General features: G+C 42.0%; 1 protein-coding gene and 1 long non-coding RNA gene across 5 annotated transcripts; one reads left to right on the forward strand and one right to left on the reverse strand.

The window, feature by feature from the left end:
• Positions 1 to 12,820: 12,820 nt before the first annotated feature.
• CRHR2 (corticotropin releasing hormone receptor 2) lies at positions 12,821 to 172,374 on the reverse strand. Of its 4 annotated transcripts, XM_054817734.1 has the most exons (13): positions 172,189 to 172,374; positions 158,333 to 158,426; positions 124,329 to 124,448; positions 85,668 to 85,753; positions 79,552 to 79,658; positions 64,165 to 64,282; positions 59,765 to 59,918; positions 56,088 to 56,148; positions 48,969 to 49,041; positions 33,236 to 33,321; positions 30,160 to 30,295; positions 28,368 to 28,409; positions 12,821 to 13,994 (listed from the first exon to the last, which is right to left on the reverse strand). In XM_054817734.1, exons 1-13 carry the CDS (start codon positions 172,252 to 172,254, stop codon positions 13,854 to 13,856), a joined length of 1,284 nt encoding a protein of 427 aa, XP_054673709.1. In that variant the 5' UTR covers positions 172,255 to 172,374; the 3' UTR covers positions 12,821 to 13,853. The 4 variants fall into 4 exon arrangements, with proteins under 4 accessions (XP_054673709.1, XP_054673710.1, XP_054673712.1 ...); XM_054817735.1 differs by lacking the exon at positions 28,368 to 28,409; XM_054817737.1 differs by lacking the exons at positions 158,333 to 158,426; positions 172,189 to 172,374 and adding an exon at positions 124,591 to 125,069.
• Positions 171,496 to 183,655, forward strand: LOC129203358 (uncharacterized). The gene is made up of 4 exons (XR_008575992.1): positions 171,496 to 171,951; positions 179,012 to 179,109; positions 179,854 to 179,996; positions 183,448 to 183,655. It is a non-coding gene; the product is annotated as an uncharacterized LOC129203358 (long non-coding RNA).
• Positions 183,656 to 288,358: the final 104,703 nt, after the last annotated feature.

Below are 288,358 nucleotides of genomic sequence, written 5' to 3' on the forward strand. Positions count from 1 at the left end.
TGAGGATGAAGACACCAGCTCCTCCAACACTCCTGCGTCCTGACACCTCAAATTAGGTGTCCTTCTCAGCGAGATGAATCCCGATGGAGAGGTCTGAGTTTGACCTGCCCTTGGAGAGAGGCAGGAACCGGGGTGCTCAGTACGCTGCTCCTACAGCGGATTTGAGATGTCTCCTTAGGTTGGGACACAGGCGAGTTAGGAAGCCTGCTGCGTTGTCATACAGCAAGAGGGCACTTGGGAAACTTCCACCCTTGTGAAAGCCCATTTTGAATCCCAGGCAGCGAATGCCCTCTGTGTGATAACAGCTACACACATTTGGCATGATCTCTGCAGAGTTTAAAGTGAGTCTTTCACGTGATTCTGGATGCAGATGTTAAGCTGGCCCTGGCAAACAAAAGATTCTCCTTTCAGCATGGGCACAGATGGGATATATATAGCATACTCGAGGAGTATGCAGACATTGTCACGCTAACAAAATTGTCTGTAAACAGTAAAATAACTAAGCTGAGACAGTTTGATTGTTTGGGTTGTTGATTTAGATAGGAACAACTAATAAATAACACCATTCAGAATGATGCTGATGAGTAATTGATAGGGAAAAGCATGTGATCCTTCCTTGCTGAAATTGGGACCAGGAGCTCTGATGTATTTGGTTTTTAATTGACTTTGACTGCACAGTCTTTCAGTTTTATGCTGCAGATGGGACTGCTTGTAATCATTTCGCAAGGAGCCTGTCCCGTATGAATCATAAATGTCTTGTGGCTAGAAGCTAATATCATTTCTGAACGTGTGGGAAGGGCTGATTTATTGAAGGAGTCACATGATGAGTTTTAAGTCTGCACAAGCTTGAGGCTTTCCTTTCATTCCTTAGGCGCACAGCAAGTTGGAGGGGGTGGCAGACTGGATCTGTTTCATTTTACATCTCTGCTTTTATGAGTTCAGCAGGAGAGGGAACAACATGCACCCTAGAAGATTTATGATGTTGGCAACTTTCATAAAACATTTTAATGCAACTTTTTTCTCTTTGTTGCTTTGCAAGCAACTTCCCAATACTTGTCAATGCTGACCAAAGCAAAAATGCTGTGAAAGCCTGTGTACACCAAGCGAGGGAAAAGAATGAGGATGAGCAAGCTAGCTGTTGTTAACAAGGTGAAGGTTAGCCTGGAGAACAGCACAAATGTGGAGACATATTGCTAGTCACAGATTTTTATCAGAGAGCATGTAAAACATGCAAAGTGAGTAACTCTACTAAATGAGAAAATGCAAATCAGCAAAGGTGAAACAAAACCTTCAGGCAACCTCACTGATTACAGCATTGGATGCTTGTGTCATTGTCATGTGCTACTCCTCCCAGGCAACAAACTTTGCACGCACAGGATGGAGCTGCCCAGGACCAGTGCAAGAACATCACTTTCCTACTCCAACCCCAGGACTGACAATTTTCCATGCAGGCTCCTATGCCTTCATATCATTTAGTCTTTGCAGCATGTACTGATCGTAGCAGGTCACCTACATTGTTTCTACAGCCAGCCCTTGTTCTGGTCTCAACAAGCCTTTCCTCAGGTCAATCATCTCTTGCCTCCTCTGGACAGGTGGTTCACTAAATCATCTTGCCCGGTAGGTTGGTCCTTGTTGCTCCAGGCTGTGAACTGACTGCTCCTTGGAAGCCTTTCCAAGTTCAATCACTATCTTTCTGCACATCCATCTCTCTGGCACTCGGTCTCTTCACATCCCTGAAGATCAACCTGCTGTCAGGATCATATCCAGTTGGGTTCAAACTCTTTATATTCCCAATCAAAATGTATGCCCCTGTGATCAGATGGAGGAGACATCTCAGAACTGCTCTAGGCTTGGCAAAGGAAGACTGAGCTGTCTCTATTCTGGAGTTAGGCATGTGAGAACTGATGAGTACAATGTCAAGCAAGGATCTATAAATAAGCATAAAGTTACTGGAAAATAGGAATTGAGGATAAAGTGTGCAGATGCTGAACTGGCTGGGATTCAGAGTCTCCTAGCAGAACCCATGGCAGTACTGTCTCCACACACAGGGGAGAAAATACATTTAAGTTTCTCAAAAAAGACTCACCTGTAATCTCAAGTCAAGCTGAGGTCAAAAGCAGCCACCAAAACACATGGGAATAACTTGCACGGTAAAGCACCAAAGTGAATCAGGGTTGTGAGGTCTGTAAGCACTGATTTTGGAAGGAAGAGGGTTTTGAGCAGTTAATTGGAATGACAGCTGCTAAATGGATACTGTCCATTTCAAAGCCAATCCTTCCATTTCTCTGGACATTCCCTTGCTTTCGATGGCCATTTTTGCTTTCGAAGTTTCAGTGAACACTGGTGTAATGTGGCTTGGGGAGGACATGCTTTTAGCAAGCTCCTTATTTTCTGATGGGGGAAGCTACTATCAGTTCTTCAGATGACAACTGACTGCAAAACCCAGGAGAAAATAACCCAGTGTTCTAAAGGGAAAGCGTGCTAGGTAGTGCCTGGCAGGAGAGAGCAGGAAAGAGATTTTTGTAAAAAGCTAAATTCCCTTTTTTTCTAATAAAATTTGTCAGACAAATAAAACTTTGCTTTATAACATGTGAAGAAGAGGGACTCATGTGCCCAAAGCTCATTTACCATTTCCAGTGGCAAGAATGGCTCTAAAAAAAGATATTGTCCTTAGTAGGAAGCCGTACACGCCAGGCAAGCTTCTTTATGCCAATATGTCCAAAGCGGATGCAAATTTTGAAGCTTGACTAAGTCTGTGTTTTGTCACGTACTGGCTGGGCAAGCTGGAGAGGAAACAGAAGAACCATGGTCACTGAAGTGACAGATATAGACATTTGCTTCGTGGGCTGCCAGTATCACATAAGGAAAGTCGACGAGAAGAGTCCCGTTGGGAACAGGCAGCGTGTGGCAGTCAGATCGACCCGGCGATGTGTTAAGCAGCTTTCACCCGCGATGTCTGAAGGAGAAAAGAAGAACCAGTAAGAGCGTCCCATTTTTACAAGCCTATCTTTACAAGGTATTCACGGTAGGACTAGACTCTGTAGATGTTTGCAGAAGTAATCTCAGCCTCCTCTGCTGATCCATGAATGCTGGAGAAATTGGGAAAAACAGAAGGAGGCATCAGGTAAAGAACTTCCTGTCGATTTGACATAGGAGTTATTTTTAATTTTTTTTTTTTTTAAGAATTTGGTCAATTTTAAAATAAAAAGATCATTTTTTTAAAAATGTGAAATGCAGTTCTTAGTCAGTAACAGCATTTTGAACAACCTGTTTTCCTTCAGTCAAAATTATTGCCTCATTTAACCCAGTTTTGCAAATAGCTTCAGTTCCTGTGAAATTCCCTTTTAGGAAAGAGACATGAATTTGCTGTCTATTGGAAAAATGTCATGTTGTTCTGGTTCAGCGACCTAAACTGATATGGTGATGGAACTGGATATATAAATGGCACCACTTGCAATTATTTATCCCTGCAAAATGGAAACACTGCCTACAAAGAAATATGCTTTGAAAAATACACAAGCACCTGTAAGGGTATTTACAAAGTCAATTAACTCTGATATGCACTCAACTCCACCAGAAATCAAAGTGAATTAAATAGCATACATGGGAATGTTTGAAAATCCCATTAGATGTCTACCTACACACTTTGAACCCAAAACACCTTTGGCCAATAGCATGGGAAAATGTACATTATTTTTTGGATGAGAGAGTGTTGATTAGCCAGCCACTTCTAACAGGGGCTTGATGTTAGCACAATGTATACAACTCACATCTCTGTTGTCTGTGCTAAATCACAGATGGACAATACTGGTGCAGTATTGTACGCTAGGTTTCAGATGTAGATTCAACTGTAAACCTCTCAGATTATTAATTTTTTTTAAATTTTATTTTGGTACTGCACATTGAAAAAAAGAGTCCGCACTCTTTTAGGTGCTAGATGCTATATGGATGCTCACTGAGAAAAGCCTGTACCACAAAGAGCTTTCAGTGTAAGTACTCAAGCTAGACAAATGCAGGGAGAAGCTAATACAAGCAGATAAGGAAAGAAACTCCCTTGGAGTGACACCAGAAGTTCACAGGAGAGGTGGGAAGGGTCCTATTCGCAAGCAAGCACTTGCTTGCAAAGTGTTTCTTGGTCTGAGTCACTCTTTAGCCAGAAGACATAAGCAGGATAAAAACCCCCATGCATGCTCCTAAACATACATGCAAACAAGTTGAAGGCTAATAAAAGACATCACTAGATATTCAGTGGACTCCAACTTTCACTTGAGTATTGTTATTGCAGCAAACCAGCACAGGATGACTAGATTTGTGTTTGGGGTTTTTTTGCCCCAAAAGGTTGTGTAACCCTTCTGTCAAAGAAAGGCTACTCTAGACTTGACTTATCTGAAATACCTGCACACATTTACGGACTTGAGGCCAATCTCAGCAAGGACACTTGCAGGGATCCCTGGGAGATAAAAACTCATGACAATCACCAGATTTCACAAACAAGCAGTTGGGCTGACCTCGTGGCCTTCATTACCGTGGTTGCATATTGCTCCTGAGTCGGCTAAGATGTTGCCTCATCCTTGTACTAGGAAGAAGCAATCTCTCTTTCAGATACTGGAGGTGATCAGTTAATGTGTCAGGACCCACCGGTTGACACGACAGCTGATCAGTCAGCCTCTGGCTGAACTGTTGAGCTGTAAGTCAGCAATCACTGAGCATCCCAAAGGTCAAAAGCAGTCAACTACTAAATCACAGGCAAGCCAGTTGAAGGACATTCAGAAGTTTCTGCTGTCTAAATGTGCTTTCAGGCTGGATGTGACTGGCCAGGATTGGGATGACCCAGATTAACCACTATTCCCTGCTCAGCCTGGATGGGGCAGCTCATTAGCCACTGTGCCAATAATCAACACAATACTGCTGGACCCTGAGGAAAGCATCCCTGCAGGGTGCTGGTGTTGTTTCTTATGACCTTGCCAGCAGCTTTATAATTTGTCATTTTTCTACCTCAGAAGACTGAATCACTCATGTGACATATGCCAATATCCAGAGTGCAATTAATTGGTTCAGCCTTTGACATGACCCCTTGCAGCCTGGGAGCGCAGAGGAAAGATGTGTCAAAAGGGTCGGAGAGTTCATTTCACAGCCTTTGGAGACTGCTGAGCGCAGATACCTTTCATGGAAGCTGGCTTGCTCGTTAGCATCTGGGAAACTCATTAAAGTTTTATGAGTTCTTTTTTAAAGCTTTGGCTTCTCGTAGCTTAAGGTCACTATAACACTATTATACTAATCAGAAATATTTTCTTTCTACAACACTTAGTAGCAGAGAGAAACTTAAGAAACCCATGTAGAATCCAACAGGACTATCCAGATGATGAATGTTTTTCTTTTAACTACATATTTTGCCATCAGTACACAATTTATAGAAACTTTTTCCAAAAGTTTCTCCTGAGATGCTTGTTATCTTCCAGCTCTATGGCATTAAATAAGAAAGGGAATAAAGTGAATCAGTCTATGAAAATTTGAAGGATTTATGCGAAGCCTTCACATTCCTGAACCTACAATATCCTTTCCACATAGGGAAATACCACTTTCTGGGCAGGGGAACTCAGAGGACTGTAATCCCAAAAGTGCTTTGTTTCTCTCCATAGACTAAAAGGAAAGCCTTGTGGTGGCTGTCTGCAGAAGTAGATATCAACACTGCAGAAACAGTGAGGTTGACCAGATACCAGAGTGGTGAGAAGCTTGCTACACCCCTTTGCAACTCCTCTCTGACAAGCCTCCTGCTCCTCACTGTCCTGAGTGACTCAGCCCCAGCATCAAAACACACACCTTCTCACATTGCAGAGCGCATTACTGATGGTGTGATACGTAGCCAAGGTGATGAGCACTGCTGGAAGTTGTAGCTATGTACTACGTACCATAGCTGTGCTATTCCTGCCCTCTCATTTTGCTCGTGCCATGCAAATTCCTCTTTCCTTCGAGGTGTCATGAACATATCCATCTTCGTGCACACTGCAGCCAAATGGTCAGTGTTGGGGACAGAAAAGTTGTCTCAATGCTCTGAAGGAAATCTTTCTGCAAGAGGCAGCCAGGAAAACAGCACCATTTGCCTCATCCCAAACCAACTGATGATCCATCCCCAAAACAGCCTGCTGCAAGACTTATCTATTAAATGGGCAATACTTAGAAAATCATCCAGGGCATCGCCCTGTTAGTCAGTACTAACATGTTCATAGTGGAAAAGGGGTTAAGAGGGACTTGCTTCCAGCTCCTCCAGATCTGGCAGGAAAGGAGATCTTCTGGAGACATGTGGGAGCTTCAATGAGTTTAGTTTCTGTTCAGGTGTGAGGCTTTGAAGGATGTCCAAAATCTTCTTTCTCATACTTGCTCACCTCAGGATGCTGCATTGAAGAGTCAGCAAAAAATGACCTTACTCTGAGGAGAAGCCTTGGCACAGCCTCTCCTTGGAGTTCCTTGAGCATTTCCCCCCTCTGCAAAGAGTTCTGCAGTGGACATTGCTTATTTGCTTTGTTCATCCTTGTGACCCTCACCTGAAATTGGACCTCCACCTGACCACAGGGTCAGGTTCCCTTTTTCTCCCTCTGGTATTTAAGCCATACTGACCTCGATGCCCTGGAGGCACATCCTTCCTTCTTCCAGCATAAAGGTGGTCTTGGTCTCGTGTCTCTCTCTTTTCCTCATCCTCCAACAGACTGCTGCCAGGTTTTCCAGGTCATTGTTAAGAATCAAAAATCTTCATTATGTTCTTTCCTTGGGCTTTGACATTTTAGTCTTGAAAACTGTGCTACTGTGGTCTAGTGGCCAGCACTGTCCATGTGTGCTCCACCGGAATGGTTGATACTGATACTTAGTGTGTCAGATGCAGGGAATTTTTACTGGTATCTCCTGAGGGTTGGAGCTCAGTCTGGAAGCAAAAAATGACAGAGGAGGCTATAAAACCATGCATTTAAAATGGAATTTGCTGTCTGATACAAGTCTCCATAGTGATTCCTCTGTATCCCTAAGCTGATATCCCTACATCCAAGGAACTGCAGTGCAGCATCGCTGACTCCTCCAAGGAATAGTCAGGAGGAGGCAATCTGTCATCTCTACTGCAAGCTGGGACTGGAGATTTATTGCAAAGGAGAAGGGTGAAAAGATTTCAATAGTTTCAGAAGGAAGCAATTAGTCCAGATCCAAAGAAAGCTCACAAGCCAGTTGGCATATGCATTATCTGCAATACTCAGCACTGCAAACATTTTCCTGGAAGAGCTCTTACGAATTCTGTTTCAAGTACTTAAGTGTTCATGGATGTTCATTTCCATAATCATTCACTGAAAACAAGAAGCCTTGTTTTCTTCCTACAGAATATGCTATAAATCAAAAGTAACTTGACCAGTTTTCTTCACACGCACAGATACACAGTCAAATATACACTTCTGCCATCGGACATGTATGTACATGTGCATACACTGGAACATAAAAACACGCATGCACATAGAGAGGTTGTCAGTCCATCATATCCACAACCATTTTCCTGGCATAGCTGAGACTTTTCCTGCTGATCCAAAAGCTACATCTGAATCATCCTAGATCTGTGCTGTGAATGATTATTTTGTTGAAAGGGACATGGGGCTTTAAAAGGCATCACAATGTATAAAGGAGATAGTTTTACCTAAAGAGATGTGACTTTATTCATCTTTGCACCCCTGCCAGGAGAAAGCAAAGGAAGAAGCTTCTTTCGAAGACAAGGGGCATGACCATATTTCCAAGACCCCTGAGGTGCAGCTGAAAAAATACAGCAGCCAAAACATGTTCATGTTCATTCTTTCCTAGTGTTAGTGGAATGACTGAAAATACTATTACTAGGATAACAGGATAATTCTGGTTGTAAGGGACCTCACGAGGTCTGTGGTCCAAACTCCCTACTCGCAGCAGGCTCATCTATTATCACAGACCAGGTTGCTCAGGGCTTTATCCAGCTGAGTCTTGAAAAATCTCTGGCGATGGAGATTGCACATCCTCACTGGGCAACCTGTCCCATTGCTTGACTGTCCTCCTGAGGAAATCTGTCTCCTTATATCTGATCTGGCCCTTTCTTGTTTCAACTTATGTCTGTTGTCTCTTGTCCTCCACCATTGTGAAAGGCCTGGTTCTGTCATCTCTGTAACCTCCTTGTAGATACTGTCAGACTGTTATTACGTCTACCCAAAGTCTCCTCTTCCCCATGCTGAACCAGCTCCTCTAGCCTCTCTGCACATGGGAAGCACTCCAGACCTGAGCGTCTTGGTGGCCTGTGGCTGACCTTGCTCTAGTTTATCAATGTCTTCTCCTACTGGGGGGCCCCAAACTGAGCACAGCATCTAGATGCGGTCTAATGAGTGCAAAGTAGAGGGAAATAATCACTTCCCTCAAAACAGCCCAGAATGCTGTTAGCCACCTTTGCTGCCAGGCCACATGGCTGGCTTGGGTTCATTTCAGCATCCACCAAGGTCCCTGGGTGTTTTTCCAAAAGGTTGCTCCTCAGCCAGTTGGTCTCACCTTCTTGAGAGGGCACATGCGGCCAAGGGATTCCTCTTTGCTGTCCAGGACATCTGTGGATCATCTCAGTAGCTCTGCTCATAAGTTTCCTGAATAATCATCAAGTCATTAAGTCACTATTAAAAGACAGTATGAAAATCATTCATGGCCCCCACGAACCTTGGAAATGGACAATGCCTTTGGAGGCCAGACACCATGGGGGAACATGGCTGGTGTGGAAGGCAAGGAGGAGACAACTCTCTGAGACGTGACTCCAGTCTGTGAAAGTGTAGCTGAAAATGAGATAAGAAGCCAGGTTTGACTGGGAAATTTGTCATCAGAGACAGGAACTCCTCTCTGTAGAAACCCCAGAACCTTGGCCCAGAAGTGCACCTAGACCAGTGCTTCACTGTATGCTCCTGTTCCTGCCCTTTTGTCCAGCCAGGCTTTTGGTGTCTGAGCTGGGATGATCCCTGAAGGGTGCCTTAGGTTCCCAGGCAGCAATAGGCTTACTTGCATGTGCCAATCCAAATTTGGAAATGCTTGTCTTCTTGAGATGAGGGTGTGTGGCTCACCTCCAGCTCAGCCAGCATTTTTATCAAAGGCTACCCAGGGAAAACGGAGGCTCTTGCTTATCTGTTTTGCTCCCAGGTATTTTTCTCCTGGGATGATTTCCAAACAGTTTAATACAAATGAATTCATTTCTGAGCAGCCCCATGACTTGATCCCGTGCAATGTCTTGAGATGGCATCAGCAGCTACCTTGGCTGGTGTTTCGAGGAACAGTGTGCATTTTGTCATTCCAGTTTGGATGTGCCAAATGTTGTTGATCACAGAAGTCAGCTCTCCACTATCAGGACTGTACAGTACAGCAGAGACACAAGTATCACCAATGTCTATTGCCAGAGACATTAGTTCACTTTTTCAGCTGCCAAATTTCTTTTCTACTTAGACCTGCTAGACATCTGGATTTGATCCGGACAATATAGGTTTGCAGTCAGGTATATGGATTACACCACAGTCCTTCAAAAGTTTGGTTGTCCAGTTCACAGGGTCTAGATAAGACTAACTTCTTTCTGTAGCCACAGTATGGGACCAGAAGGACGCATGGCTAACAGCATCTAGATCAGGGCTAGACAGATCTGGCAATTCTTAAATTCCAGTTCTGGTACCTGGAGTCCTTAGGTCTCGTGAAGAGCATGAAAAGGACTTGTTACCACCCTCTTATTGCTTACTGGCTACAATATCCCAGTCCATGTCACTAACATGGGATTCAGGCCACCAAATTTTGCACTGTGTCTGTCTCTACAAAAGTCAGTAACTCAGGTGGTCTTTATAGTCAAGGGACAAAATAGGTGTTGGGTGCAATTCCCCTGCCCTATTGTAGACATCTATTTTAGGATCAGATGATTCATACCTCAGAGTCCATTGACTGCATTGATCAGTGCTCCAATGATCCCAGAAGGAAATAGCTCCAGCTGAGACTTGTGAAGAGCTACATAAGGTCAACTGAGTCCCACTAGAATGGTCCTTGGAAGAATAGTAACCTGTGCCTAGATTGTACTTTTTCTCCATTTACAGGACAAGCCCCCCCTTCCAGTGAGAGTCACCCTGGGTATTTATACTGGCCTTGAGACTCCAGTTCTGGCTGAGAACTATATAGTGCTAGGTGTCATGGAGAAACACATGACTACGATGATCCTGTACCCACAGTACTAGTGAAGACTCATCTGACAAAGAAAGGGCATCACAACACAAGGATAATGGTGAGTCATTCTGGCTAAGCACTCCAAGAGCAGATGCAGCTGTGCCCACAAAGTTGTGTTTTGTGTCTGTTAAGAAAAAGAAAATACTCCACTATAGGGGAAAGAAACCAGTCCAGTGAAAGCGTTGCTGTGCTGCTTTATTGCACTAGTACTTCAGAGCTGGGTGCATGTCCACAGCAGTGAGGAAAACTTGGGATGAATTCTAGCTTTTCAAGACCAAAATGTGAAGGGCAGTTGGTTTCACAGGTAACATGGGCTATGCTGACTTGTAGTCATGGTATTACTGCACCTAATAAAACCAAGCAAGAGATACAGGCAGACAGGTGACCTTCAGGAAGCAATAAGATGATATTGATCAGTTGGCAGACTGGGGGAAAGAGAAACAGCTTTCAAAGCACTATTTCCATGGACACTGCTTTCCACTCCCTGTTTCTATGGCAGCTTTCATCAGGAGATCTTGATTGCCCTATGGTCTGCCTGCTCCTTGATGTGGAGGAGAGAAAGTGAAAGATAGGAATTGCCTCTGTACTGGGAATCAGAAAGGGCTACTGAGAGGGAAAGTGTGAGCCTGACACCAATTCTACCGACACCAGTAAAAGTCCTTCCAGAGACTTGAAATGTATGCCTAGAAAATAGACTGATGGTGACCGCCTTGCAAATGCAGGGAGCCCACAGATTGTGTGCCTCAGCTTGTAGCTCTAGAGAAACCAGAACATGAGCTCCAGGACACAGATACTCCACTTCTTGTTGCCAGCCAGGGGGGTTTGGTGCCCACTGCAAGGTTGGGCAGCCTACAAACTAGCCATAGGTTGTCTACAGCGCAGATGTGTGCAGAAAAGCTAGAGCTCACTGCATATGATGTGAGGAGCTTTGGATTGAGCCCCATGTATCCAATATCAGATAGGAAACCCTCAGCCGGTGTGAATTATATGCTTTCCACTAGCTGCCACAAAGCAGTCACCCCCTAGGACTTTTCCTGATATAACCTAGACCCTGCCTCTTTTTCTTTTTCTCAAATCCTGGCCTTTTTGATCTCCCCCAGATACGCTGTGTTCAGAGTCACACACCTATCTACCTCCATCATTCTCCCCTGCTCTGCACAATCTGAGAAGACAAAAAAAAAGCAACCCTCAAAATAATTTTTATTGCTTTTTCAGGGCTGACAGTAGAAATTCAAGTTTGATTTTCATCACAGTGCTCTAGAGAAAATGTGCCGTGGCTGTCAGTACCTCAGGCATGACAGACTTCAGAAAGACTCCATGGCAAAACAATAGAGGTAGTGTGTGTGTTAGCACGGCAATCACTTCCAAATTAACATAAGCAGTATCCCACTGATGCTGTATGTCCACCAACAGGGTGCAATGTGGGAAGGACTGAAAATCTCTGCTTTGGACAAATATTAATTGGAAAAAGGATTTTATTTTTTGTGAAAATACACTCCTGGTAGCAACAATAATCTGCTATTTCTGACAGATACTGCTGCATTGCAAATCCCTTTTTTCATCCCAGACTGGTCTGGAGACAAAGCAAACACAGAGGTACTCAAACCACACATTTCTAACCTGTAGCTCCATCTGTCCCTTCAAACACAAAATGCCAGGAGGCCGTGCATCGCTATTGTGATGCACGCAATGAATAAAAGCACTGACACAGTCCTCTCTCATCAGACACTTTTGTTTCCCAGCTACCATGAAGATGATTTGCATCCCTTTGCAGAACTCAGCGCACTGATAGCAGTGAGTGGCATAGGCAGGCACATTTCCAGTCTTATTTGTATCTCTGCTGCACTGGGATCTATCACGCTAGTTGGCATGCCACATGGAAGGCTACGTGAAGATTCTTCCCTGCTCCTCCTCTTTGGCAGAGATGATAGGTCTAACTAGACAGAATCTCAAATCTCCTCCCTCAGTTATCTCATTAAGGCCCTTGAATCTAAATGAGAGATAGGAGGGGGGAAAGTTACAAAAATTTTAATTTGTAAATTTAAATTTGCTGTGCATTGCCAATCAGTTCAAAGATGAATGTGATTGAGCTGTTAGGACAGGATGCCTCCAAAAGCAGGGGACTAACATCAGTGTCTTCCAAGATATTTTCCAGCCCTGTGTAGCCTTGAAAACTAGAGAGAGACCAATTTAAATCTGGGGATTTAAATCCAGCTTGCGCTGGAAAGACCTCTAAAACATGTGAAGAAAATTCAGAACAAGCATGCTAAAGTGGAAACAGCAAATTACTGCAGCACTGGTGAGATACAGGTGATGGAGAATATATTGCACAACTTGCTTTTTTCTTTCTGCTGTTGCAAAGAAGCCCAACAGAGGGAAGAAGAGTGCAGAAGGACAGGGATCCAGTGTAACACCATGAGCTGAGAAGGAAGACAATTCATCTTGCATTTAAATGCCCTCTTGCTCAGATTTAATCATGTGGTTATTCTTCTTATTGGCTCATCATCAAACAAAACAGGATTTCTTTCTCTGATCTCAGATACAAAACCACTCTCAAGTTAGGTGTCCTCGTCCTTCCCAGAGTAAAGAAAATGATGCTGGGTTTTATTGAAACCAACCCAGAGTAGTGTTTATTATTGAAAATATACAGTATTTTTGAACATCACATAAAAAGCCTAGTAGATACATCTGCTCTAGTTCAAAATGCTGAATAGATAATCGTTGTGCAACATGTAGCACTATTCTTATAATGCAAACATCCTCTTCATTATTATTTTTACAGTGCTTCCCTTTTATATTTTTTAAACCCAGAAAACATATTCTGTTGTCCTTCCCCACCCCAATCCTCACAGCTGAAAAAAAACAAAGACTTTCCAAAGGCTACATACATTGCATTGAAAGCATGGAGCTAAGAGGAATAAGGATAATTTTTACAGCTATATAGAAATATCGCTGTCCTTTTCAAAATTTTGTGTATGAACAGGGCATGGTTCTTGCAAGGCAAAGTACCCTGTGTTAAACAGTCCAGCGATGCCCTGGCCAGCTCCCAGTCTATCAAAGGGAGAAATGGGGAAGGTAGATAAATTCAGATTCCTCACACCACCTCTCAGATGCTCTTTTTCTTGCTGCCACATGTTCTCAAATGACAGTTCTGCAGAGAAGAATTTTTTACAAAGAACCAAGAAAGAGACGGGCTATCTACACACCAAACCGTTGAAATCATTGGGTATCAATGTACAGGGTGAGACGGGCAGTATATTAAAAATAGTCTTTGTTCACCACAACACGGAAGGGAAAAACAACAAAAAAAAAAAAAAGAGAAAAAAATGGATTGTTCCTGCCAGTGTGCTGTTTTAGACTTTGTATTGTGAACTTCCACAAAGTGCAGTCAGTGTAGAATCTATCTCTTGTTTGAATCTGCTTCACCACCACCTACTCCAAGAGGCTTTTGCTTGGTTGCCTTAAAGCAGCATCACAAATATGAGAGATGACAGTCCACAAAAATATGATGGGCACCTCATTGCAAAAGAGAGCAGTGCAGAATAAAGGAAGGAAGTTTGAAGAACGGGGCTTGGGGAGAGTGAAGAAAGAAGAACCCTGAAGGCCACAGGTGGTGCGTGTATGTGTGGGGCATATCACACGGCTGCGGTCTGTTTGATGCTATGGAAGCTGATTCGTGTCGGAGAGGTGGGGATAGACATGGCACGTGCCACACGCACTCGGAGGGAGTGATGGTCTTGCCAGCGGTGCCATCTTTTCCTGGCAGCAGAACGGACCTGGTGAAAAAAAAAAAGGAAAAAACATGAATACTTAGAATATTCAGGTGTCCTCTCTACAGGGACACTAGAGAGCACCGAGACAAATGATGGTATGTGCCAAGACACTGAAATATGCAGGGCTTGATTCAGCTGCCTAAACATGGGCATCTACTTCACTTGATATTCTCTTGGGTACTATACTCTGGGAAAAGCACGGATTTCACATATCTCACGTCTCACATCTGATGTCTTAAATACCCCAGAGCATTTGAAATGGCAATAAATACCTAAGCTTATGCAACTGAATCAAGCCCTCAAGATGGATGCACCTGATGGAGCTCTTAGAGAGACCTATGACAGGGGCTGTAGTTGCCTCTGCTTCCCTTGTATATGAAGGGGAATCACAGGTCATCTAACTAAACACTGGTGTGTACAACACAGACATACCTGACCTAATCCCTGTGAGCATCTTGTACAGGCAGTGGAGAGCTACTTTACAGTAAACAGAAGGTCACCCTCAAGAAGATGCTTACAAATAGGCCAGATGAATTTTGAACTTTAAGTGCGTAATTTTTGGCATGGACCAGAGAGCCCAGGAGCTCTAGCTCAAATATAATGTAGATAAGCAAGAGAAAGGTGACAGGAACCGTAGCCTCAAACACTATGGGCAGGAAAGCTTGACATACTCCTAACATACGAGTGTCATTAACTCCTGCCAAATCACTAGCACAGAAGACTAAAAGTCAGAAGCGGAAATGAAGCATTCAGACCAATTTCTGGACATTCTTGTTGATCTCTGCTTACCGTAGAGACAAGAGCAATTCAGAGCCCTAACCTAGGCAGCTAGGTAAGTCTGTAAAATCAGGTGAGGTGAATCTGGGCCCAGCTTCTTGTACAGTCAATGGGTAATTGTACTCATAACACTTGGAAAGGATGTTGACAATCTTCTGCCAACATGAAATCCAGTCAACTTTGAAAAAAGAGCATTTTTACATACAACCTCTATATCAAGCCAGGGCCTCCTTTGCCAAAACTACACTTGTTTAGAAAGTGGGGTTATAAATAATATAATGTAGACGTTACACCCCAGCTAATGACCCATAGTTCTCTTCCTGACCAAGAGCAAACCAGTCAATATGGTCAAAGGGTATGATTCATCTCCTCCTAAAGTAGATGTCCAAAGTAGGCCAGATACTGTGGTCAGATGAAAAATACCTATTTCTTTTCATTAGTTATCAAATGAGTCTAGACAACTATCTCTGCTTTAGATGTCTGGATTATAAATTTAGCTAAGTTTAGACAATATTGATATCTTACACTCAATGGTTTTCAATCTTTAATGCACTTATCTTCACTGCATCCCTCAAAAGTAAAGGAGTGCTCTCATCCCCATTTTACCACCGGCAAGCTAAATCTCAGGTATTAATAGCAGTGATGTTGTTGTAGAGTAGACCTCAACGTGGATCAGCTACCATGGCAACTGTACAATGCCTGGGATGTGCTTGCACAGCCTGTGTGAAACCCATGCTGACACAGCTTCTCAGCTATCAGCACCTGAGGTAGATCACAGCCATCCTGAGTGTATCTGTAATCACCACTGGGATTGCAGGGAAGATGGTGTTGAAACAAACTGTCCAAAGGTGCACAGCCACTGCTTTTCCCCACTTCTTTTAAAACTTGGGGCCTCTCTTCAGGTGCAGTGTGAAGTCTACTCAAAACATGAGGAACACACGCTCCCCAACCCACTTCAGCTCCAACATGCTAACAGATGCTCAAATGACCTGATGAGCTCTAGTAGCAGAGGTATTTCCCATCCGAACCACACACTGTCAGTATTAGATGTCCTAGATGAACAGGAATGATGGCCTGATAGTTAAAACATACAACAGTTCATAAGGAGGACATGGGATCTGCACACCTTCTCTCGATGGTTTCAGTCGTCCCATTTCTTGATGGGCCTTCAGGGACTTAGACAGACCCATAGTCTGTAGCACTACTACTTAGAAACTCTGCACTGTTGTGGTCTGTCACCTAACAATCTAACAATCCCTTTTCATCACCAGCTTTGTCCATGAAATACACCCCATTTCAGGTTTGTGAGTATTAACTTGGAAAACAGTTTTGCAATTGACCTCTTTGGTGTCTTGTCAAGGGAATCCTGAAGCTGGAAATCTTGCTTTTCTATCAGAGCCCTTCTAGAAGGTGCAGATTGGGCAAAATGGACCCGAGGATCTCTTTCTTTGCTTGTTTTCTTTACTGTGTGTGATCTGTGCTGCTTGATCTGATACTTAAGACGAGCAGGTGCAGATGTTTATAGTGAGAGGAGTGCCACACTGGATTTCTTTCTTCTGATTTTGAATCAATGATTTGTTTCAATATAAAATAATGGGTTTTACACTTCATAGGTGGGACAGATCCTAGAAAAATAAAGGCTGTGAGGTGATAGGACTGCTTGCATGGAGAAGGGGAAGAGTGAATATACAAGTGAAAAAAGGATTGAAGTCAAAAGACAGCACTGCCAAGAGGCATGTAATCATCATGAATAAATATGCAATGAGAATGAGAATAATGTGGTTAAACACAACAGTGCAGGGGATTTCTGGAAGAGCCTTTCATTATGAAATAGTAGGTATAACACACCTCCACTAGTTTCAAGTTGGGGTTTGATCAGTTTACAAAATGAGTTAAATGACATAGTTATATGAGATAGCCAGAGTCAGGATGGGCTGACTCAGCCGTATACTACTACAGTAGAAGCCAGCCTGGACTGCTGACTTTCACTGTATCATCAAACTGAACCCACTGGCTCACTGAACCCTCCTGTTAAAACACGAGAAACAGTGGAAAGAAGATGTGTCGTGGTGTTGCACCTTCCTGGATGCCCAATGTTTGCAAACCTATCGCGGTTCTACCTGGAGTGGCCAAGGGATATTTATTTCTGATTCTGGACTGAAGGGTGCAGATAATACACACCCAAAGGCAAATACATGTGCCAGGCAGAGTACATACAAGGGGCGGATGCATCTCATCTGAAAGCTTGATATCTAGTCTTGGCCAATTATTTATGCTTTCAGTATAGACAATGGAGAAAGAGAGCTGATTCCCCTAAGGTGACTCAGATATGTGGAATGAATAAGTCCTTGCTCCATCTTGCTCCTCTGAGTATAAATCTAGCTTAGCTAAATGTTGGGCATCTCAGGCAAATGGTATAAGTAACATGTAAAGTGTCAGAGGGGTAACCAGTGTCCTGAAATTGTCCCATGAAGAACACAGGACTTGTTCTGCAGAGGGATGTTGCCTCTTGAATGCTCATTTCTCCCCAGAGGTCGCCAAATGCTGAGATATTGCTAGAAAAAGTTTCTCCTCTTTCTGTTGGAGGGAAATTCACCCTTTTACAGGGACCCTGTGATCTACCTAAGTCCGTCAAAGACGTGAATGTCTTCATCTCTGGTGCAAAACCAGAGAATAAATCTCAGTCTTACTAAAGACATTAATGGCAGACTGGCAGTTCTGCGAATTCATGTATCCCAGCTACTCCTGCAGCAGCATTTCACGGGGTCATGGAAAGGGGGAGTCACCTGATAGGCTTTTTGTGTTCCTGAGCAACTTGTGTGAACAGATACTTACTCAGCCAGTGAAGCCAGATTAGATTTATCATTTGAGCTTCGAACCAATCAAGTCAAAAAGAGCCACCTGGAGATAAAGACGTGAGTCTAAACAAGCAGTTATCCAAATGGCTTTTATGATATGGTTTGGTTACAAGCTTTGAGAGAGGATAAAAAGTAGTAACAAAAGTGCTGTCTTCTTGTACAGCTGGAGCCATTCCTCATGGACTGGGCACATGGAAATAGAGTCTGCACTTACAGAGGTGAGTGCAAAGCATTTCTTAATGACAGAATAATTCACTGCAATTAGGATGTGACTAGAGCGCAAGCAGAAAAGGTTAAGCTCAAATTTATCTCTACAGTTGAACTCAGAAACAAAATGCTAGTTTAACTTTGGGTCAGAAAAGAAAAGAAGAAAACTGGCTGTGACTGCTATAATGACATGTTAAAAAAGACACCAGAAAAAGCTATTTACACAGCGGAAGAGTAATAGAAAAAAATAAAGCAAAATAGCAACTTCAAACCTGGTTGTTAATCTCCGTGAGAGCAACTCTATCCTAAGCATTTGTAGAGTCTGTACCATGTCCTAGAGTCAGCATTAGCACATCTATGACCTGCAATTAACAGCACTTGCCTGTAATAGCCCCAAGATGTGTACAGGCTATCATCAGTGGTTAAAGCTTAACAAAGAGTCTCAGGAATACAAATTATCAGCTTCACCTCTATGTAACTTTAGTTGCTTGAGATGACAAAGTTTATCCGTACTACTCAGCACAGAGTTGTCTGTGTCAGTCTTTTTCTTGCAGATTTACTGTCTCAGAATTACCCTTTTCACCACATCTGTTCATAAAAATTGTAAAAAACCTCTTCTCCTCCTCAGAACAACAAAAATAATGAAAGAGATGGAGAGAAGGATGAAAACATGCAGAGATGTCTTCCTTTTGATAAAACAGACATCAACTTTGTATTGCTATTACTTATGCTAGACACTGGCTGCTGGCTGATTTCTTGCAGCCATCAATTAGAAATGAGCTGAAGAAAGAGCCTTTAGCAACATTAAAAATCAGTTTTTGGAAGGAATGTCATGTTTTATTAGCAGAGAGGAATAAAGCTTGATCCATTTACACAGTGCTTAGAACAAAGGGGCCCATTCACTTGGCGCTTCTTGACATAATACTAAAGTATAATAGTAGATGTAGGTAAAAAGGAAGGGTCTGACAAGAAGAGTAGGATTAAATGAGCTGTAATGGAAGATGGAAGTAAGACTGCTGGGACACTGCCATAGTCTGTCCCTAGAGAACATCTCTCACATGAAAGTGTTAACAAGTGAGGGGCAGAGGGACAACAGGTACTCTCTGACTCTAGAGTAATCATGGTGTTCAGTAGTCTGTAACTACGTAACCCTAATTAAGTTCTTGCTTTGCTCATATGCAACTTTTTACTCAGAAAACCTGATCCAAAAGTACATAAAAAAAATGAAAAAGGTTTATCTAGATCTCACTGGCCTTTGAAACAGACCGATTTTTGCTCAATGAAAATAGGTTTCAGTGATGAATTCAAGTTCCACCTACACTTAAGCACCTTTGTACCATGCTTCAGATCCTTGTGCTGCAGTTGGAGGTAACTGGAGAATAACTTCGGACTTTAAACATCTTTGGTTAGGAGTGGCGGTGCAAATTGTGGAAAAGTTGATGAAGATATATTCAATCGTATTGTAAACTACAGATGAGCAAGAGGGACTTTCAAGCAATGTCCAGATCAGCAAAAGGGAACTGGCTATGCAGACTTCAAATTTCAAGACACTGGTCTCTCTGTGTCTGACCCTGCAGTGTAATCCACTTCATGAAGTTTCTGAAGCCCTGCTCTCTCTTTGTATCCAGCAAAGACATAGGAAAGGCCGTAAGGTATTGGCAACAGTTCATCAAAAACAAACAACTAAAATAGGTCTGTTGAAATCTACACTCATTTGGGTGAATCATTGCCTATACATGAAATGGAGGGTTATCAGGTCAGCTGCCTATGTGTATGTATTAGATGTCTACTGTTAGGGGGATAAATCCCATCCATTGCATAACAGAACTTGAACTAATGTAGGGTGATGCCTTACATGATACCTTGAAAGTTTTCCAAAGTATTAGGATGCCCCTGAAGGGAGGAGGGACAGTAAATGCTGGATTTAATAATAAATGCTGAAGAAGCCTATGGGTCAAGCCCCTTCAGATCCTTGGAAGGATTAAGTGCAGTCCTGAATGGAAGCAAAAAACAGAACGGCCTAAGCACAGAGCCCACCGGACTGACAGACACGGGGATACGCAGATGAGGAACGCTAACACTCTCAGAGAGACAGAAGTGAGTCTTTATCTATTTTTTCTAAATAAAAAATACATCACTGAGCAACTATACATATGTCCTACAGTCACCTCTCACCCTATTGGTACGGCTTTACAAGGCACCCAGTAGACCCAGCCTCTCAGGCCAAAGATGGTCATGTTACCATTAGGCAAAAAAATGAACCAAGTATCTCTATAAAGATACCATTATTGGTGTTAAATCCTCCTAAGGTAGGGGAGAGATGTAGCCAAAACAATTTGCAAGTCTCAAAAGAAACAAAAATGAAGCTCAGGTGGAACTTTTTCTTTTTCTTTTTTTTTTTTTTCCCCCAAATAGCCTATATCACACCACTATTTTATGTAACACAATTAAGTTTCTTTTTATCCCTAAAAATGTAGCCTGCTTAATTAGTTTGCAATTCAATTTTTTTTTTTTCCAGAGTCTTTGGCAGCAGTTCCATACAACCTGGTAACAGGTGGATAGTTTTGCAGCACCTGCCAGACTGGGATGTCGAAGTTTTATTTCTAAGATCACAGCAGTGCAATTTTGTTATCGTATGTAACTGTTTGAGAAGCTAGAACAGTTCTGACTAGTTCTAAAGATTTGCCACACATTTTGGGGTGGTGGCAAATGCTCCTCCTTTCTTCTGGGCCACAAAGGACCAGAACTAACCACTAGAGAGGGAGACCATGAATGCAGTCAGCCCACCTCAAGCCTTTGTGATTTTGTTGTGGAGTGCTCTGGAGTCACGCTCACAACAGCAGTGGTGTAGTGAAAAGAAAAATGGGGCGGGGAAGGACCCTCAGACCAGTTGCTACCTTCCACCATGCCTGGACTTCTCATTTTACTCTCTCTGGCCAGACTCCAGTCTGAAGAGACCTACTGGAGTCACAGCAATGAAGGTGACTTTGTACCAGAACACACCTGGCTGTGGGAGATGGGCACTGGGAGGGGACCGCAGTCCTGTAATGAACTGCTGCCTGGTGGTCCCAAAGGGCAGGTTTGATCCCTTCTGTTGACTCAATATTGACCAGGCATCCTCAGAGGCATTTAGGAGTAGTACTCATACTCACACTGTTGGGCACCTTTGCTCAGAAAGCAATCACTGTGGGAGATGGAATTAAACTTTAGCCCTCTAGTCCACCCTCCCTATTCATATTTATTCAGTGATTTGAAGGAACGCTTAATACATGTCCTTTGGGTTCAGAATGATTAATGTGAAGTCTGCTTAGATTGATGGGCAGGTGGATGACTAACCATTTAGGTGGTGATTCATAGCTGGCAATTACAATGAATAGCCTCCCAAGATGAGCAGATCAAAGTAAGCCACTTTGAGCTTAATAGATTTTGAGAGACAGATGGTGTCTGGGTAAAGGGTCAACACACAAAAAATTAAACATATTTATCTTTGCCTTGCACCTTGTTGTGAGAATAATTTACAGTGCCATCTAACGAAGTAACCTGTTCTATTCCTCTCTGGTTATGGTTTCTCCCTAAGTCAGCTAATTGCTTTCCATTTTAAATGTTAATTCATAGATGATTATCGATATTGACCAGATAATACTGGAATGTGAGACCTGTTTCAGCTAAGAATTCATGCTGTGCATGATGTTTTCAGACACAGGCCTTGCTAGTTATGTACCCCTTCAGGACGTGGTTAGAAATGAATGACAGCCACCTTATTATAGACATAAGTTTCATGAATTATACAATAATTAAGGTTGGAAAGGTCCTCAGAAGGCCTCTGGCCTAACAGCATGATCAAAGGAAGTCCAGCATAGAAATTATATTCAGTTTTGAAATTATGTCAGGGCCTTATCCAGTCATTTTGAGTACGTCCAAGGCCAGAGATCTCAAAGCACCTCTGGGCCTCTCTTCTAGTGCTTAAACATGCTCACTAGGATTTTTTTCACCATGTTCAATCAGGATTCCCCTGTTTCCTTCATTCAGTTTGATAGTGGAGACTGCTCTTCTCTGTCTCGCCCTTCATCAAGCACTATCCCTTTATAAGTTTGGGTTGTTCTCACACGCCATCACCTTCATTCACAAGCACCCTGTTACGGTACAGCTATGTTATTGTCTGCCATTATGGTTGGTAAGGTTTCCAAGGATCACAGAACTCTCTGATGGATCAGCACTGGTGGTTATTGGAAATGACACGAAGCACCTAATAACAAGGATAGGTGTTCTCTGGAGGCAGGGATCCTTCCTCCATTATCCTCTTGTTTCCATCATGTCTTTGTTGAGGTTGCAGGACTGGAGCCAGACCTATCAGTGAAGTTCTTGGTCCTCTGGAGGTCTATCAGTGGATGGCCATAAATATTTTATTTCCTTTTCTGGGGGATGCTGCAGCATCTGAGATCTGACCTCCTCCAGACTCCAACAAACAGCAGCCATAAGACCAAAGCTAACACAACCGTACAGGAAGATATATTTGGAATATGAAACACTATAAACACATGCTTTCTCTCTCTCTCTCTCTCTGAAATACTTTATTTTCTCTCAGGAGAAAACTAGGAAAGAGGTCTGGCTGAGAAGGTAGATACATCACTAGAAAGTGAACTGAAGGGAAGATCCGTCTTCCTTTAAAGATGCTTTACCTGGAATCAGTCAAAGAGAGAACAAAACCACTGGGTATGCTGTACCCACCTGCCTATGAGCAGAAGGGTTACACTAAAGAACTGAAGGAAGACCGTGGAGACAAAAGTATGAAGAACCCCTAAGTGAGCTGTGAGCCTAGAGATCAACAGAGAGTGATTATAGTGCTAGTGAGTGTCACTACTGTCTTCTGTTGTCTTCCCTTGATGCTCTCCTATGAAAAGCCAAAGGTGACAACTGTCATCATTGGCCTAGTAAAAGTGAGCCTCTTTTGGTACTGAAACTATAAGAAATATTTTTCCTGAGTTTCATATAATGCAAATAATTATAAGGATACCCCACACATGCTTAAAGACTATAACCTTTAGCAAGCCTTTTTTCACTTTCAGGTCTGGCTGTGACCTGGATAGGATAGTGATGTTTTTATCCAATATTCAGTTCCAAGGATCATTGTCAGAAAAATCAGAGGTACCATGTGAGATGAATCCCACGCCAGACACCCTTTTGAAAAACAGGCTTTAATTAAACACATGCTATCAAGATCAGTTGCTGGATTGAATTCATCAGCTTGTACTACAGAGGCTGAAGAGATGATTTAGTGATTTCTATGGATCTGTATTCTCATCCAAACTTACATAAGGATGAGATACCATGAAAGCACATCCCTGATTATACATTATTATCTTGTTAAAAGCAAACTGATCTAGGTAGAATAAATTCCATCAACTACAAAAAGATAAAGGTTTTTTTAGTAAATTGCAATAAAAACTGTCCAACAGGAGTTTTGTGGAAATACATTCTCTTCAGTACAGCTTCATGCCATTGTATCCATCCTTGTTCAAAAAAACCTCACTCTTAAATATATTTTTTTACATCCAGTGTTATGTGAAATTAAATTCAGTCTTGTGATCTGCGAGTTGATGAAAAAATTTTTCAAGAGCATCTAATTTTTGCAGCCATTGAAAAAAAAGTTCAAAACCTACATTCATTCTAAGTGACATTTAACGTAAATGCATACATATTTTTCATTATGCCATTTTTCATTACATCTTAAATTCTCAGAAACCTCTCATTCTCAATTTTCTTGGAAGTCCAGAGATGCTCTTTACCATTCACATTAAATGAAATTTGCATATTTTTGCCCTCTAGTGCTAGTAGATTTTCTCTGTGTCCAAAAAACACAACTTTTGTTCCATAAAGTCTCTAGACAAATTGAGTCAAGTGCCAACGGCCTCTCATGCCCATCCATGGCACACACAGTTTGTTCAAAACAGCTTCAGAACTTTTCAGAAGCAATAAAATATAAAAATCTGTCAACTTTGTATCTAAACTGCTGCTTCTCCCTCGGTTCACTGGAATAATTTGTTGGCTTGGAAAGACATTCATATTCAAAATCTGAAGGATCATCTCTCCAGCAGAGGGGCCCAAATGATACACACTCTCTCAAGACCTGGCCCATCAGCTTAATTCTCACTGCAGCCAACAAAGCTAGTCCAAGATCTGTGTGAAACATCGTGTGCTGAAGAAATGAGGGAAAGGGAGATGTTTCTATTCCCAGGTCAAACGCCCGTTCCAAAGCATAAAGAAATAAACTCATTCCATTTGAAATTCTTTGCATGGATTGCAATTTAATAGTTTCACTTTTTCCCTTCGGTGATCCCACTGCTGAACTGTCAGACCAAATCCTTGCAAGACCAGGACCAAGACCTTTTATGGTGATAACTTGTACTACCAAGGTGCCGTCTTCAGTTAGAGTGCTGGAGGCGCTGCCTTCTCCACTAGAATCACAGAATCACAGAAGTGCAGGGGTTGGAAGGGACCTCTGGACATCATCTAGTCCAACCCCCCTGCTAAAGCAGGATCACCCAGAGCAGGCTGCACGTGATTGCGTCCAGGCAGGTTTTGAATCTCTCCAGAGAAGGAGACTCCACAACCTCTCTGGGCAGCCTGTTCCAGTGCTCGGTCACCCTCAGAGTGAAGAAGTTTTTCCTCATGTTCAGCTGGAACTTCCTGTGTTCCAGTTTGTGCCCATTACCCCTTGTCCTGTCACTGGGCACCATTGAGAAGAGTCTGGCCTCATCCTCCAGACATCCATCCACTCTTTAGATATTTACAAGTATTGATCAGATCCCTTCTCAGTCTTCTCCAGGCTAAACAGACCCAGCTCTCAGAATATCAGATCTATTCAAGCACCACAGCTGTAGAACTCCTCTGATCTGGGGCAAAAGAGGTCATAGGAAGAGAAACACTCTATGTCATAAGGACATGTTTAAATCAAGGGAGGCTACAAGACGTTCCAAAGAAAAACTCTTTTCTGTTTCTTTTGCCAAACTTCACAGAATACTGACAAAAAGACAGAAACATTGGTAGCTTTCATCTGCGATCCGTATGGTTTGAGCTCTACCACAGACAGTTTGTAAGCACCCAGTGGCATCCGTATCAAATACGAAATGGTAGAGATGCAGCTGAGATCATAGCATTATTAAGGCTTTAAATTAATGGATTTTCTAGCCTTTTTGCTTGTGTCATCATTAAGAGGAGGCCTGGCACTGTGTGGAATGAATAACCTGTTAAAGGCTTTTACATGCATTTAAAGAACCCAACTCTGTCATAACTGGAAAACTTGAGGTATTTAAAACCTTCTGAGACAGCAAGTCATGAGCCCATCTATCACAGAGACAGGAATACCGGACTCACTGAAGAGATAATGATTCAACAAGGCTTCAGTGATATTTATAAAGATTTCAGGCTACTGAAAGGCTACTACTTACAGGCTATTTTTCTCTTTTAGAACATAATCTGCTGTGGATCTCACTAAGAGCAGTGGTACCTCATGTGGATTGAGTGGCATTACCTTCATCACCACTTCTAGTAGGGACGCCTCCCTGAGAGCAACTGACGTTAGGAGGATGCAAATGATATTTCAGTACTTCTGTACTTCTGATGTGATGCTGTTGACATGCACTAAGAAATACAGGTTTTTTCATCGCAAAAAATTGAGGAAAAGAATGTACTGCACCTCTAACTGAGCAGTAAATCAGTATGGCTTTCACTGCTTAGACATGGAAGTTTACAATAAGAAAACACAGTTTTGCTACGCTGAAGCCAAGGCTTTCACAGATGCCTCAGTTGGCAATGCAGCCTGTACAGGCCTCTGGATCACAAGGAGGCAAGACACAGCATTATTGCAAGCTTTTGCAGTGTGATGTAGCCTTCAGGATGTGATCTGGGAAACACAAACTGTTTTTAGAATCATTCATGAGTATGTGAAGATCTAGGGAGGACAGGCGCTATCACAAGGGAGAGCTTTTATAATACTATACTATAAGATGCATTTTTTTTTCTGGACAACATGATTACAAACCCAGAAAGCTCTGAAAATTCACTGGATTTGCTACTTGTTTCTAGGCTGCGGAGAGCTGAAGGTAGAACAGAGCAGGAAATTTCACCCTTTAAAACCTTTATGATACTTCAAAAACATTCCCATAGTACATTAAGATGAGTCCAAAGTCCTGTCACAGTTTCAAAATAGACAATGCTGCAATATTTGGGGGGGGGGGGGGGCGATAGTCTTATGTTATATCTCAAAGAAGTAGCTAGGGAGTTGCCATGGTTTAGCTAGTGGAAGTTGCACATTAGATGTAAATAGATGTCTACAGGGAAGATTTCGCTCACAAATTCAGCTATTTGTAGGTGTCTGCATGTGAGCGGAGTGTCTAGGCATGCATTATAGTCAGTGGAGAGCTAGTCCATACTGCCAGTGAAGACTAGAGTTGTTTAGGTGGGCAAATGGAAGTGTCTACTGTAGGCTAAGCTGATGAGAAAAAGATTGTATTGACTGGTTTGAATTAATGACATAGAAAGCTTGTGCCATTTGAGAAGCCCCATTGTATCCCACTTGGCTTCCCACTTCCCAGCCAGAAGGTGTGGATCTTCTATAGATCTTGTATCATATCTGGTAGATCCATGTGGATTCCTCAGACACTATAGTCTCTGAAGTGGCACTAGATATCTATGTTTGGGGAAACGAATCAAGATCACCTACATCACCCAAGTTGGGTGTCTTAACCTTGAACTGACTCCCAGAAATGCCCATTCAAACTGTAATAGCAGTGTGATACAGCTGGGAAAATCACTGTTCTGGAAATCACTCCAGATCTGCTAGTAGATTGTTATCAAGGCATATAAGAATGAGGTGAATCACCCCACCTTTCAACATGCCTGATGATTGTCTTGAACAGAGAACTTCGGACTGCTGTAGTAAATTAGTGGAGCTATTTCTCCCACTACAAGACAGCTGAAAGAATCCCAGAACAGACAAAAAAGTGAAAGCCTGGTATGAACAGCCAAGTGGTCCTAGGCCAAGTCCACAAAATGGAAATGCACTACAAAGTCCTGACTGACTATGAAATCATGTGTTCCAGGTTCCAGCCCCTGATATTCACTGTGTCATCGGTGGAAAAAAAGAGAAAAAAAAAATGGACAGAAAAAAAGCCTGCTTGTCTGCATGAAAGATTCTTCTTCTGCATTAACAGTGCAAACCTGATGGATATGACAAGTACTACTGAAGAGACATGGAGACTTGTGATGCCTTTAACCTCATCAGATTGTGCAGCACAGTGGCTCACAAAAAGCCCCCAAAACAAAAACCAAACCTCAAACCCAAAAAAACCTCAACAAAAAAACCACACCATGGTCACGAAACAACTCAAATATATGGCGAAGTTCTGAGGTAACTGTAGTCCCACAGTTATGATGTCTGTACCTTTTGGGGAAGACTTTATCTCCCCATTTATTAGGAGGAAAACAGAGCGGTCAGAATTTATTGAAAGGAAGTTGGAAAGAGAACTGAGAACACTCTGTTGCCAGTATATAAAAGTAGCATGTGCCTAACCTGAGAAAGCAGTGTTGCTTCTTGTTAATGTCACCTCAGAATTAATGATGTAAAGGGAAAATGAAGAAAAGCAAAAAAAAAAAAAAACCCAAAACCCAACACTGGTGCTTTATGGCCTGACGTACAGAAAATGTTGCAGAGCAGCTGGGTTGAGAAGACATGCCCATTCTTTCTCACAGCACCACACAGGGAGCCCACAATGAAATTAAGAAGCAGCATAAATAAAATATATACTGATACAGCAGGAATAATTAAGACATTGAATTAATTTCTGCAGAGACCCAAATTTTAACTGGACAAAGATGACACACTTAAATGCAGGTAGATGAGACACCGGCAGTGTAAGCAGGGGAAAAGATACAAATGTCTCACATTTTGGGGCGTAAGTCAAACACTGAGGGATGTTAGTGAAACATTTCTTGCTTGAGTAGCAGTACCTAAAATTAATTCTGAGGACCACCACCACCACCCTGTCCCCAACCCTCTTTTCCGAATGCAACAGGCATTGATCACTCAGAGAGAGATATCCACGTGGAAAAACTCACTAACTCGACTCAGCAGGGCTTTCCCATTATAAAAATGAGTCACCTGCAGCATATCCTTAACAAGAGCCCAGCTCAGAAGCAATGCTCATGTATGCCCAGAAATCATATTTGTAATTAATGAGAAACTTCAAAGACGTCTTAAACCAATGAACAAAGGTTTATAATCTGAGAGGACTTCTTTTCCTCTGCCCTGACCTCCCAGCTAATAACCTGAGTTTGATAAAGCTTTGTGAACAAAGAACATCTAAAAAAGAGGGCTGGGAAATTCAGAGGGACATTAATGGAAACTTCTGCAAGAGAAACAGACTGATGGGACCATGGCCCCACGTAAAAACATCTCATGTCACTGTAATCAGTCATTCAGGTAGGTTCCACCTCCCAAGAATTAATTACACTGACAGCAGGGTACACTACTTACCTCACCATTCAAGAAGCAGTAAAATACTGACACAAAGAAACCCTGGAAAGAATAGAGAGCAGTCAATTATTAGGTAAGTATTTTACCATGCAGAATCGGGGATGGAGCTTTATCCTGGGATCATCCTGAGCAAAACCACAATCTTGTTGAGGTCACCCCCTTCCAGACAGATGAAATCTTTACCCTACAACCTCATGAGAGAATACTGTCTTGCAGCTCACAGGTGAGATATAAGAGCTAGAATCTAGACAGCTCTTCCACTCATGGAGGGGATTGCCTCTTCAGCTGTGCTAAAGCTTATCTGCAGCTTCCAGCTGCCTCTCCAGAATGGCACAGACCCCCTCACTGGTGCTACGTCATGCCTGCCAGCTCTACGTGGATGTTTCAGACGCTACAGCGGGGTATCAAATGGCCTTAGGTGATCTTGTGTGGGCAAGTGCATCATCAGGTTACTTACGTTCATCTGAGCTGAACTACTCTGTGGAATCTATTGACAGCACTGACTAGACTCCTGTAATGACTGCAAAGACCGTAATGACTGTAATGGAAGCTCAGATGACGACATGATGACATTGTCATGAGCAGAGTCATACCCATTTTGCTTTCAGCAGTGGACTATAATTATTGTCACCACAAAGGAGAGATTCCCTGTGCTTGCTTTCTTACATATGTCTTAATAACACTAACAATAAAATAAGCAGTGTAGCATTTTTTGAGACATTGAGCATCAGCAGATAAAAAATATAATTAATTTTAGGGAATGGAAAATGTGGATTGGTTCACTGGTAAAGGCTAAAGTTCATTTCTTCCTAGATTAAAAGGATCATTTTTCTTTTTGGACATTCAGTTTTGATTTGTGGTGGGAAGCACTGTGTTTCAAAGCTAAACATGCAATCAGTAAAAATAGTAATCTAAAGCTCAAAACTTTTTATAATCCATAACCCTAGATTTAGCTTGACAGTGTGTGTGCTGGGTAGTTGCATTGAATATCCTGAGTACCAGAGTGCTTGCTCCTGCAGATATCAGAGGAAAACCATTAATGTCAAACATAGTTCCACCCCAGTTCAAGAAGTTCTTTAAGCAGAGGTAAAGCTGTAGGACACACCCAAGCAGGCATGTGTGGCTAAACACTATTCAAGATCTTCAGTCTCTTTAGGTTTTGTGCCAAATCCAGAAATCTGGGGCAATTATTCAGGTTCCACTGCCCTTTACATCCTGGTAGAACTCCTCTTAAATTCAGAGGAAGGAGGAGACAGATAGGGTACGAGTTCTCAGACAGTTGGTATGGTCTGATGGCTGAGTGCATGCACCGTTGCAGGAGAGCTGGAGTGGGAGAGGGGGATAATTAGCTGGATAGCTAATGTCTTAATCAAATGAGCCCAACAGATAGGAGTTGTTTCCCTTTGCTTTAGCAAACATCTAGTCTAATGCTCAGCTCACTTGTGCTCTGTGGAGAGGTATCTTGAGAGGGTGATTCATCATCCTCTCTTACGCAGTTTAGGATGAAACATCATCTCTCTCCACTGACTTTAGATGGAGCCCAGGTGAGGAGCTGTAGCTATAGACTGAACATGGTGCTGATGTTAAGGGAGATAAATCCCTCTGGTACACACCTGAGAGGAGGTCTCCACTTCATATGACATGCTTATATACCTATTACGTAAGCGTGAACAAAGTTGAGCTCTTTTCAACTGTTATTTCTATCATGGGCTTCATTGCCATGTTTCATGGCTGAAAAGCACTGAGTATTCTTTCTGCAGTAGCTGATTCCACTGTAAGCTTGTTGTCTTACCTGAAAAGACTGCAGGAAGGAATTGAAATAGATGAAGACAATCTGGGAAATGTCATCTTCACCAGGGTTGACAAAGAAAAGCATATAGGTGATGCCTAGCAGAGGCAGAAGAACTAACGTTGCCTTGACTGCCTTCCTGTGGGGAGGAAACAGAAAACACAAGTGAACACAAGAAAGGACAACTGTGTTATCTGGTCTACCGAACCCAATCCAAACAAATCACTCCTGTAGTGGAGAGACGGGATGAGTCTTAGAGCAATTCAGAGGGAAGTGAAGTACCTACATTAGCTGGAGAGGGAACTTAGGTGCCACCTTAAGACAGTTCAGCACCTGCACGTGCCAAACAGGGTGTAGCTGAGAAGAAAACAAAAGGATGGCCTAAGGCAAGTCTGCTCAGGGCTGTCCAATATGTACAGCCACTGGGGGAAAGAAGCATTTTAAGAGAGAAATTCACATGTCAACTTCTGTCCAGTGTCTAGCACAGGTGACTGGAGACAGGGAATACAAGTACTCCCCATGGGTACCTCCATCTCTCGAGGCACACTGCTGGGGCATTTGCTGAGGATAACAGTGGAAGCCTGTATTTGCACAATAGCCAAGTAATTTGAGCTTTTTTCCAGGAGGACATCTGAGTTGTAGACAATTCTCAGCCTGCCTGCACAGGAACAGCCCCAAGGTTCATGATCGGCTTATTGTGTAACACAAGATGGAGGCTCCTAGGGCCCTCAGGCAACGAAGAACACAAATTTCTTAGAGCTCAGGAAAGGACAGTTAAGAGGGAGTCTGATCCTATGTCCAAAAGGCTGAATAGTGTTTAGCGGGGAGGCATGGAAAGAGTGACAGCCTCCACTTTGGGTGGTGAAGCCACAGGTGAGTTTTCTAAGTTAACGCTTTCTGACCAGTGCCTGACCAGCTGGAGAAAGGTGTTCTGGGAAAGCCTTTGCCTTTGAATCCTGCTGTTTGTTTGTCCCCACACTCTGAACTCCAGGGGACAAATGGGAACCTTTTTAATATCCCTCCCTTTCTCTCTCTTCTTCCTCCAGACAGTTTCTGTCCTAGCAACGAGGCTTGCATTAGGTTCAAGCCTGGAGATTCTCTGCAAGCTCGGTGAGTGATTTCTCGCACCTCAGGGTGATGTAATAAGTGCACAATTTAGCTGCTGACCAGGGCAGGAATACTGTGCCCATAAGACCTGCTCTATGCCCATCTTTTGATTCTGTCTGGAATTTAAATGCTCGCTCTCTCTCTCTGCAACACCTGCACACCCAACACAGTTGCTTATGGCTGTCTGATAAATAACAAACAAGCAGATGGCGCGCAACGAAGCATAAATGATTATTTACAGAATTATTAAGGGCTAATCTTTACCATTGGTGCTATAATAGTGTCTTGGGATGTGAGTTGCAGAACAGCACCTCATTGTGCTAGACACTGTACAAACACAGTAGACTGCAATTTCGCTAAGTCTGTTTAAATCTCTGTATAACGCCGTAACAGGTAGATAAAGACAGGCAGGTAGGCAGGGGAGCACAAAAGCATTGCCAGTCTCAGGACAGAGAGACAGTCTTAACGAAGTAGCTGTCACATCATTTAATACTTGCTTAACAAATGTTTGGACTATGCAGCTTTAGAGCAGCAAGGCTTGCCCCAGGCCTTCCTGGAATTATAAGGATTTCTACTGAGGCTGCAAAAAAGAAGATTCTCTCACAGAGCTTGTAGTGAGGCTAGGATCACCATCATCTGTTCAAGGACGAAGGCAGTTACTTTAGATTGCCTCAGAATCTAGCATCTCTAATGCTCCCTGCAAACTGTGGCAGGGGGAAAAATGTACTGGATTTGAACCAGTGTTTTATCATTCTAGTTTTAATTTTATGGCATGAGGTTTGAGCATGAAAAGGGGGTATTTTCTCCCTTCATTTCTCAGGAAATGTGCAGAGAAGAGTCTGAACAAGAAAAATCAGACCACTGCAGTAACTTCACATTGGTCCCCAAACCCCTGACAGGAGTAAAAGGAAGTTATCAGGCAAAACAACAAAACCCCATTACTGTAGCAAAACTGCCTCCCAAGTCAAGAGCAGGCTGATCTGAGGACATCGGGATTCAAGCCTCAGCTTGATACACTGAGATTTTATCCAGAAATGATTTAGAGGATTGTGACTAATCTCACTCCACAAAACCTGTGCTGTTTCCCAGTGTGAGGAGCTGTCTGTCCATAAATACCTCAAAACGCTGGCCCACCTTGCCAGATACTGCAAATGCTGAGAGAGGAAGGGCACTTGGAATCTCCTGATCTCTAAGAATTTGCTTTTAGCCTGTTTAGGCTGATCTAAGCCCTCACTGCTGCCAGAAGGGGCCAGGCCACCTTCCTTCTGCTGCCCTGGGCTTAACATTCCTGTATTCTCCTTTCTGCCATGCTTGTGAGGTTGCACAGCCAGCCAGCTCAGGAAACTAATCCACCCAAGAAGCCACCCCGTGTAAAGATCATAATTAATTAAGGATCAGTGCCGTGATGCAACCCATTGCATGGTTACAGTAATGCTGGTACCAGCTGAAGGGAGGGGACACAATCGCCCTTCATTCCCATACCCTACACTTTAAAAAGAACATTAAACCCTACTGTAAATACCTTTACATGCATAGTAATGATACAGCTATTGATTACAGATGTGATAGCAATGTTTTGGCCCAGGCTCTGTTCTTCTTTTACTTCTGGCTCTGCTGGGATATTAATATGAATGAGGATCTTAATACGCATACGCACATGATTTATTGGGAAGTCTTGATATTGTATTGTTCTGCCTCTGCAAAGCTAGAGACTGGGACAGAGAAGCAACCTAGTAGGGCCTGAATATGTTTTCACTGATTCTCCAGATTAGGTGAAGGAATGGTCAAGTCATCAGTGAAAGGAGCTATGATATATTTATATAATGTAATACATATGCTTGTGTACGTATAGAAATTGATAGACAATGAGACCAACAGTGGCATCTGGAAAGACAAAGATGGGACAAGGACAGGGCAAGCAAGGCAGTTCTTTGTTAACACCACAAACAGCAAGAAGCAGCAGCTGACTTACCTGTACTGTATTGTTTCTGAAGTAGTTGAAGCTCTCAGCTTTGTCATTAAAATCCTAACTATGTTAAATAGAAATACAAAATTTATCTGGAAAAGAAGGAAGAGAGAGGAAAAAATAAGACCAGTGAGTCAAATAATGGCTTAAAGGATCCGATAGACCTTAAAAAGCGCATTTTGCAGTTCCAGTCTGACTGAAAACAGCCTCTTGGTTTTACCATTGATTGCAACAGACTCGGAAGTTTACTAGAAGTACCAGATTATGCAGCAAATATCCGACAGCTATTAATGTTTTCAAAACAGCGATGAAAATGGAGTACAAATTTAATGGTCCCGGCAAGGAACTTATTTTTACTCCCTTTTACTCCTTTCCTGGGTGCCACAAGGAACTAAGGGCGGGATTTGGTTGGCTGTCGCATCTGTCTCTGGCTCAGCTCATCCAAGGCTCCCTGCGTGGAGTATCTGGCAGCGCTGTGCTGTGTGGATACGGCAGAGGTTTGAAACCATCCGCCCATCCCACAGCAGGCTGTAACGGTTAGGTAGGGCTCCCCAGACCCAAAGTACAAGACCGCATTGCAGACAGCGGAATGTGAGCTAGTCACGCTGGACTCCCTTCGTATTCGGTGGAGGCTATACATTGCACTCCACAGGAGACATTTAAAACAGAGCAGATGAATCATACCTGAAAGGTGCCTATTTTTTTGCACTGTCTTTAAAGGTGAGATGATGGATTTAGCACTTCCTTTTTTAATCTGCTGAGCTGAGTAACTATTATTTCTGTTACAATCTCACCACTGAGAATTGAGATTTGCTGTAATTACTGTTGTTGTAGCATCTGCTAGGGAGTTTCTTACATAAGTTTCCTCTCAGTGTAAACAGGAAAGAAAAAAAAATAACCTGAAAAGAAGATTCTGATTTGTAGACTGTGATCAGCAGAAGCATTTGGCACCAAGGAGCAAGTTTTGGGTTGCTTTCAACACATAAAGTAGGGTAGCTTACAACATACAGATCTGTCTCAAAATTGTTGATGATGTACACTGTCAGAAGTACAGAATTGTTATCTCAGGATTGCTGAGGTCACAACCTAAGCTTGTGAGAAGATATTTCTCTCACATGCATTTCCAGAGTCCGAGGGCTCCTGGCATTTTGCAGTCTATGAATGGAACAATTCTGCGATTGACTCCCAACCATTTCTGAACACTGCAGCAGACCTGCCGATTTAAAGGTGTTCTCAAAATATGCTCTTTTTTTTTTTCCCTGTGCAATGTGCTATATTTCAATGATTACAGTATCTTGGCATCCATCATATCATTCCCTGTGGTTACTGTAACATGGTTTATAACAAATGGTGCAATAAGCACCTGAACAGACACTGGCAGCGTTGGGAATTATGTACATTAAACACTTATTATGTGAGATACAAAAATGCTGCTCTCGGAGTTAATGTGACATTTTTTGAAATTATTTTCTTAGCAGAGCAGGGCTTTAGGGAATACCAGAAATAAATAAAGCAGTGCAGTTTGTATACTTGTTCTTGCTAGAATTGTCTTTGTTATATTTAAGAGCTTGAAGTCAACTGGTTCTCACTTTATCAGAGACAAAAACTGCTTCATATCACTGGTTTGACTTAAAACTTAAACTTAAAAAAAACTTAAAAGAATCTTAAACTCCTCACTTTGGTGATTACACCATTCCTCCATACCCGAAAATGTTCAGGCAGTGTCTACTGAGGAGGTGAGGATGTCCTTCACTCATAGAAAGAAAACTCTGAAAATTCTGAAATTCTGCTACCAAATCTCGAGGTTCTTTGTCAGCTCAGAGCCAGGTTTGGGTTTCATCTATTGAGAATGCAAAAAAGGCACCAGTCCAAAACTTGCCACTTTTGTAATCATAATGGAAGGTGCCAGACGGCATTATAGACTTTCAGGCAAGGGCAAGTTCCAAAAGACTAATGACATGGGATTAACATGATGAACTGGACAAGAGAAAGCATTTCAAGTTTCATGAGTTCTACTTTGATGTGACAGCAGGAAACTGGAAATTCAAATTGCCACAGGCTGCCTCAGAAAAATTAGGGATTTTGATCTTCTCTGAACATTAAATTGCAGAAGTGTGATTCATCAGTCCAGAAGGAGAATTGCTAGCTGAAAAGTCTGGGAGTTACCTCACTAGAAATATTCTTATTCTATATAAATCAGTTTTGCAGACTCCAACTCCTTCCCTTAAGCTCCCCCATCCAAAGGTTGCAGAAGGAAAGCAATGATGACATACAGAAAGGATGTATTATTACTTCTCACCTAGATTTTCATATATGTTTGCACTGATCCCTGGTGACAGCTGGCTTGCTTTTCTGGTTGGCGGCATTAATACCGATTGTCTCGCAGCTCTCTGTGTGCTGGGTGCCACCAAAAGCTGAGCATTCCAATGGAGACCACATTCAGGGAGACAATTCAGCTACCCAAGCACAGACCACAGTTCCATCTGAGGCATTTTTGCATAGCTAAGGCACTGGTACATGTGTCACAGGGCTGATAAGAGACTACATCTGTCTACAGCAGGGACAGGAAGGCAGATAACATGAGGAAGAGGGAGGAAAATTTGAAAAGAAGACAAGTTTGCCTGAAAAGCAAAGAGAAACCTGTTCCAAGAGAAGGAGAGTGGAAAAAAGTAACATCAAAATTTGGTCTGTCTTTCCCTGTAAACCAAAGTTTTGTTTTTTTAAAAGGGCTGATAAATAGGACAGGGGGAAGTAGAGCATTCTGGGCTGGCTGGAAGTAGCAGAAAAATGAGTCATATATATCAGCCCAAGGCATGATAGCTGGGATGCAAAGAGGATTATCAAGTCAGAAGTATCCTATGGCCTTTTTTATGCATAAAGTAAGGTTAGAAAAATCATTCACATCTCCTTCCGGCTTTAGAATCTATGAATAATGTATAGAGCTCTTCAAGGCTTGGTTTTCCACGTTCTCACGGGGCTACTTTCCACAGCTGATGCTGCTCCAGGACAGGACACGAGTTGAGCTTTTGGCTTGTTACGCACAAAGCTCCTGTTACTGACTTTACCCCACAGGCTTCTTCAGGAAAAAGAATAACTAACTCTTCCCCATTCTAGACTAGCTACCTAAGAGAGAAAAGAGAAGGGACTTGGCCTTGCTTATAAAGTGATTCCATCACTCAGTGAGGATAAGAAGAGTAAAAGCATAAAGCACTGAGCTGGATTGGCATAACTTCATTTTAGATTACTTCTAGGCAGCTGGTTATCCCAGGCTCTATTTATATTCAGTGGAGAGAACCAGACACTTTTCAACAGTAGTTCATTTGACATATTTTTAAATGAGAGTTTTTGGATAAATAGCGCTTGGACTTGAACCAGTTGCCCACACAAATTATCCAGCGATCTCCAGATTGTCCTGAGCTTCAAATGAATGAATGTGGCTGTATCTACTGAGGATCTGTGACATTATGTTATACGAAAGCTTAAAACATGTTTGGAGGCACCAGCATCAAGGGTTCCCTTTTGTCTCTATTAAGGTTTCTCTGGGAGATCTTTAAGACTTGAATACGATAACTGCTCAAAGGCAGAGCTTAGCAAGCAAAAAATTCCAAGGCAAAAGACGCAAATGAGAGAACATAAAAATACTTGTTTCTGGCTTTGCCTACTGAAAACACATTTCAATGGTTTCAATGCTAATGATTTCTTTTAAAAGAACACTCCTTCATTTCAGAAAGACATTTGGCTCATTAGGACTTTTTAGTAGCACTCAAAGATCAATCTGAAGATCAATGTCACTGCATAATCAGATGGATTTTTATTGTCCATTTGTCCACACGGGGCCTGGAACCACAGCTCATAAGGATGATAGCTTGAGTTTGTTCAGGACAGAAGACACAATCTGGGAATCAAACTGGCAACAGGCTGCTGCACATAGCCTGCAAAACCTGAAGTCTTTGAAATGAAAATGGAGCTATTTTCTCAGCTGGAGAGAATCCATACGGTTCCAGTGACTAGCGGATTGATTCTGATTTACAAGCAAAGAAGATGAAGCCTCTGGTGTTTATTCCTTATATATATAGTAGCATTTCAAAGGAAGAAAGATCTTACTACTGCACAGTGAGTTTTCCTAGAAAAGAACCTCTGTACTGTATCTCGCAAAGTACACATTTATTTGTCAAGGACTTTCTTGTTATTATTGGAGCTGTGTGTCAACAAATTAATTTCTCTCAGAACTGGACGGCTCTAACAAAACCCACACATTGGTTCCATAAATGGAGACTGATGAATGGGCATTTAAGAGAAGTAATGATGACAGGCAGTGCATCCTTTATATTTATCTTTAATCTCACTTGGTATTTTTATTCATTTCTGTTTATCCATGTTTTCTGCTTCATAATGGAAAATTGAACTAAGGATTTTTTTCCTTGATATTTACTGATAGGTAAAATGAATCCAAAGTTGAGGTCTTGAAGACAGAATAAAAGAGCTTATTTCTTATTCTCTTACTTTTATTTATTATGTACTAAGAAGATCCTTATTGCTGGAATAAGACCTTCTACAACTACAGATGAGAAAGAACTAGTTTTCATATCTTGCCATGGCTTTGGAAGTTTAGTGTTTCCATTTCTAAATGGAGATGAAAATTCAGAGCCCCAAAATGGAGTTATAAGCCAGTGATCCAAAAAAGCATTGGGACCATCTGTTTTGGCACTGATCAATTATAATCTGATCATACAAACCCAGAAGATCTTATGAACCAAAAGGAACTTTTCAGTGAAAAATTTCAATCATAAAAATTTTCTGTCATAAAACCCAAACTCCTTTGAAAGGAAATTTATCTCCCTTAGTGAGATGAAATAGTCAAAATATTCCAAGATGCATAGAAGAGGGAACGCTGACTGTGAAGGCTTTTTTGCAGTTCTTCTTAAGCTCAGGAGTTTAAATGGGAGGTCATTAGGCTCTTTTCCTTCTTTTTTTGAGAGTTTAATGGCAGCTAGCATTTATTTTGCTCATTTCTGCTGGGCTTTCTATGCTATGTTTCACAGAAAGCTTGTACTTCTGTGCTTCCTAGAATGTTTGCTCCTCTTCACTCCCAGGAAATGTAAGTATTATTCTATTTAGACTTCGCATTTTTATGCAATGTAGCAAAATCCACCGGAGGATTAAATAACACAAATTGGCATCAGAAGAGTCATTGTTGCTGGAGCATTATATACTGTCATCCTGACCTCAAATGAATAGTCTGCCAGTTTATTAATGCCTCGTTTTAATTGTTCTATCATACTGTCCTGACATGATTCTTGGACAAGGCCTTTTATCACAAAAGCTTTCCTTTCAAAGGTCACCACAATGACTCCTTTTGGCATCCAGAAAAATGCTGGAAAATGCTATCTGATGAGGAATAATGAGATGTGATTACGAAGAGTGAGGCACAATGTGGTGGATGGTCATGATCAGGGAGACTGTGGAAGAGGCTTCCTAGAGCAGCAGTGAAAGACCAACTCTTCAGGCAAGCAGAGCAGGGCCATACGCATCCTGGAGATTGTATGGGATAGACCTGCGTTTTGGTGGGGAAGGGAGAGAGTGGTAAATGAACAGACACCTTCCTTACCTAAAGCCTGTGTTACACATCAGCACGCAGATCCTTGCTGTTGCTCACAATGTCACCTAAACCAAAATCCAAACACAACTCCAGTCCTAGTTGGGATCACACTGTTTTCTCACTAGAGACCTGCATCATGCATGAGCATGTCCACAGACTCTTTTCCAATCTTATAACCACATCTGAGATCCTCTTACTACTGTGCTGGTCCTTCTGTCTCTCCTGAAACATCTTGTATTCAAAAAGCTTTGTTAAAGAAACACACTGCAGGTCATTCCCCAGTCAAGCCATCTACCATGGGGTCTCTAAGTCACATGTGACTCAGGAGGGCTTCTCTCCCAACTATTTCGCCTGACAAGCCAGGAACACACTGAATATTGCAACACCAGTAAACACATAGCCTTGCAAAACCAACAATGGCACACAGAGGGTTCTTGCCTGGAGGGAATGATAGCCCCTCAACAACCAAGTCATCACATCAGCACATTGAAAATGACCAAGACATGACAGCCTAAAACACGGGCATACTGCTGTGAATAGTCCACCTGGCAGTTCCCCAGGCCGGGCAGGTTCAAGTTGCCATGTGTTGACCATAAGAACCACAAGAGAAGACTCAAGAGACAGTGTTCCTCTAAAGAGGAACCATCCAGCAGCTCACTGATGAAATCTGATTTCTTTTCTGGAAAGTATTCTGAGTAAGACTTGACAGGATGACTTTTGGAGAAAGTTTTCTGGGCAACTGCTGCTGGTCATATGAGTTTCTTATTGGCTGTGGAACATCTCGCAAACAGAATTAGAAATGATAGAATGAAAGAGACAGTGTAGAAGTGTACATGGTAGTGGACACCTTGTTTGACACTATTGACTCCACAGCTACAAAATGTAAACAACAGGAAGACAGTAATAGCAATGATGGCAGAAGTGGAGATAAATTCTGGATGGACTTTAATTAAATTATCATATTATCTTTATCCTCTGTGTAGCTATGACAGCATGCTTGCAAATACTGAAAATTATGATAAATGTCTTGCAAGAAAAACTCAGGGATGTCAACAGCTTGCAGGTCATGAACTACAACCTTGGTAGCAGTGGAAGAACTAGGAATCTGTAGCAAGAAAGAAATGTTAAAAAATCAATACAAAACCTAAATTAATCAGCAGTCTAGTGGTTGAGAAAAAACATAAGCCAGTCAGGTAGGAAGAAGAAGGGAAAATGAAAAAGATATATCAATAATAATAAAAAAAATGCTCAGTCTCTGAACAGAACAATGCAGAAGTGGAAGCATAAATGTGAAGAGGGTCAGCAGAAACTAAAATATTCAAAGAAGCAGTTATATCAGCAAGGAAGATGCTTGCACAGGACTAGGGAATGCTTTTCAGAAAAAAAATAAAAATAAATGCTTACAGATACATACATAGGTGCAATGCTTCTATATATAAAATGGCAAGTGAACAAACCTTTATGACTTTTTTGGAACATCAAAAGAAAGGAACTTTAGTAATGTGGACTGCAACATTTTGAGTGGAACATTAGAGTCAAGTAAAAGGAAGTGAAGATCAAGATTAAGATGCACTACAAAAGTTTATCTATTAGAAGATATCAGAAAGGACTGCATTCCATAAATGCTGGTTAAGTTGCTTAATAAACCTATTTCCCCTGTCTGCAATAGTTTTAAAGACAAATTTGAAAAAGATGTAAGTAACAGGGTGGCAGAAAGACAGCTCCACTCTTCAGAAGTGTAAATGCCTATGTGGTGTTAGGATAATCATGCAAAAGCAGAGCGCAGCACATTTCAAGAAAAAAAAAGTGCGTACACAGTACAGTATCATTACACTGCTAAACTGGGACATGGGACAGGAAGAATTATCGAGTCAAGTCCTATAGCTATTGTAAACAGTTGTATTGAAACATCCTTTGCACAAATGGGCAATATTAAATAAGTTGGTACTATTTCTTTACTTCTATTGGAAGACAGCTAATGAAGGCTGCTTCTAGGAATGCTAGAAGTCTTGTTAATTTAGCTTCGATATAGTAAATTAATGGTCACATGACAATTTCCTTTTGGTCAATAATACTAATAAACTTAAGTACCCTCACTCTCCTCTGTGACATACTTATAAAAACCACCATATCTTTCCACAGTCTTGGTTTTGAAAAAAATAAACTCAGATATTTACTGAAACTTTCTCCATGACATGGTCTTCCAGAACATCAGCCAATAATTGCTATATAAGATATTCATAGAATCATAGAATGGTTTGGGTTGGAAGGGACCTCAAAGATCGTCTAGTTATTGCTATATCCCATAACCTAAAGCTGAGGTGGAGCAGGACAAATTCTTTGCAAGCACTGTAAAGAAGAGCGTTTGTAGAAATAAGGTGTAAAGGGGAAGAATTACATCATTTGTGAAGTCCTCTGAAAGAGTCAGCATGGGGACAAGGGAGATACAGCTGACAGTGTAGTCAGGTTTCTGAAAGGAATTAAAATTTTTTTCTCCTAAGGCTCCTATAGAAATTTTGCTGTTAGAAGTTTGGCGGGAAGAGCATTTTACATAGAAATACAAGAAAGAAAGGATAGGAAGATATATATATATAAATATATATATATATATATAGTCTGTTTTCTCAACGGAGAGAGGCTACCAGTAGATCTGTGCTGTTTTACGCAGACCTTAGTGATCTGTAAAAGGGAATGAAGAGCACGCTGACAGATTTTTAGTAACACTAAGCTACTCAGGATAGCAAAACCAAAAGCTGATTGCAAAGAGCTGTACAGGGACTCACAATACTAAAAGTGACCAGGCAATAACACGGCACATGAAATCACATGATATAAAGGTAACACAATGGGGAAGTAAAGCAATCTTAAATTTACATGAAGAGTTATGAGCTCTGGGTATTTTCATTCACAAAATAAATGTTGGAATTACACTAGCTAGCTCCCTGAAAACTTCATCTCAGTTCCCAGTGGCACTCAAGAAAGGAAACAGAAAAATGCTTGGAATTACTGAAAAAGAAAGTAAAATAAGAGAACAGGATGCCGCTATAAAAATCCATTTATGTGGTCACACCTTGAGTACTGGGGCAAGCTTTGATATTGCCACCATAAAAATGCTACGTCGTTACTGATTAGCATATCCTAAAGACCACTTCAGTACACGTGTCAGCTGTCTCCCGAGCAAAATTCTACATTGCAATAAGGAGAAGCCCGTCTTCTTAAGGACACTTAACTCTTCCACAGCACTTGTCATCCAGGAATGTCAAAGCATTTTAGAAAAAAAAGAGAAGTATCATTAAGCTTGCTTTATAGCTGGGGAAACTGAGACCTAGAGCAGCAATCTAACTTGTTCAAAAGTAAATAGCTGGTGAAGACAGAGACAGAAGTGAACTCCAGGTCTTCCTATCAGCTCACATACCCACTTCTGCCAGCAGTTAATTGATTGTGGTGAATTATTTTCAATGAGACTCAAAAAGCAGAGGTTAGAAAACTGTTCAATTCTCAAGCACCAAGGGAAAAAAAAAAAAATCTATTAAGGCTGAATGTAAGGTTTGAAAAAAACCTAAATATTTGATCTGCCTGTTTGAAAAACTGAAAATTTAATACAATTTTAGCCCTGAGAAATCTTGCAGAGCAGTTTGTATGTGGGGTCAGTTCACCACAGTAGTTACTGAGAAAAAAAGCAGCTCAGTTAACTGCCTCCAGTGCCTATTTTCTGAGGCTTCTCCTCTTATCTTGTGTTTTCACGGTTCACCAGTTTTTTGACAGGGATTACATTTAAAACTGCACATAAGAAATGTATTTTTCTTAATAAAATCAGGCTGAAACTCAGTTCCCTGGCATGTATTTCCAACCCTTTGCCCCTTCTTACTTTCAGAGAGGGATGTATGAATAAAACTTGGTTATGCCACTCTGAGGAAAGATACAAGAATTTAAAAAAAAAAAATAATTTGAAGATAAAATACCTAACAGTGTATTTTTCTAGTGCTATCAGAAATTGAATTTTGAAGCATCCAATGTATTGGATGGTTAGATCTATTCTGGGATATGTTCAAGCCAAAATCCATTCAGGAATGAAACAAAGAAGGATGATTACCTACATTTTCTCCCTCATATTTTTTGTCAATAAAAATACAGGTATCTCACCCAATATTCCGGATCAGCATTTATACGCAATTTCTTTTGCCTCTGAAATTGTCTCTGCAATTGTTTCCCTGTTTTCAGACCAAGTCAATGTTCAATTTTTTTTCTAAGGACAAGTAGGAAAGCAATCAAACAAATCTATCTATCATCTACTGCATTTTTCAAAGTTTTTGAACCCTGAGATATAATAGAGAATAATACAGTTTAAGGATGGACCTTGACAACTGCTATCATGATCAGAGGGCTTTATTTTTGGTCAATGTCCTCTTCCCAGCCCAGAACTTCAGCATGACCTCTTTCTTGGTGTTATACTACCTTGTGCTGCAGCAGTTCAATGCATAGAGGCAAGGAAATGAAAAATCAAAAACAGTGGAAAGAATTTTTGACAGACAAAATTCTATCTTTTAAAGTGATTCAGCATCTTTAGAAGCAGGTTTTAGCCCTCTGGAACTAAGAATATTTACCAACAAGAGCACTCGAATCGCATTGCCAGTGGCTGGTATAATGATGCCTCTTGAACACATGATGACGTTACCTTTGTCCAACGGGCAACCAAACGCAGCTGAGCTGTACGCTGAGCACTTGGCTCTTAACTAACTAAAGTGAGTGGAACCAATTTTAACTGCCGCAGGCCGAGTGCTCACATGTGGACAGGAACTGTAACTTGATGGTGTTTTTAGACTTTTAGCTTTTAGTGTGAGCCCTCTTTTGGAAACAACATTAATTTCTTCTAGTTACATTCACGTGTCTCTCTCTTTCCAGCAGTACACTGGGATAGGTCTCTCACTGAACTATCCTGTGTGTTCTCTCACAAAACATGAACTTCGGTTGAACATTCCAATTCTGTATTAGTTCAAATCCAACTCATAAGCTGTGACTGAAAGAGGTCACAGAGTTGTACGATTTTTGAAATCTTTGTGTCTTCCATTCCTGGTGATCATTGTTCACTGGAGGGAGGAGGAAAGCAGCATTTTGTCCCTATCTTAGTTAAGGCAGAGGCATACAGACATACTGGGGGGGTGATGTTTGACGGTGTAGCCCTGAGTACATGGCAGACGTCAAACTTCAGTGCTCTTAATCCAGCATTTCTCACGGCACCCTTGAAAAGGTCAGCAACTCCAATAATAATAAATGATGTTTGAGTCATTATATATGATTTTATTTTATTCATGTAAGGATCAAAAAATGAGCCTGACAAGTTGCTTTAACACACTATAGAGTTGTGTATTTTAATGATAAACACAAGACTCAACTGTCAGTTTAAAAAAAAAAAAAGGGGGGCGCATTTTAGCAATCAGGAGTGTATTGTAAAATGAGTTTTCAGATTTGCCTTTTAGATTGTATTTCCAGAGACCTCCTTTCCTCACCCCGTAGTGCTTTCTGATGGGAGTAACCATAAGGAAAGGGAAGGAATGGCTCGCCCTTATGTGACTTCTCTAAATTGTATCAGCTGCTTTTCATAGAATCACAGAATTGTTTAGGTTGGAAAAGACCTTTAAGATCATTAAGTCCAACCGTTAACCTAACACTACCAAGTCCACCACTAAACCATGTCCCTAAGCACCACATCCACACATCTCTTAAATACCTCCAGGGATGGAGACTCAACCACTTCCCTGGGCAGCCTGTTCCAACGATTGACAACACTTTTGGTGAAGAAATGTTTCCTAATATCCAATTTAAACCTCCCCTGGCACAGCTTGAGGCCATTTCCTCTTGTCCTATCGCTTGTTACTTGGGAGAAGAGACCAACACCCGCCTGGCTACAACCTCCTTTCAGGTAGTTGTAGAGAGCGATCAGGTCTCCTCTCAGCCTCCTCTTCTCCAGGCTAAACAACCCCAGGTCCCTCAGCCGCTCCTCATCAGACTTGTGCTCCAGACCCTTCACCACTCTGTTGCCCTTCTCTGGACATGCTCCAGCACCTCAATGTCCTTCTTGTAGTGAGGGGCCCAAAACTGAACATAGAACTCGAGGTGCGGCCTCACCAGTGCTGAGTACAGAGGGATGATCACTGCCCTGGTCCTGCTGGCCACACTGTTTCTGATACAAGCCAGGATGCTGTTGGCCTTCTTGGCCACCTGGGCACACTGCTGGCTCATATTCAGCCGGCTGTTGCCTAACACCTCCAGGTTCTTTTCCGCCAGGCAGCTTTCCAGCCACTCTTCCCCAGCCTGTAGCATTGCCTGGGGTTGTTGTGACCCAAGTGCAGGACCCGGCACTGAGCCTTGTTGAACCTCATACAGTTGGCCTTGGCCCATCGATCCAGCCTGTCCAGATCCCTGTGTAGAGCCTTCCTGCCCTCCAGCAGATCAACACTCCCACCCAACTTGGTGTCGTCAGCAAACTTACTGAGGGTACACTCGATCCCCTTGTCCAGATCATTGATAAAGATATTAAAGAGAACTGGCTCCAGTACTGAGCCCTGGGGAACATCACTTGTGATTGGATGCCAACTGGATTTCACTCCATTCACCACAATTCTTTGGGCCCGGCCATTCAGCCACTTTTTTTACCCAGTGAATTGTATGCCCGTCCAAGCTGTGAGCAGCCAGTTTCTCCAGGAGAATGTTGTGGAAAATGGTGTAAAAGGTTTTACTAAAGTGCAGGTAGACAACATGCACAGCCTTTCCCTCATCCACTAAGCAGGTTTATTGTCTTTTACGGCAGTAGCCACACTAATCATAAAATCACAGAATCATAGAATACCAGTTTGGAAGGGACCTCAAGGATAATCTGGTCCAACCTTTCTTGGCAAAAGCTCCGTCTAGACAAAAGTACGGTCTAGACAATATGGCCCAGCACTGTTCAGCTGAATCTTAAAAATGTCCAATGTCAGGGAATCCACAACTTCTCTGGGGAGATTATTTCAATGGCTGATTGTTCTCATTGTGAATAATTTTCCTCTTGTATCCAATTGGAATCTCCCCAGGAGTAACTTGTACCCATTACCCCTCGTCTTTTCCGTGTGACTCCTTGTAAAAAGGGAGTCTCCATCTTCTCTGTAGCCACCCTTTAAGTCCTGGAACACGGTGATGAGGTCTCCCCTAAGCCTTCTTTTCTCTAGGCTGAACAAACCCTGTTCTCTCAGCCTTTCCTCACATGGCAGGCTTCCCAGTGCTTTAATCATCTTTGTGGCACTTCTCTGGACCCTCTTCAGCCTGTCCACATCTTTTTTGTGTGGTGGGGACCAAAACTAAATGCAATATTCCAGGTGTGGCCTGACAAGTGCTGAGTAGAGTGTGATAATGACTTCTTTATCTCTGCTGGTGATGCCCTCGTTGATGCAACTCAGCATCCTGTTGGCTTGTTTTGCCGCTGCAGCACGCTGTTCATTCATACTGAGCTTGTTGTCTGCCAGGACCCCCAGGTCCCTTTCCACAGAGCTGCTCTCGGGCTGGGTAGGTCCCAGGCTGTGCTGCACTCCTGGATTATGTTTTCCTAGGTGCTAGACCTTACTCTTGTCCTTCTTGAACTTCATAAGGTTCTTGTTAGCCTACTCTTCCAGCCTATCCAGGTCTTCCTGCAGGGTGGATCTCCCTTCCAAAGTGTCCACTTCCCCACTCAGTTTGGTATCATCCACAAACTTCATCAGGGTGCACTTGATCCCATCATCCAGATCACTTATGAAGATTAAGTTCTAGTTGGGCTTTGACCCTTCTAATTTTCTCCCTGTATAACCTCACAACATCCTTGTAGTCCTCATGAGTTGCCTGCCCCTTCTTACAAAGATCATAAACTCTCCTTTTTTTCTTGAGTTCCAGCCAAGGCTCTCTGTTCATCCCACAGTGTAATTACTGCTGTTATCTCATTAGTGTTTAATTAGAGCCCAAGCGCAGGATGATGTAGAAAGGTTCAATACACAGTATCAGTTCAGGTCAGTATAGTTACTGGCTCAGTTTAGAGGGGTCTTAAGGCTGCTCTAAATTAGAAGCAGATATAATGACCTGTATATAAAGAGGAAGCCTGCAACTGCACCTCCATTTTCTGTGCCTCTTTGGGTCTTTAAATAGAAAGTGCTGATCTGAGGAGAACAAAGCTCTTTTCATGACTCAGCTACCTATGGCATTTGCCAGAGATACTATCCAATGATTTTTTCAGATCTTGTTGACTACAGGGGTTATGGCAGATTCACAGATTCACAGACTTCTAGGCAATGATATGAAAACTAAATGCTCTGAGTATTGCAAACCTGCTACTTTGTGTTGTCTAAATAGGGTTTGTTCGTGAGTTAGTCTCTTGGTTTCAGCAGGGACAGAGTTAATTTTCTTCCTAGCAGCTGGTACAGTGCTGTGTTTTGGATTTAGGATGAGAATAATGTTGATCACACACTGATGTTTTTAGTTGTTGCCAAGAAGTCAGGGACTTTTCAGCTTCTCATACTGCCTTGCTAACAAGAAAGGTGGGGGGTGTCCAAGAAGCTGGGAGGGGACATGGCCAGCACAGCTGACCCAAACTGGCCAAAGGGATATTCCATACCATATGACATCATGCTCTGTATATAACTGGGGGGTAAGCTGGGAGGTGGGGCAGCTCGGGAACTAGCTGAGTTTCAGCTGTGGGTGGTGAGAAATTGTGCTGTTCATCACTTGTTTTGTATATGCTATTATTATTATTATTATTATTTTCATCATCATCATCTTCCTTTTCTGTCCTATTAAACTATCTTTATCTAAATCCATGAGTTTTACTTTTTTTTCCTTTTTCAATTCTCTCCCCCATCCCACTGGTGGTGTTGTAGCCGCTGGCTGGGTTAAACCATGACAGTTAGTTTCTATGTCTCTGTATCAGTGAGTCTATTTACTGTGAGGCTGTTTGTGTTTCTGGGATGGCTCCCTTGGTGACACACAATTATACTGTGTGTATCACACCATTGTATTTCTCTCCTTAGAAGAGAAAGAAAAGAATTTTTACATAAAACCAGACTCCTACTACATTTTTTTCTCTTTTCAGCTGTGAACAATATGATCTGTTTGCTGCATCTTAAGAATTAACACAGAAATTAACGCTCGTGATTTCAGGTTAGGAAACAGTCAGGTTAGTAGCTGGCTTCCTAGGCAACAGAGCAGCTTTTTTCATGCTGAATCATATGAAAGGCACAGCACTGACAAGGTGAGAGCGCAAGACTGCTTAGCCTTGAAAAAGCTGTCAGCAGCTGCCTATTCTGGAGCTTTTTGCACCTTCTCCAAGGATGCTGGAGTGGCATAAGGGACAGTTATACTGAGTCTTGGTTCCCTAAGAGAGGGGACCCCACTGAGCCCTGTGAATTCTCGTTAGGACATCTTCCTTCTTCCTAGGTGGCTTTTACTGCAAAGGAGTGGAAGAGTAGAATCGCGGTTTTCAGCATCGTCCTTTCTAAAAGCATTGATCTTTTCCATCCACACCCAGCATTTTCTGGGAAAGCATCAGTGCATTTTAGTTGAAAGTTCAAAATGGTTTATGAATGAGCTTCCTCCTTCCTCTGCCTACTGTTCATTGGCACAGAGGACAGAGTGTTGGGTAAACAGATAAACAGCCTGTTAACTGCAGGAGGCACTGAAAAGGAAACTTAACAGCAAGAAAGCTAACAAACAAATACACAAAAATGATGGAGCTGAAGATGATGTAGATGACTGCACAAGGAGATGCAATTCCTTACCATGTGTGCATAATGGAATTGCCCTAGTTCTCAAGAGCCTCAAGTGGATGAGAAGGTATTGTACGGTACCTCTTGTTTCTGAACATTTTTCCTTCTTGCATCTCAAAACATTGTACAAAGGAAGGCAAACTGCATTACGGAGGGAGGAGAGAATGGCCTAAGGTCAAGGAAACAGCCAAAACCAGATCACTGCAATTCTGACTTGCAGTGTTAGCGACTGTGGCAACTTCAGAGAGCAGCTGAAGACGTTTGACCTTGTTTGTGTTTTATTTCACATAAAAGTAGATGTGGAACATCACAGATGCCTATCAAATTATCCCTCAATGGGAGATGGCAATGTCCTTCCACCCACATACATGCTTACCAGAAGAACAAGAATCACTGGCCCTTGATATATGTAGTCGATATATTTCCCTGGCTCTTTTCCAAACCAGCATCTGTAAGAAACAAAACAAATAAGAACATAATTCATAAAGGAGAATGCACTTCTTTTAGATTTTAATATCAAGGACACCATAGAGAGATGCTCCCTTATTCCCCGAGTTGTTTAATCATGTACATAATCAGCGAGTGACTGAGTTTTCTGCTACAAAGCCACTTTTTGCTTGGACACAAATCTAAGCCCCATTTTCCCCTACCATTAGACCATTCATGTTCCCACTGTGTTTTTGGCTATTGCCCATGTAAATATTTCCAAGAAATGTGAGAACCTGCTATAAGGAGGGTGCAGTAGATGTGTCCTGCTGGGTGTGAAAAAGGGATGAAAGAAATATTCTTTGTAAGGAAAAAAATCTGTTATGTATTGCAGTGTTCAGCGACACTTCAATTCCATAAAGTAAGGGTTGTTACTTACAGCAAATACCTCTCAAGCTGTGTGTAAATGCTGTCTAAAGAAGGTACTGGATGAAGAAGGAGTTCATCCCATTGGCTTTGAACCAAGCTGGTGACCACCAAATCCAGCACACAGTTCAAAGACGTCATCTGAAGCTAGCACATACCTGACCCAACATCACCAAAAGGAAATCAACTTAGATTAAATGAAGTCACGGGTAAACTGAAGGGCGTCAAACTAGCAGAGAGCCTGGATGTGTCATGTGTGACTGAGTGCTGGTTTGACTTTCACTTCCACTACTTACAAGCGTTTTTCTCCCTACTGTGTTGTACAACAGACTAAGCCTGTGATTTCACAGTGACCCATACTGACGTTCACTTCATTCTCTTAACTAATAAATCAGTTATATTTATGTCAGTAAATGAATAAGAAACTGGGCTTAGGCCTAGACTCGATCATTTACACCATTATATTTTCCTTGTTGCAGTTTTGGCCCAGGCCAAACAACAGCTAACTCCCAAACTCTTTCTGGGGAACAAATCTGGAGCTAGCATGAGCCAGAGGACATTCCCAATAGTCTACAAACTGCAGCTACCCTGATTTGGAGGCCAAGAGGGTTTAATAATATGGATGTGACCTACTCCACGCTATTTGGACTCCAGCCCCAGGAACGATTCCAGGATCAGCTAATTTAATCTTACAGATACAGCCACATGGTCTGGATCCTGGTTCCATCAAGCAGAGGCAACTTTGCTGTCATAATGCCTTAAAGGTTTAGGTCATTGGAGCTCCAGATAGCTTAGGAAGTAAATTTTGGAGTTCAAAGGTCTGAGAGGTTTTTCTTCCCCTTTGTTGTTACCATGTAAAAAGTCAACAGAACAAAACACGTCTTCCCTGTGTTCACCTTGTGACAAAAGATAAGCTTAGTGCCACTGAAGACTTGAGAACAAGGGCAATTCATGAGCCAAGGAGGCTATGGAGACAGGTGCAGATTTGCACTTTTACAAGCATTCAAGAAATAACACTTGTTGCCTCAAAGAGGTTGCAGTCTGTAAGACACAACCTCATGAGTGCAAGGCAAATAAGTTGAGATAAGGAAAGCTATGGCTCAGATGGAATTATTTGGAATCACATAATGCCCCCAAAGCCTTTCTCCAAAATGTGTTGCTTGCTAAAACAGAAGGAGCTGTTTGCTATTGCAAAATGTTCTTACTGAACTGACTGTACAGAAATATTGAGATATGCAGCAGATATCTAGGAACACAATTCGGTATTACACAATTGTTTGCCTTTTCTTGATTGAATTTTTACATCTTTTAAGTTCCAGAAAAATGAGAGAGCTTTGAATATTTTATAAATATTAAACATGTCTGTTATTCCCTGGTGCACTGACTGCAAATGAGTGTAAATTGATAATTTTGCAACTACTCTTCCAAAATTTGATGATGAGAGCAAGACTTGGAATAAGGTGCTTCCTGCAGCCAAGTTATCATCCAAAAAGAATCCCCCAGGCAGCCTTAAATGAAGGAAACCAGGTTTTTGTTTAGTTGGTGGGTTGGGTTTTTTTTTGTTTTGTTTTGTTTTTTGTTTTTGTTACGGAAATATAAAGATATGAAGAAATATGAATTGCAAGATAGGCCAAGGCAGGAAATACAACTCTCCAGAACTTGCAAGACTTACATTTGACAGAATTTTTGAAAGGGATTTTGAAAGAACTATTACATATTGCCTGAAACTCCGAGAACCAAGAGCTATTAGGAGTTTCTAGGACGCTGGCTGTTCTAGCAGAGGAATCTAGCACAGGGACTAATAAGAAAAGGGCTGAGGCATGTGGCAGAACTTAATGGGCTAGAAAAAGTCAGTAGAGAATTTGGAACAGAGCTGGTAGAGCACAAATGAGGTTCCAGGGTAAAGGCTGCTCATTGCTCTTTGGAATTTAAATATTGCTTAACTGTAAGACTATACTGAAAAGCAAAATGCTGGCATTTATTATCTGAAGCACAGGATTAGCCCAAGGTTGCATTGAGTGAAGCATCACGTGTATACACACACTGTCACACAATTTGAGGGAACAAGGTGATGGCCAAAGGTAGACTTCTACAACACGGGCATCTCCATGGGAGCTTGATGCTCCAGGAGTTAGTGCAGAAAAAAAAAAACCAAACCCAACCAAAAAAAAACCCACCAGCTTTTCTAGGATGGTGTTGATCTCCTTAGGCTATAAAACAGTTCTGTTACATTGTAATCTAAACATTTCTAATATACCCGTTAAATCAGGCAAGTAAGGGTGAGAGGACAGATATGCCAGTGACACTACATAGATCTGCATTTGATTAGCTGTATTTCATATTTACAGTCTAACTGTTCAAACTGGAACTTTAGCTGAACTATTGCAAACTTTTCTGCTTGTCATCTTAACTCTTACTTTAAATCCAACATAAGCCATTATTTCTGCAATAAAATCAGCACTGCACATTTCTTTAAAACCAAAAAGAGAAACCTAAACCACTGAAAATTACTTGATGCATCAGAATTTTAATTCCATCTGTGTGAAATAAAAGCCATTTTCTTTTTTTTTTTACCTCCGAAAGAATAAACAAACACTCCCTGAATATTGAAGGGGACAATTTACGAAGACAGTTCTGATTAGACTCAGATATGTAAACATACTTCTATTGAACAGCACTAATTAATACTATTCATGGTTCTCCGACAGTTCTTTATATAACAAAAACCACCACCGGTTTTATCATTCTTGTTAATTAGATCTCACTAATGTTCTTCCCCTTACCAAATGTCCATCAGTGAAATTACTATCATAATTCTTAATCATTTGTGTGGTTTTTTTATTGAGAGTTAACAGTATTTTTTTCAGAGTTATCAGATTTTGCTAAAGAACCGCTAAACCCCAGACAGGTTATTTGCCACAGTACCAATTATATTTGCCTCAATATGCAGAACATGCTCTCTAGTAAGAACAAAAGTGAAAAGATTACGAAGCTGGTTGAAGCATTTTCTTAACATTCTTTCTGTGTGCTACTCTGAGCTTTTAACCTATTATGAGCTACACAAATTGAACCCCAGTTCAACCTCCGAACAACTTCAGTTACAGTTCAAATGCATAGTCAGATGAAGAAGAGAAGTTCCCCATTTTATTCTGAATTTTGAGCTGTCCACTGGGATATCCAAACAGTCTTGGAAGCTGCAGGACAGTACAGGGTTTTTGCATGTGCCCAGTTTGCTAGGTCTGACCTCACGGGGGAATAACGCATGGTTTCCCCAGCAGTCAAGATAACTGGAGCATAACGGCTAGGCTGACTGGGGAGAGCAGCCTGTTTTGACAGAACAGCTGAGGTTGGCAGGGACCTCTGGAGATTGTCTAGTCCACCCTCCTGCTCCAAGCAGAGTCATGTGAAACAGATTGCTCAGAGCTGTGCCCGGTTGGCTTTTGAGTAGCTCCAAGGATGAAGATTCCACAATTTCCCCGGGCAACCTCTTCCAGTGTTCTACCACCCTGACAGTAAAAAGTTGTTTTCTGATGTTCAGATGGAATTTCATGTGTTTCAGTTTGTGCCACTGCCACTTGTCGCTGGGCACCACTGAGAAGTGTCTGGCTCCACCTTCTTCACGCCCTCCTATAAGATCTTTATAAACATTGATAAGATCCCCCTGAGCCGCCTTCTCTCCAGTCTAAACACTCTGAACTCTCTCAGCCTCTCCTTGCATGAGAGATGCTCCAGTATCCTGACAGCAATTATTTCTCTAAGCCAGGGATTAGTTTTCTCTATATTTGTCTATATTTGCACACACTTACAGAATTCAAATTAAAGGCATGATTTCTATATTATGTTAGCACAGAGAAAGTATCCTGTAAATGCCACAAAGTTTAGTCCAAACTGTCCCAGTGGCTGATGGACTGGAGAGGAAAACAGACCTTAAGCAAGTTAAATACCGACACGTGCACATCTCACACACATGTATGCATAGATGAATTCCTGCATTGGCTTCGATGTGGCTGTTTAGCAGAATCTGCTCCTTTCCTCAGGCCGGGAGCTAGTCAGCAGGGGCTATCTGAAGTATCACATGCCTTAATGCTTGAGAAGGTGACTGAATATTTATGATGACTGACAGGCCCTCAGCGAGTTATTCACCTCTTGTTTTGCTTCAGTTCATTTACTTCACTGAGTCTCCCCTCTATATGACATTACTACAAATGTGAAAACCAGATTTCATTTAATAGCCTTTGCCTTACAGCTTAATGTCCTTATCAACTCTTCATTTACAAGAGCTGTGCCTGTCTGCCTCGGTGCATGTCCTAGGTCAAAGGAATGGCACTATTAAATCATCCAGTCTTCATTTCTCAAGTAGAGTAAAGTATGTGAATCTTGGCCCTACCACTGACAGTAAGTGAGCAAACACTGAGGCTCCAGGCCATTACATCTCACACTACGGTGGGCAGAAACCACGAGGACGTTCTCAATGCATTTGGAGTAGCTATGATGTGCAGCGAGGATGTGTGAATGTTTCACTCCAAGGCAATCACCAGCATTAAGGACAGAAAGGTGACAACATCCCAAGACATTAGGTTTAATTGGCTGGGTCTACCAAGAGTAACCTGTCCTCTCCCTTCTCACTGAGCATGTCAGGCAAATGATGTACATGAGTTAGAGTGTACAGCCATGTCCATGCCATGGATTTAAAAGCACAAGCTCCTTTTGATAATCCACCCAAGGCAGAGAGCTTGAGCCTACAGACTCAACAGGAACAGCCTGGATATTCTGCATACCAAATAGGATCACTTTCTCTTTCTTGCCCTTCTGACTGCATTTTCTATCCCCCTTTCTCTTGTGCAGGATCTGGGGCAGTTACACCTTTGCTGGTAACAGGTAGCACACATACCTATATAAACATATTGTGTCTTTCTTCATATCTACAATACATCAAGGGGAGATTCTTTCACGTTCATTTTGCAGTTACCCAGTGGTGGTGAAAGGTGGCACAAGTACAGAAGATGCAGTGGTTTCTCCATCTAGCCACCTTGCGTGCAGTGTGATCACAGATGCTGTGGCATGTTTCTGTCAGGGGTCCTACTTTCCATTATTTCTTTTGGGAGTGATGAGCAGTCTTCCAAAATGAGGTGTCCAAACCTTAGTGTTGAACTCACAACAGGAATGTTTAATGTGCATCAGCATTATTAAAGCACGTGGCATTTTGCCTCTCCAGGTTTCAAGACACAAGTTTTGGTTATTTTTTTTTGTGCTGTTTAAGCTGAATAGTTCCTTCAGTTCTAGAGCTGAAAGTTCTACTTCAGCACAATGAGACAGCTGCCATGCTGCCCTTGCTTGTGCAAGGCAAAAACTACAAGGAACCTGACCATGAAGTAGAGCCAGAATGTTGTGGTCCTTTACCCATCCAGAAACAAGAAGGTCTGTGAGCACAGAAATCAGGGAAATCTGGAGATCTGAGGTTATCTCCCAGGGCTGATTGACTTGGACACCCAAGGAACAGGTTCCAACTGAAGTTTTTCTTGTCATTTTGAGACTACAGTATGAATTCTCCTGTACGATTACTGTAGGCTGGGATGGAATCACACAAAACTTCTTCCTCAGTGAAAGGGTGTCTGTCTTATTGCCAATATGTGTAACTCCTGGGACTTAGATTATCACCTTCAAAGTCACCATTAAAGCTATAGAAGAGAGATTGGTCAAGGGGTCAAATGTCTGTGAGGAGCAGAGAAGAGGAACTTAGTAGTGCGTAACAGAATTCCTCCCATGCCTACCGCATGGATGCCCAAACCTCAGCCAGTCATCCTATCCATCTCCCCTACAGTCAGGAGAAATAGTGTATGTAAGTCTAACTCATCCATCCTACTTTGGACATTTCCTTCCGGATGAGATGAAATGCACCCCAGACTGCACTTAATGTTTTGACTGATCACCATTGATCATAAAAGACCACAGATTACTGCAGATGCAGACACCTATAAGGTAGACACATTTAATCAGATGCACTACAGACAGACAAACAGCATGGTCATATGAAAAAGAGATTCATGGAGAAAAGAATTTTTTTTAAGGTTAGGGAAGGGAGCTGTAATAGACAATAGACATTGATCCAAACACTAGTTGAAAAGTACAAGCTGAGCTATTTCTGAGCAGTATTGATGTTTTGGGGAAAATTTCCCCAAACATAAATGCCTCTGTCTCCCATATTTTTCAATTTCATGTATTAACTGCTTCCAATGGGAAAAGCCAGAAATAGAAATGCAAAAATTTCAGCTATAAGACTATTCTTGACAGACTGTCAACTGAATTCTGCACACCCAGAACGCTAAATCCTTTAGCACTCAACTGTAGGTTTCACCAAGGTCTTACTCGAGCAAAACTCCCATTGAAGGAGATTACCCTGCCTGTAAATCATGTATAAAGCTATCAAATGAGAGCTTCAGGGTTGGACAAGGATATTTGGGAATGTTATTTTCAGGAGCTGACTCAAGTAGTGCTTTGAAATTTGAGATGATCTGGATTTGGATGGAGGTGACCTTTCCTCTTTCCTATCAATCAGCCTCATTTCTAAATTACCAGTTCAGCCTGTAGGCATTTCTTAATTTATTTAGAGAGCCACATAAGCACAAATGCTAACATCACTTACTGTTCATTTTCATAATATAGCTTGCCAATGGCCCAGGCAATGATGATTGGGCAAGGAATACCTGTAGGAGCAAAAAATCAGGAGTTAATCACACCCATGTACGTATGGCTTATACCAAAGTAGATTCAGATTTGTGTGATAAAAGTTTTCTTTAATGAACTGGAAGACTCTAAATACAAGTGGTCCTATCTTGGTATCCTTGAGACATCACAATTGCTAAGATGTCTTCATGTATAAATAAAAAAGATCATCTCAGCAAAAGAAAACTCTAGTACAAGTAAGAAAAGTTAATAAAATTATTAACAAATGCATGTGTATACCTATATTTCTATATAAGTGATCAGAACAATTTTGGCTGACTTAAAGGGAATTTTGGTCCCTTTTCATTTCCCTGCAGTTGATGATGCAAAATCTTAAAGACAGTACTTGGGAGGTGGATGTTTAGATTTTTATTTCCCAGGCTGCAAGAAGCTTGTAAACTTATTGGGATCTTTGGATGAAGCCCATTTTCAAAATTTACAACATTTTTTTGAGTTGAGTCTTCCCTATGAAACAGGATTATGAGAAAGAATCTCCTGATATCTTGCAATATCAGCATTCATTCATTTTTTGCCCTTTCGAAAGGATCCAGATACTCTTAACTTTATATGTATCATTCTACTCCCTATGATGTGCAATGTGGTCTATGTGTGCACATGAGTTCTTATCAAGGCCATGCATTTGCTTCACAGGGCTTGCTTTCTCAGTTGTGGCCAGGAAGTGCTACGGTAGTGTTCCTTGGGTGTGCAACCTCAGTGAAGTAGATGAGGTGCATTTATGCACTTCATGTCCCAGCAGTGCCATATCTCTGCTTTCCAATTCTATTGTTACACCAGTCTCATGTCCAGAGCCTTGCCCTTGTGCTTGTTTTGTGTTAGACCTTCAGGGTCCAGCTGGTTTGAAGGGGATTTGCTGGAGGAGGAAACTGGAAGTGAGGAAGAGTAAGTGGAGCTGGCCTTTTGACACACATCTCCTGACGAAAACAGGAACTTTTTCACCCACGCATTCCCCGGGCAAAGACTGGACTGATGTCAAGATTGGAGAAGAGAGTTTCCCCTCTCCATTTCCCCTTTACTTTTAACCTGTCAACTCAGGCAAAACCAAACAACAAGACAAGCCTCTCCAGCTCTGTCCATCATTCCAACCTCCAGGTTCATGTCCCTCTGAAATCAATGCTACTCTAAGGCAAATGCATGGCTGGAGGCCCAGATTCAGTAACCCTCACTAGTATCTGCTTCTTTCCCACTGGATGCAACATGACTTAAACCCTCGTGTAGGAGTCATCATGGCCTTGTATCTAACACTGCCTTTTACCCTCCCATTTGTTGCCTCTTCTGTGGGAAACGAAGGCTTTAAAGAGATGAAGCGGCATGGAAAGGGAATCACAACACAGTAAGGATGGGACTGAATTGCTAAGTGGTCATCTTTAACCTCAGCAAGAAGTACAGTCCAGCTCTGATCTCCTGCCCCACCACCGCTGGTGGCTCTTGTGCCTTGCAAGTGATTGTGTTGTCTTCCATCTTTTTCACCATTGACTCACAAGGTCTGGTGCACTTGTTTTCCCCATGTTCTTGCTGGACATGAGCAGACAAAATATAGCCACGTCCTTTCTCCTAGAGGAAAATATTTCACTTTTCCTTGTGAAGCAAAGAACAGGGATTTGAGAATGAGGATGGTAAAAGACAGTGTATATGCAGACAAAGCAGAGCCAGAAAGCACCCAAAGGGTGAGAGGAAAGGTATATTCAACTCACACCACTCCTACATTAGTAATCAGAGACCCAGAGTGCTCTGAGAGAGGCAGGGAGGCAAAATGCCAGGGACCAAACCAGTCAGGGGGTCTGTGAGAGCTGTGTGAGCAGCTGATTTTCCAGTTTGGTGAGAGAATTGAAAAATATTGGAGAAAAAAAATTGAATCAATTCCCCACGTAACATTTTCTTTCTACGACAACTCCTTTTTTCTCCCATTTGATTTTGGATTGAATGACATATTTTGTTTTAAAGGCTGTTTCTGCCTTCAGAACTGCAATTCAATTACTTCTGCTCAATTTTGAGAGGAAGAGGCATTTCTGAACAAAATGCCATTCTTCTTTCAGAAAAGAAAATATTTTCCAATTTTTTCCAGCTTTCTTCTTTCAACAGAAAAGAACTGCCAAATTTACTAGTTCTGTTTGACCTCAGATTTTGCATTCAAGCAAACAAGCTGCCTGCACGGGGCTTATCATGCCAGACCTCTCCTGGCCAAGTTCAAAGCATGGATATGTTGGTTGGAAAGGACCTCTGAAGGTATCCACTCCAATCTCCTGCTATAAGCAGAACTATCAACACTAGCGCACCTCAGCCAGGGCTTAGCGTTGCTGAATTTTCATTACCTACAGGGTCAGAGATTCCACAGCTTCTAAGTCATCTGTTCCAGTCTTGCACTACCTTCTGGTAAATTTTCTGTTTTCTTAATGTCCAGCTGGAACCTCCCAGTCTGCAATTTGTAGCCATTGTCCCTTCTTGTAACATCTGCTATTACCAAGAAGAATTTGGCTCCATCATCTTTGTAATTATCTTTCAAATCACTCTTGGTACCTAACAGAGCCCTCCTTAACTTCCTCTTTGCCAGATTAAACAAGCTCAGCTCCTTCAGTCTCACTTCACAGGTCATGTCCTCTGGACTCATGATCATATTGGCTGCCTTCTACTGGATAATCTCCAGTTTTTCCACATCACTTTTGACCTAAGAGACCTAAAACTGACCACAGTATTGCAAAGGCAGCCTTACCAAAGCTGAGTAGAAAGTATTAGTAACTTCCCTCAATTTTCTGGCCACGCTCCTAGTGCAGTCCAGTAGGTGTTGTACCTCATTTGTGATGAGAGGGCACTGATGGCTGATACTCAGCCTGCATCCATGACAAGCCCTACATCCTTTTCAGCAGGACTCCTACTCTGACAGTCGGCTCCCAGCCTGTACTGATGGACCAGCTTTGGTTGATGCAGGTAGGGAAAAGGAGCAGCCTTTGCTCTGGCCCAGGCTGACCCAGGAGAAGTGAGGTAACAGGGCATGCAATGAGCTATTTTCTGTCTTTGAGTAGCCACAAGTATAGTACAAAGATGACATGTGACACTTTGTTAAAGGTTGTTTTCTAGGAACAAATCCCACAGCAGTCCAAAAGACAGCTGTAAGGTTGGACTGGCAGATAATCAGGTTTCTCTTCTAGTCAGCTCGTCACTTAGAAGTGTCTCTTGAGACTGAGTGGACCACAGGGCATGGACAGTGCCTCTTCTGCTTTACGTCGTGTTGAGCAACAGTGTATAAGGTGTTCTGATCACTGCCTTGCTGATCAAAGTGAAAGGGACATGGTATGAACTGCTCCATTCCCAAAATGCTGAGCCTGGAGTTCTCTTTCTTTCCTTAACACCAGGTATGTGAGGATCTGAGTGAAGAAGATAAATCCAGCAATAACCTCTTAGCTTTATGTCATCACCACAGTGAAGAACTAAACCTGAACTCATGTTATTCTGACAAAGTTAGGTTTGAATGTCATATTTCACCACAATGGGAATTGTAAAATTTGTTCTTGCTGCTCTTGTCTTTAATCTCTTTAATGTCAGGTACCATGTCACACCATTTTAAACACATGAGTCACTTACACCATCCTATGAAGAGAAAAACCCATTTCCGCAGCTTATCTGTGGAATAAGTCATCACTATAGCAGTGTGTAAGTAGCAGCCTTCCACAAACATCCAGAAGAAGTTGGTCACCACAAAATAATTGTAGACAGTGGTAATACATCGACACCAGGGCTGGAAAGGAAACAGAAAAGAGTATTTAAAAATCATGATCAGAACATTTAAAAGATTCTATATGTTGTTATTCCTTCAAAAATCAACGGTAGAATTCATTCATGGGATGCACATGTATTCCTGTCACCTGGAATCATAATATCTTAGGTGCTGTCGGGATCTCACAGCTATGTCTGTGACTTTCTGCTGAGGCTGGGCTTTCAGCAAAACATGCAAGACCTCCTGTACCTGAGCACGTCTGGAAGGTTAACATGCCATAAGGCACGTCCACACCAGCCATCTGCAAGCAGTTTAAGAAGCAGTCGTGTGGAAAGAAGACAAGAGGGGGCAGGTCATTTGACTGCAGATGATTTTTCAGAGAGGTACAGCCATAGCCTAGGGTCGTATCCGAAGATGACATAAGAGTCTAAGCATAGCTAGGCAGTATAACCCACCTGCTGAGCAATTCCAAGAAAATATAAGATAGAAGTTAATGTCACAGTTTTGCTTCATTTCCACCAAAGGGAAGGAGATCCACTGACATTTAGAAAAAAGATATTTTACTTTAAAGAAATGCTTTTATCAGCTACTTCATCCCCTTCATTCCTGCCATTAGTGCTTCAGTCTGTAAATCACATCACTACACACATCACCTCTGAATTTTGCCATAACTTCAACAGGAATTTTTGGTCAGGCTCCACATATAAGTGAAGGCATCTTCTCCTAATGGCTGTGCAGTGAGGGCACAGCTCTGGAATACACAATTAGCTATAGAGAGCCAGATGGGAACATCACATCAATAAATCACAAGTGACTGCTGCTGGTAATTTCCATAGTGCTAGTCACAGAAGTCTGGGAAAATTTCTTTCTGACCTAGCAGGCATTCAGCGTATTCCCTGAAGCATGACATTAATTACCTGTGTAAGCTGGTATCATTGATGTCATTTTGGTTTCCAGACTTTTAATTAATTCTACTGAAGTATTTGAAACTTTTGACCCTCAGTTAATTTTATTTCAGACTTCATATGCATGAAGTATTGATGATCTCTAGGCAGTCAATAGAGCAGCAGATGCACTATCAAACTCAGCAAGATTCTGTGGACTAAGAATTTATTGGGCAAGAAAAACAGTTACAAAATGATAGCCCATTCACAAGTTGTGATCATTTCTGTTTATTGAGCTGAAATAAACAGAAGAAATCTTTTGGATGTGTTAAACCTTTCATTTCTGTATTATTTCATTAAGATTTGAAATTTAGTTTGGCTTCATTTTAAAAATAAGATTAAAAACTAAACAACTCAGAAGAGGATGAAACATTTTGTTTTCAAAGTTTTGTTTAAACCAAATTTTTTTTTTTTCTCCTTTTGGTCTGAGCAAAAGAAAATAAAGCCACAAACAAACAAAAAAACCCCTCTATTTTTGGCTAACACCAAACAAATATTTTGACTCCATACCTGACTGACGAACAGTAAGACTAGATTTCCAAAGACTTTAAGTCTCGCATTCGATTTTCTGAAGGTATGAGCATGAACAGAATCTTTCTCTGTGGCTTCGATCTCATGTAAATTCTTTGATTTAATGTCTAGACTCTTGTTCCCCTCTCTCCATCAGCTGCAACACCTACATAGTTTTCGTCCTCTCCACAGCTGCCCATTTTCACAAGAATTGTAAAAAATAAGATATAATATATAAGATATAATTATCTGAGCCTGTTGTTCCTGTGTCACAACTGAGTGGAATCGGCCGGTGGATTAGGAAGATTCTGGGACAGATACAGACAAATATACATAATGGTGGTGAGACCTCCCTCTGCATCTTTTCCATAGGAAACCAGAATAAAATGAATTTTGAGCAATTCCTTTTGGAATTGTGGATTTATTATTATTGAATAATAAACCCAATTAGCAGAACTTATTAATTTATACCTTTTCATTTATTTGACCCAGAATTCTTGATCCCCACATGTATCCATCATTAGGCTCCAATATCTTCAGCAATTCCCCTTCTTGATTTATTAACATAAGCATTATAACTTCATGCAAAATGTTTCCACATTGAGTCCTTGATGCTTCTGTAACTGTATTATTTAATCTCCACTGATCAGCACAGAAGAGATCACATCATTAGCTAGCATAAATGATGTTGCTCCCATTGATTTTGGTGGTGTTATTTTGACTCTGACTTATGCCACAATAAGAACATAACAAAGTTATCCCTAAGCTTGTATAACACACTTTCCCAAAAAGACTGCAGTGTTCTGCAGAGAAAAGATGAGTTAATGAAAACTGAGGCATGTGAAGATCTGTCCTTATATTTGCAGGTTTATATTTTCCTTGGCACTTTGTGGTCACATTTTAAAAGGCATTTGAGTGCCTGACTCCAACTGATTTTTCCTAAATAACTGTAAAAATATGTATTAAGATTTGCAGTATTGTCATGAGAGTAAATCATGCAGCATAAGACTGTCAACAATAAAGCTCATATACCATGATCTTCCATAGTCTGAAAATGTCAGAAACACAGACAAGCAAACAGTGAATTAACAGAAGCAACACCTTCTCAAAGGAGCATCTCATTTAATAATAATACAGAGTTATGCATAGACGACTTCTTTATCTAGGTACAAATCACTTTTCTATTTGTTTTCCCATAGTATGGGATTAAAGTTCAGATGTCAAATCTTCGATTTGAAAAGTTAACCAAGGATGATGAGTGCCCAGCTGACATTAAAATGAATGGATATCCAGGCTGCTACGGGGTGGTTCAGTTTCTACAGGACCAGTTCCTACACAGGTGGAGCCGTGTTGACTGATATCAGCTATGGATCCAGCTCATAATCTATAGGCACTTTAATCCACCTGCTTTCCAAAGAGAGAGAGAGCATGAAGGCATGTGTGTGTAAGTGTGTGTGTCCATGTGTGTTTGTAGCACATTTTTTTCTTGATTATGGAGGTAAATGTCAGGGGACAGCCCTAAAAGGAGAATACTCCACTATAAAAATATTACCAGAGAAAGAGAACAGTAAAAATCTCTAAGAAGGGACTATCAAAAAGGACTACTTGCCAAGGAAATGTAGAATTATTCCCCAAGAAAATAAAGAAAAATGCTTTTTATTTTGGAGTGGATGCTTTTAATGCACTCCGAAATCCTCATACTATTTGGGCTGCTGGGTCACTAAACAGGGGGAGGCATTACAGTACTTACATAGGGACTGACTCAATGTCCTCGCTCAGACAAGCATCTGCAGTTGGGAGTTACTTGTGTGAACAAGAAATAACATGGAGAGTAAGAGAAATGGGAGCATGGTGACATGCTGTATTTCTCAAGAGTGCTCAATGTCATGCAAAGAACTTCTTGCCTCCTTCAGCTTTCCCATCTTTTATTGTGTGGATCTGTCTGGTCCCTTGGACTGTCTCTGACACGCAATCACCCATCAGAGATATGACTTAGCTATGCCAGCAGAAAACTCCTCCTTGCTTTTTTGTTGGCTAGGTTTAGTTCTCCAACAGTTTAGTAAGTTCAGCCTCCAAAGGTTCAGTCCTCCCCAAGGGACCAAGAGAGCTAGTACAAAAGAAGCAGCAGGAGCTGGAGTGAAGCGTTTGGGTCCCTGGAGGAATGAGCCGTCCCTTTCAGGGACAGGGGGTTGCTGCTGGATGCAGCCCCAATCACAGAACTTCATCCTCAAGGCCAGCATGGTGAAAAACGGATTAGCAGAAAAATGGAATTTTGTAAAAAAAACCCACAAAGAGCTCAACAAGCAAAAATTGTATTGTTTTTGGCCCTATTTCTTATTTTCTGACTGACTCCAGGCAGCAAGGTGCCCACTGTCATCAGACAAAGTAGCTGAGTCAGAGCCTCAACAGCCAAATCAATTATTTCTGTATCCTGTTCTTGGAGATGTTGCCGTCTGGAATGAATGCTTTCCCTACACAGGTGCACATCACTGCAAGATGCTCTGACAAAACTCCTCAAGAACCACCTGTCTCTCACAGTATATAAATTTGGAGAGTGTCTATGGTCAATGAAGATAAGAGAGAAGATTTTGGGCAGGATTTTTACTTTAAAAAAACCCTTTGAGATTCAGTAATGAGGAAATAAATTAAAATTTAGCAAATCTAAGCTCATGTTCTTCATCTTTTTGAAATTATATGAAAGTCAGTCTGAGCATGTGGATAGGTGTCCCTTGTAATATTTCACTTGAACAAATTCATCATCCCTGCCTGCCCCCAAACTACATGGCAGAGACACGCCACCTCCAAGCACTTACTTCATTGCTTTCATGTATGTTGTGATCTATCATTTGAAGCAGAAACCACATCACATTCCTCAGGATGAATGTGGTGATCAAGTTCCAGTGGATAATATTCCGCAGGCATCTGATACTCCTAAACAGGAAAATACATTTAAATCATCATATATAGTGAATATATACACATACACATTAATGTCTATATAAAATAAACAAGCTAACTCTGTTCACTTGCAAAATTCCTCATGGTTTATCCCCCTTCATTACCTGTCTTAGACTATGAGACAGGAGGTTTGTCTGTCCAACAGGTCGGCAATAACAGTCTATGAAGCTGTCTGAGCTTATACCTTTACCAGCAAGCATATCTGGGGCTGGTCTCGTTCTCTGGCTCTCAGGGCAAATTGCACGGCCAGTGCCAAAGCCAAGACTTGGATTTTGCAGTGGAGTCACAACACAAATAAATGACATAACTATAAAACAGTAACAGAAGATGGCAAAATCTGTGCTGCTTTTCCTTGCTATATACCTTTCTTCCAGAAACCACAGCATAACTTTTGCAAAGCCATGTACAACAATTTGGCTTGATAACATGAGGAGCTCCCTTTGACAAGAATCTATTCAAGCAAGTGAAATCAGATTTACTGGAAAGACTCAAATATTCAAATGGACGTTTCATCCTTGGCTATCATTTTTGCTCCCCTCCACTCCATCCCATCAACTCTATTATAACATCAACTAGAACTGATAAGCCACTGAACAACCAGGCTGCACTGGAGTCTGTTGCATTGTTCACAGAAGGAGATTTGTGCTGGAGTGGCAAAAGCGGAATAGTTTACATTTGGTTAGTCTCTTGACCAGGCTCGCCTGTGTGAAGTTCAAAGTTTTCAGACCCATTAATGCAATAGGAAAGCATGGTTTTCATGGACAGCCTGGTTTTCAGTCCTGGGCTTAGTTGGCTGTACCAAGCTTTCTTAAACAAGGTAGAGCTGCACGTTCTCCTTCACCAGAAAATATTTCTGTCTGGTTTTAGTCCTTTGCCAGCCCCCATTCAGATGCAATGTAACATGTAAGCACAATGTGAAATATGAGCTACAATAAGTTGAGACACAGTGTCATAAAACAAAAGAGTGGACGTCTTAAATAGTGCTTGCTGCTGAAAATGGCTCCAGGAGGCAGCCAGTGCGTGATGCTGATGCCAGTAACCAAAGTATCACTGAAGCTAGACAGAAAGTTACTCATCACAGATTCAGTCATCTAAGATGACATCATTTGTCTTCTCATTCTTTGTGAAATGGTAAAGGAAGGCAAGTGCCAAGTTGCAGTTTTGCAGTTACGGAGTCTTTGATTAAATATTTTCTCAGCTAAATGCAAAACACTCCAGTTATTAAAATCCCTTCCACCGGGCTCAAACAGCCAATGCATTTCCTGGGATCATTGGGTTAGGATTCTGCATTTGCCATATCGGTCTCCCTGCTTGCAAAGGAAGCTGTCAAATAGCATGGGACAAACACAGAAAGTGGTGTTCTCAAACCTGCTCAACTGTAACTGACTCCAGCTCATCCCAGTGACAGCAAAAAGAGAAGGCACAATCCAATAACCAACTTTGCTGTTTCCTCAGGTCTTTTGCGTGATAAACAAGCCAGTCTTCTTAATAACAAACAGTATTCTGCTATCATAAAACACTTATTGCACTTCTTCTAGGACTTGATTAGTCAGTCATAGGGCCAGAAGCAATTTTGTTATGTCCTGCAGCTTCACAAATCTCTGAAAGATTTCACAGCAATCCAGCAAAAAGTCAAACAGAAGACCTCCCACATATGACATACTGCAACTTACAGAAATATGCTCAGAGATATAACCCTAAGTCAATGTTAAAATAGCTTCTGAGTTTAACAACTCAGACTCCAGGTATTTGGTTTTGAGAGGCTCAGCGACTCATGACTGGAGTCAATTTGGAAAGCAAATGCTCCGGCTGCTCAGAGCCATTCACAAAACCCAAAAGCGTTGCTGGCAGTGTAACCTGTGCTACCAGAGGACGTCAGAGACATGTCTCACTTTGAAAATTTCAATTCTAACAAAAGACCAAGGTTCACAGTTAGACTTTCAAAGAAACCAGGTAACCAACACCTACCACTTTCATGCTGAACCCCAGGAACCCATCTGGCTCTGGACAGACTTTGAAACATGCTAGTAGGGTTTGTTCTCTCTTGATCGTTCTGCACATAAATGTCCAGCGGCTGCTGTTCATCTAAATGTTTTATTCACTCTCCCTTCAAGTTAAGGATTAGCAGATTAAAGAAGGAGTTTGAAACACTGCTTCTAGGGGGAGAGGGAGGCAGGGGACTAGAAACTGAGGAAATTCAGGTCAAACTGTAGAGTTACTGGCATGAAATTAATTGCTTTTGAGAGCTCTAACAACAAAACACATCCACACACTTGCCACCTGAATGTATTTCTTGAAAAAGACGAGACAAAGGAGTGGGAAAAAAAATCCTTTCTGCATGCCTCTATTTAAATGTAGTTTGATCATCCCATATACTGGAACATCACTAAATCTGGCTGGAAGAAACCTTATTCCCACAAGACTTACAGCAGAACATCGGACTGGCCGTAGAGGCAAATAGGATAAAACATACAGTTGTAGAATTTTGGTTTGGTTCATAAAAAGAGATTCTCCCTCCAGTAGAACCCTTGTCATCAGAACCACATTCTCTTCTGTGTCTTGGAATATAAAGGCAAATTCAGCATCTACTGACTGCATGGTCTTTGCCCTCCTTACTACTTCTCGGTGCATACTGTTTTGCCTTCTTTGCCCATCAGCCTGCATCTAGCCCTGGGCTTTTGTTTGGATTGCAAGATGCTTGGGACAGAGGCAAACTTTTAGTGATGTCTGTTCAGGATCCGGAGCAAGCGGGTCTGGTCTGTGATGGGAACTCCCAGGCTCTACAGACAATTATGATCAAAACTCTCCTTGTTTTCAAAAAGCCACATGTGCTGAGGGAAGATGTGTTCCTGTTGTAAAATTTAGTAAAGTGTAAATGTGTCCATCAGCTGGAATTTACCGAAATGAAGCCTGAAATCTTGTCAAATAATGCTTTGGACATGAAACAGGGACAGTTGGCTCCCACGTCCCACTACCTGTAGCAAAAGCCATACTTTGGGTACCAGCAACGTCGTATCATGGCCCCGTTCCCTCTCTGAGACTCTCTGTGTGTGGCACGGATGGTAAGTAGCTGCTTTCACCAGCTAAAAAGCTTCATGTCTTTGGGGCTAACAGAGCAATGAAGAAGAGGCTGTAGAGCAGGCACTTTGCTTTTCTGGCTGCAGTCTCTGCCCAGTCACGTTCCCCACCACATTGCTGCCCTGGCAAAGCAGCACAAACAGGTGAGGGGCAGGATTTGCTTTTGTGATGTCTGGGCCACTACTCTGCTGGTGTTAATGGCAGTGAGCGTTTTAGTGGAAACACCAGTATAGTCAGGCTGAGAAACACGTGTCTGAAAGTGCCGCGGAGTTTCGCAGTGGCTCAGGCAGTGATGTAACCCCAGGCACAGAATGGTTTTCACCTTTTCCCTTTTTTTCTTTTTCCTTTTCCTTTTCTTTTAGTAAGAGTCCCAACTGGAGACTCAAAGTTTGTTTTTGTTCGTACAGAGCCCAGAGCACACGGTTTCTGTTTGTTTCTGTCTCCTAACTACTACTAGCACAGAAATCACAGTGGCAGTAATGCAATTCATAGCTAAGGGCAGGAAAAGCTTGAGAAATAACTGTGTCAGGTCCATACTGGGAGAAACAGCAGGGTTAATATAGAGCGTGGAGGCTGCAGGGCGCAGCAGTGGAGGACTGCAGCTAAGTCAACCGATGTAACGAGGGAAAGATCTCCTGCCAGTCATCTGAGAAAGCTGCTGTCATTTACAGGCACTGATGGTGAATGTTATTATTGTAATTTAGTATGGGTAAAGCATCTAAAGGGATACTAAGATGAGAGTCCCCTCATTTCAGGCGCTATTCACATGAGATTGTTCTGCTGGGCTCAGGAGCTTACCCTGTGCGTCAAGTTTATCTGTGTGGCCAGACTGGAGTCTGAGGTGGACAGTGCATGAAGGACATGTCCCAGACTGGGCAGCAAAGCTAGTTAGTAATAGGAGACCTGCAGCCCAGCTCGCGCTTGGTGAAAGGACAAAGCCAACCTGGTGATACTCACTCATCTCAAAGCCTGAGGAAGAAACTTCCAATACTCGTAAGGGTAATTTGTCCTCAAGAGGTCTTTTCCAGGCTCTTGGTAGATGGAAGCTAGCTTAAATTTATAAGCCTTAATTTAATTTTAAATACTCCTGTTATTAACGAAAATGACCTGTCCCCTTTAGAAAACTTGTTAAACAGCCATAACAGTCTTCTGTGACAATGAGCTCCACAGTTCCCTTCTCCCTGATTAACTACTGCCTTCACTCTCTGGAGTGAAAAAATAAGCAAGTCTGCTCCAGAAACAGCAATCGCTGCCCTCACAGGCAGCACTGAAAAGGAATTCACATCACATTGTAAATGGCAGGAGGTGGAATTTGAAACACATTGAGCCATATTATAAGTTAGTGAATTGAGCTTTCCTAGAGTTACAGTGATGGGCATGAATGCATTCCCTCACAACTCAGAAGCTAAGAAATTTGAGGAGTAGGGAGATATCACAATTTGGAGAGTGTAGCAGTGACAACATCAGGAAAATGACAGACATCAGGGAGCTACCTTCTTAAGAAGGCAAAAGTCATATGAGAGGGGAGAAATGGGAGATGAAGGGACGGTGCTAAACTGCTGCTTCAGAGACAACTACAGCATTGCTAGGCAGAAACTGTGAGTTACAGAGCCATTTAAAGTCCCCTAGCCTAAAAGATCAGATGATGGAAGGTTTCATATTCATCTTCGTGTCACGTAACATTCCATTTATTTTACAACCCTTGATGTGGATTGAAAGGGTGCATGCATAGCCCAGCTTCCAAGAAGAGCAGCACAAGTCACCATCCCAGAGAGCCTGAAGGCTGGCACATCACAAGACACCATGGACTGAAGCTACGGGCTTCCATTAAAGAGTGTTTTCCTGTATTTGCTGCCTGCCCTGATCCTTTTCAGACAAAAAGTGTCAGTCAAGGCTTTGGCTGGACTCTTCTGCTAACTCTTCCCTGGTGCATGGGTCCAAGGGTGGAAGAAATAAGAAAAGAGGTTGTAGAAATTAAGTCAGAACAGATTTAAAGATTGAGGCCACAACATAAACACATAAAAACTTCCATATTCAGTCAGACCAATGAGCCATGTAGGCTGTGACTCAGTCCCCAGTGGTGATCAGTAGAAGACAGTTTGGGAAACAGGGGAGGCAGACTGTTGTTCCTTGCTCTTACCTCCTTGCTTCTGGTAATCAGAGGTTTTAAGATATTCCTGATTCAGAGACCACATGTAATCACATTAAATCACCCCGCTGGTGGCCCCAACGCCTCACAGGAGTCACTGGACTCCTTTTGTGGTTTATGTGCACCGGGGACATGGCTTATTTTACTAATGTGATGGAATGAAGAGCTCATAAGCTGTTATTCATGGTAAGCTATGTTTGTCTATGTTGGTTCTTCTTTGCTTGCCTGTCCCATCCCAAGGGCTGGATGAGGAGGCATCTCCTCACAACTGCATTCACTCCTGTCCTTTGGGAATTGCAGGGAGGAGGGATAGAAAGAGCCTGGAACTGGACAGCAGGAAACTGCCAGTCCCGTGGGCTGCGGGAGCAAGCTGGGAGGAGTGGTTGGTAGTGTATCATCTCCAACACGTACTCCTGAAGTAGCACAGTTCAAGCAGCAATTTCACTTCTGGCTGTGCCTGACAGCAGACTTTGGGCCTGAAATATCCCCCTGAAATACAGCACGTAATATCAGACAGGCACATGCAAGCGGTGTATGTTATACTGAGTGAAGGAGTAGGCAGAAGGAAAGGGATTTCATTGAAAAGGAGAGTGAAGGACTTACAGTTTCTGACTTGGAGGGAGAAAAGACACTGCCACTGGAAGCATTTTGGTTAAGTGAAAGGGTTTATTGGCTCCTCATGATTTCTTAAGAACCGGTGCTTTGCCTGCTACTGAGTGATCTCCAGACGATTGCTTCTGGAAAGGCAAGAGTTTCCGCTGCAGAAACAGGGGTCCTGCTGCTGTGCCACGGCTCCTGCTGGTTTGGGCAGAGGTGTCCTCATGTCAGCAGGCAGGACTTTTTGCCAGGAGCCATCGTTCAGAGTACAGCCACTTGCCTCAAGGCTAATGATGTGAGGCTTTGGATAGAAGAGTGTAGCAAGCGACAGCATATTTTCATGGAAGACTGAGGACCTTGGTTGATATTTACAGGAATTTGGGGACAATGGTATAGGAAAATGTGTGTGTTCCAGTGAGTTGGGAGTCCCAGAGTATGTCTCTGGCTGTGCTGGCCAAAACCAGGTAAGATGATCTGGGAGGACATGCCTCCCACTCGCTGCACACTGAGAACCCCACAAAAGCATTAGCTTCAGCTCTGCAGCAGGTTAGGCACAAAGAAGCAATTAACGTGAAAGCAAACATACTTCTCTTCGGCTTTCCTAATTAGTAAATCAAAAGCCAGGTATATGGTGGGAAATTACACATAATGACCTCTTTATTTGATTTGAGAACAGACCATGTTTCAACCCCAAATGTCATTCCCTGACTCAGTATCATACCATCGGCATCCTGAACTGCTTGGTGCGCGGGGTGTCATAACTGGGCTTCCACATTAGGAAAAATAGCAGCAAATGAAAAAAAAAAAAAATGAAACAAAATTCTCCAGCAGTTGACTGCAGCCTGTCAGAGGTGGGCAGAAAGTTTCTGACTGTTGGTAGAGAAAGCACACTCTGCTAACTATGTCCGTCAAATGACCTTAATTGTATGGTTGGATACAGAAAGTAGAGAATTAGAAAATCCGTTCTTTTGACTTGGGAAATGTTGAGATCTGAAAAGGCAGGAAATCTGATCAGCTCTTTCTGTACAGGTGGCCTCGCTGGTTCAGAAATGGAGATCTATAAAGGGAGTTCTAAAATAGCACTGGTAAAACTCAAAGTAGCCTTTCTGTTGATTCACGGGTTTTTTTCCCGCTCTATCCATACAGTGGTATTTTTCCTCTGGGATGTGCAGAGCTACTATTTTCTGATTCAAAGCATGACACAAACAATTAACATTAGCAATCATAATAATGTGGCAGCATGGTCGAAAGCTAGCTGAATTAGTTGAATCATCTGCATGGAAATAATTGCAAATGATAACTTTAATAAAGCTTGGAAACCTATTAAGTCATGTAGCATTCCATTAATAATGATGTTCAATTAAGACTGCTGTTCCAAAGTCTGAAAACAGTTGGCAAGAGAAATCTGAGAGCACTTTGCTGGAGTTCTTCCCATTCCACGACTGTTGAACAAGCAGGAAGGAGAATCATGGACAATACTTAAAAAAAATATTTTTCCCCTTTAGTTTTTTCTAGGGCAGGCACAGCTGACGGACAAGCCATAAATGGCATGGAGTGGGAAGAATACTTAACGGCAAGTTATTTCCCAGGCTCTGTGCCTGCCATGGCCTATTTGCTTTCATCCACATGGAGGTCTCCCCTGAGGTCCTCGTGGTTCCCCCTGCGTCCTCACGTTCAATTGCTGCATATATTCTGGTACTAATGCTTACAGATGGGAAAAGCAGCTGGAGAGGTTGGCAGGGAAAATGAGTTTCTTGGTGGCAGTTGCCTGGGGGAATATAAATATTCCCACAGGAAATGCAAGGGGCAGTTGCAAGGGAAGCCTGGAAGCGAGTAACAGCTTTATTACCAGGACAGGGGGAAAGTGCTCAGGTGAAGAGAAGCAGCAACTTCCATTAGTGTTTAGGATGCGCATAGACTCTAAAAATAAACCCATTGTGGAACCATCTGCGCTCCACTAAGCCTTTTCCAAAGCTTCTTTCTCCTGCCTTCAAGCCAACGTTTAATCACAGGACACAGGGCATTCAGACACAAAGGCTTAAAGCACTGGTGTTGCTAGGGTTGGAAGGGTGCGGCCAACAGGACACTGAACAGGACCACAGGCAGGACAGCCCCAGGGCAGCACCAGACTGACTGCATTCACTGTCAGTGTTTGTGCCCGGCACTGTCTGGCTGTGTCGCATGGTGAACAGGGGTCAAAAATGTCCTTCTGCAAACTATGCGTGAGCATGCTGACAATGAGCAGTATGGATAAGTGCTACATCAGCCTGTGCTTTGTTCCAAGTCAGTGTACAAAGAGAAATGCTGCCCCTGAGAACTACGTGGTTAGATATGGGCTAAATGAAACCCAGTCACTAGATACTCTGGTCTATAAATATGGCTCCAATCTCGGCTGTGCAATCAGCTCTTCCACTGGAGAAAATTCCTCTGTTATTTTCACAGGAATGACAAAGTCAGACACAGATGACTTCGTTTAGTACAGCATGTGCTTGTGGTTTAGCTGTTTGAAAAAAAACATTTAGGAATCTGCTCTAATTTGCTTTGCTAAATGGAGGTCAGATGTCAGTCATTTTTTGAACCAAACAGGAAACGGGCCCGTAAAGCATCTTTTTTTTAGCAGAAGCTACCTTGCAGCTCAGGTTTTAGTACCCCGTAACAAATCAGCTTTAGACTAGCAGGGGCACAGGATATGGCTACAGCCCTCTAGGGTTTACCTAAGACATTGCCCTGTTGACACAGGTCTTAGTTATCAGTCCAGACTGTGGAAGGGTGAATGTTTTCTGTGAAGAGTGGCCATTCAGCTGGATCACACAAATTTGAGTTAGGAATTCAGAAGCCAGACACTGAGAGCTGATAGTGGTTGATCTGGCTTACAGCTACTGTTTGGGAAATGTAAGAGTGCACAGCATGTCCTCATTCATAATCCCCTTGTGGGATTATACAGAAAAAGAAAAAAATCTGAAAGAAAATTAATTTAAATGACCAGCTAGGGAATTCAAGGGTTGTGCTTTTTTGCTTTTAGTACAATCATACAATTAGCAATGTTTATTAAATTATCTACCTTTGCAGATACTGTGTGGATAAACCAAGGAGGAAAGTCTGAGGCACTCATACTGCTGCTCACACTCTCTTTGCCCTCTTTTCCACCATTATTTTTGAATATTTGGCCAGGAATTTAGGAAAGACCATATAGGATCATTCAGAGCCTGCTCCTTCCAAATATTCATTCCCGTGGTCGGTCTAAATTCGTTAGCCTCGTGGTGCTCACTGTGCGTGCAGAAATGTTTCCTCCCCCAGGAAGCTGCTGTTTCCATAACCGGCAGAGGCAGCCCGCATGCTACCGGAGCTTACATGCCCTGTTTAGGGGTGACACAAATCAGGGATTTTCCACCTCTTGTGTTTTACTTAACAAAGTAATGTGAAGCAGCAGTATTCATCTTTTAGATCTTTCTTTTAGTAAGAACAGAAGGTGGCTGGGTGCCGAACAACTACAGTGGAGTTAGTGAGGGATGTAGATGTGCAGTTCCTTGGACGAAAACTGAAATTGAACCATTTAGTACTGGAATACCTGCAGATGCTTTTTTAGTGGGTAACAACATCTTGGCTAGAAAACATCTTCTCTGATTCTCCTTCCCAGAGATGACTCAGGATATGTTCTTTTTCGAAGTAAATTGCACTCCTGAGCATGACTCATATCTAAACTGTAAGGACCAAACTTTACTTCCTTCCTTCCTCTGAAACCTTGGAAAAGTTGTTGCAAGGCTTGCTCCACTGTTCCAAAAACCATTCTATCATTATCAAAAGGAGAACAGAGCACAGACAAGTTTTAGCTAGTCGGTCAACATAGATCTAATCTTGCACAGAGCAGTTCTATTACCAGAATTTAAACAAGTTAGCATCCATCTCCAAAAACCCTGCCTCATGGCTAAAATCTTGGCAATGACAGAAATGTACCACTAGGAACAGATTTCAAGCACAGGATAGGAAGTGGCCTCCTAATCCTCCAAACCGCACCCAGGTCAAGAAAGTCATTGAGTAGAAGTCCTTCATAAATTTCTGAAACTCTGGTTTAACTGCAAGTTAAATTTTTCTTCCATTACATTGGTCCTGGACCCCTCTGCTCTGTGGGTTGGAAATCATCCTTTAATATCCACTCACAAGTCTATCTGTAGAGCTCCTATACCCATTTCTTCTTGCACTGTCATTGTCCTTGATTGTAAGCAGCTCTTCAGTTTCTAATGTTTATCCAACAGTGATGTATTTATAGGCAGCAATAATACTCCTTGCCAGCCTTCATATTGCTAGGCTACGATACCATTATTTCAGATGCAGCTTATGAAACCTTCCACGTTTTAAGAATATAGCTCCTTGGGCACACCTTTAATTACTGGTATTATTCCAGGATTTCAGGAGGGCTTTGCTCTCCTCTCTAGGTTTTGCGCTAGGTCAGCTCTATATAAAGAGTCTATAGAACAAGTCATACAGATACGAGATAAGAGGGAGGTGAGTAAAGGCAGTGGGAAGCAAAGACATTGGCCTAAGGTTAATCAATAGGAAATATGTTTCTGTCCTTCATCATTTGTGACATGAGACACTTCACATGGTTGCAGGCAGTACAGGCACTTCAGATGTTTTGTATTCGAGGAAGACCATCTCATTGCATATGTGCTTATTTACAGAGGTCCATTGTTTTCATTCCTGCCTTGCTTTGAGAACTTTTCTGTGGACCATTACAGGGTGAGACAGAGTGCTGTCTCCAAACCAACAGCCATTGCAGCCACTGAACACATGCTCTGCAATTACCGGTATTTTTGATGAAGTTTAAAAAATGCTATGTGCCTGAATCATTATTTAAGGCTCTGCTATTCTAAGTGGCAGATGGAATAGACTGAACTAGGCTTGGTGGAAAGCCAGGAGATGAAGGGGAGAATGGAGCACTGACATGAACTCGTGAATTCAGTCATGGGACTTGCTCTTTTTCCCCGTGCTCCTCAACAGAAAAGTACATATGGGAGGATTGTGCCTTAGATCTGGAGTCTGCTCTGCTCTAATCGCATCAGATACCACATGACTTTTAAGTGCAAACGAGTACTAATTGGGCAGATCACCTACCCACTTGATATATTCTCAGTATCTAGGCTCTGATAGGTGTCAGATCACTTTGCTCCATGAAACCTGCTCTGTACAGATGCTCCACATTTCTTCTAACGGGTTTCTACAAATCATTTAATCAAACTCTTCCATTCTTACTAAGAGGTCTGCAGCAGCAGTCTCACCAACTGCACGCCAGACTGAAGATCAAGAGGCAGTTCAAAGGGGCTCAGAACAGAGGAGGATAAGGGAAAGTAGGTCTTCCTCTCCTAAATCCTGCGAGGTGGTGGTGGTGGTGGGGAAGCTAAAAAAAGTGACTATGTTATTTCAAGAAAAAAATGTTTCAGACTTTTGGGAGGAAAAAAATGTGAAATTTAGGAAATCTGGCTGTAATCACGAGAAAGAAAGGGGACACTGCCTCAGGACTGTGAGAAAAAAAATCACATGTTTTAAAGGGAAAATAGGAAGGGTAAATTTAGTGGCAACATGAAGGCAAAGTCTCCCTCAAAACCTCAATTTGCTTTCATTACCACCATACTAGTGACAAAAGATGTTATGCCAATGTTTGTGGGTTTGGGTTTTTTTAGAGCTGCCTTTATCCAGCACCCTGCACAGAAGGACATGTCATTTTTAATCTTCAGCCTATCTTCCTTTCAGCACCATCCTTCTTTATTGGCTTCAAACCTCAGCACGGACTTAGATGCTTCCCAGAATAAATACCGGTCTTCCCGTACTTCTTCTTCAGTCACTACTGCACAAATAAAACATCTGACTGAATCCAGCCAGGTCACTGCTGGCCATTGCCAGCGCGTTGTTTAATAACAAGTCCGGAGTTTTACAAAGGACTCTTATTCCACCTCAGAGGCTGGTATAACAGCACACTAACAAGGAAAAAGCCAGGACAAAGCACTTTGGGTTTCTGCATTATCAGCAACAGTAAAGGAAAAATATGATTCAAAAGAAGTGTTTTAATCCTTTTGCTTTTTTTTTTTTCTTCAGCTTGATTAGTATTGCTGATAGCAGGATTCCTCCTATGGAAAACTTCTGCTTTACTACTGTGAGAATGTGATTATGTGGGATGATGAGAGGAATGGCCTGTGTGTACCTGAGGGATGGATCAAACCTTTACTGTTAATGAGAACACACAGACTATGAGATTCACAGCAGTGCGGATACATTTAACAATGCCCTGTGAAGCGCCATGAGCAAATCTCTCCATATCCTGCACTGGAGATCAATGCAGCTCTACAGCACATTTGGTTTATGCACAAATTCCTCATTTTTCCTTCTCAGCATATTTCTTTTTGTTTGTGTGCTTTTGCATTGTAAAGACAGCATGGCTCTTACGCTTTTAAGACCGCCTACATTTAGACCTTGAGGAACCATCCTTGACTCAGATCTTTAGGGGCTATCTCAATGACTCATTGTCATTCAGTCAGCATGCCAACCAAAATCAAGTCCTCTCTCATAAGTTGGGCTTCAATTTTTGTTATTTAGGTGCTAAATTACATGTTTTCTAGCTTATTTTTTATTGCACAGCCAAGAAAGAACAATTGGTTCATATGTGACAGAACTGGAGAAACCAAGGCTGGAATAGGTCTTTGCAGTAAAAGGGAGTTCCTGGCTAAGTTCTCCTCCTTTCTCAGTTGTGTTGGGATCTCCTGGCAACACAAACGCAGATGGCAGATGATTTCACTACTTGCTGCTACATCTCAGCTTTCCGATCCTCAAAATATCTTTTGGTATATGGTTCCTCAGAGTTTAGGACAGTAGAACATTTCTACTGGTGTTGAGGGTGGCTTGTGAATGGAGGACAGAGAGTTGCATAAGGAACTAAGACAAGTACTGAGGACAAGATGTCACAGGACAGATTTGGAAGAATAGGGACTAGATCCAGTTCTTTCCCCTTCCCACTTCAGCACAACTGAGGACTAAGCTTCCCATCAATGCAGCAGCTACCCAGGCTGGGGCAGCAACAGTAATGGTGAAGCTCATCTCCAAAAGCAGAACACCCATCTCACTAGCTGATCATCAAAGCAATACTCTTTGCCATGCCAACCAGGTATTTAACCTGCTCTTAAAACCTCCTGTGTGAGAGACCCCACAGCCTTCCTAGCAGTTATGTTCCAATAGAGCAGGTGTGCTCCAGTCTCTTCCTTCAGACAGGACTGCCTTTGGGACTCCACCTGCACTGATGGGGCAAAGGAAAATCAAGCAGGTGATGGGTGAGAAGCATAAAAATGTGGAGCAGTTGTAGAACTTGAGCCTTGCCGGAGGCAAGTGTCTCCTCTATCTTCACTCTCAGCAGGCACTTATGGAGTGAGATAGATGGGTGGAGTCAGGCAGAAGTAAGGAACTGATAGATTTCTACTTCAGGCCAAGATGTGGGAATATCAGATCTAGCCTTCAGGGTCTTCTACTGTTTTCTTAGCCAGGAATTTTCTAAGTTCTGTCATTTCACCCAAATAGTAGATGCCTTCTTCCATCCAAACTAAAACAGGTAAAAAAGCCCCAAATAATAGGACTCAATTATCAAAACTGATTTGCTCTTGGGACATTTTGAAGAAGTAAGCGTGATGAAGATGTACATAACCTAGAATTTGTGTAGGGGAACTCTGTAATGCAACATGAATCTGGACTGCCTTCACTGGAGCATCTTTAGAACTTTTGAAAACAGGTGTCAGACACTGAGGTAGCTCATGCTGGTTAATGCTGGCTGGACGCTAGATTTTTTTTTTTTCATGATATAGCAGGAATTTGAAAAGATGGGCTACCTTAATTCACAGCAGGAACAAGGAAGTACTTAATTGCTGCGGTCAGTTTTAATGCTGAAGCTGACTGCGAAATTTAAATCTTAAACTCAAAGTTTAAATACCAGAAGTACAATTTAAAAGAGATCAGCTGGGTCGCTTCTGTGTAGGAAGCTGGATACCATATTATCTAATGTTTTTTGTGATATTTACTCAAGCATTTGTAAAAGATTCAGCATCAAAGCAGGGAATATAGTGACAATGAACAATTTGCATTCTTTCTTCAGTGTAAATTAATTCAGGTCTCAAACACTGTGAGAATTAGCATTATATGCACAGTAAAAGGGTTGAAATGGAAGTTTAAACTGATGCACTGTAAATGTTATCACTGAATGTTTTTCAGCTTTTTTTTTTCCTTCCCATTAGCATAGACTATTCTGTTTACAGATGCTGAGGTGAAAGAAGATTCCTGTCGTTAATAAGAAAGACCCTTTTGTAAGGAATGCTCAAGAGGAAGACTTAGCATAAGACTTCGTAGGGATGTTCCACTCTAGGAAAGCAGTAATTCAGTAATTCTTTCACTTGGGTCACTGTCAATCATCCTGTTGTAATCCTGGGTGGGGTGGTTCTCCACCTATTTCTTCTCTGCCACTAGTATAAGATTTTTCTCAAGGATTATCATTGCATGGCACTTAGTGCAGTTGGTTCTAAGTTCAGGTTGAACGCTCCTGGACAAGATAGCACAAATAGTACAGAAATACCAGTCAGGTAATCTAAGAAATAATACAGAAATATCCAACCAAGCCACTCCTATTAAAATATATTCCTGTGACTCAGGCTGTGTACATACAATACACATGACGACTGATGCACATTTACCTATTACTTTCCACTATGTTCCCTTCCCTCCTGCCCTTACTCTTCTCCCTGTAGCTCCAACTCTTCTTCACAGACTTTCTTTCACTGATATATCCGTTTGACCTGTCAAACTCCCTTTTCTACCACCAAACTGGGGAAGGGAAGTGTTTCTATGAAGTTCCATTGACTTGCATTCATCATTTCATGAACACTGGTGGGGATAAAGCTCCTCTAAAGATGTTTCCCTTAAGAAAACTTCTAAGTTCTTTAATGGAAGAAAAATTGAAATTAACCCAAAGCAAAATGGAAGGATTTCATTCTGACTCCTTTGGTCTAGATGTGGGCATTATCTGTCAGGGAACACAAAATGCCTTATAAAAAAAGAAAACTTGCCCCTAAAACTTGCAAGTTGACACACTCAAATCCCAGCTTCCCTTAATGAAGCACTCTCTGTGCTTACTGATTTTTTTGCTGCATCAGTAAATCATATACAGCTTCCTTCCTGCATACAAATAGACTTCAGGTCCTACGCATGGAGGCCACCATTACAGCTCATCCAATGCATCAGTCAATGAAACCACGTACATGCTTGGGAGTGTAAAAGCCATGACCATTTTTCAAGACCATACGTGACCTGGGCAGTATTATTAGAGGGCTTGAGTAACCCGGTAAGTGACACACACCCAACCAAGTTAGAAGCATGCAAACAGATTACTCACCTCAAGCACAAGAAAAGCATAAAGGCAACTATAAGGGCCCCTACTGATATACAGTGCCCCAGGTAGTTTATGATGAGAGCAATCTTGTAATGGAGCGCATACTTCCTCTGGAGGTAAAGAGATAACATGATTAAATCAGCATGACTCTCTAAGCACTGGCATTAAGGAACAGTTAATCAGTTTAGGAAACAGTAATTACTTTTCTTGACTTTAAAATGATATAATAGCCGCAGGGCTGATGCCTATGTATAAGCCAAACATGCTGCCCAGGCACAGAAGTACAGGCTTGGTTTCATTTCAGTTTGGGATTTGTCCACAGTTTCTTACAAATCTCAGAAAAAAGTTATTTTTCCCCCCCTTTTTTTACTGCAGTTTCCTCAGGATTTCTTATTTTCATTATTATGCTATTTTATAAATTTGTTGGTTTAGGTTGACAAAGCTACCAAAGACACATTTTTTCATGGCTTCAAAAGTTATAAAACATTATTTTGTTAGGAAACTGCATGGTCTTAATGAGCCAGGTTATGCTAATTTCCTACTCAAATGGTTTGTTTTTCATACAAAAATGAATCAGTTGTCAGTAAGAATAAATAATAAGCCCTTTCAATACAGGCAGATTTTTCTCTGAGGTACATTCTTTGCAAGATACGATCCTTATCTTTCAAATTCAGAATAGAACCAATGAGACTGAAAGAGATGGAATCTGGTGGTGTCCTTTCGGTGTTGAGAGAGCTTGATGAACCAGAGATCTTGTTGGTTTTTTAGCAGCAGCCCAAGTATGTGGTGAAATTTAATGTATGCGTCTATTTGCTAGGATGCTGGGGAGATTATTGGTAGGTTCTTGATCCTGTAAACAAAACATTAAGTACAAAAGTGCTCCCACCTAAATCAGTGAATTTAGTGATGTGAACCAAAATTTGACCTTGAAGCAACTGGAACATTCTTTATTGGTGGGCTGCTGCTGGCTTCAGAGAAAAGAGAAGCATCTCCTCTCTTTGCCAGATGGATAGGAAGAAGTAGAAAGACACTATTCAGATAAATACTGAAGCTGGTTAAAAATTGTCAGAGCTCTGTTACTTATAGAATAAATCCTGCTGGAAAAAAGATACATATTTATTTATTTATTTGTTTTGGCATTTGTTTCTTTTCAGGTAAAGCAGATCTTTCCCCACTTTGGGATGTTTTCCTCCTCCAGAAGAACGAGACCTTTGAAAACTAACTACCTAAATTTCTACCCTTATGATAAAAATATAAAAGTAAAAATCCTTCAAATGGCATCAGTTTTCTAATTTTGGTTGAACTTTCTTTGTTTCATTTTTTCTAACAATTTTCCTCAACATTTTATTCCAGTCAAAGGAATTTGTCAGTGAATGAATGTTTGGATGAAACTACAACCAGCAGCTGTAGTTAATCTGTTCCATTGTTTTGTGAAGATAGCATCTTCCATCACTTTGCCAGACACCAAGCAAGCACTCTTGGAATCATTTTTATGATGAAACCTGCCTATATATTCAGCACACAGAGTAATGTGCTGTTTCTGGACAGAACACAACCATGTAAGGTATTTTTAAGTCAATTATAAAATCCCCCAAAATAAACTTCCCCATGCACATGCCCATTTACTGAATAGCCTTGAGGAGAAAAGAAAAAAAAAACCCAAACAAAAACCAAACCAAATCTACAAGATCTGAATTCCACACTAAGTGTTATTTATTCTTAAGTCACAGAGACACCTAAAGGGGAAGAAAACACACTTGACCTGATGTGCCTACCTGAAACGCAGTGTTGTACTGTTCAGCTAGCGCCTTGGCAAACTGCCTTGCTTATTTACTTTCCTGCTTAATTCACAGAATCACAGAATCATAGAGTATCTCAAGTTGGAAGGGACCCATAAGGATCATCGAGTCCAACTCCCTGCCTCTCACAGGACTACCTAAAACTAAACCATATGACTAAGAGCATCGTCCAGAATTGCTCATGTAGTGCTAGAAATCTTCCAGAAGATCACAATGTTTCTCCCAGGCCAAGGATCTTGCTCTTTGAATCTGACCTTTCAGCTCCCTCCTTTGGCTCCTAACCACTATTTCAACTTCAATCAATTTCTAAGAAGGTATAGTTCAAAACACAAGAAAATTAATTGGAAAAAAATATAATTAAGCTCCTCTCTAACACAGAGATGCTGAAAGAAAAACAGGCATGACTTATTTTTTCTGTTGCTGACACTAACAAGTGTCAATGTTTCCTGAAGGCAAGTTCAAATATCATAGAAACAAGAACTGCCTCAGTGCCTATGAAAAACTAAGATGACAGGGTGGCAAGATCACTTTCCACCAGCCTACATACAATCTGCATCTCTGGTAGAATTGGAGACAACACCTTCAGGGCTGAAAAACACGTGCCCAGAATCAGTCATGTGTTGGCCAAAGCTCAGTTCATGTAAAATAGTTGCATAACTCTGTTCTGTCTCACTCTCTTGAGGACTGATACATTTAGAGCAGTAACAACCGTCTACTGCTGCCCAATATTCCTCTGCTTCCAGGAAGATGTTTCACTTGACTAAAATGCAGATTTAAATCCTATTCAGGCTTAGGAGGAGAGAGCAAAGGAGATCGGTCTGTTAGCCTTGCTCTCCAGACCACAGCAAGTCATATCACTGGAGCCTTCTTCCGTGCCGTGCATTATGCATGACAATCATGTTACATCAGAGTTATCTTCCAGCCAGTTTCTACCAGGTAAACTGAGGAAGCACAGCTTCACGTCTTCACCTGCACCAGCTTTGCAAATCGAAGGCACTCCGGGCTCCCTGCAGCCAAACTTCAGGCTAATGACAGAATCATTCTGTCTAGAGGACTTTTTCCTTTGCTTTAGCTAGGATGTGACTGCTAACCTGTCCAAACCAAATCAGCTAATGATTTGAACTAATAACCACCTAATGACAGTACTCTTAGCTCTCCAGATGGCAAAGATCTTTCTCCCTCTAACAGAACTTCCTGAGAAGTCCTGACAGTGTTTACAGCACATGTCTTCCCGTGAGGCTCTGCACTCCATTCCCAGTTCAGTTGCTTTAGATGTCTTCCTGTTGCCAGGATGATCTCATCACCAGTGCAGTTTAAAGACACCGTATCTCCTCTCCAAAGACTTTCAGAAGCAACCGGGAAGTATATTTGTCATCCAAGATGCCTCTGGGTTCACTGCTTTCCTGTTCTGAGCCAGCTGGAAGCTGGGCAGCTGAGGCTTAATGTGACTGTGCTCCGAAGCAGGATACATTAACTTAAGCCCAGTGTGGTGCTAACTCAGCTACACAGCTTGAAGCCACCTCAGAACATAAGCAGAATCAAATTCATATCCAGCTGTCATAGGCCACATAGACAAGACCAAAGTTCCTAATTTATAGCTCTTTTTGGAGGCTAAGATGTATTTTTTGCTGCCTGAGACTCTCATTTGTCTTCTGACAAGAGCGCAGATTTATGCCAGATGCAGCAAAGGTCCCTTTGACACAGGAGGTTGTAGGCTGAGTAGAAGCTTTCCATTTGTCACATATTATACCATCAAACAGCCAGTTGGATCAAAATGACTTCTGTACCTGATTCCTGTGCCTGGAGAAGCAGCTGATTGTTCAGAGGATGGGATTCAGTCTGACGTTAGGACATCTACATCTGGGTATCTACCCAACATCTGAACCAGTATCTGAAGCAAGGACTAGAAACACAGGCATCTAGTGCCCCTTGAGGTGTAGTCAGGAGACTCTGTGCTTCCTAGTTGGTCCTGGTGACTGACCTCCCATTGCCGCTGCTGAAGGACACAGGTACTCCAGAAAGCCTGTGTCACACCTGCCAGATGCATGGAGACACACTGGGGCATTTTAAACTGCACCGGGTAACTACATGCGGGCATCTAGATCCCAGCCAAAATGGGAATCTAAGAGCAAAGCAGTCTCAGAGCAGTTTTATCAGCTACTGCCACAGCTCTTGACCACAAGTAAAGCAATGATGTATTAATATAATCCAGTGAATGTGTGTTACAGGAGCTTGTGCCCCCTAAGACTGACCCACAGCTGAAAAACCCTAAAATTTCCCTTGCTACATTACCAACGTTGTCATAAAACATATAGCACTGGACATGTGGTGGATCTTGAAAAGTCCTGCTCCTGCCCCATGTATCAATCACTGCATTTGAAGTCAAACCATGTAATTCTTTGGCACTCTGGCTGTGAGTGGCCAAGCTCGAATGCGGTGTTGTTTTCTGTATTAAAAATAAGCACGAAACGCAGGGCATACCTCCTGGCTGATGCTTAGTGTCTGCTAGGATCAGTCAATAAATAACAATAGACCCACATGTGTGCTTGCATCTCACCTTTAATCGAAATGGAGGATTATGGAAATCTGTGGGGATTTTTCTTTTTTTTTTTAGATCACAAAGCGACCCAACTATTCGTCTGTAACACTGAGCATTATGTAGAGATTTCAAAAATATTCACAAATATTAATATTTGCAAAGCTTGTAGCAAATCTTTAAAGATCTAATAAATGAGTTTTTAAGCTTTTGCAAACAAGGGTGGAGGAACATCTGCATTTTCATCTGTTTAAGGAACATGCTATTTAAGAAGTTTTAAGCTATCACCATAGCTACAAAGTTTTTAAAAGCAAAAACAGAGTAAAGGAAATAATCCTGTCCTCCAGTCACAACACTTCTCCAGCCTCTTCAAATAAAACTCCTCTGTATTTGCTTGTGCAGAGAGAGCAACTGTTCAAGCCGTGCAGACAAACTCATAAAGAGTGTCATTAAAATACAGCAGCATTTTCCTGAGCTGGTACACAGCTCAGACTGGGGTTACTGGGGTCGTCCCAACTCAGCTTAAATTGCCATGGGAGCCCCTCCACTGTGCTAGACCACCTTGAACGTGTATCAGTCCCTCTGGAAGGCACTCACGTACTGGTATTTTTCTTACTTTCTAGAAGCCTCTAGCAAATGGAGGTGCGTGGGGGGTGGGTTACTACCAAATTACCTAGCCAGTGGGCAACAGTAGGCACTCCTCGGCAGCTGGCGTGTAGTTATCTGCTTTCTGATTCACTTGTCAAAGCCCCCACTCGGCAACAACATGGATCTTACAGGATGGATGCTGGGCCACAGCCAAAGCATATCACAACTGGGTACAGTACTAGTCCAGATGATAGTACCCAACTACTAAATCCAGACTAGGTCTGCAAGCAGCCCTCAGCAGGTGAGACCTCATCCTCCTCCTCTTCATTTGCAACTGGCATGGCACAACCCCAATGACAGAATGAGTGGAGTGAACCCCAAAACGTAAACAGACCTGAGCTGCTGGGCCTCACCCTGGTTCTTAGAGGGAAGAGTCACCCCTGGCAGAGAGACAGCACAAAGGCTTGTGTCCCACCATAGCACTCAAAACAGGAGGAGGAGAAAGAGAATGTGGCATGAAAGGCTTGAAGGTTCAAACTATGTGAGGATGAATGTCTATGATGCCTCAAAGAAAAGCTGAGACTTTGACAAGAAAAGGACTTTGCATAGTTGCTTGCAGCCCTTCTGAAGGAGCTTAACCGTATAGACTAATTTCATTCTGTAAACTCCCATATAATGCACGACTGGCTCAATCTACTAAAGACAGCTGGGACTCGAGTCAGTCTGCTTTTTATGTATTTTTCTGTTGCTGCCCCTTTACGTATTTGCTGAAGGAAAAATGATATTGAAATCTGGAAAGACGAGTTGTTGATGAGACCTCAGAACTGATAGGTACACGGTGGAATCAGCTGGTGAAAGCTTATTTTTCAGCGCCAAAGAAGCTTTTGTTCTTATTGTTATTATTACTAACATTTACTGTAGCAGCTGTAGGCTCTGAACAAAGCTAGGAAGGATCTGCATAAACATACATCATCAGGGACAGAGTGTAATAAAGCACTCTTTTTTAAAAACCATATGAGTAGGGGATATGGAGAAAGGATAAGTGATTTGCCTGAATTCACAGGGAGGATTTACTGCAGAGACACAAATGGAATCCGTCTCAGAAGTCCCAAATTAGTTTGTTAACCTTAAGCTTAGCTTTGCATTCATGTATGCAGAGAAATGTCATTGAGAAGAATGAAGGTAAAAATACAGACCTTGTCATCCAGAATAGGCTCGCACTGAGAGTAGTTTATCTTGGAAGCCCATGTTCCATTGCCCAGGCATTCTCTGTAGGCATTTCCTGGTATAGACCAAAATAAAAGAGAGATGAGCACTCCATGCTGGACTTTAAACAGCCTAGCAATTTTACAGATTTAAGAAAAGGTTACAGAATAGATTATTCACAAGGCAAATCAACTTATCCCACCTCTGTGAGGAGTAGAACAGCCTGCTGAGGAGGGAAGAGGAGAAATAAAGGACATAAGCACATCTAGAGACAATAAGTATTTAAAGATACTTATTGATAAAGTTTTCTTACAGTATATGGGTTCAGAAGACAGCAAAGGTATGAGAAGAACGTTGTAAGAGAAAGCTTGTTAGTATAGTCTTTTAAAAGGCAGTTATGTGATGTATTCAGAAATGGACAGAGAAGTTTAGGTCTTTAGTTGTCCACCTAGGAGAATGGTATGTGTATGGTAAACTTATTGCCCTACTCCCCTGCCATTTATCCCACTGTAAACTAGATGAAACATTCCAGGAGATACTGATTTTCTAGAGTCTTCCCATGCAACAACATTATTGGTAAAACTTCTGCAAAGGACCTGAAAAAGGAGCAAGATAACCACATCTCCAGCCCTGGGGCAGGCAGGCTGGGGAGGCCACACAAGAATGTCTCGGAACAGATTTCGTAAATGCGTACATCTATGTTAAGATGTGTTCACCCATCCTCTGCGAAAAGAAACCACTTCTGATCTTTTTCCAATTGCCAGTTCTCCCAGAACGGAAGTGAAAATCATGAATTACTTTACTGAAGCAGAGAGATTTCATGTCCAATTGCAATGTTACCCTGAGGAGCTCTGGGAACTGCATGTAGTAATATTGGGGGCGAAGAGGTGAGTTCCATTTCTGGCAAACACTCCTCTTCATCCCAGGGAACTCAGAGAGAAAATGATGCAGTTTTGCTGTACAAACTACCTTCCTCCACCCATCAAAAGCACATCTGATCCCAAGCAATAGGTTTTTTCCATGCCTATTTTGAACTGCGTCTTACAAACAAGGGAATTAAAATAAAACAGGAAATTCAGAAAGATCCCCAAAGGACAACTTCCTAATGAACTCTTCATGATGTTCTTGCTGCCCTTTACCCAGTTTCCTCCTGGGCCTTTGCCACGGTCATTCAGTGCTAGTTCAGCACCTAGCCACCAGAAAATAAGAGAAATGTCAGATAAAAGCATCAGATTAAATGTTTTTTAAAGTGCTGTTGACAACAGCCATTGAAAAAGGTAGAAAGACTTTTGAAAAGGTGCTTTTCCTACAGAGAAGGAAAGCCCACATGGAAAGCAACAAGGAACAGTTCACCTGGATGCTCCAGATTACACCACATCCATACAGATCACTGAATTTCATATTGCACTTTTTCACTGTTTCTTCTTGGAGTGACAAGGCCAAATAACATTAAAAAAAGACTGGTGACATTTGGGTCAACTACAGAAACTTGTGCTAAAGGTTAAGGACCTCAGTTTCCATTTCCGTCACTAGTTTACAGACAAGTTCACACACTTCCCTCTCTTTCTTACTGGAGAATCAGGTATAGACTGCCATTTTCTGCGCAAATTTTTGTACAATTTTCCCCTGAAGGCTAAACAGGTGATCAGACTTCTTTCCTCCCTGCTCTATTATTGTTCAGCATCCCAAACTGAATGTGTCTTGGGGCATCTTTTACCCCCTTTATCTGAGATCAGGTCTGAGTGGGATTCAGGTGGTTGGATCCGAGTTACATCCCTGAAAGCCCTTGTATTTGTCCCCCCCGTTTAGGCCAGTGCTGAAGCTCTCCGTGCAGAACGGTTGCTGATTTTGAGTCTCTGTAGCAAACATCTGACTCTCAACACATTGAGTGGGAAGCTTTGGTGCTTAGTCAGATGTTGAATCCCACTTCCAGGATAGTGCTCATATGAAACCCTCGTTTTATTCGTTCTGACTTTTCCTTTGCCTTGCCGTATCTTTCCAGCTGAGGTGTGGAGACCACAAACACAAGCAATACTGTGAGACACTGAGAACATACAACTGGGGCTACATAAGTACCTGAGAGAGAAAGGTGTATTTGAATCAAGTAATTATTTATGCATGTAAAAGAAAAACCACTCTTCTTTTTCCTGATTTTCCTCTAGATGCAAAATTGACAGAAAACACAAATAGCTTGACGTTGGGTGAAAGAGAGGGGCGTGTCAAAACTAGGGAAAGAAGACTCATTTGACCCCAAAGCTCCTTTCAAAGATTTTTCTTAGTTGAAAAGGAAAGCAAATACTAGGAGTGCTCCCCCTATCCACACTAACTTCTTCCTCTGCTCTTCTCATTGTTATTTCCATTTAGTACAGAAACAGAAGTGAAACGTGTACACGACTGCCTGAAAATGACCTGGTGGGACCGTGGCAGAGCATGAAACACCTCAAACCATGTATTCTACCTTATCGGGCCACGATGCCGCTGTCTCCTGTACTACATCTCTGCTCATTATAACCTTCTTTTCAGAAGGATAAATGTGTGCCTCGTGTTTCTTGTCCAAAAGAAGTATGAGAGAACAGATCACGATCACCAAAGCAAGATCAAGTGTAATGATGCCATTCATTTCCACTTCCATTTTGATGTGTAACCCCTCCACTTAGAACATCAGGAGCCGTAAAATGTGCCTCTGAGTTCTCCTTCAGCGCAAATGCAGGAATCCTATACAACACCCACATCAAAGCAGCTCTTTGGGAAATGGTGATCTGGGTTTATGAACTGTCACACCAAATCTCTTACATGGTGAGTACCTAGACAAGAGGAGGATAAAATCAAACTCTGAATTTCTCTAGTCCAGAATCTCCTCCAGTATCAGCCACTTCTCAGAAACAAATGCAACAAATAGATCTGACTTCTGGGAATGTCTAATTCCAAACTCTAGTAAGTAATTTATACTCTAAAGCAAACATCTTCCTTCTTTTTTAGTTCCAGATGCTTTACATCATTAGTTCTAATAGCCACATGGAAACAAGTTTCCAGTCATACCGAATGTATTTTCATATATCTTATTTTCATAACATAACATAATACAGATCTTTACTCAGTGATTTAAAGGAGAAATATCTGATTTAGAGAGTGAGGTAATATTAGAGATTAAGAGGCTCACTGCAGGCATCTGGAAGAAGCAGCTCTTGTTCATGCACAGACGAATCCCATGGCATATAGTGAGTCAGCCTAGCATTTCTTGGGGACACTGGACCAGCTGGATCTGCACGGGACAGAGGCTCATTGCATTCAGAGTCAGTCACATCTGGCGTGTGCTGAACTGCCTGTGTGTGATTGCATATCTCTGCACAGAAGACCCTGGATAAAATAACGGCAACTTCAGATAACCATCTTAGTCTTTTTCATAGCAGCAAACAGCTGCTTCATAGCATCCCTATGTACTGTAAAACCAGCACAGAGAAGATGAAGAAATAACAGACACTGGACTCGGTGACAGGCTGAGTCACTGGGACGTGCAGAGTTGTAGCAGTGATCAAGCAGCAAAGAGATGCCAAAAAGATGACAGATACATTGGTTCTGTGAAGGATAGCAATGGAAGATATGTGTCCCCCAGCTTCAGAGTATGTAACGAAGAGAAGAGGGAAATCAACAGGAAGTGATCTTACCAAGACACTTCTATGATCTCTTTGTGATTGAACATGCTGAAGAATATTCCTTCTCACCTGGTTTTCCAGTGAGAACTGGGATTAATGTGCTTTGTGCTAAAAGAATTCTTGCCCTTTGCTTTAAAGCACTGTGTACAGAAAGAGATTGGATTGAGTTCAGTTTTTCTTAATGATTGTCATGAAAAATAAGGAGAAAATGGAAGAGTCATGATGGAGAACTCCATTGTAGAAACAAACAATGAACGCCTAGGAAGAAAAGAACAGTTACATGATCTTTCTAGGGCAACAATAGCTAATGAGAGCTATTAGCACTATTTCTTTTTTTTTCTAGTTAAAAAAACAATTGTGCCAATTTTCATTTCCTTAGACAAATGGCACACGGAAGAACTTGGTGTACTTTCTCTTCTTATAATTTCTCCTTCCTGACTTCATTCTGAAGAACAGATACACGAAATAAAGAGATTTTTGGTGGTTATAACTTGTGGTTATTTGTGCTCTGTGTGCACTTGCACTCATATAATAGAACTGGACAAGCAGATTTAATCTTCATGCAAACGAATAATGAGCAGTAGTTGACTCATGATGACACGGGCAACACACAGCCATTATACACATAGCTTTTGACACATCATCCAATATTAATGTCTATGCTTCAGTCAATGGCGTCTTCTTTGACTTTGAAAATGATGATTTGCTTTTGTTGTAGATTAGTTGTGGCACATTTGTGGCACTTGATTGCTTCTGCTTAAGCATCAGTCCAGGGGACAGGCAAGGAGGTAAAAGGGAACTCCCTGAACAGACAGAAATATCCAGCAGTGCTCAGACTGTCACTCAGGTTGCTAACTTCCAGAAAATGTATTGCATCCCCTCCAGGCCAGCCAGTATAACATATGCATTTTCATATTTCCTCTGAGGGCTGATTCAGTCACGCTGATCAGAGTCATATTCTATCAATAAAGCTGATGACAGCAATGGCAGTATTCCCAGAGTCAAACACAGCAATTAGAGCCCCTCAGACAGCGTGCTGCAGTACCTTCCACTACTGCTCCTGCTCTGTAGCGGTGGCTGCTGTTTTGACAGCCCAATGTCAGACCTTGATGCTACACGAGCCAACATTTCGGCTCCATACACACTATAGATGCACATGCACATAGACAGTAGAAGTACCAACATTTTCAGTTCTCATGGGCTCCAAGGTGATGCCAAAAGGGTATGTAAAAGGGACCTTGATTGGCTGGAGAAATGAGCAGACAGGAATCTCCTGAAGTTCAACAAAGGGAAGTGCAAAGTCCTGCACCTGGGAAATAACAACCCCATGCCCCAGTATACACTGGGGACCACCAGCTGGAAAATAGCTTGGCAGAAAAGGACCAGGGGATCCTGGTGGACACCAGGTTGAACATGAGCGAGCAATGTACCCTTGCCGCAACGAAGGTGAATGTTATCCTGGGCTGCATTAGGCAAAGTATTGTCCACAGGTCAAGGGATGTGTTCTTTCCCCTCTACTCAGCACTGGTGAGGCCATTTCTGGAGTACTGGGTCCAGTTCTGGGCTCCTCAGTACAAGAGATATATGGACATACGAGAGAGCGCAACGCAGGGCTACAAGGATGATTAAGGGACTGGAGCATCTCACATATGAGGAAAGGCTGAGAGAGCTGGGACAGCTCAGCCTCGAAAAGAGAAGGCTCAGGGGAGGGATCTCATCAATGTTTATAAAAACCTCAAGGGAGGGTACAAAGAGGATGGAGCCAGGCTCTTTTCAGTGGTGCCTAGTTACAGGACCAGAGGCCATGGGCACAAACTAAAACACAGGAAGTTCCATCTTACAAATCAGGACACACATTTTTTCTGTGAGGGTTAGTGAGCACTGGAATAGGTTGCCCAGGGAGGTTGTGGAGTCTCCTTCTTTGGGGATATTTAGAAGCCATCTGGACGTGGTCCTGGGCAACGGGCTCTAGGTGGCCCTGCTTGAGCAGGGGGGTTGGATAAGGTGACCTCCAGTGGTCCCTTCCAACCTCAACCATTCTGTGATTCTGTGATTTACGGGACACTATTATGCTCTGGAATAACTTTAAAACACAGTTTAGGTTCAATGTTTTACATCAGTTTGAGAAGTAAAACCTTGACCTTCATTTCATTTCCAACAGCAGATGATGTTGCATTTCCGAACAGAATATGCAAAGAGGAGTATTTGATGACTGGCGGGGGTTTTTTGGGGGTTTTCTTTGGGTGTTTTTTTTTTAATTTTTATTGACCCTGTTGAAGAACATAAAGCCTTTTAGGTAGCGGTAACGCAATCTGTATAGATTGGCTGGGTGGTAGGCTTGTGTTTAGTCAGTAAAAGTCCATTAAAAGCATGAAACGAACAAGAGACAGGAGCACAGGGTAAAGGTAGGTGGATGTAATTCTCAGCAGGAAGTTAACCACATCCTTCCAGTCATTAGCGGGTGAAAGACAATTCCAGACACTGCATGCAAGTACTCCTGTAACTGATCTTGTCTTTGACAACTGGAACTAAGCTGGTCTTGAAAAAGATTTTAGTTATCTTGCTATGTCTCATGTAGATGACTTTCTGACAAGGTTTACATTTCCAGTCATCATTAAAATGGAAATCTGCCTTCTCCAACTACTTAAGCCTTTCATCCTGGATCCCCTGAACACAGAGTGGCCCTATAATCATGAAACAAGTTCATCTGCTACTGGAGTGAGGGGAATAAATAGGCAATTGAATAAATAAATAAAACACAGTCTGCTAAGTTCTGAGCTGTGCACGGCTAAGGGTATCTGACTGCTTTGACATCTTGCTGATCCATGTTAGCTGTCAGCCAAGCTGAAATGAAGCGTCTATCAACCAGAAAACCAGAACCCTCACTGTACAAACTCCCTAGAAAGTACGAAGTTTTGGAAAGTGGAGTTAGCAGTGACTATGGAAATCTCACAGAATCACAGATGCAGCAAACAACTGAAAGAGCACAGTGGGTCATGTTGTCCATCTCCTTACCAGCAGGATTTATTTAGTTCAGATTAAAAAGCATAAGCCCCAAGAATTTCTAGTAATTGATTTGTAAAACTATTTCAGACAGTCTGTTAAATCTCTCCACTGGGAATTTTTTTGCTGATACCCTAAAGAATTTTTTTCCCCTTCCTTTTTAAAACAACTCTTAAACTCTTTTTGCCCTGTATCGCCCTCTGACCAAGTTGAATGACTTGCCTTGCTTTTTGGGGTCGGTTAGGCCTGCGTATTTACCACAGGCAGAGTTCAGCCTTCTAATTTTAGAATATCAACTTGCAACTAACCTTGTTTGGCACATTTTACGAGTTCCTTCCTACACTGGCTTCAGGGCACAGCAAAGCAGGCTGTAGAGCTGCCAGACAATGGTGCCCCCAGCATGGAGGTATTTATGCAAAGTTTGCCAATGGAAAGCAAGCACAAATAAGTGAGGTTTTTCCTTAGGTATGCAACATCAAAATAGATTCTGTGAAATGCTAGCCTTTAAAATCAGAAGACATAGTGGAGAAAACCTGTCTTGTCTCAGTGTCAAGCCTAAAGGACTTTTGGAGCTGAATAAATGAAAATATACTGTTTTGAGGCAACGAGAATCACTTGTTAAGACTGGTAAATTGGACCCAGGTTTTCCCCCCCAAAAGAGAAAAAATTTAGAAAAACTCAAAGAACACAGGAATAAACCAAATCAAGCCATTCCAGCATTGAACATAAGTTACTCACAATATAGAGTACTTCTTAGACTCTGGTCCTTCCACTGTTGGACTTCAAGAGGAACTTGAACCCAGTTCAATGGATTCCTTCCTTTCAGCATCCTAATCACTGGGATATTGCGAGATTCTCCCAGTGTCTCCTCCGAATAATTTTTATTCATTTAATGTTCAAAATAAGACATTTTGCTGGCTATTAAGCAAAATTTTCTCTCTTGGGTACTTATCTGTCATGATCCCCAGTAAATCCAACAGGAACTGCATGATATAAATTCCTTAGATTGGCTCCTCAGATTTTGTAGGATTCAGATCAAATGAGACAGAAAAAACCCTGTGTTGCATAAAGGATATGTCACTTCATGCATATACTATTTTTAGCCCTTTTTCAAAGTCTCAGAAAAACTGCAAGCATCTAAAAATAGGGATTGAATCATGGGGCTGTAAATTATTTATTCACGTGCCATCCTTCCTCTTTGGTGGGTTTCTTCTGATTGTTGCAGTGACAAGCTAGACCCAGGTAGGATTCACAATGCACCAGTGCACTGCTTGCTTCTTCTAGAAATCATAAGTGACAGCGGTATAATTGTAACAGCAGTCAGATGTCCACGAGACTGGAAAGAAAAAATCTCTCCACATATTTTATTTGTGAATGAGAGATATGCAGACAAAAATAAGGAGAGGAAAGAACAGTTATCCAACCAATGCTTATTACCTTGTACATCAGCCAACATCATCCTGAAAGCCAAGCTTTGTGCAAAAAGAGGTTCTCAGATGTCATGGTTGGTGGTTTTTTTGACATTCATGTAGAATTATAATGCAGTTATAGGAGAGTCTTGGAAGGCAGATAAATAATACTTTGGACAAGGAACATTCCCCTAGAAAAGTATTTCTGACCTCAGCTCCGTCTAGCTCACCAACCTGATGTTTCCTCAGGCTTTCAAACACATAAGAAACTTTACTCAGCTTTCTATTGTTTTCCTTTGCCAAGAAGTCCTAAAATGCTTTATGAGAAGCTCAAGCAGTCTAATTATGCTCACTTTCTGTATTGATTTCCTATCTGCTAAAAAGCTCAAGTGATTCACCCAGGTCATATAACATGTCAAAAGCAAAGGCAGGAACAGAACCTTTTAGAAGTTTAGAAGCCCTCCAGACTTCTTGAGTTGAGAAAAACATTTCTCTGGATTTCTCGCCCAAGGCGTACTCCATTAGGCATACTGATAAAGATTATTATAGTCTTGCCCACACCTTTGTGTCTGTTCTTACACACCCTCTCACTCATGTATATAGCACTTCCAAACACAACTTTCCTTAGACAAGCTGAGCAGGTTTAATGCTTGCTGGACTATAGGAATAAGAAAGGGCACCCAAGGTATATAGTTCTGTTTGTTTGTACCTCTTTCTCCATCTCCAATTTTTCACCTAAGTCCTGAGGTCCAAGAATCAACCTTTATTAAATCATCTCCAGGCAACTCCTGGCTGCCTCCTAGACAGGTTGGCTACGAACCTACCTGGTGTGTTGCCCTGTTCACTGCAAGCCTTACTGAGGCCTGGAACCCACATGCATTTCCTTCCTGGGTCAGGCAGCTCTTCCCTTGCTTCTCATTTCTGAGATACACCTAACTGCTGGGCTGTGGCTACATCTTGGGCTAAGCTTTCATCTTCTTAACAACAGCAGATTCCAGCACCCACATCCTGGCCTCTGTGTCCCTACCTCTTTTCTCCACACTGCCATCACTGACATAGGCAGGTCCCAGTCCAGAGTTTCTGATTCTGATGTATCTCCACTGTGCTCAGCAGGTCACCCTTGTCCTAGGCTGGGGCTGCCTGGCAGCAAGCATTGCCATTTTAGCACCATAGACTGAATTGTGCAAAGCTGTCAGAAAAGTGCCTCTTTTTAACTTTGTTCAATGAAAAACCCATTAATATAAAACTACAGACAAAAGAAAGTACACATTCTTTTGGCTTTCCAATCCCTTGCAAGTCAACCCCACACAGTTCTCCTCAGGAAATAAAACCACAATTTCTTGCAATATTTTTCACTCTTTTCATTCCTCCAGGGTTAACAAAAACTACTCCATAAAACACATCTCTTTGACAGTGCATATCCTATTTCTCTACAGCTTAATTTTGAACTGTTTCAGGATTGGGGTGTGGACAGTGGCAGGGAATCCCCAAATGGTTGCCCTTTCCCAAAATGATCACTCCTTAGCAGTGTGATTGAGGAATTATCCTGGAAGCTGCTTTTTCTCACATCTTCTTACACCTCCTGTTGTAACTCTTCTACTAATCATTCAACAAAACAGAATTATTATTAATGTCTATAATCTTTATACCAATATACTATTAATTTCCTTAGGTAATTATTTTATGGCTTGTTACTAAGAAAAGTCTTGTTTTGAAATGCCTCGACCATGCTGTTACAGAAACAACTGAGGGAACACCAAGAAGACAGGGAAACAGAGACAAGTGAACAGGCTCTCCAGCATTCAATAAATGCTCATTTAACCCTGCTTTCACAAACACGCAGTGCACAGGTTTTTCCGCATACTGACTGACATGACAGAGTTTGGGCCACATGCGTCAAAAGCACTAAGAAAGGGAAAAAAGGAGAATAATCCTTCCTGAGTCAAGAAGTGCTGTAGTGCCCGAAATTAAAAGCACACCCTGTGATAGGTTGCAAAGTTCATCATTTTGAAACAAATGGGGATTACTCTCTTCTGTTTTGTGTTACTGTGCTGAATTTGACATGAAGATGCAGGGCGAGTCTGCAACCTCCAAAGGCAATTTGCACTTTACAGCTAATTCCCTGAGACAGCACATATGCAAACGTGAATGCACGTAGAACCCAATAGTTTTCAACCCAGACCTGCATGTATCTTTAAGCAGAAAGGTAAAAGAGGGAGATTATGAAGCAATCTGTATTAAACTATTCCTCAGATTATCACCTTATCCTTTCACTTGTTTGTCAGCACACAAAAAAAAAATATTAAAAAAAATGCCGAATCTCTTCATTCTTGCTGAACAGAAGTCAGAATTTATTTGACTCCCAAAAAACCTGTTGTGAGAGAAAAGTCTGAAATTCATGCTGAACTTACCATTTACACACACACCTACTCAAATTAATCTTTGCTGAAAGGCCAAATATCACACACAATAAAGACCAGACATTTGTCACTCATTTAACATGCACAGACATCATCTCTAGTTCAGCAAGTCACAGAAACTTGGATTGCTGGAAATTAAAACAGCACCCAAGAGCAATCTCTCTTCATGGTTGCCCTATTTTTATATTCCTCCCTACAGATGAAATCGAGCTCAAGATTAAGACATATAAATTCTGATGTCATGATGCAGGTGCTCATATGTAAGTGAAGGTTATAATGTACATGCTGCTAGACAGACATCCAGACTATTCGAGATGGCCCATGGTGTCCACGGCATCTACTCAATCTAGGGCATCCAAATAGTGCTAGATTCTTAAGTTTGAGCAATTGAATTGACCCCTAGTGATTGCAGCCAGCACAGTCTAGACTGAGATTCAGCTCATCAGTGGCCGTTTACTTTATGGAGCTGAATTGTTCTTCCATTGACTACATCTCTATTGACGATAGGGGCAACTTAATCACCTAGAGCACATATAAGCACCTTCATATAGACAACTAAATTTAAGTGTCTGGGATAAACAAAATATTGGCATGGATGTGCCTGTAATTTGATGTTGAACAACCACTCCTATGTGTGTTTTAAAGAATTCCCTCACTTGAGTCTGGATGATGTAATTGTTTTAAGAAACATAGGCTATCATCCAACCGGCATTCATAGGAATCATGCACAAATTGCTAAGAAAACTTTTATGGCCCAGAACACATGGGCACATCCACCTACATAGATACCTAAAAACCAGTGAGAGTGAGTGAGAAAGCTGTAGTCTAAGAAAAGCCTCTAGCTGCTGGTTAGTCCAACAGGTCATTAATTGTCCCATTGTTCTGCAGTGGCAGTGAGTTTCTGCGAAGCACTAAGGCTGGAGGAGGAAAGTCATTACCCAGGGCTGAAGCACAGTTTGTTTCTCAGCCTGACAGAGCAGGAGAGCACAGAGCTGTGAAGCTCCCTGCCTAACCCCCTTCTGGAAGTCTGTCAGGGCACCGGCTGATAATGTTTGATCTTTATAGTAATTGCCTCTTAGTTGAAATTCAGAATTCAATTAGTCACTTGCCATAATTACTGAACACAGAGAGAGATGGCAATGACAATGAGAGGTGTAACTGTACTTTATTACCCGTAGTAAAGCACTGTGGAATTGAGAAGCACTATGATCTGATTAACACAATAGTGGGAGAGAGGGAAAGGGAGCCCGAGGCTGGATTTCTCCTAGGACAGCTGACTCGAGAAGACAATTTGTACAGCCTGTTGAAGTAAATGAGTCCCCGAGTGCAGCCTCCCTCTAGTTTAATTTCTGCTGAGGTAAGTGGGAATGTGGGGAGCAATGTTCTTCTCACAGAGCCTTCACTGTCTGGAATTTATCAGGAATTTGGTGACCTTATGAAATCTGAGTTGCAATCACGTAAGCAAAGCACAGCAGCTGTATGAATGGTTCATGATGGAGCATGGAGTCAATCAGCTCTGTAAAAATAATGCGAAAGGTAGTTGAGAAAAGGAAGAGGTGGTGGCTGGGGATGGGACTGGATTCCAATATGCCGATTCATGTGATATTTGCCTGGTAAGATTCAAATACCTTGACATGGAATTCAGATGAAATCTCTAGTTCAACAGCAGAGGCTGTGAGAGGAAAGCAGCACACAGCAGAGACAAGGGCCCTCAGCAAGTAAGAGCAACCCAGGAACACAAGGAAAGACATCACACAAAACACAGGCAATGAGTCTTGTTAAAAGGTTAAGAGGATCTACAAAACCTGATTATCACAGAGTCAGCACTGGGGTTTTGTCTATACCACAGTAACGTCCATAAAGAACCAGAACAGTTGTTCAGATTTACAGGGATTTTTTTTTTGTTGGCTGGTTTTTTCATTCCAAACTCTTGTCCAGATTATAGATCCAGCATTTTATAAGAATCATTGCCTTTTAGAAAATTACAGTCTTACAGGATGATTCAGACAGATCCTGTCACACTTGCATGTCTTAGGATGTCTGGACAAAACCAGAACATACGCGACTGTCAACTTATGCTGTGTTTGGTTCCTAGAAAGCATCGTGTCTTCCTTAAGCCTAAATATCGAGCAGGGGAGTTCAGGGAAGAAACAGACTGTCTACGAGACAACAAAAAAACAACAAAAAAAAAAATACTGCAAATACAAGACAGATGACCATTTGCCAAAGTCATACCTGCCAGCTCTCATAACTATATCTGATATAAGAGCGTAAAAGTTCCAGATGCTTTTTGGCAGACATGAGCCCATTTTGCTGAGCCATAATTCTCCTTCTAAAAACTCCAAAAAGGGGATAAGAATGGGCAAGTTCTCCCAATTTCTGTGAAGTCAACTTGATTCTTCTTAATACAAAATTCCCCATAATCGTGTTTTTTTACAGGATGAGCAGAATACTCAGCAACAGCAAGAGCCTGAATTTTGGTTGTGGAGATGACTGCTGATGTGACAGGTTGTAAATAGCTTCTTTAAGCCACCACAGATTAGGTTCGTTTGAGATGAGAAAGTAAAGTCCCAGCAAATACAGGGAAACACAACAGTAATTCTAAGTCTTAAAGACCTATTACAGCTAATAATAGCGCTACACTTCCTGTTGATTGTCTCTCCCTATAAATACCCTCCTTCTCCCACTGTGGAGCAGAACAAAGTTTAAAAACAACTGCATGGAAACACTTGCCAGGAGAAAAGCAACACCCAGCTCATATCTTCTTTCTTACACGGCCACAATGAGGAACAGGAAACATTCATTAAAGAAATTACCTCCAAGAGCACCAGGCTTGAGCTCCAGTTTTGCCTCCCTGTCTATCAGTTTTTCTCTTCCCATCCTTGAAACTAGTGCAAAAAGGTTTATCGAATAAATCACACAAACCAAGCACAGCACTGCTATGGAGAACACTGTGTCCAAAGATGTTTTATCTGGTACGAAGGGCGACAGGCATTAGCTGACTTTGTAGATATGCTATGTGCTACGTTGATAACGTACCTACTTGTTCGAGACTGAATTTGAAAGTCCACCAATTGCTTAAACCACCCAGGGCTTCCCTTCCTACGCTTCGTATTACTGCTTCCATTGCTGTAAACACTGCTGCTTTCCCAAAATGTAGCATGAAACATGAATTATGAGCCAATCCTTTCCTCTAGGACAGCATGTGTCAAAAATTTAAGGAAGAATGGAAACATGAGAGAAAGAATATTTCATCTAACGTATGCTAGCACTGGACAGACACCAGGAAATTTGGTTTGCAAGTGATATCAAAAAGGAAGTGAAAAAGTACGAGATTAATTTTGAGAGGAAACTGCGAAGGACCATATTGTTCTGTGAGGGTTGTTTTCATGCACGCATCACCTTATGAATCAGAAAAGGCAGATCACAGATATGCATTTAGCACTCTGAGTGCAAGATGGGACTGTCTGCAGTGCTCCTTGGTCTCTGTTTCAGTCCAGCTTCCCAAGACATCTCCCAGTTTGCACACAAGTGATCTTTCTTCTCACAAGAAACCCCCTGGACAAGGAGTTGAGTGATCACATGTTGGCCAGGAAGACCATGAATAGTCTGCAAAAGCTCAGGCACGTGGAAAAGAGGAAAAGAGGCTGTTCCCCTGACATAACCTTATTAACACAATGTCTCACTCATTTGGAAAACCTGCTGTTATGTGGGAAGGTGCTTTCTTACCACCTGATAATTATTGTCTCTTTGGGGGTTTGAAATGGCATGGGAGGGAGAAAGGGGATTTTAAAATCTCTTCTAATTTTATAGCATATAATGGGTGCTGTCAGCACATGCTGTGACAGTCTAAGAAAAGCATTTCACAAGCTTCATTTCTTGGCGAAGCTCTCTGATGAATCTTAAGAGCCTGAGCTCATTTCAACTAGGAATGAATAGTAGGCCATCTCTGAACCATCCCACATGGTTTCAGGTTCACTGCAGCCTGGCAAACGTGGTGTGGCAGCTTCAACATCATCGCACACACCTTTTTAAGACCCAGATACATGTGATCTCTTTGCTGTCTGTTCATAAAGCCCTACCATAAAAAAGATCAGGATTTCAAATCAGATCAAGAGCCATCCTCATAATGGTATGGTGCACTCAATCCCCTGAATGCAAACTAGCTTCTGGTGGAAGCCTGCATCAGGGAAAGATCATGGCTACTCTGTAGAGAAGATGTCCTTGTGTTTCTCTCCCAGCATCAAAGTAACACAGAAGCATCTGGGCAGCCTTTTAGTGCCAAAAGGCAACAGAGACGCCATGGCAAGAAAAGATTTGGGAACTGCTGCAGTAAACAGGGGATATGGATTAGTGTGCAGCAAGAAAGAAATTGTGCTCCCAAACGTGGTGGAAGAGAAGACGCTCTCTAAACAGGCACCTCAATCACCCAGCAGAAGAGAATTGTATAAATAGGTACCACCATGCGAACTTCCCGGAGTCAGTTATGTATCACCTGCAGGTACTGAAGTGTCTGAAAAGTAAAAGTTGGTGATCTTCTGTAGCCAAACTTTGTGCTACCAAAGTTGACAAAGAGCATTATCCCCTTCGATTAATTGATGTCGGCAACATGAACAGTGGGATCGAGTGCACCCTCAGCAAGTCTGCGACAACACCAAGCTGTGTGGTGCAGTCGACACGCTGGAGGGAAGGGATGCCATCCAGAGGGACCTTGACAGGCTTGACAGGTGGGCCCATGCAAACCGCATGAAGTTCAACAAGGCCAAGTGCGAAGTCCTGCACGTGGGTTGGGGCAATCCCAAGCACAAATACAGGCTGGGTGGAGAATGCATCAAAAGCAGCCCTGAGGAGAAGGACTTGGGGGTGTTGGTGGATGAGAAGCTCAACACGAGCCAGCAATGTGCGCTTGCAGCCCAGAAAGCCAACCGTGTCCTGGGCTGCATCAAAAGCAGCGTGAGCAGCAGGTCGAGGGAGGGGACCTCACCTGGAGTACTGCACCCAGCTGTGGGGCCCCTGACATAAGAAGGACATTCAGCTGTAGGAGGGAGTCCAGAGGGGACCATGAAGATGATCAGAGGGATGGAGCACCTCTCCTACGAGGACAGGCTGAGAGAGTTGGGATTGTTCAGCCTGGAGAAGAGAAGGCTCCAGGGAGAACTTATAGCAGCCTTCCAGTACCTAAAGGGGTCTACAGGAAAGCTGGAGGGGGACTGTTTACAAGGGCATGGAGTGATAGGACAAGGGGGAATGGCCTTAACCTGAAGGAGGATAGATCCAGATTGGATATTAGGAAGAAATTCTTCCCTGTGAGGGTGGTGAGGCACTGGAACAGGTTGCCCAGAGAGGTTGTGGATGCCCCATCCCTGGAAGTGTTCAAGGCCAGGTTGGATGGGGCTTTGGGCAACGTGGTCTAGTGGAGGGTGTCCCTGCCCATGGCAGGGGGGTTGGAACTAGATGATCTTTAAGGTCCCTTCCAACCCAAACCATTCTGTGGTTCTATGAATTTGCAAAACAGTTCCATGGCTACAAGGCAGTGGATGGAAAGACTAGGTCATTTCATGCTGGCACAAAACACTGCACACCTTGCAAATGCTGCACACCCAGTTCTTAACAGTTACATGCACTGCTTTACATAGAGGACATTAATGTTATGCTGGTGATACAACTCTACCCTGAGGACAAATAAAGACAGATCAGCCCCCATAATATTCTAGAGACTTCTCAGAGCACTAAAAATGACACTTATTGTTTCAACTTAGCTCAGGTTTTTCTTCAGCATTCATTCATTTCCAAGCAAGCTCCTCTCACCCTGTACCAATATGGAACGACATTATTTAGTTTGCTTTAAAGTCATACTGTTAATATCTTTAATTCTTCACTTTCAGGCCATCTTTGTTAATTTTATTTCTGGTTATAATTATTATTCTTTAATTTGTTCAGTCCTGCAAGAGACTGGAGGATGTATATTCTAAGTGAGTGTTATAGCCCAGGCTTGTCTGTGCTGGTTTCCAAGCCATCAGTCCCTTGCCCCAGAAAGCTAAAACTCCCCTTCCACTTCTGTGATTGCTAAGGAGGAGCTTGTTCTAACCATGAAAGGAAGGCCACTATGTTAAAGAAAACCTTATTTCCCTATATTTCACCTTTTTTTAAATTTAATTTTTCTGAAACTGACTCTAAAGGTCTTTTCTTTAGTTCTAGGATTGAGGCTTTCACAACGCAAACTTGGTGTTTTCATCAGCCTCAGGGTTATGTACCACCTTCCTGGGGAAAACACTGGTCCAGGGATTCTGAAGAAGCACCATAAATTGGATCCAGACTGAAAATAACCAATAAAAATGGGGCATGTGTAGGCTTTGGTGGCTTTTGCTTTTTTCTTTTGTTTGTTTGGGTTTGGTTTTTTAATCCAGATTGATCTGCAGAGCCTAGTATGGTTTCTCAAGGACAATATAAGCATGAATGAGGCATTGGGGAAACAAAAGATTGAAAGAAAGAGGTGAGAGGAAAGCAAGGCTGTCTTCTTACTCCAGCACCATCCAACAAATGATGCATCCAGCAAGGGCATCAGCCAAGAAGTTGAGGTGGAGGAAAATGTTCTAGGTGTTTCAAAGAGGATAAAGGAGTTGGTGATGCTTCAGCACATGTCAGATTTACAGTGTAATACAGATAACTGCACAAAGGACCACAAGGCAGGATGCTGTAGAAAGCTCCTATCATTCAGTACCTGAATTTGTTTGCTTTTTAAATAGTTGCAGATTTTGTGTCATGCTGACATGGAAGATGGGCACTAAGACTGTTTAAGTGAGAATGCAAGAAGAGGATTTTTAGAAAATACAATGAGAAATAGAAGATAAAAGGCATCTTTAAAGTGATTTACCATTTCCTTTCAACAAAGAGAGCAATAAGATGAAGTAAAATATGTTTGAAAGTGCTCATTCACCTAGGAGAAGTGTTTAGTGTTCATCATTCACTTCCATTTAGCTGAGACTTTCCCATTTAGATACTTCCTACCTTCTTTGGTAACAGATTTTCTCTTATGAAAAGAAACATTCTCATACATTACATTTGTTACATCAAGGCAGATTTGTCCACAGTGCCAATTCCATTTCAACCACAGAATTAAGTCCCTGAGAGCAAACTGAGCACTATTTAACCCTTAGGTATTCAAATGGGGACTGCTTAATTCATGTTCTGCTTGGTACAAAACCATAAAATCTTAAATCCCAAGTTTGCCATGAACAACTGTGTTGTAGAAGAAAAAAAAAAAAGAAAAAAAAAAAGGATGTGCGAATGGGCAGACACACCACATTGGACTTCAAAGAATCCCAAGTACATGAAAAGGTGTCTTAAATTTATATTACTTTGACTTCCTCTGCCAAATAACAATGAGCTACTGGCTTATATGTCAAATGTGCAAAAAGATGATGTTAGGCTTGTTTTCTTTGATAGATCAATTAAAATGTAACAACTTCTATACTCTTATTTTTTTTTTTTAAGTTAGGGTGAAACTTTGATTACCTTTGCAGAACAGTGAATTACTTTTTATGGCAATACAAGCATCATGTGCACATTATGACTAGGGTACAGAAAAGCTACATAATACTGTTGAAAAGTATGTTAGCTTGACAGTTTGGACATACTTTTAATTTGATGTGCACAGGAAAAAATCTGCAGTACAACATAAAACCTCTGCACAAATGAACATCCAAATCCTGAAGCCTCTTCTGTAAGAAAAATAAGCAGTCACTTACAGTTTCCACTGGAAATGTTCATTTTGGCCCAGTGCCTCAAGAGACTAAGTGCTGTTCTATTAAGCTCTAACACTGTTTGTTTCCATTTTTATTCTATGAATTTTATTTCAAACTACCTCAACAGGGAGACCCAGTCTATCTCCAACTGCTCTGTCATCACCCTTTCACAGAGTAATGCAAAGTGGCAAAGACCTTCTGGAAGACCTGCAGTTTTTCCTTCAGTAATGCATTTGACACCCTTGAAAAGTATACAATTCCATACATGGGTCAGACCTTATCTCTAGACAAGATAGAAGGAGAGGAATAAAGAAAAGGAACAAATTTTTTTTTTTTTTTTAAAAGTAACAAAATGTGGTACAAAGATCCATAGTGCTAAGTTCTAATTAGCTGTTCCAGCATCTCAGCCAGTCTGGCAAGGCTGTCTAATTAGTTATCACAAACTACGCCTAAAGAATTCTTTGAGCTTCCTCTTTTGCTTGCATTGCAATGATGGCTGTAAAAGCCTGTTCAAGCAGTCTTTCTGTCTTCAAGTCAAAGTAGAACAGGCTTTCCTCATATACTTTCTTTTAATCATAGAAGCAGTACAGATATGGAACCTTCTTGAGTTATTACTAAAATGGGCATGTCCAGAGGGTGATTTTGTCTACACATCTTTCTCTGTTGACCAGAAATGGAATTGATTAGTCATCATTCAGAGGTGGCTAAAATTCAGTGAGATAAATCCCACCTTATGATTATATTCCAAAGAAGAATTTATTTTGGATCTTGAGATTCATTCAGCAAGCGCAATGCTACAGTTTTCTAGCATTGAGCTTTGAAGAATTCTAGAGTAATAAAATCTAAATGGAATTGTACATTCTTTCAGCAAGGGTGTGATGTGGCAGGGTCACCTAGGGTGCATACAGACCATAGAATCATAGAATCATAGAATAGTTTGGGTTGGAAGGGACCTTAAAGATCATCTAGTTCCAACCCCCCTGCCATGGGCAGGGACACCCTCCACTAGACCACGTTGCCCAAAGCCCCATCCAACCTGGCCTGGAACACTTCCAGGGAGGGGGCATCCACAGCTTCTCTGGGCAACCTGCTCCAGTGCCTTCACAGTAAAGAATTTCTTCCTAATATCTAATCCTAATCGACCCTCCTTCAGTTTAAACCCATTACCCCTTGTCCTGTCACTTCATGCCCTTGTAAACAGTCCCTCTCCAGCTTTCCTGTAGGCCCCTTCAGGTACTGGAAGGCTGCAATTAGATCTCCCCAGAGCTTTCTTTTCTCCAGGCTGAACAACCCCAACTCTCTCAGCCTGTCCTCACAGGAGAGGTGCTCCAGCCCTCGGATCAACTTTGTGGCCTCCTCTGGATTCACTCCAACAGCTCCATGTCTGTCTTGTACTGGTACTGTACCATGCAGCAAGCCATAGCTAAGGAAGAGAAGTTAATAATTCCTGAATCTGGACTTTGATCCCTCTACGGTTTTAGCAGGAGTAGTGATGGATTAATACCCACAAAAGAACATTTTGAGTCTTCTGAATTATATTCTTTCTTCTGAAGTAGCATCTGGAGGTTTTGTACAGCACTGACTACAGTTACAGTAGCAGAAGCCTCAGTGTGAGTCTCAGATCAAGTCACATGAAATTGAAAACAGCATCTTTCCTAAGTTTTGATGAGCTAAGGTTATGAAGAAACAGCATAAGAAGAAGAAGCAGAAGCTGGAGGTAGGGTGGAGGATCCAAGCCAGACAGTGAGAAGACTGCAAATAGCGTAATGAAAAAACCAGTCACAGATCACAGCTAATAACTAACGCAGTTGTTCAGGACAGAGTTGCCATTAGCCTCCATCAAACCCACACAGCATGGAACACACCTGCATTCCCAAAGAAGCCATGATCACAGCGAGCACGCCAAGGGAAGGATGGCTTTATGTAAATGCTCCTGACACTCATGTAAAAGCCAGGCTCAACCCATCCATAACAATTAGGGAGTTCACAGCAGAACCTTCATTTCACCTGCTGCAACTTACAAAGAGAGATTTGCTGCATCACACTTCCCAAATAAAATGTTACGGAGTAAAAGACAACTTCACTGTCACGCAGTTACAATGTCCTGGAGCAGTTCCCATTAAAGATTTTTTAAAGGAAATAATTACCAAGAATTTTTTTCTTCTCAACTATCTGATCTTAATTATATCATGTAAAAATGAGATCATTCGCTGTGCTACCCTTTAACTCTTCTCCTAAAATAGAATCTAAATCTTCATATAAATAGAAGATTCTTTTTTTAATTACACATGAAGTGTTTAGGATAAAGTGTCTTTTCCTTTCCTGTGCACAAGAATTTATCTTTGGATCAATCAACAGAAGGTTAGCAGACTCTAACGAGAGTACAGTGTTAACTAAAATTTGTTCTCATTATTTTTGAAACATGAAGGAGATGCAATATACATCATGTAACAGTTTCTTTTGGTCATCATCTGTGATGTTAATTGTTAATTAGCTGTTACATGATCGTACATCCAGAATGTGATAGGAAGAAACATTTAGCTTCAGAGAATTACACAGGATTTAGTTCAGTTGAAGAGCAGAATATAGTTCATTATCTCTGTTTAAATAGATTTACAGTGCAGTACGCATTTACCAATTACTTCGAGGGCCTCTGTCACCTCAGTACTGAAAATGTTTTATCAGAACCGTTCACGGGATGCTTCAGACTACAGAAAATGTTACTTGATTACATGTGACCACAGCCAGTTTACAAATCCTCCTTAAAATCTTTCTACCTTCTCCCTTTTTACCACTTACTTTCCACTTTTACATTTCTCCATCCTGCGATACTGTTGTTCATGATCAGTCAAAATAACTGATCTCAGAACTTAAACGCTGAGTTACACGTACATTTGTAGAAGGATTTTCTGAGCCATATCATAGCACTAACACATCCTTAATTGTTGCAGCTTTCTAAACATTTCTTCATCCTGTAACCAGGTGAAACATCTGGATCAACAGAAGGAAGCAGGTCATGCAGTTATATGTCAGTGTTAGTTCCCGCAGCGACATTCAGAGTGCCTTTAGGAGAGTCCTACGTAGTTTAAGGAGGAAAAAATGCTGAAGAGCAAGAGCTTCACCATCTGCCCTTTCCAATATCCTGTGAAACAGCAGCGTGAAAGACAACTTCCCTTGTGATAACTCTGAGGGAAATAGATTCACAAATGCTGCTGAAACAGTGGAAACTGAAGTTCCTCAAGATCTGTTGAATGGAGAGCAGTCAGTGAAGGAAAGCTTGGCGGTGGCATGGTACAGTTCCTTGGCAATCAGCTGATGGCACCAGACTCTCTGAAAACTGAGAGCCTCATCTTTGGAGCTAAGTTAGAGAAGGTCGAAACATCCATTCAGCTTTTAAAATAGGACATGATATCAGAAACTCAAGGAAAGTTTAAAAATATGTGTAGGGAATGAAGATAATTACTACAGAACAGTGACTTGGTTTCAACGAAAGAAGATCAATTTTGAAATCCTTTGAAGTAAGACAACCAACCTAGAACTTCAGGTAAAAATAACAAGTCAGTCTAGCCTGGTGTCTCTATTTTGGGAAAGGATATGTGCTGCAGGCAGACAGAATTTCTCCATATGACTTCACTAAGCTGTTAAGAGATAAAAATGTCTTTCAGTCAGCACACTGAATCCTGTTTGTTTTCTGAGACTGAAAACCAGTTAGTGTATTTAGCTATAAATCATGTGTTGAGTTTAAAACATTTACACCTGGCTTAAAATACAGCCAGAGATCACTACCAAAACAGCTGGATGAGAATCCTGACTGTAGGGAGTATTTACAGAGAAGCGATGGGATCACAACCAAGCCAAACTGGGCAGGGAGACTGCAGTAGCACACCCAAGCACCGACATCTCCGCCTTTTAGTTCTAGCTGGGCTAGAGAATCAGAAACAAATGGTTGTGCTGTATCAGCTTTAATGCTGTAAGTACCAAGTCGAGCCATGCTAGGTGCATCTCTAACAGTCAACGACTTCAATCACACCTCTGACTGCAGAACAGACCTATCCCCTCCCACAGTTCTTCAGAGAAATAACTCATTTCCTTCCATATTCCAGGTGGGATATGCCACTGAAAATTAAGTCAGCTTGGATAGACTGTATAGAAATTTCAATCTGTAAATTCTATTCAAGTGCCCCAGTTCATCTTTCTGAAAGCCTTTCCCTAGGAGAACAGCCTCTGCTCTGTAGCATTCAGTCTCCATAACCATATTTCCAAGCTTTAAGAATTTGGGGGTGGGGGGGTGGGGGGGAAAGTCAGAATTAATTTTGCTGCATTTATTTCATGCCCTCCTGTGGTGGGTTGACTTTGGCTGGTGGTCAGGTGCCCACCAGACCACTCACTCCCTGCTTCTCCTCATCGGGACAGGGGGGTAAAATAAGATTAAAAACTCGTGGGTTGATATAAAGACAACTTAATTTTAAAAAGAGCTGAAACTAGCTTTGTCCAACATGGAGTGTAGTCCCTGGCCTCTTCTCACAGAAGCCACTCCTGCAGCCCCCTGCTATCGAAACCTTGCCGTGTAAACCTAACGCACCTCCTCCCTTTCCTCTCTCACACTTTCTGGCCTTCTAGAGCCTCTAGTAGTTGCCTTGGGCAACGTGCGTTTTCCAGGATTTGTCTAGAGCCTACCAAAAAAAGATCTGGTCCCTATGCACCACAACAATGCAAGCAAAATTAAGGTAACTTTTACTACCAATAATCATCAGTAATCTCATCCATACAGGAAGAAGCGAACAAAAAATACTGCAACAAACAAACCACATGGTAACAAACTGCAGTATCACAACAAGCACACAAAAAAATCTTTTGCCTAATCTTGCAAAAAAATGAAATAAATTCTTCTAAAACTGCAAAGGATCATTTACATTTGCATGCCTTCACGAGATTCATCTAAGCGTTCAGGACATTGCTAATACTGGAGCTGAAATCTACTTATTAAAAAACATTTTTGTGGGTATATTAGCACTTGCTTCCAAAAGAACATAGAAACGTCTCAAGATCTTTTTCCCTATCGATGATCTGACACTTATTTAACTCTTTCACGCAAAGTTTCTCTTGCAAAGCTTCCCGACAGACCCTTGTAGTCAAAGGCAGGTTTACGTGAACTGTTACTACACAGCACTTACTCCTTCATTACAAAATTATATGTATTATGTACAACAAAATTGCATAATCTGTGTAATTAGCTCATCTCAGTCATTGCTGGCAATGGAAATAGCTGTGAAGGTTGAACAGAGGGGAAAATTAATGACATCCATGCACAAATAAGGATTGCAAGGGTAAATCCGACTGGCTCTAGCTACCTGTCCTGTCCCAGAGCACAGAAAGCTGGGATGACCATTAACCAGAGGCACTCAAAACACACTGATTTATAGCAAATACCTGCCGTAAACTGCAGCGAACCAGAAGCTGACTCGAACAGATTAGTGTCTGTGAGCTGGGGCTGGGATGAACAGTTAGGGACAGTATCCTCAGCTTCCCTATGAGGCTACGTCAGCCCCACTGATGCATCACAGCCCCACAACACACAGTAGAAAACCCAAACCTCCCTATTCCTAGTTTTCATTACTTTTCTTTTACCTCTTGTCCTGACAATAGCTTTGTATCTCCTTCCACTACTTACTCACCTAAGCAGAGGCCCTGATTCTGCACTTTCTTTGACTTACTACTTCATTTCTCACGCCTGTGGACTGCCCTGACCCTAGTGACACTACGTCACACACCTGCATAGCTCACGGACAGACAAGTTGGAACTGCATTCATGGGGCTGATATTAAACAGGCAATAAGCCTTCAGAGAATCAATATACCGCTACTTTGGCTTTAGCATGAAAAGGCAATGCAGAGCCTGATCAAAGGCTGTTTTCTTCTAAAATATTGTCTTTCTCACATCATTGCCTGAGACTTTGAATTCCTCTTCTTCATTTGTGCTACAGTGTTGCATGATGTATTTGAAGTGTATTTGCAGAAAAAAAAAGAAATTATTTGGAAAAACTAAACTCAGCTTATGGAAAATGAAGACAATCTCCACAGATAAAGCAGGATGGTTCAATAATTCATCTTTACTGGATCAAGGAATGAGGCAAAATCCACTGGATGGGATATCTGACAACAGAATATGTATCATACTAGCAAATGTAACCTAGGAAACAACTCTGCATTGCAGAGAAGAGCACCAAATAGCTGAATAAATGTGATTTTGATAACTAAGCATTTCCTTTGGCACACAGAAAAATTACAGGTGCTCCAGACCAGCAGATCTGCACCAAGACAGTAAGGCATGAAAATAAAGAGATATAACTGTGAAAATATATTGTTAAACACAGAAATATATTGGTAACTGTAGCGATCACTTACATAGATTAAATATCCAGGCTCATGGATATTTTTGCAACTCTGGATGTTAATTACAGTAACTTCAGCTTTCCCAGACCACACAAAGGGATGCTTTCCATTCGGTTTGTGTTTTCGTGTTGAGAATAGAAGGGGTTTATTGCTGAAAGAGAGCCCTGGAGACAACAATATTAAGATATTGAAATCCAACTGCCTGCTTAGCACTTTGCACATCTGAAAGTCTTTGTATGCAAACCCATAAAGGACTGCAAAACACAGATTCTGTCCTCAAAACTGTCCTGCTCAGCTCCATAGAAATTAATGACACTGAGGAATAGAGGTGACATATTAGCAGGGAACTTTTTGCACTCTAAACCAAAAAAGCAGGAGAGAAGTCTTTACAGAGTTGGAAGGCTTCAGAGCTCCTGATTTATTGGAGTTACTTTACAAAGGGCAAGACCAAAGGACGGGAGACTAAAGCAGCTTGTCTGAGGTTAGTTGTGGGGTATGAAATAGGTCTCATTTACTGTCTGTTCTGACAGTTACAAGCTGAAACTACCCTATTCCTATCCTTTTCAAACTAGCACAACTACAAACGCTGTCTCTTGACTGTACAGGACACCAGAACACCCCCACATGTCCCAGATGGATCAAGGCAAGCCACAAACAGGCAAGTCTTTTCATCAACATCGAAAATCGCTCTTTCAAGGCAACGTACTCAGAACCAAAGCGGTTCTGCTGTAAGGTTGTGGTCCTGTCACCTGCCTGCCCACCAGCTCTGGGGACAAGAAAGCCAGAGGAGAGGTGGCAAGAAAAGATCATGAAGGAAAGTCCTCTTCCCACAGAAGCATGGAAAGAGAGAAAGTACTTAGGCCAAACATGCTAAAAATCAAGCTGCACATCGCCTTTTCATTTACAAGACAGATACATTGGCTTTGACATTTTCTTCTGTTGAGTTTCAGTCTTCTCAGAGCCTCTGGTGGCAGTGCTGCCAGTAATTGCACCTGTTATTCTATCCTGCCTGCCTTGGATGTGGTACAGCACGTATTCCACTTGTTCTTTATATCTGGTATTTAACCAACAATTCCCTTCTCTCACCTACTGATCTTTGGGATATTTTTGTTTGTTGCCTCACAGCCAGCTTGCATGGCACACCAGTTCTTCCCCAGAAATGCTTTCTGTGTTTCTCCTAATGTTTGCCTCATCTCTCCATCAGGGTTCATGCACTACATTCTTCAGCACTACTAGCTGAGCCATTCCTCACCTGTGTTCCATCATGCCATCTTTCCATCTAACCTCACAACACTTTGTCTTTAATTGTCTAGGAGCTGGTTGCAGTATGCGATACTCAGGACCTAGACATTTGAAAACTTCCAGCACTTAAACTGCTTAACTTCATCTCAAGAAAGCTATTTTTATCTGTTCCTTCTACCTGGAGTATCTGCTTTTCTGAATGAGCCATCAATGAGTCATCGACATTTCAGGATTAAATCAAAGCAATTAGCCCTGCCTTTTCCAGCTGATTTTCATTAAGGTAACATGGCAACTAGACAAAGGTCAGTGCCCTGTGAGTCTCACTTGATTCCCCTAAAAGCAAGCAAAGGATGAAGTAAAACAAGTAAAATGGTGCCTGAAAATTACTCATTACACATCAATAGATGTATGGAATCCAAACAAGAGATTGAGACTATTCTTGCTCTGTTACATGTTGTGTAATACAAATTCTTCATATTCTGCGTATGACTCAAGCGTCTTAGAAACTAAGAAACATCACTACAAAGTGCCATGTCACAGGTGTCCATGGTGTCCATGAAGAACAAAACATTGATGATAGAGACCACTGAAGGATCCATGTGAAATCTGTAGAGCTATCACAAAACCATTGAAATGCTGGTTAGAAGAAGCAGTAGAGTTCATCTAGTCCAACTTGCAATATGTCACGTTGCTACACCATGTTTATTTTCACCAAGCAAAGCCAGGACTTCCTCAGCTCAGCCCTCAAAATCACTAGAAATGCTTCGTTTCCAGAAGGTACTGGTAAAATCAGAGTAAAGTTTTCAAAGCTACTCATGAACCTAAAGACTTGGACATGTAACTGACTGACCACGGTGAAATCGATTTCTTTGCCTGAGATTTCAGAAGGTGAATTTTAGCTCCGGTTTCCCAGAAGCTGAGTGCACACAGTTGATTGCCATATGGTCCCAGAGCATCAGTGACTCCTTCATGTGTCTACCCCACTCATGGTACCTTCTGTGTCAGTCAGGTTACTGCAGGGAGTGGGGAACTGAGACTGGGGTTTTGACAGAGAGCCTAGAAGAGGTGATGCATTGAAGGCAGACAGGAGGCATGCAGTTACCCAACCCGTTGAAGAAGTGATGAAAAAATAGCAACACAAATTCTCTCCAGGCCCTGTAACTGGAATGAGCGTGGTCAAGTGTTCCACCTCTGCTTGTCTGTGTGCTGATGTAAGCACAGTAACTCAGTCATGGATCTGTAGCTGAGCTCTAACAGAGAATCAGGAAAATAGGAATCTCTAGGAAATACTTTACACCCATTCGCTTAAAAATCAAACTATTATATTTCCAGCTACAGGAAAGCATTTTATATGCTCCCATGACATTATAAACTGAAACACACTACTACGGTGCCTGTACTCTTCTGACACACTCGCTTCTCCCGTTCAGCTCACAGACCCTTGTACTCCCCTCAGCACTCACTGAGGGAATAAAACTGCTGTTATTATTGTTGCCAGAATTTATTTTACAGGAGAAACGTGCAGCGAATACAGGAGAGACGAAGGGATTAAGAACAGATTAGGATGAAAAAGACAAGGCCAGGCTGAGAATGGGTTTGTAGGTGGATAGGGATGACTTAACTACAAGATTACACCTTGCTGGTGATCTTTTAGCTCTCCTCGAAGAAAGAATAAGAACAGCAGCAAAAGTCAGCACTTGTATTGCTACAGCCTCTCTGCCTTGGACTGGGCAATGCAATGCACCACCATAGCTGCATTTGGATCCATCCCTGTCCTTTTTGAGACTCAGGCTTTGAAACAGAAGGCAGATCCAAATAGTACTTTGTTCTCTCACTTCTCAAACAAAACAAAGCAAAAGCCTTCTTATTTTAGTGCTGCAAAGAAGGCTTCCTGAGTCACAGTCAGCTTTGGCAAAGTGCTGCCAGCTGACAGGTGGAAATGTTCATTTTTAGAGAGGCCTAACGAGAGGGAGACATTTGTTAAATATTGGCACAGTAATGGGGCAAATGGTTGAGTTTATATATGAGGTTTATGAGAAGTGGGAAATTCAGAAGATCAGATTCGATGGCCAAAATTAACCTGGCTTCCTTCAGTACAAAGTGTTGACAAGGAAGAATGAAAGGAGTTCACTCTCCAGAGGTCTTGGGATCTGGTGGCAGTGTTACCTGGCCCCCACACATCCCCACGCCACTCACAGGACAGGTGCACGACTGTGCAAATCCCTGCAACTTCCCAGCCAAGATGTCACCATCCACGTCCTGAGGCAGGGAGCTCTCAGAACAGGAACATAAGGCCTTGAAGAAAAGGGCTTCCCAAGACAAGGGTCTTTCTATCTCCCTCCAGAGCTCCTGAGACAGAACAAACTCCTACCAGGCAGGAACCTGCTATGTGCTTTCTCTATGGAAGCTTAACACTGTGAGGTCTCTCTGAAGTGCCCCTGCTTTTCATCTCCCCATCATCCCCTGCCTTTTACTCTATCATTTTGGAAAGGAATAGGGTGTCCCCAGTTTACGACACCTAGAAATCCATTCCCAGCAACTAAACAGCTGCTGTCCCCACTGGCTTCCAAGCGGAGCTCAGAGCATTTGGTTGGTCAAGTATATTAAGATCAGCACAGAAACTAGGATCCTTGAAAATACCCTCTGCTTCCAAACTCTGCATTAGCTGCTCTAGTTGAAAAGCAGCAATCAATGTGGCAAGCCTGGAGATTCTGCAAGAAGTAATGACTGTTCATCATGTACTTTGAAATACACAAATGCTGATGTTTCGGTTATTACTGGCATAATTCAGCAATAATTAAGTTAAATTAAAACACTTAGCAGTGAGAAAAAGAATCACTAGGAGTTTGCATCTAAGTTTAGATAAATGGTGATGATGCACTAGCAAAGTAATTTCCTATTTTCTTTGTTTGTCTCATTTCCATAACACATTTTCTGTTTTCCAAATTTCTATTTGCTCCCTAGCTGACTCAGGAGGATAAAGAACCGCATGAATTCTTGTGTCATTGTATGGCCAGCGCTCTCCAACCATCAGGGGTTTTGGACAATGCAATTGCAGTGGGAATGGTTTGGTCTTCTTCCATTTTCCCAGGGAAAGCTCTTCTTGAGATCTGGAGAGTTTTTTCCTGTTTTTTTTTTAAACACTGAGTTTCTGTTCTTATCATTTGCTTCAATGGATTGCTTCTCACTGCACATGTCTCATATGGAGCAGCATCTGGCCCTCTGTTATTCCCAGCACTGCAAAGAAAGAAGTCAGCATAAAGCAATCTGAGTTTTATTGATTTTATGAATTTTTCCCAAGAGCTACCAATTACAAACTCCATGAATAACATCTGAGGGGAATGAAACTGCACTGAAAAAAAGAAAATTTCTACTAAAAATCCATTCCCCTCCAATTTCCATGGGAAACATATTTCTCCTTGCCTTCCCAAACTACTAAAAGTGGCTATTCTAATCTGGATGTCAAGTCACAAGCAATGTTGGGGTCCAAAACTGAGTAAGAGTTTGCCTTTCACAGGACAGAAGACCGTGAGCAAAGTCTTGCGTGACTTTCAGAATCTGAGGACTTTATTGGGACCAGGAGACGGCCTGATGTACTGTTCTTCCAAGCCACAGAAGTTGCAAAGATTCACCATTACATGAACAGCAAAGATACTTCCATGACACTGAAGAAATACAAAGAACCTAAATCCGGTCAATAGACTTACTGATCTGCAGAACACTCTTTCCATGAGCAACAGGCAAGTTCAGCAGTCACAGCTGAGGAAGGTATTGTCCCACTGTTATTGTACCTATGTGTTGTTACTGTTAAGCAGGAGCACCTAGAGCATCTGTCAGGTACCTGAGGGTCCACAGGGAGAATCTATCAGTACGTACCAGGGGACAGGACTCAGGCAGGTGAGATCAGCAATAGGAAGCAGTACAGCAAAGAACTTGGTGTATACAGCAAGGAGGAATCCCTGTAGCATTATAGAGATGCTTCACCCCTCAATGGTTACATTATGCTTTGCGTAGCTCCACATCTTCTAACATAACACACACCTTCTTGGGAACAAAGCTTAGCACTTCCCTTCCTTTAGCCTTTCAGAGCAGCCCTGATGAAACCGCCACCAACCACCTACCATCAGCCAGTGACCTGCTCTCAGGCAAGTGATCCACAAAGGCAGGGAGAGCTGGGTTCCTTCCAGAACATCCTCAACCTCCTCCTATGCTCTGTCCTTGTCCCCAGTTCACTTCAGTGAGACTGGTTTACCACCCAACAGGATGTGGAAGCTGCAGAAGCAGCACTGTCAGGACTTAGAGCAGGACAAATTCCAGGACCACTATTTGCACCACTTTTCTTTCACCCCATCCATCATTTCCACCCCCAAGTGACTCAGTGCAGATGCCTCTGGACACTTACTTTACCTGCACTTTAAGTGACACCCTGTGGCTGAGAGGAGGAATTACGGGTGACCATTCCTTCAGTGACACTCTCCCTAAGGTTTTGTGCCAATAAACACAGAGGCTGAAACTGAGCAAGTCGCAGACAGTCTCAAGTGTTCAGTGGTTGGAGAGAACAGCCTGATTCCACCTTCTGCAGCAGGGCTTCAGACCTCATCCTCCCACAGCTTGGCTGGATGGAAAATGGGTCATAAAGCACAATAAAACAAGAAATCCTACATTCACAAGAGTCCCCACACTAGACGTAGCTGGGTGGGACTTTTCCTCCCATTTTGACATCGTAAGATGAGGATTTCCTGCTTTGTCTCCCTTTGTGATGCTTTTGCTTCTCTCCCTTCCCCATATGTTCCTGAGCCATTCCCTCTTCCACTCCTCTCCTGGCCCCAGAAGCACGTGATTTTGCAAGTATCATCTAATTCCTAACTTGGGGGAAGAAACTGAACCTCAGTCCATCTGTTTGCCAGCTGGTAGTTACTGTCACCTTAGACAACAGCTCACTATCTGATGCAAGTGACAGAGAAGTGGATGGGGCAGCTTCCTTAGAGAAAGGGTCACGGAAGCCTCCAAAAATAATGTGGAGAACCCTGTGTTTTCTGACCCTCAAGGTTCAGAGCCGTCTCAGAGACCCATCATGGCTCTTGTGCTGCAACAAGCCGCTTTGCCTAGCAATCCTGGGTGATGACCCCTTGGCCACAAGTTCAGGGTCGCTACGCCAAAGGGCAAAGTAAGGGACTGGGCCTCCTGCTACTGCTGTCAGGTCTCCTTGACTTTGGCAAAGGACCACTTGGGCTTGGTGCAGAACAGCAGCAGCAACTACTGGCTCTGGGAAATGGGTGAAATCTGCCTCAAAAATCAAGCCTACTTAAGAGAATCCCAATCAGACACAATAGGATCATAGCAAAGCCACCTCATAACAAGTGAGGAACAAAAATACTAATCAGTGTTTAATCAGCTGGAGAAAAGGTCCCTGAACATGACTGAAGTAACATTAACAATCTTCTTATTTTACTACATGCAATTAACTTCTGTTCTGTGCTCAATGAAGAAATCACACATTTCACAGCACGATAGTAGTGGGAGCAAGAAAGATGGGTTATTTTCATTCCTCCTTTTAAATAGTGTTGGCAACGTTCTTTTTTCCACACTGCAAAATCAGAGCGATCTCTTACCACAAATTATGCTTCACAATGGAAAGAAAAAAAGAAAAACTTGAGGAAAAAAAGTAAAGCCTGTCCCATCTGTGCATGCACTGAAATCAAGAGTTGCCCACTGCTGTATTTGTGGAAGAATTCAACCTAAACTAACAAGAGAAAATGAACAAAGATGGTTGAAATGTTAATCTGGATACAGTGCTATTGAAGTCAAGCTGACCTAATGAACTGCAGATTTGATCTCAGAGAGAAGCTTTACGAGCTTAAAAACTATGTTTTATTCCCTCCCTCAGAATTCCAATTCCAGCCTTCTTTTTTTCCTCTGCTGTGTTCGTTTTGCTTCTCATCTGTCTCCTTCCTTTAAGTTTCATATACTCTTGACTCCCTAGCTGACAAATATTGTGTTGGTCACCCCAGGATGGCTAAAACACGGCTTCTGTGAGATTGCAGACTTTTTTTTTTTTTACAGCCTTTTTGTAGTGAGTCCATATTTAAAATTGGCTATAAAACATCTTTTCTTACCCCACATGTCCAGTGGAATAAAAGCTTTCTGGACATCTAACAAGGTTACAGAAGAGGGATGAGACGGGAGTAGTTTTAGGACTTCGTAATACTTTTCTGAGTCTGAAAACACACATGCATTGCCTAGCAAAAACAGAAAGTTGTGTATTCGATCTTTGAAACTCTTCTTTCAGAAATGTGTTTTAAATATATAAAGCCCTTCAATCCAAATGGCAATGTGCCAGAACTGCTTAGCATCTGCTGCCTCTCGGGCTGGGATGCGTCCTCTCACCTTGTCCTCTTCCCCAGCCCACACCTCAGCTGCATCTCCTCACCGCATCCGGCTGCACCTCTAGAAATCACCACTCATGCCTACAAGGCTGCGTTGATGGGCACTTTATTTCTCTCTCTCCAATAAAGATGAAAGGCCACCAAAGCATAAAAGGTCTCTGTCTTTTACAAAAGGACTTAGCTTTCAAAAACGAACCCTTTAGAAATCAAACCAGAATAAGCTCTGAGGAAAAAGTAAGTCATGCTAATGCGATCAACAGAAGTGCCAAGACACTAAAATACACAAGATAAAACACAAGTGAAAATGTTAATTGAGCCTCTAGGCTAGCCACTTATAAAAGTGCACATTTCTGTAATTATCGGGACAGGTCTTACACAAGACCCTGTGACCAATGATTTCCAAGCGAGGCTCATGTTTTATATGCAAACTGAAGCCACCACTCCAGAAGAACTTTGAACAATAATTAATCAGAAAGAAAAGCAGCAGAGGTTAGATCTTGATAAAAGAATGGCTGTTTAACCTATGAAAATTAGCTCTTTGGCTCTTTTAAAAATTAAATCATCTATTTAACCCCTTTCAAAAGAGGGAAGACAAAAAACGGAAGAGCTATTAATTCATTTCTTCACTTTTCCCTCAACACACAGAAGATTATTTGCCTCTGTTCAAGATGAGACAACAAAGAACTGCAGGAATTTTTCTTTCAATGTGAAGTAAGCCATGTCAATAGGTACAACAGTGATACTTGTGCCAATAGCTCTTTCTCCCATGCCCATCCAGGTGAACAACAGTCCAGTTGCTAAATCACCAACCCTCTCCAAATCATTCGCAACAAGACAGCTGGTTTTAGAGCCACCAAGGAATCACAGAATTGTAGAATATCTCAAGTTGGAAGAGACCCATAAGGGTCCTCACAGGACTACCTAAAACTAAACCATATGACTAAAAGACCATCATCCAGATGCTCCTTGAACTCTGACAGGCTTGGTGCCGCAACCGCTTCCCTGGGGAGCCTGTTCCAGTGACTGACTACCCTCTCAGTGAAGAATCTTTTCCTAATGGCCAATCTGAACTTCCTCTGATGCAGCTTCATTCCACTTCCTCGTGCCCTGTTGCTGGTCATCAGAGAGACGAGATCAGCAGCTCCCCCTCCACTACCCCCCTTGAGGACATTGCAGACTGTGATGAGGTCATCCCTCAGCCTTCTCCTCTCCAAGCTGAACAATCCAAGTGACCTCAGCCTCTTTGCTTAAGTCTTGCCCTCAAGACCTTTCACCATCTTGGTCGCCCTCCTCTGGACACACTCCAATAGTTTGATGTCCTTCTTACATTGAGGTGCCCAAAACTGCACGCAGTACTCAAGGTGGGGCTGCACCAGTACAGTGTAGAGTGGGACAATCATCTCCCTTGACTGGCTAGCGATGCCCTGCTTGATGCACTCCAGGTCATAGTATGTACACCACGGTGTACAGAACACAGAGTAGGCAATGAAGGACCAAATCCCCATCAGTGCAAGGTTAGCAGTGCTTATGTGCCTGTTTTCAGCAGCATAGTCCCTGGAGAAGATGAGGATGCTTTTTGCAATACCCAAAGCACTCATCTGAAGTGGCTATCTCAGTCAAAGAGCTTTCCTACACTGAGAAAGAGAGGGGGGAATTTGCAGAGAGGGACTTAGAGCTATAGAGACCTTTTGTTCCTGTTGATCACAAAAGCAGTCTGGCCTCCTAACGTCAATCCCCAGGTGTGGGTTCAGTTCAGCTCAACAGATACCCAGGGATGAATTCACCTGCCTAAACACAGCCATCGTATCATTTGCCTTAGAGTATCTGCAACACCTATGTGGCCTGGAAGATACAAACCTACATAAGGGCTGGGTCCTCTGAAACAGGAACTAGGTACCAGGCAAGATACCCTGGGACATATCAAGTGGCACTAGCACTTCTGCATGGGTTCCTGAACTGATCTGTACGTTTAGGTTGAGCTGAGTAACTCTCTAGGCTTTATCCCCTGTATCAATCAGAGCTCCACTAACTCGTATACTTGATATTATTAATTCAGATACTTGAATTAGCTGTTGATACCTACATGGAAATACCTAGATTTGTGTGTCTTAATCTGCAAGCCAGAGGCTTTCCAACGCTTCCACCTCCTGCATGCAGCAGCACAAACCAAGCTGACCAGCCCCTGATGGTCTCACCATAGAATACCCCTCTGCTGCACTGGCTATGTAGACAAACTCAAATCAGACAGCTATGGCTACAAGAGTCAACACTTTTTGTCCGTCAGATGAACATCTATTCCTGGATTTCCCCATTGCACAGGGCAATTTGTATGGAAAGGAAAGAGCTAAAGTAGACATACTTTAGCCTGTAACATGCTGCAAGTAAATCATCACGTTTTTGCAAGCAGCAAAAGGAGTCTCATTACTGCCGTTTGCTGAATTAATCAAGCTTCAGGATATCCTAATAAGTGAATTAATCTGTTTCCTAAAACAAGAATAAAAGCTTCACACTGTTAAAGCATAAACACATCTAGAGGGCAGCAATGATATTGTCATCTTTAGCTAAATATAGATCCTGAGCGGAGACAAGTGCACAGCCACACACTGCACCAACAAACACATATATTTTTCCCTTTTTTTCTTTTTTTTTTTTCCCCTTTGAGAATAATACATAAGCTTTGCTGCAAAATTGCAAAGTTGTAAGTGGATGGCATAATTTTCAGATCCTTGGTCAAAGAACACTTTGCCTATATTCACAAATCACACTACAGGGTAACCAGATCTCGATTTGTCAGCAAGACTTTATTTCCCAAATAAAGAGGGAGAAAAAAAATCACCAAAATAACAAAGTGTCAGAGATGAAAAATACTCACAGACTGACAGACTTTGTTTTATGAATCCAGCTGAAACTTATCTGAGTCACTCAGCAGTTCCCAAGAGACACACAGAAACACAGACACGCACAAAATCACCACGGGAATATTTTGCAGTTAGAATGGAAATATTTTATGCAAACGGTTTATTCTATAGTGGCAAACAGGATGGGATATTTTATGCATCAGTTATTGTTCTTAAGTTTTTTGACTCAAATGCCCTTTCATTAAATTTTGCTGGCATATTGCAGGGTTTGATAGCATTCCCCATCCGAGCACTCAGAGGTGCGACAGAGCGACAATCAAAGTATGCTAGTTGACGAGATGGATACTAAGTCAGGGTAGATCCATACAAAGCCTTTGATGAGCTGATCTGCGGAGCAACCTACTTGTCGCATTTTGTCTTGAACTCCATACACCACGCGCACAGAGACTACAATAAGGTGCAGAAATAGCCCCATGAGTACCAGAGCTTGGGCAGCCTGGTTTGCCATGGATCAGTGTCTTGTCCTTGACGGAGTCTGGTATAAGATTTTCATACAGTTTGGGCACTTCCGAGTCTGGATTTTCTAGTATCTACAATGCAAAAGCTTTTGTTTATGGCGAATGCTACTGGGTTCATTCCCTCCAGATGATGAGCTACTTTTATGAAACTGGTAGGAACTTGGAATCTTTGAGATCTTAATTTCTAAAGAAAAAAAAAATTATTGTAATTGATCCAAAAGTTTTATACCCATTAGAATGAGAAATATAGTCACAGCCATACAAAACCAAACTAAAGACACGCTATAGCTCCCAAAAGATGGCAGCTCGCAAACATGGGATGCATGACAGTATAATAAATAGCTGAGTTACGAGCTAGAACTGGGTAAGCCCTTAGTTAAAAAAAGGCATTGCACGGTGCTTTTTCTGGACTTGTCTGATTTCACTCTCAAGAATAATTCAGTAAAATATTACACCCCGTCATTTCTCCTTTTACCTCATCAAAATGCAAACCAAAACAGGACAAAACTACACTACACATCCTAGGCAGACATGCTATGTTGATCCAAGCCATTTCCCGATCAAAGCTTCACTTTGCAGCTGGATTATTCACCTCTGAAATTTGCAAGATCCATTTCCCGTTTTTTATCAGTTGTCTGTGCTTATTTTATTATCTGCACGAGGTGCACGGTATAGGTTTTTAGCACACTGAGTCCCACTATAAATGGCCCTCTACTCAGCCCACAAACTAATCTGGCAAAATCACGCAAGTAAAAGTAGTCAGACTGTGTCAGTATTTGACCTTCCCAAATTTTGGGCATGTTTTGCATGTACTAGTTGCCACATCTTTCAAATCACAAAAGAGATTGCATCTCTGTATTTGAATCTTAACCTGCTGTCCTACTGCTTTCCCAAGCCTTAAATCACCAACTACTATCTCCCAAGAAGCTACTGATTTTACACGTTGACTCAAGCCTCAATAGAGTCCTTCCCTTCCTTTTCTGCCCCACAACTTGGAGGAACTACACACATGAAAGAGTGTAAGATCAACTGAAAGCCACCTGCTGTGGCTTCAGCGTACTTTAGTTCTCTATTGCAAGCTACATACGCTACCACATCTGGGCACCAGTACGCCCTACCAATCAGTCCTGCAGACATATATTTGCTCAACATGACTACTCACATTGTATGGTGAAAGGAGAAAAATGTCCATTTCCCCAGACTATGAATAATAATGCTTCAGCATTTCAATAGCATATTTTCATTAGTTTTTATTTAATTAACATGCCACTGTTTTAAGAGTAATGAATTCAAGAAAATTTATTAGCACTGTAATACAAGCATTAGCCACCATTGAGGAGGAGAGGAGCAGGAAAGAACTTTAAATCAGGTCGTCGATGAACTAGTGAAAGTATTAACAATGTTTATCAGAATAAAATGAGGCATTCAAGATCTTTTTCTTCTATACAAAAGAAAAGCATTTATATTCTCTCCACCGTGTTTATGATATAAATAAGGAGTTATCCATAATGCATTTCTTTATTTTCCTTCCTTCTTTCCTTTTGGAGAAACAAAAATAAGGCAGTGGAAATAATAACATGCTCCACCAAAAAAAAAAAAAAAGGAAATGGAAAAAAAATTATTTTACTAGAGGCACCTTTTCTATGGCTGTTCTTTTGGGGTCCATTCTGACACACTTGCTTTTGTCTGAGCTGCCTTAATTCTCAGGAATTTTCTTTTGATCTCATCTGAGACTGTAAAGGTAGTGGACTATTTGCTATAATCAAAGACAGCAGAACCCAGCCCTTTACATTTTCCCACCTATTTTATTGCAAAGAGCCCAGGTCAGAGAATATAGGATTTCAGGGTGATCTTGTAGTTCTTTGAGGTAACCTCCTTACTCTGGTCAAAGTCAAGGATGACAGAAACTGGTCCCTAAGAACAAATCTGGAAGAGGGCTTTGTTTTGCATAGCAAACACACAGAACTTTTGTCTAGTTATCTGACCTTGGACACCTAGAGCTGGAGAAAGAAAAAATTCACTTTCAACAAGTTAAAAAATAAGGTCTAAGATGACAGCATCGTTTATTTACTGGACTTACTGAGAATGCTAGCCCCACAAAATTAACACTATCCGAAAATTAGACTACTAACATCCGAGCAACAGTTCAGAGTGAAACATGGAATGACATGTCCCCACAGTCAAAAGCACACTGAGTAGTCTGAAAAAATGAGTGACAAACAAGTGGGTACACGTATTTGGAACTAATATGTTAAAAACTCTCAGTGAAAGGTCCAAAAAGTATTGACAGATAAGGAAAAGGAAATGAGTGCCTGGGTCCGACAGCCTGAATAATAAATTTTTAGTGAGTCATCATGATTGTTTACCTCTAAGACTAAAGCATCAGTTCCAAGAGATTTCTAAGGAGCCCCCATACTCCCCTGCTTTGAATATCATTTGCCTTATAATATCCTCTACCGTTTCCCTTGCAGTATAATGCAGCCACCCCAGCCTCAGAAGCCAACTGCCGATGAAGTTACTAAACAGATTCCAGACCCCAGCCTTCTGTTTGTTAGATACAACTTCCAGCCCAGTTTATCCCCCTGTTCACACTCTCAAAGGGAGAGTCCTCTCAAAATACAGTTCTTAGGTGTTAAGACTAAGTACTTCACAAGTCAAAGGATCTTTAATTATCTGAATGGCTGAAGCATTGCTACAAATACATTCAGCTATACGTATCTACACATGAACAAACACACAAAGCATGGTATACCCTCCTTAGATTGCAGAAGGTATTTTTGCCCGATCTACCTAATTATACTTAAGTAAAGAGGAATTGGTGTCCAAAAGTCTGTGCTTTTCAGAAATTTGCATCATTCCAGGCAGGAATTTTGAATATACAGGCTGGAATCTGGAGGAAATGTTGATTCCCAGGCAAACACTTTTTTTTTTTTTATTTATTTTTTAATGGAAAATATATATTTGGTCTCCCTGGGTGCCTTCTCAACACCAGATCTGTGGGAGAAGGAAAGGAGTTTGTACTTACTTGTGGTGTTGTATTTGATCCCATTGAAGAACTCCGGGCAGGGTCTCTCTACTAGTTCCCCGGCAGAGGTTCTGGGCCAGCAGGTCCCGATCTGATCAGTTGTGGCATTGCAGTACGGACCTTTTGCGTTAAAAAAGGAGAGAGAAAGGGAAGAAGAAACAGTTGAGAAAGCACAAAAGCGACACACTTTGCATCACAAAGCAAACCGAATCTTAGCACTTATAAAGCTTTTCCAAGCCCTGCGCTAGGTAATGTTTCCTACCATCAAAGCCCAGGAAAGGAATAGATGAACTCTCTAAAAAAGTCTCTTGTAAACGATCCAGGAGGCTGCAGTTGACATCAAATTCTTCTAAGATGAACTGAGATATGGTCACATCCATTATTGTCCCCGGGACTGCTGGACTGGATCAGGCTCCTTCCCCCTTTTTTGTTTTGTTTTGATTTTTTTTGTCCCCTCTCCTTTCTTCCCCTCTGGAAACAAATGAACATCAAGCTGCGGACACCCTGCAATCTCGTGTGTGTGAGCTTCTCTTCCTCCCAGCGTGCTGACAACTTGGCTGAGAGTCTGCGTCTGGCTGTGCAGTTCAATCCTCCAAGCTCTTCTTTGCTTTAAAACAGCGGCTGGGGAACCAATGGGATCACACTGAGCCCGGAGTAAGGGGCTTGCGTCTCTTAGCCAGCTTCCCTGGTCTAGCAGCTCTCCAATGCCGCCGCACATTGCCAGACTGTTGTATTGCTTTCTCTCCCTCCCTCTTCTCACTTTCTCTCTCTCTCTCTCTCTCTCACACACACACACACACACAGACAGACGGTTTTATTGTTAGCTTCAGGGATGAGCACTTTTGCAAAAATACTCGCTGCAAATTAAAGCCAGGGAGAAAAGGAAAAGCCATCAGATGAATATAACTCCTCTGGCTTTTTGTGAAGCAAAGCAATTCTTGCCTTTACTGTGTGGAACGGAGGATGAGCAGAGATGCTTGGACAGGGAAGGGGAAGAAGGGACCCGGTCCAGTAGCTGCAGTACTGGATCCTGAGCAGACCTTGAGAAAGAAGAGAAATAATAAAAGCTGGGATGAGGGAGATGGTCTGATAGAAGGGAGGCATCAGAACAAAGGAATCTGCAGTAATGACCCACAGGAGAGGCAGAGTGGGGAGAGAAGGGTTGGGAACCCAGCCTGGGTGAAGCAAGGCACAGAGACAACACATCTTTCAGTCACTGTGGGACGCGCTGGAGAGCAGCTTAGACCTAACCAGCCTTTCTGACTTGCTACATTAGTATATGAGGAAATCTGTATGAAAAAAAGAGATAGCCCTCCCTGCAGGGCTAAGGACAATCATCTAGCATCCAGGATTCAGAAGGACCTTAGGAAGCAAATGGAAAACTGACTTATAAGGGAGAAAAGCAAGATCAGTGTGTATACTAGTAGCAGAGATGAATGCAGAAGCAGAAGGCAAGGACAATCAAGAAGCTTTGACAGAAAAAAAGAGATCATGTTTACAGTCTGTGTTCACAGCTTTAGATTAGACATGGTGCTTACACTGAGCTCAAAGCAGTGGTATAGGACTTCCAATAACATCTATCTCCCACCCTGCAATGACCTGGACTTTCTCTTTACTCATATTTAAGATTGAAGGGCTTTATTCTCAACTCTCATGTTATCCAAAGAAAGGAAAAAGAAAAAAAAAAAAAATCACTGGGTTAGAAGGGCAAATAAATTAATAACATGCAGTGATGAGAGAACTATCCAGGAAGCTGTTTTGCCATCTGAGAATCTGGAGATTTTTTAACATTTTCAGATTGCAATGCGGGGGAGAGGGGAGGAGTGCCATTGTGGCTTTGGGATGAGTATTTTTGTTTAAAATATGTAAAACCCCACAAAAATAACAAGTGTCCTAACTTTCCAGGCAGCATGATATTCTGAGGCAAGTGAATACATCTCTGTTTCTCTCTCTGAAGCCATGATCTCCTTCCCAAGTGAATGTTCCCAAAATTGCAACCCTTCTTTGGAAATCTGCATTTCAACAAATTGATCCTGCTCAACACCACCAGATGTCTTTGTCCCACGCATCTCTAATCCCAAAAAGCAGAAGAGGTAGTTTCTTTAGCATCATTCACATAACATGATCACCAGCAACATACCGGTTGTCTTTAAATGGGACTTTGAGGAGAAAACACTATTTTTTGAACTTTCAAGTGAAGGGCATAAAGGGTGCTCTAAACCTCTAAGCAATTCACAAACATCTATCCATCGAAGTATCTTCAACTCTACACTTTAAGTTTCTTTGCCTCTTCCTGATAGTGCAGTTGAGTTCAGAAAATTTATTTTTGTTGCTGAAGCAGAGCCTCTCAGTGATGGCTATGAGATATTCTCAGAAGACAGCATTTGTAAGTGCTCAATGGCATCACTGAGCCCAGTGGCCATTTCGATTGAGGCAGAACTAACTGATCAGTGAGTAGGGCACTTGTCCAGGATGCTGATAAGATTTTTTTTTTTCTTTCTTCTGCTTCTACTGCCTCCCTGCAGGATGAAAATCACAGAGCCTGGCCAAGAGTCTTAATTTCTCACCTACCGTCTGCCTTGTCTATTTTCTCACACTATTTGTGCAGTACCTACCACACTGGAGTCAAAAACTTGGCTGGAGGCTTCGGGCACTAGAGTGTCCTGAATTTTTGGAGGAATGCATCACTTTTAATAAATTACAAAAAGAAATACATTTTCAAAAAATTAACTACTTTTAAATTTGGTAAATGTGTCACTTTCCTAAATGGAAACCTTTTCAAAAGGTTCAAATATTACAGAGTTGAATACTAAGCTGGAGTTCATTTTAAAACTATTCTTTACAGTGGTTAACACCCGAAACAACAGCCCTGAATTAAATTAAATATTTTTTCAGGATTAAGAGAATGATTTCTTCATTTAAATGAGAAGAGCTACAAAATCTTCAATCTAAAATGATTCTTCCCTTCATCCTTTCAGTTCAGCTAACTTTAGAAAATCAAAAGCTGTACATATCACACAGATAATACTATTACATTCCATATATTTAACACCCCAAACCACTCACCCCAAAAATAAATATATAGGTGATGAATAAATTGTCTAGGAGTAAGTCTGAATGAAGAAAATAACTGATTATTCCTCAGTCCACAAATTAGCACCATTGTTTAATAATCCCTTCCCAGTTCTACCGTAACCTTTTGACAAAAAGCTACTTTTGCAACTTTCTCTGGGTACCATTAACTGCTTAGTGAACGTTTGCCTCTGGCTGGATCTAATCAAATCCTGTCCATGTCAATTTGACTCATTTGATGTGAAAATGTTGCTCCTTATAAAAGCAGCAAATGCAATTAAGTGAAAGATTGACAGAAGTATTGTAGCTGCTGACACTGCTGATGCAGTACCCCTCCATGATGCATTCGATACAAATAACTACTAGACCTTGCCAGGCAGTAGGTAGCAAAGATCTGCCTTAAAAATTACTGAGCAACCCAAGAAAGCTAGTAATTGCACTTGGCAGGCGGAAAAACTTTGTCAACTTAAAAGTGGGCTTCTTCCTATGCGTAGGTATTCATTGGTTTCGTTGGGTGCGTATGCAAGACACATGCACAACCAACCTGTGTAAGAACATCTGAATATGCAAGGTTATGGAAGTGAACAAGACAGAGAAATAAACATGTAAACGCACACAGAGCTCAGTAAGCCTCTTTTACAGAAGAGAGATTGTAAAGTGACCTACAGTTCTTCTACTAAAAGAATGAGCTCTGCTCATAAATGGGATCCAATATTCCCTGGTAATGGAAATCTTTGTATGCCAACCCTTGCACCACTGTTACACAGAGTTTTCTCAATTTCCAACTCAACCCGACACACAGTTGGTAGAATTAGCCAGAGGATGGCTTTTAGTTTGCCCCACTAATGGTGACTGACAAGGATGGCATTGTGCTGTTTAACCTGCAACACCAAAACTCAGCTCTGTGCAGAGTCAGGCAGCCAACACGTGTTCATGTGGGGTGGCAGGACTCCCAGACCCAGCTGACTGCTAGAGGGACCTCTTCTCCTCAGGCACTCAACCTCCACAAAATCAAGAGACCACTATATATTTCAATACCCAAGATGGGTATTGAAAAAAAAAGAGAAAAAAGCACCAGTTGTCTCCTCATTTCCCTTCCTCAGAGAAAGAAAAGCCCACTGTACCTCATCCACCTTTCTTTTCCACTACAGTGATGGTTTTATAACCCATTTCTCTATCCATTGATGCAAAGAGCTCATGATTGCCAGGCACAAAAGTCTTCCATCTCTTCTGGTATGCAACACAAAACTTAGGACAAGAAATGAACATAATTTGTCAAACAACCTGGCACACCAGTACCCTTCTTTCTTCAGTTCCATTGGTTTTCAGGTTTTACCTCACCTATGTGGAAGTATAACATGGAGTCACAGTCTGAGTATTGGCTCTTTAGGTCTCTTTCTTTTAATCCCAGTAAATCCACATCCATACTCATATCTAACATTATAAATTGGTCTGTTAACACAGTCATGAGTCTGTGTTTGGAGATAAGCAAGACAGCTACATACCCAAATAACTGATTTAAAAGTGTGCTATGGTCTGCAGGCCAAGTACAATGCCTTCTGGTTGAACTTCACTTCTGTCTGGCCCTTATGGAGCTAATGCAGGTTCATGTGAAATGCCATGAACGCTTTGTGATGTTTATCACGTTCTCAGTGAGGGAAAGACTCAGGTGAATCTCAAAGAAAGGACTCCCTACCCTGGTTTTGATGGAAAAATGGCAGACAGAGAGAAAGATGAAAGAGAAGGAAGAGGACGTGAAAGAAACATATCTCTTATTTGTAGAAATGAAGTCTTTAAATCCCTAGAGGACAACCAAGAGGCAGAATTAAGCTTGATGGAAGAAATACAGTCATCAAGTAATTGCTCATACAGCCCAGCTGCTCTAGTTTGGAGTTTAGGGTCTACCTCTACATTTTTGTTACCTTCAAATATGAGGCAGGAGGTTTTCAAATGGCACAATAAGTTTTTCCTTATCTCTCCTTTTTCTGTTTGAAAAATGTCCCCCAGTAATCCTTAATTATTGTGACGACCTTTCAACATCTGACTTGAATAGTGGGACTATTCAGCTAGGTAAGGAACTAAAGACCATACATTTTAAGGAAGGTACTAATTTACCAGAGTGGCTTCTGGACCACAAACCTGAAGGCCCTCCTTCTCAACATGCACTGCAAAACTGATCTGACTGCACTTTCAAATGCAGTGAGAACATGACCATTACCTGGTAAAATATTTATCTTTCCTTCTCATTCCACGTATGCCAGCAATGAATGTAAAAGCAATTTTCAGCATGGGAGCAGGAAAGCCTCATACCATATGAAACAGGACAATTCAAGCAGCAAGAGATTGACTACAGCTTAAATATCTTCACAGACAGTACACCTCTAGAAATACCACAAGAATATCATATATGACTCTCTCCTGTGCCACACCCTACTACAGCTTCTCACAATGAACTTTTCTCTGCTACATGAGTGTTAAAGAAAACTACTTCTCAAATTGAGCACTACTCTTCTAATCAAAATCTGACCCTTACTGCATATACTTGAGATTTACACAGAATGTGCAGAGTTGCAAATCATTGTATGTGGAGAGGAGTATCAGCTACAGATAAAACAGATCTTTGTTTCAGTTGATAGATTCATTTGTTAGAAACAGGAGACATCCTTTATTGCTAGAAATGAAGTATGACTGTAGTGAGCAAAGATAAAATTCAAAAATGCAGGTTTGTGGTGATGAATCTTTGCAGCTTCATTGATGTTAGAAAATATTTACTGTGGGTGTAAAAAGATTCAACAGCATAAATAATAAATGGTTTGTAGCTACACATTAATATATTTCTTTCAGCACGTTAATACACTTGTCATTCTCTACAGCTATAAAGCCTGTACACGTGAATCATGTTACATGAGACAGATGATGAGACATTGCAGGGAGATTATAAGAACACACAAAAGAACCAACCTTGACACGCTCATAAACTGCCAATGTTGGGGTTTTTTTTAAAAGTGAGGTGTTTTGGATGAATGTGCAGAATGCTATCTACCATATGAGAGCACAGAAACATTCATTCCAGAATAACTGATTTTATACAAGTTCAAATTCAGTGTCAATGCTTCACAGACATGCAAGAACACAAAGGACCCATTTTATATATTTATTTATGCCTGGCAATGGCCCAGTCTTCTGTTTACAGCATAAGCAAATAAAATAATAAAAAAAAGGGGGTTAGGTCACATCTGAACAAATGATGACAATGACAATGTGTCTCATTAGTCCCACTGTCTTTCTGTTAAGTACAATGGGACCATTGCCAGATAAGATGTATAGAATCAGGGGTCTTGCCCTGCTGTCCTCCTTACAACACATTAGACAACAAGATTTCTCGTGGCTTAATTCAGTCCATGCCAGTCAAGCTTTTGCTCTTCCTGCCTCCCACTCTGCTTCCTTGTGATGACTTTCAGTGCATGCTGGGAAGATCTGAGTAGTCATCTCATATGGTCTTAAGCTGGGAGGATGCATAGAAAGAAAAGGTGGAGGGTAATAAAATGCTCGAAGTCAATCTCCCATTTCCTCTGAAAACACATTCCGCGTCATAACTGGCTTTGAAACATCATATAACTCAGAAAGCAGAGAACAAGATAGAAATAACATATGATCATGTTGCCCAGTATCCCATCTCTGACCAAAGTCAGATGCTTCAAAAAATAATTTAGCCCACCAACTCGTATTTCCTTAGTTTTTTCAGAAGCATCAGCAGTCTGGCTCTGAGACCCTGGGCTAGTGGCTTATGTACTCCTTTGGGCATCTCTGCCCAAAGGTACAAAATCCGGGACTCATAACAGATTTAAACACTGCAGAGATGCCAGCTCTCAGATTCAGATTGCCTTGACTCTCTGCTCTTCATGAGGTATCTAAGCTGCCATTACAGCCAAGAAGGATCTAGATTTTGATTCAACTGTCCACAAATACATTTTCAGCACTGTCTGAGATTCTCCAGCACATCTGAGATAGCCACATGAGGCTGCAGATAAACACACGACCTAGGAACAACCAACCCTTCTGAAGCAGCAGCTGGAGGCCAGGCATTTTCCCTCAAGCATCTCAAATGTTCTGGGACACCCACACTGGCAACCAAATAGAACCTCAGATATCCATTGATTATAAGGGCTGATCAGATCTCACTTGAAAATATGTATAGATGGGCACATAATCTTGAAGACTTAATCTGAATTCCAGCTAGCAGGACAGTATCAGTGCACACTGCTCCTCTAAATCCCTACAAGTGCCTCACCATTGTCAAACCCAACAAGGAGCAACAATAGCAAATTTTCTTATAAGCACTTGGTCTTCTAGTATGTATCTTCACTCAGGCTACTGGATATTAGACTGAGAAAAAACTGGACCTTTCACAGAAGGGAAGAAGCCTACCATCAGCATGTCACTACGGAAAGTCTTTCACTATTATTACTTAGGCTTTACCCTATGTAATAGATTTTTATTCCTTCAGTTACCTAACTTGAATCCTTCATAAATGTGGGAAACAATTTCTGGACATGTCACATCTCTTACAGTATCTCCAGTGTGGCTATCTCCAGAGATGCCAATTAACCTAGGTTGCCTTTGCAGCCAATGGAAAGTAACAAGAACTTTTGTAATGCAATTTGCCTGATCTATTGTAATCACCTATGTTAGGATGAGATTGATTTTGCCCTTAGCTCCATCCAATACCCTGGGTAGATCTCTGCTGTCTGTAAGAGGAACATATAACCACTCGAACTGATGTAAATGTCTGCAGTTAGTCAAGTGAATCCCATTCCAGATGCCTAGAACAAAGATCAAATTGTTTGCTGAGCTCTTCCCCACTGGCCTGCATTACCTTGTCTCCCTAGAGCATTTGGCAACTGTAGTCCCATGAGTTTGGGCCTATCATTTCATGGGAGATCAAACAAAAATATTTTAAATTAAACACATCAAGAATAAAGATAAGAATAAAAATGTCCTGTTATGATAGGACTATTACAATGCTAGCAACATATTGTTTTGGTTAGAGATTCCATGTCTTAAATTTAATGTAATTATTTACAAGAGGAAACTAATACACTACCAACACTGTATAATAGATTTGCATCATTCTGCTAGCCAGGTGATTATGATAAGGACTCCAGGATAGTCAGCAACCCCCAAAGAAAATACCTGGAAATTAAGTGGAAGAAATCATGCCAACTTCAAGAAGTGAGACCGTAGTTCTCAAGATCATCATTCTGTAACAGATAGTGAGGTAGGGTCCAGTCACACTAGACAGAAGCTGGAATGAAGGCATGAAAATGGATTATCATAATATTATCAGGTCTATGATAACTGAGGAAAAAGAATCTAATGACCCCCTAATCTGTGATTTGCAAAGCGCTTTCGAACTGCTGCCATATGAGATTGCAGCCTCAGAAGAAGAGAATGGATAGAAGGACATTACCTCTGTAGCATTGGTTTGTGCCTGTGTCTGGAATTAATGACCCTTGTTATCTATATAATTTTGGATACCTCCTGGGATAACAAATCCATCTACCTCCCTTCAGATCTCTTCCCTAGCTTGACTCACTACCCTACGACCTTTCTATTACCAGGGCCAATATTTCTGATTCTGTATCACAGGGTACCTCAGGTCTTGCATAGATATAGGCTGGATATTTGAGAGGGCCATAGTAGCAGAGGGATTAATCTCACCTAATTTCAGCCATCTAAATTTTGGGTGTTTAGACTAAGCCAGGTACCTAGGCTCTCTAACAGTCTCCAGGAAAATGGCTACTTTCAGAGAATGATGATTCATTTAATTTGGAGACAAAAACCTTCTTAAAATTCAGAACTCTTAGATATTCTACTTAGTAGGATGTAATTCAGCCCAAGAGATGGTTAGATACAGTTGTATTTTAGACAGAGCTCCTTCCTGCTGATACATCACACATCTGAGATTGATATTGGAGCTGTACATATATGTTAGGCATAAGTTGAAGAGGACAAATCATGCAGTGCATCATGGTTTCAAAGCAGAAACAAAAATGCCTACATTAAGCTATCTTTACAAGATAAATTATATTAACCACTATTCATAGAGATGGTTTGATGGGGAAGAATTCCACTGAAGGCAGAGAAACATCTCCATTTCATTGAGCCTTGTATACTATGAATTGTGTTGGGGAACTCATGCTCACATACAGCAGTTTCTGAAAAAAGTAGTTGGTGTGCTCATACTCACTTGTTGCACACTATGTAACAGAAAAATGCTTTAAGATCATTCAGGTCACATAGCTTAAAATTTTGTGTAATAAAAATGCCCTGCTCACATTGTAGTGACACACTGTAAAATACTGAAAACTATGTAATAGGCTTATCAATAGATTTGTTGGGTTTTTTCCTAAGCATGCTCATTGCTTGGGGATATGCTCTTTGGTAAAGGCTGTTTCATTGGTCAAAGTCAGTTTCATTGGTGGGCTCTTTGGTGCTTAAACATTGCTTAAATTTAAACCCACGCTTAACTTTCACTGACTTCAGGAATTAAGGAGAAGTTTTTGTGACTTTGTAAATAAAGGTAATTTGTTGAACTAGGACTTAAATGCTGCTTTGGCTGAAATGCACACATATTTGTTCAAATATTATGTTTTCTCTTTACTTTTATTGGTCTTGTATAATGCTTACAGAATCTTGTTATTCAGAAACATACATTTTGAGCCACCTGTAAACTGACTGCATCCATTTTATGGGGGAGAATTTTCACAGTAAGAATAAACCTTGGAAAACAGTTTAAAGCCTCAAAACCAATCTTTTTCTGCTCTTATCAAGTGTTTAGATAGGGAAAGCTCAATCTATAACTGGTTACACTAGCATTGATTACAGTGGATTTTTACAAAAGCCAAGGATCAGTCCTGAAGAATTCAGTGCAAAACAGTTGAAGACTAGAATAAGCACCAACATTGAAATAGATTTATTTCAGCATAGATTTAAAATACATGTAACTGTCATCAAGTAAAATAAAATAGCTGATATTGTGATAGATATTTTAATAACAGGTGCAGCAAAAAAATAATCCTGGGAAGTGAGACACTTCCAATCTACTTGACAGCACAGCTCAGTTTCTTTTCCCATGATGTGTTAATCTGTTTTGTATTTGGTAAACTGCACATCTCACCCCAATGAATATTAAAGAAAGAGTTTTGGGAAAACATGTAATATTCTGTTTAAATATTTTGTCATTCATATGCTCTCACACTCAATTGCAAAGAGAAGATAAATTATAATCTTATTGCTAAGCAAGTGCTGCTTCTCTTATGGACCCATCAAATCTCCTCATTAACCTTTCAAAATCTCATACCTCCAATCAGAGTAGCCATTCACGATGTTGCTAACTGGCTGTTTTCATAAGTAGTTGTCAAAATCTGCAGACTGATGCCTGGAAAAGATATTCTTTTTCAGCACTTCTTCCCTTCCCCAACTAATAAAATAATCAGAATCATCATTTACAACAATAATGCATGCAACAAGCACCTGGTCATCACAACTTTGCCTTTGGGGGCTACTTAATGAAGAAATAATTACTTTTGGTGAAGAGATTTTTCCATAATTATTGCAGTCTGAATACTAACAATTACTTCAGTGAGGACCAAGTTGTTTTCATTTTCATTTCCCGTACAGTTATTAAATATAAAACCTATTATTTTATTCCTAAAGTATCTTCCCCTTCATGCAAATAGCCCTTCCTAGACAGAAATGACAAATGAATAGATACATACTATTTCATTCAGGGATAGACAGAGAGTTTGTCAAGTGCTATGGAATTCTTCTGGATCAAAGGATCAATGTAAGTAGGATATAAGTCATCCCTAACAGGACTGGAAGTTACTACCTTTGAAATATGTAGCACACATTTCTCCCCCTAGTTTCTAGACTTGTTTGGTTTGCTGCCAGAGCAATGTTGATTTCTTTTGCTTGGCCACTGGAGGGCTCTCCTAATTCTCCATTACTGCAAAAGACCCATTTGATTGAGTTTAATGACATTATAAAAGAAAACCTGTTTACAGTTACCTGTGTACAAAAAACCACAACAACCAAAACAGGAGAGTTCACTAGTTCATACAAAGATCTGCATGTGGACAAAGTGCATTTTACTGCCCTTTCTTCTTTAACAGCAAAAATGTCACTACGGTAGGAGAGGAATTGCACTGAACAGAAAATTTTCTTTTACACACAAGATTACCAACTGCACAAGAGATTATGGGATTGAGATGGACAGCAAGGTCTGTCCTCATCACCCGTTCCTCCCCACACCACATTGTTGCTCTCTGAAATCACTGCACAACTCAATTCATTTTTCAAGTAAATGTGCTTTCAGACCTCTGTCATCTGATTTCCAACTTATTTCCCCACCTCAAGACCAATTCCCCTGGCCGGTTCAATTCGCTAATGATGGAAACACTGATGGATCAATCATCTTATCGTTTTCACATCAATGCTGCTCCCGTGGAAGGAGGAGATCGTGTACAGCTTTCCATTCCCCTGTGGGGAGAGGTACGCTGTGTCTGCACTGCCATGAGTACTTACAGACTATTGCCAATGAGAATTTCTGACAAAGTGTTTCTTTTTTTCCTGTTTTTTGGGGGGTGGGGGTGTTTGTTTGTTTGTTATTTTTAATCGAAAGGACTGCGTTATTTAAAGCTAAACTGTCTTGTGGAAAAAGAGACAGGTAGCTTTTCCGTTGTGATGAGGGAACACCAGCTAAGGCCCTGTTTCACTTAGTTTCACCCCATACCTTTGTCACTCACCGCTCAACCAAACTCTTAAGTATACCCTGTATCAAAACCCCACTACAGTGAATTTTATTTACATGCAGAGAGCACAGCAGCTTTCACAGGCCTCACGGGAAGATGTCCACCTCCAGAAGACACCAGCTTGAACAGTCCTGACTGTGACCATTTTATTCCCGAACCTTCGAGATACTCTAACGCGGACAGAAAATCTACCTACGATAATGGATAAATGGATTTTCTTGGCCTCTGTGACTCTGCTTTTGCCTTTGAATATAAGATTAGCTAGTTGGGCTGGAACACCCGAGGGGTCATTTAAATTACACTTTAATAATTTGATCTGAATTCCATGGATTTTTAGTTTGCCAGGTGACAGAAAATGTAGACAGGAGAAGAACAAAGGTGTAAAATCAGGAGTAGGGGTTTACATTAGTTTCCTAGACTTTTTTGAAATCTGCATCTTATAGTTACTAACAATGTTTCTGTGCTTGGACCTGCAGTAGGCCATCTGCAAACACAGACTGGAAGCTCTGGGTGAGAACACTCTGACGTGTGGATGGGCAGCAGTCTCTCCCTGCAAGCTAAGCACCCCGATTCCCTTAAGAGTCAATTAAAGAACCAGGCACATCTCATTATAAAGTGTACATTTAAATCAGATGAATGCTACGACACTAACAACTGCTTATAAGAGGAACCTGAGGTGTCTGACTCAATTACAGCTGTCTACACTATGCACATCTAAAGTTAGGTGAGCTGAATTCTTTTTCCACCTCTGATTATGAGCAAAGGTAATTCCTGCAATACAGTCCTGTGAGTTTAATGTTAAAATTCCAGTCCCCACTGAAATCAATAGCTGAATGTTCCTCCACACCAAGAAAGCCATTGTTTCATTTCAAACAACTGATTAATTTATGGAGGTGAAAGAACAATCCATTTTACCTTCTTCGGATAAAAACAAATAACCTCCTTAAAAGAAAATTCTGAGAATAAGAAGCAATTTGTATTTTTTAGAAGAAAATACCACTCCTCTTCAGAAGCATTGTACTAGTTTTTATAGGTTATGTTCCCTAAAAGTCTTTGCTGGAGGCAAAATCTGTAGGAAATATAAACCAAGTATCCTATAAAAGAATTGATAGATGGGCATTGCTCAGGCCGGTTCTCCTCTGAGTTGCAGATAATGCGGACAGGATCGTTTGTCTCAGCTTAATAGTCTATAGAGTAGCTGTCAGTGGCAGAGAAATCTCTAGGCTCCCTTAAAAGTCAAGAGGGATCTAGTCAGTGCAGTGGACTCTACGAGATGATTTCTGTCACCATAAAGAAGATACTTAAATTGGGTCAGATAAATTGTCTTCTAAAAGTCTCTCTTTCTTACCATTAACTATAAAGGCAATCTGGGCTGACCTGCTCACTGGGACATGTCTGTACTATAAATGTCTAAACTTAGGGACAGGAATCCCATCTGTAGGGAAAATAAAAGAAAAATCAGGCCTAGAAAATCTTTCTTGTAAAAATAGCCGCAATTTGTGGAGAGCTGAACACTTCCACTGGGGCTTTGCTTTTGCTTTCATTTTTGTACAATTTTCCATGATGATCTTTATTTTGGCTATGTAGGAATCCTGTTCCTAATCACGGTGTCTTTATTTAATGAATGATTGGTTGTCACCAACCAATAGCACCAATTAAGACAAAAGCAAATATTGAATTAGAAATAACTTCCACAGTTTTACTTACACATAATTCAAACAGCATGACTTTGGCTTTTTAATCTTTAAAACTAGCCATTGTTAAATTTGGGGCCTCCTGATGGATAGGACTTGACAAATCAGACAACAGGACCAGCATTGCTCCAAGAGATCAAGTGCAGTTTTTCATTTCATTGGTATGCGTAGCTGCGTCCTGCTCCCCAAAATAACTATCAGGGTCTTTGAAGTAGGAAGTACTCATGCAGGTAATTATCTATATTAGAGAAAAATTAGTGTTCTTCATAGGAATTTGCAGAGACCAAACCAAAATTATTTAACCCAACTGACAACTGTTCATGCCCAACTCTGGGCACAGGCAGAAAGAAAAGGTGTCTTGAATGCACATTTTATATATCCAGTACCTGTAGCACTGAGTTAGAGCAGGCTGTACATCCTTCATGTGAGACTGACCTTTCCATGATTTGCTTTAAGCCTAAGATTAATTGAATTTGGAAACAAAGCTGTCTCATGCTACAACCCAGCCCAGTAAAACACACTGCTGGAAAGCTGAAGCAATAGCTGTCTTCTGGATACACGGGGCTAAACCTGAGGCAGCTGGACCTGTACAGTATGGTTCTACGCTGAGAGCTAAATGGCCATAACTGCACTTGCTGACTTCACAAATTAATGGTCTGTGATGGAGCACGTGGGAGGTTGTAACAAACTAACCAGCTAAACAAGGGCACCAAAACAACCCATTTTGCCCCATTTTCTGGACCCAGTTGGAGTCAAACTGCTCAGGACTAAGAAATTGGCATTGCTGGAGAAAATGCCAGATTCATACAAAGCACTCAAAAAATATTCAGCTACTGCAAAGTGCTGAGTTTGGGGATTTTCTGCTGAATATATTCCATTTGCATAGAAAATAGATTTTTATTTTCCAGAGTTTACACTTCCAGTGTAAATACAGCCCATCAGTTCGGGACTGATGTAATTTTAAGAGCATTAGTTAAGAGTGGAAAATCTCATCGAAGCCCATACTTTCCAGAATAAATATAAAGGGAAGGAAGGAGGCAAACAAGAAACCATAAACTCTTACTATTCAAAAGATAAAAAATTCTTCCTTTCTGGGCATCTTGAGATCTGCACAGTATTTATCCCAGGAGACAAGCTGATCTGATTTAGTGTCTAGATACTATCATAATAAGAAAATGAATAATAACAATAACAATATGATTTATAACCACAAGACAGACTTTTGAGTTTTCATTTCTGAGATTAGAAGTGCCCCAGAAAATGAGAACTCATTGGTCTCCAAAAAGCTTTCATTAATGGGCTGAAACAGCAAAAATGAAGGAAAAACTATTATTCTAGAATAATTCCCAGTGCAGCTGGGAATCTACATACACAGAATGTACATGGATTTGCAGAGTGTGAGGTCTAGAAAATTAGTTTCCAGGACAGAGCTGGTAACCTGCCATTTATGCCCAGCCGAGGAATACAAATGCCTCCATGGAACAATTCCTTCTACCCTGTGATTTGCTCCTAACAGCAACTAACCCTCTGGAGGTGCCTGTTTCTGTACACTGCCTGTACCACTGGTTTGTAAAGATGAGCGACTAGTTCAGAGGCAGACAGACTGACACTTGGGTGAACTGTACCTCTCCAGGAAGGTGAAGTGTTTTGAGCAAGGCCCCAACAGGCCAGAAACAGAACCTGCATCTTTCCCATCCTTGTTCCATTACCTACATTCTCTTGCCTTCAGACATCACATGTCCTCCTCTCCCAGCTGCAGCAACATAACCAGCCCTCCTTGTCTTTATAATGGGACATATCCTTTTCTCTACTGATAAAAGAGGGATTTTGTAATGTTTTCAAAGAAGCCTATCTGCACTTTAACAACCATTTCAATTCTCAGAAGCCAAAAGTATGAATAGCCCCTACCATTGTGACCCCAAAAGGAAGTAAATGTTTCTGAACTACATAATCTACACTACAGTTGGCTGATGATAAAAAAAATGGTATCTTTTCAGCATTAGATTCCTTCATTATGAAGCACTGGAAATGATCTTCAGTGGTGGAAATGATCTTCAATTATGGAAGCAAGAAGAAGCCCTTAGCAATGGAAAAGAAATGGTATGTACCAAGTCACAAGCGATAGGACAAGAGGAAATGGCTTCAAGTTGTGCCAGGGGAGATTTAGATTGGGTATTATGAAAAATTTCTTCACCGAAAGGGTTGTCAATCACTGGAACAGGCTGCCCAGGGAAGTGGTTGAGTCACCATCCCTGGAGATATTTAAAACACATGTACATGTGGTGCTTAGGGACATGGTTTAGTGGTGGACTTGGCAGTGCTAGGTTAACAGTTGGAACTGATGATCTTAAAGGTCTTTTCCAACCTAAATGATTCTGTAAGTCTATGATCATTCTTAGAAATGCATTTGCCGCTTTCCCTAATTGAATCCTGTAGTTCCTCAGAAAGAGCATTCTCCTTGGATAATTACTATTCAGTTTATGAGAGAAAAACAAAAAACTGCAGGCCAAAGGCTACAAAAAGAAAATGTTTATGATACTTTAACAGCACTGAAATCAACGTAAGCAGAGAAAAGGACTGATTGTACAAACAAGTGGGGTAGAATTAATCTCACCTAATTTCAGGCATCCACAGTGGAGAGTGAGTTTTATCCTACTCATTTTAAAGTGCAGAAATGTCTGAATTTACTCAGACAAGCCTCTCCCTTCATTTTCTGATTAGGCATAACTTAGAGAAGTTGATTTGAAAAAGGTTTGTTTCATTAATGGATTTAATGTGATTTTTTTAATACACAGATTTTCCAAACAAGTCAAAGTTTTTACCTTGTCAAAAGAAAACATTTACATTTATGTAAGTCCAGATTTTGTAGGTTTTTTTCCCTCTGACAGTAATTTTTTAAAATTAAATGCATTCCTAAAGTCAAAATCTGTATGATTTAGAGTTAAAAAGAATATTGAAGGAAAACATTCACCCTGTTCTAAATAGTATCGGGAGTCAGCAGGTGTCTCCTCTGGGATGTAGCTAGAACAGAACTCATGAGCTCCAGAGGGAGTTCCACCACCCACCGATGACTGATGGATGCCTGGAAATGAAGAGCCCAGCAGATTATTATTGATTCCCCCCGAGGGTTCTTTGGTCTACTCCATACGTTTTACACTCTCACTGGACTCGGCTGTCAACAGATGAGTCAACTACTGAAAAATATATGTGGTCAATCATGATAAGATTAGCACAGGCTGAGAAGTTTCCATTTCTTCTGAGACCTAACAAAGGACCATGAGCTAGAATGAAAAGCAAACTGTCTTTGCCTAGATCAATTCCAGCATGTAAGAAAGGAGGAGGGGGAAGAAATGCCTTGTTAAAAATGGGCTGTCATAACAAGAACTTATCTGAGTGGACCCAAAGTAAAACATCCTGCTCCTTTTCTTCCAGGCTAATGTTCTTTTTCTTTTTTTTAAATAAAAAAATTAGCCAGTTAAGTGAGGTCTGTTGTATCTTTTCTAAAGGTTTTAATAGACTTGAAAGTAGTTTCCAAAATATTTTCAAAATCATATAAAGTAAAAATCTTCCTAAAGGTAGAATCTGATTTCTTCTCACTTAGACATCTAGCAATCAGAAGTACTGAGATTTTAAGTGGATTTTTTTTTTTAGTTTGCTTTTGCCTATGGGAAATTTTATTTTATCATTGCTTTAAGAATTTGTGTTGGAAATTCCTACACAGACAGGAACAGCAAACACTCTGACTGTTATTATATTTAGTGTTTGGGAACCCCTCAGTCCATCAGGGAAATTGAACAAAAAGGCACTGAATCTAGGTGCATACTCACACTATTAGCTTTATATTGCTTTTCTGCTACTATTTGTTATTTTTATTTTAGGTCATATTTAGAAATTAATTTACTAACAAGATCATGTTTAAGTGCTTCTTGACACTTTTCAAGAGTGTCTGTTGTTAAATACTCTGCCATGCTAACAATTACTGAAAATATTGCTTTTCTAGATGTACCAAAAGATTTCAGATTTAAACTGTGACCTTAATGTAGCATACAATAAACACAAACATAAGTTTTAAAAGCACCTTGGGTTTTGTTTTGTTTTGTTTTTTTTTTTAAACCTTGGTTGGAATATCCCATGACAATTGCTTCTCCACTAAGTCTTAAATCAATAAGCTTGTGCAGAAATAGCAGCAGGAGAAGAAAACCTTAACATCTAGTGGAGGGTGTCCCTGCTCATGGCAGGGGGGGTGGAACTAGATGGTCTTTGTGGTCCCTTCCAACCCAAACCATTCTATGATTCTATGATATCCATCCCAGCCCTGATCTTAAGAGCTAATTTCCATCATTCCCATCTTTCTAACAGCTCAGCAGGCTCAGGAAGATGAATAAGAACTGGTGGAGATTTCTACACACCTGCAACGAAGATGTAGAGGAGGGTCTGTGGATCCAAAGAGGAGGATGGAGTGAGAGATAGAATGTCCTATATCTCAGCTGTCTGCAAAGGAGCAGGAAGAAAGAGGAGACAGAGTAGAGGAAGAGCTTGGAGAAGAGGGGAAAGATACATAGTCCATCTGTCCCCCAACTTCTCAGCCCCTTCCAATGCAGTGAAATTTCCAAATTAGCACTGACTCTTTACCCTCTCTGCTCTCTGTCAGGAACCAGCTCAGCCAAATCTCTGCATTTGCAAGGACCAGCAAATTTACTCCACCACAGGCAACCACAATTACACAATCTAGAGTAATAAAGTACAGCTATGCAACACATGCAGCAGCTGCAGAGTTGTGAGGGACAAGGGCTCCTATGTGCAAGCAAACACTGTCTCACAACTCTCCTGATTTCAAAAAATAAATAAAGAGGAAAACACTGGGAAGAAGGAAGTGAAACAACACTGACTTGAAATTACCCAACATGATAATACAGCCTGGGAAAGAAAAGCATTGCTTCCCCACACAATGTCCTTGGTAGCACTTAGCTGATGGGGCCACATCTCCTCCACCCCCTAGTAACTCAGGTGGAGAGGGAGAGGGCAAAGGGTAGTAATTACATAGCAGAACTGTTATTTGCAAGGTGTAATGCAATCATGGGCCAACAGTCAAATAAAAAAATAACAATTGAAAACAAGAAATGTTTTAAATTTGGCCTTGAAAATAACAGAGAAAGCATAGGAGAAAAAAAGCATGTGGAGAGGTATTCCACTTCCTGAAGCCAGAGGTGATGGCACTCCAAGATGGAGTCTGCTGGCAGCTATAGAAGTATGAGAAGCACTAGTAAGAAGCGAGAGTTTGGTCCACACTGTTGCTTATGAGGGAGCAGAATTGAGCCCCTATGTTTGCACAGAACACTTGTTCCAACAACAAATGAGCTACCAAGAACAGAATGCAGAAGGTGAAGTAAACCAGTGATTCAGACTGCATTGACATAAAGAGAAATAAAAAGAGCTTGAGAATGTAGCACTTCTGATGCTTATTAACAGACACTCTGAGAGATTCCAGGAAGAAAAGTGCTGCATATACCAAAGGCTGTCATGGTAACAAGGCTAGCAGCGTTTGTGTCTCGTATTAAACTCTATAATTACATGTGCTGAGGTGTTTGGCCACATATCTCCCTGAGGTACATCCCACAGCTGACCCCCTCTTGGGCTTTGTGCCAGAATATCCTGCAACAGTTCACTGGGGTCCTTCAGGACCGGAGTGACTCAACAGCTTGCTTTAACTCAGGTCACTTGGCCTGTGTTTCAGGTTTTTTCCTGTCAGGTGCTTTTCATGTGTTTGAGAATTTCCAGCTACTGTTCAAAGCCAACTTTGTAGATCAGATGAAGGCTGGATATGATCAGGTAAGACTTCTCTAATTGTTGGCTTGCCCACATCATTATTCTCTTCCAGTCTTGTCTACATTGACCATCATTTAGTCAAGCTAATGTATTTATCCAATAAACACAGCAACAACGATAGCAATTCAGAGCATCCATCAGTAGCATTTGCATATCAATCAAGAGCTGTATACATGGAACAGATAAAGGGGACAGGCTTTTACATTATGCTGATCACCTTACCCTTGCTGCATACAAATGCAAACCTTTCGAATACCATCAGGTCTCTTGCAGGCTATTATGGCACAAAGGTGTTTTTACAGCATATAACATGCCAGCCACTGTCAGTGTTATGCTAACATCTATATACCCTGTTTTCTCTACATCAAAATATACAAGTGCCACATTTCATACGGGAAGAGAGTAGTTATCAGAGCATGGGGGAGAGAGATAGGAATTTCAAATCTACTTCTAGCTAACGTTGTGATCTTGGGCAAGTTGTATCCATTGCCCTTACTTGTGTTTCCAATAGGCACTGAATAATTATTCATTGTGAACACCCCAGCACTCCCTTCCCCAAAATCATTAGTTGTATTCCCTGGAACTTCACACCAGCCACCTGTGTTGGGTTTGCGTGGCAAGGTTTTGGTAGCGGGGGGGCTACAGGGGTGGCTTCTGTGAGAAGCTGCTAGAAGCTCCCCCTGTGTCTGACAGAGCCAATGCCAGCCGGCTCTAAGACGGGCCCGCCGCTGGCCAAGGCCAAGCCAATCAGCGCCTCTGTGATAACATATTTAAGAAGAAGAAAAACACTTAGAGAGAGAGAGCTTTTGCAGCCGGAGAGAGGAGTGAGAAGATGTAAGAAACTCTGCAGACACCAAGGTCAGTGCATAAGGAGGGGGAGGAGGTGCTCCAGGCACCAGAGCAGAGATCCCCCTGCAGCCTGTGGTGAAGACCATGGTGAAGCAGGCTGTCCCCCTGCAGCCCATGGAGGAAGGATGAGGGGGTGTAGAGATTCCACCTGTAGCCCATGGAGGACCCCACGCTGGAGCAGGTGGAGGCACCTGAAGGAGACTGTGGCCCGTGGGAAGCCCACGCTGGAGCAAGCTCCTGGCAGGACCTGTGGACCCGTGAAGAGGGGAGCCCACGCCAGGGCAGGTTTGCTGGCAGCACTTGTGACCTCGTGGGGGACCCCACGCTGGAGCAGTTTGCTCCTGAAGGTCTGCACCCCGTGGGAGGGACCCATGCTGGAGAAGTTCGTGAAGGACTGTCTCCCGCGAGAGGGACTCCATGCTGGAGCAAGGGAACGATGAGAGGAGTCCTCCCTCTGAGGATGAAGAAGCAGCAGAAACACCGTGTGATGAACTGACCGTAACCCCCATTCCCTGTCCCCCTGTGCCGCTGAGGGGGGGAAGGTTGAAGCCGGGAGTGAAGTTGAGCCCGGGAAGATGGGAGGGGTGGGGGGAGGTGTTTTAAGAGTCGATTTTATTTTCTCATTCCTCTACTCTGTTTTGCCTGGTAATAAATCAGATGAATTCCCTCTCTCAGTTCAGTCTGTTTTGCTCGTGACAACAATTAGTGAGTGATCTCTCCCTGTCCTTATCTCGACCCACAAGCATTTCGTTATGCCTTTTCTCCCCTGTTTAGTGAATGAGGGGAGTGAAAGAGCGGCTCTGGTGGGCACCTGGCCCCAGCCAGGGTCAACCCACCACACCACCAAAATCCAAACTTAATCCCTTATTTTTCCATGGAGTTACAACTGTGAGTTTCACCTTTGGGCCTCCAAGATTTCTGAAGAAGATCAAATGAAAATATGAACACTTAAGAGCTCCAGCTAAAAGCAAGAGCAGTTACATCAATCAATTAGAAAGTTCCCATGTTGCATGTGGGCTTGCAAGGCTACTGTGGAATATTTAAAACTTTTGCAATGCAAAAATGTCAGCTGCTTACTTTTAATTGCTATGTTTTTAGTACCAACCGAGTGCTGCAGGCAGGCTGCAGAGCAAGAACGTCTCAAGTTCTAATATTCCTCCAGAGATTGGTTTTGAATTCTTGGCAAATCATTTAACTTTTTGCCATATATAAAACAGAGATAAAAATATCCACTCCTCAATTTCCATGGATTCTGTAAGAATGTTTTCACGATTAATTTTTTTAAATTTTAAACTATGGAAAGCTAACCAGAACAAAATATTCCTATTTGTTCTAACACCGGAAACGAGAAGTAACTGAAAATGGTGGACTTCAAGTAAAATATACCATAATAGCCAGGCCTCCTGAAATGAGATGAAGAGTTAAAAAGTGCTCCAAAATCTGCAATGCAGACCAAGTATTCTTTGCTTGTTTCATCTGTGGACTATGGTACTGCAGAAAAACAAAGTAATAGATACTGTGTAATGCTGCATACATTTTTCCTCAACTGTGTGTTTTCTCAAATACAATGGACGCATTTATTTCATTTTCTTGTGGATGTTGATGAAATTCTAATGATTATAATACAAAAATAGAAGGCATAATCATTTCTACTGTGCATGTTTCCACTGATGCCCCTGAGCTCTCTGTCTCCCTGTTGAAAATGGTCATATAATCTTATCCTCCAGGTTAGGGAAATAGTAGCCAAAAGTTTAATAACTTATATAGCTGTATTAATTTTGATTGTCATCTTATAAAAAACATAGCATTGCTTTTTTTTTTTTTTAAAGTACATATACTGGGTAAGTTTCTGTATCACTTATCTCAGAGATTTGTATCCTAACTAGCAGAACAAGCTATTTTATAGCAACCTGGAAAACTATATCTTTTCTGCTAATAAGAGTTTTATATTTGGATATGTGAAGGCTCCATAAGAAATTAAGTAAAAGAATAATCAATCAAAACAACCTGAGAGAACACCAGCCTGGTCTGATTGAATTGGGCCATCTCTCCCAAGCAGAAATGACAAGCGCTTCAGGTGGCAACTGTGATATTTAAAATAGCATTTTTCCCCTCTGAAACTCAATACTTTTAAAACCTCTAGGATAAACGGGGGGGAGGAGGGCAGAAATTGGTGAGCATCCTGCATAAATCATTGAGTTTATTTATCCATGAAGAAAATGGAGATTTGTGCAAAGTTTTAAAATAATTTAAATAAGAGAACAGGATATATTTTTCTGGAGAGATGACAGCAAAAAACACCCATCATACTCCAAAATCCTACAACTCAAAGGTTTCAACGTTTACACAGTGCCTACTGGAAGAAGGACAATTTCACCATAATGATGGTTATCATTCTCTAAAATAATCAGATATTTATATATATTTGTACATATATATATTTTAAAACCCACAACAAATTGCTCAGATAAGAAGCCATCCATCTTAGCCAGAAATCTTGGGTTTAGCTCACTAATACAAATTTCAAAGAGCTGATGCCTTGAAGTGTGGTTACACATTGAGGATTCATCTAAAGATTTCATATCCACGTTCACAGTGATGAGCTCAAAAGCAGTTTCCTTGAGCAGATTAATAATGAAATTGCAACTATATCTCCCTTCTGATATTAACTCTTTCCCCTTTATTTACACAGAAGCCAGAAAGTAATAGCCTTCCACATGCTGCTAAATTACCTCAGGGATACTTTCAAAGAAAGAAGGTTCCTAGGAGTATGATTAATTTCCTGTAACTCTAGATATTGCAAAGTAGACATCTGCAGCTGAGTGGGCCTTAGGCTGCCTCTATACCAAATAAAAAAATAGGCTTGTTTAAAAATACCAGAACAGCCCTATTGGTTCTGACTAAAGGTCCACCTACTACATCTTCCCGTCTCCAACAGCAGCCATAAGTGGATGCTTAGGGAAAACATAGGAACAGCAGACACATAAGCACTCTCCCAGCCTCCATATTCATTTCAGAGGATTTCCTGAACAAGACGAGGTTTCTCTGGTATAGTAAACCTCCGTGCATGTAACAGTGTTAGCAATCAAGAGATCAGCTTCTGAATTCTTGGCCTTATATACCAGGGACATCTGCACAAGATGGAGTTTCAAGAGGATGAAGACAGAGCCTTGCAATGGTACAGTCCCCTGTGGTGTTCTTTAAAGGGTTTTAGGGAGGACAAAGAAATCCACAGATAGGCTAGCAAGTTTTTTACAGCAGTGCTATTTAGAATCATGAAATCCAAATCCTGTAGCACATTAATGGAGTTGAGATACCACATAGCATTTATACCTCTAGGAATCTGTTTCTCATTTCTCTCTTTCTCTTAGCTATGGGTATGTGCACTTGAAATATTTGCATTCATACACAAACTTTTCGTCTAACACATTTATGCACGAGTAACATTACTCAGTGGAGTGTATCACTGTAGTGAATGAGTTTTCTCATACAAGTGAAGATATACACAGGGTGAAGTGGTTGAACAGTTTAGGTCCTAGCGGCTTACATAAACTGTGTTAACATTTTCCATTGTCTTTTTCTTATACAGCCAGCGTCCACACTTTGACAGTTTAATGACTAAGATGAATGATTGGAAGAAAAAAAAAAAATAGCACAGTTCTCACTTTGTAATGGAATAAGAAAGCTGAATAATAGTGTATAGCCAGAGCTTTACAGGTCAGCTTTGCATTTTCACTAGCTTCAGTGCTTAACTATTTTTTCATACATGGGACTATACAATAAGATGTCTTCACCTCAGGGTTGGAGGCCAAGGCAAATCAATTCCATGCATAACAGAGTTTATTCAGAAAAGGTCAACCAAGTGATGCAGTTGAGAGCTAAACAAGGAGGGATGAGCTGCCAGCTATAACTTTATAACAGGTGATTTATGCCAGCTGAACCTCTGATCCATTTCTGTGTTCACATTCTAGCCCACAGTAGACCATGACAGCATCTGTAAATATGAAGCATCCTACCACTTTCTCTTCCTCAGACCACCCACCAGATTCTCAAACAGCTTTAAGCACATCTTGCAACGTCTAATAACAGATGGTAGAAGGTCACCCTCTTTTTTTTATTTCAGTAGACGCTAGTGAAGTCAGGCAGTGCTAGCAGCTATGAGTTTATACACAGGGGCGTAAGACTCTGAGGTGGCTCAAGGACATGTCTCCAAAACAAGCATGGAAACATCTATTTTGTCAAAAGCAGGGAGACAAAGCCAAGACAACTATTGCATGTCAACAAGAGCACATCTAGAAGCTCATTCCTAAACTGGAGAGCCAGCTCCATCATGGGGTCATAAGGTCTTGAGCATTTTATTGAAATCAGAAACAAACAAAAAAATCCCATTCTAGTCCATTTCTCCAGTTTCCTAATAATAATTATCCTCCAGTACTATATATTTTAGACATCCTGTTGAACTACCCATCCTTCCAAATAGCGCAGTTTGTAGTATCACTATTGTTATGTGCATTTACTCTCTAGATTGGCCACAGCGTTATTTCACTGCTCGAAGGGCTCATCAACCCACAAACCTAGAGCAAAATGTTGATTTAAAGGACAGGAGGTGTTTTCATTTAAGACCAGATACACTGACGTGATTCCATGTGAACAGAAAAGGCACTCCATCTGTTTAGTAGAACTTGACAAAATGAGAGGTTCTACAGAGTATATTTTTATCTGCCAAGTGTACAAAAAATGGTATCTAATTTAGAAACCACATTCAGCAAATGGTATTTATTGTACCAACTGCATAAATTCAAAGATTTAAGTATATCTGATGAATTGTGGCATTGTAACAGTCATTACCGAGAGTCTGCTGAGAACATATCATGCAGAAGTGACAGATCCAGGATTGAGGTGTGCCGCTTTTCTGAAATAGGAAACAAAACTCAGTGGCACGTTCCCACTGTAACATGTTTTTGTTTATGAGCTATGCCTGTCTTATTTGCATTCCTCTAAAATTTTACACTGTTCGTTTTTCCCTGTCCTTACTCTTCAGAGCATCCTAGGCTGGCAGCACAGAACCACCATGGCAATGCCATCAGGTTAATCACTGTAAATGCTTCTAATATCTAACAGGATCATCAGATCTGCCCTAACTTCACACCATCAGCAACCATGTTCTGCATTCCTCCCTTTGACCCACACACCCAACGTCTTAGTGACAGGCAGACGTGCTAGAGATTTTCTTTTCAGCCAGTTCAGAGCTGATGCCACTGAGAGACTGTTTTGATGAAGATGTTCAGAAGGTTGTTACCTTCCAGTATAATGTAAAGTCTGAGAAAAGTGATTACTCGTATCAGAGGAGTTAAGATTTCATCCTAAATCACTAGCACCGCTTTCAGTGTAGTTGGTCCCTCTTCTAAGCAATGATTGCTTCATTTGGTAGTTTTCTGAGGTTCTGCAAAAGCACCCAAGGATCAAGGCAATGGAGCAATTTCTTACTGAAACATGGTTCACATAGAGAATCAGAACACATGGTCAGACCAGAAACAAGGGCTACTCATGTGAAAAAAACCCCTCCACTCCCAAAAAAACCCCAAAACTCTTTGAGTAGCTCTCATCACTATAATAGCTGAGCACTTTACAGTCTCATTACACAGCTTAGAGATCTTTTGCTGTAAATTTTGGAAGAACTTGTCAGCCTCTGGACAAGTAAATGTGGGACCCTTTAGATATGTTTATATATCTCATCCATAAACCACTTACTTACAAAAAACCCTCAAAATATAAAAACCAAACCCCCAAAAAACCCCAAACCATCATAAATATTTTCTTTGTACAGCAAATGTACAAAGTAGATGTGGTGCTTAGGGACATGGTTTAGTGGTGGACTTACTTGGTAACGTTAAGTTAACGGTGGGACTCGATGATCTTAAGGGTCTTTTCCAACCTAAATGATTCTATCATTCTATGAGTCTAAATAATCCTGTCTAGTGGACCACAAAACTTGTTGAACTGTCTACATTGTTTCTTAATACGTTAGAATTTTTCTGTATCCTCAGCTTGGAACTGCACCAGACTTAAGAAATACAACTTTTTAAATTATAAGGACCAGTGGCAGTAATACAAATTGTGCAACAACATACAACACAGTCAGCTTTATTTTGGGAAGTACAAGCAAGCAGTGCTAGACTGCCTGGTATGTCATTTCAGGCAGTGGGAAAGTAAACCAACATCATCACCTCTATTTAAATAGTTATTGCAACATCTGAAAATAGGAAGTGCTAGGAAGATTGCCTGTGTCTTTAGCCTGAGCTTTGATCATGCAAACGCTGATGCTCAAAGTTAGCTTTACGCCTGTGAGCAGTAAGTGGGTTGTGTGGATGCGATGAAAGCACATTCTTAAGTGCCCCACGGGCAGCTGCAGGAGCAGCATACGTAGCTTCAGCCAGCAGGCTGACGCCAAGAAAGTGCAAAGCGTACATTAAAATGAATAGCTCATCCAAGTATCATTATAAATGGAAGTGCTCATTGATGTGACCTGCTGGAAAAATCAGAAGGGAAACAGTAAGAATTGCTGCCATGCCATTACTGTGGAGGGATATTTAGACATGTAATGAGGCCAAATCTTCTGTTTCCAAGAAACAGAACAGTGCAATGCACAGAAATAAATAACTGCTGGAGCAGTGAGTGCCTCGCCTTTGCAGTTCTGACTAGAAAGCAAGTTATCAAATGTGCTTGTCTGTCATGAAACTTCCATCTACTAAAAGAATGATTGATTGATTTTGACCACTAAAAATTAACAACAGTCAGCCAAGCAAAATGTACAGCCTGTGTGCACTCAGCAGCAGGTGCAGCAAGGTAAAACACTCATGACTTTTTTTTTTTGGTGGTCAAAGCATCTGTGATTAAATCACCTTGTCAGAGAAGATTTCATATATGCATTTGAGGTATAAACGTGGATTTAAGTCCCATCTTGCAGACTACATGCTATATGACGATCAATTTGCAGTTTTCTGTGAAACTCCTGTGTGGAAGTGCCTATATAGGGATGTCTAGATTGAGCTGAACATCTAGTGCAGTCACTGGAGATCCAAGGAAGGATTCAGATGGCCAAGCATAAGCACCTAGTTCCTAAGCACTACTAATTTCAGGTATTAGATTTTGTTCTGAAACTTCAGGTTCAGTCTCACCTGCTTGGTTCACAGAGGTGACCTCCATGCACACATTTAGCAGAAATGACCCAATTAAGCCTCTATTAACAGCAAATCAGAACCGTGGTATTATGACCAGCACACAAAGCCATACTGAAGCATCTGCAAGCTCAAGATGGTCAGACCTGTCTGATCTGCAGAAATTCATGATCAGTAGAAGTCCCAATCAGATATAAAGAGTGAACCAAGGGAAAAATCTAACCAGGTAATCAACTCCTGTTTACCAACTTTTGAACTGAACAACTTAACACTGAATATCTTTCCCACAGACGAACAGGCCATATACCAGTTCAAAACCCTTACAACAGGCACGGAGATTGCCTTGAGAAAAGGTCTGTGTTGCTTCCCGGTTAGAAATGAACACAAAGAATCTGGATGAAAAAGGAAGTCTTCTAGCCACAGATGAGAGAACCTTTTCCAGTAAAGCAGCACAGATAAATCCTCCATAAACAAAACCTAGAAAGGTTTGTATTTTGTTTGAATAAAGCTCCAAGAAAACAAAAATCGTTTAAAAATGAAATCATTCACAGAGCCTGCAAGGTCCACTATCTCACAATAGTTAAAAAACCTTATTTAGAGACACTTGCACTTGTGTCACGTTCACAGAGGTGGATCCGTCTGGGAACAACATCAAAACAAAAAATGATGGAAATAAAAGCATTGTAATGAATGGTTAGCTTCAAGGTGGCAGAAACACTGCACAAACATAGCATCAAGCCTTCAAATGCTTTCTTATCAAAATGATGGGGAATAATTTTCTGAAAAATGAACTTGACCATTTTTAAGGTTTGAAATGAAGTTTTACAATATTTTACTTTTTTGTGAAGGAGTATTTCAAATTGAAGTTAAGATAAATGTAATCTATAAAATAGTGATAAAAATAAGTTACATATTTAATTGGTTCTCCAAAGAAATCTTTCAAATTTTCATTTCAATAAGAAACCCGTATTTTAGGATGCTACTTTTCCCCAATTTATGTGGGTTTGTCATCACTATACAAAAACACCACCACATTATATATTCCCCCCAATACACACACACACTTATTTACTTTGTAGGTATGTACTTTTGGTAGCTGGAAACAGAAGCAGATCCATAATATTGAAGCCGTATTCAAAGGTCTGAAGTAACCCTTATGTACATGTATGTTTTCTGTCACAAAGGGAGTACTTTTGCATCTTAATCTCATTAATTTAGGCTTTGAATGACAAAGATCATGCAGCAAACACACAGCTATCAGCTACTGTCTTTCAATATACACTTTAAAAACTAACCTCCAAAGACATGTGAGTATACGTGATCTCTCTCCCTCTCCCAAGCTGCTATTACTGCTTCTTTTGAACAGTTTTCTCTGAAAAGTGTTAATAACTAATTCCACAGCAGTTGAGCATACGGCTATCTGTAGTTGGTTTACATGAGACCTCTGCACAAGAAGATGTCTTTGGTAGCTCAACACTAACAGCCATGCTAAGAAGTTATCATCTGAAGCGTGACAGTGACCAGAAAGGAAGTTTGATTCATCCTTCAGAATGGCATGAAATTTCATAAATTCTTCTCTTGAATGAACTTTACTTTGGCCAGTTGTGACGGACCACTAAACCCCTACCATGGAAGAAACCTCAGAGGAGACAGGCAGAGGTGCTGTGCCCACCAAGCTCAGGGAATAATGTGTGGTGTGACTGACCAGGCTGTTGCAAAGAAGCTGACTTTATTTCAATACGAAGGGCACCAGGGGGTGGCCTTTGTTTCAGATAAACAGCTATCAACAGTTGCGTAGATGAACTGGTGGTCCAAGTATTTCTCCCTGAGTTCATGAAAAGAGTGTAAATGTCTCCCTGTGTTAGCCAGACCAGCACAGGGGAGTGTATACATGGCTCAGCCCAACAGAGACTATAAAACCTAAACAGCTAGCAGAAGAATTTTGAAGAGTGCAATGGGCTTGAGCTCACTTCAAACCTCATATTCCTTCCCAGTGACTGGGGATGCAGAGCCAAGGCCTTTTCTGCTTCTCACACCACCCCACCAGTGAGTAGGCTGAGGGTGCACAAAGACTTAGGAGGGGACACAGCCAGGACAGCTGACCCCAACTGACCAAAGGAATATCCATACCATATGATATCATGCTCAGCAATAAAAAAGCTGGGGAATAAGGAGAATAGAGGGGATCTTTGGAGTGATGGCGCTCGTCTTCTGAAGTAACCATTATGTGTGATGGAGCCCTGCTTTCCTGGAGATGGCAGAACACCTGCCTGCCGATGGGAAGTGGTGAATGAATTCCTTGTTTTCCTTTGCTTGTGTGCGCGGCTTTTGCTTTACCTATTAAAATCTCTTTATCTCAACCCACGAGTTTTCTCAGTTTTACCCTTCTGATTCATGACAAAGAGGTTCAACAAAGAATAAGACAACCACTTCCCAGTTCTGTGCTATTGTTAAGTGCTGGAGAAGCCTTTAATATAAGACACTGTGACAGCAACAGAGGAAATTATGGCAGTCTCCAAGTGATGTCAGGTTAGTTGGAGACTTAACTAGCATCTTTGAGGAGTTGTGTGTTGGAATCCATCCCTGGATACATTCCTCCCACACTCACCAACATGTTCCTTAAACCAGAGCTTCCCCAAAGACTTGAGAAAACAACATCAGAATAGCATAAGCCAGAATTTGTACAGGTGGAATCCTACACCATTCAGAATCAGAATGTTTACACCATTTCTGTCAGACAACGACATTTCACAGTACTACAAAGTGACCAGAATGAGAGCAAGGAACCAACCTCCACCTCAAGAGGATCCAGTCACCAGGGGGAACAAAATATTTTTGCTTTCAGTGAATCCTGAGACTTCATGACATGAAATGCATGACATCTAATCTACTGTCTCTCCTTTATTGGGTTGTCTGAATAGCCTTAAACACCATAAATGCAAATTACAGTCTTCAAAGTGATTGAAAGGAAAGAAAGAGAAGGAAAATAAAGAATGTAATTCTTATACTGATACAGTCAGCACACTAGCACTGGCCATCCACCTTCTGATTTATTTTTTGGAAAAAATGCCTGTTTTCAGGTGAATCATCCTTTGACAAGGTCTTAAAGATTGTCTTGTCAAACATGTCAATGGACCAAAAAGTGAGATCAAAAGGTCTCCATGGAGATCAAAAGTAAATAGGATGAGTCAAGACTTGTAGTCTCTAGTGGAAACATATAAGAAAGGCAAGTCAAAGGATGTGAAGGGGAGCATGACAAAACTCATGGAATATCAGTGTGAACTGAGGACCCACTTGTTGTAAGTACCTATAAAAATTCAAGCTATAACTCAGTGCATGTATCATAAAGATATATGGAATTACGGTCATCCAGTCATCCTGGATATTACTGTAATTCTAGCCAAACCATATCAGGCAATTAGAACTTCAGGAACATCTTCAGCTGAGTCACTGTAGATAAATCCTGCCATTACAACCAATTCCTCTTATAAATGAAAGCAAAGTAATAATTAAATAAAATTCTTCTTCAGGTCCACAAATAAAAATACACATTCCCATCAATCTCAAAAGCTGCACTCAAGCAATCATGAAGGTGTCATCCAGGGATTTTTCAAGGAAACAACACCCAATAGAGAGATTGAGTTATATTGCCTTCTACCTTTGAAAAAGTATTGCTTGGTTTAAATCACTTCATACTGAATTTACAATGTCATTCACTCAGCAATTCAGTGGAATTACACATACATGAAATTCTCCAAAGGATTTTATGCCATCTGTTTGGGATACTTAGTGTGAACATATTTGGGGGGTGAAGTTAGTAATTATAGGGGGAGGAAATTAACATATTGGACTAATTAACAGCATCTTCTGGAAAAGAGACAGGGAAGATAGCCAATTACAAAATTTCAATGTTTACTGTTCTCACAGCTATAAATAAAGATTGTGCAATATGCCTCCCCTTGGGGGTTTTTTGTTGATTTTTTTCCCCTCTGTGTCAAAGAACGTGAACCACAGAAAAGACTCAGACATTGCAGACTCTATGGTCTCTATACATTCATGCTGCTGAATGGAGTACACCAATGTTTCAATGTGATACATCCTTATTGCTATGAGGGTTCGAAATTAAGGATGCACACAGCTCACCTTATTTTGGACATCAAAAAATTAGAGTGGACTTAGTCACAGGAGCTTCTTATCCTTGGATCCCTTTAAAGAAACAGCATTTCATTTGTGCTCCATTTTGGATCCTAGTTTAGGATGAAATCATGCTTTGGACTTTAACTGTACCAACTAGAACTTCACTGACTATAAAGAGGAGGTCACTATATTGTAGACCTCCATTTTTAGTGAGAAGACTCATAGCTGAATAGTCCAGACCTTTCTGAAGATCCTGAAATTGTCATGGAAGATAGTGATTAGAAGCACCATGTTGGTGATCCACCATATAAAGAAAAGTACATCGGCCCACACTAAGCAAAAAAGTGAACTTTTGTCCCTGATATGTCCCAAAGTTCACTTCATGCTTATGCCCAAGTCTGGGCTTATGTCCAACTGGTCTGAACACGAAGCAGCTTTGGGTTTTACTATAAGTCCATGCTCAAAGCAGACTACAGGTTCACAGGATTTTGAAGCATGCTGCAGAAAGGGCTACGGTCACAAGCATCATGGGAAGGTATGTTCTAGAAAAGCTGCATGTTGGATTGTCTCTATATAACAATCAAGTTTCATTAATTTCAGAGCAGTGCTTTACTTTTTGATGAGTGATACCTTACAATGATAGTGCAATAGAAGAGAAGCTTCTGTCACTTCTCTTTTCCCTTTTCATATTAAAATGCTATTATAGTATTTGCACTCAGCCTCAGAAGATGCCCTGTGTTCATGCATCATGTAAACAGCCCAGAAAATTATTTTTTGTCAACAATTGAGAAGTAATTTGTTTGCCAGCTTCTAAGACAGCCTGGTGTGAAATTTGGTTTTTTGCAATAGAAGCTCTGGACGAGGAAAAATACCTTATGAATCAATGGCAAGTTTTACAATAATATTTACAAAAATATTCAAAAGGCAAAGAACACCTGAAAGAAAGGTCCAAAATTATGGAAGGTTTCACAAAACCTCATCTATCTTTCCTTTGTTTCCAGTTACAGAATGGAATAGATGGTCATTAAAATTTGTACATGCAAATATATCACGAGGCAGAGTTGCTCCCTGGAACACAATGGCACAAGTTGCAGAGCTCAGGCTAGATTCGTAATACAGGTCAACACACCCATTTATATGCAAATTAAGAGGCAGTTAAGGCAACACAACTTTCAGACTTCAGTCTGACCAGCTTATCTAGATCAGCTTATTGTCCTTAAGGAATTGATACAGTCAGAGTAAAACACAATTGATCTGATATATTATATAGAAAGATTTTTTTCTTCGTTGAGCCTGATTTCCTTTGTCATTTCTCATGGGTGGAGAACTGGCTCAATGACAGTATCTACATCATTACAAGATGTTTTGAACTCCTCCCTCCATGAAGATTTACCAGGGGGAAAGAGAAGTGAAGGGCAAAGAAACAATCCTACTTTTTCGCCCAGTAGCATCACTCATCGCAACACACCACAACCCCCAGTCACCCCGCAGAGGAGTGGCTGTGAGTGTGCCTCTCCCACTTCTGAAGCAAAGCTGGATCCAGTTTCACATCTCTTACAGTATCATTTTTGTGCTGATGTGTTTTAGCCAAGAATCAAGCACAAGAATCACTACTTTGCCCTGCTTTTGAAAACTGGAATGAGGAAAGCAAAGGCACCATATTTCCCCCATTCCTTCCTGCTGTCTGCTCTTAGGCTTCTAGAGAATAAGTGATATTCCCCTTACCCCACTGCCAGTGCCCCTAGATGCCCCTGCCCTACCGCTCTGTGAGAAAAGCCTTCCGTCTTAACCTAAAAAGTTAGAATCAGACTTTGGAGACTTGATGGTGGGATCAGAAAACAGAAATGGTAAAGTTTTGTGGTTAAAGATATGTACTGTGTTCTGATTTGAAGAACTGGTGTTTTTCACAGTGAATACTTCATTGATCTGTCTGAAATGATCCAAAGTTCATCCCTAGCTTATATGAGCTGTCAGTCTGGTCAGGGCACCCCAGTTTCTACAGTGAATGCCACACAAGGGCTGGATTTTATTAGCACATCCACCTGTCTTCGTCCACCCAGCCTGGATGTCCCATGCTGCACTTGGAGAAATGCAGACAGCCTTTGGCAACGAGTCTGGACCAGTCTGGATACAGACACTTTAACTGTACTAACCTTCAATTATCATATCAGTCGGTGAGTGTAGTCAGTTTAACAGATTAAATTACGAAAAAGGGCTGTCATTATTAGTTCACCTGAAGCTCTTTCCAGGTGTGCAAAATTCAAAGTTTTCTTTCCATCTCATCTCACACCACTGTACATTGTTGCCAATGAAAACCCAAGGCAGGAGGCACTATGTTTATCTCAGCAGGAAAAGATGTTGCTGGAGCAAGGACACTTTGAAAACAGATCCTACAGTAACAAGAAGCCAGCAAGAAATTGAGAAATAAATACCTGTGACATTGGTGCGGGCTGACAAAGCTTCACAGTACTTTTCCAGCAGAACAGACAAGGGCAGGTTCACAGAAGATTCACAGTGGACAACTATCTGGATGAACAGACAGAAACAAAACAAATCAAGCCATAAAGCAGCAGCACAGAACAGATTTTCTCACTCATGAGTACAATAATCCCCAGCACTTTCATAGCAGTTTCCATTCATAATTGGTTCAGGTACAGACATCCTCTCATGACAGAGAAGATTTACAGTTATACTTGCTTGGCTCCACGACATGAGGTGGCATTCATCTGACTAAATGTAGGCCCCTACAAATGAACCACCTTCATCGACCTCTTCTTGTCAATAGCATTAACAAAGCTCAGGACACAATTTGTCTCACCTAAAAATAGATGCCTAAAGCAGAGAAGATTAATCACATCCCATTAAAGATCATGTGTGGAATTTTTTCAACTAACTTTTAATGGTCACATGGGTCCTAAAGATCCTTACACATTCAAGAGAGACGGCAGTTGGCTCAGAAGACTTGAGGAAAGCGCTTCCATTGACTGTATAGGAAAAGTAGGCAAGCCTGTAAGGTGGCCCTTAGCTCTTTTTAGCCAGTAAAAACCACGCAAGATTCTGCCCCTTCAATTCAGCGTGCGGAGTCCTCCACTGAGGGCAAATGCTAGTGAGAAAGAGAGCATTAATATCAACATCGGTACTTCAAGAAAGCTGCAGGTTCAGTACAGGATAATAGTACATCCCCCAGTAAATTTTAGGAAATGCACATTTAGAGTTGAATCCAAGGAATATGTTCACATTTTCACACTCAAAAATTATATTACTGAAGTGCCCACTGCAGACAGAGGACAGAAGCTCACAGAACCGTACATCTCAACGTACAGCTGAGTTGGGATAATGCTTGGAGCAAGAGAAGCTCTTGAAAAGCCCTTTAAGAAAGGGCTGAGAAAATTCCCGAGTGACACATCGATGACAGAAACTTCCATTTTCAAACTATGGAACAAAATCTTCTTGACTATTTCTGAGGGGCTATAAAGCCTTGGTAACACACAAAATGCCTTTGCTCTTCTATTTACGCAGAATGATTGTAACATAATACAGGCAGCTTTTACTCAGGGAAACCACCATACTCCTTGAATGTTGACTTTACATTTCAGTGCTTAAGATGTGTTAAGTGATTGCAGAACCCTTTGTATGTCACTGAATTCTTTGCCACTTAATAAGAAGTGGAGTAAATGATCATGACAATAAAATTCATCAGCAAAGTTGGTCTCTAAAGAACAACTGTTCTTTGTACAATACCATTTCTATCTATTTCTCAATTTGCTGTTACTTTACAAAATAGGAAGTCTTGAAATACAAACAAAAAGCCTTTCTCAGACTTCATTCTTTTCAAATAAACACCATGAAGCTGCTGTTTCTCCTCCAGGAAGACTCAAACTTCTGCGTCCCATAGCAAAGCTTTCCAGGATAGTGACCATGCATGGTCAGGTCAAGCAGATAGAGAAAGGCAATGTCTCTGTTCTGCAGCAAGGGCAGATGCCATCTTACAAGGCACAGAACTCCAGCCGAGCCTGCCAGGAAGCAAACTCCGTAGTGGTCATGTCAGACCCAGTCATGTGAGTTGACATAGCAGAGGCATTTCTTCCCTTCTATCCCTCCGCCCCTCTGCTACCTCACAGGCCAAAGCACTGTCTCACTTCAAAGAAGAAACTTGAGACATCTCCATGTACTGTAAATACACTGCATGTTCAGCTGTCTGCTTCCTAAGATGATGGGAAAGAACAGACAGAGGTCAAGTTTAGCACAGCATGTGTAGGAACAAGAAAGGTTAAATGTCACTTTTGCTTTAGGGTCAATCTAGGTTCATTTGGCTAGAGGGAAAAGTGCCTTCCACGTATTATGTTACTTTTGCTTTCATTTTCTCTCCACTTACCACAGGGAACAGCTTTTTTGTGTGTGATACTTTTTAAAAGTAAGACAAACCCAAAAGACCTAAAAAACTCTCTTAAAAAAATAAAGAACGGCAAAAAAAGAGAAGCATTTAAGTAATGGAGAATTTTAAAGATAAATAATTGGGCCTGTGACTGTGTATATATTTTGAAATATTAGTTGCTTTGAGCAACTAATGCACTACTTTACTCAAACTGCATTTCTCTTAAGACAGCTGCTATCCCATGACCTCTTCCCATCAAATCAGTTCTACGTTGTCTGCACATATACCTGAAACAGGCACAGAAACGTCTATCTTAATTTCTCTGAGCCACTGTGGACATTTATGAACAAATAAAAATAACGCACTGAGCCAGAGATTAAGATGAAAAGGAGTCCTTTACTTTCTAAAGCAGGGGCACCAACTAATAGTCTGCAGGCCACTCTTCAGAGCAATATATGGAGCCTTTGGTCAACTTCCTGTTCACATCTGAGAGGACTTTCAGAAAAGGAGTGAATGAATTGTTCTAGTGCATCACTGTCTGTGTCTCTCATGGTCATTTTGCTAGACCTTTCTCCTTGGCCACGGTCACTGCTCTTCATTAATCCATCAAAGGTCTTCATCTTTGTCAGAGGGCATGCAACGAAAGCACCATAAGATCACTCTAGATATGGGAAGGGCAGATGAAAAGGGCAACAGCCTAAGAGAGAGTAACATGTTGCTATGTTACGTTGTTAGAAGTCGCAAAGCACTAACAGTAGTGTGCGCTCCTCTCAAAATAGAAGGGCTTCAATCTTGCAAACATTTATTTATGCAGAATTTGTTCTTTCTCACACAAGTACTCTCAGAAATGACTAACATGAAGTCATAAAAAGACGTATGTAACATTATATATGTAACATGCCTCAGTGGATCCATATGGAGAGCTCTGTGCATGGACAAATATCTGACCCATTACAGTGTTGCCTCCTCTCAGTTCCTAACAGAATTTGTGGTTATTTCATGCACATTAGAGAGGACTTGTAACTTAATTTTAAACACAGTTAACACAGAGTCCTGGTCCAAAAGATTTTTGTGTTCCTCTAAGTAGTGAGATAGATAGATATATATATATAAACCAAATGAACACCGGTACTGTAATTCACCTGCACTGAAGATTGTTTTCTCTTCTCAAACATGTGAGAAAGGGCTACAGTAACATAAACAAGCCCCCAAAGCCATGAATAGGATCCAAAACTGTCAATATAGGCATGGGACTACCAGAGATACAATGGACAGCATCTTGTAAGTTTAAATATCTAGCAATAAGAAGCAGCAGAGTGGATGAAGTCAGCATGACTGAAAACTGAAGGAAAGAGTTGAAGTGGAAAAGGATGACACATGACAGTGCAACATTTGCTGCCAAGATGGGGAAAGGAAGCTCGGGAGCAGCGAGTGCTGCCAAACATGGACAGATGCATGCGCTTCGCTTTCCCACTCTCACGTAAGAATTCCCAGATACCATATTCTAGTCGTCTAATAAAAGCCAGCTTTTTAGAAAAAGCTGTTACACCTCCCTGTAAAACACCTGCTGGTGGCATGCTGAACAAAAGCAATTGGGAGACATAGTCTCAAAGTAACAGAGCAAAAATTCCCTTTCAAAAAAATGTAGTACATAGTACTTACGAGGTCTTAGAGAAATCCATCCTGTGGAACTATAACAGCATCTCAGCAGAAAGCCACATGCAGAAAAGCAGTGGGATTTATCTCAAATAGCTCAGACTTCAAAACAGAGAGTGCAACAGCTGAGCTGATTGCCCAGGGATTCCTTTGCAATTCAGGAAGAGAAGTAGGAATTTTTCAGATGCAGTTCATCTGCCATATTTTAAATCTTTAAGTTGAAATGAATCAGTCCCTGACCTCCACTGGCTGCATTAGCTGGGTCTCACCCACTCTGAAGACAGAGTAAGGACAGGATCATAGAATCACAGAATAGTTTGGGTTGGAGGGGAACTTAAACATCTTCTAGTTCCAACCCCCTGCCACAGGCAGGGACACCCTCCACTAGACCATGTTTCCCAAAGCTCCATCCAACCTGGCCTTGATGATGACTCCTTCCTAAATTTCCTTAGACACTATATACAAAAGGAGAGGTAAAAACATTCTTAGACATGATGGCTGCAGAAGACAGGAACACATCACCATCTTATAAAAATATATAAAGTACTACTGTTTTCTTTCTTTTACTGAGCAAGATGAAGTGACCTTCCAATACCAAACAATTTTGTAGTTATCAACCACAAAACACGTGCTCAGTCCACAGATGACAAGAGAAGGATCCATCTTATGTCTCCATTGCCACATAAAAATGAAGTCTCAGTCTAAACTAGCCACCTGTGCTCACTTTCCCCTCCTGAGTAGACATCTATGGTAATGGCACAGATCATGTTAGGAGGACTCGTATTCCTAACCTTCACTTCTGTGAAGCAGCACTGCTGTTAAGACTCCTGCCGCACCTCCTTCCCAGTGGTTTCTGTAAAGCATCTGGGAGTGCTGAGGCCTTAAGTTCTACCTTGTTTCAACATCAACAGTGCAGTGAAATTGCCTTCAGCACACAGAAAGCTGCTACTTGGTAGTTTTGCCCCAGAACTTGGAAAAAAAAAAGAGAGAAAGGGAAAACCTGTATTTAATTTTTAGTTTTTCAATTAGACAATGCAAATAAATTAATGTGAGAAATACTGCTGGCTTAAGCTCTCCAAATGCACCATTTCTACAATGAGATCAAGCATTCATTCTCCTGAACATTTGGGAAGGACTGTCTCAGAGTTGCAGTCCAATTAAATGCAAAACCTGTTAGTTTGTGTCCACAGAAGCCCAGTTTAGGGACACGCATCTACCTTCACCGTGAAAATATAATTAGTGAAAGAGCTCGATGCAGCAAAATCAAAGCAAATCCCACACATCCTTGACAAAACTCATGCTCTGTTCGAATACAGGTAGGGAGTTTCCAGGGCAGGTGGGCATCTGGCAAGTTTTACAGAGGTTCCTGCCATCAACAGTACTTGTGTGTGAAAACAGATGCTTTGGGAAAAACACCAGGTATTCAGTGTTATAACAAATGCCAACATTCATCTGAGCAGCTCTTTCTCTCTAACAAGAGATGGCAATACATGGGAGAGAATGAAGAGAGCCAGAATAGTTACTGAATACTAATCACGTGAAGGAATATGCACAACCGGGAGAATGAAGAATGCTACTTAAGGAGGAAAACAGACAAAAGCCTAGGAGAGGAGGGGAAAGTAGCCTTTTCTGTGGCCAGGATGGATTTATATTCACTGTCATGTGGTTACTTCATACACAAGACATATGAAAAAGAGATGCTTATTAAAGGACATTGCTAAGAGGGCCAGCATGGGGAAAGTACTTTGCTTGTTGAAGAACCAAAGAGGTCAGTCCTCTGCTTCAAGATATCTTTGTCTTTTCTCTACTCAGGAACTTAACTTTGCGAGTGCAGCGGTATTTGGCAGTATACAATCATTTGGCTGTGCTTCACCAGAAAAATAATTTCCATTTGTGATAGAAGGTACAAGTTTTCACAGGAACTTGCAACCTGAAACCTGAGCCAGCTAAGGTTACGGTAAAAGGAAAGACTACTAGCACAGTTCAAGAAAAACAGTCTCCTTTTTGAGTAATCCTTCAACTCTTTCAACTCCCTGTCATTACTCGTCTCTAAGTTAATCCAAGTGGCTAGATAAAATAGTGCTAGTAGCTAGTGAACCCTAAATGATCCAGGAGACATTGCTCTATGATCTTACAGGCCAACATGTACTCTGCAGCTCTTCCAGGAAGTCTGGAGACAGAGAATGTAAGTCTGCATGGGATGGGAAGTAGGACTCAGTTCAATAAAGCAAATAAACATGTGCTCAGTTCTAAGCATAAAATTAAATTCATTTTTATTCAGAAATAAATTAAAAAAACCCTCAAACATCTGCTACACTGAGCCCACCACTGAACTTCACTGTTGTCTTTGAAACTTGGAGATCTGCCTTCATTAAGCATCTGCCTACGTGCTCTGCTGAATAAGGGTGTAGAGAGGAGGTTCTTCATCCACTGCAAACCATGCATGTGCTAAGTGCTTTTCTGAGTCACAGCATACAAAGCAAAACTGTTTAAGGCCACCCATGAGCTGGACTTGTCCAACCAAGTCTCCATGCCCTTCCAAAGAAACATGAGATATTAAAAAGGAGCAAAATAGCATTTGAATCACAGGCTACGGCTGTTTTCAAATAAAATCGTTTAATGGAAAGACTTTTCAATTTCACATCCCTGGAGAGTTTTGTTCTTTGTTCCACATATCTATGGATATCATATTCAGAATCTGGAAGGGAAGCAAGCCATTCACAGCACTCTTGCCTTCATATCTGTGCTTTTCCTAGGTCTTCACACCAAACCCATGACTAATTCTTCCCCACTCTTTCCACCCAATTCACATTACTATGAATCCCCTCAGCAGCTCAAATGTGATTCACCTCACTCAGCTATTTCAGAAGGCATTGCTTTAGGCTCCCTAATACTCAGTGGAAGAAGGAATCGCTATCAAGGAGCAATCTATCACCTCTGCTTTTAACATCTACTTTACGATGAGATGACTTACGCACTGGAGACAAAACATACAGGGAATCCATAGTAGCTCAAGTTTAAAAGTCACATTTACCTAAATGAATGCCAGTACCTCAGTTACCACTCCCAGACAAACTCTTATCTACCTGAATAGTCTCTGCAAAGATCATTCACCCATCCATCATTATCACACTGCCACTACACCTCAGGGCCTTCACAGGCTCTCCCAATTCTAGCTTGTCAAATGTGAGCTCCTAATCTTTGTTTTTCAGATCTCTACCGGCATGCTCCCACCTTAAAAAAGGTAAAAACCCATCTCCCATTCTGGATCAAAATTTTAATCAGCTAGTGATATCTGCTCTCACTGTCCACGGAATGTCCACAATGGTACCTCTATATCCTCCATCAAATGTTCCTTTGACTCAAGGCTTCACAACAGTTCATTGCTGATGATGAGTGTCACCTCACTGGCTCATTTTTAGGTTCTCTTTCCATCCATTCCTTCTTCCTAAACTGCTGGAGTCCACCTTTAGTATTTGAAAAGCCCATATCACAGTGAAATTTAACTCCAAGACTGACTGGAAGAAGAGAAGGTCTAACAAGAGTCTTTCACTACCTGAAGGGGAATTACAGAGGAGTCAGACTCTTCTCAAGTTGACAGCAAAAGGACAAGAGGCAGGCATCATTCACAAGGTGCAGCAAGGAAAAAGTCTCACAGGACATGAATAAAAAATGCACCATGGCAGCGACTGAGCACTGGAAAAGAGGTTCAGAGATACTGTGAAATCTCCATCTTTGCAGATTTTCACAACCAAACTGGATGAGGCCCTGAGCAACGTGATCTGGTTTTGGAATTAGCCCTGATTTGAGAAGAAGGCCGGACAAGAGACTTCTAGCAGTTCCTTCCAGCATAAATTATTTTTTCATTCCTTGATTCTAGGACATCTAGCCCCTATGGTAAAAAACATCATAGATAGCAGTTACTCTCAAACACTTTCTCTTGGAAATGCTGTAATTAACAGTTTATAGACTATCTTGAACAATAATCAGCAGTCTAGAGGCTTTGAGAGTTTTTTCACTCATTTTTCTAATATTTTGGACTCTGCATAATCATAATTAAAATATTGTGCCAAATACAATGAAAAGGTATGCTTAAATTATTTTTATATTTAAAGATAGAATTTTCGTTTAAACTTTTTTCCTGTCTGAAAAAAACCAATACTGAAAGTCTGACAAGACTTGAAAATATTCATGAAAAGACACTTGCTTTGAGAAAGCAGGGGTTTGTTACACCTGGGAAGGTCTCTCAAGTTAAAGACGGTCTAAATAGCTGATATCCCAGCAGTTAGAACATGAGGCATGATGAGGAAAGATCCTCAATCCATCTGATTTGGAGCTCGCCTAGTCAAAATCCTGTCATGTGCTCTGAGACATCATTTTTGTCAGCCAGAGGGATAACCCCGGCCTTCCTTTCTGCTTTGAAAGAGTCAATCCGTAACAGAAGGAGCAGACTGGTCCCTGGATGTCCTTGCCCCCAAAACAAGGAAACAGCAGGAGCACAGTGCTTCTCCAAGTAGCCCTGGGGACTGTAACTGAGAAAGCAGAAAGGTTATGCCTGTGATGGCCACACTCCAAAGTACAGCCACTAGTGCTGGCTCACACACAGGCCATCTCTCTGCTTCTGCTGGCATGAGCCTCCTGAAACCCAAGCTATGTCTGTGCTGTGGGTGTCTGCTACTGCCACTCAAAGGGAATCGATACTTTAGTCCATGCACCGCACTCAGACGCCTGCTAGCAGCCCCTGGCTGGCAGCCCCGCAGGCAACCTGTTCGGACTCATCAGCACACTTCCTTTTATTCACTTTCGCCTTCTTTCCTCCTTCCTTTCCACTGGAAAAGCCACCCCTGCTAGAGGACAGCAATCCCAAAACTAAGGCAGCGCAGAGATAATGGCATTCAGGAAGCCTCCCACGTCCCAGGAACCTGGGTAACGGCAAGAGAGATTGTCCCATAGCCCCAGAGGCAGGTGGCTCCCTTCCAGTTCTCTGGCACTTCAGCTACTATTACCAGGGCAAGGGTTTAGCATTGCAGTGAGGACAGTTAATGTATTTTAATCTCCATCTGCATTGCTCACTATTTACTTTCCCGGCATACACAACCCAGAGTGGATAGTTATCCAGCCAGTATTACGCAAAAGTTTACAGAGTTTGAATTAGTTTCACTTTCTTACAGCTCTGTCGACAAAGTACTTTTCAGCTCTTGAAATACCAAATGGATTTTCCTTCTTATTTAGTGAAAACAAGCCGCGTTTCTGTACAAACACATGCCGTTTAATTGATCATTCCTGGAGAAGGACAGCTTCCAAGTTCTCCACCCATTTAGCTCCACAATAGAGCTGTCAATCTGGGGAACAAGACGTACACAGGCAGGAGCAGCACGCTCCCGGCACCTGACTCTCAATGTGGACTGACTTGTACAGCAATGAGGTAGTCGTGAGCCAGAGGTCAGGACAGGATGTCGAAACCCATCTCTGTGGACTGGCTTTCTCAGAATGCCCCTGTCCCTGCCACAGCACTTCCCAAATGCTACAGCCTTTGTCAAGATCATGCAGAGCCGGTAGAACTTCTGCTTGTGATACCCAATCCAAGTGATCCCAGACCCAAAGAACTGATCAGTACTTAGGACAGCATGACCTCCTACGTCAAAGAGTATTGCAGGAAACATCTAACAATTATCCCCACACTGACACCAGAAACTGAGAGTGAAATTTTCATACATTTGGACATGATTGATGGAATTCAAGCAGGCATTCATCTGAAGGACAGCACTTGTTAGCTGACTGATGGCAATGGTAAATGACTAGTTTCTATTTGTCTTCTCTTGTAATAAGGGCCGTGGCAAAATGTATCCAACTCTATAGAGAAAAAAAAATAAAACACATAAAGCTCTTTGCCCAACACTAGCCGGGTCAAATCAAATACAGCTATTTTCAAAGCTATTTAAAAAAAAAAAAAAAAAGATTAGCAGTAGAAAAAAAGTAATTCTGTATAAAGAAATAGTTTGATAAAGCAAACCAGCAGGAAGTGTTCAGTTGTCAAGGCTGGTTGTTATGAATAGAAAGATAAGGAGGCAAAGACAATGTTTATGCAGTGCTTTGATACATACTATTGCATACCTACAGGAGGCAAGGAGGTGCCATGAGGCTCGCTGGACAGCTCCAGCTTTACATCCAAGAATTAATGTTTGCACTTTTAGGGAGAACAGACTACATTTGGGATTAAAACTGGTGTAGGTTAAAAGAAAGAAGGATGTGTACATGATCAAGATTTGATCTATCTGTTTCAATTTATAGACATGGAGTGGAAAAGGAAAATTCCTGCAGAAATGTCATTTACTGGATAAAATCTTAATCTAAACTAAACCAGCTTTCCCCCAAAGCGTCCTTCTTGGGTTTGCACTGCTGCAAACCTGAAAGTGACATAAACTAAAAAGGATCAAATTCAGCAGTGTGTGTAGCCTGTTTTTACCACCCACGTTTCCTCACCTCCCCACCTCCTCGAAAACTAAAATCTGCAGAACTATTGAAAAATCTAGAAATGTGCAAATGTTTGTTCCTATATAATATTTTAAAATATTTGGTTTACTAATATATAGGACAAAATGAAAATGAAAACAGAAACACACTTCCTTGAAAAGTTGGTATTATCCACTACCCTGTTATTCTCATTGTGAATCTCTCAGATCATCACATCACTGGCAGGATCCCACAGTAATCTCTAACACAAAGAAAGCTGATCACTGAATTCAAAGCAATGAAGAGTTTGCCTTAGAGGAAAATGCCTCCCTCGGGCACTCACTGAGAGCCCTGAGCAATGGGAGTACAGCATACTCCATCTAAGCTAATAAATCAAACAGTGCAAAGGTCTGTTTTAAGTACTTAATCATTTATACTGTTAAATTTTTAGAATGGTTCCTGGCCGCATTTTGCCCCAAGCAATCTAGCGGTATCTCACAGTTGCCGGGAATGAACTGGGAGTAAGGCTGCACCAGGGACCATTCTCAATGGGCAGTTTGCACACAGGGCCCCCATTTTAGAAGCTGAAGGAGCTTAATAGTACGGGCACAAGCCACTCTCTGGCATTCGGCCTGAAGGCTGAAGAGCTGTCCTGGCAATCTTAATGTAGTAGTAGAGATACAACCTATGAGACTGAAACTAAACAAGTATGCACCTGATAGAGCACACTCTGCAATGAGATCCCTGCGCTGTCTTCCTCCACCAGCTTCAGCAGAGGCATGCAAGAAGCAGGGCAGGCACAAGCACACTCTGGTTTGCAATATGAAGGCCACAGTTTAGAGGACTTAATCATTATTTGTCCTTCGCTCTTGACAGAATAATCATATGTAAGCAGATGCCTTATATGAACAAAAGCTAAAGGCTGGTTTCTTTCTAGCTGAGGGCAGCTATGAATATTACTGAAATCTTTCATGGCAAAACTATCAGCCAGCCAACATCAGCCGTCCCTCCTTGCACACAACTACCTCCTTCAAAGATCCAGTAATTACCGCAAGATGGCTACGGATTTAAACCCTGACAAAGTTCTACACCAGGAAAGGCCTCTCATGAGGAGATGTTTATGCTGCATTAATTCATCGTAGGATTGAATTTTGGTAGTCTCAGACCAGGAATATTATTTAACTCATCACCACTGGCTGATAACACTCAAACTGCTCTGGTTGTTTTAACAGCTTCGGGAAAGCATATGAATTACAGCAAGCTTTGCTTTTGTTTTTGATGAATAATGCCCCCTCCTCCAAATTACATGAACTCAGCAAGGACTCTATATCAAAATGTCAAAAGATTCATTTGCCTTTGGTTTATGGTTTGCTTGTTTGTTTTTCACATTCAAGTAAATGCATTTTCCAGTGTATCATATGTACAGAAACCCTTCAAGAGAACATAAATCTCAGAGCCTGCTGTGCAAGTCTTCACCCTTTTGCTGACCAACCCTGTGAAATCTGACAGGTCATTTGCACCAGTATTTTCATGTGGCAGAGCTAATTCTGTACTAGAAAGTTGCCTCATTTCATAAGTGTTGCAAACCTGCAGTTCCCATAAAACACAATGGCTCAGCTGCTCTGAGAACTTAAGCTTCCTTAATCGCATATGGGCCTGCTCCCACAAGCAGCTATGCCTTCTCTCAAATCCACAAATGTGAATAAAGCCATTGACTTTGAGGCAACTTTCAAGTGTTTTCAAGTTAAACAGGAACTTAAGAGCTTTGGATTTGAGCCAAAGTTTTAAAACATTTCTCTTAAGCTTCTTGGTGCGAAGTTTCAGCCAGCTGTAAAGCAGAGATACAGATTTACCGACAACATTTGCAGATGAAAACACACCCCCAAAGAACAGTAAAAGCTCTGCTTTTGCTACAGCTGGAGCAACAAGAGCTATTCTATACGTGAGGCTGAAGATAGTCTTCCAGCACATTATTTCCACATACCGCAGAGGCGTACACGAGTCTCTGTCAGACACAAGTACGCCGCATCCAAACAAGCTCCTCCACATAAGCACACTCGGAATACACTCAAAGCACACGTTTCTCTCAGACTAAATACATTTTATGAAAACTTAACGTTTTGATTCTTAATCTGCGCTACTTTTTTTTTTCTTTCTTTCAAGGCAGCTGTTTTCTTTTTAAAGCTGCAAAGTAAATCCCTAAATTTACAGAAATAATTCAAATGCAAAGTTACAGGGGAACTGGAAAACTGTGCATAGATTACATCTACAGAGGAAGCGCATGACATTTTTTGATTCATTGAAAAAGAATTAGTCTGGCAGCTCTCAGTACCTAGGTACTTTTGATAACCTCACTGGCAAAAAGTCCTGCTCTCTAAGCATAAACTGAAATATTTTTATGGACCAAAAGAAATCAATAAGGGAAAACACAGCCTGGAAGATAAGAGGAACTAAGAAACAAAGATTAGGAAGAACTGGTTTGGGATTGAAACCAGCAAGTGTGTAGAACCATGCCACTCTGATCCCATGTGCACTGGGGAAAAAAGACATTGGTGGAGCTGAGAAAATATTCTGTCTTCTAAGAAGGCTACTGCAAAGCTTTTAAGATTAAATTGTCGCTTGCCTTTGGAGCATGGTGCTTTTCCTGACCTGGCTTCCCTCTATCTAAATAACCACAGAACATAAGAAAATAATAAGTTTTTTGTTAAAAACCACAGAACATAAGAAAATAGAACAGATTTTCTTTCTTTATCTAAGACAATGTTAAAGATGGCCCAATTACACTACAGTCCAGAAGGATCACTGCCACCTTTTTAATGCTATGGGAACAGCCTTTACAAATTCTGCGCAAGATCAATGTACCTCCTGCTTAATCGCTCACATTTGTTCTGCAAGTATCACTCACCACACTTAAAACTATCACTTAAAACAAACAAACCACCAAAGAAGTCACTCTGACTTAGGAGCATGGGCTGGGAAAGCTGGTTTAAGTCCAGTCTGACACAGGCCAATCTTATCTCCACCTCATCCCAGCATCACCCAGGGTGATGAAGAAGGACCACGAGGAAAAGCCAGTCTCACATTTCGCTCAGGAGAAACTCAGCGCAAACACTTGGATGGATGCACCGGGCTGAGTCCTGCCCTTTGCCACCGCTGTTTGCTGCTCCCTGCGGTGAAAGAGCGACCGATGCTGAGCACATGCTGTGAGGAGAGGGACCAGGGCGAGAGGATGGGGACAACGGGTACCAGACATGGCCACCCACTGCCCCGCTGAACTGGGCGGTGGCAGGAAAACCCCTTTCCTCTGGGGCAGGGAGCTGCGACCCCAGTGGGGTCCCTGTGGTGGACCTTGTCTGCAAGGAAAGTGGACGGGGAGGCAGCTACTTCACAGAGAAGGGGAGACCAGGAAGAGCCAAGGGTCAGCCCAGGGGCTCTGAGGGGACCAGAGGTGAGCGGCCATGGGGTGTTTCAGCGCCTGGCGACGGCCGGGACCTGTGAGAGAGCAGGTAACGGTCCCCGGACGGATCCCTCAGTGCCCGGGGGCGGGCGGGACCTGTGAGGGAGCAGGTAAGGGTCCCCGGACGGGGTCTGTCAGCACCCGGCGACGGGCGGGACCTGTGAGGGAGCGGGTAGCGGCCACCGGGACGGATCCCTCAGCACCCGGGGGCGGGCGGGACCTGTGAGGGACGGGGCACAGCCCCCTCTCCTTCACAGACCGAGTGGGCTCCCCGCGGTCGGGGGGCGTCCCCCGCCCTCTCTCCCTCCCTGCCCCCGCGCCACCCTTTCCCCGGCCTCGGCACTTACGGGCAACAGCAGGAGCGCGGCGGCCGCCGCCGCCGGGAGGCTGCGCTGCGGAGCCCGCCCCGCCATGGGGCCGGCGGTGCTGAGGGGGGGGTCTCCTCGGGGCCGGCGCTGCCCGCTCAGCCGGAGCCTCCGCGCTGCCCCGGCTCTGGCATCTCCCCCCCCCACCCCTCCCCGCTGCTGCCCTTGACCCTTGCCCGCCGCCGAGGAGCCAGCCCCAGCGCCGCCGGCGCGTCCCAGGGCAAACCCCCGCGAGGGAGGGAGGGAGCCGGGCGGGGGAGCCAAGCCCGCCCTCCGCCCAGGACGCCTCGGGGATGGAGGCGGCTGGGGGCGCCCCGGGGAAGCGCGACCCTCAAAGCCTCCAGAAGCACGGGGGACCTTCCTCGCCCCCTACGCTGAATGCAAGAGGGCTTCCCCCCTCCACCAGGCACTGGGTGCAATAGGGACTTCACTGCCCACAATCCTCCAGAAGCGAGGGTCACCCCCTCCCCAAGCACTAAGTGCGATGGAGATCCCTTTCCTCAAGCATTGGGTGCAATGGGGAAGCCTTCCATGCAAGCCTCCAGAAATAAAAGGGATCAACCTCTTCCCCCCCCCCCGTATATTGGGGATTCCACTGCCTCAGAGATTCCAGGAACAAGAGGATTCCTCCTCCCCAGGCTCTAGGTGGAATGGGTACCCCTTTCCAAAATTCGATGCAATGCACACACACGCACACCTAATGCTCCAGGAGCAATAAGAATCCCTTCACCACCTCCCTTCCTGCCAGACATTAGGTGCAATGTTAACGCTGTTGCCCGTGAACTTCCAGGAGCAAGGGGGTTCCCCCACTGCCCAGGCACAAAGTGCATTGTGGACCCTTTACAAGCCTTGGGAAGGAAGGGAGAATCCTCCCTGACACTGTGTGCAACATGAACCACCAGCCAATCCTCCAGGAGTAAGGGACAGTCCCCCAGCCCTAGATGCAATGCTACTAGGTGCAATGAGGACCTCCACCTCCAAGATAATGAGGAGCAAGTCTCCAGGCTTTTGGGTACCCCAGGAGCAAAAGGGTTCTAGCCTGTTGGTCACCGAATATATCAGCACACCTTCCCCCAAATCTCCAAGCCGTGGGGTATCCCCTTTGCTACAACCCAGCTGCAATGGGAAACGCTTTCTTCTCCACCACCAAGCCTTGCAGGACTCCCCAACAGCATGTCTCAGCTGGGAATGTACACCCTCCCAGGCGGGCAACCCAAAAGCAGCCTGTGTGGCTGTTTCTTGTCTCTGAAACAAGAAACATTTGTCCTGCTCTTCTCATCTATGGATACTTGCCATGCAAGCAAAGGCAAAACAAGGCAACCCCATATCTTCATGCTATCAGGGCCCGTAAGCTCCTGGGCCTAACAGAGACTAATTCCTCCCTGCCTTCTCCATCCAGCTAGGCCTTTCCATACAATGGATGTGTTTGTGGCATTGTTAGACTGTGGGCATCAGGCCAAGCCCTTGTCTTCCCAGTGCCAGCAATGAGCCTAATACAATTTTTTCTCCTCTGCAGCATCCCATCTGCTCAGAGGACAGCCAGCTGTGTTGTGAATCACAGTTGGTACCTGCCCACAGTTGCAGCTGGGACTGTCCCCAAAAGCCCAGCTGTGTCCCAAGGCACACAAGCCTTAGTCACAACTCCGGAGCAGGAGCAGACATGACCTGCTCCTTCCCAGCCCAGCTGCTGGATTTCCACAGGGAGCAGTGTCATACACTGCCCGTCACCTCTGACAGGCAAAGCCTGCCCTCGTCACCTATTGCCAATGGTCTCCTGTCAGGGAGGTGGTACCTTTTTCTCCCTGAGACATTGCCTTTTTAAATCTAAATTGATTGGTTTAAAGGTGACATGAAGAGTCCCAACAAATTCTCAGGGTTTGCAAAAGATTAGCAAGCCTTACTTAGAAGCAGAATTACCTGGATATCTTTCTTGGGGCCTTGCTGCATTATTTTGCTTTTTGTCATTTGCTCAGAAAGGCATAAACCAACAGCTTCTCACCCTCTCTAAAACACCTACAAGGAGGCTTACATTCCCAGTTCCATGCAGGAATCCCACTTAATATAGCATGAATATCACAGCAAGGAGATGGGCACTTCTTATATACACAAGAGGACCTGGAATCCTCCTAACACACTGGCAAAAGTTTTCGCAAAGCAGCATTATTTTCTCTTTTCCACTGGTTATTCAACTGTTTGAATGCATTTAAATATTTAAGGTTGCCTAGTTTTTTCCTCCCCTGTCAGTTGCACACCAACATTTGTTTCATTATTAAAAGAAAACAAAACCATAACCAAAATTGCATGCTTCCAATTAATAGGAATGCTTTCATGAAAATGCAAAAGGAGGAATAACTCCAGCACAAATTTTTATTGCATTTAAACATCCACCTCCAGGACTGGAAACTCACACACAACAGGATTACATGAACTCATAAGAATTGGTAAAGGAAGCCCGAAGCTACATGTGCATGGACATAGGTCATCTGTGCTGAAACCAGAAAGGTTTTCCAGCATGCTGCTCCATGGCTTTCTGTTATGATTTCTCTGTGTTTATTGAGCTCTCCAGAACCAGAGCCTCATAAAGTTAAAAGCCATATTGAAACAGAACAAAACAACCCCAAATTGTGACTATCTAAGGATTAAACAAATCATTCCTTCAGTCTCATTTCCAGGGCTTTTACCCTTATAGCTGATTGCAAAGTCTAACCAAAGCTTTTCGTTGACTGGGTTGCTTATAAGGTCGCTCCCCTTCAGATCCCCTTGTGTTCTTTAAGGGATGAGCTCATGCTGCAGCTTTTCCTTCAGCCATGGTGCGCCTGGGGGTTCTTCTTCCAGTCATCTCCTTTTATAAAACTTGTAGGATCATTCATCATACTGGGTGAAATGGGTCAAAGAGTTAAAATGGAGACAAAGAGACATATACAGACGCAGATACACACAGAGACAGTCGTGCGTGTGGGTATGGCATATGAACCATAAGCCTTGCTCTTCTAGGTAACAGACTAATCTCTCTTAGAGATCAATACTCAGAGATTCAGGAATGCAGGAGAGGAACGTGACATTTCTAATCAGTTGGATGGAGTGAGTCTCCATATGGGATCATAGCATGGATCCGATTGTTCGGTTCTTGCCCAAATGACCTTCAGATATTGCTTGCAACCATGCCTATACAAGGATGAGTCCCCCTGGCTTGTTTGGTGGTGTGGTTGTTTTTTTTTTCCTTTTTAAAGCTCCTGAAAGGACTTTGGATATGGCATATCTTCAACTCTAAGCCTGCAAATATTCCCAGTGCTCTCAGCGGTGAAACTGTACAGAAAGCATCCTTGCTGGAGCAAGGACATGGCCAGCTCTTGGTGTAACATCTAACACAGTAAGGTCCTTGCCATGTCTGGAGCCCTGAGGAGTTTCTACAATACAACTAAGTAACTTAATAAATAGTTTTAATAATAACCACAAACATCAGGCAAGACATAAGTACCCAAAGGGTGGAATCGGACTGAATCAGGTGCCAACTTTGTCTCTCTGAAATATTGAATGACCTCCCAGAGCGATGAGATGTGTCTCAGTTAGAGTAAATGGAACCAACAGAAAATACCAAATATGTCCCTCCAGGTGAGATCCAGAGCCCTCTTCTATGGATGTGTTATCAGCAGAGCGATGGCAGGGATGACATGATTGGACTGCTCATCTGCAAAGTGGGACACCATGAGTCTTAAGTGATAGGTCAGTTTATGGGGGCTGAGCTCCAGCTGCTGCATCTGTCCTGCAAGTGTCTTGAATGAGCAAAGCATCTCCTTTTGAAGTTGACCCTGGACTGAAAAAGCTCTGGGATCAGAAACAGATGAGTATGTGACGATCACAGATATAGGGTTGGATGCAGAGTGTTGCTTGCACTTTTTGCTAGAACTTAAGTGGATCAAAACACCCAAAGAGCCTGGGTTCAGTTTCTGACCCTAATCTCAACATCTACCTAGGTGCTCTTTACACTCAGTGCAAAATGCAGGTTTTACGCCTATTGTCAGCAATCAAATGATGGAGGCTTTTGGGGAAGGTGGACAGATTGGGTCCTCATTCAGGACCTCACATAGGTTTTGGGTCTCATGTGCAGGATATGAGTGGATCCAATTTTAAGTACGTATCGGATATTTTATTCATCCCCTAAGCTAATGAAGTTAAACTCCTTCCAGAGATGAAATGACAGCTCGGAACAGCTACAAATCTCTGAAGGTGTTGTACTGCCCTGTCGCCTTTTGGTTCCATCAGTTTCAGCTCTGTTTCAAAGAGGCAGGTGAATTGATCTAGGTATGCCAGATCTGAAAAAGGTCAGGTTGGGAAAGGAAATGGGAGGAGTCCCCTCTGCTTCTTGTGGAGTGAGTGAATGCCATAGGGAAAAGAGCACATGATGACATTTGAAACCAGAATAATGTCTGCAAGGTTGGAAAGTTAGCTGGAGGGCTGTTATTAATAATGAATGTAACGGTTTCCTGAAATAATGGTGGGCAGAGTTGGTAACGAGCACAGCTCAGGATAACAGAATTCACTCTGACAAAGTAAAGGCTCATAGTTTCTTCCTCTTCAACAAGCTAGTACTTGCAATTACGCTTCAATGAGTAATAGAAGTAGGATGGAGGAGAAAATGGTTATATATAAAGAAAGTTCCATTGTTTGAAATGGTTCCTAATAGTGAGTCTCTGGGGTGTAGTATAAACCTTGGGATTAGGGGCAGAGAAGGAAAATGAGGTGGAAGCATCACCCCTTAGGCATAAAATAGATTTTCTGGCTTTCTTTACCGTGGAACTCATGTGAACACAGTATTCTCATGGAATAACATAGGTTTTCCTTGCGACACTATACCCAGCTTAGTGTTTTGTATATCCTACTGCCAAGGCAATACAATCAGCTCATCGCTTCCCAAGAGCCCCACAAACCTACGCTAGCACCAAGCCTGGTTGGGCTGGGCGAATTGTTCTGGTGGCTGCAGGCAGTGCCAGATGCTTCTCTTTCCCGAGCTGGCTGAGGGACAGCAGAGCTGCCACATCAGGGGATGCCGATCAGGGTGCCTTGCAGTTAGACTTTCAGGTGCCTTGCTCCAGCTGCCAGGCAAGCCGTGAAGGACAACTGGTAGCCTGGACGCTGTTGCTCTGAGGAGAACCCAAAGTTCCCTGGCAAAGCAGTTTCAGAGACAAATTTCCTGTCCAAAAGAACAGGGGTGGGACCTCCTCTCAACCCAGGACCCTCCTGAAGGGAAAACAAAGGCAGTAAATCCCAGCAAGGTTTTGAGATCAGGTATCCCACCCTGGGGCAAGGGGAGGGAGAAGATCCTATCACAGACCACATTTGTCATTAAATCATCACTGTTACTAGCCTGTTGTGCCCTTGTCCTGTGGAAGGGACTGTAGACATTCATGCCTGGCAGACATCTCCTGCAAAAATCTGGAGGTATTGACTTTTTCCTTCACCTTTCTCTAGGTGAAAAAGTATCTAGGTCAATGCACTCCCAGCAGGTCCATATCATATGTGACGGAAGGGTAGGTGGACTTGTCAGGAAGAGGCTAAAAAAGATAGTCAGAGCAGTATCTACTGCAGACACATGATTACAAGGACAGAGCAAACGTGGGGTGATACTTCCATCATGCAGAGATCTGTGGCACGTACTTATCGATACAGCTATCTTTGTATTCCATGTCTCAAATTGTCTTCCTTCCATAGTTTCATTGGTTATTCAAGAAATTATTCCTGCACCTCACTGGAAGGATAAGCTACTCCTTTTTGCGTGGATCAGATGAAGGAGAAGGAGGAACTACCAATTACACAAATAATGACACAGATCCCAATTCAGGAAATCCTTAGTTGCACTTGCTTTGGCCCATCCATACTTATCCAAGCACTGAAACCTCTCTAAACCTGTGCCATGGTTGCAATTACTTCAGTGGGACTTTAAAATATAGTTAAATGTATTGTCAGGAAATGTTTCCCTTTACATATGGGGAAGGAGGAAAATGTGTCATGAGAGCAACCACCTAATTTGGCTTCAGAAGTTCAAGCCTCACTGATATCCTCTAAACAGATCTGTGATTGTGATGGATCCTTGGTACGACTTGATTATTTCCAAATAACTTTCAAGGTACTTCTGTGGAAGTAAATCTTGGATTTTCAAATAGCAGAAAGGAATGTCTGGTTTAGCCTCTCTCTTCACTCTTCTATCTGAAATATATTCTGCATTTTGCATTTAGATTGCAGTGTTAACCTGTATTTTACCACACTGATGCTGAAAGGGATCTGGTGCTAGACAATCAAATGAAGATTGAGACCCACACTTTCTGCATCCAACTTTAATCCATCGATTACACTTAAATCTGACTGATCTTTTTCTGTTGTAGTGTTTTCTGCAGGATGTAGTTTTCAGTGCTGTTTCCTAAATTTTATGTTTGTTTTCCCACTTCACAGGCAATGTCTTCAAACAATGCTCATTCTCCAAGGAGTGATTTTTTAATATTAGCAGTCTTAAAGAAAAAATAAATAACACCTTGGGGCCAAATCCCCAATCCTTTTAACTTAAAATAATTTTATAGGTTGCTGTTAAGGCTGAAATAGGAAGAATTCTTATTGCAATACCTTTGGGAACATATAACCTACAAATGAGAGACTTACTGGTTTGCAAAAAGATTCATATAACTCTTATTCCTCTCCCATTTTTCCTTTCTCTTTGGATCTTTCTGATTCACTTAATCTGTCTAGATTTTTGTTTTCTGCAAGATATGTGTTTGGCTCAAATAACTCAATGTCACCTTTCATGCTATGGCAGCTTTCATTCTGAACTGAGGCTCGGACACCCAATCAAGTCCTGCAGTTTAAATGGGTTACTATGGACAAGACTTCTCTCATGGACTGAGAAAAATAAATGTAAGTGTCTCCATATCTTAATCCTGAGCTTATATCATAGTCAGTGGAGATCTAGTGAACTCAATGAAACCTAAGAAGTTCTTTTGTGTCTAATAGAGATATCTCTTCGGGGCTCACTCTCTATGTTGCACTGGCTGTATGGAGTAGATCTCCTTTAACTAGAGCGAGGCACCTAGCTTACATTGAGACATCTAAAATTGGTACTGAATCCCACACTGCATGTCAGCTGTACCATGTTTTCATGGTTTGGATATTCCCAGCTCATCACAAGTCTCAGGGAAACCGGTAAGTTAGGGGGTTTCGCCTCTGCTTGCTGTGGATTGAGTGTATGCGCATGGCAGGTGACTGCGGCCAGAACACGGCAATTCAGTTAGGTTTTCACTGATTTCCCTGTCATTTCTGACAAGCTTCGTCGTCTTCCTTGTTGAAGTGCAGTTTCACCAGCTGAAGTTTTGAGAGGATCCTTCCCTTGAGCAGGCTGCTCTGAATTCTTTGAGGTCTCAATTATTTTAGTAGCTGAGTTGTCAGTAATTTCTGGTCCCAGAACTGCCAAGTCACTTTAGGATTTCCTTGTGGGGGGTTATCACAGCACCACGCTCAGCATGTCAGGAATTTCCCTAGAAACACTTTTTGCCAGTGCAATGTTTGTTTTATTTCTTGCCATCACCTGACAACACCGCTCATTTAGCTTTTGCAGAGAAATATTTGAAAATCACTTCTTTTTTTCTTTTTTTTTCCCCCAAGAACTGTTTGCAAGCTCTCTGGGATCTCACAGCACAGCAAACAAACAAGCAAGCAAAAAATGTTCATGAAGTTTATTCACATAATTGCCCAACACTCTCAGCTTTAGTGGAGGAGCCTCTAAAATTCGACTCAGCAATTGGCAGGTAAATGAATCAGAAGCGGTTTTACAAATATTTGTTTGTCAGTCACAGCAATAAAACTACAGTTTTACATTTTGTAGCCATGTGGATTTCAGTGAAGGAATACTGGAGTTACACACTGGAGAACCAGGCTTAGAGAGTGGCAGAATGCGTAAAACGGGGATTTTCTACATCCACTTGCCTAGAATTCAGCTGTCGACATAATTTAACTCTTTTCATCTCTTTAGCCTAATGGTGCTGTGTCATCCCTGAAGAAAAGCATCACTCTTTTCCCAGGAATAACTGCCTTCTATTTTGGATTGTGCTTGCTGCATTTTTTCCATTCTGGGTGCCTAAAGTTAGCCACTTGAAGCCATATTGGGCATGTACACATATGCATTTGTGTGTAAGTACCAGCTTACTTCAGTGAGCTAAGTATCCATGCAAAATAAATTAGAATTAGGTATCCCTGTGAGTTAGAACTCTCGGATTGGACACATAGTTATAAAACTTATCCCGAAGCTACTGAATGCGACCACAGTTTGTTTGTGCAACATTTGCATCAGAATATAAATTGCTTGCAAAAATCTTACTGCCAAGAAACTGATAGTCAAATAAATGGCTTATCTACTGTTAGGAAAGAAAAACAAGGACCTTGTACATGTTTTGGTTTTTTTTTCATTTTACTTCTTGCCCTTCAGTCACCTCAGTTTTGCTAGTTACTAGAGTCAACAGCAGTATAATACTCCATTTGGTAAGCAATAGGTCTAGAAATTATGCTGATAAATATAAATAAATTCAAGCAGACAGACTGCGTACTAAGCAGAGGTTCCTATTAACATTTCAGTCTCTGCATAAGACATTCATAACATGTCTGGTATAGGACACTGAACTTTTAAAAAAGGAAATAGGAAATGAGACTTTGGTTCTTAGGAAATTTTCTGTCTCAAAAAACTGCCATCATAGGTAGGACTGCGCTGAATAAAAGTCGTTACTTATAATGTACCTCCAGATGAGCTGGTTTCTCCACTCTCCCTTTATAGGCAGTGGACATCTAATCAATACAGTCAGAGAATTCCAGCTTCACTTCACAGCACCCTAAAGTCAATATCTACAGTCAGTCTGTTGATTCACATCCCAGTTCTATTTCTTCCTTTGACTATGAAAGGAGCTGAGACCAGTGAGTTTGGATGGGAACAGCTGCATTGTAGATAACTGAAGTTAGATGAGATGAATCCCATCCAATCTTTCATGAGAGAAGAAATTACACTGCAAATTTTATTACTGGTCATACACTTAGCTGTTCTTCATTGCCACAGTATTATGACAGTTTACAGTGACTGAAGATCTGATCCAACACGCTTAAACCCTTACTGAGAAGCATCATCTTTAGGCATGAGAGTATTTGATTTCTGACGCCCATCTTGTTCACAGCAATTAATTAGTGCCACCTTTGGCAATACTTCCCCATGATGAACATCTGTCCCCAAGAATCTGAATTAAAGCTGCATGTGTTGTCTTATTTTATGAGAGCTCTTACAGGCAGGAGAGCTGTAGGACCTTTTAGTCATTCATGTTAATTCGCTCCTAAATATTTCAGCAATCAGCTACAGCAGTTTCAAACTTGATAGCTTCGGGTATGAAATTTTACAAAGTAATGCTTCACTCAGTCAGTATCTAATTAAAATACATGCTGGCGGGCTTAGTGTGGCTCAGCCAAGATTGCTTGTGTTCATTTCCTTTAGCCCTTCTGACGATCAGTCATAATCCCTTCCCACAGCATTCTTTGCATCAGATGTCCTTAGCTCCAACAATCTCAGTTTTCACTAGGAGTCATTTCTATTTTACAAAGAAATAGTGGCTTTACTTGTGCTACCTTAGATGAAGATGGTTAACCTTTTCCAGTCTAGACAGCATATGCCAGTATTGAAACCTCCCATCTGAAGGGTCAGGTGAAGTGAGCAGTGGGTCCTCCAAAGTCCTCCAGATGATAAGGCTCTGCACTTCATCAATAAAAAAGATTTGGCTTTTGGGGTGCACATACTTGGTTACTAGCTCTACGCTGACGTTTTCATGCACGCTGCAGAAAAAGGTGGCAAAGTGGGTGAACTCAGCCTGTAGGTTACCAAGGAAAACATCTCATCAAAATGTAAAGGCATTCCTGTAAAATTCCAACAATTTATTCATTTTAGCAGAGATTAAGCTATCCAAGTGCTTACAGAAATTTCCTTCCAGGTCTTTAAGGCAGAGAAAAGATTTTTATGCTGGTTGCTCACCACTCTACATTTCTTAATCATCTTTTCGTCCATCTAATCTACTAATTCTCTAATCCAGCCAGTACTGAGCTGCTGTCTCCGATGAAAACTATCCTTTGCACAGCAGCGTTTTTGTTCTAGACAAATTTGTAGCGAGATACTGAGCCATCCAAGCCCTATCTTCCTCTAGCGTGTCTGGGCTCTGCAGATCTCAAGCTGAAAAGCTGTGGAACATAAGATAATGGTGATCAGTCCCTCCACAACCACTTTTTGCCTTCCATGATCCTCTTACCTATGGGCTCAGACTCAGAGCCTTGGGCTTTCAGCATCACATCCCAGACCTCTATTACAGGAGCTAAAGGAGCAGACATGTTGGTAAGCAATAAAAAAAAGCAGTTGTCTCACCAGATTCCTGAAACTAGGGTCACAAACACAACTGGAAAATGTGTTGTCTGTAGGAAAAAGGGTGTAACATCCAATGATTACAAGTAAATGATACATCAGAGCACACCACCACACTGGGTGGTACTGGAAATCATTCAGCAGGACTTGTTGCTCAGAGACCCATCCATTTCCTCTGCTTTCACCTTTTACACTGCCTCTACTTTCACCTTTTCCAGAACTGTCATTCTCTACCACAGAGATGACACTGTAAGAAAGTGATCTCAAGGTGGAATACTGAGTTGCAACATGTTCCTATCAATGACTTCCTCCATCCCTTTTTTGAAGAAAAACTTGAAGAACATAATGTACCACACCATCTGGCAACGGAAGGGAAACCCTGGCCTTGTTTATTCTAGGTGGAGAATTAAATGTATCCAAGTTTTCATATCCCCACTATAAAGCATGGGGACCTTCATGAAAGGAAGGTTTTAATTTAAAGTCATGCTGAAGTATCAGTGAAAGTAGCTAATTCTACTATTAAGATATGAAAGAATGAGTTATGCTAGCAGAAAAAGGATGCATCACTTCATGCTTATTTATCAGAGAATTGGTAATGAAAAATTTCTTTTTGCTCAGAAATTGAGTCCTCTGGGTATTGGCTGTTTGGCAATAAATGCTGCATTACACACTGAGGTATGAAAAGGAAAGGAAAAGATTATTGTTAGAGCTAATGCACTTTACACTTTCTCTACAGCAGTAGAGAGATTGAGCTAAAGGCACCGGCAGTTGAAATGCTTATGGGTGTGTAATTTCTGTCTTGTTTGTCTTCTTTTTAGGTGGAAAGCAAGAAAGCAAGAAATTCTTTTTCCAGATAAGCTGATGAGAGCAATTGACTGAATCTTGAGCTTCTTCCCAGAAAAAAAATGAGTTCTAGTCTGTGAAAGACTGAAATTTTATGTATAAAATAGTTCAACTTCTCTTCGACTCCAAGAACAGATACAGAAGGTGTTTGACAGACCTAACAAAGGCTTTATTCATTCTCATTTGAAATCTTTGAAACAACTGGGTGAAGTATATAAAGATGGACAGAATAATATTCCTCAAATGCCTGCAGTTGTCAATAATACTGGCTGAATGGCAGACAGACCCCACAGACCGTTCTTTCAATCCACATGAAAAAAATCAGGATGCTGGTGAAGCCTACAGATACAAACACATCCTGAACACATCCAGTGATGGGTATGATGATAAAATGCAGCTGGACTGCAAAATCACATCATCCTTATAAGGCCTGAATTAAAATTTAGGTATGAGCACAGGTGCTTCACAAGAATTCTAAGTTTTGCAGTGACCTACTGAATGCCAAAATATTTTATAAAAAATTAAAAATCTAGAAATTTCCCTATATGGAGGCAGAAAGCAAGCAGCTTGAAACCAACATTGTCTTGTACCATGCTAGCATACCTCTTCTGATCCAAATTGGAAAGAACTCCAATTCTACATTATTTAAGGAAAAAAGATTGAAAGAGTTCCTATCAGTGCCGCAGGGAATTAATCTATTTAAAAAATAAGCATGGGGATTTTCTGTACCTCACTGGACAAGTCCCTGAGCATGACTTTGAAGTCAACGCTGCTTTGAGCAGCTGTTAGACTAGACATCTGCAGAGGTTTCTTCCAAGCCAAGTTTTTTTATCAGTCTGCATTTCATTGACATTTATTTTGCATATAGAGGCAGCTTTTTTCCTTTGAGAAAAATCTTTGTGGAACTCCTGAGGGGGAAAAAGGTGAAGTTTAGTTATCATCAGTAGATTGTGGTCATTGTCAGGTTATGTTCTACCTATGTGATTTACACTAGGAGATGGATGTTGCATAGACGTGCTTCACATCCTGCTGCCTCAAACACCTGGACTTGCTTTCCACATACCTCCCTGCCAAGGGTGGTACCAACCAAATGGAATCAGAAGAAAGCTGAGGCAGTTGACAGTCTGATCTGGCTCATGAGTAAAATTGTGGAGAAGATAAACAGAGCTCACAGGGCCACAGAGTGAAACACAGACAAAAATACTTTTGCTGAAAGAAAGGAAAAGGCATTTATGGCACAGGGAGTTTCCCACAGCTGAGTGACTCTCCCCAGAGTACTCCCTGCTTTAGAAGATTTACTCCTTTTTCTGGCATGGGACCATACCTGCCATCTAAATAACTTCTCTACCAGAGGGAAACAAAAACCGGCTGATCTCTTGACCCCTCTATCCAGAGTAATCACATTCGTCTACTTTAAGCAGCAATCAGGATTCAAACAAAGACAGCAGGTTTTAGTCTAGTGAGCCCAGTGGGGAAGTCCTTTATCGAATAAAACTCTAGGTTACAGAGGTAAAGCTTAAAACCAAGAAAAGGCAACCTTAAATATACCTGACTTCTGCTCTTGTTAATCTGCCACTGAGGTGGTGAGTGCAGCAGATGAGCCATCTCAACCCTACCTCCCCTGTGGAGCTGTCTTCAAGAAGGGCTCATTTTTGACAGCATGTCTCCTCAGAGATATCCAAGGGGACTCAGAGCAATAGTTGGGAATGCCCATTTCTCCTTCCTCTGTTCAGTAAAGAAGACTCACCATGCTAAGCTTATGATAGATGACTGTCAGAATGCAAATGATAGAGTATCTCAAATTTGCCAAGCATTAGGATATAATACACTGCATTACTACGCCAATCTTTCTGTGTAGGAAGCCCACTGATTTTCAACCTCCTCTAACTCCTCTCTTTCCGTACAGCACGACTTACACTATGAGGCTTTCCAGGACATGTAGTTCCCACAATAATCAAAAACTAACCAACTATCAAATATCCTGAGTCTTGGATTCAGAAAAAAACCCCAAAATATAAAATGGAAGAAAGACTGACTTGGTCTACTGGCTTGGGCAAGGGCACCAGAGCTAGGAATTCAAATCTCACACGTTCCACTGCTGACATGTTGTGTTTTAAGTCAAGCCTTCTCTTCTTCCCTTTCCCTACCTGTAAAGTTGGAAAGACCTAGAATGTTTCTGTGGTTACCATAAAATGCAGCATCAGTGTGCAAAGCATGGAGCATGTGGTGTTTATATCAACAAGAAGTATTTTTGTGCTCAGATGGCAGGCAGAAAGCTCCTCTCCACTGCATGGTGGGTGCGCTGATTACTGAGTTTATTGGAAGTGTACTAAAAGCGACTCCTTATCTGTCTCAAATACGTAATAATTTAATGCTGAAAGCCCAGAATGCTGGCTCCTAACTTCTTCTGACCTGTAGACAGTATGATGGAAAAAGAAGTGCCATGGGGACAGCTTCTTGCTTTTCTCTTTCTTTCAGCCACAGTTTTGAATTTGCCATTTCCTCTATTCTTATGGCCAATATGTTACAATAACCAGTATGAGTCAGGACCACTGGCATAAGGCCGCCATGATTAATATAACAAAGTAATCCAATCTTAACGAGGTTTAAAACGGAGCTTGACAGTAGTTCAAAAGCACTTATTAGATGTATGGCTTGTCCGTGATTACTGAAGCATGCAAAGAATGTTATTAATAGGCCTGCAGTCAGGTGAATAGGTCTGCAGTCTTTGGATTAATTTCATGTAGCAACAGGCAGTTGGTGTTTTAAGTAAGTGGAAACTTCAATGACAAACATGTTGATAAGCTTTCCAAGAGCTTGAGGAAACACAGCAATGGAAAATGGATAAGGATAAATGTGTGGAGTAAACATTTGTATCTCAAATTCATCCTTCAAGCACATCTGCTCCACTCACCTCAAATTCAGAAACCTCCACAGGTAAACTCACACCCTCTTTCCAGAACTAAAGTCTGAAACTATGTACCTGGCTCCTCGTCTGTGAGAAGGCATAAATGATTATGAAAAAAAATTGACTGCAATGAACAGAAGGTGCAGATGCCACTGACTCCTGGATAGGTCCGGGTGAGCACAGCAGTGACCCCAGGTTAAACGAGGAGTAGCCTCCTTGAAACTGTAGTGTTGTCAAAGCACCATAGGGTATATAACTGTATAACCACGGCAGTGCCTGCTCTAAACAAGGGACTGCCTAGCTCCATGTCATGGGCTAGGACTGTATGACTACCACGAAAATGGGACAGGCAGATAATACTTTCCTGGAGTATTTACCCAGCCTCTGGCAATTTCTGTCCCAGCTATTTCCTAGGTCAGGAGATATGTCTTTGCATTTTAAAACTATTAATAGCTTTTTAAAAAATTCACTTTTCTATGAATTTGTCTATTCCACGTACATTCCATATTTATTTCTATATATGCCCATTATTTTGCACCCATGCAAAATACCTTTCCCCACATGCTGTGTCAAGGAGTTTCACAGTTCATGCAGTGTGAAGAATCATTTTCTACCATTAGTTTTGAAACTGACCCTTGGTAGTTTTGTTTTACAACTCTTAGTTCTTGAATTGAAAGAAACAGTAAACAATCATTCTCTGACCACCTTCTGCAGGCTCTAAATCTTTCAGACACCATGGTGTTCACGATATACTCCATTGTAAATTCACAGAATACTATTGTGAAATGAAAATAGGGTAACGTAGCAAATAACCACTTTTTTTTTTTCTTTTTTTTTGTATTTGCCATGCACATTTGTAGTCCGCTGGCTAACAATCTCCTGTCCTTCTCTGCTAGTTCAAGGTCTAAGATCAATAATTCTACTAGTCTCAGAATTGAGGACATAATGATTCCTAGGTTCACGCATGTAACTAAAAAGTTCAATATCTAAAGACAGGTTGTTGGTACAAGCAACAGTGAAAACAAGCAGTCATTTTGTAGAGGACAAAATAGTGCATGTAAGTTTGGGGGTTTTTTTTAAATAATGAAAAAAATACAGACATTTGTGAGAACGTCATCTGAAGCAGAAAAGAAATAATGTGCTATTGCTGGAGCAAGTCAGTTTTGCTGAAATTATTCTAGTTTCCTCTTGTTGCCAGTAAGAATATGGCTTCATGGTTTTAAAATGGTCTGACTACTGAGACAGATCTTGCCATCATTACATACAAAAGGCATTAATTCTCATCAGTCTCAGTGGAGATCTCTGCTTAAAAGCTGAGTCCCAATCCTGCTCATTTGTTTTCAAGAAATAAATGCCTTTCAGTAAGTGTATTTCACTAATAGTAAATTCAGTCTGCTGAGCTTCTGAGCAGCTATTTAAATCTGGAGACTTAAGAGATTAGTAGGGGAATGCTTATTAAAGAGTCAAGACACTAAGTCTTACATTAAGGATTTTCTACAGCGGCTGTGTTCTTATGATAAAGAGGAATCAGGTCACCTGCTTCATTAAGCCCTAGTATTTGTTTATGTATGTGATTCATTAAGGCAGAACACAAAATGCAGTGATCCGTCTGCTTCCAAAACTCCCCATGGAATTACTGTAACTCTTTTCCGCACCCCACAAGTTGTGCCTTTACTTTAAGAACTGCAGATCATCTGAAACAACCCATCAGAAACATTCCTAGGGAATGTTTTCCCACTGGGAAATGTCAACCTGTCAAAAGGAAAATGTGTCATGGAAATACGTCAAGTCTGATGAAACACTCTATTGAAAAATCAGAATAGAAAAAAATCCACAGAAATATTCTCTTGTCAGTCTTTCAGGAGCAGCAGTGTTTATTTTCCATTTTAAAAGAGATTTTTGGTTTACTTTATTTCCCATGAAACAAAGAGATCAGGAATCATAATGAAGCATTTTTAATGCCCCCAAACAAATAGCATTTGATGTTATCGTTGATTTAATTTCACAGAGAATTTTTTTTCCCCATTATCCATTTAAAATTGAATTTTGTTTTCAGTTGTCAGAATTTCAAGTGAAAAAGAAAATCTATTTCCTTCTCCAGTTTTAATTAAGCCATGTGTTACCCAAAGATTCAATAAGAAGTGGAATGGCTAAAGTCCTGCAAGCATTCTTAAAAATTGGGTAGAAACAGGTACTCTAAAGTTGTGGTAGGTATACAGGGCCAGAAAGAAGGAGGGGGGAAAAAAAAAAAAAAAAAGAAGAATAGTGTAAATGAGAATGACAACATTCCTTCCATAAACTGTGCCTTTGGGTCCATATCTCTCCAAATCATTCTCCCATGTGGATTTTATCCATAAGTACACCACTGTGTAATTGCCATGGATTTTCACATTTACTGTCATCTCTATGTCTGGCTGTGTAGTCTACTGATGGCAGGAACTCCTTACGCTGTGCTGAGTTCCCTGCACGAGACAACTCCTTACCTGCAACTCAGTTGCTACAGTTAAGGTCAAAAATAAGACCGATTTAGAAGTAGCATGTTTGTTCTCAGGAACCACATGCCGTTACCATGACTTAAAATTCCAGATCTTTTCCTTCTCCCACTCAGGGAGGTGTTGAGGACTCCGTGTGTAGCTGGGGGAACAGATTCTTAGGTAAGGAAAGGGGGGGGGCAAATCTGATTCTCTTTCCCCCCCCTTAAACTGGGGAGAATGGATAGAAGTATATTATTTTCCCCATCATCATACTTTCACAGAAAGGGAAAGGAAACTGTAGAGAACACAGAAATAAATGGAATTAAATATGGAATATTGGAATATATGTGGAAAAGAGGGCAAATTCATAGAAGAAAATGTTTATAAGGGTTTTTAAATACTAAGACATAGCACCTGACCTTGGGAATCTGGCTGACTCCACTAAAATCATCATGGACATGAACATTTTAATCTTAGCAGGTGTGAACTGCTATCAGAGCTCACTCCAGTGCAATAATCAGCATAAACTTAGGTTGATTCTAGCAATGAAACAAGAAGCCACGACTAATCCCTTTGTAATTTGGCATATTTTACTTCTTCTGAGACTACTTTGTTTCACCCATGGGTCTGCCATTGTTGTCTCCTAAAGTAATGTGTGCTCTCCGTTCTGTGGGAAGCTTTGGATGACAGTCATGGAAACTCGTTGTGCCACAGGCCATGTCCCTCTCAAAATGGAGCTATGATGGGTCAATTAGCAAGGCCAATTTATCTGAGTGGAACATCCTACTAACACAACTATATTGTTTCCATGTCCAGAATTAGCTTGGTTGGGACTAGACTGAATATCTCAGCCTTGGCAGCACATTGCAGAACATATATATTTCCCAGGAGACATGTCCGTAATCTATCTGTATTGGAGACAGATGCTGTCAGCTGTCACAATAATATGTTATTGCTTTCCATACATGATCGAGAGCAACAGCAGTATTGTACAGATTTTCTGGCATTTCTCCTTTTAGATTCAGAATGTATTTAAGGCTACAATGTTTTTTGGCTCAGTTATTTTGCTTTGTGGTGGTGAGAGAAAGTGTGGGAGAATTTCAAAAGGGAAGAGATCTTTTTCAAGACTGAGGTGTTGAAATCTTTCCTGAAGAAAAACAGGAAATGGAGCTGCTTGAACTTCGTGAGCAGATTGTCCCATAGACAGGTATCAGTGGCACACAGGAGTTTGTCCTAGGCTTTTACATATCTTGACTTCAGATTGACTGAATTTACAGAGCCATGGGGATAGAAATAGTCATGTTCTGTACTAGCTGATGTCCAGGTAACGATAAGGGAGTCACCATAGCATAGCCTGAAGGTGATAAATGGATGGATTACAGAGGCTTACCAGGAGAAGAAGATGGCAATCATCAGTAAGAATGAAGTACCACAATAAGGAAATCTTGATCATTCGAAACTGAGTCATTAAACTCTGCTGGTAAGCTTCATACCACCTTCATATATAAGGTCTGTATGCTTTTCAGGGAGACAATTTCTTGTTTGACTCTTTGACTCCAGCATTTCAGCAGCATCAGGTTGGATTTCTTGGGCCTCTTCTTGCTTCCTGCCCTTCAGGCAAGAGCAAACTGGTCTTAAGAGATCTTAAGGAGGCATTACCTAATTCAGTTACTCTCTTGTGCATACAGAAACCAGTATATTCCTCCTATGGAAACTAAGTAGTACTCAATAATTTAAATTCCAGTTTTCAAAAGTGTCCTGCTTCTAACTGGGATGAAAAGTTTCTTCTGAAGCAGGACTTGATTTTAGGCTATGCTCCACCAGAAATCAAGACAGACTCAGGAAAACCCTGATGTTAGATCTGATGTGAGATTCATCTGTTCAGCCCAAGGTGTCTGAGCTTGTTGTCTCTGTTCCCTTTATAATCAGTGGACAGAAACAGGCTGCTAGGGTCCTGAGAGCACTAATGGGCCTCATCAACCCTGACCAACCTCTCCTGAGGCCTCTATGCACACCCCCTGCTCATGGCCTCCATTGAAGTTCAGTCCCGGTCCTTCAGCCTCGGCCTGAGTTATGTTGTAGGAATATTTATCCTGAGCTTAGTCATAGCTGTGTCTGGACATGAACACCATTGATCTAGACTATGACCCACAGGTTGACTTCCTAGCCTGACCTTGGACCTACCTTGTCACCATGGACCTGTGTGGTAGAGAACTGTGTCTGGCTCTGACTATTATTGCTAGACCTGATCCTGACCTGCACATTGACTTCCTGGCTTAACCTTGGACTTGCCTCATCGGCATGAACTTGCCTGATGATTTGGACTTTTGGCTCATCCTTGATGCCATCTCTGGATTTGCCTCACTTCAGGGCACTGTGAGGCAGGATCTTGGCCAGTGAAGTCCTAGCCCTGCTGAGTGGTTTGTCACTCTTAGTCCCTGGCTCCCTGCACCCCAGGAAGCAGCTGGCCATTGCTGCTCCCTGACAAAGGCATTTTGTAACTCATACTGTTGCATGACAGCTGTCTACTACAACCTGGAACAGCACCAACTCTTTACAACGCCTGCCAAACCCCCACAAGGTAATTAGCAATTTTGCATTATTTGAGATGTGGCTTAATCAGCAGCCATGTTGAGCAGCTCATAGCACCAAAGCCCTACGGCAACCAATCCCACTGCAGAGAAAACCTCATCTATGGGGAGAGAGAGGGAGAGAGACCTTTATAAATGAAGGAAACAAAAATTATCATGTGCCACTGGACAGCAGTGAGAACAAAATTGTGGTACAGGTTGAAAAGGAGCAGATATTCAAATGAGTAATTAGAACGTCCCCTGTGAAATACTTATGCCTATATACTTATAAATTATATTGATAAGCTTTCGATGTTTAAACCAAGCATTACTCTACCAGTAGGTGAAAATAGTTTAATACATAGCTATTCATTAACAGGTTTTTTTTTTCCCGTCTTGCTTCATCCAGGAGGCATTAACTGAATGAACCCAGGCTGATCAGATCTGGATATCCTTATATATCCAGCAAATGCAAGAAGCGAGCTTGACAGGAGACTGTAATTCCTTTATTGCAATAGGTAGCTATTTAGTTCTGTAACAAGATGAATGAAGCTTGGATTGCTTAGCACTTACTGGAAGAAGAGCTTATGGTCTCTAACTTCGTGGTTTTTTCCTTCAAAGGCTGAGCTGATGATGGAGCTGAAGAATGTTTGACAAATCAGCCTGAACCACAGCAATAGTATTTGCCGGATTAAATTCCAAAGCATTTAGAGTTTATGGTCAAAAAAGACTTTTATATTATCCTCCTGAAAGAACTGAGGATATTTTAGGTGTTATTTTTGAAATGAAAAGCAGTAGAAATAGTCAATGAAGGGGTTTCCCCATGTTTGGTGCTTTTTTCTCACCCTAACTGATTTAGTCATCGAGGTTGCAGTTTGGCTTACAAAGAGTTACAACAGCTCAGTGGGGGTGCAAATGAATTGACATAAAGATGGAACTGAAAAGTGAGTGAGCATGAACCATCTTTGCTGCTGCAGAAAAAGCCATATGGAACCCCGATTTCTGCTTAGATATAACTATCACACTTCTGAAATACTGGTCACATTACGCAACACGTTAGCATAGTCTAAAGCAAAGATTGTGTGTAATGACCTCTGGGGAGTGCTAAACAGGGCTGCTGGCTAGTTGAGTGTGGTATGGTGGGTAAGCAAGCAGCTCTCTGCCTCTCATCTGGTGCCTTTTGTTTTGGGATATCTGTGGTCATGGTTTCAAAACTGCACTGCATCAGTACAATGGAGTCCAAGCAGGCATCCATGAGTGCATTCCCTGGGGAACGACCAGCATAGAACACCCGTATCTATTGTATTAAACAAGGGGTCCACAAACAAAGAGCCTGTTGGAAACACATGCTGGCCTGATAATTTCTGACCTGTCCGGGAGATGTGTGTTGGCTCAGGCCTCAGCTGTGCCCAACAGCACACTCTCCATTGACACAGAGACCATTACATTTCAGAAACTGTTCCTGGCATGCTTTAATTTCCCAGTGTAGGAGAAACTAAAGGGGTTAAGGATGCAGCTTTGAAAGTCAGGCCTTATGCATTGGCTTCACCAGGAGTAAAGTCAGGTTATTTTCATCTGAACATCAGGAAAGAGCCCAATGACAAGGAATGAGCTCTCTGAGAAAATGAAGCAAAGTAGGGAACAGTCAGGATGGCTCACGCATGCAGCTCTGCCCCAGATGTTGCTTAAGTTGCCTTACAAGCCAACCACTGTGCTGTGCTTGGTATGGAAACCTTGACAGACCTTGAATTCAGTGGGGTTTTCCCCCCTCTATTTAGTGCAAATCGTAGAAAAAATCCAGGGAAATATTCTTCTGCCTTCCCTTGCCTTGTGAGATTCAGACATCTATCCCCAGGGATCCCCTATTTTTGTGGCAGTACTTAATTACAGCCAGAAGTGCTTGAATCAAGAGAGAAAGTGTTTCTGATGTGTTCTTCTCTTCAGCATTTCCTACTGATCAGCTCAGTGAGTGTGAGTAGTCTGAATTGCAACTGGTGCCCAAGTCAGCATGGGAAGATTGAATAATCTCAATATCCCAACACTTGTCCCGGCCTTGGATCTATCCCTTTGACACTAAATTATGCTGTGCACCAGTAGACCAATCTTTCTAACTAAATAACCTTCCCAACCCTATAGATTAAAAGCCATTTGATATCTTTCTAGTTTCTTTCATATCATTCAACTCTAAATTAAGGCAGATATTAAATCTGCATATTTGTTTATACTTGCTAAAGTACAAATCTTACTGTCAGTTCTGCATGCTAATTTTAAAAGTCTAATCAAGCCTGAGGTTTTCACAAGACACTTCACATAAGATTCTTGGAAAGGTGCTCCTCAATCCAGTGGACTATTGAATTAATTGTCAGTAGTAATGCCATTGCTGTGTATAGATGAGAAAAGGAAAGCAAAACAGCTCACTGACTTGGAATCGAGACAGTGCCCTCAGAATATTAATGTCACCAAGTCCATAAAGGGATTATATAGGTCAATAAAAATAGAAACAAAGTCAATGCCTTGTTTAAAAAGACAAAGAAGGTCAACCATAACTTGATCAGGGCAATTCAGGGAAAGAGACCACAAAGGGGATTGTAACACATTCATCAAGAATGAACAAAAAACCTTAAATGAGTGATTTATTCTCCTGTTTCTGTTTGTAAATTGTCCTGGTCCAACAGTTATTACTCCTTTATCCTTTCTCCCCTTTCCCGTCCCTGAAATTCCTATCAGAACACTTCAGGAAGTAACCCATGCTCTCTAGCCTGCTCACAAGCAGTTTATTGCCAGAATGCAATATACCACGCTAAAGAATCAGCTTGTTTGGACAGGTTGTGGTAGGTTTCTGTGTCCTCCTTGGAAGAGGATATCTCTTCAGATGAGTTATCTTTGTATTGCAAAGAGCTATGTTTACAAATCTGAAAGAAGCAATTAGCAATAAATAGTCTTTTCTGGGTAATGAGCTTTTATGCTTCTAAGAACTAGGCTTAATTGAAGAACAAGCAGTTGTTTTGTCCTTCAAGCCACTGGAGCCTGCTGAAGAGGGAGTAGTTTTTTATGTGATGTTTTATGTCAGTTCTTGTGTCAGCTGTGTTTACTTGGCTAATACCAGTCACGAGTTCTTTATCTTTTTTTTGTGTCGGGATTGTTTTGCAATATTCATTAAAAATGAGTTGTTCCAACCCTTCTTAATAGTTAGTAACACTGCTATAGACATCAGCAGACAAAAAAAAAAAAAATAGACCTGTTGAGGCAACTATATATAACTCCCTTCACTACAGCACTGGGTAATAAGGGCCCCAGAGATGTCAGTAGAGTGATGTGTCTAAGGTGGCCTCCACACTTGCTGTAGCATCTGGAGGGTAACCAGCAACTACTGGGGAGACCCCAAGAGTGCTGAGCTACCCTGGGCGAAGGATTTGAAACAGCAGTGACCGCAAGCTGTTGACACCAGCCGCAGGATTTTGCTCTGCTATAGCCAATCCTTCTTCCCCACATGTTTTTCTGGAGCGTAAAGGCTTGCTCACAGCACTGCCCTGAGCAGGTGCAGCTCCCCTCCTGCTGTGGTTTTCCTAACATGCGGAAAGGCAGGAACGCTATGCAATTTACAGAGCTGGCAATTTTTTGCCTTGTTGAACAGGCCAGAGTGACTGGTAATCAAACTTGGCCATTATTCAAGCAGTATTATTGCAGTGTATCTCCTGACAAATTTCTCTCCAGGGTTTTTCAAGTACCGGCAGGGTCCTACAGTGATAATACTAGCCACAGCGGCTAGTTCAGGTGTAACTGCCTGTGGCAGTCTGATTCTGCTTCCTCCCAGAGAGCTTTCTTATACAGTCCATATGTGTTTATGAAACCAGGACGTTGTTTTCTGTTATATTTCTAAAAACTATGACTGAATGGGAGAAGAGCTGTCAATTCTCTATTACTGCAAGCCTGTTCAGACACACACATACCCTCACAATGCTCTCTCCTGGGCAATGGTACAGCTGTTCTTTTATTTCTGATAATTGTTTTACTGTTGTTATTCAGCTAACATGAAAACTGGGTGGTTGAAAATAAGCAGAAAGCTAAAGCAGATAGTGTCTAGGGGACAGTAAGTGGATTTGAGAAAAAAGAATTATTATACTAAATTGCTCTTAGATCGTACTGACTGATTAAAGACTAAATCTTACACTCAGCATCAGCACCCCTCAGTGATACAGGAGTCTGAGTACAAGTTTCTTGTCCAAATCTGACAGGAGAGAGAGTTGAATTGCAGTTCCAGGGCTCCTGGAATAACCAGTGAGCTATTGTTCCTTTAGTCAGACCCTTCCTTGACCAGCCATTACAGCCCTGTTGAAATGCTATGCTCATTTCCATAAAAAGCTCATACTTTTGCAGGGGAAAAAAAATTCCAGGAATTTCTTGATCGGACCTTCTTAGGATCCCATTAGCCTCTATCAGAGTAATCTCTTCTGTATGCCTTTTCTCAATCTAATGTATTTGCTGGTGTTAGTTAACAAATGATGAGGGTTCTGATATGATTTGGTCCCGTATGTAAGCATTAGAGAAGCTGCAGCACAAACCAGAGTTCTGCAAATAGATATGTAAATGTACCAGAAATTGCTTGTTTCCTGCAGTCAAGAGGTAATTTACATATGCAATCCATCACTCCCTCCTCACTGAACTTTCTACTGACAGGTTAATGAAACTTCTGGGACACCATGAAATCCAGGATGAAGACAGTAATATGTATTCATGAGGCTGACGGTGCTGAGGATGGACTGGTGCAGAGGGGTATGTGCTGTGATCCCAGGGTACCGAGCATTCCCAAAGAACCCAAAGGCATTTAGTCATCCATAACAGAAAAACACAAGAGACCATATGAAAAAATCTAATCAAAGAGAAGTTACAGGTCCTGGTCATCTAACTATTGTATGTGCAGCCAGTGACCTATAGCATGAAAGAATATAATCTCGTACTTAAATCTGAGGGCTCTTATGTTTATCAAATTACAATGTTTCTGTGCTCAAAAGTAAGGATACTCATAATTCTCTTCCATAATCCAGTGCTGACATCTGAAAAGAGGGCTTGTAAGAAAGCCCTCGTGTCAACACAGCCTAACATCCTGTGTACTCATTCACCTGGTGCAGAGCTGCAGAAAGAGTCCACCTCATATGCTCCAACTCATGCTGAGTGGGGGTGATTGTACAGATCTGTAGGTTCTCCAGCCCTCTCGGGGTTGTTTTCCTCCCTGTTCATCATTTTTAAAAGTGGATGTGGGAGACAGCTGGCTCTAATTCCACACCCACCCACAACAGTAGCATTTTGCTGCCTCAGTGTCAACAGTTGACAAGCCTAAATTGTGAAGTGCTTCAGGAATAGTGAAAAAGCTGAGCCTGCTATGCTGAGAAAACCTTTATTCCCCTGCAGAAATGATGCATAAGCCAAAGGTTAGAACAATTTTATTTCAGAGTGCATATAGCTATGGATGTGACTGACTGTAATGTAAATCAAGTTTTTTAAGCAATACCAAGATACAGTAGACTTGCTAATATGAAGAATCTTTAAACAACAGAGCAGACTGAGTATCTATACTTTTAATTTTTGGTCATTTAAACTACGAATATTCAAGAGATGCTCAGCAAATATCTGCTTCTGGTTTAAAATAAACCTTGGCTTATCCTGATATTCTGACCATGTTTCTTCTGCGCAACAGTCCAGAGAAAGAATTTATTTGTCAGATCACATCTGTGAGTGATTCTTGGTCTGTACTTTCTTTACAAGCATTCATTACGTAGGTTTGAACCGAGGGATCCAAAGTTCAGGATGTGTTGGGTAGCTTCTGTGCATTTTGGTTCCTTGCATAGGAAACAGAGCTATTAGAATTTCATTTCCTCAGGGAATAATTATGTTTCCAAATTTCAAATATGCTCTCTGCAAATATGCTTGGGTACTAACCTAAGTTGTTTTGTTTCCACAAGCACAGCAGATGATTTTATCTTCCTCTTTGACACTGGACTGCCCAATTAGCCCCTCCTTTGTTACAGCTACACTACATTACTTCACCACCTTCTTGTAAGAGCTAGTTACAGAAGCAAGAAATAGCTTATTAGCTGGCATCTTCCTTGAGAGACAGACTATAGAAAATATTTCATGTCAGTAATTCAGACTGTTCAGCTTAAGGTCAGTCAAATTACAATTTATCCCACAAGGAAAACTTGCCAAAAACCTCAGTGCAAGCTAAGTCTCCAGCTCCCCAGGCACTCCTCGCTTCAAATAAGGCCTCGTCACAGCTTCTTCTTCCCTCTGTACACCACTGCCACTATAGCCAATTGGATATTTAAATCAGCTTCATTTGGCAAAAATAACTAGAACTGGACTGGAAAAAAAAAAAAAAAAAAAAAAGAGTTGCATTGGGAGACTTCTCCACTCACTGACAGAACGATCAGCAAGATTCTCCTGAAGATTTAAATTTGCCAAGGGTACTAGGGCAGGCATAGGAACAAGTCTTGAAGACTAACATAAATCTCAGCTTTTTCTAAGGTTTGTAACATCAGGCAATAGGATGGACTAGGTAAAGAGTGTCCCTCAACTAGATGACAGAGAGAAGATTATATTTTTGGATGACAGAATTTAATTGTCAACATTTCTTACCAAAGAAACAGTTTAATGGAACACTGAATTGACCATGAGCAGAAGAGTAGAAGAAAAAGCGTCAATTATATTTGCTGCCCATGATGCAAAATTGTCTCTAATTAAAGCCCTGCCAAGAAACCAGTACTGCTAGACCAGATATTGGCTGTTCCCACCAGGGAAGCCAGCCTGCACTCCATGCCACTCTAGAAAGGGTTGTACTTTGCCTGGATTGCATTCATGGGATTCACTTTTGTGAAAGGCTGAAGGAAATGGGGCAAATCTCCTCTCCTTGTCCCTGCCTCAGGTGGATAGGGCTGTGGTACATGGCCAATATGCCTGAAATTTGGTGGTACAGCATAGGCCCAGGGATGGAAGGTAAGATGACCTTCTGTAGTGAGCATCAAAAGGACAAGTATGGGTCTGTTGTCCTGTCTTCATCTTTTCTTATTGTCAGATATAATTTTATCTATACCCAGAAGATGACAGGAGGTCTTCAACAACATCAGGACCAACACGAATTCCTGAAAAACTCTAGAAATATCCTATAAATAATAGTGATTTTTTAATGACAGACACTTCCAAGTTCTGATATTTAACTTATTCTTCATTTGTGAGATGTGTCCTATGGGGACTGTACAGTGCCATTTTGTTCAATCAGAACATCATGTAGTATCAACTCAGCACCTTGAAATATATGTAGATTATACCATATATCTGGATTTATAAACCAAACTTGGAATGGTAACTTGATAACGAAATCATTCAGATTGTCTACCCAGTCCTCGCTGTGGTGTTATCTCTTAGCTCAGGCAACGTACTGTAGATGTGTTTCTCCTCTTTCTTACCAAGCTTAGATCTCAGACAGATAAGATGACTTAAAAAGTGACAGCGAGTGGGATTCACGAAGCCAGATACGGATAACTACAGTGCCACATTTGAGCTCTAGACTAGATTCTCTGCGTAGATAATGGGAAGGAATAGGTGCTTGCTGAGTATTATTCATCTTACCCTAAACAGACTTTTAAAACATGACAGGTGACTTGTGCCTTAAAATTTCCCATTTCTCTGCATTGACAAATGAAGCACCAGGTAACGTGCTCAGCTGCAGATATCTACAACCTTGCCCATGTAAGCTGTGTAGTAACGGTGCATGCTCACAACCCGTGGGAAAGAGGAAGTAATTAATTTTGGTGTACGGCTGTCAATGAAGGGAGTCTGGAATAATATGTATTGCCTGCTATTTCCCCTGGGATAAGAACAAGTGTGCAGACAACTCAGCTGAGTTTGATAACCCATTAGGCCTTAGTAGCTTGATTGCCTTTGTAAGTCCTCAGGATTGCCATAGGAAAAGGATATGAACAAAGATTATGTGTTCTGTATTCTCTTCAACAAGACTCACACCTCTATACGAGCTGTGTGGAGGGAGAGACAACAGAAGTACAGCGTCAGCCAGCAAGATAAAAGAACGCATTTGCAGCTGATTTTTCTTGTCCAAAATCGCATCAACTGAAGAACACATTCGGCCTTTCTCCAGAAAAAAATAATAACATCCCTCCCCAATAATTCGTGACTAAGGAGATATGTTAATGTGTACTGGAGATAAAAAATAGTCATAGCAACAGCTCTGTGGGCTGTAATGGTGCCACGTGAGATTTCATGAGCCGAGAGCTGGGCTCCATCACTGAAGTTATTGGTTCTACAGGAGGCACAAGGCAGGCAGTGAGGAATCCGTTAATGTCTCTTTTCTGCTCTCCAGGTTGTCAGGAAACTATGTTTGCAAGGTTTCCCAGGAGTTTCTTGCAACAATTCTGATGTGCTGAACAGTTTTCCAAGAATATCTTACTATAGTCTACAAACAAGAAGATAAGCAAGAGAAGAAGAGATTTGGAGAACTTCGTAATGATTGTAGATTGTGAAGATGGAACTATGGTCAAAGAAATTTAGCAAATTTCATGAAAATCTATTGCTTTAAGTCTCTCCCCCTTGGTTGGAAGAGGCCTATGTATGCCTCCAGTCTGACCTCCTGCTTGAAACAGGGCTATCACAAACACTAGATTAACTCAGATGTGGTTTTATCTAGGTGAGTCTTGGATGGTAAGTCAAAGATGGAGATCTGACAACTTCTCTGAGCAATCTATTCTGCTGCTACCCTTCCCTGCTAATGGAAATGTCATACTCAGTGTCCAGACTGAACTGCTCAAGCTGCAATTTGTGGTTGTTGCCCTTCGCTACATCCACTGCCAGTGCTGAGAAGACTTTGACTCTGGTATCTCTGCATCTCACTTTCAGTGTTGGGTGTCTCCTCTTTTTTTGCTGCCAGCAACAGTATCTCAAGTTCCTTCTCTACTCTCTCATCAAGATATCTGGCAGGCTGTGATGTTATTGAAGAGGGTGATCGTGTGCTGACAGCAAACCTGCATATGAGGATGAAGCTAATGAATCTCATCACACCTTGCACTCCATCTCTATTACTGGTGTTTAGCGAACTGCTGCCTGTGAAGGGGAGACATGCCTTAACAACCCTCTGAATGCTGGCATCCTTGCTGCAGTGATAGGTTTCCTTCATGTCTGACTTCTCTGTCAAATGTGAGGCTTGGCACAGAGAGTACATTGAACAGAAAGAACTACTACAGAAGTTTTAATGTACATTAACATGATCTGCTGTTTCTGGTTAACCAAGTCTTTCATGTTTCAGCTAGATCTGGCCTTGGTGTTCTGATACCAGGATCCATTTCTACTGCCAGACCATCTCACTTGGAGTGACCACAGGCTTTCAGTGCGTACTTCCCAGGCCTCACAGTCATTGACTGAGCATGACTGGTAGATAGATTTGACCTGAAACCCGTAGCACTATTTAATCTATCTCTTCTGGTCAGTAAGTTTACAGAATGACTCCATGATCCAGATGTTCCTACTCTTCTCTTCCCAGAAGTCACTGACCAGGACCAGACCTTCTGCAAATGTCATTGCAGTAGTTTGTTTTACTCTGCTAGTCACAGCTACCATCTGACTCCAGCACGAAGATGAGAGGCTTGTTTGCCAGGTTAAACAGCAACAATGACATTTGGTTTCCTTGACTGACCCTGACCTTGATGTTAATCAGTTCTGTGTACTCCCGCCACAGCTTCATATGAACGCTGACATTTCTGTACAGGTCTTTAACGTGATCGGTTCTGTATTTGTTGAGGCCTTTTTTCCTAAGAACCCAAGTGTCACTTCGGCTGCAAGCCAAGCCACAGGATCTGCAGGTTTTCTGGTCAGTTGGACTGTGACAACTCTCTGTCCTGTGTTGGTCAGGGACACCTTTGTCAACTTGGCTGGAACTATTCCCAAAGAGTCGCAGCTCAATTGACCTGACAGTCACCAGGCTCCAACCATTGACGCCCTTTAGCTGCTCTGGCACCACACTGTCTTGACTTTAAATGGAACAAAACTCATTTCTGCTGCTTCCCATCATCCGCAGTTTGAACAGCAGTGCAAGCAATGTGCCACATGAGAGACGTGGTCAGAATGAAGCAGATCTTTCAAGCCGACTCTGTTTGGACCCATTTGGAGTTTTTAATTTCTATCATGTCTTTATGCACCCCCTTTGCTGAGATCAGTATTTCAAAGGTCTACCCCAGCCTACCGCAGCAAATGACATTGTGTTTCTCTCCTTCTGCACGTGTGCTTTGCAAGACTCCATTGATGGGAGCTTGTACTGGAGTGACTTCTTGTTGTCAGGACTGAGGGTTACAAGTTTTTCTCTGTCTGCTTTGAAGAGGGACTGATAATGAACAAATACATCTTTTCCTGCCTGCTTGCTAAGCCAGGACTAATTGTTTCTAAGTTCTGGTGCCATGCCAAAGATATTTGTGCTTTTTTTGAGAGGTGACCACTTGATGGAAGTTAGAGAGATGTGGATTCCTGCCCTATACTGTGTACAGAATTTCTGAGCAAACTTTAAAGTAACTTTTAATACTGGATATATTTCTGAAGTAAGCATATATTTTTAAATGCTAGCATCTCCACATAGCTGAATTTATGGAGCAGGAGGAATGCAACATTACACTCAAAAGGGAATAGACTGAATTGAATTATGCACACTCTTGTAAAGCCACTTAACACCACAAGCTGCATGACACGCAAACACAGGTGCATGAATTCTCACAATTCCTCCTGCAACATGGAAAATTATTATCATCTGTAGCTGCAGATGAAGGGATAGAAGACAATATTTTCCAAAGTCTCTAAGTGATTTTTAGGATCCACTTAGAAAACTTCCTATGATTTATCCAGGATATTGAAGGAAAAGATCTTAAAGCCACTGGTGAAGCCAATAGCTTAACCCAGATCTTCCATGTCTAATAGCAGGTGCAGAGGTAACCCTTACCTAAAGGGAAGGCTGCTAGGAAGCATGAGGTGGTGTTGGGGTATGAACTGCTACAGGTAGGCCTCAAGATCACCATTAAATACATACCCAAATTCCTTGAAACTTCTCATTTTTTTCATGCAAATTGCAGAAAAGAACACCAGCTATTTAGGGGGGAAACCCCCCCCCCCTTCTGTTTTAAAAAGGCTTTATGAAAGCCTTGAGAAAAAAAACCCAACAAGTTATTATTCTAGAATCACAGAATAATTTCTGTTGGAAGAGACGTCTGGACATATCTGAACTGGCTGCTCAGAGCAGGAATAATTCTGAAGTTATGGCAGGTTGCCCATGGCTTTGTCCAGTCAAGCTCTGAAAACTTGCAAGAAACCTGTTCCAACATTTGGACACATCACTGTGAAAAAAATGCTGTTCTGTTCCTATAATGATTTGACCTCAGGTAGTCAAATCTCTTTTTATGGGAAATTCTTGTAGCTGTTCTAGATAGAACAGGAAGTTTTAAACCCATGCATCATTCCACTACATATGGACAAGGATTCTTTCTGAAGTCTCAAAAAGTGGGTAAATATGACCATTTGTTCACCCATCCTCCGTTACAATACCTCCCTCTCCCTTCTACACATCCCTTTGCTGCACATATACCTAGGACAGAGCTACACTAATTGTGGTTACATCGCAAATTTAACCCAGCATAAATCCATTTTGTCTTTCCTGTTTGTTTCTGTTATTTTTCTGCCCATCAGCTTTCCATGTTCCCACTGCACCTCATTCATAGCAGGAAATCACCCTCAGCTTGCCTGTCCTCGCTGCTAGGTATGGCAGAGCCTCTGACAACAGTCCTCCATCCCTGCCATCCCTCCTCAGAAAACTGAGTTCACCCCAATGTATAATGTAACTGCCACTCATGTCAACAATTCTCGCAAAGCACAACATCTTCAGAAACACATATTTAGACAGGTATGTTTTGCACCAGCCTTTCTTTATTACTTAGTTCTTTTTCAGACTTTTGGCGGCTGTTCTCCACTTTGTGCCTTGTGTGGAAGCCTCTCTACTCTGCCTAGTGTAAGCACTGATCTCCAAGAGTGAAGATACCTGCACGTGCAACCATGGGAGTGCCCTGGTGCACTCCACAAACGGTTTGTTCTTGATCGAGAACCAGTTCTGCTCTAGACACCAGACATAATCTGGTGCCCTTATGGCATCTGCAGTACACATACTTTGCTTCAATTTGTCTGGAGAATTTTGTAGCCTATTTGTTCGTTCCCTTACAAAATAAAAAAGTTCAATAAACACTAGGGAATTCACATATACTTCACCTCCAGCCACTGAAATCCATATCAGCAGGTCCATCAAAAGTTCAACCTCTCATTATATGTGGCCAGACAAGACAATATCCATATATCTTACATATAGCAGAAATAAAAAATGGAAGACAAATGAATATTGAAGAAAACTGGTCTGCAACAAAGAAAGGAGACAGACCCAAGCCATTCCTTACTGTTATAAAGATTTACACAAATGGGCAGTAAAGAGCCAACTGCTAAAGGTAAAATAAAAATTAAATTAATGAAACAAGATTCTCTAAACTTGGACTAGAGCAATTATTGTTCACTTCTGTGCAGCTCTCTGGGCCAGGCTGAACATCCTGGGGAAGAGACTGCTCAGTCCCTGCGAACAATCAAATATTCCCAGCTAATTCCTGGAGGGTTAATTGCAGTGGACAGAAACAGTGAGAGCCCAGGAAGCCTGTTGCCTGCAGCTGGAGTGTGAGTGGGAAGAGCTGGGAGCAGATACACAGCCAGGTCTTGGAAATGTCAGGACTTTTTGTTGCAACTCAGAAATGCTGACTGAGAAACACTATGAATGACAGATACAACTCCAAAGCATAGAATGAAGTAAGGGAGACTTTGTTTTCAACTCTTTATTTTAATGTCTCATCCCAGATCTCCTCTTCTCTCTTTAAAAGGTTGCTTTTTCCAGTTTCTGTTTTATTCTATAAATATAGAAAAGGAGAATTCAAAATTCATTGGTGTTTATATTATGCTCTTTTTAGAGGAAAAGTACAGGCAGGACTACCTAAAAATGCAATGAAAATGCATCAAAGAGGAAATAACCTCTTTTTTAAAAATGCTCTTGGCTTGGTCAAATGGGATCACAAACCAAAACAAATGTTATCATATATTATTTTTCTGCAAATAATGTCTTAGTAAATTAAAAATATGTAGAAATAGTTTTAAATAAATAATAATTTATTTTTTTTCCTCTCTGTCATGTTCACCTTAGGTTATACTTGCAATGGTGTCAGAGGTGCCTAAGTTAGCTTAAAACATACTAATTTGGGCCCCAGAAAGAGTCTTTCTGCAGTGGTTTGAGGTCCTGGGTTGCTAGTTTTATCTGCTTCTCAGCAAACAGATATTCTTCAAGTTTGAGGAGTGCATGCCCATTTGGTGCCTCAGTTTTGTTTCAGTTTCTAGTTCTGGAGAATAACAAATTTATAAGCAATTTAAGTTGCCACTCAGTTTGACAAAACCCCGTTGTCTGAGAAACTTTGCATTGTGAAGATGACTTGGACATGCTGTAAAGGAGCTGGAATAACCCTTCAGCAACAGATCACAATCAAGTTCTAAATTGAAGTTTATGAGATGAAACCCATTCCCATTGGATTAATTTAAATACCAGACCTTTTGAAAAACTATGTTGGTGCTGTTCTCTCTGTACTCTTGCAATTGTAAAAAACCTTTACTGAAAGTCATGTCAGGTGTGAGAGCTAATACAACTCAGTCCCCAGATTCTGCCCTGTTCTTGCAGGAATATCCCAACTAAGACTTAATTTCCTTGTACTTGCACCATGTGTACTGTACATTCCATCAACAAAAATTTACCTCTACCTACATGTCTTGGGCTCAGTTTCTGTCTCGGATGAGAGGACACTTACTATATTTTTCAGTTTCCTGATGGAATTTCTACTCCTGTACATGCTCCTCTCCAGATTTACTCTATTAAAATGAAGCCTAATGGGTCCGAAGATAATCGAATTACATGTGCTGATCACATTCACCTAGTTGAAGTCCCTGCTGTTCTGCTTTGCAGGATTTATGTCCCTCTCTGCTTCTTATCGCTTAATTTCTTTTTAAGACAGGGACACCTGCCAGGAACAAGGAGGTGATATGGCATTGGATTCCCAAAATGCCCTCTGCTGATAAAATAGGTTACTCAGTAATTACCCTAGCTGAAATTTCCACAAAGTAAGTCACATAGACACTTGATAGAGTTTTTGATAGGGTTTTTCCCCCCCCTTGCTGTCCCAATACAAACTCACAGAAACTTCCCTGAAAAATCAGATTTTTCAACCCAGCAAGTATCAAGTTTTCAACACCACACTCAGGAGCGGGAAACAGAACCTGCTCACACAAACTACTTGCAGTCTGCAGACTTTCACAATGACATTTCTGTGCAAAGTGTGCTCCATCTGTCTCAGCAAAAGCTAGGAAGGACACCTTCCCTGATCATGAATAACGTGTGTTTTTTCTAGAACCCATAGGTGGGAAAAAGATGATCAGAGACAGCTGTTGGCTTTGGCACAGTTTCCTTGGAGCCATTCACGTTCCGCTCGCCTAAGCCCTGCAGCCACCTACAGCCTACTTGGCTCCAGCTTCTGTATGCAGCTTGGTGCCTGGAGCTGGTAGGGACCGGATGGCATACTGAGATTCCGTCCTCGTTAACCATCTTCAGGGACAGCAACGCTCTTTGGGGACTGGGGGAGAAAATCAAGCACTTGCTCTAAGCAAGCAAAATGAAACAATGTGTTTATTTTTCTCAAGGTTGCTGTACTTAAGACTCTATTTGCTAAATTTTTCATTCTCTGGTAGACTGTCCTCTCTGCTGCAGAAGTGAAAGCCATCAGTCTTTCCTAGATGATGCAGCTTTGCTCTCCGTGAGCACCAGACAGTCTCTCAGTGAAGAACTTTGCCAAGTCCTATTTCCTGAGAAACTGCACTGCTCATCTCCAGATTTCCACACCTTGTAAAAACCAGATGGTCAGTCACCTTTGATGCACAACAGAGCATTGCAGAGAACAGCTCCATTTAATCACCAAAGTCAGGGCAACCTCATAACATAATGCACTGGTTTGGTGCAGGGTTAGAGAGGAATCATCTGCCCTCCAAAGATACCTCAGGAACGACCAAGAGGCACAAACTGTTCTCTGGAGCTGAGCAATAAACAGAGGCTGGTGAAGACAAAAGAGTCAGCTGGAAGGTTGCGGTGTCTGTGTAACATCAATACTGCTGGGTGGAATACTTGTTCTCTAAGCAAAGACAGGTCTGTGGGCATGTCTTTTCTGTCCCTCCCCACATGAGAACAGGAGGCTACTGAACACTGAACACTTCGTAAACTCACCTGCAGTTTAATGCTGATAAGCGGAGTGATGCTACTTACTTGAAAACCCAGGTCTTCTCATTGAACATGCAAGGTGAGATCATTGCTTGCTGTACAGTAATTACTAGGGACATAAAGCACTTTTCTCATTAAAGCTTAATTTGAAGGTATATTTACCTGCTGGATTCTGACTCCAGAATTTTGTTTCTCCTTTGAAGCACTGATACTGTCATCGGACAAACTAGGAAGCTAGAATCATTTTGCTCTTGGTTTCACTGCCTAATGAGACTACCTGCAAAATGCACTTAACAGTGAACTTCAGTGAAAGAAGAATAGCCCTTTAAAATCTCAGATATTTGCTTGTGACTGAGAAACACACTAATACCAATTAACGGAGTAGTAGGAAAGAGGCAAAAAACCCCTCTGTTGTTGCTTTTTTGCATCTGCATCTTGACTGGGCTTCACAGGCTTCATGGATGTTTTCTTCTAGCAAGTAAGTTAAGAGACCAGGAAACCTGGCCCATTTTTAACTCTTGCCTCTATTAAAAAAAAGCATCACCAAAATACACAACGTTCATCTCTACCACTGTCATGAGGGAAGAGTCCAGCCCAGAACTCACCGATTGCAACAGTTTGCTTGAATATTATCTGGCCCGAGCCCTTAAATACCTATCTGTAGTCTTTAAACAAAATCCTCTCAAATCTTTAAACACACAGCAGATTCTTCCACAGCATTAAAAACAAAACCCGAGGATAAAAAGTGCATTATAGTGAAGGCTGGCTTCCTGCAGTCTGGCATTCCTTACCTCATTGCCATCCGTACGTCAGGAGGGCTGAAGGGCTGTGATGAGGGGCTGGAGCCTTTCTCAAGAGCACTACATGAATTTTAGAAAGAATCAGCACGTGCTTACAGTTCAGATACAAGACAGGCAAAGCACATAGCAAAATAGGCATGCAAGGGGTAAGGAAACATTCCTCGTGAGTAAGAGATTTTCTTCAGCTTCTGCACTTAGGGCTGGAGTGTCTGCGTCTCTTAAATTTCTAAAGGAGTTTTCCTCCAGCACTGCTACTTCCCATAGACCTATGGACCTCTCCTCATTCCTAGCGTTTTCATGTCTATCTTTAGGCAGAAGCGGATTTTGCAAAAGGAAGAGAAAATAAATCATTTCTGGAGAGCCGTATACTTTGTCACAGACTTTTACAGCCCAGTGTGAAAGCATTTTAGCAGCGCACGCTGTGTTTGTAGCTGGGGATCTAGAACAGCAGCAACGTTCTCACCTCTAGGACTGAGTTCAAACTTCTCCCTGAGTGCAGGGCCGACTTAAGTTCCTCCTAGTTGAGACACTGACATGGAGAAAACCTACATGAAACAACAGGCATTTTTAAGGAAGGCTCCTACCTGTTCTGATCTCTTTAAGATTGCAGGATTTGCAGACATCTGCCCTTGGTTTCAGATATATGTGGAGGAAAACCACACTTTGCCTTTGAATCTGAGTCTTCACCTTTACATGTTTACCAGAGAACTGGGGTGAAGATCACAAAAGTTTGTGGCATGGAAACAACTTATTCTGCTCTAATTGGGTTGTTGGAAGACAGCTGGGCCCATGACACTCATTAAGGCACCATCAGTAGATCAGCTCTTTTTAAAATTGATGTGTGTTTTATGAAAATAGACTATTAGAACAAAACTGAAACTTCCTGAGAAGCTAGGTAGATTTACCAAAAAGCTTGTTTTTTCAGAATAAAACAGAGAGAAGAAAAGGTGATATAGCACTGTGGAAACATCCTGTTCTAGCAATTTTTGAATGAACTGTTTTGTTAATTTTGATTTATATTTATTTACATTCTTATCTATGTAGTCTTTTTGTCAAATCGAACTTATAGGGATTATTTTAAAGCACCAACTGGCGTTCCCATTGAGAAACCTGGGAAATATTATGTAAACTGCCAGAATGTTGCTCAGTGACTGACACCTCCTTGTTTATTAAAGCAATTAATTAAATAGCTTCAGGAAATAGTACTTTATGAAGGAAGAAAAGAAAGCAAGAAGGGGAAGATAAAATAAATTAAATGAAACATATCCCTCATTTCCAAATGTATTGGGATTGGCTGGGACGGAGTTCACTTTCCTCATGTGCTTTGTATTTGTAGGTAGAAGGTGTTGGCAACACACCGATGTTTTGGCTATCGCTAAGCAGTGCTCGCACAGCATCAAGGCTGTCTCTCCACACACATCCCCAAAGGGATGGGCAATGGGTTATGAGGGGACACAGGTGACCCAAACTGACCAAAAGGATATTCCATTCCATATGACCACATGCTCAGCAATAAAAACTAAGAGAAAGGAGGTGGGGAGGGAGAGGGCATTTGTTGGTAAGGTGTTTGTCTTCTGAAGAAACTGCAATACATACTGCGGCCCTCCTTCCCAGGAAGTGGCTGGACATCACCTGCTAATGGGAAGTAGAGAATAAATCTTCTTTTCTTTTGTTTTGCTTCTGCATGCACCCTTTCTTTTTCCCTTTGTTTTTTTTTTTTGGGGGGGGTGTGTGTTGTGGTCTGTTTTTTTTGGTTTGTTTGTTTTTTTAAATTAAACTCGACCCATGAGATTTTCATCTTATTTTCTCTCCTTGTCTTGCTGAAGAGGGGGAGTGAGAGAGCAGCTTGATGGACAGTTGACAGCTAGTCAAGGTCAACCCACCACATCGAAGTACTTCTATCACAATTTTTAAGCTTACTTCTTGCTTTCTGGAGGGGAACAGGTATCTTCTTCATCTCTTTTGTAGCACCATACTAGTCATATTTTTTTTTTGTATCGCGTTTTGGGCCTTTATTATCTCTTATGGCTAGCAGGTAAGATTCATCCAAACTTCATTTGACTCAACAATATCAGTGTCTTCATTCTTCAGTCCTAGCAGGCACTCCTGTTCCTCAGAGATTTGTTCTCCTCTGAGGAGGCACTGTGATCTTCAAGACCACAAGCAGACTTTGCTACCCAAGAGAGACATCTTAGGAACAAGTTCTTTTTTAATACAGATCTTTTTGCATCCATGGCTATAGGCTGTGGCATTAGATTACAGAGATTACTCATCACAAACACAGATTGATATTGTGGGTGTACCCCAGTTTAATGGATTATTAAAGTGATACAATTTCCTAAATTTCATTATAAGACTTAAGAAAAATATCAGAAATGTCACAAAATGTAATAAAATATAAAAGATAAATTGACCAGACACTCATAATAATTTAGAATAATTTAGGCTGGAAAGGACCTCTGGAGGTCTCTGGTGTGACCTCTCACTGAAAGCAGGGCTAGCTTCAAAGTTAGGAACACTACCTAGCTGAGTTTTGAATATCTCCAAGGATGGTGATTTTCATGTTTCAGACCAGGCTAGTGATCATTTCCAGTTGTCTCCATTTCTCCACAGCAGATGCCTGATACTCCTGGCTTTCAAGCTACAAATTTATCAATGTCTTGTTTGAACTAGGCAGTAGAAACTTTGGGCACTCAGGTGTAGACAAACCTTTGTCTCAGAACTGAAACACTTCATGCACTCTGAATATGCTATTGAACTTGGGTTATAAGTAAGTTCTTCACCAAAGATCTCCAAGCACTCAACTATTGTGTAGACTATAAATACGGATAGCTGTCTAACCAGCCATGGCTTTCCTTAGAAAGCCCTTCCATTATCTTCCCTGTTTCCATAACAGGTATCAGAAAAAAGGAAGACAAGTCATCTACAGCAATTTACCAGAAGTTAGCCTGAACCTTATGTGACCCATCTAGCAGTTTTGACTCTTGGGTTGCTGTCCCAAACTCCAGCAGAATTTTGAATGTAAAAGATACATAACCATCATAAATCCAATATAGTAAAGCACTTACTTAAAGAAATGCTCAAAACCTTTGTTGGATCAGAAATGATAACCTGAAACTATACATACAATAGTCTGCCTATGCTGGTGTAATAAAGAAATGGATCCTGCCTCATTGTATGGACTTATCCACCAGTCAGTTAAGCTTAATTTATGATAAGAAACTGAAAAATATGACAGAAAAGCTCAGTAATGCACTGTGAAATAATAACTGGTTTTACTTCATAAAAAAAAGAAAGAAAAAAAGAGCAAAACATAGCAATATTAAATTCTTCATTTAAAGGACCCATACCCAGACAACAAAGAGCATTAGTTTTCAGGAATGAAATTAGACAGAGACAGCCAGATAAATATCTCTTGTCTAATTCCTTTTTAAACTCTGCCTGCCTCCAAATCTCAAAATGATCCTTAAAAATTGCAAATGGATATTCAGAGTTCAGAAATAGTAATTTTACTTTTAGATGGATGCCTGTGGGAAGTTATTTCAAGTTTGATGTTTATAACTTTCTTTGGATCAAACAAACTGTGGCAGTTTTTGGAGGATCAGGATGAGCCAACAACTAGGAAATAATCCAGTGATACCTGGTGTCACTGGTGTGATACTTCTGAGTGAACACACTACTAGGTGGGGGCCAGCACCAGAACACAAGGCATTAGTTGTTAAGAGAGTTCTAGGAAATGGAAAGATGATGGATTTTAGTCTGAAAGGAGACTATTGGGTGATGGCAGTTGGAGAATGTGAGACTGGAGAAGAAAATCAGGAAAAGAGCAGTCCCTCTGGTACATGAAACAGATTTCCAAGAGCAAGATGACTCCTATAGCAATACATTTATACAATACAGATCCCTCCAGTAAATGGCCTTAGACATTGCTCACCTAGTAGCTTGCCTTTGGATCCTCTCATCTCCAGCTGCTTCATGCACAGACACATACGCATGCAAAGAGGTCTCTCAGCAGACCCTCAGACCTCCAGGTCTCTCCAGGAGCTGGCTTGGACCCATTTGTCCCTCCAGCAGCCAGCTTGCCAGTCTTGTGTCTCTCCAGTATCTGGCTCAGACTTATGGCCACCCCAATACCTGGCTCCCCAGCCCCATCTCCCTCTCACCAGCTAGGTTGTCTTGTGTTCACTAGCAATCGCACACCACCATACATGGTCACCCAACATGCACAAGCTCTGATCTCTCTAGTTGCTGGCACTGCAGACACACGGGTCCTCCAACCCATGGTGTGACTCCAGTGACTCCAGACCCCCATGGACACATACACATGCAGAATGGGGACCCCATCACTCAGGGCAGTAGTTAGAAATGGAGTTTAATGAGGAGACAGGACGGTCTGCACTGATCTGGAGCAGGGCATGGCCAGACAAGCATGGCCAGGCCAGCAAACTGTTTATATGTGTTCCGCCCTTTTATCTCACTATTTTCCCATGCTTGTTCCTCCCCAAACCATCCAGATCCCTCCCTTTCCCCTTCTTTAATTCCTCCCTGAAACATCCCATAAGGAGCCTCTTGTCCTCATCAGCTCATGGGGTGGGTGCTCTCCTGGGGCAGCCCTGGGACCAGCAGGGTCCAGGGACTAATTCTCTGCCTAGGTTATTGGGGTCTGTCACCCCCACAATGTGTCTCTGTGCTCCTTTGTGTGCAGGGAAAAAATCCATTAATCACATAACCTAACGAGGTTCCTTGAAAGTGATGGTCTCCTCGTTTGATCCATTATTAAAATTACAGCCCTGACTCTTCAGCTTTGTGAGGTTTTACAACATCACAATTTCTCTATGTCTCTCCCTCCCATTTTATTGACCGCCAGAGAAACACATTAAACCCAGTTCAATTTCACATGGAGACTTACATTCTTGAGATACCTTTATTGCACACTTCTCTGAATAAATTGCCTGAAAGCTGCTTCAAAAAACCAAACCACCAAACCAAAAAACCTCCCAACTATCAAACACCTCAGACCTGCTCTCAGAAATAATATTACTTTCCAGATATTCTCCTTTGCCTGCAGACAAACACCACGCAGCTATTAAATTCCTTCATGTTGTCCTCCACGTTTACAGTAATCTGCATTTCTGATGAGGCTTTAAATTACTTTATTCTTCAGCACATGCATATTTGTTGACTTGTCTTTTACATTCCCCCAGTCACTCCCTGGAGAAAGAGTCATCTCCTGTTTGTCATAATAGCGATTCCTTCTTAGCCCCAAACTTGCATCCCCCCTTGGCCCTAAATAACCACTTGTTCTTGCACACGCTGTTGCCAGTGGGAGGAGGCTGGGAAATGTATAATTAATGCAGCCATCTCACTTCCCACATAGAAAGCCAAGATGGTGTTGTTGCTTCCTAAAATCCTTTCTGGTAGAGGCTGGGACTATGGGAACAAGCAAATAAAGTGGATGGCTCAGGCGATGTACAGAAGGGACAGCATGAAAGCCAAATTTCTAAGGAAATCCTTGACCCTTTCTTCCTGAAATGAAGGTAGCTCTTGAAATGATCTTGAAAAAAAAAAAAAAAAAAGAGAGAACATCTAAAACTTGCAGAAGTTGGGACTGAGTATAAACTTTGGGTAAAGTAATTTCTGAGCAAGCTTTAAGCACTGTTATGTGTTCTGGCTTTGGTTTTTTTTAAACCTTTACCTACTGACTAGCAACCTGGTGACATATTTTTAAAGGTTCAGCCAGTGTAGGATAGCTAATGGCATTTTAAGAGGAGAAGAGACACAGCCAGATAAGCATCCATTTAGCTAAATCCTCATTAGATGCTTTCTGTCCCTGAGCCTCAAAGCTATTCTAAAATAACCCAAGCAGGAATCAGTAGATCAGGGAACAAAAACCAATTCTGTTTTTAAATTGATAATTGAAATGAGACACCTCAGGTGGTTTGTAGTGGTTTGACAAGGTTTGATACAGAACCCTTTCTCATGCTGCTTAACCACAGCTCCATGGTCCCACCAGCTACCAAAGAGATGAACTCAGAGCACCACAGCGTAGTCCCCAGGCAATCTCTGTATGAAACAGCCGGACTTTTAAGGGGACTTATAAATAAACTCACTGCTAGGACTCACGGTAATTCTGCTTAAGCTTTTGAACATTTTCCCATCTGGTTCCTGCCAAATTCTTTGTTAAAAACTGAGGCTCAGCACCTGCCACCACAGACAAGTCCTTACTGTAGCGGAAGGGAAGTTAACGTAGCGTGAGGCAGGTGGAGGGAAGGAGGAGGGTACACATCCCCTCTCTGTTAGGCTACTTGCTGGTGGACAGAACATTGTCTGTTCTGAACTGGAATGTCCCAATGAAGGTCCAACAGCACCCCAGGCTAATCGAAGGATGGATCTGCCTCCCCTTCCACAGAGTCATCCACCCCACCAGAATTTGCAGCAGGACAAAATGCTGATGCAGTGTTGTGGTTTTACTCTTTTCAACACTGGAATGAAAATTGCTACTTACAGCCCCTTCAAATACAACCAAACCCCAAATGTCTCCGATTCCAGGGGATGCAAATAGCCAGGATGTGTTTGCATTACCCAGCCTGCAGATCCCCCTTGCCTTTGGTTTGCCCTCCTTTCTGGACTTCTCTCCTTGTGCACTCTGCTGTCGGCTCTGTACTAGCCCAATGCAAATTTGGTTTGAATTCACTACTTTGAAAAAGTACCAGACCAGCCTGACCCAGCACTGAAACCCACCTGGGCTCAGCTCATGGCTCTACTCCTGACTTGCTGTGCAAGCTTGGCAGATCTCTCAGCTTTTCTGAGACACTTTCCCTTTATCTGCTCTGTTGGCTACGATTAAAAGCTCCGTGAGACAGGACCCATCTCTCACGGTGTTTCGGCAGCATATGGGGCCATCGCCCCTGATAAGAAACTTGACTGACTCTGTAATGCACAAAATAAATTTTCTATATCAGTGAGAGCTGGTAGCCTAAGGGTGCAGATGGTCTCCTCAAGTTGAATAACTCAAGCCATTTTTCTTGGGTCATTTATCTCTTTTGGAGATAACAGTACATAGGTCAGGAAGTAAAAAGTCATTTTGGATTTTCTCTGACATAGAGGAGGATTTGGAAGGGATATTGGACCTTTATCCTAACACTTTCTCAGAAGGAAATATGAGGACTGTCCATTTTCCATGGGGCCACAGATGCCCTGAGATTAGGACTGTCAAGAGAGTCTATAGGAGTTATGCACTCACTGAATTTCCAGTCTTATTAGCTCTTTTGATGCTAGGGAAGTGATTCAACCATGATTGAAAGACCTTGGTTTGAAAGTGAGAGCTGACACTACTCACAAGGGAGGACATCAGCCTCCCCCCACCCCCAAGACTGAACTCTAGCTTTTGTTGGCTAGACTACTGAGTTTAATTAAAACCTGATTTTAGGTTCCATCATTTATGAGGTTTGTCTCCTTCAATTAGTGACACACGAAACCTGAGGATGAAGACTGGCAAAAATCATGAAGCAAATCATGAAGCAAAGAAGAGTGCTTCTTTTAATATAGATGTAATGAAGCCAGAGATAAATCATAGTGTACAAATAGTGAAGCAATACAAAATTACAAATCTTATCAACTATGCACATTTTTACAGCTTCACTGAGCTGCAGATGGACACTACCCTAAGGTGAGTTGCTCTTCTCCATTAAAATACCAAATCTGTACTTTATGTCCTTTAATGAAGCCCTGTACTTTATATTCCTCTCTTTTGCCTTCCTCTCTGGTTACAAAGTCAAATTAGCATTTCATTTACCATTCTATGTTACATTCCCCACTGCACATTCAAGATATACGGGATCACCATGCATTGAGTCTGTGTCTATGCATACAGATGTATATTATTACGGTAGATTTGTATTTTTCAGCTTTATTATTTTGCAAGCATTAAAATCAGGTGTACATTCCTCATTCCTTAATTTGCATGATTACTTGCAGTCTTACTTTTTTTTTTTTATGAAAATTTACTTCCAGATCGTAGAACATTGGCTAATCACCAAGCTGCTTGCACTTTATAAATCACCTCGACTTATAACTGGAGACGTGGCTTTCAAAGCAGGCTTTAGCCTTGGTACCGGACAAGCTGCGAACAGGATGCTCTGTGAGGCAATGCTTGAATCAAGTCAGGGTGAGGCACAGCTGGCCGTGCTTACTCCAGAGTCTGCTTTTTAGGGGTGGCACTGATATCACAAACTCTTTCCCTTTACATGAGTGCATATGATGCCTGATCCTACACACAGGTAAGCTCTTTGCTGGGAGTCTGGCAGGCTGAGTAAACATTTTTTCAGGCATCTGTAAATTCCCTCATGTAGAGAGCTGCTGGGGATTAATAGGTTTATTCTAAATCTTCCCTGCTTTTTATTCCAACAGCTAATAATCCTCTTTCACTGTGGATGGGAGCTCGACATTACGGGGCTAAAAAAGATGAATTTTGATTTTTAAAACTAATCAACCTCTGATCTGGTGTGAGGTTGGCATATACCTTACAGTCTTAGTGCAGAAATTACCATTGAGGTCACCCCTGAAGTTTCCTCATATTTAGACTTGCTTTTATCCCTGTATTTTTTTAACATGCCTGTTCTCCTGTCTTTCAGTTTCAGGACACATGTCAACCTAAGAGGACAATGCAAGCAAGAAAACAGTGGTTTAAGAGAATACGATATTCAGAGCTTGCATGAAAGGACACCCTATTGCAGAAATAAATTTTGTGCTAAGCAGATGAAGTCTAGGAAATGGCCTTATTATAAGGGATCACAGTTATTACTTGCACAGTTTAACAGCCACATTTGTCTTGACCCTATATTTTGCATTTAATCCACAGAGTGCTGGGAATTCACAAAAAGAGTGTGAGAGAGGGAGAAATCCCTGTGCATGTTCACAGTTCATTATACATTCAAACTTCCTTTGAAAGTCTTTTGCACTGAATAATAAGTTGCCAAGCTTTCCCAGTGCTCCCTGTCTCTGAGGCCAGAGTACAAATAGTTTCCCAGTAATTATGGAGGTAAAAAAAAAAAAAAAAAAAAAAAAAAGAAATTATAGCAACTTGAAAACTCCAGAATGACCTTGCAAAAATCCTCAGAAATTGTCCAGGATGGTCTCCGTGTTGTCCTAGACTACATCCCACCCTTGTTATTCCTAATGGTAATAGCCCAGTCTCTCCCTGGCTATTTCTTATGTAGATGGAGCTGAAGCACACTCGTTATTTGGATTCGACACATAATAAACGGAATTTACAGGCTGTAACTCTGAGCATCAGGTCTCTGATTAGATCCTTTACTGTTCATCATATCCAAGTGTCAAACAGAAATGTAGGCACCTCTGTTCTTCACGGACACAGTCAAGGACCTGTAAAGAAAAAAAGAAAAAAAAAAAAGGTTAATTAGATATTCATTACACATCACTTGCCATTTTTTATTTCCTGGTCATAGGGCTTTCATCATTCAGTCAAAAAGCAGGTACAATGTAGTAAAATTACGCTAGAAGTTACTATCTGACATTTTGGTGGTGTTAACTGAATTTAACTGATTTTTATCAGACCATATGCACCTGCTGTTGCAGAGAACTTGCTTACAGAGATGAGATGCCAACGTCTCTGGCATCCCCAGCTTGGTTAGACCGGGTGGTCCTGGCTCTAGGACGTGGCTGTGAATGTGGGAGGCTGCCCAGGGATTGTCTTCAGCGGCATCTGCCACGTGGATGGGCCCCTTCCCTGTTCTTGATCTATTAACTTTCACCCACCCATTGCTGTCTTCACAGCAACGTCATGTGCCCGATGTTGGCAGAATGAAAAAGCCGAAGTTGCTTTTCAGATAAATCACCAACATATCATGCCACAATGTCAGATGCAAGTGGTAGGCATCTGTCTCAAACGAGGCTTAGCTGGTCTGCATGGGAAACACACATCCAAAGAGCTGATTTTCAGGATTTGCCGTTGCCCCAGTCAGGCAGAGCAGTAGGCTCTACAGCAGAGGAGGGGTTGAATTCACCAGTGATCACCCAAAAAATTGCTCACATAGTTTTAAGAAAGAAGTTTTACTTTGTTTCTGGGTGTTACTCAAGGCAGGAGGACTCTTTGCTTCAGCCCCAGAAATGGACACATGGTGTTTTCACACAAAAAGGGTCATCTCCTTTGTGATTTCAGTAGATCTCCCTTGCCAGACATGAACTGTCAAATGTAAAATATGAATACTGGCCAGCATGAAACTGAGTTTACCCAGAAAGAAAGGAAATGCATCTCAGACATGTCACTTCTTTCTTGCTGTGGAGGAGTGAAGAAGACCTATAAAAAAATAGCCAAAATATCAAATTCAGAAGTGAGAGAAAGGAATAATTTTCCACTTGATGAACATGTAGGTGCAGGAAACCAGTTGCAACGGAATACACACGGGCCAGGAATAAAGGAAGTTTCAAGATAATATGGATATCCCGCTGTATTATAGCTATTGCAATCTTTTTTTTAAGCCCATACAGCAATTTGAGGAGAGTGATAATGAGGATGCGGGCAGATTATCTGACATCTGCTTGCCCCAGGACAACCCTTGAGCCCTACTCATAAAACAACTGGCAATAGTCTTTGAGAGAGGCTTCTGGAGTTAGGGATAAGAGCTCGTGGCCCAAACCACTCAGTTCCCCCATTTTCTCTTACCCATAAGCATGCAGTAGCCATGGCAGAGCTTGCCCTCCCCCTTCCATGCTCACCTCCATGGTGCAAAGGGCCTTCACATAGCTGGGTAGAAGCAGAAAGTCTCCATGCATGACCAGTAGCTGAGAGGGCTCTTTGAATCCCATAGCAATTCTGATGTTTGTCTGCTAGGGCTGCAGTAGTGTCTAACTGAATCCTAAGGATTCACTAGGATGCTAATCAGTCATTTAGCTTGCAGGATTATATCTCAGCAAGAACCTGAAATTGCTCATTTAGGTTCAAAATTACACTGTCAGTCACAGAAGACAATTCAGAGGGAGGAAAATGCTAACCTGCAAACCATATCTTCCAGGGTGCTGGGTGCCTTGCAAAGAAACTTGTCAGAGCAGGAGATCCTGAGAGAGCAGTTGGGGCAAGGCGGTGAGTCTATCATGAAGGAGGTGCTGAGTCTGACGCTAGTCTTGAATTCATCTCTAAGGCTTTGTACTACCTCTGCCCATCATGTCCATTGTCGCATGGTGGTAGAGCATGAAACTCAAGGCAGAGGTTGTGTCAACATGGCATAACAGATAGCAAAGAGAGCATCCAACATGCAGCAAGGTGCAGCAGTGTGACTCAGTACCCTCCTGTTTTTCCAGGCAACTCACATATCTAATATTCCACCTTCTCTGTTTCCCCCACCATCTCATTTTGAGCTTTTATGCATGACATCCTTTCTGATGATTGATTTGAGCTATTCTTATTTTATCAAATTAAAGAAGACAGAAAATACAACAAGAATTAACCATCACTCCTTGCGGAAGGCTAAAAGAAACTTCCTCTAGAAACCTGTGAAAAATATGTGTATTAAGTCATTAAAATGGGGCATCAAGGCATAAGACGTGCTGATTGACAAAGCGCTTTGATTTTCTTTAGTACAACAAAGCATTTCATTTTTTGAGCATAGAATAGTCAAATATCTCACAAACGTCAGCAATGCTAAATTAATCTTTTGCTGTTTCCTTCCTTCCTTCTTTTCTTTTTGTAGCTGATGCTTTTTCAGGTAGTCTCCTGGACATTTATCTTCACCTACCCAGAGACAGCATTCTATCAGGAACTAAGGAACAAATAGAGATGGTCCAATGCTGCCAAAGTCAATCAGAGATTACAAGGATGACTAAAAAGCCCTCGACTAAAAAATTGTGGGAGACCTGGAACCCCTAAAATCAAACAGGCTACAAGGTATTTGGCAAAGAGCAATTTCTCCTCCCATTAAACAGGTCACTGTACAGCAACACATGCAAAAATGAAGATTAAAGAATCAGACAAGCGGAAACACAATTGTCAACTATTGAGGAAGGCCCTGAACCAGAGGAGGATGAATCTGTGTTCGGTATTCGGCAGACACCAATTTATAAAAGCCAGCATGACAAGGGGCAGAGTCAAAAAGCCTGGGGTAAGGATGCTCCGTGTGGGAAGTCAGACCTTCCTCCTTTCCCAAAGAGCAGAATGATAATCACAGATGGCTCTTCCTTTCCTCAGATTTTAGAAAGAACAGATTAAGAATCCATACGGATGACGCCACCGTATTTTGGGGAGAAGGGGCAGGGCAGAGTTTAGTTTAAGGATGGAAGCCATGCCACACCATTTGTTTTCAAGGAGAAAGAGCAAGCCTTGGCTCTGCTTAACTGACTAACAAGTCAGAGTCTTGCAAGACACAAGATGCGGTTTGACAGGGCACCCCAGTTTCAGTCAGATGGGAAATGGTCCTTCCCATGACCAAGCTCGCGGCAGCCTCCGGAGATGGTTTTCTCTAATGACTGCAATGGAACGCATGTTTCCCATTTCGATGTTCCACTTTCAAGCCTTGTGACACCTTTCAGGCACCTGGAGGAGAAAGTTTTGAACTTTTCAGCATTTTTTTACATTGGTGTTAGGAGGTGGAGGCAGACTAGATGTTGCTATGCAGCAGGAGAACAGCTCATGACCTTCATAACCATTTGATAGCACCAATTATTTTATTTTTTCCCCCTTTGGAATGGTCCTATATTATACAGCAAATTGCTTCAGAATACCTGGCTAATATATATTTTCTGGAAATCTTGTGAGTAAGTTTAGTTTTTTTAAAAGTCAGGCAGGCATTTAAGAATCTGAGTTCCACTGAATATCAAAAAGATTTGAGACTCCCAAATCACTTCAGCATACTTTAATGTTTAAGCTTAAAGCCATACTTTACGGCTTTAATTCTACCACTTACAATCTTGGAGTTACAGCTTACTCTGGGAGCATTCACAGCAAGACCCAGCTGTTATAGAGGCAGTGAGGAATTATTTGGTATGGTTAAATGCTACAGAATAGGGCTTCATGTGTTCAGATTCATGTGGTTTTTACAAAATACTAGTTGATTACCAACATCAAAGTATTACAATAATGATCAGGCATAGCAGGAAATACAAAAATCACAGCTTGAGTACAAAGAACCAATAAACAGCAAACTATGTACAAATAACATTATGACATTATTTAAACAATGTAAAATCAGAGTGAAAAAACTATAGCAACTGCATTTTGACCTTCATGATATATTGCTAAATGCAAAAGGAAATATTTCAGTAAGTGTCTATGTGTTAAATTTCACTTCCCCCTGGTGAGGGAAATCAAAATGCCAGCCAGTAACTCAATAAAGTCTACTTCCAAAGAGATGTTTTAATAGAATAAATCATTAGTTTCTCAAAGTAAAAGGAACTTCAGCTGTAAGAAACCCATCTGTATTAGTTCTTATTTACTGATGAACAAGCTATTTGCTTTGCTGTCACATCGCAACCCCCCAAGGCGCTGGATTCCTATCAATCAACAGCATTTAATGCTTAAGTTATCTCAATTTTTTTCCAACCAGCTGAAATGAAGAGGAAATGGACAGGAAGAAAGAATCATTTGAGCTCATTTTGAATCATTTTATTTGAACTGAAATTAAATGTTCCATGAATTTAAGGGGATTAAACCAATTATTTTTAAGGCCAATTTTCAATTCAAAACACTGTTCTCAAAACGAAATAGCAAAACGTTTTGTTTACCAAATCTGAGTGTAGCACTTTGCTATTCATGTTTTTTCCAACATTTTTCAAGCCAAAGATAATTGCCAAATTTGACCAAGAGCCAGACATAGCTTTAGTCTCTCTAAACTTTATTTTCCAATAAATTTACTACATAGCTTACTGAAATATTTGCAAGACCTAAAGCCATGGGTCTCTTTCCTGATCCTTGCAATAATTATAGTTTCTGCACAGGGTAACAAAAGCACTAAAAAATTGTTTATGAAGACATAAATCAGCTGTAAATTTACTGAAGCCAATGGCTTGGGATAAGTAAAAGAAAAAAAACCACAAACCAGCTCTATGTTAATGCTCAGCATTCACTGATGAATGTTAACTTATGAGCAATATATGCTGTATCTCAGTGTTTCTTCAGGCAGAAAGTGTGAGCAGACCTTTTTGCTCCTACACTTCATTTTATCGAGGGCTATGAAATTGCAATTTATCTCCAGAATAAACCTAACCTCTGAAAAAAAATGATTTCTTATTCCCTTCTTTTTACAAGGTATTAGGACTTCTTACAGGCTGTCATCTTCAGCCTGCTGAGCAATCAATAATTACGGCTCTCTTTACACGTTCAACAATAAGCATCTATAATGAGTGGCAGTAGCAAAGGTTGCTATCATTTGAGAACTCCCCATAGAATCAGTTTTAAATATCATAATTCCATCTGCTCCCTCTTCTTCTTATGCATCGCAGAGGAGCGTTTCTGTGGCTCACAGTGATGCGCTGGAATCCAAGCAATGTCTTTCTTGTGATCGGTGAGAACAATCATGGAGAGGCAAAATATATTTCTATTATTTTCTGAAATACTTTAATGAACACCAGTGCAAGCCATAGGAAGAGGCTGCCCCAGTGTTTTTATAAAGGCATGAAAGGAAATAGAAATAGTGTCTAAATTAGACAATTGCCCATGGAGGTTTTCCTAATTAATATCAGTGATTTGTTCTGAATCAGCTAACGCAGTAATTGCTGCCAAGTCTATAAAGCCAACGGGATCGCTGAAGGCTGAACAATACATAGGTGATTTTAAAACCTCAGTGATATTTGAGTCATTCCTGCTCTGACTGAAATAAAATCTTTCCACAGAAAGATGAGGGGCCATTTGAAGTTCAGGGGCTGCAGAAGATGCTGGGATGCCTGGATAAATGAGGTCCGTCCATTCAGCTTAGCAGAGAGGACAGGCTGCATGGACTTGCTCTGAAGAAGATATATGACAGGGAACGGCATTTTATGCCATCACAGATCTCCTGATGCTAGCAAGTGAAAACAGACAAGTCCAATTGTTAAATATAAATTCAGTGCATTACCACAGAACAATTAATAGTGCTGCATGAAGTCACACTGTAATGTTTTTTTCCTAACTGAGAAATATGTTTTGCAAAAGCGCATCGTTCTCAGTAACATTTCCACTATTATTTTTCAGGAAAAAAAAGTGCATCTCTATTTTCTACTTCATTCAGTACCACTTGTTTCCTACTTTGCTTCAAGAAAGACCTTCAGACACCAGTCTCACGCTGCCTTGCGCGGGGTTTGACCAACCAAAAGCGTACAGGGTTTCCTCCGAACCATATGGGAAAGGTCTGTGCATTTGCCTTAAGAGCACCACGTATCCCTATTTTTCATGTCAGATGGAGCTGACTCTGAATTAAACTTCTGAATATTTCTGTTCTGAGGGAGAGGAGGAAGAAAGCTTGTCTATGCCATCAGAGAGCAACACAGGACAAATATAACTATTTATCTTGGCCTTAGAGATTGTGAAGCTTTATGGAAATTCACTTGCTCCTATATAAATGCTAACCAGGTTGAAATCATGCCTACCTGCAATGACACCATGGTCTTGGGAGAGATGCAATGAAAGAAACAACTTTTGCAGACAAGACCTAGGAAAAGTGGTAAAAAACTTGTTAAAAATATTTAGCAAATGTCCTAATGGTGGAAATGGCTGTTTTCTCTCTGAACCACACAACTTTTCTATGGAGATATGGATAATGACTTTCTTACGTTTTAAGCAGGTGTGTAGTGATGCACATGGCACGTAAGGGCCCTGTTATGATCCCTTAATGTAATACATCAGGATAATAAAATGAAGCCAGAGAGCGACACGATGAGGATCAAAATAAGAGCTCTTCCAAAGAGCTCTTTCACCTGAGTCACTGGCACGTTACTTGGCATTTCAAACAGCATCACTGCCGTGGAGTCAATAGTAGCGCCTGTAGAGTCACACCAGCATAGAAACAGGGTGATGGGGACAGGACATTTGGACTGGCACAAGGATGACTGCATGGGGTCCTGTGGGTCAGCCAAACCTCAGCCACAATGATTTAGGAAGAGCTGAACCCTTCAGTATTGTCGTCTTGTAACAATTAAAGCTCCTATATTCGGAAGTACCTACCACTTTTAACTGTGGTTGCAATAAAATGAGAAAGGGTAAAAAATTTAAAAGACATATTTTGCTCACACATTTAAAGTTGAATACATTTACACTTTCAGAATTAAACACTTCTCATTTCTCGCCTAAATTTTAGCATGTTTTCTGTAGTGATTTTATGGCTGTGAGATTGCCTTAGCTAAGAATTACTGGGAGTGAAAAGTAAAGCTCTCTATCCAGCTAGTGCCATGAATAATGTGTGCATGTACTCTCACATAAACCCATGTGTGCTGTTGTCATTTTTGGACATTTCAAGATTTATGAAATGTAAAATGCAATCCCCAAATGCTGGCAATTCTTAATAAGAATGAAATTCAAGAGTGAAAAATGTACATAAATGTCAAAGAACAGAAAGATCTCTATCAAGGAACATGTTCAGGAAACACAAGTCATTCACCTCTCAATCCATTTAATGAACCTAGCATCTTTACTCATCTAGCATCCTTATAAGTTGCTTCTTTTTTCCAGATAAGAATGGAGAACACACACAATCACAAGACTTCTGTAAGGGAGAATCTCTAAAAACCACCATAAAATAAGATTTTCCCCACTTCTGTGGTACTCAGTAACTACCCATTACTTCATAAACCTTTTGGGGTGGTATGGCATGGGTACCACGTGCCTAATTGTGCATGCTGCTAATGGCTTGTTTGCCACAATTCTTGTTCTTAGTATAAATGTTGTATAACTACAAATAGCAGGCATATCAGAATGAAAGATAGCGTTAGTGGGAGCTGAGATGTGGTATTCACTGAAAGCTGGTTAAAAAAGCAGCTCAAAAAGCTTCACTGGGAGAAGGAAGTACAGAACAGAGACATTCAGTTAAACTGTTGTCATCAGAGTCGGTTCAAACCATGGCTCTTCCGCAGACATAATCTGTAACCTTGGACAAATAATTTAAGTTCTATGTGTTATATCTACATCATTTTTAACCCAGCTGCTGTCTGTCTAGACGTCTATGTACACAGTAGTTTTCAAACTGTGAAGCAGCGATAGGGACCATTCCTATCTTCCACCTCTGTCTGTCTTGGACAAAAAGCCAAACCAAACCCAAACGAAAGAGGATTCAGGGTCTCAGTTCCTAACTAGTACCTCTATCTAAATATCTGCAAGGCTGAAGTTTGAGGCTTCAGTCATCTAAGGCATAATCTGGCTGTTATTTCATCAACAGACTCTTAGGACCCAGCTCTTGGCCAAGGACACTACCAGAATATGAACAAACCACCACGGGACAGGATTTGCTTCTTTTCTAGATATTTGTCTATTTGTGCTAGCAGGTAACACCATTGCATAAAGAGAACATGACTCAGTCTGTAGAGGCTCAATGCCATGGGGAAATCAGATGGGAAATACCAAGGATGATATCTAAGGAGAAGATATACTGGGCTAAATCAAAGTTACACATCTCAGCTATTCTTAGTCAAATCACAGTGACAGAAGACATGCAATACAACCATTTTTGTCTTTTTAATCCAACAACTTTCAAACTTCTTTTTGCAAGAGCTTTCAAATTTCCTTGGAGATACAAGCAAGAGCTGTAAACATGATATGTTTTCATCAGTTTTGCTGAAGACATCAATTAAGGCAGGACAGTGTTATTATAATATTTAACTGTAAAGCCTAACACAAATATAATTCCAGTTAATCACAGTTTACTTTCAAATACTCATATTTGCTGGTAAATAGAGATCTGTTTTCTTCAAAGATCTATCTTGTCTATGTCTCATGCATAGCACCAGGTATTAGGCTGAACTTCAGGCCAAACGTTCAATCTTTACGTTCCTAAACTTAAACGGATGAACTAAAACCTAAATATTTGAGTAGCCACTTAAGCTCATGGGTGCTTGAGGCACCCAGTCTTTCATGTTCGGCAGAAGTTGGAGAATGGCAGTTTTTGCAAGTGGGAGAAAGTTAAATATAAAAATGGAAACAAATGCTTTAAGTGATGCTCCTCCTCCCATCTCCTATCCCTCAGCCCTCTATTCTGAGTACAATCACAGATCCTGTAGCACTGGCCCCTCCTCTCCTCCTCTTCAAATCCCTAATCTTACAATTATCATGGATTTCCTATCTAGCCAACATCTTTAATCAGCCCTCTGAAATTATCATAAAGACTTCTTCTAAAATAAGCTTAGATGCTAATATTTAATACTAGATATTTTATTCCCAATAGATCAAGACTTCCTGAAATAGCTGCACCTTCCAAGGAAAGCAAGGGATTCATCAGGTAGCCATAACCAGAATTTTACACTGCATCTCCAAGTCCTGGCTTGTGAGGTCTTTGAATCAATGTTTGCTAATCTGGCCATATCAATATTTCATATTCCTAGCAAAACCTATCACCCTTTAAGTCTCAAAATAGCTTGACCCAGATAAGTGGAACAATTCTAAAGAGGATTTCAGTGTTTCTTTAAATTTGGTGGATTTTTTTTTTCCTTTAACTGGTCCAGTACTTTATGGCAGAGGGGCAGAATAATTGTTTATTAGCAAGTAGATTGCTGTGTTAGTTCCTTTTTGTGAATAAATGATCTCCCTTTGGAGCTATTCATATCTTGTATTTGCCCTGACATACTTTCCACTGTGCTGAACAAAACCTTTGAGAAGAATGTATTTTTTTTTGAGTGATTTCGAAAGCATATTAAGGGAAGTTTTACTCTGCAGATTCCTTTGTGAGCTGCTAATGTGTATTTAAATTGTACTTTTTGTAGTGGACTGGAATTTCTAGCAGCAGATAAATTGTGAACGACTTCTTGTAGGGACATCCTTTATATTTATCAATTTGAAGCACTACTATATTAATTTCTTCAAAAAACCCCCAAAATAGTCAGAAACACTCTAAACTAAAATTAGAAATATTGTTTTACTCTGAGACCCTGAAAGGCAGTATAAGGGACTCTAGGAAAATCATATAGGTGACTGGAGTACATCCTCCACAGGTCTGAGCTCTGGAACTTGGAGATGTCTTCTTCAATAAAAAAATAAAATGAAAAATTTCATTCCTATTTCATGCTTAGGGGATGAGTGGATGGCAGGTCCTGCACCAAGACCTCCTGAGCAAACAGGCCAGAGCCCCCGAGCAGCAGCTAACACAAGTTCCAAGGTCAAGTGTTGGGCAAGCGTTGGGCTGGCACTGAAAGAAGAAGAGTTTACTAGAAATTGAGATAAGAGAGCACTCGGGGAATGTGTGGGGTCTCATTTGTGTAAGACTTGTGAAAAGGAGCACGGCACACTGCAGAGCTGAGCTCAGCCTGGCAGCATCCTTTGCCCCAGTAGGATCAGGAGGGGAAGAATGAATCCATGCTTTTTAAACTGTTTCCCAAAAGTCACGTTGTTTTGCCAGCAAACTTTCCAACTGACTTTAGGCAGATTAGAGAGGAAGATTTAGAGACTTGTAAATTTAGCAGAGAGGTAATCATTAATCGTACGAGTGGTGGTGGTAGGGAACACTGGTGAGAAAGGGAGCAAAACGGTGGCTAGGCTGGGGCTTGCTTGGGAAGGAAGAAGTTTCTTGCTGCTCTGCGTGAACAAATCTACGTGTCCAATTAATTTAGCACCAGCCCTACCTGCATGCAGAGTGCAGAATTTTAACCTGAGGGGGAAATAAATGATTCTATGCTCCCTGTTTAACACTAACGCTCAGTTTCTTGTGCTTCCAGTGGACTCAATTTGTAAGAATACAAGGTCAAAATGAAGAGTGTGGGCGTATTGCTCTGAGCAAGCGTCAAACACACTAACCTCCAGAGCATAAAAATGAGAAGCCTTGACAAAAGAGATTAAAATAGAAGGAGCAGGTTGCAGATAAATTCCACTTTACTTCTACAAATGCAAAGAAATTTCACTACTGTTCATATAAAACAAAGAAAATAATATCCAAGTCAGGATCTACATATTTCTTACCTGACAGACAATATTTTACTCTTAATAGTCCCCTTATGCCTGACCTTAATTAATGTAAAATACTATGCAGGCAGATGTAGGTGGACAGCAAAAACAGCCTGGGTTCAATTCCCAGGTGTCACTAACAAATACCATCGCAGGGTCCCACCCTGAAGCATCCGGATGCTGGGTGAGGTGCAGTTCCTACTTGCAAACAGTAAATCTAATGACTGAACAAAACAACACTTTATTGAGGGAAGAAAACGCCAATAGGAAGACAAGCAGGCAAACACATGACAACCACCAAGCATTTTCTGGATCCAATGGTACTTCTTTAGAGCCCTCCTCTCATTTTTAGACGAGACAACTGCCAGCCCACTGGCTACTGCTCTCCTCTTGCAGTAACACAGCATTCCCAGTTGGCAAGTCCCCGTCTCTGATTCAATCAACCCTTCTGGGTAGAAGACCCCTTTCTTCGGTGAAGAAACAGCTGACGTAATAGCGTGAGGTGCCCATGGTCGAAACCATTGAGAGTCTCCACTAGCTCATTCCACTGTTTCCTGGCTTCTGTGCTAAAAAGGCCACACAGAGAGAAGATATAGCCCATGCTACCCAGTGAGGACCATGTTTTTCAAGTCCTGTTTACCCTAAGGCAGTAAACTACAGCCTTAGTTGGTAGCCCACAGCATGGTCTCACTTCTGCATAGTCAGTTCTCCAAACTTTTACATGTTGCTTTGCTACATCTGCCTTTTGTGATTCAGCGTGTCTCCTTTTTTAAGAAGGAATCTTTCCCAAATATGATGAAAGATAACCCATAAACTGAGTAAGTCTGGAGCTCTCTTTTAAGGTCTGGTCTCATCACTCAGGACTACACTGGACTACTATGCTCTGGTTCAGGGATGCTGCGCAGTGTGTGCTCTAAAAGCTCCCCTTCCCCTCTCTTCCAGCTATAGTGTCTCATCTATAGTTTCTTGGCATTGCAGAACTGACTTTTAATTACTGATTTAAACGCTCTTCACAATTTGGTGACCTTTGCCAGCTCCTCCCTTAAAAAATTCCTTGAAATCTTCATTGTTTTCAGCCCCCTGAGAGCTGCTTTCATGATGTTTAACATGAAAACATCTTCCAGTCAGACCACATGGACTCTTTGTGTCTCATCAGACTCAATGAAGAGACTCTGAACCCGAAACCTTGTCCATTTTTCCCCAAAAAAGTCCAGAAAAGGTAGCCTCTTTCCCTTGCTTACCACAGACCACTCTGGCCAAACAGTGACATGTATAATCCAGGCAGTGCTGCAGCTCCAAGGTCACTTGGAGAGGTGGCTGTCTGGGCAAAGAAACATTTGTAGGGTCCTTTTTAGTCTCCAACCCAAGCCAGGATGGCTGGAGTAGAAAGACAGCTTCATTACCCTGCTCCACCCACGAGGCTCTTCTGTGGACCTTTAGAAAATGCTCCAGATGCCTTTTGCCTCTTGGGATATTCAGTCGTATGAAGGCATACTAGTCAATGATTTAGAAATGCACAGATTTCTTTTCAAGACAACCCCCAAAATGACCTCTGCTTTTAATGTTTCAGTTTGTCATGTGCATTAGCAGCAAATTATTTCCTCTCGCACCGCAAAAGTCCTTCACTCTTAACTATCCTTTATGCCTTCTTTTACCTCACTCCAGCAATGCAGAGGGAAGTGCTGATACGAGAGAGCCTGACAAGCTGTCAGATTTTTAATTCATGCTTAAAAGTGGTAAGTGGAGGCTGGAAGCATTATTTCCACAGGCTGAAAGAAGAGAACTAAAACAAAACCATGCTGATAAACCCTCCACCAGAAATGATCCGAAAAGGGATTATTTTCATCCAAATACCAGGCTTGACCTTCAGCTTGGCAAACTGCATAAGTCTTTCCCCTGCAGCATCAGTTTCTCTGCATCACTTGCCAAAGGATGTGCATTTCACAGTGTTCAAAGTTCCCTCGCATCGCTGTTGGGGGAGCGTGCCAAACCTCTGCCCACTGTCGTCTTAGAAACATGAGCAGTCCCAGGGTGCGAAGGAACTGTTTCTGCCTCCTGAAATCTGCAGAATTATTTCCAAACGTTGCTGCACTGTTCTTCTGCTTTTTCAAAGCAGATTTGTTCCTCTGGCAGCCACATGCCGCTCTGACGGGCAGATGTCCTGAGAATGAAAATCAAGAAGTGGTATCCGTGAAGCCCAAGTTCCTCCAGATTTGCAGCCTGTTTCTCTTACACCATCCCACCACAACCCACCACAGCCAAGCTAGCTGCCCAAGTCCTCCCCACCAGCCCTACGACTGCAAGTGCTCTGGTTAATCTGGAGTTAGACACATGCCACCTGGTAAGCCACCGTCACTAAAAATAAAGTATAAAGCTGAGAACTTCCTGCTTTTTTCTTAGTGAACATTAATTTGGGTTTATCACCCTCACCCAGGTGCTTATTTTCACAACCCTTGAAAGAAATTCTCTGTTAAACTTCAAAATGCTCTCTCAAGCTTGGTTTCTTTATATTCAAAATTATTGGAAGGAAGACTGACAGATATGTAGACAGATGAACACACCACCTTAAGAGGCTGAGTTTGCTTAAGGACTCAGCTGAAATACCACTTTCACTCTGGACCCTCAAAATCTGTTGAATTTACCTGGATTTAGATGATGACAAAGTCTGAAATTTCAACATATTTGAACAAGTCTGAGCGGAACTCAACCATTTCAAATACATTTTGGCTTGTGTGTTTGGCATTTTTCTGACCCATGTGTCAATGTGAAACCCTTTGCAACAGTAGAGAAGGGGAAGGCAAATTCACTGCACTAAAAACTGAAAGGAAGATGCCATGTGAACATTTAGATTGGACTCAGAGGAAAGCTTTCAAGTGATAAAAGGCACCGAGGAGGCCAGGAGTTCCTTCATGGTTGGGCAAACATATCAGGGATGCTCTTGATGTATTTGGTCCTGCCTTTGTATGCAGGGGTGGATGACAGCCCGGAGTGGTCACTGCCATCCCTACATTTCACTGCAGATTTAAACCGCTGCTGTTAAGCTTCTCTTTCCCCAGTCCTGCGTTTCTATCAGCTCTTCTCTGTTACGCTTTTCTCTGTTGCTGTAACTATGTCATCCTTGGATATATAAAAAAAGGTGCCCTGTCCTCATTTTCATGCTTCTCTGTTGCATATCCTTAATCTGTTAATACTGTTTTCTGCTGTGCCCTGATACTGGAAACATCCACTCTTCTTCCCCGTAAGACATAGTGTCTTTCAGTGTGTTTTTCTCCATGCTTATTATCAAAACGTTGCTCACCTGGTGGGATAACCTGAGCCTGCCATTTCATCTCTCCTCTTCAGACCTGGCTGAACTGAAGTCTTTCCTCTTGTCATATACTACACAAACAATGTCTGTCTCCTGGGGACTCAAATATTTCAGTTTTACCCTTGGCGCTGGGCTTAGAGGACACACAACGTGGCATTCAGCAGATCACTCTGTATGACCTACTGCATCCTTTCTCTGCAATGTAGGAAATCAGAAGCATTAACATTTTCATGCAAAACCTAAAGTATTTTTTGCCATAAGTACTGTGTAAAGCCGCTTTTAAGTTTATGCCCCAAGCAAGAGGCTGCTTCTTGAAAGACAACATCTCCAATGTAATTAAAGTGACTGTAGTGTGAACAAAACCACAGAAAGATTGATCTTACTGAAGGAAAATTGAAGAAGTGTCTTCAGCTTCAGTAGAAGCAGGACAAAACTCTATCCGTGCAGCGCTCAGCTCAAGAGAAAACGTTAGCTCATGTCCTGCAAAAAAAAGACTGACTGCTAAATCTTCTATCACTTTCATTTGTGGACCACTGGAGCAGCAATATATAGAGAATATGTCAAATCCAAGAGAAAAGAAGCCATGCTGTGAATGATCTCTGAACTAAGCAACAGAAACGTGTGCGCAGAAATGCAAGGCAAAGCGGAGATCGCCATGTTACAGCGAGATTGGTCGCTTCACTCTTGCACTGGAGAAGTTAAATCTGCACTGATCATCTTTGCCTTCAAACACCAATTCAGAAAACACCCTTTCAAAGCCAGACAAATTCATAAAGTATGTGCTATTCTGCCTCAACCACCGGTTTCTACTACTTGGGTAGAATGAAGAGGATTGGTGTTTCTTCTTATCCCTATTTTGGTTTGGTTTTCATTCTTCCCAATTTTAGCTCTGCTGAGCACACTCAGCTGGGAAGAGCTTACGTTACTACAGAAGTGCCTAACACCTAGGAGTGCCTGGGCTGCAATGGTTATTACTTCTTCTGGCATCGTTGTCTTGAATAAGGGTTTTCTTCCCCCCCCCCCCCCCCCCGGTGGTTTATTGTATTCTGTGTACTGCTGCAATTACTGAGCTGTTCAGCCTTGAATGGTAGACTATTAGATCCAAATCCTACTTACAGATGATTTAAATCATAGGGTTTTAAACTTGCAGTTTGTTCTCATGATTAAGTTGTCATCATAACTTTTAAGTCAGTTTGGTTTTGAATTTATGCAATTTGGTATAAGTAGCATGTGCAAGTGAGGGCAGGCTGCTGCCTTTATCTCAAAAGTAGTATTTATCAGTGCTAACTTAGATCCCTCTAACTCTGGTAGGCAGAAAATACTACGGGAAAAGACCCTGTGAACTGAATTTCCCTGCATAACAGCTCAGTGGGATTTGCCTGCAAGGATGAGAAGGGAACCAGGTCTAACCATCCCTCGTGTACTGAGCGACACTGCAAGGCAAATACCACAGGGATGGGAGGAAGAAAGCAAGAAAGAAAAGAATTCTCTAAATAAAAAGATCATAGGCAAACAACAAGCCATTCTGCACAGACCAGACTGTATGTGTGGTTCGCAGGAAGACAGGAGATGCTTTGCTAATTGCTGGGAGATGTCAAATCCAGTAGCCTGGCAGAGGCAAGGCTGACACAGCTTCATGTCCCCGGGTCCAGCCAGCAGTGAGGCTGAGTATGTATTCCGCACAGGTACACACACAACCATATGTATACTCCATGTGTACGTACACACACATACACACGACTGGTCACACAGGTCAGCGCAGACGGAAAACACAGCACTCACACAAGCACCGCAAGCACTGGCGGTCTCACCTTCTTCCTCCTCTTGCTAATCAGGGTGGAAGTCTGTTAGTGCAATATGTCTACATAAATATATACATAAAAACAGTTGAATATATATATTCATATATATACTTACTTAGTGGAATACATACATATCATATGGATTCCTCCAGTAACTGGCTCAGACACTAAGTCTATGCCGCAGCTGGTCCCTGGATCCCCCGCTCCCCTGTTGCTGGTACCTGGACGTATGAGCCCCAGTCCAGCTGCTGGTACTTGGACCTATACAGACATGCACGCAAACGGTCTCTGCAGTAGCTGGCTCAGACCTACAGACCCTCCAGTAGCGACCTGCAGACCCTGCGGTCCCTCCAGTATTTGACCCATGGGCCAAGGTCTCTCCCATACCCAGCTCCTGGACCTCTTATCCTGCTCACCAGCTGCTCTGACTTTAATCAGTCCTTTGTGTTTATGGTGATTAACCCTTGGTCACACAACCTAACACTAAAGCTCTGCTGTGGCCCAACACAAAATGGTTTGGCTGTATGGCTTCCAACCCACAGCCAGAAGTCTGGTTAACTCAGGTTCAGCACCAAGGTCCTGACGACATATGCACAGTTCACTCCTGCCTGGAAAATACTACAGAGAGAACATCCCAGAACATGCTTAGCTGCTCCTCAAGGAGATGGACATCAATTAACCTACACTCTTTGAAGGGGGGCTCCTTTGCTTTGTCTTTACACCATGCTGGGCAGTCTTGATCTGAACACAACCAGTAAAGTGTTATGGCCATGGCCATAAGATCATGCTGGTACCAGATGTTGCCAAAATAGAAAGCTGCTTCTTTCTCTTTTCCTAGGACCTCCTCTTCCTCATCCTTTCTATCCACTGATAGAAAAGTGTCCTGAGGCAGCAGTTGACACAACATGGAAGCAGGAATTTTATCCCAAATCATAGAATCATTGAATGATTCATGTGGTCTCATGGACTTGCGCACCTTCAGGTTCCTTAGATGGTCTTGAACCTGATCTTTTCCTACAGTGGGCAGTTCTTCACTCTCCCAGTCCCTGCCTTTGCCTTCCACGACTTGGGCGGTGTGGCTTCACTTGGCAGTGAAGACTGAGGCAAAAAGTTGTTGACTACCTCAGCCTTCTCCATATCCTGGTTAACTAGGTCTCCTGTTTTCCTTCCAGAGAGGGCCCACATCTTCCCTCATCTTCCTTTTATCACTGATGTGTCTATAGAAGCTTTTCTTGTTGATGTCTCTGGCCAGATTTAACTCTATCAAGGCTTTAGCTTTCCTAACCTGATCCCTGGCTGCTTTGACAATTTCTCTGTATTCCTCCCAGGCTCCGTGCCCTTGCTTCCACCCTCTGTAGGCTCCCAAAGCTGGCTGTCAGCATGCATGACGTTTTCTTTGCAATCAGTGCATGCCTCAACTTTAGCTGTGTCATGATGGAATGGGAGAATCAAAAAGTGTTTTATTTGTCCATGTCACCAAAACTTTAGTATGAGTACAGGGCCTGCTTAGACATCTGCTGATCTTTCGCTGTACATGTTGCCGCATCCTGACGCGTGTAAAACTAGGTGGGTTTTTGGTGAGTCTGTTGGTGTGTTGAGCTCTGTTAGGTGGTAGGCAGCTGGGACCTACGCCAGTGAAGTATGGTGTTCCTTCTGCACAGGGTGGCAGGCTCAGGCTGGAAGAGGTGCTTCCACCTGCCCAACAGCTGGCTGCACAGCTGGTTATGTCAGTGAAGATGGGCTTTGGAGACAACACGGGACAGAGTTTCTTCCCTGGTTGTTCTGAAGGGCCAAGTGTTTTTATGCAACTTTGTGTGAGTCCCATCTGTAATTTATGGATGATTCTGCTGTCTTGCAAATTAGACAGTTATTAATCCCTAGAGATGTCCTGGGTAAGGCTGTTATTGCTCTGAAAAGGTGAAAGTGAATGTTTGGCATTTATCTGGATGACACAATGTCACTGACACTGTGGACTCCCCGGGGCACTCGAAGAGCTTTCTTGACATGAATCTGAAAAACTAGTAAAATCTGTGCAGACACCAGCTATGTCACCAATCTGCTGTCTGTCCTAGACACCACAAGACCGAACTCCTTCCACTCCTCATGCTGGCAGGGCTCTGAGCAGCTTGCAGGATGGAGACCGTAAATTTGTAGTCTTGCATATATTGCTGCGGAAAGACTCTGCAGATCGGTTCTTACGCAACAAGACAGACTGTCATTTGCCCACCATTTGCTTCCATGAAAGGGGAAGAATAATTACCATAAGGGCCAGCAGCAAGGTACTGTATATATTCTCCAGGCATTTGTCAGTTGTAAGGTTGCCAGAAACACCTCCACCGCTCCATCTGTCACTAACAGCATTTTAAGAATGTGACTGTATCCCTTATCCCAGGAAGGATATGGGAGGGGAAAATGGCCTCTGAGGTAGAAAGCCTTTAAAAGCTGTATTTTAAACAAACACAGAAAGTTCAGCCAGCTCAGCATTTCATGCTTGGTTTTGTGCTTGAGAGCAGCCCACCCTGGTAATGGTTCTATTTCATATTGCCTATTCCTCATATTGGATGTTTAGCAGAGTTCTTCAAATCGGCCTGTGCACTGGGTTTTTATTAATCCTCGATTTGCTTGCCGTGCCAAATGCTGACAGTTCATTAAAAATAACTGCCCCATGGAGAGGACAGGGTATTTCAAGAAGCCATGAATGTACCTTCTATAATAAACCCACAGCATGGGAGGTGCAAATTTCTTGCCCAGACAGCACGTGCTTGTAGAGCCCCTATGGCTGTGCTGCGATAGAGTTCCTCAACATCTTCTGCGTGTCTCTTCTTGCAACATAACTTGGGAAGAGTGAAGAAGTGCTTTAATGATATGTCAGCAGTCACACAGATGGTCTCTGTCAGACCACAAGCTGCCCGCAGTGTGTTTCCCTCTCACCTGTTACGTGGCAGCGAGACAGCAATGATATAGCTATAATGAGGCTCTTGCTTTTAATTCAGTGTAACATATGAGCTCAGCCTCCTCACTGAACACACTACAGATGGAAAAGGCTGTACAGCATTCCTGCTCAAAAGGGCGTTTCCAGCCTAAGGACAGCATCCTAAACAGAAATAACCCAATACAAATTCCCTGTGAGAAATGAACAGATTTTATAAAGTCAACAAAGAAAAATAAATGGCACGCCAAGAGCAGTGTCCCAGCTCACGTAAAGCATCTCCACCAAAGACCCCGGGATCATCCCATCACTGTTCAGTATATGTGGATGCAGTTAAGTGCAAGCAGAAACAGGATAGTCGGGTCTAAGCTAGAGACTGAGAGATGTCAGCTAAATTTCCAGTGCATAGGTAGGACACTGACCCGCTTGCTGGAGTCAAAACCATCTATCATGGTTGTGTCCATCCAGATCATAACACCAGACAGAATTTTTTTTCAGTGTTTCCTCTTGTCACATTGTTTGCTGCTGATCACAGCAAATATTCTTCACTACTTGTCCACTCTAATGCCTTCAGCCAGTCTGCAGAGAAAGAGCAAATCAGGGATAGCCAAACCCAAGATATGCTGTGCAGGGGTCAGGAACCTGGGACAGCACATCTGACTACAGCCCTGCTGCTGTCACAGCTCGATCCTTTCCCCTCTACAAATATAGTTCTGAATATGGGAATATTTAGGGTAATTACACGTCTTTTTTTGCAATTCTTTTGATTTGGGAGGACTTGAGCGTGAGTCCCAACACCTGTCTCACTATGCCTCTTCTCCATGATGGTCTGTCAGCTCCGGAGACTCCCTATTCTCCCCTCATGCCAACTCATGCGTGATGAACAATGTACACATTATATATAATACACCTGTGTGCAGACACATGTACCAAAGCCCTCTCACAAAGATGTCAAGATTTCTCATGTGGGAGAACTGAACCAATGTAACTTCAGAGCTAGTAGTCTGATCACTTTACAGGCTGAAGTTGGGATCCTTTAATCACTAGACATTTTTATATCAAGGATAAGATAGGGAAATAACCAAAACCCACTGAGTGTGGATGGGAGCATGCAGAAGACACATGGGCTCCAGGCCCATAAGCTGACAGGCAAAGCGTGATCCATGGCATATCTGGAGGGAAGCACGAGGCAGTGGTCAGAGCCCTAAACTCCAGGGTCTGAGATCTGAGAGACCACATAGTCAATAAACCCAAGAGGGAAAGGAGGACAGAGCTCCACAAAGAGTGAGCGGAGCAGACAGGACTCGGAGGACATAGGGTCCGTCTGGTTTTTGTGCAAAATCAGAGGTCGAGTAAGGGATGACACACCACTTGCTAACTTCAGGGAAACACACAAATAGATCTAGATCTGAGTCTGGCATTAGCTCCAGCCCTATACAAATGTACAATCTAAGCGCGCTGCTGAAAACGCAGCCGTCTGTGGTATTTTATTCCCTGCCTCTGCCAACAGCCAGTCTTGCCTCTAGCTATAAATGTGTAAGGCTCTAGGGACCAGGTAACACATGCGAAATAAACTGTTACAGTCCCGAAACGGAGATATCAGTCATTGCTATTTTCACCGCTCTTTGGTGTTAAGTGATCCCAAAGGACCTCATGCTCCTTGCATGAATCCCTCCCGTCCCATTGAAACAGCCACCTCTTGGGAGGAACAGCGCCGGGGATTTCACAGGCCTCTGCACGCGAAGCAGGGAATAAGCTGCGTTCGTTGGGAACAATATGTCATGAGAACAATGGTGTGATGTCAGCCTTGACAGTGTCTTCTCCACCCACATCACTGGTGTGTGCCATTCCAGGCTCCGCCGCAGCCATAACGATGTGTTGGGAAGATTCATTCCTCTGCCTTGGCGCTGGTACAGGGAGAAGGAAACGCCGGGAGGGAGGCGAGCACGCTGCTGATGTAAGTGAGTTGGGACAGCAATTAGCTCTATTTTGACATCAACACCCTGCTGCTCAGTGACAACACATTTTGCTGAAGCAATTTTCCATTGCCGTGCAGATGCACGCACCATCCAAAGGCAGATCCTCCCTCTAGTCTCCTTCAGAGCTGCTTGAATCTGCAATTACGGTGAGCCTGAAATGACATCGAGAAAACACCTGTGTCCTTAAGAATATAATCCAGTCTAACCCATTCGAGGTGATGTATCGTGCTGTCTTCCCTCCTTACCTCTTAGACATGTGCGCGCTCTCATAGTTTCACATTTATTACTTTTTCAAGAAAAGAGGTGCCTGCTCAGAAGGCTGGACCTAAAATCAGCAGGCTATGGGAAAAACACATTGCCCATGCTGTCACCATCTAAAATAGTCTGGATTGGATTTTATGTAATGGCATCATCAGCTTAAGAATTTGTATGTCTAGTCGCGCACAGCATATGGACATTCACCACACACAACATGGCAGCTTGAGGATACATGTATATTTATATAGCATTTGGAAAGCATGTTCAGTTTTGGTTTTCTCACGGTTCTTACACACAACTGGAGCCACAGCAGGCTGTATCCTTCTAAAAGTTGAGAAGATACACATCAGCTCCAGATGTTGCTGTAAATCTGATATATAACCTGGACTTATAGGATACCCTGCAATACTGAAATAAGTCATAGGGAACGGAGTTGCAAGCTAGACCCTGTTCCATTTAGTGTCATGGGTTTAATGAGGTAGATCCATCCCCGTGGATAACACACTAGGCAAGGAGTCACAGGCTCAGAGTCCACTCCTAGCTCACCTGGGTGCTCTGCCACAGATGCCTCTCTACAATCCTGGCTTCACATTGAAACCTATGAATGAGAAATGTCCTATGAGTGGGGTTTTCTCAGAGTGGCTTGGGAACCATTATGCCTGCTCCGCTGTTTATTTTTTTCTTCATTCAGATTTGCGGAGTAAATTTGCAAATTTATCTCCAAAATGCAACAGTGATTCTAAAAATATGTACCTTGATAGCACCGAAACAACTGCCATTGAAATGCACTTGGTTGCACCACTTCCATCATGCTAAATCCCTACTCTAGTCTGTGTTTGGTATTTGATGTGTAAGACCCAAGACTCCTCTCCCCAGAACTCCCTCAAATGCCAGCGAAGGAAGAGGAGGAGTTCCCCCAACAGGTAGTTCAGAGCTGGTACCCCACGGAAGCTGCCTCCTGCTCCGCTGACTACGGAGGCAGGTTAAGGAGATGGACTTTCCAGACTATATGATCAGCTGTCACCTACCCATCACATGTTACTATCTCACACTGTTATGTTCTCACCAGAATATCACAAGGGGACTTAAACAGTTCAGCTCTATTGCTGCAGCACATCTGAATTTAAAGACAGATGCATTTTTGCCAGACAATTTTTTTTTGGAACATGCATGATCTAATTATTTTTTATTTCATCATATGTCACTGAGCTTTAGTTTAATTGCCTTTTGTGACTGGTACTTTGCAAAGACATTTTTAAAGTAGCTAAATCTCTTGCAGTTGGTTCTGAGACTAAAAGAAACAGGCAATAGCTTCAAGTCAACTTTAGATTTGGACAACTTTAAAAATGAGTGATGACTACAGACAAGAGTTTAATTGTGAAGGACAGGATTTGTGAACTCAGAAGGTACATACAGTTTCTTCCTTGAATATATATAACCTTCAGTGACATTTTTATGACTTGATATTTCCTGAAAGACAATCAACTGACACAGTTACATGTATTCCAAAGGGTCTTGTTAGAACCCATTTGTCCTCTATGCAATTTTAATGAGGCTATAACCATGGTATCTATCTGCTATATCCATGCAAGCTGGATTAGTAACAGGGTTTCTGACATCAGGAAGTCCATTGGGGACATTTGTTGAAATCAGTGCTTCTTAATAGGTTGGGCAGCAAGATAAAGCTGATGGAGAGAGAGACTGGAAGCAACCAAACTTTTGAGAGAAGCTATCCGTGTTTAATCTGGGGCAGGATATTGATTGTCTCCATCCCCTCCTAACAAGACTACTTACTGTCTGTGGCTGACCTCACAGCTGCAAAATGGGAGTTCATCATGAAAAGAAATTTTCTTGTGAAAACCTTGCTCATACTATGCTAAATGGGCACATGCTGATGGAACAGGAGAGCAAAAAACCCCAGGTACACACAACATACTTGGCTTTTATCGTCTCATTGGAATATACCAAATACTGCAGGTTCTCTGTCAAGAGCAGAAGGAAGACATAATGACAAGCTGTACTTAAGCAATCAGGTCCAGTGTCAACCATAAGCAACTTTGGTCTGCACACAGATATGACAGAACCACAGCTCTGAGTATGACTGACTCTTTAGCAAATAAAATGTACGTGGCTCTTCCACCAAAAATTCATGCACAGGTTTTTCCAAGGAGACTGGAGTCTATATAAGAAAATTGGCTCTTCCTTGGATGAAGACACATCATATACCAACAGACAGGATCTGAGACAGCTTCTCCAAGTGCAAAAAGTTGTACTGGCTCTTATTTGCTGCTGTAATTATTTACATAAGGGCATTTGTTGGCATAGGGGAGATGTGGCCACTATTGTTGAAATTATTGGCAACTATTTCAGAGGCATCACTACAACTGAAATACCAGATTCATACGCTAAAACTCGCCTTTGAGTAATCAAAATATTCCTCCTGTCACACACCCACACGTTAAAATAGAAACAGTTGATGTGGAAATACCTTGCACAGGGTCTACCTCTCCGTTTTGAGAATGGAAGAGGCACACAGGCACTCTGCCAGCCATCCACATGGGCAAACGTCCGCTGTAGAGCTCTGCCCAGAGAGCACATAAGCACCGTGCCTTTTTCTTCCACAATATTTGGGAATCCATGCCAGATACCCAGAGGCAAGACTTAGCACATCACTCCTAGAAGGTGGGATCACTGTCACAGCCTGACACTTCACTGAAGTGCCAAGAGCAGGCACATTGCCCAAAACATTATTAATTTTGCAGCCAATCAGTTTTCAATATAATTCTTTCCTGCTGAACTTTAATTTATTTGTGATAACAACTTCATTTCACTGAATGGCTTTTTAATACCTCTAACTATAAAAAAATTAATTTTACCACATGTCAGCCCTCATTGTCAGCTCAGCAGTGGATTATCCTAACTTGGGTTTAAGCCTCCAGGGCCTAAGTGTGGATATGTGATAATGACCAGATGGTTTACCTGAACAACAGAGATTTACTAGAATAAAGGAAGAGAATTACATTTCTGTATGCTTTCAGTTATCTGCAGGATTGAGGACTTTTTTGTCACAGCATCCATCACTGACAAGCACTAGAGAGCTGGAAATTAAGCATACGGTAATAATAATCACAGCGTAATGGTCTCGTAGCTGGGCTGAACATCTGTTTTGCTTTCAGCTCGGCTAGTGACAGCTCTCTGCTCTTAAACAGAAATTCATCTGACTAAATATAGGCATCTCTGTGGGAGCAGTGCCTCTGAGCTAGTCCTCCTGGGTTCCCAAACAGCAGAGCCTAGGGGCTGGTCATGAATCTATGTGTCCAAGGACTCTTTCTGCCTCTCGTTGGGCATTTTCCCAGGTCTCCCAGAGCTCCTCGATGGTGAGGCAGCTCCTGGCCTGGCCCCAAGCAGAGTAAGCAGGGGCTCCCCTGGAGCCCATTCCCGATCCAGATGTCGCAGCAATGTGACTGCACTCTTTGGTGTCACTCGTGTGTCCGTGAGCAAATCTTTCTCTATATCAGAGCCCATGCTGTGCTCAGATAAACCCAGAAAAGGCAAAGTATATATAGAAACTGTAGGTAGGAGGACCAACCCCAAAGCCCTAGGAAGCCCTGCTCAGACTTCCTGCAGACAGTCTGCTCTTTCCCCAACCAACCGACGCTGTAGATATTCTGCACTTTCCCAGACCGACTCACCCATTCATGCCCTTTTACCTCAGTTTCTCCCTCAGAATTCCTCTTTATTCACTGTAGTTCTCAGGTAGATGGTGTCCCAGGAGCAATTTTCCCAAGGGTTCCAGTCCCAGCAATGGAGAAAAGGCATTGTCCACTGCTTCTCACCCATTCCCAGTTGGTAGTGGAGTACTGATGTTTGAGGGACCTCAAGTCTGGGCTGGACCAGTCTCCCCAGCAGTCTCCTCTGTGACAAGATGGCTCACTCGATGGCTGACGGGAAATTGCAATGAGCATAAACACACAGTTACGTGCTCTCCCCTTGGCCGCAAGCACAGCTCAGCTTATATTAAAGTACCTGTCTAAACCAGGTCAGCTAAATATTTCTCTAAAGATTTCTTCTGCCCACTCACTCTAGAAAAGCATAAGGAGATTGGTTGAGGTGTCTAAGGCTACTTGGATCTTTATTTTTCCAAAGGGACATTGGCTTCCCTGCAAACCTCAACACCAGAGAGATCCCATGGGTCATGGCCGTGGTTGGTAAGCAATAAGACTGCAAGTTGCTCACAAGGATGGCATGAGTCCTGCTTGAGGGGACAACTACTCCTCTCTCTGAGGAAGGCTGGATGTGGGAACAAGTTTTCACTAAATAAAACATCCAAACAGCTGTTTTGCATGGGGCCAGGTGATTAAATGTGACAGCAATCCGCCATGGCAAGGCTGGGCTGAGTTTTGAATATTGTTAGTTAAATCGTTCAGCGTGCCAGGCCATTTCTTCTGGGAGCTTTTTGATTCAAATATATGCCATGAATAAACACTGAAAAAAGTAAAAGCATGTTTAAAATAAATTTGTAAGTAGCAACTTGTTTAAGTTACTTATTGCCGTCATGAAAAATAAGATGTTTCATTATTTTCAGGAAGGTTTTTATACTTTTTACCTTTTTGATTACACTGACATGCCATGCATGCAGGGTGTGCTGAGACACATAATGAAGGAGAATAAAGGCTGCCAGGCAGGTTTCTTAAATGCAGACCCATTTAAAAATGTAATTACCTTTCAATATTGCACAATAAGATGAATACTTGAAGAAAGTGAAGCAGGTCTAATGTACAAGCACTTCAGCAGAGTACTGTTGATCTGCATAATGAAGTCCTGCACACAACTTGTGTTCAAATTGGCCTAATCTCAATCTTAAACTGTGGTCTGAAAAACCCAGCTGAAGGGTTGTAGAGAAAGCATTGGCAACAGGTCAGGATTTAGGTGGTGTCATGGGACTATATAAGTACTGCAGAATAACTATACATCTCTGCCAGGTGCAAAGTGATCATCTCAGGTAGATGGAATCCCAGGAGCAATCTTCCCATGGTTTCCAGTCCCAGCAATGGAGAAAAGGCATTGTCCACTGCTTCTTCTCACCCATTCCTAGTTGGTAATGGAGTACTCATGTTTGAGGGCAGTGGGTACTACCAACTGGTAATGGGATTCTGCAAGGTAGAATCACAGAGAACATCTGGAGTAGAAAAATTAACTGGGATTTACCACCACATGGGCAGACTACATCCCAAATGCACAAGGTGCTCCTAAAGGACTCTTTACAAAAACAGCTTCAGTGTGCTGCAAAGCCGATGGCTGTTCCACCAGGGTGGTAGAAGAAGTGAAGGACACCATTGTGTTACCTCTGACCAGCATGTGTGTTGGTGTGCCTGACTGTTGCTCCTGTGAGACTCCATGGCACACTAATGGAGGTCACAGCCTGGGAGGAAGAAAATTTTTGGGCATTAGGCTGAATTAGCAAGTTGAAGCCCAAGAATTTAGGAAGGCCAAGGACATCTGAAAAGCTCCTACAAGAAGGCAGAGGAAAGTTGTTCTGACAGTAGCCACTGTGGGTCTCTGGCACAGGGAATTGCAGAGAAATCTGCAGAGAGGGAAGCAACAGCATCAGTGCAACCTACCATAACTTGCATGGGTTGAAAGGAAAGAGAGGTGATAAAGCCTTGTACATTCACTTCCCCTTGTTTTAACATTTGTTTCCCATTGCTTTATACCTCAGATCAATTAAATTAACTCTTGGTCTTGGAGAAGTTGCTTTTGGGTCGCGTCAGAACGTTGGCAAGTGGGATCCCACAAAGGAAAAGTCTAACCGATGAGCTATGTAGGGGACTACTACGAGATCGATAGAAATGATCTCCGAGTGCAGATCCAGCAGTGTCTGGACTCCACACTTCCTCCCTGTAAGATGTGCAAGAAGCTATCAGACTGGTCTGGGGGGGAGTTTTTTCCCTGTGACAGTTGTCTTCCCCCTGTCCAGATCCTGACTGTTGGACTAGGCTGGGAGTCATGATATTGCCTGGCCTGATATCCTCCTGAAAGATGTAAGGAAATTGGGGAAGGTATTGTAAATGGCACATAATAAAGGCAGTGTGAGGGTAGCTACAACTACCATCTGATAGAGATGGCCCCTGTTATAACACTTAGAGTAATTTTAGATAGATGTGTCCTGTCACTAACATGAGGAAAATGGGATTTTCCTTACGGAAACACAAACTGTTGTCTACACACAAAAAAGATCTGAAGGGAGATGGTGAGGAAAAAACAAAAAGAAATCTCAGGACTAGCAGAGAACTGCTAGCAGAGAACTGGGAATGTAGGTGGGAGCAGAACAGATGGTTACCAAAACCACCATGAACATAGAGACATCTCAACACATGAAGACAGTGCCTCTTCTCTGTCTGACTCTCTTTATATCACGCTTCATCCTGAGCACTCAGCTCCGTGCATGGGGGGGCGTATCTGAAATGAGAGCACCAGAAACTCACAGGCACAGGCAAAAAGACCTAAGTACATACAGCTTGGTTGTGCCACTGCTGCCATTGAAGTGTGACATGACCCTGGACACTGAAGGAGTCATTAACCCAAAGGGGGAGGAAGGAATTATTCTGAGTCTCAAGTCATAGAATAAAACTCAGAAAGGGGATTCAATGCTGAATATCAAGAAGCACAGTACGGGACTTCATTATAGCTGTCATGGATGAGACTAGAATTGAGTACAAAGTCCCCAAGCTCCAGCACCAAAACCAGGAGAGCAGAGAGTCTTTTTAGTATCTGGTGGAGCAAAGGTGAACTAGATGGAAGGGACTAATGGCCAGGTCTGAGACCTGTTTTTTGTGTGTATTGTGTGAAAAGCAACTCTGTTAAAAAGCAGTTAAAATGATAACAAGATATAGCAATCTGGAGTCCTAACCACAGACAGTGATTTCCCACACTGGAATGCCAAATTAAGGGCATGAGAGAGAAATGGGAAAGGAAAACAAAACATTAAAAACTGGGGTTTGAAAAGGTTCCTGTGAGAACTGAGTGAAAATGTTAGGAGATCTAATGTTAATTAAAAGGAAGGTGACTGGAAGACAGGAGTATCAGAAGGCCATAAGGAGAGCTCCATGAAGATCTTGCAGTTGTCCGTAGATGGTTTGGCCAGAGCACCATCACGGTTCAGGCAGGAGGAGATGCCCATGTTGCTATGTGAATGCAGGCAGATGTAAAGCCTGTGCAGGTCTACTGGGACAGGAGCCCATCTTCATTTGTCTTTCTAAGTGTGGTTTGTTAAAGCAACTGACGAGTTTCCTAGACGACAGGAAAGGCTGTGGCTAGGAGGTCTATTGGTCCGATAAGCCCCAACCCTGTTTCTGGCTGTATCACTTCTTGTGTGGGCATACCTATGGGCAAGGCATTCAACAAAGAAATGTAGCCCTCCTCTGAGCCAGCTCCCTAAAAAGGTTATGAGTAGTATTTTCATGGGGAGGGAGAACTGTCTAACAACCCATGTGAGCTTGAGTTTGAAAATACTTTGGATAATGGGAACAGAGCAGATGTCAGAAAAAAAAAAAAAAAGCTGCTTAGACTATGATAGAGGACCCAAATTGGACATAACTTCATTGTGAAATTAAAAATCTTGGCGATGAGTGGAAGGTAATGAGGACTCTGACTTCAGCCTCCTACCAACTTGCAGGAATGAGGAAAATATTCTGCTTACATCCCAATGCCAAAAGAACCAGAGAGAGGTGTAGGTGGAAGAGCAGCAGATGCCTATGGGCTATGTGAGACTGGCACAGACCGAATGAGGAATTATCTACAGTGGAGTAATGAGCTAATTAAAGGCACTGGGGAAGAAAGATGAGGGAGGTTAGACAGAACCTCAAGAGCTTGTAGACAAAACCTTACACAGCTTCTGCTAGGGAAGACCATGTACACTTAGGTGATCTTAGCCACTGCAGATCTACCCCAAAAAGCTCAGTTCTTTTCCTTCTTCTAACAAGAAGGCTATTCTGTCTCCCTCACTTTTTGCAGATACTCTTGTCTGAGACACGCGTACAACTAAAACCATAGTCATAAACAAAACATCTGCTTCAGTATTGCCCTTAGCAGCAAAGCATCATGTGCAATCAAAAAATTAATTCCTTTCTTATATATTCCTCTATAAGAAAATTAATTTACTTAACAGGAAGATTACAAGCTTCAATAAAGAACAGGTAGTTATTAGTCCTGATTCCTGTCTTTCCCTTATCTTCTCTTTACACAGGAGATGAAAATGGCTGAAAATTGACCTTGCAAGGCTTGTCTGGTTCTTCCCAGTCCAAGAGATAGCCTTTCATTTTGGTTCCAGGCATGGAGCCAGAGCATGATCATTTTTGAAGGCTGTTTAGCTGAGATAAGTGATGCTTCCAAGTGGCAACATTTTCAAAAGAAGTTATGTTTTATAAGACCTTAAATCAAATTTTCACTTGTGACTTACAAACGTAGGTGTGGAACATCAATCACGTAAATGTCCCAGGTCCCAAAACCCCAATGGGATCTGTAGGAGTCAAGTCCCTTTGAAGATCAGGGTCCTGCAAGTATTGATATTCCAGGGCTTTGACCCACTAGCAAGATACTGCACATCAGCTGCTCTGTGGTAGTTGTTTATGTTCTTGGGCATAGCATCAGCTGGTAAACAGAAGGCAGTTTATCCCTTAGGAAAAAAGAGATTTGAAATGCCTATTTACTACTACTGTCTTCTGAAAGGTAAAAGCAAACACACAGACATTTATTGAGCAGTTGATGAAGAAGTGCATTTACATAGGAGCCTTCAGGCTTCTAAGTGACAGTGTCATAATTAAAAACAAGATGCTTGCTGTTCCTCAAAATTATTTATCCAAGGCTTAAATGCATTTATCAGAGTGATTTAGTGTGAATGGTCTTAAAATGCTTTACAAATACTAGATGTGAACTGTGGCCCAGATTAATTTCTGCGCTATGCCAATTTGTGTTGGGGAAACTTTCTCAGCAAACTTTGCTGCCTCAAGTTTTGTTTCAATATTGTTTCTTTTTTGCCCATTTAAGGAAATTAAATCACATCTTTAAAAAATTGTAGGTGAGAAATGTGTAGCGTGATTCATTTGAGGATACAAATTAGTTTATTTAAACATTTGTGGTTGGTTTGAGAGTCCAGAGGTGTAGTTCTGGATATCACAGAAGAAAAGACTAGACCTAAGACTTGGCTCATAACCTCAGGCCTGAGTATGCAATTGTAAATCCTGGGCAGGTGACAGGCACCTGGGTGGTGTGACTACAGCATTGAAGGACAACATCACCAAGAAAAGGACCTGCTTGTAGGATTTATCTCAGAAGACTCGGAGATAAAGTATCAACTTCAAGGAATTTTTTCAGTAGTTTGCCATTTTGATTATTCCTGGGGGGAAATTGAGTTTCCACTGGTTTGAGTTGGCTTCAGCTAGAAATGGCTACTCAGCTTTTGTGGTGAACAGCAAAGGCAGCCATGCACTGTGCTAACACTATTGCTTCCATATCTTATCTCGCACTCCAGGAATGGTGTCTTTTGACCACATGAGGTCAGTAAGCTTGTGTGGTTCTTCAGGTTCATCAGGAATAAATGGCTGTTGAAGCTCTGTGCTGATCTGGGTGAGTTGTAACTTCTAGAGCTGTATGCATAGACACTTGACCACAGGCTGGAGTCACCAATCAGCAAGAATTTGGATCTATCATTACTAAAGATGTTCAGTGAATCAAGAAGGAATAGGTAATCCAACTTTATGGCCCAGGCCTTCCATGATAGGGCCTAAACATTATTGCTGCTCTGTGAAATCTCTGTCCCCCTTTTTATTTATAATCCAAGTTCTGTCATCTAAATAAAGTCACAAATCCCTCCTGATAATGGGAATAAATAAGTCCCATCATATATAATAATTAAGCCAGTGGGTGGAAATCCTCAACAGACTGTTGACAATCCAAGGATGCTGCATCAGCAATACAGTAACGCAAAACGATAAGGAGGATGGATTAACATCGGGTATGTATTGACATCGGGTGACTTATGCCAAGGTACTTTTCCATACTCTGCAGGGATACTGGGCTAATTGAGTATGTAATTAGACCAGATGTGAAAAAACTGCAGTAGTTTAGTGTTTCATATTCTTGTTTTAACTCCAGAAATACAAGAGAGAATGAGTTCCAATATATTAACTGATGGAGATGTTGGAAGGAACACATGTTGACTAGGGAATGAGCTTGTATAACGCAGTACCAGAAGGCTCAGTAGCAGCCCTTCATCTTATTGCTAAGGACGCAAAGCCCCTTGCAGAACAGAGCACAAAGGCCCACTACCACTCAGCTGGTTTAGGTATTAATCTGCAGAGTCCTACATAGTAGCGTAATTCAGTTGTTTGAACAGGCACTTAATGTCATCAGAGACTGACAAGCTGGGGTACCCTGACAGCAGTTGCTACAGGCGGGTTCAAGTCTCCGACATAGATCTTACTTTACATCTGCGAGCTCAATGCAAATGTTTCAGATGTCCCAAATATTTGGTGCCTTGCCAGGTCTTCATCTAGAACCCTGTGTCATGTCCATCAAAGACAATGGTGGAAGGCTCTTCATTTTATTTCTGAAAAAATTTAACATGAATGGTAAAGATGTGGGACACTGCGACGCGTTACTGATGTAAGCCTTGGAGGCAACAACAGAGAGACAGATCATGAGAACAGCGTGCAGTGCCTTTCTCTGGAGAACAACAGGAAAAATCCAGATCCCCTTTTTATTCCTTTCTTGAATGTTTTGCATTTATGCTTATAAAGTAAGATACAGCCTTTAAAATGTTTCTCTGTTGTCATGCCAGTACTTGCAAAACAGAGATCAATTCTACATTAGGAATTGCAATTTTGGTCCTACTGGATGACAAATAAAGATGTGTCCCTCTGTACTTCTTCTTTTACACCTCTATCAGATATACAGGCTGAAAGATTAGCACTTTTTAATACTTTTTTTTTTTTTTTGGTCTTGCCTCAAATCACAAGCACTTTGGGAAAAGCAAATGAAACATACTTTTCAAGGCGGGGACTGGAAGAAAAACCAACTCTGCCATTCCTCTTCAAAACCACAAAGAAATCATGCAGGCAAAGCTGAATATTTTGTTTGTTTGTTTGTTTTTACCTAAAAAGGAAAAGCCAGAGTTTCTCTGAGGTCCAGTAGGGACTTTTATGCAGAGCAGATGAGAGTTGGAGTGCAGTGATGCAATGGAAGCTAGAAAGATTAGATCAGCATCTGGTAGCATACTAACACCTCCGGTGACTGGCAAGACAAATGCAAATCTGGTTGCTCTGACCCTTGACTTTCTAAGGGATGACCAAGCACTGCAACCCAGGAGACTTTCCGTATTATGCAGAAGACTCAGAGACGTGCTCTTTTCTAGATTATCACAGTTAAACTTAGCGCTCCCAAGGCAGTACCCACAGGCACGCTGGCTTTGTGATTTACTGCTTGAGACGACGCTTGCCAGCTTGGGAAGAAAAGGCTTTTTCCAAATCTCTACGTGACTCCTAATTTTATAGAGCTGAAGTAAAGTTGCTCCAGCTTCAGTTGCTTTGTGTTTTATGACTGCAGAATGTTTCCCCAATTATTAGCTGCTCTGCCTGGAATGCAGTGTTGGGTGATTTATTACGGGCATGACACCCCCCCTGCAACTGGTGACGTGCTATTTGTCCAGAGATGAAGGATTGTGAGCTGAGTGAGGTTCAGCTGTGCCCCTGGATCCAAACCATCCCCAGTCTTCGGAGGAGTAATTTTCTTTTCAGGAGGACGCAGAACTACGGCAATTTCTAACAGAGCTGACCTCTGCACTTTTTCTTCTCAGATCTGAAATAAGTGCCCATTTAATTGTTCAGATCTTGGAAGACAGCTAACGGGGTGATGGCTGAACCACTCTCCATACAGTATTAAATCAGAAGATTCAGCTTGCGTCTCCAACTCTACATTGTGCAATGCACATCTGTCTCATGAGCTTCTCAAAGCAATGTTTTGGCATTACTTCCAAAATCCAATTAACTCAGCCCAATCCTGAGGTGCATTTACCCATATGAGCAAGGCACGTCTCTTCCCCAGCTGTACCTGGAGTTGACACTGACTGGCATCAGGATGTCCAGCTGATGGATGAAACTTGGCTGGTAGCAAGGCAGAATTATCCCCTTGTTGCTTCCTTGTGTTGGTGTACGTAAGCTGTGATTCTAGTGAGACCAAATTTTCCTTTCAAGAAAAGGGCATTGTTCTAAGCCAGTCCCACTGCACCTATTAATTTCTAAAAATTAGATGACGCTGAACTCCTTTTTCAAGCAATCCTTTCCCAGATATAACAGCATATCCGCAGCCTTTGTGGCTGAATTGTTTTTTTTCCCCTTTAATTGGCCTACCTAGGGGTTGAGCAATCCATCATTTTATATTTCCTGTGTTCAAATTCTGCTGGGGGTGGCAGGCAACCATTTTACAATGCGTTCTGTCTTACTGTTGGAATAGCTGGGAAGATTTTGAAGGTCCTCAGGCACATTGGGGAGCCAGCTCACCTTGCACTGTGGCAAAGAAACGGCAATTATCTCTGATTTAAGCTGCAGGCAGAAATGATAAATAAATATAGAAAATGGAAAACACAGAGCTCACGGAAAACTTCTTTTAAAAGGAGCGGATTGGTAAAAAAGTACTGTCCCCCTCCAGTGATAAAGAGAAAGAGGTAGCACAGCTTAAGAGTTGTAATTCCTCTGGGGCAAACCCCACCTTGTAATTGGGATAATAGACACAATGGGCTTCTGTTCTGTGAGGGCTGCATGAAAAACCATTAACTAGTCACCCCCATGCCTGATCCCAGCACACTCTTTACTTGTACACAGATAGTGTGGAGGAATGGGAAAGACACATTGCCCCAGTGGGATGGAAACCTGCCCAGGCACCACTGGGAGATGGCTGAGCCTGATGCCATTTTACTGACCACAACTTGAGAGGTGCAGGAACAACCTGGGCTTTTCATAGCTGCCTCTTCACCTGCTGGAAAATGAGGGCATTACTTAAGAGTAGGGACTTTTGTTATAATATAGCTAAACACAGCTCCTAGGATGGAGGTTGTTGGGTTTTCCATGCTTTTTTCGCAGCACTGTAAGATACCAGCAACAGTCTCCCAGTGCACAAATGCCCCAGAGTCCCTACAGAGCAGAAGTCTGACAGTCTCATTTCTTGGCGTAGTTGCGTTTCTGCTGGCAGCTCCGTTAGGATCATGCTCCTTTGCGGGGTGAACTGGCTCCCACTGGCCCTTCAAACGTTAGGACACAAGCAAAGGCCGTAGCTCTGAAGAAGCTGGCTGTGGTATTAATACTTCTTTAGGAGGAAATTAGAACAGTTATTTCCCTTGGAAATTAGATGCATCTACAAGTATCTCCTAAGATTTTTAGGGTGAGTGTGCTTCAATGCCTACATAACCAGCACAGCTGAGTGCTAGTGTGTAGCTAGGACCTCAGAAATATTTGGTCATGCAAATAAATTGCAATGATGCCAACATAGTCTACAGAACATCTGCTGGGAGATTTCTGACCTCTCTGCCTGGGTGCTGACTGCTTGGATGACATCTCTGGTCAGCAAAGTTTAAATGGATGCTATGGACAGACTCTGGACTTGGGTAAACTGCAAACTTGACCTACCTTTCCTCCACCAGCATCCAATACAGAATTAAACCTATGGAAATACAACATTTCCCCAGCAGCAGGTCTGAGAAGCCAACAGGGCTGACTACATTGTCATGGCTATTTGCCACTCAGGTGAGCCCAGACAAATATCTCTTAGCCCCTACCCCTCTCGTCAGATCCAGGTTAAACAGAGTATATTCTGTTAAACACACATGGAAAATTCATGCAAGGTCCCAGTGACCAACTCTGATACAGGTGTCGCTGTACCTGCAGTCCCAAGGCATGCTCCGAGGGCGGCACACAGGAGCAGCAGATGAAGAATCAGGCTGACTTGGTGTCACAAGGTAGCAGAGGGAAATAGCTTGCCTCTAAGCAGTGAGAAATCAGGTTTTCTGAATTAAGTTAGTAAAGTGCACCACGGATGGTGGGTCTGCATCTCTCAAGGCAGATATAAATTATCACCTCTTGCCTCACTAAGGTTGCCCAGTGGTTCTGCTGCCCTCTTAACCTATGCCAAGGAAAACTGAAGTTAGGGATGCAACACACTTACTCTTTCTGCAATTGCTGAGCAATAAATATTTTATCTGCTGAAGGGGAAAAAAAGGTAGGAAGAAACCTGTGGAATTCCCCAGTTTTCACCAGTTAGTGCTCATGTTCTTTGTAAGATTTCTGAATATTTACTCTGAATGCATTCTCTTCATGAGCTTGGATACAGAAAACAGAGGGGGATGAATTTTTAGGTATTTCTTATTTGACGAATGTCAAATGTCTGACACGCTACCTCTGGGAAAGGTACCCAGATAACATCAACCAGCCTAACTGGGTGCCACCAAAGAAAATTAAACCTGCTAATTCACTTTGTGCCCTGAAGCAGATGCTGGCAAAAAATTGTAAGTACATTGCTGCATAATTATTCTGATTTAGTATCTGTAGGTTCATGGTAACAGAGCAGCGAAGTGATCAGTTCTCAAATAAGTAAGTGTTTCATATGCTGAAGAAATTTAGAAACCTTTTACTGAAGACAGAAATTTAATCATGGGGTAATGCTTTCCAGCAGCTTGAGGACCAAGTGGGCAGAGATTCCCATTGGTAAGAAGTCATGGAAGTTCACCGGCATTAAAGGAGCTCCGCTGGCAGGACGGAGGATGTGGGTCTCCTATATATAGTACAGGACGTAGGACTGAACTCTTGCCGTTTCCTGCAGTGGAAAGAACTGCTCTTTCTCAATACACCACTGAGAACAGTTTAACCCACTAAATCAGAAGGGAAATTACAGGCAGCATTAGACCTAACATGAAATCCTGGCCCCACTGAAGTCAGTGGGAATTTTGCCACTAATCCCACCGAGATTTTACTCCCTGCCTTTGTACAGAGCTGCTGGGAAAATGAACAGCAGCAGAGAAACTCAGTGAAGTCTTGTCAGGCTTGATGTGAATTTAGCCTGTTAAGTGAGCCTGAGCGAGCAGGATTTGGGGACAGCCCTCAAATGGGGGAGATGAGCTCCCACAGCCCAGGCCCTTCTGCTTGACTTACCTGCTCAGGGATGCTCTATCTCAACTAAACATAATTCTGAATTCTAAACAAGCAGACGGCAACAGGAACAGACAGATGATAGGACATCAGTTCTTCCACAGTAGTGCTTCAGAAAACCAATCGAGCCTCCAGATGTGTCTGGGCCAACAGCAGCCTCAGCACACTCCTTTATTCCCTGAAAAATAAGATGTTTTCCCTTATCTGTGAAGAAAACCTTAGCACAGAAGCAGGAGAGGGATTTGCTAAGCACGGCTGTCCATCTTGGAAGGAGACCCCTAAGGGTCCCACTCATGCCATCCTAAACCAGATGCCTAAAATGGACCAAATGCTTCTTTCTCTCTGTAAGTTACAGAGACACTTTGTTTAGCTGTGCATTCTGAAAATGTCCCAAATCAAGTGTGATGAACCCCTCAAGCACCCCCTTTGTGTTTGGCCTTGCACAGCACTGTGAGGGCCACCCTCACCATGGTGGGACATCACTCCCAGCCTGCCTGAGCCCACTGGGCTCCTCCCTGCAAGAAAACATCCCAGAAAACCTCTTCTCTGGCAGTTGTTCCTCTGGGCAGCGCGGATCCCCTTCCCTCTCCAGCAGTGTCCCCAGAGGTGCCCTCCTTGGCATCAGCAAAAAGCCACCAGGAACTGCAATTTCCAAGCAGGAAATTGAGGTGGCTGTGGGATCTCTACCCAACCTAAACCACAGCTGCTTTAGGTGATTCAGTTCCTCTTGCCAGAACGTGGATATAAGGCAGGCAGGCAGTATTTTGGACCCGTACAAAGCTCATATCCAGCCTCTGTCAAGCAAATAATAGCTTCTGCCTTGACAGCTTCATGACCACAAGTCCATTTACCTCCCCACTTGTCCCCACCAGCAGGTGCTCAAGGAAGACTGAAAAATCAGGCAAACACATAGCCAAATACTCTGCACCATTTTGCAGCTTAAGGATTTTCTGCATGAGGGATGTTGTCTTAAAACTGAATAGGCCTTGATGGATTTAATTTTTTCCCCCACCATGAACTTATCAATCCCGTTTTGAATCTATGTAAATTTTTAATACCCACCACGTCTTGCAGGAAAGCGTTCCACAGTTTAAGTACGTGGGATGCACAGCTTTGCCAAGAGACCTCGCTGAGCACTGAACTAAGCAGCTCTGCACAGAATTAGTGCCAGCATCTCCAGTCCAAGGAAAAGCACAACCTTTTTGTTACGGTGCCTAGCCTAGGGATGTCTGCAAGGAAAGATCCACACTAAGGCCACAGCTTATCCCAGTTAAAAAGGGTCCCTATCCAAAGAGAAAACTCACCACAGAGTTGGAGGAAATACGCACCTCCAAGAGAGGAACAGGTCTGTCTAAGCCATAGCTCACCCTTGGGAGCTGTTTTTCTTCTAAAGGTAATCCTGGTCCTACATACCTTAGGAAATCGAGAGTCCACGTGGCGTTTCCCTGACAGAAATTGGTCTGACTGGAGAAGGGAAAGGGTAAAGGGTCCATAAGCCTTCTGCCTGCTCCTCACCGTTCCTCCCAAGAGAAAGGAATGTCATAAAGTGAAATAGCCTTTGTTAATATTTTTGGTCCAGGGATAATGCTTCTAAACCAAAGTTATGGCTCCACTGATCAAACAGCCTTAATGTGTGGCAATTTCAGTAATGCTCAGAGGGGCACAGAAAGTCCCACGCTGCCAGTGCTGTCTCTAAGGAGACAAGAAACGAGACTGTCTTTGCAAACTCTCTTCTTGTAACACAGCAGATAGGAAGATTTTATTTTTACTTCCCTGCAGGGGAGCTCTGATCTAAATAAATCATAGATGTACATTAAAAGAAAGAACACCCCCTCCCCTTCTGCACCTACATAAAATTTGCTTAAATAACAAATCTGCATAGAAATAGGAGATGCTGTCATGCCTGATCGATGATCATGTAACAGGTCAATTGCATTACCAGGAAGACAGTAAACATTTTTGCTCTCCTTTTTAAAGTAAATTATGCCCTGTTAATACATGCTTTGCTGCCATAATAAGGCCAACAATGAAATTACTGCTCCTGCATCAAAAACATGAAAGCTAAATGCGTTCATTTTCTGTTGCAGCTGTTCAATGCACCCAGCTTTTCAAAGAGCATTTCCTGGGGCTTCTTGAGAGCCTCTTCACAGTGAGTCACCAAATGTAATCTCGCTTCCCTTGAGATGACTGCTAGAAAGCAGAATTTTGGGGAAGCTACTGAGCTCATGGAAGTTTTCACAGCTTTCTTACAGACCTACTGCTGTTATTCCCTCCAAGCTTCAAAGGAAAGATGCACCACAAAGACCACGAGAAGATGCAGCCACCAAAACTGCTGTGGCCTCTACAAGCTCAGGGTTATCAGAAGTCTTGGGAAAAAAGAGTAGTCACAAATTTTAAAGATGCCTTAGGTTAACAGATCAAATGCCCTGAATTTTTCTGTGTGCAGCCCAGCAACTCAAGGCTGGTGGAGTCTGGTGTTTGGATTCTCTTGCCATGGAAAAACTCAATAGAAGCTGCTCATGTACCTGCTGCATCTGGTGACCACAGTGTGTTTCTGTGGCTATGAAAACGAATCCATTCCTCAACTATTTTAAGGCCAGTGAACAACAATTCTTCAGGCCCCAAAGCATGCAGAGAGATGAGCCTCTGGGACATTTGAACATCAATGTGTATCATCAGGACAGGAGAGAGTCGAGGTTGGAGTGCAGTTGTCTAGGAGAGGCCAGAAGAAATTTGTGCAACCACAAATAATACGTCACTTCATTAATTTTTGTTCCCTTCTTGTGGCAGCACAAAAATACAAGCCAGGCTTCAGGGTTGTAAAACAGAGCATAATAAAAATACCTTGTAATTAAAGAAGGAACTAACCACTTCTGTGGAAGAGGCATAGGGTTGAATAACTGGAGCTGGCATCTTTATGGTCACCCTGCTCTCTTCTCTTTCCAGAGGGAGAGCATGCAAACAAAAGGTGGCTTCTGTGACTGAAGTCATCTCTACAAATCTAGGTACGGTTTGAAGACATTTTAACAAAATTGCAACCATTGCCAAGCCACAGTGTCACTGGGACTCATTATTTGCAATATTTGATCACAAAGATGGCAAAAGCCCACAAACAGCAACAAAAAAATACGTATCAATCCTTGAACAAAAAAACCAATCTGAAACATATTTCTATGATACAGTAAGAGCCTTGGATGTTCAACACTAGGAATAAAATAAGTATCAAGAAAATTTGAAATCTCCAGTCATTCTCTTTTGGCCCACTTTGAACTTACATTACTAGCAGAGGGAATGGGGGCAAGAGAGAAGGAATGGGGAATAATTATATAATCCCTCCCCAATTCTCTGAGCCACTCCACTAAAGTGACAAAATGGAACCACTTGTGAAATTAAACCAGAAGCCGTTTGGATAATGGCGCTGCGTTGCCGCACGGCACCTCCTAATTACTATGGTCCCAGTGGTACATTAATTGTGATGGTCACCAGGTGGCATTTCACTCCTTTCAGACACCTTCAGCTGCATTTCCCAATCGATAGGGGATATGATTACAAGATGCCTGGTTCTTTGCCTATGCGACATTTGATTTCTTTTCAAATAAGTTGTAAGAGTAGGTGAGGAACTATGCACAATGCAAGCCCAGAGCAGAGGTAAGGAGAAAATGTATTGCAAAGTCACTGCAAGATTGCAGGAGCAATTTCAGGTGGATAGAACAGTTATTTGGGTTTTTTTAGCTGCCCCTCTGAGTTAATACTTGAAAACTATTATGGCTGCATGTGTCAGCATTTTTGCATCCAATGGCATGATTTACTGATCTAGTTAATCAAGTTGAAATCAGTAAGATAAGCTGGGAAATTTAGACAGGGGTATATCTCAGGTGCAATGGGTGTTACAGCCAGTAGCTCAGATTTGCCTCAGGTGAGGCAGTTTTGAGCTACAGATACCATCAGTAGACAATTTCTGGACCTATCTACATAGGTTGGCTCATGATCATTAAAATACAAGGTTAATGGGAAGGAATCACAAGGAGAAGGGCTGTGGGTACAAACAAGTCTTCTGTTATTTTTTGTTCAGCATATTCCAACATTAAAAAAAACAATTCCCCAGGGAACCACTGCCCAGATTGTAACATCACCTCACTGGGGACGCAGATCTGTCCAGGTGTCCCGCTTCATGCAGAGCACGCAGGGGTGGTGCAGCTCATTTCCTTCCCACTGAATGCTTCTGGCTGCATTTTATTGCTGTCCCTCCACCTGAAACATCTGCAAATGCATGAGTGGTTTAGGAAGCTGTCTGCCCTAAGGCAGGTGAACCCATTTCACCCAGACATCAGGAAGCAATAAGGATGGTTATCTCCAAACTCCCTTGTGAGACGTGCACAGGAACATATTTCTTTCAACAGAAAGGCATAACCCCCTCTAGAGAGAGATGCTTTCATTAGCTGGCTTTACTCAGCTTGACACTCTAACTCAGCTAATAGCCCAGAAAAAGCAAGCGGAACAGGGAGCTTTCAGCTACAGGCTCTGGTTTTTAGGTGGTACTTGGCACTTGAAGCATGTAGATAATAATCAAGCTGTGCTAATTTCCAGCAGCTAAGGATTTGACCTTAACAAGGTCTTTTTAGGACTTTTTGCTGTTTTGCATATGGACAGGACTCTTTACCTGATGGTGGATGAACTGCAATTAGGTCTTCCTTGCTTAGAATTGGTGGGAATTTGGACTGGACATGATTTAGATCTTGGTCACAGACTGACAAAGGCACTTCAGAACGTCAAGTCAGGGAAAGGTGGTTTGGAAAAATCCCACCAGGCACCTATAAAAGTTCAGGGCTACGACTCATAAGCACCTTCAAGACTAGTTCGCAGCCTTCCTCTGATGAAACCTACAGCACTCTCCTTGGCACCGTAACTTTCTGTAGGCCTGGGGAGAGATATATTGCGACAGTATTTAAGCCTGGAGTAATATGCATGAAACAGAGCTCCCCTTTCTCCAGGGTAGTTCTTATACTGGCTCACCTCATAGTATGATTTCCAAACTTAGTCACTGAGGAAGAAAGGGCACTGTGCTGATCAGTTTAAAACCCACCAGGTATTAGAGGTTGGTTTCCCACAGCAGCGCTATGGCTAGAGAAATTCAATCTGCTCCTACGGAGCGATGGGTCTTGGCTGCACAACGACACAACTGCAATCAGAGACACAGAAGTGCTGCACCAGACATGGACACACAGTTTAGCTTGTCCTACTGTGAGATGTGATGGGATACAGATCCAAACGCGCTTCCCCTGGGAGGGATTTTGGCCCAGTTCCTGCATTTTTGAAACCTGGGATGGCTCTGAGAGGGGTCAGAAGCAGAGGCGTGAGCACCTGGAGGCCAGCCAGAGGCTGACCCTACCAGTCGAGGTACCGGGTGATACAGACAGCTGCTGGGCAGAGTTTTCATAGAAGCATAGAACCACAGAATGGTTTGGATTGGAAGGGACCTCAAAGATCATCTAGTTCCAACCCCCCTGCTACAGGCAGGGACACCCTCCACTAGCCCACATTGCCCAAAGCCCCATCCAGCCTGACCTAAACACTTTCAAACTTAACCCTTCATGGCACTGCAACCAATTTCACTGGGAGTGAGTCACCCTGCCTGCACACCTCGCAACGGTCCCAGGCACGTAAATCACTTTGGAAATTGAACCTAGAGTTTTACAAGTGAAAAGGGACATCACTGGTCCCGGTATCCAAAACTTGACAAGATCGATCCATTAGAGTTGAGCTGGGTTGTAGGGCCAGCCTGGGAGAACTGCAGTGAGTAATAAAAATAATCACTTTTCCTGCTTTATAACTTTGATGAATCACCTTAATGTTGACTCTTGCTTAACCAGACATAATTAAGAATGGTGTGAATGCTACCTTTGAGAAATGAGGTGATAACTCAGTGTGTTTAAATTGAAAGAGTCAGCACAGTAATGAGTCTGAGTGCACATATATATGTGTTAATCACATTATCCGCAGTGTCTGACTATGACACCTGCTTTCTGAATTAGTTATGTGTTTCAGATTAACAACAGGATCCTTTACTCAATTACAGCAATAGTCCTGATGAGTTTGTTTTCAAATTTGTTAATTTTCCCCTGATAGTGTGTTTTGGAGAGTGCACATACATTTTTAATGAATTGAAATTGCCTTGTCTCAGATAAGTTATCTTTTCCCCAGCTGTTGACATTACATAGAATCAGATTCCGTTCCCTCCCACAGTGTTTTGCCACTGACTTGTTTCCGTTATATGATTCTGGCATGTTACGCAAATTAAAAAAAGACCCTCCTCTCTGATTTTCACTCTCCACACAAGAATTGTCATGGGAAAGCTATTTCTAAGAGGCTAGTTCATACTATATATACAAGTTAGGCTGCTTTCAAGCAAAGTGGATGGTAAAGTGCATTGGATTGCAGGAGACACAAATTTCACTCCTTCCTCTGCCACTGACCCCCTGAGAAACCCTGGTCAAATCACTTAGAGGGCATTTCTCTACCCTAAGTTTATACTCTGGTCTAAATGAGTTTCCCAGGCAATGGAAAGAGACAGCTGTCTCCAGAGAGCGATTCAGTTGATGCTAAAATGGGAGGGGAGGTATTAATCACCCACTGGAAGAGTCTCTTTCCCTCTAATTAACTATCACAACAAATAAAAGAAATAAGACAAACTAGCTGGGTGAGCTAGAATAGGTGGCAGAGCTACCATCTCACGTGCTTTTAACTTCAAGAGACTTCCATGAGTCACACAGTTATGAGTGAAAAAAAGATTTGGTCAAATTTTAACCAAGATACACCCTCATTCTGGGGTTTGGTTTGATCCTACTGATAATTTAAGAAAAACAAAACCAAAAACAAACCCAAAAAAATCTCCTTCAGTGTAAACTTGCTCCCAAACATCTTTATTCCCAGCCAGATCTAGTTACAGGCTGTGAAAATAAATCTTGCTGTTACAGGATGCATAATTATTTGGCTGCATGAGCTCTGCCTGATTTACTGCATGAACAAATTAAGAGAAAAGATGAGATGGGAGGGAAAAGACCTTTTCAAAACCATATGCAACTAACAAATGTGACAAGAACTGAAATGTACAGCCCTATTCAACTCCCAGTTCAGCTGCCTGAATGTCTTAGCACCTATTGTAATCTTGGGCACTGTGGGCGTATCCTGCCCAGCCTTTCGAGCCTCTGCTGCTTCTCATAAATCCTGTATCATCTCTGGTAGCCACCCACGGATACCCATGTAGGGTAGTGGCACCAGATGCCCGTGTTCAGGCAACTGAATCTTGCCCTAGAGTCCCCTGGAGCTCATGGAAATCTGCTCTTTGAGTTAAATGGGGACTATTTAGGGACTATGTAAGGATAGGGGTCTTTACGGTCAGTAATAAGCATTCTGGGATACTCAGATTTTCACAAACTTTTAGCAAGTTGCAAGAATCTGTGGGAACATAGTAAGTATTTTAAGCAGTAAAAGACATTCATGGTGCCAAATGAAAAGGGAAGCATCTGAGCCCTGAAGCAGATTGTGAAATCTCACTCACAGCTGAATGAAGTCTAACATTGAGGTTGAAAGTTGTGCAAATCTCACAACATTTTGGTTCAAAATGATGGAAATGGGTATTGCAAAACTATCTCTAATTGACACCGATAAATTATTAAATCTTTCCCTAAACTCAAATGTGTATAATGCAGTCCAGGTGGAATACACCAAAGTAGGTCAAAGTCTCTAATCCTATGCACGTCTCTAGCACATTTAAGACACTGATCAGCCTAGGCATAGATAAGCCTATCAGTACTAACAGAAGTTGGCCAGACTTCAGCATTTATCATATTCTCTACAGACCGACTAATAAAGCCAAATTCCATTATGGCATTCAAATACATTCATATTCACCAGGTAAACAGAGATTTTGCATGTAGGGCTTGTTGCAACATTCTAATTTTCATTCAAGTTATCATTAAAAATATGAATGAGGTTGCTGAAAATTAGAATTTTCATCCTGAGAAAAACACTTTCAAATTTCTTTTCAGGCTGCAGTAGTGCCAAATATTTCAATGTGACAACATTGAATGTTCTTGTTTTGATTTTGCTATTACTGAGCAGGAAATGTCAATATGAGAGTCAAAGGAAAGCTGTTAATTCATTTTTGAAGTGCTTCATCAAATAGATGCATTTCTGCTGGATACCAAATTCCACTGAATCAACATGTTTACCTTAACCAATATTGTCTCAGGTTTAAGACTATATATTCTTGGGTAACAAGCCACATTCAGAAGAGCAGGCACACTCATCACCTCTTGACATTAGCCCACTTACTGAGAATTTTTAAACAGGGTGCATCTAAACTGGTGATTTAAATCGCAACAGGCATTCTCGTAAGTGTCATTTTGCCTTTTATCCACATTTCGAGCTGGGCAGCAAACATGTACGCCTGAGACGGGTGAAATTATGCCCGTTTCTCTAAGTGGAACCAAGGCCAAAGTTGCACACCATGGCACTGGGTAGAGCAGCCCTCCTGCAGTACGGATTCATGGTGCCTCGTTTAGGAGAAAATGAGGTCTTCCTCATAACAACCTTATTAGACAGAGGGTTGAACATTTCTAGAAAGGCCATGCAGCAAGATGGCAACATGCAGAGATCACCTGTTAGCTGACCAGTGCCAGGTTCCCAAGAAGAAGCAGTAAGTGCCACGCAAACTATCTCTTCTTAAGAGAGTGAAGTTCATCTTCTTATAATGTGCAGAAACTGGGTTTCAGAAGCTGTCTGCCCATCACTACCTTTCTTTTGTCCAGCTGGCTGAAGCTTTTTGGATCAGAGGACAAAACAAAATGTACAGCTTGCTTTGACCTCTTCTGTTTTGGACACAGGGTTGAGACAGCTCTGAAGCACCTGTGACCACTGCCAGAAAAATAGGTGGTCATGACAAGACCTCTGTAACAAAGACAACATAATCCCAAAAGAATTTAGAATTTAGTAGTTTGCATCAGTATCCATGGTAAATTCATAATCCTGAATGTTTATCCTTTCCCATTGTAACACACTAGCATTCCTAAAACAGGTGACGTGCTAGACAGGGAGTAAGGGAGTTGGCTTCAAATGCTGCTGAAATCAGCACTTGCAAACGTATTCCAACATTAATATTGACAATAGCAATTGCAGTTTTGATGGGCCTTTAATTTCTAGTTCTATTCAAGCTCCATCATTACGTATTTGTTAAGTGATTTCTTTCATTGCAAGTGCTTTGAGGTGGTACTTACCCATGTCTTTTTGTAACGTATGTGGACTTTCTCTGTTACCAGAATCAACACAAACTATTTTGTTCAAACACTTTGATCTCATGCTGGGTTCTGCATCTATAAAATGTAACTGTAATAAATCAACTGAAAAATGCGCGTGCAAAGCATATAACTTCACAGAGGTCATAAAGCCGGAAGGGATCCATATGTCATCTCTCTATGCCTATACAATGCACAGACTTTGAGCATAATGGGTGCAGGATTAAACTGGTACTTGCATATCTCTTGGTCAGGTCAGTGGAACAAGAAGAGTAAAAATAGCAAACAGGATCAAGTCACCATTTAGTGTGTTGTGTGTTAGTGCCAGAAAGCTATGGTGGGAGGATCAGAGTGCCTCCAGCTTGGATGCACTAATCCCTCAAGACAACACATTTAATTTTAAGAGAAAATCCATTGTTTCTGTGGCATGCAACATACAATTAAATCGTACTTACCCAGGTGGGAATTTCCCTTGCCATAAGTTCCTGAAAACAACCTGCCTTTTTTCCCCTAAGTGTGTCTTGCAGGAAAATAACATTTGTCCTAACACAGTTATCTTCATGAACCTCAAAAAAATGGTCCTTGTCAGGATGAGCCGAAAGAAGGTAAAAGGCTGAATTTTTTTCTGAAGTTTCTTTCTTTGACAGGAGACACCAGCATCACACAGCATTTTTAAAAATGAAGAGTGCTATAAAAACAGAGTGTTTGTTGTGAAGTTACAATTACCCCAGATTAAGTAGTGTTTTCTTGTTCCTTCCTGAAATACCCTTTGTCCCAGAAGTGTGTTACCCTATTAAACTGAGATTCTTTAAAGTCTGCCAGATCTAAAAAATCCTGGGATTAATAAAAATACCATCTCATGGGGTATTAGTCTCTCTCTCCCCATTAGCGTTGCATCCTTAGTTGAAAAACATCCAGTCTTTCTCTTTCCTTTCCAGGACAACAGATTCCTCCTGGTCCTGTACACGTACCTCTCTCCTACAAAGTCTCCATTTATCAAAAGCTCTAGGTATAAGGGTGAGTTGTATTTTGTCTTATCCTCCCTCTGAGGTGCACTGCCAAATGCAATGACAAATTGAAACCAGTCTATGTGACAAGGATACTACAAATTACTAAATGCCACAGGACAACATACAGTGAGTAAAAGTCATAGGGCAAACCTTTGCAACGGACGTATATATGACAGCAAAATGCACCTCTCTCTTGGGAAGCTGCTGGTCAAGGAGACACCTATAGATTTCAGGACTGCACTTCCAAGACCTCATCTTTCTCAATTCTGCCTCAATTACAAGGTATTAAATTTCACATTCCAATAGCATCACTACTGCTGCTGAAATGGCAAGAAACCAACTCAGTGTAAAAGAAGGAAAACTATCTGAGAGATAAAAAGCTTTTAGAGCACAAACAAAACACCACAATGCCCCATCACTGGCCACAGTCTAGGGAAAAAATAGCATTATAAAAGATCACCATTAAACAGCACTATAAAGAATGTTAAGGGGCATTGTTTAGCTCCTTTCAACAGCCAAGGCTTTCACAGAGTTTTGGCACACAGGTGCTAAGAAAGAGCGGAGCATCAATTTTTGTGTGCAGTGAGAGTGCAGGGAATTTGGGAGCGGCAGTACTGAGATGTGCAAAAAATCAGTCCAAGAACTGGGTGTAATTCAGCTCACCGTCACTGTTTAGATGCTTAAATTTTCACTTGAATAAGCGCAGAGCTGCCTCACGTCCTCCTTTTCCCCCTCTAAGTGGAAGGTGATGCCGGGCGAATGGCTACTTGTGTGAGAGCTGGCCCAGAAGCGCTCAAACGAGTTCAGACTTAAATTTACCATGTGTTGACCATGCAACAGCTAAAAGGCATTCCTGACCCTCGAGTGGTCCTTATACAGTCCTTTTAAATCCCAACTTAAGGGGATTTTAAGCATCTAGATTAGAGAGTGTTTGATCCATTTTCTCTTTATCACCACTTCACTCCTAAAGATTGTGCAGTGCAAGTCAGGTTGCACAAACTCATACTTGGGGTCTGCTTGCATGGACTGCAGTGGAATTGCACTCACTGAAACCTATAGACCTGTTCAGCTCACCATAAATTAGATCTTTAAATCTGCTCAGCTGAACTGCTCCCTAGGCTTCATGGACTGCATTGACTAGATTTCCCTTGATCGCAAAACCAGCTCAGACAGTCAGATGTTCAAATCTTGAACTGAGCCTAGCCTTTAAAACCAAGTAGTACAGATCTGGAGATGAGATTTGCTTTGGTCCCTGAGCAAAGGGATGTATGCCGAACAGCTGAACTATGCAACTATTTCTCTAACATCCGTTGGGCTTTGGAGACAGGTGATGATTCTGTATCAGTCATGGAGGCAGGGGGGGAAGTGAGATGGATGGGTTAGGCATCCACAGCCCACATTTAACTCATCTCAGTTGTCCTGAGTTCAATACAAAGAAGGGGTGAGATTTTCCCAATTATACCAAAAAGTCCACATTCTCCATCTTCCTAGATTTTTTCCTCGGTCAAGATTTCAACCAGCAAGTGTTATACAAAAGGTGCATGTATGTCTTCTTCCTCACCTATGTGAGGCGTGAGGCACGATCTCCTAAGTGTTAACTACACCTTGGTACAGCTCCGCTCAATTCAGGATCAGTTCTTTGCATATGCAAGACCAGGACGGATGGCATCAAGGGAGGCAGAACCTCCAGGGTTAAAAGGCAGCTCAACAACAGGATGCTGGGCTGCAATTGCAAACACTGGCATGAGTGGTTCAACTCTCTTGTCCCCATATAGGTGTCGTGCCATTTGGCATGCTCTAGAACATCTCTCCCAACTTCCAGAACAGGACAGATCTACCTAGCATATCTGTCAACCCAGGAAGAAAGTAATGAATATTTAAGGCTCATTGAGTGGCATTAGATGCCTAAATAGTATCTAATGCTTCTGTCCAAGTCCTGTGGTAGGCACCTGTACCATTTTCTAGCTCTGTCCTTCAGTGTTCATCATAGGGAGTCTGCAATTGAGTTAGGAAGGAAAGTGAAATGCACTGCTGCCCTTAGCTATAAGGGTATTCACGCCTCATGGTGGTGAGCAGCATCTGGGCACTTCAGTCCCTCCTGCAGAGCCACTGCCTTGTTTCAGAAGCCGTGAAGAAATGACCCAGGGACATCTGCAAGGGGGGAAGTGTGCTAAGGGTGTGATGATCACTAGAAAACCAGGTTCCTCCAGGGACAGATTTTCTCCCTGTGGCACATCCCCAAAACTAGACCCAACCCCAGCACTCAGGCAACTGTCCTTGCTGATAACAGGAAAGGGGGAACCAGCAGAAGTCCCTTGACAGACCTCTGGGATGGCACAATTTGAACCATGACACTGTTCAAAATAACCCTGAGACTCATGTTTTTCCAAACACCTCACAAAAAATAATAATTTATACTGTTGGGTAGGGGCTGATGGTAAATACAAAGGTTTGAATAGCAGATTTGTCACAGGGACCAGGGTATATTCCTGTACAGTTTGTTTGAATGTTGCTACAGTCGTTACTAATTAGTTACAAAAAATAAGTACATAATGCCTTTTATGTAAACACCCATGTTATTACTCAATTTCTTTGAAGACTGTGAGGTTATTGGCAGAAAAAACAGGACAACTTGAGTTTGTAACATTTTTTGATATTCCTGGGGGATGCAAGTAGAGTGACATATGAGCTGGCAATGTGCGCTCACAGCCCAGAAAGAAAATCGCATCTTGGGCTGCATCAAAAGCAACGTGACCAGCAGGTTGAGGGAGGGGATTCTCCCTCTCTGCTCTCGTGAGACCCCACCTGCAGTACTGCGTCCAGCTCTGGGCTCCTCAGTACAAGACAGACATGAAGCTGTTGGAGTGAATCCAGAGGAGGCCACGAAGTTGATCTGAGAGCTGGAGCACCTCTCCTATGAGGACAGGCTGAGAGAGTTGGGATTGTTCAGCCTGGAGAAGAGAAGGCTCCAGGGAGCTCTAATTGCAGCTTACCAGTATCTGAAGGGGCCTACAGGAAAGATGGTGAGGGACTGTTTGTCAGGGAGTGTAGTGGCAGGACAAGGGGTAATGGGTTTAAGCTGAAGGAGGGTCGATTTAGATTAGATGTCAGAAAGAAATTCTTTACTGTGAGGGTGGTGAGGCCCTGGAAGAGGTTGCCCAGAGAAGCTGTGGCTGCCCCATCCCTGGAAGTGTTCAAGGCCAGGTTGGATGGGGCTTTGGGCAACCTGGGCTAGTGGAGGGTGTCCCTGCCTGCAGCAGGGGGGTTGGAACTAGATGATCTTTGAGGTCCCTTCCAACTCAAACCATTCTGTGATTCTGTGATTCTCTGATATCCTTCCCAGAGTTATAATGGACTCTGGGGCTTGAGCTGAACTCTGCCATATTGCAATGGGGAAAGGCTCCGCTGCAGCATCAGGCTGGCAAGACCACAGCACAGCACTCCTGGAAGGCCAGGAACAGAACAAAGCCATCAGCAGCTGCTTGCTTTGCTTGTGTGAAGCCAAGCCCTGTGCTTTTGTTGCTGCTTGCCAGTCTCTAAAATTGGCTAGTTACATGATGGAGTGCTGTGTGAGTAAGAGGACAAGGCTGCTGTCTTTGCCTGCAAGAGCTGAACTTCCACCTCAGAGGGAGAACAGCCAGGACCAGGCAAAGCACTGTTTAAAAATGCAGTACAAAAGCAATTAAAGAGAAGAATCCAAACCGATGGGTCCTTGAAGTATCTCAGCACTGTGAGTGCTCTGACAGCTTCAAGTGCTTTGAATTGCAGCATCCACTGGCAACGACTGGTGATGAAGCAAGTAACAATCACAGATAAGATGCCTGAATGTGGCTAACACTGCCTCAGCAGTGATCTTGCATGACAACTTGCTACCTTTGCTTGGAAAATGAGAAGCAATATCTCCTGATGGGTCCTGTAATATTGTAGGAAAATATTGAAGGTGGAAGGCTGCTGTATGGAGTTCTACATGACAAGTTGCAGAAGCTGCTGAAGGACAAGGTGAATCAAGTCAGTTTGCAGAGGTGAAAGCCATCCAGCTGGCTTTAGACATTGCTGAATGAGAAAAGTGGTCAGTTGTAAAAGTACGTCATGTAGATGCCCACGTACCCAAGAGTCGGGCCACTGAAGAGCATCAGAGCAACCAGCAGTGGTCAGGCTGCTGAGATTGAAGCGGCTTAGGTGGATTTGGACTGGCAACATAAGGGTGAATTATTTATAGCTCAATGGGCCCATGACACCTCAGACCATCAAGGAAGAGATGCAACATATAGATGGGCTTGTGATCAAGGGTTGGACTTGACCATGGACGCTATTGCACAGGTTATCCATGAATGTGAAACGCACTGTCAAACAAGCCAAGCAGTTAAAACCTCTCTGGTATGGAGGACGATGACTGAAATATAAATATGAGGAGGCCTGGCAGATCGATTATATCACACGCCCACAAACCAGCCGAGGCAAGCACTATGTACTTACAATGGTGGAAGCAACCACCGGATGGCTGGAAACGTATCTTGTGTGCCATGCCACTGCCCAGAACACTGTCCTGGGCCATGAAAAATAAGTCTTGTGGTGACATGGCACCCCAGAGAGAACTGAGTCAGACAATGGGACTCATTTCTGAAACAACCTCATAGACCTGGGCCAAAGAGCATGGCATTGAGTGGGTGTATCACATCCTCTATCATGCACCAACCTCTGGGAAAATCGAATGATACAATGGACTGCTAAAGACTACACTGAGAGCAATGGGTGATGGGACCCTCAAACATTGGGGTCTACCAATCGAGCTAACCCTGCTTAATCAAAACCTTTATGTACTGTAAGAAAGGGATAAAGTCCCTATAGTGCACATGAAGAATATGTTGGGGAAGACAGTATGGGTTAGTCCTGCCTTGGGCAAAGACAAAGCCATTCGTGGGATTGCTTTTGCTCAAGGACCTGAGTGCACTTGGTGGGTGATGTGGAAGGATGGGGCAGTCCAATGTGTACCTCAAGGGGACTTAGTTCTGAGTGAGAATAGCCAATGATTTAAATTGTATGATGTTAATTGCTACACAATAATGCGTGTCATCACTACTATGATTGCTATATGCCATGGTATTATAGTAAGAATCACCCAGATTAATGAAGAATGAACTTTGATGAAACCAAGCAAGGTGCAGAGGTGATGAAACCAGAACTAGGTTCAGCAACTAGTGCCCAGCAACTTCCTCGAGAATGACATCTTCAACATGCAGACCAAGAGCATGGGCCATGCCAGATACATCATCTACGAGCTCTGGATGCAGCATGCGACAATCCAAAATCACATACCACCTCCCCTGCCCTGAGCGACTTTTACGACAGATGGACCCCAAAATCATGGACTAAAGGAACTCAGTGGACATTTTGTGGACATTTATGAACATTTTACAGACATTTCACAGAGGTGGTCCATTGACTAAGGGTATGATATCTGTGTGTATATATCAAAAGAGAGGAAAAGTGGTGATTAATCGCAATGTATTGGAAAGTGTGGGACCTGGGCATAATGTACATGGTATAGAATAAGGGGTGGATACTGTCCTGGTTTCAGCTGGGATAGAGTTAATTTTCTTCCTAGTAGCTGGTACAGTGCTGTGTTTTGGATTTCGCATGAGAATAATGTTGATTGATAACACACTAATATTTTAGTTGTTGCCAGTTGTCAAAGCATTGCTCAGGAACTAGCTGAGCATCAGCTCTGCATGGTGGGCAACCATTCTGTGTATGACTTGTTTTGTATATTCTATCATCATCATCATCATCATCACCACCACCACCACCACCACCACCATCATCATCATCATCATCATCATCTTTCTTTTCTGTTAAACTGTCTTTACCTCAACACTACGAATTTTAGCTTTTTCTTTTCGATTCTCTCCCCCATCCCACTGCCGGGCAGGGAGTGAGCAAACGGCTGTGTGGTTGTTTTAACTGCTTGCTGGGTTAAACCACAACACAAACAAAGACAGTCTAGGTTTGACAAAAGCCTAGGTTTCACTTCAGACACCTTGCATTTCTTCCTGGACTTTTTGACTGAGTGGAATTTGAGGTTTTGTTACACCTGTGGATTTGCTGAGGCTCTGTCTGAGGCTGCTGTACATCCAGAAATGTTGGATTTATCTACACCAGGTGAGAATTAAGCCCAATACTTTCTGAATATATCAGACTTCCTACATTATATATGGTGACAAGAGACCCACACATTGGCCCGCCTAGAAACACTCATGCTGACAACAATCCAGTGGATTTAACACACCAGACTAGGAGTTAGCTCCCATATCTACCTGTGAGACCTCACTTCATCTTTGTGTGTCCTGTATCTTGACAGAGGTAACATCGTTGCCTGAACCATCTGGCAATAGTTGTCAACTCTCTGTATTGTCCAGAATACAAGTTTCTTGAACTGAGGTTAAACAGATGTTACTGTAGCGGATTAATAAGCAATAATATAAAATATTCAAACTTCACTGGATCCCAAAGTTAAAAGCAGGAAGTTTGGAACATATAAGTTATACTCGCCTGGTTTTGGTGTTGCCACTTTCTTTGTTTTTTAGAACAAAAAATTTACTAGAATTTCCTTTAGAGATAGGCTTCCAAAAAGTAACGTTAACAAGAATCATGAACTTTCCGTTGAGCTTAACTCCAGTTTCTTGTAACCCTGTTGAACAGTCCAGGTTTGCTTCAAATTGGATGCAGATTTCTCAGGAAAGGTCATGAACCTTGATAATATCTTTGTAACCATCCAGCTTTAGAAAGATTTCTGGGGAAAATTAAGTGCCTAAAGGCTTAACTACATCCTGTTTCAGAGCTTCCATGTTAAGGTCATATTTATAGGGTAAAATTAGCTTTGTCTGTTAGTAGCTTTCTGACCTTTAAGCTTGCAATGTAAAATCCTGTCGTTTTTGGCTTAAAATAAATTAAAAAAACACAAGCCAGGTAGTTATGTGGATAAAATGACAGAGCAGCAATGGCACACAGATGTTGTTATGTTCCTGCAAAGACTTCCTTTGTAACCTCCAAGCTGTCTATTCTGCTCATTCTCCAAAAACTGCATTGTATTTAACATTAAAATGAGAGCTTGTAGTGACGGGCATCTTTGCCCATCTGTTTCTCCTTTGAAGTGCTCAGTATTTTAGGAAACTAATAAAAATAACAGACTGATAAGAGCCAAGTTTTTTTTCAGAAGGGACTAGTTATTTTGGATCTGTTCTAGGAGAACTGGCCTCTTCCCAACAAGGTGCGCATAAAAGTCCACCATGTGTTGGCTTATAACAATATACAGCCTTGCCCGTGAGTCTATGGAGTCAATAAAGCTGCTGGAACATACTGCAAAGAGCTTGGGGCCAAAGCTGTGCTTAATGTGCACCTCCTAAATGCTCCTCTTTGAAGCCATTTCACTTGATGCGTCTCTAAAACTGCCTTTGGGCCTGATTCACTGAAATCACTCAAAGCTTTTTCCATTTCCTCCATCCTCTTTTTAAGCTGTAAACACATGCCCCAGAATCTCCTTGGGGGATGGAGGGAATGATTTGGCCTTTTCTGAACTTTTACTGTCCTCCTACCTCCACACTTGACGGTGCCTATGACAGTTTGACTGCTAACTGCAGCCCTTGAGTGTTTCTGCTCCACACTGCAACCTCGAATGCTCCCAGCTGTGGTGCTTCTCTCTGGCTCCTCCCTAACCTCCTGATCCTGGCTCTACTGCTCCCTACCCTCTCCATTTACCTTCTCTCCTCCCAAGTCACCTCACTGACTTCTTCCTAACCCTGGCCGAACTTGTCCTCTAAGCATCAAGAGGAGGAAGGCTGATGGAGAAGATGGAGGTGATGACAGGACCCATTTCTATATCCTAACCTCTCAGGTATACAAGCACAGCACCTATGGCTCCCTGAATGCCTCTGGGGAGCAACAGGCATCATCAAGGATGTCCTGCTTACTGTTCTCCTGCAATTCTCTCCAAACCCATGTCTGTACCCTTGGCCCTCACATACCTTCCCTGTCCTCTTCTTTGTTTGTGCCCATAATAATTGTTTTCTCCTGTCTCTTTTTTCCCAGCACCAAACTTCTTGATGACTAGGTCCCCCTCCTGACAGGAGAATGACCAAAGAATAAAATTTAGCACTTATTTCCCACAGTGAGAGGGAAAGAGCAGTGGGTTCAGGTGAAGTACAATTCTTCGTACAAGATTAATGTGTACCTAGTGATTTACTGAAGTGTTGCCACTTTATTGGCATATTAATTGAAACAAACAATGTGAAAATGATTGCTGAACAAGATATCCCTTCCTGTATCTGCTACTTCTGGGTAGTGACTGTACCCAATTCATTCTTGTGAGGGAAGGGAAGGGAAGGGAAGGGAAGGAAAAAGGGAAGTGAAAAGGGAAGGAAGTAGGAGAGTCTTATAAAAAATTCCAAACAATATTAGAGGAAAATCGAAGACTTGGTCTCAGTTCTTAATACTCCTCATGCTTCCAAGAGCTACATCACATATCACGAGGTTTTGGGATTTTTTTCAGGGCATTATTTGAGACCAGAAAGATGTTTTAAAACAGGAATTCCCAACCTTTTCTGATTAAGACAACCCTAGTCACCTCCCAGAGGAGACACAATTGGAAATCCAGGACTAAGTCACAAAGCACAACCTAAAACCACACTGTTTCAATGCAGAGAAAGGACTGGAGTGCCAGACAAAAAGCAGCAAACACATGAGGGGAACCACTCTCTCCAAGAAAGAGGAACCAGACACATCAAACAGCTTTCAGCAGGGACTTATCTCTCTGTTTCCTCCACATGGCTCACTGGGGCTTTTTTCTGAACAAGCTGTGCTGGGTTTCACCAACCATTCAAACATCTGGATGTTGCTGTAGCCAGTTGAACCTTCATACTGAAGTTCCAACAAACACTGGTACCTACTCCAGTGTAAACGTAACCCACTACTGCCAGCATCAAAGAGCAGACACTTCAGGCTCCATGACCTGAAGGTTACATTGGACAGAGGGAGTCATTCCCAGTGGTCCTTCAGGGAAGCAGAAGTGCACTTGAGGGGATGGCTCCAAATACGTGATTTATCTACAGGAGTTTAGGACCCGACCTCAGTACAAAGAACCTTATCCAAAGGCCACTGGAGTCACCGAAAAGACTCTGACCTGAACCACAGTTGTCAGAAGTTAGGCAAAAGAGACTGCTGCAGCACTCAAGGTTGCTTATTCTTATTTCTGACATGTTCCTGTCATGCTGCTTCCATTAACACTATTTTCTCCCCTCCTTTCCCCACTCCTTTCTGGCTTCTTTTAGCATAAAAATGAGTCTGCTAGACAATGCATTCACAAGTTAACACAGCGCAACAGACTGTGACTACATTAAGAGCAACTAACAGGAAGGTTTTATATCTAAGCTCTAGGGAAAGAGTAATGAAACAGAAGCATTGAGCTCACCGCTGCTGTGAAGCTGAGCAGCTTCAGCTATAAAAAGAATCCTTTTACACAGATATATAAAATGAAATACAGTCTGAAAGCCTCTCTGCTTGGAGAGAAGCATTAAGCAGCACATAAGGACCAAGCTGATGAGAGAGCACCTGGATTGGACATGTACAGAAGAAAGGTGGTTAAAAGCTAGCTCTGCAGTGTACCTCCTAAAGCCAGCCCTGCAGAGGGTGTATGCAGGCATGGTGGGGCCAAGGTGGTTTATCTTGGCAAGTGGGGTCCCAGGTCTGGCTTGCTCCATGTGGCCAGGTGTTTCACACATGGCTTTCCCCATCTGTAAGTCTGGAAGCTGGTTTAGGTTATCACAGGATGAAATGTGATCAGATAACTCTTACTGCACTCCTCTAAGCAATTTTAATAAACTATGGAAGGTCTTTGTACAGGCTACAGCTACAGCAGTGGTGACATTGCCCCAAACACCCATGTTGCCTTAGAATCCTGGGCCAGGACTGAAAGTAGAGCTTGAAATGAAAAGGATCTGTAAGTGTGATTGCCAGAAAAGATTTGTCATCCATCACCTCTGAGCATCTGCCATTTCACTGCTACCCCTGGTGAAAGCCCAGCAACTTCTGGTAACAGCATTTCTCACAGAGAGGATCTGGAGTTTGTTTTGAGTTATCAAGAGTTCAGTCCCTCATCTCCTTGGCTGCAACGATAATTACGTCTGTTTAAAACAGGGGGGTTGTTGCCTGAATTTTCCTTTGCCATCCACCACTGGTTCTTGCTATGTTGCTGTTAGTTTAAATAGCCTCTTAACAACTTTGCCATTTCTTGTGGAGAAGGTACTTCTGGGGTGCAATCAGGTCACCTCTCAATCATCTTTCTGACAAACTGAAGAGACTGAGCTCATTAAATCACTTATCAAAAGTGTTTTCCTCAGCACTCAAATCATTTTACATGTTGCTTCTCCTCCCTGATTAGTTTACTCATAACCTGACACCAAAAGTTACCAGCGTGGGTTGTCCAATGCTCCCAGCTAAGGTGTTTTTTTTAACGAACTGCTCCTCTCCCACTACACCTAAAAGGTTCATCAGACACCCCCCACGACACACACACAACTCCTAGTCTGTGACTACCAGCGCAGACTGAACTGTTCAGACTTATAGCCACAAGATGATCTTCAGAGTCAGTGTTTTCGAAATACTGTCATCTATTCTTCAAGAATTACCCTCATTCCTAGAGGCAGCAGATTCCATGTTCTGTAATAAAAAAGACCGTTTGCACAGGTCTAGCTAACAAGCAGTCAAAATTGCCCTCTCTAAATGTCTTGTCTTCATTATTATTTATAGGTGCTTCATCATTTTGACACCCACAAATTTTATCAGCTGTGATTGCATATTTACTCTTGGATCATTAATGACACTGTTGACTAGTGCTGGGCTCAGTGCCAATCTTGTAAAATGCCAGTAAAGCATCTCAAAAAGTTGTTCTGTTAGCTACAGGAATGCTGTTTCCCTTGTTCTTAATCACTTGAAAGTGCTTCTACAGAAAGCATATCCACTCATATGATCTATTGGTCATTATTGTCCAAAATATTGCTCAATACTGATTAAAAGCATTTGAAAGATGCTTTGGTATATTTATGCACAAAGCTTTCCAATTTCCCTTGATCAAGTTTCCAGACGACCTATGTTCAATAGAGCCGTGCTGACAAACATTATAATTGCATTGCTGTCCTCTGTGTCTTCACTAATCAAATCCCATATCAGCTTTTCCATAATTCTGCCCAGGGCTGGAAATCCAATAAACTGGCATGTAGTTAACTGGATTATCTGATACTTAAACATCTAAAATTAGTTCCTTGCTGAGTTCTCAAAAATGCTATGACACATCCCATTGAATCAAGAAAAGATGAAATGCCTAAACATTTCCAATTGTTTGGGCTTAATCCATTTTCAAAAATGCGATGTAGGGCTCCATCACAGGGGTTCTGGCAGATTTAGCTGCAATGAAGCTGGTGAGGTTGAATAAAAGGTGCTCTCAGCTCCTCAGCCACTTAAGCACCTTAATAGAAACCTAACTTTGTTTAGCTATCTATAGAATTATATCGCCTGCTCATCACCATAGTGACCAAAATACTATACTCTAAAAATAAGATTATTACTTAAGTAACCACATTTGGAACGATTCTTTCATCTATAAATGTCTCTGCTTAGCTGTGCATTAATCCCCACAGCTACTCACTTCACACTAAAGTTGCAAGCTCAAGTAAGCACAAATGTGTGAACTCATAATCATGAAGGAGATTTCAAGAAATATCTGAAGCTTGCGGCTTGAATTTATGGATGAGTTAGCCTACTTCTTTCACTGTGAACAGCTTTGTCTCACAGCTTTAGGGAGCTCTGCTCACAACTCAAGAATTACACACTCTCTCTCATGAGAGCAGAAACACTTCTTGGGAAAGTAAAAGTATTTGTGACCTCCTTTCTCTCTATTTTTTTTTTTTTTTAACAGAAAAAGTTTCAGATTTGTAGATAAGGTCCAGATCTAGAGACAGTCAAAACCAGAGTTATACCTCTAAAACTGAATTTTGCTCTCCTTAAATCCAGGGTTTATATTGTGCTCCTCTATTTCATGGTCACTACTGCCAAAACTGTCATAGATTGTCATAGCCCCAAGTATGCATAACTCAAAACTCAAGGCCTGCATATCTTCACAAGACATTCTCCCAAAAACCCAGATAAAAACAAAGAGTGGCTAAAATCCTACCACAAGGCTCAGGAAAAAGCAGGGGGAGAAAATCTGTGGAACATATTCTTTCTAACCTGCCTAATTCAAATTGAAGCCAGTGGAGATTTTAATGTGGCCTCTGGATAATTAAAGAGGAAGTTGCAAAAGTCAGTAGATGACTTTTCAGTAACTCTAAAGAAAGGCAAACAGCACACACATCACCGCAGTCAAAGCAAGGATGAGAATCTTCATCCAGGAAAGGTTCAGAGATTACAAGCATTTTGGGTACTACACTCTGCTCTGTCAAACATTAAGAAACGCGCTTGCTGTGACATAAACAGGCAAAACTGAAAGTCGTTCTCTCAGCTACCCTCCGGACTCGCTGACACAGACAGCCCACCCACATCCACCATGAAGAGAAGACAAATCCTTAGCTGAGCCAAGACAACATTGTACTGTGGGTTCTCAGTCAAGGTATTTCACGGTAGAGGGAAAGTATTTGGAAGTCAATTTCTGATATCTGTAAAATGTGGATAAAGAGACTTACACGCTTTATGACAAATCTCAGGGGTTAGGCAAGCTTTGTGCCATGCCCTGAAGACACCATGGTCTTTATTCAAAAGCTTATTGTGTGTAGCCTTTGATTGTGTTTTTAATACCATTTCGGCTAGCAGTTATATAAATAAATGTCAGGCTACATGACTCTAATTATACAGAGGAGGAAGAAGACACAAAAGCCATTACGAAAAGGAACAGACACTTTAAAGAAGTTGTATTAGCTTGAGTGCGGTGAAACATTAAGCCAAAAGAAAAGGCTTTCAGAAGTTGTAATCTGGCCCTAGCAAAGCCTGTAAGAAATAAGAGTTGTGCTTGGTGCAGAAGCATGACCATGAGAAAGCTGATACACATTCTGAAGTGGAAGTGGCTAGAAAACATTTAGGCATAACATGCTTTCCTTAGAGAAAGGGACTCAGAAGAATGAGGGATCTACAAGGTCAGGGGATAGTGAGGTCCTTAAAGACAAGCCATTCAGTTATTTCTTTGTATCAGTCCCTGCAGGTAAGGACACAGCGTACCTTCGTCTGGATTTTGACTTCTGGGCAAACTGCTGGTTCTATGACCCATCCCAGCCCAATGACCTTCTCTCAAAGGTGGTCTTGGAATATCAGCAAGTCCTGGAACCAGCAAGTCTTGGGAAAGAGCAGATCTTTCTGCAGTTCAGAAATCTAGATTAGCAGCTAGCTTAAAGGCTTGGTTCACATGTTCTGAACCACTGTAAACTATGAACTAGAGTTCTGAACATTGTAGCTATAGCCAAAATGAGACATCCAGCAGCCTCAGCCACCTACAGTACTTTGGTCAGGATGGATAGATAGATAGATAGATACATACATACATACATACATACATAGATACTCCAGGTCCGTATTCTTGAGCTGGGAAAGAGAGTTCCCCAATAGCTATATTGTGACCCCATTTCTTCCACTACATGTTTTTCCTCAACCATATCTATAATTAGTCAATGTTACAATAGGCCCCTACACTAAAAAGAGCAATACATAGGGCCATAATGGGGTGGAATAATGGAAAACTAAGAGAATTATAGGGCATAAAGAATTAAAAAGAGGGCTGTTAAAAGATGCAGGTATATTGCTAGAACAAGTCCAGATGAAATACCCACAGAAAAGAGAGGGATAAGATGAGGGCAGGAAGTCACAGCGGCTTAGGAGAGGAGACCAGCTGAAGCCATGCCACAAGACTGAACGTTGACACGTGTCAGCATTAAAAACCACTTTCTAGCACAAACAAAAAAGGGCATTTATTGGGTTTTGATCTGTTCATTCCCATCAGCAGGGCACTTTTGATGTCAACATTTCTTTCTGTAATGGAAAACCCCTTCTGCTTAATGTATCAACACCATGGACAGAGCCACCTTCCCACCCCATCCCGGACCCAGCCGGAATTAGTGCTCATTTCACTGTGAGCACGTTTCAATACCAACACTGACACCCTCTTCCCGACACCATTTCCACCCTCACCCTGAGCCCGTCGGCTCCCTCCTGCCAGTGGTAATTTTCAGATCCACCACCACCAACCACAGGCAAAATCCTCCCAGCAGCTGACGGCTCATTTCACTCCCTTCTGACAGATGGTTCACATCAGAATAGCAGTCAATTCAAGAATAGCACATAGCCCATTGATGATGACATGATAAGGTTGGCACAGGAGACAGTTCGTGGCTGTCCTTCAAAGCTGATGGCCACTGTCCACTCCCACAAACCTTGCTCCTCTGGACAGACACCCCAGTTCAAAATATTGCCCAGGCAGCTCGAATGCTGTCACCGACAGTGCCATTGCGTCATGCATATTTAAGATAGCTGAGCACCTCTTCCCCCAGACGCTCCCCCTGTAGCAACGGCAGGGTCTATTTTGTGTTTATTTCCTGGCTCAAGTCTTTCCATTTGTTATGTTTGGCTCTATTCCACGCACGGCTGAAGAGCCAAATAGCCAAGGGCAGAGGGCTGCTATTTCACCTTTGATAGATGGGAACTAAAGTTACTCTTGGCAGCTGACTTGAAGCTTCTATAAAGAAAAAAATGGGGGCTCAGTCACAAAAGGGCCAGGCTCTGCAGATTCTGACAGCAGGTTTAGTTAGGACTACCTGAGCTCGGCTTTAAATCAGCTTGGGGAACATATTGTTTTCAGGATTATTTTGCTGAAGTGCATTTAGAAATGTCATGGTGGGTTTAAACAGATTATGGTAAGAGCAGCTACAGGTTCCATAAACAAACAAACAGAAAAAAACCCAAACAACAACAAAAAATCCTCATTTGATGTCTTAAATTTGAGCTCAGTTTCGCACTGTTAGGAAACACAGAACCTCACAAAATACAGTCTAATGTGAGAAGAGAGTATGATGAAGTCAGAGATTTAAAATCTTTTGGAGCTTTATTAATGACAACAGCTCTAGTCCTTAAAATTGTTCATTTTCTCCCCCCTTTACTATAAATTTTAGAAACACAGCAAGTGTTTATGGTACATATATACTACTTATAAAGAGCAACATGAAATTTTGTAGAAGTGCACCTGGGTATGTAAAATAAATTATAATGTCATCTAGCTTTTATATGCTGTCTTTCTATCAGGATAGCTCAAAGACAATTCTCAAACAAACAGCATCACCTTTTGATTTACACAGGTAAGAAACTGCAGCCCAACTGCTTCGTGCAGGATCTCCCACCTTGTTCTTGGTAGAACCATGAACAGAATGGATGATTGTAGGGTTGAGTCTACTGCTTTAACGAGCAACCAGCGTTGCCTCTCATATACATACTGGCTATGAAAACTGTATCCCAGCCTATGTCAAACTCGGTTCGGATTTTAGCTGGTGGAAGTGAATGCAGCTCCCCAAAACCCAACGGAGCTATACCTAGGTTTGTCAGCTGAAGACTGGGTCCACTATCTTTCAAATTAATGTATCCCTGCAATACACTATGTCTATTTTAAGTGTTTCTTAATCTTTTATTATTTCTACATCAAGCATTGCAGAATTTGCTAGCTTTATATAATTTAGACATCTGAGAACACCATAACATTCCATTTTAATTCGCCTTTCTAATGGATAAGTATGCAAACCCATTCCTAGTCAGCTAGTCCTACTTTCAGGGACAGTCACTAAATAATTCAACCATGACAAAAATAAGCTCTGCAAAACTAAGTGCCATAGGTAGCTCTGGCATCATTTGGACTTAATGACAGGTGAATCCAGCTCCAGTCAAATCCATGGGAGCCTGTTTTCATGTTAGCAGTCAGTAAGAATGAAATCCCATCGGAATCTGGAGGTGTTTGAGTGGAATTTTTCAGTCTTGAAGCACAAAGATGTGCAAACACCAGAATACCAAAGTGACTTGAAAGCTGAGGTCTACCTACAGACAGGTATCTTTGACGGTCTCTCTCTCTCTCTCTCTCCCTTTCTCAAGCTTTAGATCTAAAACTGATGAGCGGAGGTAGCAGATCCTGAAACCAGTGTTAGGAGCTTGTGTCTCTGTGTAGTGGAGGTGTGTGTGGAAAACAACCACGTCTTTAGTCCTCCATATATCTTCTTGGGTCTGATCTTCAGCTCTGATGATATAAACATTGGAAATAGGCCAGTGACCCCAGCAGGTCCTTAAGTGTTAGAAAACCCTTGTGTGACCTGAACCACACAGACAGCCCTTCTGGGAACATCCCCAGAGATCAAGGCTGTCCATAACTGAGGGGTTTTGATTTATGGGTAACCTTCTGCAACAGTGTCCTAGTACATTGCTCCCAGTGAGTTAATCTAACACCCCCTCCACATCTACCCAGGCAGAAGCACAGTCTTGAGGGAACAGACACAGAAAAAAAGCATAGTTTCCTATGCTCCTTTGCCTTGAGCTCTTCCCAACAGGCATGTGGTCCCCATCACCACTGCACGTGGTAAGCAATGCAATATTCAATGCCACTATTTTGTCATAGTGGACCTTCTCCTCATTGCTTTGATTTCAGGAAGAAAATCACAACATTAATTTTGATCTCCATTTCCAGCTCTGGATGAGGAAAACTAACTTCTCTGTCTGAGCAATGGAGCAAGCGAGACTGCAACCACATCCACCGCCTGGAGACAGGACCCTTGAGTTCCAGAGCAGTCCTTGCAGATGGCGGGAAGGCACAAAAATCCATCCCAGCTAAAGAAAGTGTACCATGATCTGCTGGCCTTTAGCATCCTGACTTCTCTTCAGGCTGGTGCTGATCACTCATCAGGCTCTGTGTTTAGTCAACTGTGGGGCAAGCAGCTGGAGAAAGCCTGTGCTTATTAACGCACTCCTGCAGAAGCTCAGCACCTATTGTTTCCAGCTGGAAAAATCTGATTTTTTTTCCAAATGTTTTCCCTCCTGAAATACCAGAACTGATATAAAGAGCGTAATTAGTCTGGCAAGCTTGGCTTTCTCAAATCTAGCAATTTTCCGTCTGCAGGTCTTCCCTCTCTCACACACACCCCCTTTTGCAGAAGGACCAGAAAGCTTGGCCCAGAAAGCAGATGCACCCCAGGCACAGTGGGCCGTATGAACGACTATGAGCTGTAGTTAAAAAATGGTGAGTGGTTCAGGCATGCAGAGTATGAATGAACGCAGTGACACAGTCAAATAAGTAATAATAATAATAATAATACTACAACTAAATAAATGACTCTTTCTTCTCCTCCAGATGTTTTACAAGTGACCTTTCCTGTAACTGGAAGCAATCTCCCTCTATCTGCTAATCCCCTTTGGTTTCTCATGCAGAGATTGTATCCAGGTTTTCCAGATATATCAGACTTTTTACCAGCTCTCACAGGACTGTGGCAGGATTTTGCTTTCGGCTGCACGTGTGTTAGTTAAACACTGCATGTCCAGAAAGATGCCAAAGTGATTAAGGAGAAACTGGGCCCAGCACAGCATCAATTATTCCTTTTGAGATGTAGATGGAGATTAATTTCACCTCTCTTCAACCACCTTTGAACTTGCATTTTAGACTACTGGGCAAAAATTGACAGGTATGCTGACAGCAAAATGATATTCAGGTAACTACTGGCTGCTTTGGGAAGGCTGTGGGAAGTTAATATTCCTCTTCATGTGGTACTTTTGAGGACACATCTGCAATAATGGGTCTGGTTCAGGGTCTCCTGTACAAGTGAGATGTTGACAAACTTGAGTGAGCCCCGTGGAGGGCGGTGAATGTGCTTTGGGGTCTACCAAACCAGGGAACACGATGCATGAGGAGAGCCTGAAAGAGCTTGTTCAGTCTGGAGAAGGTTAAGGGGGAAATAACAGACTTCTTTTAACTATCAAGTATGAAGCTATAGAGATGAGGATCACTGAGGAGTGCACGGCAGAAGGAGAAGAGACAGTGGTTACAAGCAGAAGCAAGGGAAATTCCCATCTGAAAAAATGAAAGCTGTTTTTGCCATGACAGTGGTGAAGGATGGGAACAAGGGCTCTGAAAGGCTGTGCAATGTCATCTCACAGAATCACAGAATGATTGAGGTTGGCGGGGACTCCCCAAGATCTTTTCGTCCAACCCTCCCTTGCTTAAGCAGGGTCAGCAAGAGTAGGTTGCCCAGGACCACGTCCAGCTGGGTTTTGAATATTTCCAAGGATAGAGACTCCACAACCTCTTGTTGAAATCTGTTTCAATGTTCAACCACACTGCTGAACAATGTTCATCAACCTGGCTTAATGTTTAACCTCACAGTAAGAAACAGTTTTCTTACGTGCAGAGGGAATCTCATGTGTTTCTGTCTGTGCCCATTGCTTCCTGCCCTGTCAGTGGCCACCACTGAGAAGAGCCTGTCTCTGTCTTCTATGCACCTTCCCATCAGTTATCTATAAACATTGATAAGAGCACTGCTGCGCCTTCTCCAGGCTAAACACTCCCAGCTCTCTCAGCCTCTTCTCATGTCAGATGCTACAATGCCTTTATCAACCTGTGGCCCTTCACTGGACTTGGTCCGGTAAATCCATGTCTTGTACTGGGGAGCCCAGAACTGGACACAGCACTCCAGATGTGGCCTCATCCCTGTGGAGTAGAGAGGAAAGATCACCTCCCTCAACCTTCCAGCAATGTTCTTGCTAATGCAGCCCAGGAAACTGTTGGGTCTTCTTTGCGGCAAAGTCACATCACTGGTTCTTCTGGAACTCATTGTCCACCAGGACCTCTGAGTCCTTCTCTGCAAAGCTGCTTTTCAGCTGGTCATTCCCAGCACATACTGATGCATGGGGTCATTCCTCCCCAGGTACAAAATTTGCAATTACCTTTGTTGAGCTTCATGAGGATCCATCGTTGGAGATTTTCCAAACTCCACTAAAACCCCAAGCAGCCTGGTCCGGGATAGAAGCTAGCACTGCTCTCAGCAGGGTTTGGGAACAGAGACTCTAGGGGTCACTTCCAACCTAAACAGTTTTGTGATTTTACAAATAATCATCACAGATGTGTCAAGGCTCCAGCATACTGGGAAGCTCCAGCTTTATGAAAGTACGTTAGATAACTTCCCAATCATGATCCCAATTCTTAACTTTCCTTCCTAATTTTTTTATCAATTTAAGTTCATGAACTCTAACTTCACGTATGCTTTCAGTGATGAGCTGTAAGTGCACAGTATTATTTTTTAAAAAACAGAAATGGATGAGAAACATGTACAAAGTAAAAGAATAATGCACAATAGACATTTGAGGTCCTATATCTGACATAAATGTCGCATTGTGAAGAATCACCTGGAGGTGTACATGGGCTTAACGTTCTGCACATAATTAGGGTAAGGTTGAGTGAACATCTGGATATGGACTCAAGATGACCCAAAATACTGACAACCATAGCTATGACATGTAAATGTACTAAAATACTTATAAGAAGCCAGTTTGTTCCTTCCTATCAGGGAAGAAGCATAAGTCAGGAGGATGACAAATCTCCAAAGTATAAGTGAGCTGAGCTGTTCTAGGCAGATGCCTATCAGTTCTACTCCATCTGAAAAAAAAAAAAAAAAAAAAAAGGAAAACAAAAAGGGTTTTGGAGAGATTTCTAAATATCACCAGCCAGCCATAAGCACTGTACAACGGGATTGCTGTGAAAGACTGTGGCAAGTCTTAATTATGAGGAAGCTTAACTTCTGGTTTCTAGTCAAAAGCTGCTAATTTTGTACCTGCAGCTGGCTGTTCTTGGAAGAATGGCTCAGGTAGCCCACATGTGTCTAGTTGTGTGCTTCAGTAGCAGTGCACTTCCCTAGGAACACTGATAAAACCAATCTGGCTTGGCTTTTTAATTACTGACTGCTTCCCTGGGGGTTTTTTGCTGGTAGGAAGTTAATTTTCTACTTTCTGGGTAATTTTGAAATAAGGACAAGAAATTTTACTGGCCCCACATGTGAACATTACAGTAATGAATATGTTCATTCCCAGAGAATAAGCAACTTATGTGTGTATATATATATGAGTACCCACTCAGGAGAGCAAAGGAATGAAATTCAGAGAAGCACAGTATCCACGAGTATTCTTGCTACTAAGGCAAAACTATATGCAGCTATTGAAGACATAAAGTCAATGCATTGATTCTTATGCCAGTTTCTAGGTATTTAGCAGGTACTTAACCTTCCTGGCCAAGATGACGCTATCTGGAATTTGCATTACTACTTCTGTGGCTGTCCAGAAGAGTTCTTGGTGAAAGAACTGATTTATCAGCACAGAGGTAACATTGGTCCTTTAAAAAGTGCTTCAACAAGTGCTGTTAGAGCTACTTAGAATTTTCTATGTAATAAATAGCACATTTTCCCTGAGAGTCAAAGATTCCCCATTTCCATGCTCATTCAACAAAAACCTGAAAGTTTTTCACCCAAGCAATACTGGTCCCCCAAGTTACACAGCTTGACAAAACCTTTTTTGAAGTGAAAAATTTGGTCGCAACTAAAGCAATTAACAAAAAGTTATGAAAAAGCAACCACCTCTGCCACTGCCACTGTCCGAAAGTCCCTTCCAAAGTGCCCTGCAAAATTAAATACTTCCAGGGAAGGCTGAGATGATTCCTCATCATATCAATTATTTGTATTAATTATGTCAGCATCAGGGGTCTCAGTGAGATGGGGTTTTGTTATGCTAATTGCTGTAGCATCCTTTGAAGAACAGTCAGGCGCCCAAAGCTTGCAAACTAAGTAGACGAGAGTCAAGGAGAGCGAGAAAGGGACAGTTATTCTTGTTTTATGCTGGAAGACTTGCGGGGCAAAATGATTAAAGGGCATCTGCAAAGGGTCACAAAAAATCTATCTTCAAGCTGAGAACAGAGTCCAGATGTCTTTGGTCTCTTCGGAGCACAGCTGCAGGCTATTTGTCCTCGATACAAATCTGGTAAAGCTTTTTAGAGTATTTTTGCTCAAGTCAGACAGAAAATTCCCTCTCTTATCTCCACACTACAGCCTGAAGCCTTCATACAATACGTGAAAGTGTTCGACAACAGCACTTCAGCCACAACATACAGCCTGCTGCCCACCACAGTCACAGCAACATTATCACACCAGCCCTACTTACACACCAGCTGCAGCCTCATCTAAAAGCCTTCTGCAGAAAGGAACTGCTAGCCACCCACTGATTGACCGTCTAAGTGTTCAGGAGGATTGGAATAGCAAAGGAAGGGTTTATAACTGATTCGGTGCTAATCCTGCCAGTAAATGAGAACTGCAATGGAATTAGTACAAGTAAATTTGTCTCATCTTTATAGTTATCGTTCTCAGGGCAGCCGGAAGTTTGATCTTCCAAATTCGATCATAAATTGGCCACCAATTCATCCTTGCAAAAATTACTGATTTTTTTTCTCCCATGTTTTTCTTTTAATACCACCTGGGATTTATCACATTTCATAGCTGCAAAATTTTACTGAAATTTAGAATCATAGAATCATAGAATCATAGAATCATTTAGGTTGGACCTTTAAGATCTTTAAGACCTTTAAGATCATCAAGTCCAACCGTTAAACTAACACTACCAAGTCCACCGCTAAACCATGTCCCTAAGCACCACATCCACACATCTCTTAAATACCTCCAGGGATGGAGACTCAACCACTTCCCTGGGCAGCCTGTTCCAACGATTGACAACCCTTTCAGTGAAGAAATTTTTCCTAATACCCAATCTAAATCTCCCCTGGCACAACTTGAGGCCATTTCCTCTTGTCCTATCGCTTGTTACTTAGGAAAACAGACCAACACCCACCTGGCTACAACCTCCTTTCAGGTAGTTGTAGAGAGCGATCAGGTCTCCCCTCAGCCTCCTCTTCTCCAGGCTGAACAACACCAGGTCCCTCAGCCGCTCCTCATCAGACTTGTGCTCCAGACCCTTCACCAGCTCCGTTGCCCTTCTCTGGACATGCTCCAGCACCCCAATGTCCTTCTTGTAGTGAGGGGCCCAAAACTGAACATAGAACTCGAGGTGCGGCCTCACCAGTGCTGAGTACAAGGGGACGATCACTGCCCTGGTCCTGCTGGCCACACTGTTTCTGATACAAGCCAGGATGCTGTTGGCCTTCTTGGCCACCTGGGCACACTGCTGGCTCATATTCAGCCAGCTGTTGACCAACACCTCCAGGTCCTTTTCTGCTGGGCAGCTTTCCAGCCACTCTTCCCCAGCCTGGGGTTGTTGTGACCCAAGTGCAGGACCCAGCACTGAGCCTTGTTGAACCTCATACAGTTGCCTTGGCCCATCGATCCAGCCTGTCCAGATCCCTGTGTAGAGCCTTCCTGCCCTCCAGCAGATCAGCACTCCCCTCCTCGTATGTATTTCAGTTATAACAACCTATTTGCACAGAACCATACTAAAAATCTGATTCTTTTCTCCCTTATCAGAATGCTTTAAGCAACTACACTCAGGGCCTCTACAGGAGAATATCTAATCTGTTCTTTGATGCAAATCCAGTCATTCATTTTCTACATCTACTCAAAAGTGACATACAAGCCCTACAGAAGAATGAAGATCTATGTGATATCAAAAGAACTGTGCTTGACTAAACATTAACGTCTCACTTGACCAGATCCCAACATAAACATAATTGTCCTTTTGTTTTAAACTAATACCACAAGCAGTTCAGATGTATTGCAATGCTCTCTACTCACATTAAATCAAGACACAAAGTATGCAGGAAACATGTATTTCACAAACAGAAATGTCACGCTTGCAGATGAAACCATTTACTGCTGGCAGCTAAAGAGAGTCACTTCTGTCCCCAGTGCCATTAAGTCACCTCTACTAATGCTGTCATAACTGAATCCTGAAGATGTGCTTTGCTTTACAAGAGAGTCATGCCCTTGGTAATAGACAGGCATGCTCTGGCCTTTTAAAAACTTGTGGGTTTTTTTTTTTAAGAATTAGACCCTAGTTTGGAGCTGCAAATCCCTCCCTTACAGAAGTACGGTAAGAATAACCCACTACAGTCAATGGGGTCAAACCAGTGACCAGGTGACAAGGTAACAGAAGAGCAGAAACAGTCAGTGTTATCTATACTGCAAAACCACTTCGAGCCTGTCCCCAGCCTGGAGTAGGCACAGCACACGATAGAACGCCTTTCCCCAAAAGTTTACATTTCAAGTGGGGGAGATGACAAAAGGATGAATGTTAAAATGGAAACCCAGAGAGAGAACAAGCCAGACTGACCCAATATGACATCAGGCGCTTAACCAAGAACATCATTCTCTTTCCTTCTAAGCAATGTAGAGATGCTGGCACTTCCGGAGGGCTAGTATATAGTTCTGTTGACCACACAGACCCAATTTAGGTCTCTAACTTAGGTGCCTATGTCAGCTACCAGAAAATCAGGCCAAATAACTTCCCCACATGCATAAAAAGAAGCCACTAGCAGGATGACAGGAACCTCAGTCCAGTGGACTGAAAATTGCCTGAAGTGCCAAAATCAAAGGGTTGTGATTGGTGGCATGAAGTCCATCTGGAGGCCAGTCGCTAATGCTGTATCCCAGGGGGTTGATACTGGGGCCAATACTGTTTAATCTATGCATTAGTGACTTGCACGTGGAGAGAGAGTGCACCTTCAGCAGATTTGTAGACAATACAGAGCTGGGAGGAGCGATTGATACACTGGATGGTTGGTTGTGCTGTCGTTCAGAGGGCCCTCCACAGGCTGGAGAAATGGGCAGGGTGGAAACTCATGAACTTCAGCCAAGTAAAATGCAAAATCCTGTACCCAGGGAGGAAAAACTCCATGTACCAGGATGGGTTGAGGACTGACCAGCTGGAAAGCAGCTTTGCAGAAAATGCCCTGGAGATCCTGGGGGACACCAACCTCAACATGTGCCAGCCGTGCGCCCTTGCAGGAAAGAAGGCAGGCAGTGTGGTGGGCTGTGTTAGCAGGAGCATTACCAGCAGGTCAAGGGAGGTGATCCTTCCCCTTTACTCAGCACATCAGCTCTCCTCAGCGTCTCCTGGCATCTACCCAGCTCCAACAGTTGCCCTGGGTAGTTTTTCAGTCACTTATACCTATACTCAATAAGATTTTCACCAGCACCTGTCTTCACTGTGGTGATGACACTGTCACTTGGGACATGTCAAGAAGCCTAACCCAAAAAACATCTCCCTTATCTAAAAAAGCCTTTCTCCTTCTCAGAAAAGGGCATACACTGTTGTGCATAAATGGTATTGACAGAAAAACTTTACAGCAAAAGAAAATTGCTACAACTGTGATGAAACCTGATGTTTCAAAACATTAAAAATGTAATTTCCATAATTCATAAGTTCCAAGGAATACATTTTTATGTTTATGACAAAATTGGTGGTAGTTATGCCTCACAAAAGAAATAATTGATAGGATGAATTGGCTTTACTCCAAGTCGTTGCTTTCAGTGGAGTGCTTGAGAATGAGATGAGATCCATCGAGAGAAAAAAATAAAATCATTACACGGCAATAAAAGTGTACCTAAGTGGTTATTTACTATTAAAAACTTCAATACTAATGACAGAATGAAAAAATTAAATTCAGAGTGAGAGGCTTGCTATACTCCAAAGCAGCGTGCCCCCCTCCGAGGCTCCCTTTGCCAACACATGGGTTAACATGCTGCGGTTTTGCACATGTTGGCAGGCTGCGATGCACAACAGATTTCTGCAAGGAGAACTTGAAAGGAACGCCCAGCCCCAGCCTGTCCAAAAGGGCAGCTACAGACTTCAAAACAGTTCTCCTAATACACTGTGGGAGATAACTGC

Source organism: Grus americana, chromosome 2, assembly GCF_028858705.1.
Source record: "Grus americana isolate bGruAme1 chromosome 2, bGruAme1.mat, whole genome shotgun sequence".
Taxonomy (NCBI): domain Eukaryota; kingdom Metazoa; phylum Chordata; class Aves; order Gruiformes; family Gruidae; genus Grus; species Grus americana.

Bases quoted from the DNA above. Each gene is read 5' to 3' on its own strand.
- CRHR2 (XM_054817734.1), bottom strand. From the start codon at position 172,254: ATGGCGGGGCGGGCTCCGCAGCGCAGCCTCCCGGCGGCGGCGGCCGCC. The intron at 64,283-79,551 runs GTGAGTAATCTG...TTTCCTGTTTAG, and splicing joins ATGCTTTTCTTGTGCTTGAG to GAGTATCAGATGCCTGCGGA. The intron at 28,410-30,159 runs GTAAGACAACAA...TATTCTTTCCAG, and splicing joins CCTTCCTGCAGTCTTTTCAG to GGTTTCTTTGTGTCAGTATT.